The 272,964-nt window shown below is 38.1% G+C and overlaps 5 protein-coding genes, 1 long non-coding RNA gene and 1 pseudogene across 27 annotated transcripts; 4 read left to right on the plus strand and 3 right to left on the minus strand.

The window, feature by feature from the left end:
• Positions 1–23,726: 23,726 nt before the first annotated feature.
• LOC140519192 (uncharacterized) lies at positions 23,727–32,020 on the plus strand. The gene is made up of 3 exons (XR_011972117.1): positions 23,727–23,834; positions 25,974–26,121; positions 31,033–32,020. It is a non-coding gene; the product is annotated as an uncharacterized lncRNA (long non-coding RNA).
• Positions 31,915–142,600, minus strand: LOC140519181 (uncharacterized). Of its 17 annotated transcripts, none has more exons than XM_072631985.1 (7): positions 108,228–108,512; positions 107,389–107,699; positions 106,118–106,206; positions 79,847–79,973; positions 79,408–79,503; positions 74,145–75,888; positions 31,915–36,065 (listed from the first exon to the last, which is right to left on the minus strand). In XM_072631985.1, the coding sequence occupies exons 2-7, from the start codon at positions 107,402–107,404 to the stop codon at positions 34,589–34,591; spliced, it is 3,549 nt and encodes a 1,182-aa protein (XP_072488086.1). In that variant the 5' UTR covers positions 107,405–107,699; positions 108,228–108,512; the 3' UTR covers positions 31,915–34,588. The 17 variants fall into 17 exon arrangements, with proteins under 17 accessions (XP_072488086.1, XP_072488073.1, XP_072488072.1 ...); XM_072631972.1 differs by lacking the exons at positions 74,145–75,888; positions 79,408–79,503; positions 79,847–79,973; ... (1 more) ...; positions 107,389–107,699; positions 108,228–108,512 and adding exons at positions 42,587–42,682; positions 43,029–43,155; positions 48,011–48,098; ... (1 more) ...; positions 49,858–49,970; positions 50,487–50,591 and having other exon boundaries at positions 31,915–36,438; XM_072631971.1 differs by lacking the exons at positions 74,145–75,888; positions 79,408–79,503; positions 79,847–79,973; ... (1 more) ...; positions 107,389–107,699; positions 108,228–108,512 and adding exons at positions 42,587–42,682; positions 43,029–43,155; positions 48,011–48,098; ... (1 more) ...; positions 49,858–49,970; positions 50,487–50,591 and having other exon boundaries at positions 31,915–36,438.
• Positions 126,081–127,720, plus strand: LOC140519187 (condensin-2 complex subunit H2 pseudogene; annotated as a pseudogene).
• A 13,098-nt stretch (positions 142,601–155,698) lies between the features above and the next one.
• On the minus strand, positions 155,699–163,840 carry LOC140518326 (procathepsin L-like). Its single transcript, XM_072630384.1, has 6 exons — positions 163,715–163,840; positions 162,802–162,924; positions 159,448–159,606; positions 158,822–159,034; positions 158,143–158,308; positions 155,699–155,727 (listed from the first exon to the last, which is right to left on the minus strand). The coding sequence occupies exons 1-6, from the start codon at positions 163,838–163,840 to the stop codon at positions 155,699–155,701; spliced, it is 816 nt and encodes a 271-aa protein (XP_072486485.1).
• Positions 163,841–202,395: 38,555 nt separating this feature from the next.
• LOC140526673 (olfactory receptor 10A5-like) lies at positions 202,396–203,376 on the plus strand. The gene has a single exon (XM_072643078.1). The coding sequence runs from the start codon at positions 202,429–202,431 to the stop codon at positions 203,374–203,376; it is 948 nt and encodes a 315-aa protein (XP_072499179.1). The 5' UTR covers positions 202,396–202,428.
• Positions 203,377–234,157: 30,781 nt separating this feature from the next.
• Positions 234,158–235,138, plus strand: LOC140518329 (olfactory receptor 10A5-like). The gene has a single exon (XM_072630397.1). It carries the CDS (start codon positions 234,191–234,193, stop codon positions 235,136–235,138), a length of 948 nt encoding a protein of 315 aa, XP_072486498.1. The 5' UTR covers positions 234,158–234,190.
• A 4,650-nt stretch (positions 235,139–239,788) lies between these two features.
• LOC140519183 (uncharacterized) lies at positions 239,789–257,565 on the minus strand. Of its 6 annotated transcripts, none has more exons than XM_072631986.1 (5): positions 257,404–257,565; positions 256,544–256,657; positions 250,214–250,340; positions 249,794–249,889; positions 239,789–248,330 (listed from the first exon to the last, which is right to left on the minus strand). In XM_072631986.1, the coding sequence occupies exons 1-5, from the start codon at positions 257,548–257,550 to the stop codon at positions 247,075–247,077; spliced, it is 1,740 nt and encodes a 579-aa protein (XP_072488087.1). In that variant the 5' UTR covers positions 257,551–257,565; the 3' UTR covers positions 239,789–247,074. The 6 variants fall into 6 exon arrangements, with proteins under 6 accessions (XP_072488087.1, XP_072488092.1, XP_072488088.1 ...); XM_072631991.1 differs by lacking the exon at positions 256,544–256,657 and adding an exon at positions 253,774–253,847 and having other exon boundaries at positions 257,404–257,477; XM_072631987.1 differs by lacking the exon at positions 257,404–257,565 and adding an exon at positions 253,774–253,847 and having other exon boundaries at positions 256,175–257,263.
• Between the last annotated feature and the right edge of the window lie 15,399 nt (positions 257,566–272,964).

Below are 272,964 nucleotides of genomic sequence, written 5' to 3' on the forward strand. Positions count from 1 at the left end.
CTAAGTTGCACAATGTGGTTGTTACTATATACAATATTCTCCTGGTTCTGCTTACTTCCACTCAGAAACAGTTCATGTAAGTCTTTCCAGGTTTTTCTGAAGTCTATCTGCTCATCATTTCTTATGGAACAATAGTATTCCATTACATTCCTATACTACAACTTGCTCAACCATTCCCCAATTGATGGGCATCCTCTCAATTTCCAGTTCTTGGCCACCACAAAAAGAGCTACTATAAATATTTTTGTACATGTGCGTAATTTTCACATTTTTATGATCTCTTTGGGATACAGACTTTGAAGTGGTATTGATGTGTCAAAGGACATGCAGTTTTATAGCCATTTGAGAATAGTTCCAAATTGCTCTCCAGAATGGTTGGATTGGTTCACAACTCCACCAACAACACATTAGTGTTTTAATTTTCCCACACCTCCAAACATTTGTCATTTTCCTGCTTTGTTATTTTAGCCAATCAGATAGGTGTGATATGGTGCCTCAGAGTTCTTTGAATTTGCATTTCTCTGATCAATAATGATTTAGAGCATTTTATTATAGTCATTATAGCCATAGAGAATATGACTATAGATAGCTTTAATTTCTTCATCAGAAAACTGCTTGTTAATTGGATGTAGCATTTTACCTTTGTGGTTTTCTTCTGAGTTTGTGTTTTGAACTTCCCTGTCACCACAGTAATTTTTTATGGTCAGGTTTTTGTTGTTATTTGCTCATTTCTCCAGCCTATTTATTGATTTTTAACTTTATGTTCAAGTTGGGCCAGTTTGTTGCAGAATGGGCACTGTACTGAGCTTTAGATTTTCTGTTCAGCTGTTTTCAGAACTAGTTTGGGGGGGGGGGTGGCGGCTGTAAGCTTTTAGTTCTTCCAAGGTGATATGATCTAAGGAGAGGTGTATTTACTAATCCTCTGGTCTGTACTCTGGTCTGTTAGTAATTACAAGCACTCTCTTATGCCCTTGAACTCTGACTAAGGTCCCCTATTCCCCTGCAGCTATGAGCACTGATGTGCTACTGTTCCTCAGTGCTCTGAGACTGAGACTCACAACTGAGACCCAGATTCATGTCTGGGCAATACAACATTCTTGCACCCAGTGTCAGCAAAAGGATCCCTGAAATCTCCTTCTGACCAGTTGTCTATGTCTCTTATCATCTGTGTGCTGAGAGGTCTAGAAACCTCCCTGATTCAGTACCCCCCAAGGTCTACTTGATGATTTACTGAGGTGGCCTAAACCAGACTGTGCTCCACTCTCCTCCCAGTGTAACAGACCTTTCCTGCCAACCTTTTAAGTTGCCTTGGGTTGGAAAATTGTTTCACTCTGTCCTTTTGTGGGTTCTGCTATACCAGAATTTGTTTTGAAGCATTAAAATTGTTTGGAGGGGAATTTGGGAGAGTTTAGCCATCTTGGCTCTGCTCCCCAACTCATCCATTCTTTAGAATTGTTAAGTTTTCAATTAATTTTAAATCTTTGCTTCCAAAGTCCTTTATTGAATGTAATATTTTTGAATTTTGTTCAGTAAAAGATATTTCTGCATTTTTGCATTTCTGTGAGGTTTTTATGTCTAATGCTTGGTCAATTTTTGCAAAGGTATCATAAATGGCTGAGAAATAGGTACATTTCTTTCTGCTTCCATTCAGTGTTCTACAGAGGTCTATCATATTTAACTTTTCTAAAATTCTATTCAGGTCCTTCATTTCTTTTTTTGTTTTTTTGTTACATTTATCTAGGTTGTGAGTGGGAGTAAATTGAAGACCTTCAGTATTATAATTTTACTATTTCTCCCTCATTTAACTTTTTCTTTAGGAATTAGATACTATGTCTCCTTGTGCATATATTTAGTGTTGATGTTAATTCATTGTTTATGGTACCTTTCAGCAAAATACAGTTCCATTTATCTCTTTTAATTAGGTCTATATTGGCTATTGCTTTGTCTGACATCCTGATTGCTACCCTTACCTTTATTTACTTCAGCTAAAGCTGAATAGCTTTAATAATAGACTCTGTCCCATGATTTTATTCTTAGCTCTATGTATATCTTTCTGTTTCAAGTATGTTTCTTGTTAACAATATGTTATTGGAATCTGGTTTCTAATCCATTCTACTATCATCTGTCATTTTACGGGTGAGATCATTCTATTCATTTTCATAGTTCTGATTGCTAATTGTGTATTTCCCTTTACCCTATTCTCTTATACTTTTCTTTCTTTGTTTTCCCACTCCCTCTTTAAGAGTTTATTTTATCTCTGACTAATCTCTTCCTTAACCTATACTCCCTTGTATTTCCCTATTGGGTAAAATGTATTTCTGTACCCAGCTATGCGTATTCTTCCCTACTTTTACCAGTTCAGATAAGAGTTCAAGGGTTGCTCAATGCCCCCCGCACTCCTGCTTACTATATAGACTTCTAATTGTATACCCTAATTATGAGATATATTCCCATTCTTCCTCTCCCAGTGTATTACTCTCCCCAAAGGGAAACTGCAGACTTTCCTTCAGTCTCAGCCTCCTGTTCAAGCTACCCTTCTATAGCCTTTGATCCTGGGCTGCAGACTAGAACCACTTTCCATCTCTGCTTCTGGGATCAGAACCATAGAGTAACTATTTGTTTCTAAACTTGTTCCTTGTTCAGTACACATCTAGAAAGAATTTGTTCATAGGAGTAGTGAAGAAAAGTCATGAAATGCCAGCCATGACTTTTCTTCACTACTCCTATGAACAAATTCTTCCCCACCATCCCTTTCAGTCAGACCCACAACAAGATTGTAGGTGACAGAGCTGCTAGATGGCATCTATTTCCTACACCCTATAGTAGTTCAGGGATCTTCTGGGATTTCTTCCTGTCCCAGTGCTTTCCTACTCTGGAACTCAGTCTTTGCTTTCTTTTAGTCCCTGAGCACTCCACACTCAAGGACAGATTCCTGTCCCTAGATCTCTCTGTCTTCCTAAGCTGCCCTGGGATACAAAAATAGCTCACTGTGACTTTTCCTTGGATTTCCCATTCAGAATTCAGTCTGGTGCATTTTCTAGATCTTTATGGGGGAGGTTTGGCAGGGGAGCAAGACACAAACTATTGAGGAATTACCTATTTAATAAGAAATGTTGGGAAGAGTGGTTTGCAATTAGGAAGAAATTTGTTTTAGACCAGAACCTTACACCAAATGTAAAAAACTTCAAATGGATATATGACCTAAATAAATGGTTATATCATAAAAAAATTAGGAATATACATTTTGCAATTACATTTAGAGCAGAAATTCTTTTTTATTTTATTTATTTTTTTAATGTTCTGCAATCACTACCATAAAACTTAGTTTTTTACCCCCCAAAATGTACCCCACACCACCCTCCTCCCTCCCCAAGATGCCATACAATTCTATATAGGATCTACATATACTTTCCTATTGATTATGTTTTCACTATAGTCATGCTATGTTGACAAACTAAAATAAATGGAAGAAATCATATAACAAATCAAAACGTAATACACACACACACACACACACACACAAACATGATCTGCTACATTCTGCAAATGAATTTCATAGTTCTTTCTCTGAGTGTGGAAGGCATTTTGCCTTAGAAAACCATTGGGAGAGTTCGGAAAGGTGGGCTTGGGCAGGGGGGCAGAGCCAAGATGGCGGAGTAGAAAGACGCACATACACATAGCTCCGAACCCACAACCCACAGAATGGCTAGAGGGGACCAACCCACGGTGAATTCTGCACCCAGATGCCACAGAATATTGGAGCGAGGGAGATTTCTGTTCCTGAGAGACCTGCAAACCTCTCGCGGGGGGTCCTCCGCGCTGTGTACTGGGCGCCGGGTCTGGGAGCTGAGTGCAGCCCTGCAGCGGCCGCGACACCGTGAGGAAAAGATCTGAACGGGCTACGGAGACGGGATCTCCAGCGGCCACGCGGGTCCCTCCACCCACAGAGGGACCTGCAAACCTCTCGCAAAAGGTCCGTCGCGCTGCAGATGCGGAGCCCAGCCCAGACCTGCAGCGGCCATGGCTCCGAGAGGTACAGATCTGAGCAGGCTTTAGGGACAGGATCTCCAGTGGCAGCACAAGCCCCCCCCCGCCCCCCACAGGTGACGAGGGTCAGTGAGAGAGTCTCTTTGGCGGGTCGAGAGGGGAGTGGGGTGCCCCCATGGCTCGGGCCCCCCCCGGAGATAGAAGCTGAGAGGCGGCTGCAGACAGGGGCTCCCCAAGCGGGTGGGAGCCTGGATCCATTGTGGAAGGTCTGTGCATAAACCCCCTGAGGGAACTGGGCCTGAGAGGCGGCCCTGCCCCGACCTGACCATCTGAACTTAATTCTCACACTGAATAGCAGCCCTGCCCCCGCCAAAAGCCCTAAGGCTGGAAGCAGCATTTGAATCTCAGTCCCCAAATGCTGGCTGGGAGGACCAGGAGGTGAGGTGGGTGTGAGGAGAATATTCAGAGGTCAAGCCACTGGCTGGGGAGAATGCCCAGAAAAGGGAAAAGAAATAAAACTATTGAAGGGTACTTTCTTGGAGAACAGACATTTCCTCCCTTCCTTTCTGATGAGGAAGAACAATGCTTACCATCAGGCAAAGACACAGAAATCAAGGCTTCTGTGTCCCAGCCCACCCAATGGGCTCAGGCCATGGAAGAGCTCAAAAAGAATTTTGAAAATCAAGTTAGAGAGGTGGAGGAAAAACTGGGAAGAGAAATGAGAGGGATGAAAGAGAAGCATGAAAAGCAGATCAGCTCCCTGCTAAAGGAGAACCAAAAAAATGTTGAAGAAATTAACACCTTGAAAACTAGCCTAACTCAATTGGCAAAAGAGGTTCAAAAGGCCAATGAGGAGAAGAATGCTTTCAAAAGCAGAATTAGCCAAATGGAAAAGGAGATTCAAAAGCTCACTGAAGAAAATAGATCTTTCAAAACTGGAATGGTACAGATGGAGGCTAAAGACTTTATGAGAAAGACAGATATCACAGAACATAGCGTGAAGATTCAAAAAATGGAAGATAATGTGAAATATCTCATTGGAAAAGCAACTGGCCTGGAAAATAGAATCAGGAGAGACAATGTAAAAATTCTGGGACTACCTGAAAACCATGTTCAAGAGAAGAGCCTAGACATCATGTTCCATGAAATTATCAAGGAAAACTGCCCTGAGATTCTAGAACCAGAGGGCAAAATAAATATTCAAGGAATCCGCAGAACACCGCATGAAAGAGATCCAAAAAGAGAAACTCCTAGGAACATTGTGGCCAAATTCCAGAACTCCCAGGTGAAAGAGAAAATATTGCAAGCAGCTAGAAAGAAACAATTCAAGTATTGTGGAAATACAATCAGGATAACACAAGATCTAGCACCCTCTACATTAAGGGATCGAAGGGAATGGAATAGGATATTCCAGAAGTCAAAGGAACTAGGACTAAAACCAAGAATCACCTACCCAGCAAAACTGAGTATAATACTTCAGGAGAAAAAATGGTCTTTCAATGAAATAGAGGATTTTCAAATTTTCTTGATGAAAAGACCAGAGCTGAAAAGAAAATTTGACTTTCTAACACAAGAATGAAGAGAACCATGAAAAGGTGAACAGCAAAGAGAAGTCATAAGGGACTTACTAAAGTTGAACTGTTTACATTCCTACATGGAAAGACAATATTTGTAACTCTTGAAACATTTCAGTATCTGGGTACTGGGTGGGAGTACACACACACACACAGGCACACACGCACACATACATAGAGACAGAGTGCACAGAGTGAATTGAAGAGGATGGGATCATATCTTAAAAAAAAAATGAAATCAAGCAGTGAGAGAGAAATATTGGGAGGAGAAAGGGAGAAGTTGAATGGGGCAAATTATCTCTCATAAAAGAGGCAAGCAAAAGACTTATTAGTGGAGGGATAAAGAGGGGAGGCGAGAGAAAAACATGAGGTCTACTCTCATCACATTCCACTAAAGGAAAGAATAAAATGCACACTCATTTTGATAGGAAAACCTATCTCATAATACAGGAGAGTGGGGGACAGGGGCACAAACAGGGTGGGGGGGAGTATGGAGGGGAGGGCATGGGGAGGAGAATGAAATCCGAGGTCGACACTCATGGGGAGGGAAAGGATCATAAGAGAATAGAAGTAATGGGGGTCAGGATAGGATGGAGGGAAATATAATTAGTCCTATACAACACAACTAGTATGGAAATCTTTTGCAAAACTACACAGATTTGGCCTATATTGAATTGCTTGCCTTCCAAAGGGAAGGGGTGGGGAGGGAGGGAGCTAAAGAAGTTGGAACTCAAAGTGTTAGGATCAAATGTAATGTTCTTACCACTGGGAAATAAGAAATACAGGTTAAGGGGTCAAGAAAGCTATCTGGCCCTACAACACAAAAGAGAAGATGGAGACAAGGGCAGAGAGGGAGGATAGAAGAGAGAGCAGATTGGTCACAGGGGCAATTAGAATGCTTGGGTTTGGGGTGGGGGAGGGGATAAGAGGGGAGAAAATTTGTAACCCAAAATGTTGTGAAAATAAATGTTAAAAGTTAAATAAAAAAAAAAAAGATCCAAGTTCAAAATTAAAAAAAAAAAAAGAAAAAAAAACCATTGGGAAATTTTTTTTTTGAGTTCTTGCATTATTATGAAGTTCCAAGTCTACCAGAAAAAGCTCTCTCACACTGTGGTTGTTGCTGTGCACAAAGTTCTCCTGGTTCTGTAGAGCAGAAATTCTTAATCTAAAGATGGAGGTGATCATAAAATTTAGAAAAAATTTCAGTTACATAACTTTTAAAAGCTTTTTCATGGACAAAAATCAATACAGCTAGAATAAAAAGAGAAACTACAGATTGAGAAAAATATTTGCATCAGATATTTCTGATAAAAGTCTGTTATATATTTATTGCATAATAAATATACATGTACATGTAAAATTGACATTTTATGTATATATATATGTATATGTAAATATATGACATGTATATGACATTTCTCCAAGAATAACTGATTAAAGGATATCTATGAATAACAAGTTTTCAAAAGGAGAAATAAAAACTATCAATTACCATGTAATGAAGTATTTTAATATACAAATAAGTGGTAAGTGATATGCAAAGTATAACTCTGAGATTTTCTCCATGTTTTAAAGGAGTCTGTGTAGCATAGGAGTTGCTTATTCTTTAAAAATATGGTAAAATTCACCTGAGCCTGGAATATTTTTGCATGGATGCTGTTTACTAATCTGGTCTCTTCTAAAAATCAGCCTATTTAGATTATACACTTTTTGCTTTTTATTTCAATTTTAGTATTTTATATATTTGCAGATAGTAATTTCTTTTAAATTTCCAAATTTATTAGCATACAGTTATGTAGAATAATCTCTGATAATCCAATTTATCATGATTTCTTTTAACTCTTTTTGTGATATTTCCTCTTTATAATTTCAGAGATATAAATTTACTGTCTTCTTTTTAATGTGACATATAAAAGTGGTGTTTATTGATAAGGTTAAAAGCAAGGTAACAATATAAAATTCAACTTTAAGAATGAGCATATCTGTCTCTGAATTCCCTGACATTTTCAAATTTTCAGAATTTAAAAAAATCTCATTTATATAATATACACAATTATAAAATGACAAATTAAGGTGTAGTTCATTTGGTTCAAGTAGGTTCCAACTTAGGTCCCTGACTGCCAAAGGAATCCATTTGTGTTATGTTATTACAAGGCTAAATGTTCACAAAGGAACAGAAACTCAAGTAGGAAGAAAATGCTGTTAGTCTTCCTACTTTGATATCAGGTCATTTTAACCTGAGACATACACAAACAGGTTTAAGGATTCTGAGAACTTTTTCCTTCCTTTAGTGACAACAACCACCATTATCTCCCAGAGTACTAAGAGGTTACTAAAGTTATTTATGCCCAATACTGAAATTTCCCCCAGTTTATAATTTTATAAAAAGTCTCTTGTATTACGGAAAACAGACGCCAAACTATTCTCTCAAGAGTGGGACAATGGGGGAAATCATATACATGAAAAGAAAGCAAAAGATTAATACCTCACTACCATATTATACTATCATATTATAATATTATAAAATTCTAGTAAGCTGAATGAGAATCACTAGGTATGCGTGTTCCTGTCATTCATTGTTCTCCTTTCATTTTTACAATTATACTTATTAATAATTTATAAATTTTGTCAGTCTATTCAGAAACTCAGTTTTTGGATTTATCATTTCAATTATTTTCTTAACTTCAATTATATTTTTTCCCCTGATCTTAGTAGCATTTTCTTTCTGTTTGCTTTTTCCTTCTCAAATTTTTTAGACATTATTTTTTCTCTTTCTTCCTCACTCAGGTAACATTCAGGGTTATGAATGTGCCTTTGAGTACTGCTTAGGCTGCATCTCATAAATTGTGACATAAAGGAGTCATTGTGTCTTTGATGTGGTATTACTTTTTGTACACTTTCCTCTTTCACTTCTTATTATTATTATTTATATAATTTTTAATGTCTATAGAAGTCTACACTTTTTAAACATAGCATTACTATTTATTAATTTTTCTTCATTATGATCTATAAATGCAGTGTTCTATTAGAATCTGTCCTTTTCTATATTTATTATGTCTCCTTTATGGCCTAGCATGTAATCAATTTTTATATAACTTCCAAAGTCTAAAAAAGTAAATATATTCTTTTCTTATCCCATAGAGTTCACTTCATAAAGCTATTTTTTAATACTCTGTTTAGTTGTAATTCCTTTCTTAACTTTTGGGTAGATTTATCACATAATGATAATGAGGTATTTTAAAAACTTCTAATAATTTTTTTAAGTTTATTTCTTGCAAGACTATGAAATTTTCACTTATGTTATAGAAGTATATATATGTATGAACATGTGCATATGTACATATGTGTATACATACATGTATTTTCATTCTGTATAGAAGCTTTTGATATAACATCATGGTGGCATCCATGAAGCAGGGAAGTTTTCCTTGCCCTTAACTCCAGAATTTGGAAAGTGAGAGAATATAGGACTGATTTTTCTATCAAGGTCTTCCCAGAAAAAGGTCAGCAGATTTTTTGTTGAGGTTCATCAATGCCTTAACAAATGAGAGTCTACTCTATATTTTGTACCCATTAATACTGAGTTCTTCATTTGCCACAGATCAATCTACTCTGATTAATTAATCTGAACTTTCACCTTTGGTATTCCTTGCTCTCCTTGGTCATGATTAATTGCTGATTAGCTTCCTAGGAAACTTTGGCATCTGGCTTAGTTATTGACCTAATGTGGAAATTGGCAGAATAATAATTCTCTGATAAGCAACAGGATGATAATCCTTTCCATGCTTCCAAAATTTTTAAGGTTATAGCCTAGATTATTTGCTGTGAGGAATGGAGTTGGAAGTAACTTTAAGATTTTCAAAGGGTACAGAGGGCCACACAATACCTAAAATCTGTGAATTTCCTCCAATATCTTTGGTGGTATAAAGGCAAGTTTGTAGATGAGAAGAAATGATCTACAACCTCCCTATAGGGCAGTTTTCTCAACCTAAAAGTTTAAAATGAGCCAAAGCAATCTAATCCTTTCAGTTCTTGAAATTGCAGTGCTGCTTTTCTCTCCCTTTAGATCTCACATTTTTTTTTAGGGAGACTTCATTGTGGGAGGCTCAATTGGTTGCCAATACTTAGGAACACTAATAGCTTATTCTAAACTCAAAGCCCAGTAAGGCATGAACCAATGGCATGTTTTTTTTCTCCTTTATCTCGGATTATGACTGACTTCATGCCTTGGTAATCTAGCACTGCTGTCCAAAAATGGAGTGGGACATCCAACTTAAAGGAGTGTGTTGGAGCTTTGTGAAATCTTTGGAACCACCAAGGAAGGTTTACGTTCACTGCCAAGATATGATGAGTGAGGGCAACATAATATGGTCAAGCCACTGTTTACATGCACATCATAAAGGCTCATACATATATGATTAGTGTGGGCAGTTGATATATGGACAAGGAAATACGTTCAAGGATGTTTTGGAATATGTGGTATTTGAGAGATACATCAAATGAATGCATGACAAAATCATGACTGTCTGAGTCCATGACCCTACTCTCACACCCCCCTCCCCCAAAAAAACCATTCCCCAAATGTTGATGATTTTAGGCTTCTACTATAGGAAGAATGTGAAAGGATGACTATGGAAGTTTCAAAGCCTCAGTCAACTCAGTGGCACAAATAACTCTTGAGGCTGGAGTGGGAAGGTTAAGGGGCCCAAGCTAGCCTTTATTCTCTTCCCAGTCTTATTCCTGATTTCTAGAACCATGCCCTGTTCTTCTCCCCCCCATTCCCTTTTCAGCTTCCATTTGTGTCATCTTCCCCTATTATAAGAAAAGCTTCTAATGGGCAGGGACTGTTTTTCTTTCAGCTTGTCTTTGTATCCCCAGCATTTAGAACAGTGCCTGGCACATAATGAGTGCTCAGTAATCCTTCCTTATTTCCTTTCTGGATTTTGGGGAGTTTCAGGGACCACCTGAAACCATCTCTTCCTATTAGCAATATCCTCAATACAATGCCCTAAGGGTTCTGATTTTTTTTTTTTGTAAGTTCTTGTTTTAAGTACTTGTCTTTTTTTTCTGGGACATTTGTTTACATTTCAAAGACTTTCATGGAGTAAATAGGTCTCTGCAAACTTTTAAATCTCTTTGCTTATCAAATATCCATTTTCTTCCATACAACTTTATACTGAATCTTGTTTGTATATATTTCCTGGTATTTCTATTTTTAAACTAAGATAGTTGTTATGCTTCTAAAGAAAATTAAGAGGTTTTTTTTAAGTAGCTATTATCTAATAATTCATTTAACCATATTTCCCATTACACATGCAACAGCTTTACATCTAAGAAAAGCAAACCCGTTCATTTAAAGTCAATAAGGATAATGATCAACATTAGAACAGTATTCTGCTACTACTATTGTTACATCACCAAAAATTAGATAAGACTTTGTAGTATGGGATAAAAATCACAAGCATGGGTAATTAAAAAAATATGAGTGTTTAATAGATTGAGATAATTGAGATAGTGTCAGATAAATTAATCATTGGGCAAATTGAACAGAAGCTTAATTATCTTGAAATTAACAGACGTAAACTTTATCAAAACTGATTTGTGTTATAGGGAAGAATAAAACACAGTTGAGGCAGGATGTAAAAGGAAACACCCCCCCCCCCAAATTTCAACTGGTGACAAACTGTGATATCAAAATATAAAGTACTTGAATAAAGAATGATAAAAGGTTTCTTGAATTCATTAAGACTAGTATTACTTTCCTTTGTGAAGTCTCTGATGCCTGACCAGGGCTGAACTGTGCCTGAAGATACTCCCACATTGATTACATTTATAGGGCTTCTCTCCAGTGTGGATTCTCTGATATTGAGTAAGGTTTACATGTAGACTATAGGCTTTCTCACACTCATTACATTTATAAGGTTTCTCTCCTGTATGGACTCTCTGATGCTGTATAAGTAGTGCACCTTTATTGAAATCTTTTCTACAATCAGTACATTTAAAGGGCTTCTCTCCTGTATGAATTCTCTGATGTTGTGTACAGTCTGTACTCTGATGGAAAGCTTTACCACATTCATAACATTTGTAGGGTTTCTCTCTAGTATAAATTCTCTTATGTTGAGTGAGATGTCCACACAATCTGAAAGTTTTTCCACATTCATTACATTTGTAAGGTTTCTCTCTGCTATAGATTTTTTGATGTTGCTTAAGCAGTGCAACCTTACTAAAGGCTTTCCCACCTTCCTTACATTTATAAGGTTTCTCTCCAGTATGGATTCCCTGGGGTTGCATAAGGAGTGTACCTTTACTGAAGTCTTTCCCACATTCATTATACTTATAGGGTTTCTCTCCATCATGGTTTCTTTGATACTGCCTAAGAACTACATCTTTACTGAAAGCTTTCTCACAATTATTATATTTATAAGAATTCTCTCCAGCATGGATTCTTTGATGTTGTAAAAGGAATTCACCCTTATTGAAAGTTTTCCTGCTTTCAATAGTTTCTATCATTTGACTAAGGTGTCTATGCAATCTGAATACCTTCCCACATTCAATACACTCAAAGAGTTTCTTTCCAGTATGGTTTTTCTTATGTTGAGTAAAGTTTCCATGCAGTTGAAAAGCTTCCCCACTTTCCCTATGTTTGAAGGACTTCTTGCCAGCAGGGACCTTCTGATGGAGGTTTTGGAGTGCACTCATTAAAAATTTTTGCACATTCATTTTCATCATAGCGTTTCATTCCTACACAAAGTTTCTGATGTCCATTTAGTTGTGTTTAACATATTAAGATTTTTCCCACATATATCACATTTATGTCTATACTCTCTTGTAATACCACCCCATTTTGTAACAAGTTTTGAGCTCAGACTAAATTCATTACATTCAGGACCTGTTTTTCCACAGAACATTGTCTTCTGGGAAATGGTCATCTGCATCCCAAATTGGTCATCAAGTTTGCAGAGTTCTCTTAGCTTGTGATACAAGATGCCATACTTTGTAAATCCTTCCACTGCGGACCCTTTGGAGGATTCCTCTTCAGAAAAACCCTGCTTTGAAAATGGCTCCTTGACTTCATGCCTGTTATCCCATGCTAAAAGAAAAATAATAAAATTGTGCGCTGTGGCCTGTGCTGGGAGGAAGGAAATTACTAAAATGAGAATAATGATGAGATAATGATGAGAACAATGCATAATGATCCTGAATGAAAATGGAAAAGGAAGGCAAAAAGCAAGTGAAAGAATCTGAAAGAAGGTCATTCATCAAAGAGGATTAGAAGGGGCAAAGGAGTGGAATAAGATAAGTGGTGGGTATGTGGCAAAATGCAAACGTCAGTATTGTTGGAAAAAGACATAGTCAGAGCAGAGGGCTTAATCATTCCCATTACCATAGTAGGATCCTGTTCTTTTCAACTGACACTGTACACGTCTGTCAAATCACTTTGTTTAAAAATCCTCTTTTCTATAAGAAGATTCCTGCAGTCCCAGTTCTCCCAAACCTTCCCTAAGCATTATCAGGGCTTTTCTGTAACCATAAAGATATTATCTCTATCTAAATACAATCACTTCTTGCATATGTCTTGCCGGGCCAGGGTTGCTGACATTCCGTAAGAATTATAAAGGGCCAGAGAGAAAACCATTGGCTCCCCATTATCAGCATCACTACCCTATTTTGATCACTGGTGTCATGTTTTATTCTCCTGATGTTACTGAATTGTGAGCAGCCATCTGCCCTCATTATTGAAACTCTTTTTATCTGACATTTAATGCCAGACTAACTGTATTCTAATTTTATTTCCTGATTCTCATATCTTTGGCTATTTTAGACCTTTGGGGGGTCTGAAATCCTGGCTTCCTGCTCTTAGACTCCCCTACCCAGTTTTTTCCTGATCTTGAACTTCCTTCTTACTATTATATCCAGTTATTCCCAATGGCTCCAAGTGAAAATTATTCTTATTGAACACTCTATAGCATCTTCCTGTTGCCTACAACATAAGGATTAATATCCTTAACCTGACAGTCAAAGTGTTTCATGATCCATTCCCACACTACTTATTCTCCCTTATTGCAAAATGTATGCCCCACACTTGTCCAGGTTGACTCATAAGTATCCTACATACATACAGTATTCATTTCTCACTCCAGAGCTTTGTTCATATTGTTCTCTCCATTTGCAATGTCTACTCCCCCCATTCAAATTCTAAAAGCTCTCAAAGTTCAACTCATGTCCATATCTTCTATCTCTTTCTTTTAAAAAAGCCTTTTTTGTTGCCTTGATCTTTCCCTTCACTTGTGCCCTTTATATTTTTATTGTAATTACTTATTTATATTTCTTATTTGAGCAGCTCTATTTTCTTTTTTATTGGTTATCAGAATCTTATCCATTCTGAGCAGGGGTCCTGTTCCCTCTTTGATACTCATCTTTTTGCCAGTTACTATAAAGGGCATTCCTTTTTCGTTGTATTTAGCTTTTCCTTATGAGCCTTAGTTCATCCTGAACCTTAATTAACATTCTTGATATGTTTCTTAGAGGTCCATGAAATGACTTTGCATAAATTCTCCATTATTGACTTTTGATTCCATCCTTTGAATACGTTTTTATAAAATTTAAGTTGGTTGATGAGTTCTCTTATTTCGACTTCAGTTTCATAAGGCAACTACTCATTTTCTTCCTTGTTAAAATTGTTTCTTTTGTGTCTTCAGACGGAATTAGTCCATCAGGCCACACATCAAGGAAAGGCATTGAAGATGAATAATGAGGTGGACCTAGAATTAAATAGGAGTGTTGGGGGACAGCTCTGGACCGGGGTCCCCCGTGAGGACCGTGAGACGCCTGAGGGTCCGAACCTGCTTACGTGGCAGGCTAGCTGGTCTAGCAAGCCACGAGGTACTGGGATGGCCCTGGTAACAGGCTGGCTCCACCCACGGGGAGGCACTTGGGAGGAGCTCGCCCGCCCATGGGAGGTACGGGGGAGGAGACAGGGGATAATAAAAGGGGATGACCATGAGAGCTGGAAAAAGAAACGGAATAAAGCTTGCTGGCTGCAACTCCTTTCGGGTGCTCTGCCTGTTTATTCCCCTTCCCCAACAGGGAGAGGGAATTCCCTCCCCCGAACCAGGAGGAGGGCCGGAGACGTCCGAGGACCGGGGATAGGTAAGTAGAAGGCGAAGGCCCGGGAGTCGCCCCGGGCATAGGAGGAAGAAAGTGGGCAACTTTCAATTAATCTAGAATAAATGTTGAATGATGGGAGGGGATATTTTCATCTAATAACTTAGACAAAGCTGACATTCAAGGTACACATGGAATTTAAATAAATATTTATGAATAAAACCCCTATTCTCCAATAAATCAGTTAACAAAGGAGATGAAAAATGCTCCATTATTAATGTAGGAAATGTAAATTAAAAACAATTCTGAGGTTGCACCTCACATTTCTCAAATAGACAATAATAAAAGATGGAAATATTGTTTGTGGGGCTGTGGAAAAATAGTCACAGTAATATACTGTTGTTAAAGCTGTGAACTGGTTCAAATATTCAGCATATCAGTTTGGAATTCTGCAAGAAAATTGATTAAACTGTCTATGATATGTAGAAGTTAAGATGAGATATTTAAAGGAGGTCATGACAAGTGAGCTCAGTCTTCCTCACAGTCCTGAGGAAATCTCAAAACTGCAATATCAAGAATTCTAAGATTATAACTCCTTGTAACTTTTTGCTTGGTTCTCTCACTCACCTGGGCAGGAACATTTTGGGATTTCTTTCTCTACCTTCCATGGATCTTTTCCATGTTCCAACTTAGAGATCACATCTAGTTTGGATCCTTTATGTCCTGCTCATATGGAAAGACAAATTACTTGGGCATTTGTTCTGAGAATGAAGAAACATCATAGAAAATCTCTAATCCTTTGTTCTTCAGAATCTCTGGAATATGAGAAAGGTGAAGCATTTGAAAAAATTTTAGCACTATGAAGGTATCTATTTCATATTATAGAAAGTTCAGACTTTAAAGAAAGGGCAGGAATATTCTTTGTCTATGCTCAAAGAAATTAGCAAAATATGATCATTGAACAATAAGTCTCTACACAGATAATTATTTAGAAGCCCAAAAACATAAGTGAGGGGGAGGAAAGTTTCCAATGGGAAGCTGACCCTAAATCACATGGGAAAATCAACCTTACCCAATGAGACCAGATTCCTATAATTTTCCAGCATCACTTCCCTGTACAGGTGTTTCTGCCCATAGTCCAATTGCTCCCACTCTTCCCGGGTGATGACCACAGCTATATTCTTAAATGTCAATGATGCCTGAAATGACAAACACGTTCTTGCTTAGCCTGGGCATGGTCTTGGAAATTGGCAGGATCAAAAGGAATGGACAAGATTATATGTACTAATAATGTTCAGAGATCTGAGTATTTCAAGTCAAATAAATTATGTGATTCTCCATTATAAGCATAGCACTTTCCCAGTTACATAGCTGGTACAGAAGTATGAGATATGATGTCCCTGAGGAACATATATTTTTAGTGGTATTAAAACATATAAACAATTCAATTGGCAAACAGTACAAAATAGGATCTAGTAAAATGCTAAGTTGTGTGGTACAAACAGTAAGTGTACATAAGCTCAGAATAAGGAGACCATTCTGGATTTGGGTTGCAAAAGATTTCATAGAAAATTCACAATCTTAAAGTTAGCATTGAACTAGGTTTAAGCATTGACTAGGAGCAACTTCAAATCTAATGGACAATTACTTTCTACATTTCTCTCCGATTGACCAACTTTTGCTTGAATACTTTCAGTGAAGTCACTTTCTCTCTCCTTGAAGTCCAATCCATTTTGTACCTAAATATGAAAAAGTTCTTCCTTCTATTGAGCTGCAATCTCCCTCCCTTTAATTTCTACCCATTGTTCTTAGTTTGGACTTCTACAAAGATCAAGTTAAATCCATCTTTTACTTAACAGCTTTTCAAATACTTGAAGGCTGTTATTATATTTTTCTAAATCTTTTTTCCAGAGTAAAAATTCACTTTTCTGCAGCTGTTCATATGTTATCCTTCTCATATTAGCCTTTCCTTTCTCAGTTTATTTGTCCCCATTAAAATGTAGCTTATTCAACAGAACACAATATTCTATATTTAGTTTGACCAATACAGCCTGCAGTGGGTCTTTCATCTTCCTCACTCTGGATATTATAAATCATATTAATAAAACAAGATTGTGGGTAATATTTTTGATGGCCATGCCACAGTAATTCATAATATGCTTATAGTAATATATGATGAGCTTAAAGTAATGGGGCCATTAAGCTTATAAAAAAGTAATATGGGATGGCTGCTTAGGCCAAGTAATCATGGTAGGAGGCATGCTATAATGGTAATTTAAATGGAAGATCTTTCCCATTCATTAATAGACCCATGTGACCTGCTTACATCACATGGAAGCCTAAGTCACATGTGGTGGGAGAAGCTTGCTGAATGAATGGAAAAGGAAGGGTGGGGAAGAACTGGGAGGAAGTTGTTGAGAGCAGGTAGGGTGGAGGAAAGAGAACATAGGCATCCACAACTGGTCTTGTGAGTATTTGTTTGTGGGAAGGCCCCAGTGGGGGTGGGGAAGGGGGAAGGCTTGGGAATGACTTTGTCCCTTGCAGTACTAATGAGTACTGACTTCTTGATTACTATGTGTAACAATAAGCACCCTAACATACACGGGTGGGGGGGGGGAGGGGGTTACTATCACAGGTTCTTAGATCTGCATTCATAAAAGGAAAGGCAACTTTTGAGGGGTTAATCACTTTAATCAAGCACATGTATCATTCACCTAATTCAGGGGAGTCAGCACCCTGAAATTCAAAGAAAATACAGGGAAATTAAAAGTCAATGGACATGGCTTCTTCTGCCTGACCATAATTCAACAGATAGGTACAACTGTCTGACCATACTAGAGAAAGAAGCACAACATCTGAGTTCTCAAAGCCAGGGAGCTCCTTAGCAGCTTCCCAGAGTCCTCCTCTGGCACTCAAATCTTATTACAAAACTAAGCCCCAAAATAAAACCTCACCCTCAGAGTCTTTATATACTTTTTTATAGTCAGAGGGTATCACATCCCTTGAGAACCAGCGTCTCATTAACAAAAGGCATGGACCTTCTTACAAATCTTCCCAGGCCTGACAACGAGTGGGAAAGATCCTCCTCCATCATGTTCAAATAGAGGCATTATACTTCTTGATTATACTAAAACAAAAATGGCAAAAGATCTTACTTTACTTGCCATTACACTGTGATAGATTTGGATTTCTGGTGTTGGGATTTGGCTTTCCGGTTTCTGAATAAATGCTTTTTTTCCTGCCTTCTGTATGGAGAGTCTGTTATACTTTGTGATTCAGAACTACGCTGGCATATTCATAGTCACTATCAGTGCTGTGAATGTTGCCTTGGAGATACACATGCTCATATTTAATGGCTATAGCAAAATAAATAATTCCTGTAAGTTAATACTGGTAAAAGTGATTAGCACAGTGCCTGGCACATAGTAATTGCTATGTAAATGCTTATTCCCTTCTCTTCCTCCCTTCCTAGGTTGGGACATGGTACTATCCAACTCTTGACTCAGTCACCAAGCCTCTACAAGAATATACCTCAGTGGTAGTTGTCCTGCTTTAAGAATGTCAGGGCATAGTGACTGAAGAAAACAAATTTTTCCAAATGAGCTTCAATTAGGACAGCTTCAGTTATGGTCAGACTGACCTTTTGCCATTTATGCATTAAATTACTGAAATGATAGGTGCTGTAGGAATACAAATATAGAAGGGCTTATCTGAACTATATGGCATCCAATTTTCTTCATGCACCAGAAAGCAGATACAAGTTATATCCTTGTATTGATGACCAGTGAATTATGGAAATCACCATCTACAGCTAAATTCATTTCCTCTGATTTTAGATATTTGAAGATGGGTTGAGAAAACCAAGATACATAAAAAGTTGGGTTTGAGCTAAGGTATCAATGAATCAATTAACAAGCATTTATTGAACAATTTCTTTGTCCTGGGTACTATGCAAGGCACTGGGGACACAGAGACAAAAATGAAATAGTCCCTGTCCTCTAGAAGCTTAATTCTATTAAAGAAGTTAATATGTAAATAGTTATACACACAATAACTAGTGGTGTCTATATATAGTAGGCGCTTAATAAATCTTTCAGGTAGCTAGATGGTGGAGTGGATAGAATCAAGAAGATTCATCTACCTGAGTACAAATATGGCCTCAGACTCTTATTAGCTGTAAGTCATTTAACCCTGGTTGTCTCAGTTTCCTCATCTGTAAAATAAGCAAGTGAAGGAAATGGCAAACCATTGTGGTATCTTGCCAAGAAAAACCCAAATGCAATCATGAAGTCAGATATGACTCAACAACAACAACAACAATCTTGGTTGAATTGAATTTTTCCCCATTAAATTCTCTATTACATTATTACAATTTCTCTATTACATTACTATTTAGCCTTTTGAGGTTTCTTTAGATCCTGTCATGAGTTAGCTTTCCTTGCAAGTTTTATCACCAGAAAATGTAAGTGTGCCATCTACTATCCAACAATTTATCCAAATTGTTGATAAAAAATGCTGACACAGAACCAAGGACAGATTTCTGGGACACTCCCTTCAAATAGATATGAAGCCATTAATGTCTACTCATTGATTTCAATATTGAACTCCAATGGTTGGAATTCAACCAATTCCAAATCCACCTAAGTGTAACTTGGCCTACAATTAATATAAATAGGTGAGTTCTTGGTTTTTTGTGAACAGTAAAAATATAAATCTTAAATTGTATATTCATCCTCTTATAGGAAAAATAGCTCCAAAGACTTCATGTTTTTTGTCTAAAAAAGTACAAATATCTTCTGTCTGGGAAAATATGAATAAACTCCAACCTCAGGCTCCTGTAACTGGCTTCTTCAGATCGTGCCACACTCTTGGACAATTCAAAGTTCTGAGATTAAAGAGAGTATTTTTGGATGTCATTTTTACATGTGAAAATTTTTTCATATGGAATATTTTTCAGTGATAATTTACATACTATAGGGCCTAGTCTCAAATAGTGAGATGGTCACTTCTACCTGCTGTGTCCAGATCAATATTCTTTCAGGCATGATGTGTAGAAATACTGAAAACATTAGACTCTTTCTTCTTTCACTCCCCTCCACCCAAAGAGTCACTTCTTTAGTCAATCAATAAGCATGTTATAGTAACCACTATAGTGCCAGGCACTGTGCTAGGGGCTCAGGGTACAAAGACAAAAGTTAAATAGTTGCTGGCCTCAGAGAGCTTATATTTTAACTTGGTAGATCTTAGAGGTCATCTAGTCCAAAACTGTCATTTTACAGATGAGGCAACTGAGGCCTAAGGAGATGAAGTGATCTGTTCAAGGTCATTTAGGTAGTGATAGCATCAAGTCAAACAAAGTTCTCTGACTTTAAATCCATTACTAATTGGCTCCATGAACTGAGGGAAAATGAGGACTTATGGAAGACACCTAGGTTGGTGGTATACTCTACAGCAACACAAAAGCTTGGGAAAGGAATGGGTCCAAGGTGGGAGTGGAAGGTGGGAGTGAAATGAGTTCCGTTTTAGACATGCTGAGTTTGAGTTATCTATGGGTTATCCTGTTCCAAATTCCAATAAGCAGTTAGTAATACAAGACTAAAGCTCAGAAGAGACCCTAAGACTAGATAGCAACTGGGGAGTTATCCACATAGACATTATAATTAAACCTATGGCAGCTGATGAAGTCACTATGTGTGGAATGTGAAGAAGGCCAGGTCATGATAAAAAAAGGAGACAGAAGAGAGGTTAGACTAGTATGATAACCAAGGGAGAGCAGAATCATGCAAACCCTGAGAATAGAAAATATCCCCTAACTATCTACAGAACCTATTCAAAATTCCTTAATCTGACATTCAAGCCCCTGTACAATATGGCTTCACCCTACCAAGCTCTGCCCTATTTCCCCACTACTTCCCAAAATGCAACCTCAATTCAAGCCAGGTAAGTCCTCTTTCTGATTCCTATAAGGGACATGTTTACTCTAGCTCCAAGTCTTTACTCATGAGTTACCTCTGGCTTTCCCTCAGCCATCTTTTATAGCTATTTGAATCCTATCTATCCCCAGGGCCAGTTCAAATCCTACCTTTTTCAAAAGAGCTTCACAGTCCACATTGTGTCTTCCCTGGACTCATATTTATTGTCCATACCATTCGTTTTGATCTTCACTCATCTTGCATTATATAACTTTTACACAAGTTAAAAATAATTAAAATTGTAATTTTAATGTTCATATCTTGTCTCCCCAATGAAACCATAAGGTTCTTAAGGGACAAGGACCGTGTCTTCTATTTCTTATGTATTGCTAATATGGCTAAATATAGTACTGAGAAAATAACTGCATATTCTTATTTGGTGACTGGATTTTGGCAGAGAAAAGAAGGATGCTGTGGAATAGCAGTAGGTAAACTAGGAATATGAGAACAGTCCCAGTCCTCTAGAGTCAAATAATTGCTCAGGTGTGCTGGACAGGACCTTTTTTGTGTGACAAGACTTTTTAAGATAGGTCATTTATAAGTTCCAGAGTAAGGAAAGGGAATGGTTTTATGCTCGGGCAGCAAAAAGCATATTAGGGGAAAGAGATCAAAGAACCCCAACTTTTCTGTGACCTGGTCATAAGGAGTCCTGAATTCATTTCTTCCTACTTGGTGTTCTCTTCTTGGGGAAGGGTGGTTTCCTGACAAGGCAGACAGAGCTATGTAAGGGAAAGAAGATATGAGGGAAATCTCTTGTCTTGTGCTTCCCAGACTTTCCAAGCTAGAAATTCTCGCAGCACAACTGGGTGTTATTATATCCACCCACTGTGCCTTAGGAAGGAAGCTGAAGGTCAAAGGGATCCCAGGAGTACCCCACCTTCAATCCTGAATCAGAAGGAAGGTCTGTAAACATTGTGTTACTGTGGTCTTTGTACATTCTAAATAATAAGACCATAGCCTGTATAGTACCAACCAAAATCTACCTCCAAAGTCACTAAGCCATCAAACTACAATTCAGAAAGCTTTTAATGTGTTACCTACCCATTTGCAGAACATTTTCTGTCTCTTCATCTCTTGCTGGATTCCTCTCCATTCTAAGTCTTGACCCAGGACTCATTGAAACATATTATAATATCCTGCTTTTGATGTCTTCCCAGAATCATCCCTTGGTGAGTATAGAAGAGTGCAGTGCAGGGTATACTTCCACCAGGGAACATGTTACCCACCTTAGCTAACTTTCTAAGGAGAAAGGTGATTCTAGGTCAAAGAATGCTCTCTTCTGTATGAGTAAGGCTCCTTCACTCAGTTTAGGTAAGATCTCCTATATGGCCAAACCACAACTTGCAAGTCTTAATTTCTGTAATTGTCAATTTTCTACCTAAGCATGTTAGTCAGATTCTCTAAGGTCACCCACTACTTATTAGCATTTGAATGTTGTAATATCACTCTAAAACTATTTGGCCAGATAGGGTGGTTGGGAAGTGCTCCAGCACCAGCTTCTTACAAACCCTGCTCTTTCTGTGGTTTTGACCAAAGGTCTCAAACCAGATGTTTCTCCTCCTACAATGGATTCCTGCTTTCCAGGGCCTGGAAGCTTAGTGGCAAGATCACTTTTGGGAGGATCACCATTAGAGCTGGGATGTTTGCCTCATTTGTCGAATCCTCCCTTTAGTGCTCCATTCTGGACACATGTAGACTCTTAATGGGGGATGCTGTGAGAACAAAGATGGAATCAATAATAGTCAGGACTTAGCAGCCTCAGTCTGCATCTCAAAGGGCACTGTAGAGATAGGTAAAGAGTCATATATACAAAAGGGCAAAAATGAGTTTCATTCATCCAACAAACGTATACTTTGATTCAATTCCAGAAATACTTAATAAGCAGCTATTATGGCAGTTGGCTAGACCCTAGAGAGCTAAAAGCAAAAATGAAAAGTTCCTGCCCTCAAGGAGCTGACATTGCTGAGGTGGTGGGTGAGTGAGTGGGTAGGCAGAGTACAACATGTGTTCGTCCTTCGTTGCCAAAGAAGACCATGCCATCAGAGAAATGATATGACTTGCACTTGACTTTGTTTTGAGTGAGTGAGGGCTGTGCAGGTCAGCAGCTTCACTTCTCCTCCAGAGCCATCTGAATCCAGTGACCAGATATGCCTCAGGATGACTGGAGATGACCCAGGATGCACTGGGAGACCTTGTCCCCTTTAGGCCATGTAGACAGATAAACAAGATATTAACAAGGTAAACTGAAGATATGAGAATATTAATGGGCATTGCAAAGTAGCTAAATGGGCAGCCACTATGCTGAAAGGCCAGAATTGGTGACTGGGCAGTTACAAGAAAGGAACTGTCCAATTGCATGCCCAGCATTCTGGATCTACCTGATCGCACCGAGGTCGTGACAGGTTGGGCGGGTAGGGGTGGGGAATCTGGGCCAACTTATTAAATACCTGGGACTGGATCTAGAACTTACAAGGATTTCCAGCTGGTTCTGACCAAAGGTACTATGGGGTATCCCTAGCTCATAATCAGGCTAGGCTCAGGATCGCGCCAGCGTGCAGGAATCCTCAGTACTACAACTCCCAGAATGCCACGAGACACGCGGCTTCTGCCTTGCAGAGATATTCCTTATTGGATGTTCTCAGAGATGTGTTCCCCCACCCCTGCACACACACCCCCTTCCCGCTGCCTCCCCTATCCTTAACTCCCCGCACCTGGAAGACTAAATCTCCGGAGCGCTAGCACCCGAGGTCCAAAAGTGACACTAGGCAAGTCCAGAGAGCTGAAGATGAACGTGCAAGTTTGGACGTGGTCAGTGTGGGAATTTGTTTTGCTCTACTAGTGGTATTTATTATGAGGTACATTAACAATTAAAACAATTAAAAATTGTTCTGTTGAGGTAGGGAAGGCCATGGAAGGAAAAAATAATAAATTCTGATAGAAATACAAGAAAGAAAAAACCTCAACTAGTCTGTAACACTTGCTTGAGTAGGGGAGGCGCCAGGGAGAGGCCCTCTCCACCAGGAACCTCTATTGGCTCACCTAAGATAGGAAACAGGTTTCTTTGTGCAAATCACCATTTAGCATCAGCTTTGGCTGGCGCTGTGTGAGTTGCTAGGCATAAAAAGACCGAAGTGAAACCGTCTCTGACTTCCTGGAAAACTGTCTCTGACATTTTCTTAAGGAAGACATATACAAGGTAATGGGGCACAAGGGGTGGGGGGAGGGTAGGGGAAGAGGGAGGGCACACCAGAGTCCTGAAGGAGACAAGGGATAAGTGGAGGTGAAGTGAGAATGCATTACAGACACGGGAGACAACAAAAAATAGAGCACTCCGTATGACAAAAAGTAAGAAAGTCAGTGTGATGGGACTCTAGGGAATGTGAAGGGGATTAATGTGGAATAAGGCTGGAGGAAGTGGGTAGGGGCCTAGGTTGAAAGATTTTAAATGCAGAGGAATTTATATTTGGTCCTAGAGGTAATAGGTAAAGAAATAGTATTCTCCTAATCAGAATTACTACTAGCACACACATACACACATTAAATCAGCAGGCCCACACATGGATATAAACACTGAAAAAACAAAATAGGTTTTCCTTGTGGAGGCGGTCATCAGATACCATATAAGTTAAAAAAATATTCAGCCAACCTTTCTGAATCCGTACCATGCTCTGTAACTTTCCCTGGGTTTGAATGCCTTTTTCTCAGTAATTTCCACTCTGTTCATAGTCAAGAAGTCATGAGCAGTGATGATGATCTTTTTCCATTTTTTCCCTCCAAAACCACAGCCCAGTGCTGCTTTGCCCACTCCTTCCCAAGGTATTTCTGGCCTCAGCTTTCACCTGTTGCTTCGTACTTCTCCATTTTTTTTTCCCTCTAGAGAAGACCCTGGTGTCACCAGTAGAACCTAGCTGAGGGTTGAAAAAACCCTACTTAGGTCCATCCATCCATCTTTCCATGTTTATGTCTCTTTACCCTTACTTCTGGGTTTGGTTTCTGCATCTTACTCTTATTACTGATTCTGTGCCAGTCTGCCCATTTATAGGTTTGTACTGAGCACAGAGGCGCAAGACACCTAGGTTGGTGCTATACCAAGATTATGCAAGGCACTCAGAGGCTATAGTTTCATGAAGGGTTTATTGTCAGAACATGTAAGATCAGGAGACAAACAAAGCTGCTCCAGGGTCTCAATATTCCCAACTCATGGGCCCAGTGTGGTTATTTCAGACGATGGCACAGCTGAGTACATCTCCACTACTTAGCATAGTGCCTGGCACATAGGAAGCACTTAAACATCTGTGGTATGAATGACTGAAGGAACTTTCTAAAGATGGAGTGGGAACTTGAGTTATGTGGCATATACTTTTTACAAATAATGGCTATGGAGTTAGTACAGATGGTTGTCCTCCACAATACTGAGAAGTTGAAGCACATTCAGAGGGTAGAGAATCCAGGCTAAGAGAGGACTAAAAATGGTACTACAAAGACTGAAGAAGCTGGGTATGTTTAGCATGAAAAGAACATGTTTTGAGAGGAGAGAGACATCATAATTTTCAAGTATTTGAAGAGCTGTTATTCAGAATAAGGATTTAGATACTCTATTTGACCCCAGAGGGTAGAACTGTGAATGCTAGCTAGATGAGAATCCAATTTGGGGCTGATGTAAGGCAAAATTTCCTAACAATTATATTTATTCTGATTTGGAATGGGTTGCTTCAAGAAGCAATGGGCTTCTCTTTATTGGGGATCATTGTGTAAATCAATTCATTTATGATTTCAATTATGATTCAGCTAGCTATACTAAGTATAAATATTTTAAAGAGGAGAGGAAGTATGAAGTGGTCCTTTCACAGAGAAACTTGTCCTCCAAAAGAAAACCCAAAACTAAAGAAACTTTTTAAGATGCAAGGATGAATTAATGGCAGCCATCATGTAGTAGAAAGAATAATGGTTCAAATCCCATCTTAGCTAATTAGGGACTTCCTATATATACCTCTCTCCTAGAGACTTCCCCGTCCCTCCTTCCCAGTCTCTCCTAGAGACTTCCTAGTTAGGTCATTTATGGGATACTTCAGCCTAAATCATTGATCTAGGGCAAGACAATGAGAGCTCCTTCTCTTCCTTCTTTGGTTCCCAAATAGGAAAGAATCTCTATTTGAGTCCTCAAGTCATCACATTCTTTCTGATGTCAGGCCTTATGCCACCCTGAAACACGTTTTACTAGTTGAATTGTCCCAACAGGCTTGGCCCAAAAGGCTTTTCTGGGCCTGTGTTCCAGTGCCATTCACAACAAATATTCAGCTCTCAGACTACTTTTTGTTTATTCCTGACCCCACAGACCCTTGTGGCACTGCCATAACTCCACATTTGCTAGCAGAATTGACTGAAGCAAAGTAATTGACAGAGCCAACGGCAGCTGGAAACCTTTCCTTACAAAAACACACAAGAATTGCAGTGATATCAACACTCTCATCTCCAATAACCAGGTAAGATAAATATTTATCTTTATAACTAATTATGTAATTAAATAGTTATAGACTGAAATATCCAAATACTTTCGAATAGCGATTATTTCAATATGTACTCTTTTCTTATTTTAATAACTGATCAGCCTTGCCTACCATACCTCATATACAACCCTTAAAAATAGCTGAGGGAAAAAGTTCCAATCATAATCAGTTATTCTAGGATAACAAAATATTATAGCTAAGGGGGATCTTTTAAATTTGTAGGTTCTTAATTATGATGATTGCTAGCAGAAGAAAATTTCCAACATAAGGTTAACAGAACGGGAAGCTCTTAATTTCTTTAGAAGTGATTACATAATGCTAAGTATCTTCAAAACTTTCAAAGAGGAGTATAAAAATCTTCCCAAAAGATGATTCCCTTGTTATTGTAAATAAGATTTTATGTTTTCATGGTCTTTATTATTATGAAAATGCAGATGATTTTATAGGTTAGTCTTGTATTCTTCAACTTAGACAAATTCATTTGTCTCAAATTTTTGGTTGAATGTGTTGGATTTTTCTAGATCCACTAACATCATGTCATTGGTGGCTATTTTGACTTCTACATATTTTTATTCAAAACTCATATTATTTAACAAAACTAGTTGGGAAAATTGGTAGACAATTTGAAAGGGAAGGAACTTGGACATCATATTTTATACTATATAACCCAGTGAAATCTAGGTGGTTGAGACTGATGAATGCAATGAATCCTAGGGGGGAATATGCGGAAAAAAATGGAATAGAATATTTAACTCAATTATGGGAGATGAATTTTTTTTCAGTAAAAATGTAAGGAACTATTTGGGGCAAGATTTTCTATATTAAAATTTAAAAATTTCTGATAAAAAAAATGAAGAAAACCAAAATAGAAAAAGAATGGAAAAATATAGCAAGAATGAGATTAAAATGACATTTAAGATATGTAAGGAATTATAAGAAGAAAATCACACTGATAATTTCCAGTCTTCACTAAGTGATAATAGAATATTGATAGAATTTGCAAAAAAGGAACAAAATATTAATAATCACTTGAATAACTGCTCCACCCCACTAATAAGATATATTAAAAATGCTCTAAGTCACTATTGATTAGAGAAATGCAAATTAAAACAACTCTGATACCACCTCATACCTATCAGATTGGTTAATATGACAGAAGAGGAAAATGACAAATGCTGAAGGGGATGTGAAAAAATAGGTATATTGGTGGGGTTGTGAATTAGTCCAGCCATTTTGGAGATTTATTTGGAACTATATCCAAAGGGCTATGATCCACCAATACCACTACTAGGTCTGTATCCCAAAGAGATAAAAGAAAATGGAAAAGTACCTATTTGCATGAAAATGTTTACATCAGCTCTTTTTGTGGTGGCAAAGGATTGGAAATTGAGGGAATATTCATTTGAGAAATGGCTGAACAAGTTTTATATGATTATGATGGAATATTATTGTGCTGTAGGAAATTATTATCTGAATGGTTTCAGAATGGGCACCTAGGAGGCACAGTGGATGGAGTGCCTGGGTCTGGAGTCAGGGAGATTCATCCTCCTGAGTTCAAATTTGGCCTCAGGCACTTACTTGCAGTGTGACTCTGGTCTAGTCACTTAATCCTATTTGCCTTGTTTTCTCATTTGTAAAATGAGCTGGAGAAGGAAATGGCAAACTACTCCAAAAAACTCCACATGGGGTCACAAAGAGTTGGACATTACTGAAAGGACAACAATGATAACATGGTTTCAGAAAAGCCTGGGAAGTCTTATATGAACTGATACAAAGTGAAGTGAGCAGAACCAGGAGAACATTGTACATAGTAAGAGCAATATTGTAATGATGATCAACTCTGAAAGACTTAGCTACTCTGATCAAGGCAGTGATCCAAGACAATTCCAAAGGACCTATGATGAAAAATGCTATTTGCCTCCAAGAGAGAACTGGTGAACTCTGATTGCAGATTAAAGCATACATTTTTTCATTTTCAAAAAAAGGAGAGATATGAATAAAGATTCAACTTTGAGATGCCTATCTTACACACACCACCTTGGCAAAAAAAATAATTAAAAACTCACGAAACTCAGAGCTAATGGGCTTGTGGAGAAATGGGTACTCTGCTGGTAGAACTGAAAACTTGTAGGCTCTCTTTTGCAATTGGAATATATTCAGTAAAGTTATAAAACTGTCATTACCTTTAGCCTAGTGAGTGCATTGATGGAACTATACCCTAGAAATCTTACAAAAACAACAAAAAAAGTATCTGTTCAAGTGTTTTCATGGCAGTATTACATGTTAATTACAAAAAGTTGGAAGCAACATAAATGTCTAACAACAGGGCACTTGTTGAAAAAATAAGTGATATATTAATGCAACCGAATACTATAATGCAATTAAGACCAACCAGTATGGAGAATAACTTGAAAGTCCTTTCTGAAATAATGCAAGATGAAAAATAGCTATGAGAATGGGGGTGCACACTAACTAAAATTTTATGAGAAAAAAGTGAAAAGGAAAGAAGACTGGGGACTTAGTAGTAACTGAGTGTTGATAGTTCTGTTGAAACTAATTTAAATGTAAATATTTACTAAGCAAGTTTAGTTGTTTGTACTGATTCTCATTAAATCTATAATAAAATATTTAATAAAATTTAAAAAGGGAAAAAAACAGCATGAGGAATTCTAAAGATATGAGAATGTGGTAGCACATACAATTACAAGATATATCAAATACATGTTTTGGGTGAGTTGCTACCCTTATGAATGTGTGTGTGTATACACACACATAAAAGCTTGATGTTGAAGGGATATATTATTGACAGTTGATTAAAGTGTTTGTTGTCATTTGCATAAAAAGTTAAGTACTAGACCTCTGGGCTAGAATGTGAATCTTACCATCATTGTTCAACTGTAAGTAAGGCACTTCCCCTATCCTCATATAACCTGAGATGACTGTTGAGTTCCTTTATTCTCAAAGGTTGCCACATTTTTATCATAGCACATTTAAATTTAAAAATATATGCTTCAAAGATGTGTGATTTCTTCAGGTCACATCTTCTGGCAATGAATAAATTTCATAAATTGCTATGTCTGGAAACAATTTCTAGTTAAAAATTTTTTTACCTTTGATAGGGACAGAATAACTGTCTCAAACACGCTCTTAACCTCAAACTTCCAGCTTTCTACAAAGAATCAACAAATTAACAAAGAACACAAAAAGAAAATCCTTTCACTTTGTGTCCCTTTTCTATTTTGACAGGTTTGACATTCTGTAACATTTGACTGTTTTCATTAAAAAGAAAAACACTGTAGTTAACGTATACTCAGTTGTGGCTCTACTGATTCCACTCTGTATCATCTCACTTAGGTGTTTCCTTATTTCCTTGTCCAGTTAACATCTATCATTGTTATGGCAGGAGAGTCAAGTAGATTGACTGGATTGCCTTCAAGAATTTGCTTCTTTAACAGCCCTATATTTTTACTATGGAAACAATGCCCTTAAAAAATTCCAACCTTCTTTCTGTTCCAGTAAGACAGCAAGAGATGAAATAAAATAGTCTCCAAAGAAATGAAACTAAACATCACACAAAGGGCAATGGAGAAGTACATAGTAGCTGTGAACAGGCTGCAACATTTAAACTATTAAGAACTTTGAAACAGTAAAAGATGTCACCAAGGAAAAATGTATGACAGGAAGTGAAGATGGGCTGGTCATATTGCAGATGAAACTTGGGCAAGTTCAAACAAGTACTCTTCAGAATGTCAGGAGAAAGCAAGGAAGGTCTACAGAATGTTGGGTAAAACCCCTAGGGCAAACACAGGGACAACATGCCTAGTCACAGAAGATGTGAGCTCCATCACTGCAAGGAACTCTCAGGTCATGATTAAACCTATTTGAATATTAGAGCATGACCCTATTCCTTTACATGTTTATGCCATAATTTATGCAGCCATTTTTAACTGTTGGACATTTGGGTTGTTTCTAGTTCATTGCTATTACAAGTCCCTCTTTTGCTTTTTGTTCTCAATATTTTTCCTGTGACTCCCTAACCCCACCTCCCACACCCATCAGAAAGAGTCCTAGTGACGGAATTTCTAGGTTGAAAGGAATGTTTTGTGATTTATTGCATGTTTTCCAAAATGTTTGCACTACTCCTCAATCTACCAATTGTAATGTTTCCCTAGAGGCCAATATTGGACTTCACCAATTTTGATATTTTTTTCTTTTCTAGTGGAATAAATTGATATTGTACAGTTGCCTTAATTGGCATTTTTGATTGTTAGCAAGGCTGAGCATTTTTTCTTACAGTTATTAACAGACTGCATTTCCTCCATCATAAATTGCCTGTTTTCATGTCTTGCTTCAGTGGGAAATTTTTTTATTACCCTACAGGTAAGTCATCAGCACTTTATAGATTCCCTTTTAATCTGCTCTATTTTTAAAATGTTCCCCCAATCTATTTTTTACTTTTCGATATTATATTTTCTTCTGCAAAATCCTTTATTAAATCCAAACTATCTTCAAGTTTTTTTTATTTGATGAATAAAAATGTTCCTCTTCACAATTTGGAAAATATTTTTCTTTCACTTTTTCTACTATTAAAAAAATGTTGATCTATCTTATGGTGAATTATGACCTATAGTGTCATGTGAATCTAAGCTGCTGCTTCTTCTTTTTTGGCCATATAGACATCTATTTTTTCCACAAGGTTAGTTATTTCATTTCCATTTATTGTCTGTGTGGGTTTACCAAACACTAATTGTTTCTAGTCTTTGGAATCTTTCGAAGGTTTTTTTATCCTGTTTATCTAGCATTCTGTTGTTCATGTCCAACTCTTCATTACCTATTTGGGATTTTCCTGGCCGAGATACTAGAGTGATTTGCCATTTTCTTTTTCAGCTCATTTTACAGATGAAGAATCTGAAGCAAACCAGATACAGTGACTTGCCTAGGATTACACAGTTTGTAAGAGTCTGAAGTCAGATTTGATTTCAGGATGATGAGATTTCCTGACTCCAAGCTTGGTACTCTATACATCGCACAACCTTGCTGGACGTTCTAAAATTTTTTTCTATCACTATTGTTTTTTTTCTCTAGTACCAACTAGTTTTTAAAACTACTATTTATGTAGTAATGTTAGTATGTGGTAGTACTGGTCCACTTTCACTGTTTAAAAAAAATGTTTTTCACTTATGAATTAATCCCTCCACTAATACCCTATCAAGGTATCACTTTTAAGATTGAAAAAGATCAGCAAAACCAATCAACGCATTAACTGTGTATGATATGGTAGGCTATACTCCATATCCATGGTTTTCCACCTTTTGTTTGAAATCTAGAGCCAAGCAGGTATGGGTTTACTTTTTGAGAGTTGTTATTCCTTTGAAAAATGATTTTCCTATTTGAATTCTTTTTCTAGCTTTATGAAATAGAGTACTGGTGTACTGATAATGCCTAAAGCATCTGTCAGTTTGGCAAGTATTGTGGATTTTGTTATCTGATTGACCTAATCATGAGCATTTTAGTTATAAGTTAATGTTCAGAAACTTAATACTTTGATGCCGTTATAAAGGTTACTTCTCCATCACTTTCCTTTGATTCACAGGATTCTGTGAGAACATTTCATATCTTGCTATTTTAGTAAAGACTTTTTTTTTGTTTCCTAAGTTTTAAGGGTAATCACATTCAAATGGAAATACTGTCACCTCTTTATTTCCAGTGCTTATTTTTCAAGTCTTATTACTATTGCTTAGATTTATAAAACTGCTAATGGGAAAGCCAAAAGTAAAAAGTTTTGTTTAATACCTATATTGAACAGGAATGCTGCTAAAATTTCTCCTTTGTATGTACTAGCTTATGGTTTCAAATAAATACATACAAATCATAATGTAGAATCCTTTATCCCTACATTTTCTCCATTAAAAATGTCTTTAATCAAAAGTGCTTTCTCAACACTTAGTATTATAATCAAATAGTCAATTTTCTCCACTTGTTGAGGAAATGTTTTATACAGATTATTTTCTTGGTATCATTTCACCCTCACAGGCTATTTATAAATCTTTTCTTGCTTTCACTCCACTCCTGCATGGCATTTTAAAATCTTTCTTCATCCTAATAGCTTTTTGCATTTCAAATATCTCCTGTCTTCATAGAACATGTATTCTGTGGGTTGTGTTCAAACTCTGCTTCTTATTTTGTAAATGTCTTTTTTCCAATTTCTGTTATCTTCAATTGTTCTCCTTGAAATCTGGAATGATCCTAATGTTTATTGGTTAGTAATTTTTTCACTCCTTGTAGCACATACTAGCATTTCTATAATAGTAATGTTGCACTTTAAATATGAGGAGCTTGTAGCACTGTTGAATTTGGGATTTTTCCTTCTGAAATGATCAATCAACAAATATTTATTGACTGAAAACACACATGAAAAAGTCCCTATCCTCAAGTTTACATTCTTGTATCTTGTGGATTACTTCTAATTATGTTTCAGTGGTTACTTTCACCAGTTCTGGGGAAAAAAATTCTTCAATAGTTCTCTAAAAGTGTCCAAATTCGTTTGTTCTTCTTAATTCTCGTTTATAATTCTGACTACAGTGTTGGGATTTATCCTATAGATCCATCACTTAGGTCTCTTTTCCAAAAGTTTGGATAATTCAGTATGTCCTTTTTGGAAGGAGCTTGTATTTCCTATGACTCCACAACTGTGTGCAATTCTTTATTCCAAAGAGGTGTGTGCTGTTTCTTATATCTTTGGATGTTATATTTTCTTTTCTAATGTACCTGTTATTTTTTCTCACTTTTGCATCTTCTAATCCAATTTTCTTGTGCAATTTATTAATATTGTAACTTATTTAACCTTGTGTTTTTCTAAGTATTGCCAGTTTCACTTGGTTGTGTCTTTTATCTGTGGAAATTGAGTAGAACACACCAACTCCATCTTGTGACTCAATTGTTTATCTAGCTCAGTTCTCTTTCTATTCAATTATGGTCACAATTAGTCAAATTGTGAGAAAACTGTGTTGCACTGTCTGGACCTAGCTTTGTGTGGCTCAGAGGCTAGACCACCCCTACCTGTTGCTTAGAGAACACTAACTAAGGACCTAGGTTATGCTGACATGAAAGCCAATCAGATCCAAAGATTGATGTAAGGAGATTTCTCACAACTATACATCTGAAGCAACCTGTATGTCTTATTTGAAAACTGGCCCCATACTGGTCAACCAGTTACCGTTTCATTGTTCCTTTGATTGAATATAGATGAGGGAATGGGACATCTCTTTTTTTCCAAATTTCAAGGAACTGCAACTGGTTACTTTCTCCCAATTTGGGAAATTCCCAATCTGTCCTTTAATTAGCAATCAGGTTACCTAATCTTGTATTCTGGATTACATTCTGTTTCTTTTTTATAAAAATCTATCTCTCCCAGTATTTGGGGTCCAGGGTCAAGCTGAGGAGGTGTGGTCCCAATTTGATATGTCATTGGCATGCATTGATATGCTCAGAAACTTGAACTTTTGTTTCCTCAGTTATTTCATACTTCACCTGTTATATATCCAATGGCAGAACAAATCTTTTTAAAAAAATAACATCCTTTTCCATCTCTCATAGTTTCTGATATTTTATCTGATTCAGTTATTATTTCCAATTGTATCAGTCCTGTTACTTTGTTCATATTAAATTTTGGGTTTTTTTTTCCTTCTTCTCATATGTGCATGTGATTTATTTTTTAGCCTTTTCTGTTTCCTTTGGTGCTTCTACTGCTTATTTTAGGGAGTAGGGAAAAGTGACCAAGGAACCTGACTCCATTCAGTCCTCTCAACTTAGACATTTAGGTTTAAGTCCTTTCTGTCACTATCTGTGTGACCTTGGAATAATCAAACAGTATAGGCTTGTTTCCTCATTTGTAAAATGGGGTTAGACAATATGGCTTCTGTGGTTCTTCGACATTTCAAATCTATAATCCTTGACAATAATCTTATAAGCACACATCCTACCTCACACTTGTTTAACTTTACTTCTAAAAAAAGATGGTCAACTCACTTAAAATCAATTAAAACTAATGATCACTTTCCTAACTGTATTGGTTAGTCATGCCAACTGGTGTGGTAATACCAGAAATGATGCAAAAATTTCAGTAGGTGTTGAAAAGTGCAAAGCTGGGTAATTTTTAAGAATCCAAATAACATAAAAACTTACTCATATTATCAGGAAACTGATGTTAGGTGAACTAATCATTTGCCATATTAATTATATGGTGATATGCTTTGAGATGAATTGATGGGAAGTCCCCTGTAGGCACTGAGATGTAGAATAGAAAGAAATACAGAGAGGAAGCATATTTTTCTCTAAGACATGACAAAATCAATTAGTGACAAACTATGACTTAATGACCACAAATACTTGAATAAAGGATAAATACAACAGAAGCATTTCTCCATTCACTAAAATCCCAGGATTACTCTCCACTATGAAGTCTCTGATGTCTGACTAGTGTTGAACTGTGCCTAAAGGCATTTCCACACTGATTACATTTATAGGGTTTCTCTCCTGTATGTATTCTTTGATGCCTAGAGAGGTTTGCATGCAGTCTGAAGGCTTTCCCACATTCATTGCATTCATAAGCTTTCTCTCCAGTATGAATGCTTTTATGTTCAGTAAGTTGTGTATGCAGTCTGAAAGTCTTTCCACATTCACTGCATGTGTAGGGTCTCTCTCCAGTGTGAATTCTCTGATGTTGAGTACACTGTCTACTCTGACGGAAGGTTTTCCCACATTCATTACATTTGTAGGGTTTCTCTCCAGTATGAAGTGTTTGATGCCGTTTTAGTTGTTTACTCTGACTGAAAGTTTCCCCACATTCTTGACATTCATAGGGCTTTTCTCCAGTATGGACTCTTTTATGTTGAGTAAGGTTTGCACGACGACTAAAGGCTTTTCCACATTCATTGCATTTATAGGGTTTCTCTCCAGTATGGACTCTCTGATGCCGCATAAGAAGTGCACCATCCCCAAACGCTTTTCCACAATCACTACATTTATATGGTTTTTCTCCAGTATGAATTCTCTTATGTTGAGTAAGTTTTCCACAAAGTCTGAAGGCTTTTCCACATTCATTACATTCATATGGTTTCTCCCCAGGATGAATGCTCTGGTGTTTAGTGAGGTGTCCATGCAGTCTGAAGGCTTTCCCACATTCATTACATTCGTAGGGTTTTTCTCCAGTATGGATTCTCTTATGTTCAGTAAGACTTGAACTCCGACTAAAGGCTTTCCCACATTCATCACATTTGTAGGGCTTCTCTCCTGTATGGATTCTCTGATGTTGCTTAAGAATTGCACCTGTACTGAAAGCTTTCCCACATTCATTACATTCATAAGGTTTCTCTCCAGTATGAATGCTTTTATGCTGAGTAAGGCTTCCACGAAGTCTGAAGGCTTTCCCACATTCACTACATTCATAGGGTTTCTCCCCAGTATGGACTCCTTGATGCTGCTTAAGGAGTGCACTCATACTAAAAGTTTTCCCACAATCATCACATTTATAGGGTCTTTCAGCTGTATGGACTCTCTGATGTTGCTTAAGGAGTGCACCTTTACTGAAAGCTTTCCCACATTCATTACATTCATAGGGTTTCTCTCCAGGATGAATGTTCAGGTGCTTAGTAAGGTGTCCATGCAATCTGAAGGCTTTCCCACATTCATTGCATTCATAGGGTTTCTCTCCAGTATGAATTCTCATATGTTGAGTAAGGTGTGCATGTAGCCTGAAGGCTTTCCCACATTCATTACATTCATAAGGTTTCTCTCCAGTGTGAATGCTCTTATGTCCAGTAAGGCTTCCACGCAGTGTGAAAGCTTTCCCACATTCATTACATTTATAGGGTTTCTCTCCAGTATGGACTCTCTGATGCTGCCTTAGGAGTGCACCCTTACTAAAAGCTTTCCCACAGTCATGACATTCATAAGGTTTCTTCCATACACAGATTTTCTGATGTCTAATTAGGTGTGAACTAAATTGAAATGTTCTGCCATACAGATCGCATCCTTGGGATTTCTCACTTACAGAAACTTTCTGTTCTGTAACGAGTACTGAATTCAGACTAATTTCATTACACTTAAGGTCTGTCTTCCCTGGGATAATTTTCTCCTGAGGAACTATCATTTGCCTTCCAAATGGGCCAACATGTTTCCAGGTATCTCTTAGGTCAGAATACCAGATAACACCTTTTGGAAATCTTTCCACTGTCACCTGGGCTAATTCTTCTTCAGAACTGCACTGCTTGGTTTCATGCCTGGTCATCCCACCTGAAAGAAATATAATAGAGAATAGTGTAACAGATTAAACTGAGAAGATTTGAGTATGAGCAAATATCAGATTTGTGGGAGGCAATCTGGGATCAGAGTCCTATTAACCCATGTCCAAATCATTCTAACAGAAGCCTAACTAGTTTCTTGGGTTTTCAAATCTTATCCCATCTAAACTGATTGTGTACAATGTCACCAAAGGAATCTTACATAAGCAACAACTTCATGTTTATAAGAACACTATTTCAGTCCTAGCTCTCCTACAATTTCCCTAACAAAAATCAGGACTTATCTGATGGATACTGGATGGAGCCAAGAAAATTCTGGCTCCATCTAAGTAAAAGCACATATTACACACTCCTTCAAGGTCAGTAACAAGGACAATGTACAGTTAGTGTAAAAGGGCTAGAGGTCAAACCACTGGTGATACATTAAACTTTTATTTTATGTGAAAAGTACATTAAAAATTTAAAACTAAAGTGATATATACAAGGTCTGATGGAGATGGTTTAGAATGCAAATTCATTGTGACGGGGATTACTTCATTCATTACATTTGTATACCCTGTGCCTAGCACAAAACTTGGGATGAGGTATTTAATAAATATTTGTTGAGTGACTGATTGATGGCTGGCTGGTTGGCTGGCTGGATGCTACCAACCAGGGAAATCAGTGAATGTTTAAAGGATATGGTGGCAATCATCAATAAGGACACAACCATGGTTATGTAAGCTAAATTTGCAGAATTAGGTTCTGCTGTGTGATATTACAGAATAATAAAAACTTTGCTACACAAAGATCATAGAACATTTCAGAATGGTGAGAAAAATGGCAGCACTTCCGTGAGGTAAGGAGAATATTCCTAGCCACAAAAACTGCTCAATACGTTTTTATGTTTTGAGGATGCAAATTCCTCTAACGTCAGGTCTTAAGGAGGGGACAATGGGTTGGTTATACCTGCTTTTTTTTTTTTTAAAGTAAATTCTTAACTACTATAGAGAAGGCCAGATATTAGAGGCTGAAAGTGGAGAAGTACTATCCAGATAGTAAGGACAACATAAACACAAAGTTGTAAGAAATTGCATGTTATAAAAAGAGAATATCAATATTTCTGAATTGTACTAGAGAATGTTGTTAGGAAACAGAGGGACATAAGGATGGATAATTAAAGAGTACTTTGAATGCTAAGCAGAGGAGTTAAGACATGATGCAGCAGATCATAAGTAGTTACTATTTTTTTAATTAGTAGTGAAAGGATGAATATAGTATTTTAAGTATTGTTGTTCTGTCGTTTTTCAGTTGTGTCTGACTCATCATGATCTCATTTGGGACTTTTTTGATGGAGATACTGCAGTGCCATTTCCTTCTCTAGCTCATTTTATAGATGAGGAAACTGAGGCAAACAGGATTAAGTGACTTGCCCAGTGTCACACAGCTAGTGTCTGTGGCCAAATTTGAACTCAGGAAGATGACACTTCTTAACTCCTTACCAGGCATTCTATCCACTCATCACCTAGGTGCCCAGTATTTTAGGTAATCTGATAATAAAACAAAATGAATTAGGGCAGAGAGAAGCTGCCAATAAGGAAAGCAACTTTATGTTGTAATAAATAATTATTAATTACCCCAAAACTGTGGTATCAGTGAAAAATAAGAATTAAGTCTATAGATACTTAAAAAGAAGGAAAAACAGCATTAAAGACAGATTTTAAACATCTAAGATGTCAAAGAAAGGAAAATTCAACATAAAATTAGTCTAAAAAAATTCATGGAGGATGAGAGTTTGGGTTGACATTAAGATGGATCAGATGCCATAACTGCAGGAAAATACACAGAATACAATATCATTACTAGCAGACAATGGGTTACAGAGGTTTCGGGTAAAGTCTCAAGGATTGAATCTTAAGGTTCTAAAGTATTTTACAAACCTTAAAGTACTATGTAAAAATATAAAGGTTTTTTTCCCTAAAGGGATAATTGGAATGTTTTTGACCAATCTCTGCCTCCTAAAGGATACTTTCTTTCCCGAGTTTTCTCAACCCTTTGCAATCTAGCTTCAACCTCAGCAATGATATGAAATTGCTCTCTTCAAAGATCCAATGACTTTTGATTTACCATATCTGATGGTATTTTCAATCTTCATTCTTTCTGATTTCTCTGCTGTATCTGACACTGCTGACCACTTTCTTATGTACTCTTTCTTTTCTTAATTCCATACAACCTTCTCCTGACTCTCATTTCTATCTAATCACTTTATCTCAGACTCCTTTATATGATGTACCTTAATTGTGCCTATAACATAGCATGGCACTGCCATAGTCCTTCTTCTCTCCACATTTTCTTCCTTGGTGACCACATTAGCTTCTATAGGCTTAATTATCAGCTCTATGCAAATGCATCCCAGGTTTGTATAGACAGTTCTTGCTTTCAATAAATTTGCATTATGTAAATTCAACTTTATGTAAAGAATTCTGAAAGAAATCTGCATTCCAAAAAAAACACTTCTGTTAACTTTACTGTACAGTACGATGCTTTCTTTCTTTGCTCTTGCTGCTCTCCAAAGTAAAATTAAACAAACCTAAAAAAAGCCCAAATCCCCTCAAGTGAAAGCAGAGGAATGACTGTCACAATGAAGGACCTCTACTGAGGCCTATGGTGCTGAGAGAGAGAATTTTGCCCCACTCCACCTGCAGAGACCCTGACCTGTCTGTCTTCCATCTGTCCACATTCAGCCACTGTGTCCCTGGCCCCTGTGTGTCACCAATTCTCTCCTGTCTATATCTATGTCTGTCCTCCACATGTTCTTCCTTTTGATTCCAGCCAGGTCACACATAGGTGGCCCTGCCCCTGTGTGTTTGTCAGCCTGATCTTGCTTCTCTGTTCTCAACCTCCACATGTCCTTGCCAAACCCTTCTCTTCAGAGGTGCTTGGTCCCTTTCTGCCTCCCTCCCTCCCTTCCCCACATCTGTAAAAATAACTTTACATAGAAATCTGTGAAACAGTCCACTTATGTAATGTAAGAGCTGTCTATATACAGTCCCAGTCTCTCTCCTGAACTCTAGTCCCACATAACCAATTTTCAACTGGATGTCCCATAGACATTTCAAACTGAATTTGTTCAAAACAGAACTCATTGTCTTTACCTTTAAATCCAACCTTCCTCTTAACTGACCTATTTCTGTCTAGAATACATTTTCCCAGAAATTCAGCTTCATGATCTGAGTCATCTTCAACACTTTCACTAGCCCCATCACATCTAATCAGGTATCAGGTTTTACCAATCTTCATTCATATCTCACATACATATCCTTATCTCTACTCATATTACAATCATCTTAGTTCAGGGCCTTATTACTTCTTGTCTAGAGTACTCCAACAGTCTCCTAATTGGTTTTCCCATCTCTGAAGTTTCCCTTCTCCAACCTGTCATTCCCCCTAGCAGTCAAATTGATATTTTCAAAGCACAGGTCGGACTATGACCTTCCTTAAAATTCTAGTGGCTCCCTATTGCCTCTAGCATAAAAGATAAACTCCTTTTTTTCTGGGTGTTTAAAGTTCTCCACAGTTGGGTTCTATTCTATCTTTCTAAACTGATTTTATACAAATCCCACATCTTGATGTCAGTGGACAGAATGCTGGGCCTGAAGGCAGGAAGATCCAAGTTCAAATCGGGCTGCAGATACATACTAGCTGTGTGACCCTGGGGAAGTCACTTAACTTCTGTTTGTCTTAGTTTCTTCAACTGTAAAAGAGACAATAATAGCACCTTCCCTGCTATTATATTATTATGATATTATTGTGATATCAAATGAGATATTTATAAAGTGTTTAGCACACTGCCTAGCACACAACAGGTATGATATAAAGGTTTATTTCCTTCCCTTCCCCCTTGTTTCCCTTCTCCTTTCCCTTGCACACACTCTACATTCCAATCAATCTAGAACCATTAATAAATAGATTTATTAGTCCCCATGCTTGATCAGGAAATCATACTTGAATCTGTCTGGAAGGAGAAAAACATGTTTGTTCTTTTACATTCTGTTTTTTTTTTTTAATCAACAGCTGGTTTCCATATCCTTTTTTGAAAACCACATTCTGTTCTGCAAATAGCTTCTATATTCCATTATCTTTCTCTCACATATTTATACTGTATATAATCAGCTTCTATATTTTATTGTCATATATATATATATATATATATATATTCTACTATTCAGTACTAATAAATCCTCTTAATTTATGTGCTTAATTGGCTGTCCAGCATAAAGAAGCTAAGAAGTCCATCCCTCCTACTAGATTCCAGATTACAGTGTACACTAAATAGAAGCCTAACATGGATTTAAGAGCTACAGTTGGGAAGCCCTTAGAGACTAACCAATCACTACTGCAACATGAAATCTAGACTAGTTGATTCTGCCTTAATGGATGCTATATTTAGGTTATAAATAGGGTATCAAAAATGGAATACAAACAAATCCTGTCCTTTGTCTCAAAAGGTATAGGCCCCTGCACCCAGCCTGGATAAACATTGTTGAGTAACTCACGGAGCTATGAATTGGTCCAACCATTCTGGAAAACAATTTGGAATTATATGAGAAAAATCACTAGTTTGTTCTTATCCTGTGACTTAGCAATCTCATTACTGAGCATATACCTAAGAAAATCAAAGATAGAAAACAAGATATAATCTATACCATGTATTCACATGCATTTTTTGTGGCTGCAACAAAATCAGAACCAAATAGTTGCCCACAAATTTGGAAAATATCTGAGAAAACTATGGTACATTAATGTCATAGAACAGTACTGTCCTATAAGGAATTAAGAGAAATCTGGCAAGTCTATATGAAGTGATGCAATAAAGAAGGCAGAATCAAGAGAATAATATAGACAATGACTACAAATATGTAAATGATTTATAACACTAAAAAGCAAATGAACTCTTAAGTACAATAAACAATATTGATTTTTAGAAAAATGACAATGAAACGTATTCCTCCACTCTGTACAAAAGTAGGGAGTATGAATATGGAATACAGTAAACTCAGTCAGACATGGTCTCTAATGGTTGGCTTTACTGAAATGCTTTTCTTTGTTATAAGAAAGGGTTCAATGGATGTGTGGAAAGTAGGGGTAAAATGGTAGGGATTGGTGGGAGGGGAGGACGATGAAGGGGAAACAATTACGGTATAAAAATAAAAAGCAATAGTATTTATAAACCTTTGGAACCAATAACAGTAACAACTAAGTCTGTATTATGTTGAGATAAAATCAAGAATGATATTTAAGGGAACTTATGCTAAGTGACCACAGTCTTCTCTATAAGTAGGGTGCTTAAAAAACATCAAAAGAACTCTAAAATATCTCATGATTAAAGAAAGTCTATAGCCTCAAAGGTCTCCTTTATATTGCAAGAATGGATCACTGTTGAGTGATAAAATTAGGAAAAGGAATATATTTGATCCACAAGGTCAGCTAATCAAATCTTTTTTTAAGGGTGTATCCACATAATTAATATTCTCTTTTTGCTAAATAAATAAATATTATAAAAGCATAACTGAAAACTACTTTTATCTTTTTTGATGCCATGAAATTTTATCATTTGTTTCATAACTGCTATAAATATGAGCTGGATGTAGATTAAGAGACAGTTTTCAACTAGGATGTGGAGTATTCCAACAGTCTCCTAATTTATGTTCCTATCTCTGGTCTCTCCCCTCTCCAATCTATCACTGACTTAGTTCTCAAATTGATATTTCCAAAGCACAGGTCTGACCATGTTGTTCCTTTAATCAAAAAGTTCTGGTGGCCACCTAATACCTCTAAGATAAAACATAAACTTTTTACTTGGCACTTAAAGTTCTCCATGATCAGGTCACTGGGCACACACCCAAGAAAATCACAGACAGAAAGCAAGATATAACATATATCTATATATTCATTGAAACACTTTATGATTTCAAAAAAAGAGAACCAAAATGATTGTCCATCAAATTAGCAGGAAAAATTGTTGGTCAATCCCTCTACATGTAATAGGTTTTAAGATAATAAAGAGTTTTCTGATACACTAGCCAAATGCAGAGGGGTTTGTTTTCTTTCACAACTGTTATTTATAATAATACTCCTTTGCTTGGTTCTCTCTCACTCACCTGGAGAATTACCTCTTAGGATTTCTCTCCTTACCATCCAAGGCTCTTCTCCTTGCTCTAAATGAGAGATCACATCTGGCTTGGAAATGTGATACCCTGCTCAAATAAAAAGACAAATGACTTAGGGTTTTTTCTGGGGACAAAGACCTACTCCAAAAAGTTCCATGCCCCTGTTCTTCAGAATTTCTGAGAGATGAAAGAAGCAGTAATAAACATAGCACAAAGGAAGTATCTATGTCTTATGCTACAAGGTATAGACCTTTCACCTGAAAATCAGGAACATCCTATTTCTCTGCCATAAAGAGATTAAGAATCTGATAACTGAACCCAAAGTTTCTTCATGGACAAACTCTTCAGCAGTTCCACACCCTTTATTAACTGAGGAAAGAACAATATTTCAATGGACAAACTGATTCTAAGTCATATGAAAAACCTTACTTACCCAATGAGACCAGATTCCTATAATTCTCTAGCATTACATCTCTGTATAGATATTTCTGACCAGGGTCTAGTTGCCCCCACTCTTCCTGGGTAAAGTACACAGCCACATCCTTGAATGTCAATGATTCCTGAAATGTCAAAAATATTCTTATTCAACCACAATCCATTGACATGGCTTTAGGGGCAACTGGGAACTTTAGTGAATAGACAAGATTACCTGTCTGGATAATGTTCAAGGATTTGAATACAGAGACAGGTATTATACAGTGGTTTAAATGGGCTGAAGTACTGCTTCTGATACTTAGTGATCTTCGGCAAGTTACTAAATCTCTCTAGGCCTGTTTCCTCTTTTATAAAATGAGAGAAACCATGATGACCTCTAAGGTCCTTTTCATCTATAATCTATAATCCTTGTGAGTGTCCCAAATTAAGTAAATTATTATAATTCCTACTATTTACCTAATAGGAATCTTGACCATATAAGAGATACAACAGAAACATGAGACTGAGTATTTTCACCCTGGAAGCAAAATATACACATAGTACAATTGTGGAACCAATGTAAGACAATACTGGCTATGAATGTGTGCAACAATTCTGGAAAGCAACTTGAACTACATTCAAAAAGTCACTAAAATGTGTATACCCTTTGATTATGTGATATCTCTCCTAGCCAAAAAGATCAAAAACTGAGGGAAAGGACATATATGTAAAATATTTATGACAGCACTTTTTGTTGTTATAGTAAAGAACTTGAAACAGTAGGAACCTATCAATTGTGAAACAGCTCAATAAATTACTGCCTATGAACGTAATGGAATATAACTGTGCTATAAAAATGGTAAAAGGGACTGATTCCAAGAAAGCTGAGAAGACTTATTTGACTACAGCAGAGTAACATGAGCAGATTCAATGACAAAATTGTAAAGGAAAACAACTTTGAAAAACTTATGAATTCTTATTAATGCAGTAACTGATCATTATACAACACTGATAATGAAACATACTGTCTACCTCTTGGCAAAGAGGTGGTGGACTGTAATTGCAAAATAAGACAATTTTTCAGACATGACCAATCTGAGAATTTGTTTTGACTAATTATTTGTTACAAGGGAGGCTTTTTGTATAGGATTTGGGGGGTGAACTGAGTTTTAGAGACTAATGGAATGGTGGCAGTTGGTGACAGAGACTCAAAAAGGGCAGGAATTTGACCTGTGATTTCACTAGTATAGGGAGCTCCTAGTGACAAACTTATTATACCAAAGCAAGTGAAGTGATTTGCTAGAATGGAACAGCACTTAAGTGTTAGAAGGGAGCCTTGAACCCAGGTCTTTCTAGCTCTAAGGACAGCTGTCTATTCACTATGTCTCTCAGTGATGCAAAAAAAGGAAGACAAAAAGAAAGCAAAGAATGTTAATGAAACATTTTGAAAATACACAGAAAAAAGAAGTTAGGTGACAAAACCAAGCAGTGTAGTGTTGGTACTACTGTGTTCAATTTAATGTTGACTAAAAAAAGGACTGGTAGTTTCATATATGGGCTTTTCTATTACTCTTTATATGTGGAAGTGTTTATCTTTGTCAAGATTTTTTAAAAAGAAGTTAGCCAAAACAAAAAAAATGCCTTAGGTGTTAGCAGTGATCCACAAATGAAAATACGTTAGTCATACCACCAGTGCTTAACCTTAAAGAGACAGCAGGCTTTTTTCTTATTCAGTGTCTTCTAGAACCACAATTAGTCTGATGCATGTATTCCTGTTTTCTAAATCTGTTACTTTGTCAGACATACCTATTAGTTGCTATTTCAGTTATACTGACATGGGCTGGTTCTCCAATTTTATTTTTTTATCGTATATTGATTTTTTTAACTCAACTTAATTTATTCTGTAATTTCTTGCTTCCATGACTCAGTCTGGCTATCTATCTATTATACCATGTTGTCTCTTAATATATTTCCTTTTCAACTTAATTATCCTTTTGTGTTTCTACCATTTGTTAATGCTGCAGCTTAACATTCCCGAAAGAATTTCTATGCCTTGGATAATTTACATTATAGAATTTCTTTATTGTATTATACTTTTAAAAACAGAATTTCTTTTTCTGTTCAGGGATTAGAAAGGTAGAAAACACATGATTTAGCAAGCCTGATCAAGGTGCAAGCTATAGCTGTTGCAGCAGGGTAGTGCACCAAGTAGGGGTCTCTAGTTAGGCTCAGGGTTTAGAATAGAGCTGAGTTCTTCCTGTGATTGAATTGGAGGAGTTATTCCCTCTACTATGGGAAAAAATACAGAATTCCATAGCCTTCAGCCTATGCTAAGAGTACAAATGGGAGGGGGGTGGTAACAATGAGATGGAGGATAAAGAGTAAGAAGCTTTAAACCATTGCCTAGTGGACCTGATTATTGGGATACAAGAAATATGGAATAGGGAAAGGGCTAAGATGTTAGGAGTGCCCTGCTCTGGTAAGGATAGGGATGGAGAATCCATGGGACTTGGCAGAAAATCTTAGCTGTCCATATGGGCAAGGAACCCTAGGGATTCCCTGAACCATAAGGGGTAAAGGCCTTCCTGGGTTGGAATGGGACTAGATTCCTCAAGCTTCATGGGTTAAGGAACTCCTTGCCTCTCTGTGCCTTGCCATACGGGGTGGAATAGAGGTAGGGCTGCATAATTCAGGAATCTCTTAACTCAGACAGACGTGGACACTGGAAGTGGTAGATAGCCCCCATTTAGCTTGCAAGCTTGGGAGACAAGGATAGGTCATGCATATGGACTACTGGTGTCCAGTTTAAAGAAAGCTTTGGAATTCTAGGAATTTGATTAAGTTCTGGACTTGAAGACAGGAACACCTGAGGCTGAATCCTGTCTGTCATTTATTAGCTGTGTCATTGGGCAAGTTGCTTAACATCTCTCAGCTTTAGTTTTCTCATCTGTAAAGTGAGGTCAATGACAGTACCTGCCTTATAGGACTGCTGTGAGGATCAAATGAGACAATATACACATAAAGCTCTGAGGGAAAAAAAAAAACATCAAAGAGCTATGTAAATGCTAGCTATTACTATTAGGCTCCAAATGATGTTTTTGTTTTTTCTCCTTTTTCTCCTGGGATGGGGAGGCGTTGTGTGTGGTGCTTTCAAATCAGTGAGGAGATTTGTGTAGAGCTACATTCCCTTGCTTCCACTTGCTTGCCATGTTATAGAAAGCCCTCCATCTGGGTTGGGCAGCGCCAGCAAACCAAAATCTCTCAGCAAAAGATACTAGAGACTTATTTTCCCATGAACCATCTTATCACATATGATTGGCCTCCTAATGGAGATGCCACCTTCTCTGAGAATATTTATGGCAGACAATTACTTCTCTCTTCCATGCCATCTGATCCTGGACCTGACGTTAGCTTCACAAAAAACCTGTGTAATCTGAAGGAAATGATTTAAGAATATGGGTCCCAAGTAAGTCATATAACACTCGGGACCACAATTTATTAACACATTTCACTGGAGATTACAGGAGGGAGCAGGGGCATGGCTCCTGTTTAGAACATCCACAAGTTAATGGATATGTATAAAGAATTAATAAGACAGCAAACATTTCCTATAATGTTATGCTGACAATTGAAGTAGGACTATATGCACTACTTACCTTTGGGATAATTTGTCAAGAGCAATGGTTAAGCAATAATTAGACTTATAAAACTCACTATACAATTCATCTCTGGTAGATGTGCCAAAGAATTAACAATTAAGTCACCCGCAGACTAGAACTCCAGCAATGCAAGAGGTCTTTTTAAAGTAAAAGCAGTAGAGCACATGACCAAAAGATCACAAAAGAACAAAGGCTCCCTGGATCTAAGAAAAGGTCTTGTGAAATGAATATAGAAAAGAATATGGTAGTTTGTAACAGGTGATCTGAGCTATAAGAGAGATGAAAACAATTAAGGACTTCAAAACTGAGTAGTAGAAGCAAAGTTAGGAACTAAAAGCAGAGGCATACCAAGATTTCATTGAAGAGTGCTGAAATAATCAAGACCTGGAAACAAAGGTAGTGTTGGGGAATAGCTGAAAAAAAAAACCCAAACAAACCTATGCTATAAGAAGGTAGTGAAATATTATTGCTCAGTAAAGAGTAAATATGAGGAATTTGGAGAAATGTGAGAAGATTTATATGAAATAATTCTAAGCAAAATAAGCATAATGTAGAAAGCAAAGCACATGACTATAACTATGCAGATCACCAAAAGAAGGATGAACCTTGAGTAATGGAAAAAAATCAATGAAGGTCCTGGAGAGAAAGAAAAATACCTCCTTCTTCACAATGGAGGTGGGAAACTAGCAGAAAAGAATATTGTATATCTGGAAAAGTGGGAGAGGAAATGACTGTGATACAAAGATACCAACAAAACATTATTTTAAAAAACAATAAATTACACCCTTTACTCCAACTAAGCCAAACTTCTTACTGGTTCCTATAAAGAACAGGGCCATTCCAGCTCTAAGTCTCTGCACATGATCTTCTCCTGTCCAGAATGTCCTTTGCTATTCTCTACAATCATTTAAATCTCATCTAGTCTTTCCTTCCTCTGAATTTTTTATATTTATTTTCTGCCCCATTCTTCTCAACTTTGACAATAATAAAATAATTTTATAACAATAAAATAATTTTACATGTATGTCTTCTCTTCTAATGAGACTGCAAAGGTCCTTAAGGGCAAGGACTATCTTCCATTTCTTTTGTTTTGCTCACTGGCTAGGACATGTTCACAGAAAGTACTAAGCACGCAGCAGACCTGACTTCTTGCTGAATGAGTTCATTGATATTATAAGAAAGGAATTCTGTGAAATGGTGTTATTAAGTTAAGAACACTCCCTGTCTCCTGGAAACAAAATTGTTGGGCCTCAAGTTCCTAGACAGTATACTTTCAGGATGAGAGAAAACACTCCTGCCATAAGATGGTATTTCTGGAAACTAAGAAGAAACCCCAACTCACCTGGGATCTCATTGTCACTAGGCCAGAGTGCATTGCTTTCCGTTCAGTGAAATGGCTAGTGGCAGTGTTGATTTCTGAGGAGGCTGAACTGTGGAAGAGAAAAAAAAATGAAGGGAAATCTTGTCGTGATTCCTAAACTGATCAAACTGGATCACAGAAGAGTTTGGTGTGAGCCCTGTCACATACTTTATGACAGAAAATAATAATACACAGAGGCCCAGGCCTCTGCCCTGACACCCACAAAGACTCACACCTTTGCCCCAGTATGCAGACATGTGAACTCAGATCTCTGTTTGGGTACCCAAATAGACACATCATACATATACATCATATGCCATCATACACACACATACATATACTCTCAGATTCCATCCCATCAGCTTCAGAGGAAAAGGTGCCATTAAATGGTTCAAAGTAGGACATGTTCACTCCTTATTAGGAAAACCACATAATTTCCCCCTTCTGTAATTCTCACCTGTCTCCTGAAGCATTTGGGTCAGATTCTCTAAGGTTAAACAGTGCTCACTTGTTTCTGGATAGTCTGATGTCACCCCAGTCCTGTTTACCCACGCGAGAAAACAGAATAGATCCAACATGAGTCTTCTAGGATTTGCTCCTTCCCGAAACTCTGAACAAAGGTTTCAAGACAGATGTGTCTTCTCCTGGAATGAGCACCTGTTCCCCAGCACCTGGGGGACTAGAGGCAAGATCACTTTAATCTGGGACCTTCACTCTGGGTCTGAGATTTCTGTCTCCTCAATTCAGGGCCCTCCCTCTGGTCCTCCAAGCTTGATACCTATTAACTCAATACAGAATTGCTGTGAGCAGAGAGAATATGGGGTCAGAGAAGAGGACCTAGTACCTAAGTCCTATAAAGTACAGAAGAGAAAGTCAGCAATACAAATGAGCATATAATGAATTTTATTCATTAAACAAAAATAGAATTCAATTCCACAAATGTTTATTAAGCACCTACTACGTGAAAAGCGTAAGGCCCCAGGGGAATAAACAAAAAAAGAAAACAAAACATAAAAACAGTCCATGCCCTTTAGGAGTTAACATTCTTAAGTGGCCCCCATCGCTATGACACTACAAATTCAACTTACATTGAAAACTCTCCACAACATGGCACCAGCCTACCTTTCCAGGCTTACTGCATATTATTACCTTTCTTACACTGTTCCCCAGGTCCTGTCCCCATGCCTTTTTAGAGGCTACCTCCCATTCCTGGAATGTACTTCTTTCTCTCCGCAGCCTCTCAGAGTCCTAGCTTCTTTAAAGGCTCATCTCATGTGTCACCACATACGGAATACCCTTCCTGATCCCTTTTTTAATAGTGTTCTCCCCTTCTTCTGATCATCTTATTTTTATTTCCTTCAGTATGTGCTGCATTCCTTCAATAGAACTTAAGCTCCTTGGGGGAAGGAGCTGTTTTTTCCTAGCGCCTCCTACAGCGTAGGTCCTTAAGTGTTTTTTTGGTGGGAGGGGTTTGGATTGGAATATAAGTACATAGGAGGAGGGATGTACTAAAGGGTCCATCAGCATGGATGGGGACCTCCACCGTTCAAGGCCCAGGGCCAGCTGGCTCGTGCCTGCTTTTCGCACTCTCCTCTCCGTTACCCATTCTCTGATCCAGTAAAGTCTCTTCTCACCGCAGCGAACCTCTCCATCATGTCCCTGCCCCATTCTCTAGCAGGTCGCTCCCACAACCACCTTTCTTTAATCATCAGTGTATCTCCCTCCATCTTCCCGCTCTTTTAAAAAACAAAACCACCTACTTCTCCTCGCGGACCCGGCCTCCCTTTTCTCAGCCATACTCCTTAAACAAGTCCTCCAAGCCCCCTTACCTGGCTAGGTGGCACGGCGGGCAGCGTGCCAGCGGGAGTCAGGGGGACTCATCTCCACGAGCTCAAATCCGGCCTCAGACCCCCACCAGCTGCGGGCCCCTCAGTTTCCTCATCTATAAAAGGAGGCGGAGAAAGAAAAGGCAGACCACTGCAGTATCCGGGGGTCATGAAACGCTGAACAGCACGCCCCTGGGCACGCCGAACACGCCTCCCCGGCCCCGGTTCCGTTAGAAGGCAAGCTCCCGGAGGGCAGGTACCCGCCTTCGCTGGGGTTTCTCCGGCCTTACTTCGCTCGGTGTTTAGAAAGCGGTAACCGCTTGATAAATATTCACTCACTCACCCTCAGGCCCCGGCGCCGAGCGCACAGACCGACCCACGGCGGCAGCGCGGAGGTCTCTGCCTCTGGGAGCTCAGACCCCGCGCTTCGCCGCACGTGACGCTTCTGTCAAACCCTTCGCGCAAAGGCGGCCGCCGAGGCCCGGCCCGTCACTCGCTCATCCACGCCCTCGGACCTCGGGCAGCTCCGCCCGCCCGCACCCGTGGCCTTCCGCCCACCTCCGGCCCCTCCCCGAGCCGCGCTCCCCAGCAGAAGCTGAGGCGGCGAGCGGCGGGGCCGGGCCGCTAAATACCTGGAACTGGGTCCGGAGCCGGGACCGACCTAGGATGAAGAACTGGGTTCGAAGCTTAAGAACAAATCATGGCGCCGAGGCTGCGCGCGCATCATCAGGGAAGTGCGCCTGCGCCGGGGACGAATTCGGCCGTACTACAACTCCCCAAGCGACGGGGCCTTCCCGGCTTCTGTTCCAGTTCCAGGGACTCCTTTCCCGAAGAGGTTTTCGGGCTGCCCAGTGAAGCTCTAGTTTTTCCCAGCCCCGCACAGACCGGTCCTCGGTCCTTTCTCCGGACATCCAGAGCTACGCTTGGTTCTACCACCACGGCACAGAGGCAGCGCGGCCCGGCGGTCGCCGTAGTCCCGCCCCGCCTGTCACCCAGGGCCGGAAGCCTTGGCGCGGCAGGTGATCTTTAGGGAAGCCGGGCAGCCCGTCCCCCTCGGAGGGCCCGCTGTGGGAGAGGAATTTGAGGAGCTGCACCTGGGAGTAGGCCGGGGGGCAGGAGCAACTTCAGGCAGGTCTGGTCAGGTCAGGAACTGCTGTGGAAGGAAGGAATAGAGCTTCTGAAAGAAAGGATGCGTGACCGACCTGCCGTGGATCTCTGAGGGAAGACGGACGGCGACGTCCCCCCGGCACTTCGGTGTTCGGTGACTGCGTTCCTTGCGTTCTCCGCGGGCAGAGACTGCCGCCCACCCACGTTCTCCGCAGGGAGTCCTCCAGACGAGCCTCTTCTGGATCTTGGGCAGCGTGTAAGAAGAATCTGGAGGCTCATAGGAGTGACTCCAGAAACGCCCCCTCAGGTTCCTGGACTCTCCGCGACCTCATTGGGGGATTCTTGGCAAAGACCCCGAGTGGTTTGCCATTTCCTTCTCCAGCTTTGTGCAGATAAGACTCACCTGGGCTCTCACAGCCCATAAGTGTCTGAGGCCAGATTTGAACTCAGGAAGATGAGTCAATACCAACTCAGAAGCATAAAGTTAATCAATTGGCAGTGCTGTGTATGTTTTTATCACCTATGCTATACATTAATTCAAAACAAAATCAATCAATATTAAGTGCCTCCTAGGTGCCATGCACTGTGCGAAGTGCTAGGGAGACAGTTAATAAAAGGACAGTTTCTACCCTCTGAGGAGCTTATAATCTCATGGGGGAGACACGCAAACAAACGTGTACAAAGCAAGCTGTATACAGAATAAACAGTGAAGGCAGTAGAATTAAAAGGACTGGGGAGCAGATTCCTATAAAAGATGGGATTTTAGATGGGACTTCAAGGAGGCCGAGCAAGTCAGTAGCAAAGTTGGGGAGAGAGAAACGTGCCCTGAACCCAGAGATGAATGTTTTATTTGCAGAGCAGCAAGAAGGCTATGTTGATGGATGGAAGTTGCAGAGAGGAAGGTGTAAGAAAACCAAAAGTAGAAAGGGCCAGGTTATGAAGGGCTTTGAGTGTCAGAGCATTTTGTATTTTATCCTGGAGGTAGTAAAATCAGCAGGCCTTGGCAACAGATTGGATGTGTGGGGGGAGTGAGTGATGGTGAGGAGTCAAAAATGACTTCTTGGTTGCCAGCCTCAGGGACTAGGACGATGGTGTTGCACTCTATAGTAATAGGGAAAGTAGGAATAGGGCTGAATTTATGGGGAAAGATAATGAGGTCTGTTCTGGACATGTTTATTTTAAGATGTCTACTGGACATCTGGTTTGCGATGTCTGGCAAGCAGTGGGAGATGTGAGATTGAAGGTCAGCAGAGAGGTTGGGGCAGGAATAGGTTAATTTGAGAAAAGGGCCCACAATAAGGTCCTTGGAATACCTATGGCTGGAAGGCATGACCTGTATGAGGTTCCAGCAAAATATAAAATTTGATTAAAAAGTTTAGCCACTAATGTTTCCAGAAAAGATGCCCTACCCCCTGCATACATGGGATTCATTCTCCCACAGGTTACCACATCACCAGTGAGGAAGAGCACATGACTAAGAAATGCACACATAGAGTACAAATGATCAAGGAACATTGTGTTGGGGCACATATGAGGAACTGGTCTAATCAGGGCACATATGTGGATATAACAAGTCAAGAACCCATGTGGCCAAAGCACACATATGGAAGTTATACACAGAGACACACGTGGCCAGGGTGTACATATAGATGGGGGCAACTCATATCTTCAGCACGGCAGAACTGCCAATGTGCTCTGGAGGTGCTGCAGTATTTGGTGCTGGGCATCCCTTCTCTACTTTCTGTCTCATAACCTCTGCTGGGTGTCTCTAGTGGTCCTGTGGTCATCAAGCAGCTCTCTGCCACCACCTGTTGAGTTTCAGTACTTCAGAGCTCTCTATTGATCTTTGTTCCCTCCTACAGTGTAGTTCAGTAACCAGAAAGCCTTTCCTTGAGAAAGGCAAGTAGATGCTTTCATTATATAGCTGTAGTTGAGTTACCACAATCAACCAGAGATCTATCAAAAGCCAGCAGAATAAAACAGGCTAAGACTAAATATGTTCTGTTTACTGCCTCTGTCTGATATTGTATGAACTACATATGGTTCCAGACAACTATCATTTGGAGTTAAAAAAAAATTCGTTATGATTTCCATTGCATTCAGCTAACTTAGAGATTCTACTTAAAAATAAAGAAACATGCCAAAAACAACTTCAAAGTGTTGTGATAGAGGCTGGAGTAATGAGCCTCATTTTGCTCTCAATCAGTCCTCTTTGATTGGTGTTCAGATGATCTAAGGAAAGTTAAACGGAAAAGGCAAGGAAATCACTGCCCTCCAACTCTGTTTCCCATTATGCCTTATTATTCATGTTTGACTAGCAACAAAACCTCAGACTTTGATGTCTTAGTCTAGCCTGCACAGAGCCTCACTCTTCTCCCTATATGTGACTAACCACGTAGCACATATCTTGTCTCTTGACTAAATAGCACAGACTGCTGGATTTAGAGGCAAGAAGATCTGGATTCATTTCCCACCTACTAGCTCTGTGACCCTGGGCTAATCTTTCTGAGCCTCCATCTCCTGATCTGTAAAATGGGGATGATGGTAATAATGGCATCTCCCTCACAGGGCCATTAGGAGAATCATACAAGGTATGTAAAGCTTTCTGAAAAACTTATAGCTCTTTGTAGATGATATTATTATCATCATTCATCTCTGGTATTCTTTATACTGCTTCTCCTGTGAAATTTTTAGTTTGACAATGGGAACCAATAATTTCATACAATTACCAAAATAATCCACTTGACATTTAAAACTTTCCATAATCTGGTTCCTAACCACCTTTCTAGATTTATCTTATATGAGTCCTTTCCATGGACCCCATATTCCATTGAAACTAAGCTACTAAGTGTTTTCTACACTCCCTACTCTATCTCTGGCCCAGATGAATTCATAGAAATTGTCCCCCATGCCTGGGATACAATCCAATTCATTGAGCATTTATTATGTGCTTACTATGTGCTTAGCACTATGCTAGGTACTAGGTATACAAAGACAAAAATGTACCAGTCTGCTCTCAAATGAGCTTACATTCATTTGGGGGAGAATCAATGTTTATACACAGATAAGAGAATATAAAAGATAAGTAAATACTAAAAGCTAGGGATCAGTAGGAAGGAAAATGAGAAGGGAGAGCATTCTGGGCATGGGAGATGAGCTGTACAAAGAGAGATGGAATCCCCTTTATAAGAAACAGCAAGTAGGTCATTTTGGCTGGAATACAAAATGTGTGCCTGGGAGAACTGTGATATTGTTCTAGAAAGATAGTTTGGAACAGATTGTGAAAGGTTTTAAATGCCAAACAGAGGAGTTTGTCTTTTGTTCTAGAGATAACAGGGAGCCATTGAAGCTTCTTAGGTAGGGGGAGTAAGATGGTTTGATCTGTTCTTTAGAAATATCAGTTTGGCAGCTAAGTGGAGAATGAAGCTGAGATGGGAGAGACTGAGAACTAGGAGGCTAATTAGGCAGCTATTATAATAGGCCAGATAAAAGGTTGAGAGCTTGAACAGGGATACTTGTATGAGTAGAGAGAAGTAAACTGAGGTTAGAAATGTTACGGAGATAGAATTGATAAGACTTGGCAACTGATTGAATTTGGGGATGAGGAACAGGAAGAGCTGAATGTGACCCCTAAATTGCAAATGTAGGTGACTGGAAGGATGGCAGCATTCCAGAAATAGGAAAGTTAGGAAAAAGGGTGAGATTTTGGGGGATGAGGGATGGGGAAGGAAATGAGTTATGTTTTGGACATGTTGAGTTTGAGATACTTTTGGGACATACAAGTGGAAATGCCTGCCAGGCAGCTAATAATGTTAGACTGGAGCCTAGAAAGGAGATGAAGGTTGAATGTGTAGGTTTAGAATCATTGGCATAGAGTTGGTTAAACCCAGAGGCAGCTAGATGATGGGGTAGATAGAATGCTGGTCATGGAGTCAGGAAGACTTGTGTTACTGGACTCAAATCTGGCCTCAGATACTTCCTAGCTGTGTGAACTGAGACAAGTCATTTAACCCTGTTTGCCTCAGTTTCCTCAGCTTTAAAATGAGGCGGAGAAGGAAATGGCAAACTGCTCCAGTATCTTTGCCAAGAAAATCCCAAATGGGATCACAAAGAGTCAGGCACAACTGAAAATGACTGAACAACAAAAAATTTCACATGAAGTCATGTAAAACATTTCCATATTAGCCATGATCTGAAAGTAAAAAGTAAGAAAAATAAAGAAAAAAATTCCTTCATTCTGCATGCAGAATCTATCAGTTCCCTCTCTGGAGGTAGACAAGTATCATTTTTCATCATGAATCCTTTGGAATCCTAATTATTTTCCATAATGGCCTGACATTCACAGTTCCATCAGCAGTGGATTAGTGTACCAATTTTTTTCTTCTTTTCCACGGCCCCTCCAACATTTGCCTTTTTCTTCTTTTGACTTCTTCAGGCTGCACTCCAGACTTTTTCCTATCATGCTTCAGAAACCTCTTCATCCTGGAAACTTCTTCATTCTTCATGGAAGCACTGGAAGTACACACTTGTATGGAACCTCCATTTGAGGTACCCAGTCCAGTCTCATCTTGATGCCCACGTCGAACAGATGTTCTCTACCAGGCTGTGGGGTGTTAACCTCAAAGTTGCTTTGATTTGCATTTATCTATTATTAGTAATTTACAGCATTTTCCATATAAGATTCCCCTATCCATATATCTGAAAGATAATTTTTCCTTCCTCTTCTAATTTGTTTATGATGCAATTTTTTACATCTGAGCCATATATCTATTTGGAGATTTTCTTAATATATGATGTGAGATGTGTGTTTAAACCTAATTTCTCCAGACTTTCTTCCCGACTTTCATCCAGGTTTCCCAGTGTTTTTTGTCACATAGGGAATCTTTCCCTCAATAACTTGAAAATTTGAATGTGTTAGACACTGTATACTGTTTTTTCTTCTGTATTTTGGATACTTAATCTGTTTAACTAACTGACCTCTCTCCTCTTCTTAACTAGTACTAAACTGTTTTTAACAATTACTACTTGGTAGTCACTTTGATATCTGGTACTGATAGGACCTTCCCTCCACCCCCTTTCCTTCCCACTTTTTTTCTCATTTTTTTTCCATTGAGATTCTTGAACTTATGTTCCTTTATAAGAATTCTATTTTTTTCTAGCTCTATAAAATATTCTTTTATGAGTTTGGTGCAACACTGAATAAATATATTAATTTAATTACAACTGTCAATTCTATCTATTGGCTTGATCTACCAGCGAGCATTAATGTTTCTACAATTATTAAGCCTGCTTGCTAAGATTTCATTTTAAAATTTTGCATCACCATTCATGAGGGGTACCAGTCTAGTTATTTTTTTCCTCTGCTTTATCTCTCCCTGATTTAGATGTCAAGAACACTTTTGTATCTAAGAAAGAGATCAAAAAAGGTACCTTTTTTCATAGTATTGTATACAGTTTCTATATTGTTGGAACTGTTTTTTGAATGTTTGATAGAATTCTCTTGTGAATGCATATGATCTTAGAGTTTTTTTCCTTTGTGAGTTCATTAATGGCTTGTTCAATTTCTTTTTTCTGATATTTGGGTTCTTTAAACATTTTATTTCTTCTTTTGTTAATCTTGGTATTTTATGTTTTTGTAAGTATTTCTTTCCTTTAGGCTACCAGTTTTCCTGGCATATAATTGGGCTAAATAGTCTCTTATAATTTCCTTTATTTCCTCTTCATTTGTTGCAATTTTTCCTTTTCTATTTTTGATATGAACAATTTGGTTTTCTCTTCTCTCTCTCTTTAAAAATCATGTTACCTAACTGCTTATCTATTTCATTAGTTTTTTTTAAACCAGCTCCTACTTTTATCTATCAATTGAATGGGGTTTTTTTGCTATCACTTTATTAATCTCTTCTTTATTTTCTAGGATTTCTACTTTGTTATTCAGTTGAGAATTTTTATTTATTATTCAAGTTTTTTTAGTTGAATTTAGTTGAATTTTTAGTTGAATTTTTTTAGTTGAATTGATTTGTTCTTTTTCTCTTTTGTGCATTTAGAGATATAATCTTCCCTCTTCAGAACTGCTTTGGCTGAAACCTACTAGGTTTGGCATGTTATCTCATTATTATTTTCTTTGATTAAATTTTCTATTGATTTTACAGTTTTTTTCTTTGATCTCCCAGTTCTTTAGAACTGCTGAGCTCTCATTACTTTTAGATTCTTATTTTAAGGACCCTTTATAAACATTATTTTTATTGCATTATAATCAGTAAATAATGTTTAATGTTTTTGATTTTCTATATTTTTATGAGGACTCTATGTTCCAGCACATAGCCATTTTTTGAAGACGTGCCATATACAGTGAAGTGATACGCAAATTCCTTTCTATTTCCATCCAGTAATTGCCAACCATACTTGTATCCCTTCTGATTTTTCTAAAGTTCTATTCAGGTCCTTAACTTCTTTCTTCTTTTTCTTTAGGTTAATCTGTCTAGATTTGAAAGGGGTGCGTTAAGGTCACAATTATAGTTTTCCTATTTTCTCCTCTATTTCAAATAGATTTTTCTTTAAATACTCAGATGTTATTAGATGCCTAGCATATATACACATTGATAGTGACTTAATCTATGGTGCTTTTTAGGATAATGTAATTTCCCTTATCTTTTTATCATGTCTGTGTTTACTGTATTCATATCTGAGATCATGATTGCTACCAATGCTGAATTCAACTGAAGCACAGTAGATTTTATTATAGCCCCCAATTTTAGCTGTATGAATCTTTGTGTTTCAAGTGTGTTTCTTGTAAACAACATGTTGTTGGTTTCTTCAATCCATATCCTCTTTTATTTTATGGGTGAGTTCCTCCCATTCACAGTTATGACTGTTATTTTTGTATTTCCTTCTATCCTGTCTCCTAGTACTTTTGGCCTCTCTTTCCCTCCTCTCTACTTATAAAGAAAGTGGTAGAAGAGAGGAAACTTGCCTGATATGTGATTCATAAGTAAAACAGACTCCTCATATAGTTCTTCTCTTTCTTCCTTACTCCACCCCTGATCCCAGGTTATTACTCTGTCTTCCTTCCCTTTTAATCTTCTCTTCATGTTTCTCCTTCCAACATTTGATATTACTTTAGTTGACTGTCACCTCATCTATTCTACCTCTCCCCCTCATTTAGACCCCTCTATATTCCTTCTTGTTCCTGTTTCTTACTTTCCTTTTGAGTTTAATAGTTTAATGTATCTCTCTCTGTTATTACATTCAGTTTTTATCTAATTCAGATAAAAGTGAGGTTCATGGGATGCCTGTTCACCCCAGCCTTTCCTCTATGGTTATATATTCTTCATCTGTGCACTTCTATTATGCAATAATAATTTCATTCCTCTTCTTCCTCCTTTTCCCCCATTATAATCCCCTGTCTCTTCTGTTTTTGTCTTTTAAGACAAAACCAAGACTACCTACAGAGCCTCTGTCATTTTGACTTTTCTCTACGATCCTTAAAGATATTAGGGCTCTGATAAGACATTTATTTCTTTTTTCCATATTAACAAGTAACAATTCATCCTCAAATATTCCCTTTCAGCAAATAGATATGTGTGCCGTTTTATGTTTTTCCAATTGTTTTGGAAATTTCCATTCCCAAATATTTACTCAGTTTTGGCCTTTTCATTGGAAATGCTTAGAAATCCTCTATATTCCATTAAAGGTCCATTCCTCCCTTCTTTTCTCCTTTGGTAGGATTATAATTAGTTATGCTAGACAGATGCTTGGTTGTAAATCTTTTTCCCTTGCCTTTTAGAATATCATATTCCAAGATCTCCTCTCTTTTCTAATCTAGGTAGCTGTTAAGTCTTTGTTGTTAAGTCATTTTGGTAGTGTCTGACTTTTCATGACCCTATTTTGGGGTTTTCTTGAAAGAAATACTGGAATGGTTTGCCATTTCCTTCTCCAATTCATTTTGTTCATAAGGACTTGCCATGAGTCACACAGCTAGTATGTGTCTGAGACTGGATTTGAACTCAAGAAGATGTTTTCCTGATTGGCTGCTTGGACTTTTTTTTTTTAATCTGGAACCTGTGGAATTTGTCTTTGATGTTCCTGGGAGTTTTTGTTTTGGCATTTCTTGCTGGAGGTGACCAGGGAATTCTTTGTATTTTGACTGTGTTTCTAAGAATTCTGGGCAATCTTCATTTAGAATTTCCTCAAATATTGTATCCAGAACTTTTTTCTGCTCATGATTTTCAGAGAGTCCAGTGATTCTTAGATTGTCTCTCCTTAACTTTTTTTGGGGGGTCAGTTGTTTTTGATACTTTATTTCATAGATTTTCTGGTTTTTCCCCCAATATTTTTGGGGAGTTATTCCCATGTTGGGCTCCTACCCCAAACTTCAAGAACTTCTTAGGCTGGATTCTGCCTAGGCCTGGACCAACCTAAGGCTGCTTCCTTCCTGGCTGAGGTTAGATAGCAAGTCAATGGTTTAGTTAAGGATTGAACCCCTACATGACTTGGGCAGGAAGTATGTAATCGAAAGGGATTACGTAGACTGTGCAGTACTTTCTCTTTAGGTTCGGATCTTAAGATACCACATGCACTAAAACAAGCTTAATAGGCAATTAAGTTTTATTACTACAAATAGTGCAAGTTAGCAAGTGTATAGATATAAACAGTAGATAATAGTTAAGACAGAATAGAAAAATAACAAGTATACGTTACCAGTCAAGTCTGAGCTCCAACACTTTGGCACAGCTTGGGAGGCTGAAAGCTGGGAGCAGTCAGCAAAGTCCTGCCTGGCTGGGAAAGCAGAAGCAGGTGTCCCTGCTTTTGCAGCAAAAGACCCTGGAAATCTTACATGGTCTTTATATTCTTGAATTTAGTGTACATCCTATTTAGCAATCAGCAATATGTGTGTATATGTGTGTGTATACATACATACATACATACATATATACACACACACACACATATAAAATATTCCATTACATCTATTCATCTTGCCTTGTGGAATATTGTATTCCAAATTCTCTTCCGCTTTATGGTGGTGGCTGCTAAATCATTTGTGATCATGACCGTGGCTCCTCAGTACTTGAATTCTTTCTTTTTGTCTTTCTTGCATTATTTTTTTCTTTGACTTGAAAGTTCTGGATTTTGGTTGTAATGTTCCTAGGAATTTTTATTTGGAGTTTCTTTTAAGATATGAATGGCAACTCTTTCTGCTTCCATTTTGCCCTCGGTTCTATGAGATCTGAGCAGTTTTCTTTGAATATTTCTTGAAATGGAATGTCAAGACTCTTTTTTTGGTCATGAAGTTCAGATAGTTCAATGATTCTTATATATTTTTTCTCATTTCCTGGTTAGTTGTTTTTTCTATGAGATGACTTTACATTTTCTTCCACTTTTTTCAGCCTTTGACTATTGTAATATTTTTTATTGCCTCATGAAGTCATTGGCTTCTATTTGATCCATCCTAATTTTAAAGGAGTTTGTTGCTTGGGCAACATTTTGTACCTTTTATGCCAAACTGTTAATTTTCTTTCCAATTGTTTCTTCCATAGCTCTCATTTCTTTTCCACACTCTCATTCCATTTATAAAAAGCATTTTAAACCTATTAAAACTTTTTGTTGTTTAGTTGTTTTAGTTATGTCCAACTCTTCATGACTCTATTTGGGGTTTTCTTGGCAAAGATACTGAAGTGGTTTGCCATTTCCTTCTCCAGATCATTTTTACAGATAAGGAACTGAGACAAACAGGGTTATGTGATTCGTCCAGGTTCACTCAGCTAGTGTCTAGGGTCAGATTTGATGTCATGATGAGTCTACCCAGTCTATCCATGGCTCCACCTCACTGCCCTTCTTCAGTTTAATTATCTCATGTTTGTCCTGGCAGCCTGGTTAAGAGAGAGCATGGAAAACCTGCTGGTCTTTTGGTCTGTCTTGTCAGTGGGTGCTTGTGCTGTCTGCATATCACTCCTACCCAGCATTACAGGGTACCCTCTAATGATCCTGACCATCACCTTATTTCCTTCTGAGCTGAGATAATATCTTCAATTTGAAGCAGCAGGAAAGCTTTCTCTACAATTGCCTTGTATATCTACGATTTCACATGACAAGTGATTCCCAGATAACCAGATCCTTCATGTCCACTAAGGTACTTGTTTCAGTATCCATACCCCAGGTTCACAGTTCTTTTGAGTGTACTTGGCCTAAAGGGAAGTGAACAGACATGATATTGGCCCCACCGTTCTGGATAAGGTTGTGAAGGAAGAACTATAGGGGTTGGGCCACAGCCTAGTATGGCTACCCTTTGGTTCTCTCACCAGCTGGCAATCTAAGGTTCATAGGCCCTAGCAAAACATTTACCCATCTTCTGAACTTAGCAGATGACTGTGATACTGGCCTACATGAGTACTACGGAGCTAAATCTTAGATGCCTTTTTCTATAATGACCACATTAGGCTTCAGGTGTATAATTTACTCACAAAGCTGCTGTGTATATTAAAATCTTCCTCTAAAGTTATCTTAATGTCTGAATGGTTTTCTCCTTTCTTGTATTCTAGGAAGGAATCCAGCAACATAACACATGAGTTCTTAATGTAACGCTACATTTATGGTCAAATCATGTCCTTGTTGAATGTAACTCCAAATAAGATAAAAGACTTCTCAATGATGCCCAAGAATTTTCTTCCTTAGCATTAATCTTAATGTCAATCTCTTTTTGCCACTTTCCTGAAACTGTACCATCTTTAGGGCATCTGGTGCAAGCCAGAAAGCACTAAGTCTGAATACCTTTGTACATGTGATACTATTGATGATGTTCATCATTGTGCCATTGCTATTAATATCAATAAGGATACTAATTTTTTCAGGTGTGTTGATCATATCATCCAGTAATTATTAGCAGTTGGGTATTAATCACTATTATTGGGTTGATTAGTTACTCTAGGAGATGTTCAGCCAGCATCTCTGATAGCACCTCTGATGGCACTTCTCTAGCAGGAATGATGGCTAATGTAGTCTCATTCCTGATTTTTTCATCCTAAATCTGACTCATTTCAATCATGGACTTGGGTGCTAGAAGCTGAGCTTGAATCTCTTGGAGAGGGATATTGCCATCATCAGTCATCACAATGCCATCTGTTGGGTCCAAAAGCCTACTTATTATTGACTTTTAAAATTTAAAATTTAAATTGGATCCCATCTGCAATAGTCTTGGGAATATTGATGTTCCATGATGATACTTTCTTTCTAGATTCTTATTTTCTACTCTGAGCACAAGTGAGGTGGTGGAGGACAGGAGAGAATGGTCCACCCTGTAAGCATGAAGCTGGGAACCTGGAGCTAGGAAAAATAGCAAAATCTTCTGGAGATGAGTTCCAGTAAATAATTTCCAGATGGATTTTATATTGTACTTATATGATAAGTTTAATAGCCACCCAAAAAACCCCAATGAAATAAATATAAAAAACAAATTAATTAATTATAAATAAGCAAAAAAAAAGTGTTAATTTGTCCTCAGTTCTCTGATAAGCTTATCCCAAATTCTAGTTCTTTTGGATGTTTTCCTTCTCCTCTTTCCTTGTAAAAGTTGTAGTTAGGGTGCATATGGCTCTAGTATATTAATTTTACTCTGCATCATCTAAGAAAGGTCTATTTCTTTGTGTGATTTATATTTATGGCACCATAACATTCCATTCATTAATGTACCATAATTTGTTTATCCAATCTCCATTGTTTTTGCTGTTACAAATAGAAAAGCTATGAATATGTTTTTGCAAATAGGCCATTTTATACTGTTTTTGTGATAGTCTTAGTGATGGAATCACTAGGCTGAAAGAAACAACCAGTTTTGTGCCTCATTGTATAGTTTAATATTGTTCCAAAATATTTGCACTACTCTTCAATCTCAACAATGAACTTTATCGATAGTATATATGTGTGTATATATATATATGTGTGTGTAAATATACATTTGCCATTTGAATTGGGATAAACTAAAGTAACATCTTAAATTTGTTTCGATTTGCTTTATAATTAGGGAGCTTGAACATCTTTTCATGTGGTTACAAGTAGTTGTATATCCTCCTTTGTAAATTATCGTCATGTCCTTTGATCACTGATTTACTGAGGAATGTGTATTAATCTTATAGATATCAGACTTTTATCTGATATATTTCACATATTTCTCCATTCTATTTCCATTGATATTTAATTTTAGATATTGTTTGTTTGTAAAATTCCAAATTCTTTATATAACTAAATCTATTGATTTTTATTTCCAGTGATTTCTTTGATTTTTAAAAAATGAAAAACTTCCTATTCATAGTGATGGCAAACATATTATTCCTTTTTTCTTCTATGTTTTTTTGGGGGACAGGTAATAGGGGGACAGTGTCGGACCTCTGATTTAAAAGATCTAAGACACTTCTGTTAAGAAAAGCCCTCTATTCAATTCAGATCACCAAGAGTTCTGCAATTTACAATCTGAGAAATTTGCATAGACCTCTGAGAGGTTAAATGATTTGCCCAGGATCAGACAGCCAAGAGGTCAAGCGGTAAGATTTAAACCCCAGATTTTTCTGATTCTAAGGTCAGATCTCTATCCATTGGGATAGTCTGTCTCTCAATTTCAATAATTTTCTTCTAGTTCTTTTATTTGATCTTCATATTGCTTTTCCTTGCTTTGATTATTCCATGTCTCCCTGAGAATATTTCCTGAGATATTTGCTTTAGTTTCAGTTCCCAGTTCCACTGTTTCTCATACTTTAAGTGACTGAGTTGTAGTATAACTTTTAAAAGTGTGTGCACACTCTTTTTACTTTACAGATTTTTCTTTTTTAGGTGTTTCCCTTTTCTTTGGCACTTCAAGTTTATGTTTCTTTGTGAGAGAAGTCCAGTTCCCTGCAGTCCTTTCCTTCCAACATTGTGTGTTAGTCTCCTATGATTTTTTAAAACAATAAAGTGATTTCTATCTCTTTAGATAAAACTTGGAGTCTAGTGGTTGTTATCTGATCATTTATATAACCACAAATCCTGATCACAATTGTACAACTCTACTTTAAGAAAAATAAGTAAATTTATTTTAAGCCACTAATGCTAATGATTGTTACCTAATCCTATGAGTTTAATTTTCAAAAATGATACAAATACATTCTAAAACTACAAATTCTAGTATTTATAAAAACAATATAAAATAATTAGTAGTCTTGGTAAAATTTGCTTAGTAAAAGCAAATTTATAAGGTTTTTCCTTGGAAATAAATGTATACCTACAGGTATTGGGGTATATAACTGAAAAAAAAATTTTGTGTATGTTTGTATACATAAATATAAAAAGATCTAAAAATATGTACTTCTACCTAAAACACCCCAAACAAAACTTCAAGTACTATAATTAGTGACAAATAGTCACTAATCATAGTGATAGTGTGTTTTTAAAAGGGATAAGAATAAGAACTTTCCTGCATTCACTGAATTCCTAGGATTGCTCTCTAATATGAAGTTTCTCAGAGCTCAGCGGCATTCCCAAACTAATTTAAAGGATTTCTCCCATTATGGATTCTCTGATGTCAAGTAAGGTGCATAAAAAGCCTGAAGGCTTTCCTTCATTCATTACATTTACAGGGTTTCTATTTTATATAAATTACTTGATTTTGACTCCTCATATTCATTATATTTGTAAGCATTATCTCTAGTATGAATTCTCTTATGTTGATCAAGGATCCCCAAGCAGTCTGAAGGCCTTCCTTCATTCATTACATTATAGAATTTCTCTCTAGTATGGACTTTCCGTTCTGCTTGAGTACACATTTATTGGAAGCCTTCCTACATTCACTGTATTCATAGTGTTTCTTTCCTACACAGACTTTTGGATGTCCAATTAAGTGTGAATTATACTCTTAAAGTCAATATAATTAACATATAATATAATCATATTCCTAGTATCTCGTGTGAACCCGTGTTCTGTAATTGGGTTTACACTAAATTCATTTTTCTCAGGATATGTCTTTCAAGGGAACATTATCTTCTAAAAAACTCTCATCACTCTCAGACATGTTTTTCTTGATATTTTTCTGCCACTTAAAGTAGCCATCAAATTTTCAGACTAGTCTTAGCTTAGTGTATCAGATGCCTTCTTTTGTGAATATTTCATTGTTACTTTCTGTGATAATTTTAACACCTGGTCTTCCAGTGTGAAAGAAAGACAAAAGGCAACTGTCCTGTTTGCCTGTGCTAGGAATAAAAAAACTCATTGAATCTAGAAAAAAAGAATGAAAATGATGATGAGTATAACAAAAAGGTGATTTTGGAAACTTTTAAATATGGCCTTGAGATCTGGGAGAAAGAAATGGAAGGAGAGATAAGGAGTAGTGACAAGGGAACACAAATGGTTTTAATAGAAGCTGACATAGTATGCAAAGTGAGAGCAGAAACTGAGACATATCCATCTAGGAGGATCTGAAGGTGAGAATCATTGACTATCAGATGGACAAAAAAGAAAGGATGTAGCTTAAAAAAATATCAGAATTGTGAGAGAGCCTGAGACCAGGGTCAGGGTTTCAACATCTCATGCTTCAATTACTGTAACAGGGTCCTAACTAATCTCTTGGGTTTTGTCTTACTGCTTCCAAGTGATCTATATATTGATATCAAGTGAATCCTTCATAAAAAATAATTTTGTTTACATAAGAACACACCTACCATTCTGGCTCTTCCTCAGTTCCCCTAAACCATAATCAGGGTCCTTCTGTAACTATACTTATCTCCATTATATCATTCATTCCCTGCATTCCTATCCATATAATATCGGAACTGCAGGAATTATAAAGTGCCTAGGAGAAAAACGTTGGTTCCCCATGACTAATATGATCATTATTATGCTCTGAGCACTGGCATTTATTTTGTTCTCCTGAAATTACTGGACTGTGGGCACGTATCTACCCTGACTACAATCCTCTTTGACTATTCATTGATAGGATAATTATTCTGTTCTTCTTTGACTTTAAGATTCTCAGACCTTAGCATAGTCTCAGACTTTTTCTAAGTATAGAGGCCCCAAGCTCTGGCATCCTGATATTGCTCCCTCAGTCAGGTCCTAAGCCCCATCTAATCACCATAGTTTCTTGTCACTAATGTCCCCATGTGACAATATTACTTTCTTACTGAAAATCACAAAATACCTTCCTATTGCCTACAAAGTAAAGATCAGTTCTTAAGCTAGCAAGCAAAATCCTCTCAAATTTATTCCTGTGAAACTCTTTTTCAATACTACTCCACCAATCAGCATGCTCCATGTTAGTGGTTAGTCTTCTGGACTAAAAGGGAGGGTGGGGAAGGGATGAGAATTAGTGGACAGGTCATAAATGATGATCCAGCAAAGGAGACTGAGGAGCTGTCAGATAAGTAGGAGGAGAACCAAGATGGGGTAGTATCATGAAATCTGAGAAAAGAGAGAATATCTATCAAAAGACGGTCAACAGTGTCAAATGCTACATAAAAGTCAAGAAGAATCAGTATTAAAAAAAAAAAAGTTACCGATTTTCTTTTACTCACTTGGGCAGGTACTTCTTGGGATTTGTCTTTTTACTATTCAAAACTTTCTTCTTTGTTCCAACAGGGAGATCACATCTGTCCTGGAAATTTAATACCCTGTTCACATAGAAAGAAAAAAAGACTTGGGTGTTTGTGCTGAGGACAAAGACCCATCCCTGAAAGTCTCAAATCCTTATTCATCACAATCTTAGAAGAATGAGCTATGTGTTGCATCAAAGACAGGAAAAGTCCCAGTTTCATCTTTTATGGAATGCAGAACTTTCATCTATAAATAGGAGCAAGAGAATCTTGTTTGTGTCCCAAAGGGATTAGAAATATATGAAAATTAAACTTCAAGTTCCTATACAAAAAGACACTAGAGGTCCCATAATATTTAATGTGTGTGTTCGTTCTCCGTTGCTGAAGAAGACCATGCCATCAGAGAAATGATGACATGACTTGCACTTGACTTTGTTTTGAGTGAGGGAGAGCTGTATTTAATGACTGAGGTAATAAAGGCATTCCAAAGGTTAGATGGGTGTTGAGCACTCTAGGGTGAGACCAGGTTCCTAGAATTCACCAGAATTATGTCCCTGTACAAGATCCAGTTGGCTCACTCTCTCATGGGTGAAGTTCACAGCTACATTCTTGAATTTCAATGATTTCTGAAATGCCAAACATATTCATGCTCAACTTCAGACCATCTATTGACTTGCCCTTTGAGTTGGCAGCACCAGAAGGTGTATGGTCTTGTAGTTCAGGAATCTGAGTGTCCCAAGTAAATTTTAACTAATTTTCTTTTATGTACCTAACATTATTTCTGATTATATAGGAGCCAAAAATAAGTATGAATCATAGTAAATGTCTTTGAGGGACACACAATTTTGCCTAGGAGGAAAACATGCCCCTTACGTAATTAGAGAATAATACAAGACATTATCTAGTAAAGTGCACATTGTGCAGTAAAACATTAAGTACACATAAATTTGGAAAATCTAGAAATGCATATGGATTTTGGTAGCATATAAGAACTTGACAGAATTATAGCTGGAATTAAAATTGGAAGGGACTTTAAAGGTCATCTAGAGCAATCTTTTAGTCAAAGAAGGAATATTTTCTACATCTGTCCCTAAGTGATAGTGTATACATTTAACCTCTCCTTGAACATTTCCAGTCAAGTCACTCTTTCATAAAGCAGTCCAATCCATTTTGGGGACTCTCAAAATGTGAGAAAATTATTTCTCTTCTTGAGCTACAATAGTCCTCCTGGTAACTTCTACCCATTATTCCCAGTTTTTCATTCTGGAATTGCAAAGAATAAGTCAAACCCATCTTTTACATAACAGGTCCTCAGATATTTGAAAGAAGTATTTATGTCTTGGCTAAATCTTCTTTTTCTAGACTAAACATTTCAATTCCTTCAACCATTCTTCATGTGATATATTTTTCATGATGATCATCCTCTTATTAGATATATTTTCATGTATCAATGTCCCTTTTGAAATGCGGCAAGCAGAACTGAACATGCCATTCCAGATATAGCTTGATAAATGAACAATACACAATACTGCCTTACTCTGGATACCATGGCTTATGTTAATAAAGCCTAAAATTGCATCATCTAAGTTTTTGGCAATCATACTAGATGGATTACCTCAAAGGAAGCTTGTAGTTGAATATCATGGAAGGTAGGATGGCCACTTAGGACAGGTAATTCTGTAAGTAGTCACCTTGTCCACAGAAGGTGTGATGTTCAGGTCACTATAGTACAAATCCCTCTAAGAACTCACACTAGTAGTATTTACCTTACTCTAGGAATCCTTGGGGTACTGGCTAAAACAAATACCAGTAATTCTAAGATCTTCATTGAGGAGAGGACCTAACTGATCCCCCTGAAGCCCAAGTACAACTCTCCTGCTGACTTGCTATCTATGCATTAAATGAACAGGAGTGGCAAGGATTGTGGGAATGCAAAGACCATTCATTGAAACTATACCTTGTGGCCTAGATAACCAGGATCACATTTTTCTTCAGGCTCAAGAAGGCAAGATTAGTTATACTTTGTACTGAAGGCTAATCATAGAAATTATTGTTTGTATCTGCTACCACCTTCCACTGATTTTAGATCTTTGGGAGACAAAGTCCAGGAACCAAAGTCTCTACAGAGTTGGGCTTGAGAATGAGATGTATAACGTACTCTATTAGGTCCACAAACAAGCAGAAGACATCATTGGGAATTCTGAGTGTCAAGAAATGCAGTTTGGGTTAGCCATACATGAGTTATGTTTTAATATTTTAAGAATGAAATATAGGCAAATGTCCTTGACTCACAGAAACTTACTCTGATAGTATCATCTTTTCTCATTGAAAGTAAGTGATGCAGGTAGTGACTGATTTACATAGAACTTAACAGCTGGAAAGCACTTTGCTTAGCACAATCCTGTAGTAAGGTTGGTAGTAAGGGTACTATTATCTGAATTCTGCAAATCAAGAAATAGACTCAAAACTCACACTATTAAGTGGCAAAGGTCACTGGATTGTTACTGTTTTTCCTCCCATAGATTATAGATTTCGAGGGCCCTTAAAAGTTATTTAGTCTCCTGCATTTTTCCCACTGCCCAGTTTTACAGATTAGGAACCTGAGACCCAGAGAGATGAGTTGAATGATCTCAGGTCACACAAGCAATAAATGAGAGAACTGGAGTTCAACCCTAGGTTCTCTGATACAAAATTCAATGCTTTTTCCATTGCACTATGCTGCTTATCACAGTTCTATCCTGGGATGTATAAGTCACCAAATTAATTTACATCAAGGTAAATAAGGACTGAGTCTCACTACAGTTAAAGAATATTAGTAATTCATAGGCATTGATAATTTCTATTTAAGGATATTTCCAGTTTACTAGAAGGGCATACCTAACAGTGGGGCTTTAAATAGAAGAAGCCTTCCAGGTTGTGGGAAATGCAGCTCCACAGGCTTGAAGTAGAGAAAACCTGGACTCTGATATATACTGGCTGTATGATTCTGAGCAAATCACTTATCCTTTCAGTGCTCTAGGAAACTCCCTAAGATCATAAGTTTCAGAAAATGTGAAGACCTAAACTGGTAGAAGTTTCCTCAATAATAGTGCCCTATAGCAATGGGATCACAAGTCTTATCCCTAATACACATATTATCACTCAGTTGGAGGTGTTCTGATAGTTTTTTTGTGATTCATAGGTTCTCACAAAGGAAAGTAATGATAAATGCCACTAGATGTAAGTAATTATCATCTGCCTAATATTATTCTCAGAGGTAATTTCACTCCCTAAGAATATAGCTCAAAACCTCTGACATTTATAATATTACAAAGGATTACAAATGTTACAAACCACACACACACACACACACACACACACACACACACACACACACTGAAACCATATCACACAATATATGCTACTTCACATACCTCAACTAACTAGGTAACATCTCTGTTTTATATCAGTCTTTTCCTCTCTAAAGCTAACTCCTCTGCACTTTGGCTTTTGTGGAGCTAGGTCACATTTCTCTCTAAAGAAGAAAATAAAACAAAACTACTTTTGATTTACAGCCCCTAAAATGCTATGCAATTGTTCTCCCATCTTTTACTCCTAATTCCTTTAAATAAAGTGGTTTAATAGCAATTCCTTCTAACCATTTCTTCTTGATCTGCTTCAGTCTGACTGAACCCAGTATTCTATGCAAACTATTGTCGAGAAGGACACTATCTTCTACCCAGAAGGTAGAAGGTCTTTTCTCAGTATTCACTCTCAATTACTGTTACATTTGACACTCCTAACCAATCTTATGAACCATGGTATTGTTTTCCTGACCTAGATGACTTTGTACTAGTCTTTCTTCTCCTATTCCTCAAACCCCAAATTTCTCAAATCTGTTTTTTGCCTCTATGAAACAATTATTCTTTCTTCATTATTCATCAATCATTCCTCTTTTGAAGTTTGTGCCATCTTTCATTTTTTTCTTCACCTGTGTTGTTCTAAATAACATATCTAAAAGCTTTGAAATTGTTTCTAGGGGACAGTTAAATAAGATGTGTAGGCCATAAACATAAACAGACTTAGTGATACCCATGCCTAGTCAAGAAGTGATAAGTGATAATCGTTGAAATGATGGATGTTACATCTGTTCAGATGATGCATCTTATTTTGTGGCAAAGCTATCTTCCATATATGCTAATATGCATATATAGCTCATGTGTATGTATATATACATATATTCATATGCACACATATTTGTGTATATCCTGTTCTACAATTAACTTTTAAGTTTCATTATACTCATAAATAATATCTTGTAGTTATATACCCTTTAGGTAATCACCTTCCATATCACGTGTGTGTATATGTATATATATGAATATATATTTTTTATTTCCATTATTCACTATTAGTACAACCTACTACCTTATGTATATGCCCATTTTACTAAAATAGAAGGAAATAAGTTTCCTCTTAATGACCCAGACTATTAGCAGGGGCTTGCAGCTCAGACTGGAGGTTCCTTGGAGCCTAACCAATCACCACTGCAACAAGGGATCTATACAAGCTATCTGTTATAAATAGGTTAGTCAATAAATTAGGAGGAGGGTTGAGGTGGGATGGCCAATCAATATTGGTCTTCAGCCTAAAAAATGTAGCATTCTTTCTCCTTTACCACAACCCCTCCCTCAACTGGGCAAGCATGATGTATGTCCCTTGCTGGAGTTTCTTGGCACTTGGGTGGCTATATGGCTGATGGGAACTCAAATCTCTGTGTATCCTTTCTCTTCTATTTCCATGAAATGATTCATTCCTTTAGTGAGTGTGACAAATAGATTTTTTTCACAGATCTTGAAAGAATCTGGTCTCTTAGATCAATACATTATCCCTCTCAGTCATTTATTGACCTTCAGAGACGGCTCCTACTTTCTACAATGACACGTGTCTGCTTCAATCTTCAACTTCATCCCATCCTACCATCGCTATCATAAGAGATATCAATATTCCTGCTGATGACTTTTCTAAAACCTTGGACTTTCAGGCCCTGGACCCTCTCTATTGCCTGCCATCCCTTCACTTCAGTCACCCTCCAGCTTGTGCACATCCTCACTCAGAAATATCCCATCTCTAATATTCTTTGACTTCTGAAATTTCCTTTAGTGCTCCTAAAAATTCTCTTACAAAACCTGTTCTCTTTATCATGGTCTATAGTCCTTGTACCTGTTCCTCAAGTTCACTGCCCTATAATATATGCCCACAAGAAATTAGAGATAAGCATAACTAATGAAACTATATTAGATATAGAACTAACTTTAATTAATGCTGACTTCTCTGATTTTGGTGCATGTTATGTGTGAGCAATGACTGAACAAAAAAGACACTTCATGAATATCTGTAAGCACTGAAATGATGCATGGGAAGAATAGCCAGGACAAATCACTGAAGAAATTCCAACTATACCACAGTTAGTTCAATTGGCCCAAGCAGTGTAATATCCTGTACTCATTCCACTGCTTCCTACTACCAAATATGGACTGGGGTGATCCAAAATAAAGCAGTCCTCTTTTCTTTATCTGTCACCCTTAAATACAGGGTATCCTAAAAGTCTTCATGTGGTTTTAAGCTATTAAAGCTTAATATTAATAGCTTAAGATTACACAAAGACTTTTGGGACATCCTGTGTAATAGTAGTGGTTATACAATCAACTGATATTTAATTAATTTGTTTCTCACAAGGTAAGTACAGAAGAGGGTAACTCAAGGAAACTGTATCATGAAGTGTTAACCTGTCCTTTCTTACTCTTCTGCAGCCTACAGTGCCTTATTATTCCTACTGTACTGACAGCAACTTTGAAGACCACTTTAAGATGTATCTTTCTTCCTCCTGAGAAGGAGGGTGGAACAATGCTTCTGGAATGACAAAGAGTGAAGGTATGGAATAGGAAGGTGGAAAGAATGATTAACACCTGTATATATGTTATTGCTTAACACACTAGGCAACAATGCTTTTCTATCTAACCTACTCTGTATCTTTTTTCATGTTCTTTCGGTGCTGAGTTATGCTCTAATTATACTCTAATCATCCTAAATTCTGTTAAGAGTTTTGACAACAAGGGTAATCTTCTCTCTCTTGGGTTTCTTCACCCCAGTTGAAAGCTTAAATTCAATGTTTCTTCCCCGTTGAATTTTTTCCTTCCTCTACAGGCAAGGTCTCTTGGTCATACCTGTCATGAGTTAAGAGACTTTAGTCAACTCCACACCATTGTAAGACTTTCTTTAGGTCATGGCACCTTGTTATTCCTAATGTTATGTAACCTTGAACTGGGATCCTACTACTATTGAAGTATAATGGAAAGCAGCTCAGACGTACTACATTGAATCCAGTCTGGTAGAGGTGCATTGCTTTGGTTTCCCATTGAAGTGTGTATGTGTATGTCTTGTAGGTAGTGCTACCATTGAAAATATTGCTGTGAAATGTCCAATACATTTCTATCTTGGGGAGCTGAGGTCTCCTGATTAACCTCCATTAATTTAGTCTTCATTATCTTCTGCCTTTTTAAATATCCCCTTTTCCTATCTACATCTCAGCTTTAGCTACATTGTTAGGTCAAACCTGGGCTCCTTGTCTAAAGATCATGGATACCTGGCATCACCAATCCTGGTAATCCAATTAAATTCAACATGTATTTATTAAGCACCTACTATATGTAAGGTACTATGCTGAGTTCTGAGGATACAAAGATGAAAAATATCAGTATCTGCCCTCAGGGAGCTTATAATACATAGGGAATAAAACATATACACAAAGAAATATGATACAAGTTAAAATGTGAGAAGGATATAGAAGTGATTCCTGAAAAAAAGTCAAAGAAATTCTGAAGACTGAGAGGTGACCTTGAATTGTAGAGAATGTTGAAGGAAGGCTTTGAGGAAAAAGTGGCATTAGAGTTTTAAAAGAAAAACAGGGTTTCAAATAGTCAAAGATGAGGTGGGAATGTATTTTAGGCATGGAAGGTAGAGTGCACGAATGTAAAGAGGTGGGAGAGTACACCCAATAGCTTGGAAATGATGTAGTCAGACCACATTATTTGGTGTCCATGGTCAGGCCAATAGACTGGAAATATTATTTTCATAGCTATATTGTATAGAAGGGAGAGATAGATAGGAAGACCACAGAATCTTGACGTGAAAGGAGTACTTGCAGGCCAGCTAGGTCAATCCATATCTGAAGAATTATGGCCTCCTATCACCAAATGGCCATCAAAGCTTTCACTAGATGTATTCTAGTGAACAGAAACCTAAGCTCTACCAAGCCAGTTGATTATGCTTTGAGATAGCTTTGTTAGGAAATATTTCCTTACTACTAGCAAAATCCTGCTTCTGTCACTTTCAACCACTTCTCCTAGGGCTGCTCTCTGGAGTTAAGTAGAACAAGACAATTCTTCTTCCACATGAAATACAATGGGTGAAAAATTAAAGGAAGAATATGTCTCATGAAAATACACCACACAAAATCATAGCTGGTGACAGTAACATGATGGCTACAGGGGATATGGATAAGGAATTTCTAACTAAAGCTTTCCCTTCACTCACTAAATTCTGTATTATTCTACACTGTGAAGTCTCTGATGTCTTATCAAGGTTGAACTGTGCCTGAAGACATTCCCACATTGATCACATTTATAGGGTTTCTCTCCAGTATGAATTCTCTGATGTCGAATAAGGTTTGCATGAAGGCTGAAGGCTTTCCCACAGGTACTACATTCATAAGGTTTCTCTCCAGTATGAGTAATACAATGTTGAATAAAGGATGAACTTTGAATGAAGGCTTTTCCACATTCGTTACATTCATAGGGTTTTTCTCCAGTATGAATTTTCTGATGTTTAGTAAAGGATGATCTGTCCCAAAATGCTTTCCCACATTCATTACATGCATAGGGTTTCTCTCCAGTATGAATTCTCTGATGTTGAGTACAGTCTGTACTCAATCGGAAAGTTTTTCCACATTCATTACATTTATAGGGTTTCTCTCCAGTATGAATGGTCTTATGCTGAGTTAGGTGTGTACTCAGACGAAAGTTTTTCCCACATTCATTGCATTTGTAGGGTTTTTCTCCAGTATGAATGCTCCTATGTCTAGTAAGGTGTACACGGAGTCTAAAGGCTTTTCCACATTCATTACAATTATAGGGTTTCTCTCCAGTATGGACTCTCTGATGTTGCCTAAGGAATTCACTATTACTAAATGATTTCCCACAATTATCACATTTATATGGTTTCTCTCCTGTATGAATTCTTTGATGTCGATTTAAGTGTCTGCTCTGACTGAAGGCTTTCCCACACTGATTACATTCATAAGGTTTTTCTCCTGTATGAACTGTCTTATGCTGAGTAAGGCATACATTCTGGCTGAAGGCTTTTCCACATTCATTACATTCATAGGGTTTCTCTCCAGTATGGATTCTTTTATGTTGAGTAAGGCTTGCACGTGAACTGAAGGCTTTCCCACATTCATTACATTTATGAGGTTCTTCCCCAGTATGGACTCTCTGATGACTCACCAAGAGTGAACCCTTACTGAAAGTCTTATCACAATCACTACATTTATAGGGTTTCTTTCCAGGATGAATGCTCTTATGTTTAGTAAGATGTCCCTGAAGTCTGAAAGTTTTCCCACATTCATTACATTCATAAGGCTTCTCTCCAGTATGAATTCTTTTATGTTGAGTAAGGTGTGCATATAATCTGAAGGCTTTCCCACATTCATTGCATTCATAGGGTTTCTCCCCAGTATGAATTCTTTTATGTTGATTAAGATTTCCACGAAGCCTGAAAGCTTTCCCACATTCATTACATTCATAGGGCTTCTCTCCAGTGTGAACTCTATTATGCCGAGTAAGGTTCCCACGAAGTCTGAAGGCTTTTCCACATTCATTACATTTATAGGGTTTTTCACCAGTGTGGATCCTCTGGTGGTTCTTAAGGATTGTACTCTTACTAAAAGCTTTCCCACATTCACTACACTCAAAGAGCTTTTTCACTACATAAATTTTTTGACGTTCAATTAGTTGTGAATTACAGTAGAAACTTTTCTTATATATATCAAATTTATGAGCAATTTCTTTTGAAGGAATAATTTGTTCTGCCACCAGACTACGTTCATTACACTTGTGGTTTGTCTTCCTAGGGACTATTATTTCTTGGGAAACTGTAATTTGTTTTAGCTCTGCTTCTTTGATATTCTGCTCTATTCCAAATTGGGCATCAGTTTCTCCTAATTCAGGGTACCAGACACCATCCCTTATAAATTTTTCCAGTGTCATTTTCTGGGATGATTCTGCTTCAGGAACATCTTGATTTAGAGTTGACTCCTTGGTTTTATTCCTGGTCTCCCAGTCTGAAAAAAAGAAAGAAAAAATGCAACCATGCCCTGTTGCCTGTTCTGAGATCAAAGAAACTACTAAAGTGAGAAAAGTAAAAGTGATAATAATAATGAGAATAACATACAGGTGGAGTTGGAAACATTTAAATATTGAATTTAATATTTGTAATTTAGAGATAGGATAGTGAATGTGTCAAGGAGTACTAAAATGTGCATATAAGTAGCTGAAGAAAAATTGATCCACTTCCATGATTCTGTTCTATTGATGAATAGCAGAAGGTAAGAAAGGTGATTGCTGGAAAAGACTAAAGAGAAGGGCTATGGCTAAGAGCAAATATCAAGATTATGGGAAGCAGTTGGAACTTGTGTCTAGGACTTCATTAACCCATGTTCTAGTTACTGTAATAGAATCCTAACTACTCTCCTAGGTCCTAATCTCTCCAATCAGTTTTATGCTACCACTCAGCTTTATGATACCAAGGAAATCCTTCACAAAAGATAATTTCCTGTCTATAAGAATACACCTATAGCTCCTTTAACCATACGTAGGACCTTTTTGAAGACACAGTGATCCTATTTCTGTTCAACTGCACTCTCTTCATGCAATTACCTTTGGGATCAAGGATACTTGCATCCAGCAGGAACTATAAAGAATGGAAAGGAAAAATCAATGATTCCTTTTGATCAGTATCACTAGTATACTCTGAACATTAGTGTTTATTTTTGTTCTCTTAGAATTGGTCCTAACTGCCAAAATTCACTTTATCTACTAAGCATAGCCTTCTCTATTCTTCTTTGACTTTCTGAATCTCGTACCTCTGGTCAGTCTTAGACTTTTGGCGAGCACAAAGATAAAAAGTTTGGCATTGCAGCCCTATTCAATTTCCTTCTTGCTTTGACCAGTCTCAACATTATGAACTATTGCCACCATTACCTTCAGATGCTGATGTTGCTCTCTTAATGAAAATTCTAAAATATCTCTCTATTGCCTATAATATGAAGATCAGTCTTCAGTTTGGAAGTCTAAGTCCTTCACTTAGGAATTGGCCTAATATTACCTATTTACTCTTATTTCTCAAGAGGCATGCCCTAGTCAGAGGTGTCAGCAGTAGGAGTAGAAAGAAAAAGGTAGTATAATAACGTACTAGTCACTTAACCTCATTGAGTCTCAATTTTCTCATCTGTAAAATGGAAATAATAATATTATAGGACCTACCTGACAGGGTTGTTGTGAGGGTTAATTAGCATACTATGTGAATCAAACCCTGCAATCCTTGAAGCATTATATGAAAATCAATTATTATAATTTATGGTAGTAACACTGTTAGTCAAGCACTCTCTTAATTATTTCCCATATGCCATAGCCTACCAGGGGTGGGGAACCTGTGGCCTTCTAGGTCCTCAAGTGTGGCCCTTTGACTGAATCCAAATTTTACACAACAAACCCCCTTAATTAAAGGATTTGTTCTATAAAACCTGGACTCAATCAAAAGGCTACACCAAAGGACCTTGTGGCATCTCAAGGCTACAGTTTCCCCACCTCTGTAGTCTAGAGTATTATAATGGCCTTCGATTGGTCTCCCTACATCAAATCTTTTCCCATTACATAAATATATCTTCAATATAACTGCCAAAGAGTTTTTCCTGAAGCATGGATCTGATCATGTTACTTCCCTGCTCAGTAAAATCTACTAGGCCCCTATTGCCTTTAGGATAAAATATCAACTGCTCTGTTTTGCTTTTACCACTTGACCCCATTCTATCTTTCTAGCTTCATTATATAGTATTCCTTTTCTCAGACTCTACAGTATAGTCAAACTAACCTCCTCTCTGATTCTCATACATTTGAGTTCTCTTCTGTCTTTCTGCCTTTGTACTGGCCATCCTCCATGCCCGGAATATACTCCCTTTTTTACCTCTGCTTCATAGAATCCTTCATTTCTTTCAAGATACAATTCAAGTGCAAAGCTTTTCCTGACCCCCAACCCCTCCCCAATTACAATATCCTCCCTTCCTAATTACCTCATATTTATTCCATACACAGTATGTTTATTCTGTATCTTCCTATACATGTACATGCTAGGTAAATAGGTGGCACAGTAGCTAGTGCTGGGCTTGGAGTCAGAAAGATCTGAGTTCAAAACTCAGCATCAGATATTTCCTGTGTGATGTTGGGCAAGTCACTTAACCTATTTGCCTCAGTTCCTGCAATTGTAAAATGGGGAACATAATAAACCTACAATCTGGGGCTCATTGTGAAGATCAAATGAGATAATATTTATGCAGTGCTTAGCTTGGTTCCTGGCATATAACAGGCACAGTAAAATGCTAATGATGATACTAATCCACTAATCAAAGATAAGCTCCTTGGGAAAAGGGATTTCTTCATGGTTTTTTGTCAATGTTAAGTCAACAAATATTAAAAGAAAAAAGAACAGTCCCTTATCTTAAGGAACTCTCAGTCTAATGGGGAGGCAACATGCAAATAAGATATATACTGTAGATGAGCTCAGAGGGAAGTCACTAAGATTAGGGAGGCCTGGTAAAGGCTTCTTTGTAGAAGGTATTTCAGTACTTAAGCACAGTGTCTGGGCATAGTACTGATTTAATAAATACCTGTTGATTGGTACTAAACTAATTCTTCACTTCAAGCTTTTATTCATTCTGTTCTCTTTACCTAGAATATATCTGCTCCCCTTTCCAAAAAACAAACAAAAACACTCTTTCGGGAACAAATGTCCAGCTGTTTAAAAAAAAATAAAGGTTTCTCTGAGTCCTTGCTTTGATTTTTCCTTTGTATGCACTTTCTATCTTTCATTATAGTTATATTAGAAGTAACATATTGGAGAGGATAGAGGGCTGGCCTTGGAGCTAGGAAGTTAAGTTATGGGTTTAAGCCCTGACTCTGACACATAACAGTAGTATGAACATAGGCAAATAATTTAAGCAAAACTATAAATTACAGCTGAATTTTCTATATTGGGAGTCATCACTATGAGCTAGGGGGTTGAACAGGTAGAAGACATTTTTCTTTGCTCCAGAGGGCTGAATTAGGATCAGTAAATAAGAAGCAGCTGCTGCAAGGCAAATTTCAGATCAATTTTAAGAACCTAATAATTACAACTGCCTAAAAATGAATAAGTTACCTCACAAAGTAATGCCCTCCTTATCCCCTGAATGATTAAGCAAAGCCTGGACAATTATCTTTTAAAGAAGTTACATAATCACCTCTCTCCATATTCCTGAGTCTGAAATAAAATTATAACTCAGACAAAAAACTAGGAGACTTAGATGTAAGTCTCTTAGACTCTTTACTGACCCCAACATATCTCCTGTCTTTCTCTTTGCAGACTTTCTCTTTGTCTTGGTTTTCTTTAGCCTTAGGGGTTTTTGTATCTGGTGGTTCTTGCATTAAACAAAACAACCTCTAAGATATCATTCAACTGTAAAATTATAAAAATCTAAAATTTACCAGATTTTGACTACTATAACTGTTACGTATAAACACTCCATCTACTTCATTTTCTTACCTACCTTGGCAAGAATATGTGGAGACTTCCCTTTCTACTGTCCAAGGCTCTTCTCCTTGTTCCAACTGGGAGATCACATCTGGTTTGGAAACCTGATGCCCTGTCCATATGGAAAGACAAAGGATTTGAGTGTTTTAAAGTAACTATTTCAGAAAAATCCCCAAAACTTTTTCCTCAAGACCTATGAAATATAAAAAGTGTGCAACATAATAGCTAGCACATCAAAGGTACTTTTTTCTTACTGTACAAAGTATGGATTTTTTCCCTGGAAAGGGAAAGAAAGTATACTCTGTTTCTTTGCTCCAAAGGTATTAGGAATATATGATTATTGAATTTCGGGTTCTGACACAGATCTCAGAGGCACCACAACTTTTGGCAAGTGAGGAAAAAATGGTACTCAATGGAAATGTTGATGCTCAGTTACAAAGAAAAGCTTCCCTCACCTAAAGAGACCAGGTTCCTATAGTTCTCAAGCATTACATCTCTATACAGGTATCTCTGATCAGGGTTCAGTTGCTGCCATTCCTCCTGGGAGAAATCCACAGCCACATCCTTGAATGTCAGTGATTCCTGAAATGACAAACACATCCGTGTTTAACTTAGGGAAATCCACTGAAAGAGTTACAAAATATGGTACTCAAAGGACTTTCTATTTTAAATGGGAGAAAAACATACACATGATACAACTGTAGAATAAAACAAGACATTATTTATTAAAGTGCTAAATTGCATGGTATAGAAAGGAGAGTAAAGAAGTCCATATGGGTTTAGGTAACCAAGGAAGACTTCAAATTACAGAGTTCTGAAGTTGGAAAGGATTTTGGAAACCATCTAGTATAACCTTCTAGTCAGTACAGGAATTCTCACTACAACAGGGGTTTTTAACTTTTTTTGTGTCATGAACACCTTTGGCATTCCAGTGAAGCTTATAAATCCTTTTCAGAATAATATTTTTAAATGCATAAAATAAATCACATAGGAATACAAAGAAATATATTATACTGAAATATAATTTTCAAAATATTTTTAAAAATCAAGTTCATGGACCATAAGTTAAGAAATCCTGGCTATAACCTCTACCTCCAAGAAATTTCCTTCTTCTGCTGGGCTGCAATATGCCTCTTTAGAATATTTATCCATTATTCCTAGTTGTGTCCTTTGAAAGCACAAAGAATAAATCAAATTTATATTTTATGAATAATTGAAGACAACTATTATGGCTTGGTTACATTTCTTCAAGGCTTAACAATTTCTCACATAATTTTTTCATGCTGGTCACCCACTTCTAGATGTGTTCTAGTGTATCAATGTCTCCTTTAAAATGTGGCATGAAGATCAGAACATGATATCCTAGATGAAGTCTGACTAAGAAACAACAGAGTGGAGAGTCTATGTTTTCCCTTCCTTATTCTCAGAATGATAAGGAAGAGAAAAGGAAAGGAATAAGCATTTATATAGCACCTTTTATGTGTCAAGCACTGTACTAAGCACTTTTTGCTAATATTCTCTTATTTCATCCTCACAACAACCCTGTGAGGAAGGTGCTATTATTATCCCTACTTTACAGTTGAGAAAACTGAGGTAAACAAAGGTTAAGTGACTCTCAATGGTTCATGTAGTATTTAGGTGTCAGAGGCAGGATTTCAACTCGGCTCATCTTGCCTCCAAATCCGGGACCCTATACATTGCACCACCTATCTGCCCCACAGTAGATATATTAATAAAGTATATGACATCTGTTTTTTAGCAGCCATACTATATTACCTCATAATAAGGCTATATAACATGACAGGTGGGGAGATCACTCAGGACAGACTGTCTTGCGGGGAAAGTCAAGATGTATATAGTATGAATTGTGTTCAGGCTACAATGCCTGCAGCATCAGACTCCTATGTTAAGATTGGATCATGCAACAATGTACCTTCCCTGAAAAGGCTCTCAAGTCCCTCTAAGAATCAACCTTAGTAGTAGTTGCCTTGCTTCAGGAAACTATGGGATAATATATGAAAAATACTAATTGTCTTCTGGGACACAAGCATGATCATCCTTCTGATCTGCTGGCATTTATTCAATAAATGAATAGGAGTGGCAAGTACTGGGGAAATATAATCAAGACCATTTATGAAAGGGCTTTGTCTGGGCCTTGTGGTCACCAAATAGCATTCTATTCTTTTTCTTGTCCAAGAAAGTAAGGGTAGTTGTACCTCTTTATTGATGACAAGGACTTTCTGAAATCATTGCTTGTGACTGTTATCTACCTTTGGTTATTGGGAAAAGTCTATAGGGCCAATATGGGTTTGGGGGCTAGAAGCCATGATTTTATATTAGGGCACATATAAATGGAATAGCTTTATATACATTATAGACATTTAAAGTACTAACTCCGGACATTTGGCATTTAGGTTGGATGTGAGGTTGCAATGTTTGAGCACATTGAGAAGGACATTCCTTAACATTTTAACAGTAGCTTATATTAATAATGATCCTTCTTTTTTAAATTAAGAGCATATTATATACTCTCAATAATAGGTAACATTTTAGATACTACTTAACAGTTACAAAGCACATTCTCCCTTATAACACTGGTAGGTAGTCAAAGTACTATTATTTCATTGTGCGTAATAGGAAAGTAAGGCTCAGAAATCACAATTAGTAAGTGCTAGAAATATTAACTTCTCTACAATAGGTTAAATTGCAAACTTCAGAAGTATGCTTTTCATTATGTCTCTTTTCTGTTTGGGGTATTCATACTGGTATTATAAAGGAGAAGGACCAGGAGAGAGTGGTGTTCTGAAAAGCCCGAGAGAAGAAAATATCAAGAAGGAAAGAGTGACCAACACTGTAGAAGGCTGCAGAGAAGTTGAGGATGAAGATTGAAAAAAGATAACTGGATTTGGCAACTAAAAGATTACTGGTAACTTTAGAGAGAGTGGTTTCACTGGAACAATATGGTTAGAAGCTGAATATTAAGGGATTAAGAAGAAAGTTAGAGAACAGAAATGGAAGCATCTATTATAAAAGGCCCTTTCAAGAAGTTTGGCTACAAAGAGAAGAAGGGATATAGGATTATAGTTGTAGTTGTCCTTCATGCTCAAAGAGGGCCAAAATCACTATGTTGGAGTCAAGGTACAGTCAGAAAGCTCTACCACAGGTCAGGCATAAATAGTCCATATGAACATTTGATGTAGAGGTGTCTCTAAATTTGGGTATCTCAAGATCTTCTGAGCTACTACAATTCTGCTTTGCTCAAAGAGCACAACGTGTTCTTTGATGCAGGCATTGCATGCTGGATGGTCTTGTGCCATTGTCTCCCATGTCTCTCAACTGATTCCAGAGTTCTTCAGAGAGACTTTGAGAGTGTCCTTGTATCACTTCTTCTGACCTCCTTGTGTGTATTTGCATTGTGTGAGTTCTCTATAAAATAGTCTTTTAGGGAAACGTATGCCTGACATTCCATCAATATGGCCAGCCTATCAGAGCTGCATTCTCTGCTTTGAAATTCAGCTCAAGAAGGGATCTCAGTATCTGGTACCATATCTTGCCAGGTAATCTTCAGAATCTTTCTACTGATGACTAGGAACAATCAAGAGCATTGGCCATTATCAAGAACCAGGGTAAGCATGCCATCATGGAATTGATGTGCAATATTGATAAACTTCTCTGGGCAACCAAATTTTGCCATGATCTTCCACAAGTCCAAGAGAATGACAGTATCAAAGGCCTTGGTCAGACTGATGAATGTTGCATCCTGATATCTGTTCTGCTCCTGGTATTCTTCCTGGAGTTGTTGGTCAAGAATCACCATGTCAGCTCCTCCTTGGCCCTTTCTGAAACCACATTGGCTCTCAGGTAGATGACCATCTTTCAGGTGAAGGATCAGTCTATTAAGCAAGGTTCTGGAGAAAATCTTTCCAGTAATGACCTTCCTCTGATTGTAGCTGAGATGCAGCACAGGTCTTTGATCCATAAATATCCTTTAGGGCATTATAAAAAGTGCTTTGTATTGTTACTATCAGGATAAAACTGAATTGCTTTTTACTGAGCCAAGAATCGTGCATGTCTCTAAGTTTTTCTTGCATTTTACTTTTGGTGAAGTTAAATACTGCATTCTTTGAGATGGATGAATTATCCTGCTGGTAAACCACTGGAATTCTTGTTTTTTGTTTAGCAGCTTCTGAATTTCTCCATTACTTCCATCTAACCAATCTTGATATTTGTGAGTGTTCTGGTTTGGATGAGTAAATGAGCTGCTGTACAACAAACCTTTGAAAGCTTCCCACTTCTTTTCTGCTCCATTGTTGCCAATTGTGTGCTGGCTCAGCTTTCCCTCCAAGTTATCAAGGAACTATTCCTGCTTAGATAAGTGCTCTAATCTGTTGACATTAACTCTTCTGGTAGTTATCTTGCTTTGGGGTCACCACTTCTGCTGGATGTGAAAGTTTAGCTTGGAGAGGATAAGTCTATGATTGGTCCAGCACTCTGTGCCACACATCACCTTCATTACTTTCACATCCTATCTCTTCTCCTTAGAAAGACATAGTCTATTAAAAGTCAATGTTTGCTGCAAGGAGACATTCATGAAGTTTTATTGCTTTTAAGTAAATGGAAGATGGTGTTGGTGAAGAGAAGGCCATGAGATGCACAAGTCTTGTGGCCACTGTTGTTGCTCTTTCTGACTCCATTCCTCCTAAGGACTCTCTGCCATGTCTAATAGTCTGCGCCTACTCTGGCATTAAAGTCATGCAGAATTACAAGTTTGCCATCTTTAAGTACACTGATGATGAGGGTCTTCAGGTCTTCATAAAATTTTTCTTTGACCTCATCAGGATTCATCATGGTGAGAGCATACATGCTGATGATTGGTAGTATGGTGCTTTCCGGTAAGTAGCAATTGCATTGTCATGAGCCTATTTCCTTTTAGGAGGCATACAGGCTTGATGATTAGATTGGTTTTGATTGTTAAACCTCTATCAGTTTCATGACACTCCCTATCACTGCAGCCACTCTGGAAAAAAACATGTATTTGGCTTTGACTTTGGTAAGATGGCCTTCATTGCCAGCCTTATTGTACTCAGAGCTGCTATTTGGATGTGATATCTGAGTGCTCTCATAGCAAGAGCTATTCATCTACTGGATTTCTTGTCATCCATAAGTGTGAGCACATTCCATGTACCAATGGTGAGTGGAATCATCTTCACAAGTTTTTGCACGTTTTTTTTGTGTGTGTGTGTGTGTGTGTGTGTGTGTGTGTTTTGACCATGATCTCCATTTGCTATGTTAAACAGGCAAAGGTTAGGTTAGGTGAAGCAGACAATTTTTAAGGCACCTTTTCTAGCCCCTTCCTCACACTAGGTCAACAGTACAGTCTTTAAAAAAAACTACTCAGACATCCAGAGGGCTGCTGAATCCCGCTGCAGCTTCAGTCTAGTGAGATGATCCTATGGCCTGGGCTGCCTGTGTATAGGGTTGTGACCACAGCTTCCCGTACCCAATGCTTCCTCATTTACCTGTTACCACAGGACTTTGAGGGTAAAAAGGCATGGGTGATATCTTTTAACTCATGCACAAATTGATTTTAAGTGAGGCAGAGTTGCACTGAGTTGTTGGCCTTGCTCTCCTTTAAAGAGTCATCAGTCGAGGGGCAAGAAAAAGTCAAGAAAACTGATGATGGCTTGGGATATAGTGGATGACCTTGGTATCTTCAATGCCTAACTAAGCTCTTAGCACTCCACAGTGCCCATTTTCATGGTTTTTGGAACAAATTGTTCTCATCTGCCCATTCTGCTGGGGGATATCTCCACATCCTTGGGGTAGATACCCCCTCCAACTCACTGAAGGGTTTGAGGTCCCTCAGTTTCACTCAATTTGGTTTAGCCTATCTGCTTTAATGGTTTTCTGGGGTGTGGCCACTGTGCATGTTATAACTTCTTGGACTGAAAGTTAGGTGGCAGGTGGACATGAAAGGTGGAAAGCAGCCCTCACATCAGAGAACTAGTTTTCTTTAACACCTGCACACCCCAGTTAGTAGAGAATGAAAGCTCAAGTGAGGATTTTTTCAGGATGGGGGAAATATGGATCTGTTTGTAGGCATTAGGGAATGAGCTATTAGGGAGAGATTGAAGATAACTCAAAGATTGGGGATAACAAAGGTAGTAATCTGTTGGAGAAGATGGAATGGAATGGGATAATTTTAAGTAGGTGGAAAGGTTAACAGCAAGAAGTAAGACTACTTCATGTGACAGGAGATGAAGTAGGAGATAGTGGCAGAAGGCATATGAATGATGTAAGATAGAGAAGAGGGAGTTCAAATTTTTTTGTAAAATATGAGGCAAGGTTCTCAGTTGAGAGGGTCAGAGGAGGGGAAGCCTTAAGAAGCTACAATGTTAGACTATTATGAAGATCCTGACCAGACCCTGCTTTACTATAAGACAACATATGCACTTCTCTGGGAACAATCTACAAATGACTACAAGAACCCACAGACCAAGATTGATACTGAGACCCTTTTTCTATTCTTATATATCAGACACATTTCAATAGCTATTATCTGTTATAAGGCCAGTTCCTGAATAACCATCCATGTACATCATTACTATAGCAACAATCATGGTACCAAAAAATGTGGAGCCATCTTAGGCCCTTCTAGTAATTTTACTTCTTCTAGTCTATTCAGTCACCCATTTTGCCAAAACCATGGCTTTCATTTTGTCTCCTTAAACTAGAATGAATCTAATTACTCTCCCATAAGGAAATCTTTCAAATATTTGAAGACAATCACCATGTTTCTATGGCTTTTTTTCCTGACTAAAGAGTTTCAATTTATGTGCTTAGATTGGCATACTGATCTCCTTCCTTTAGAATATCCCTTTCAAAGTATGGGACCCAGAAAGGAATATGTTGTTTAAATATGATCTGGTCAGAGTATGCCATAATGGCACAATTACCTCACCTACTGTGGAACTCTGTACTAATATTAATGCCATATAAAATTATACAGGTGGGCAGACTAGGTGGGCAGGAACAACTGTGGAGCTTAGAAGACTTGGATTCAGGACCTGCCTCTGATGCACACTAGTTGGATGACCATAGGAAAGTCCTTTAACCTCTCAGTGATTCAGACATTTTTGTAAGAATAAGTTAATTAATTTGGTGATCAGCATCACAGAGAGAATCTTCACACTACACTTCCTTGTACTGATGAAATAACAAGACCAGACCAAAACAATTGTTTTTCAAAAGATCATATCAATCTTTTTCATAGTCACATAGAAATGGGGATTCACAATGAACTTTTAATCAACTGAAACCCTAAGCCTTTTTTCACATGAAATGATTATTCAGAGGTAGCTGGTGGTGCAGTGGACAGTGGCAGGCTCGGTCTCAGGAAGACCTGAGTTCAAATTTGGCCTCACACTCTTCCTAGTTGGGTGATCATAGATAAATCACTTTACCTTTGTTTGCCTCAGTTTCCTCATCTATAAAATGAGGATAACAGCACCTTCCTCTCAGGGTTGTTATAAGGATCAAAAGAGATAATAATTGTAAAGTGCTTAGCACATGCCTGGGTAATATAAGTGCTATATAAATGTTAGATTATGATTATTAATATTAAGTACCTACTGTGTATAAAGATGGCTATGGAAGATAACTAAGATAATAATAAAACAGTCCCTAATCCCAAGGAATTTTCAACCTGGAAGGGATTATAATACCTATACAAATATACAATACTATGTAAGAAATCTCAAATAAATATGTGAAGAGTAGAATGCAACAAGAAAGTATCAGCATAATGACAGGTACAATTTCATGTTATTTGACACTGAATATACCGTCAGATTTAGCTGATGCGTTGGTTAGTTTTGTTTGATTTTCTTCTTTTTTATTCTTTATTACAAGGGTTGGTTTATTGGGTATAGAAAGGTGGAGGGATATATTTGGAAATGAAAGTGACATAAACACAAAAGAGCAATTTAAAAAGAGCTATCTCCCCAAAACAAAAATAAATTAAAGGATGGGGAGAGTAAATAGTAGAGAAACTAAGATTTTTAGATCACATTTGTGAGCTTAAAACAACAACGGTTAAAAGGAGAAAGCTATCATGACTGAGATTTAAGTCAATATATGATGGTCCATATTTTTAAATATGGCTAGCATTAAAACTAATATTTATTGTAGCAACAGATGAAGATGAGGCTAAGCATATGATTCAGTGCAGTTCTTCATGAATGAGTTATGTGTTAGGTTTATAGTATACTGAGGACTCATATCATCCACTTGTCTATTCTGTTGAACTTTCATGAGGGAGAGAATGTAGTGGATTAGAACTATGGATTGTAGTACCAGGTTTAAAAAGTCTCAATCTAAACTCTGAGTCCATCAACTTTCTATGTGGAAGTAGATAGCATATTTCATCATAAGTCCTCTGGAATTGTGGTCATTATGTCATTTATGGCCATTAGGTCATTATCAAAGATCCTGAGTCTTTCAAAGTTGTTTGTCTTTACAATATCATTGTTACTGTATAACTTGTTCTATTCTTTGTGTTGACTTCACTTTGTATCTACTCATACAAGTCATCCCAGTGTTCTCTGAAATCATCCTTTTCATCATTTCTTATAGCACAATAGAATTCCATCGCATTCATATGCCCTAACTCGTTCAGCTATTCCTCAATTGATGAGCACCATCCTGCTCCCCCCACCAGTTTCCAATTCCTCGTCACCATTGAAAAGAGCTGTTATGTTTTCCTCTTTCGAAAAAAATATTTCTTTGGGTATAAATTAGGTAACAGAGTCCTTTGATCAAAGCTTATGCACAATTCAGTAACTTTTGGGGCACAGTTCCAAATTCATTTTCCTGTAATGGCTAGACAACTTCACAGTTCCATCAATAGTGTATAAATGAACCTTTTTTCTCATAGAAAATTTATAATTTTCTTTTTCTGTCAACTTTACCAGTATTAGGAATGATGTTTACCTCAGACTTTTTTTAATTTGCATGTATCAAATTATTAGTTATTTAGACCAATTTTTTCACATGGCTAATAACAGCTTGGCCAGGTAGGTGGTGCAGTGGATAAAGTGTTGGGCCTATAGTTAGTATGACCTGAGCTCAAATCCAGCTTCAAATATTTACTGGCTGTGTGACCCTGAAAAAATCACTTAACCCTGTTTGCCTCAGTTTCCTTATCTGTAAAATGAGGTGGAGAAAGAGATGGCAAACCACTCCAATATCTTTGCCAAGAATATCTCAAGGGTCCCCAGTTGATAAATGGTCAAAGGATATGAATAGGCAATTTTCAGAGGAAGAAATTAAAGATATCTATAGTCATATGAAAAAGTACTCTAAATCACTTTTGATTAAAGAGATGCAAATTAAAATAACTCTGAGGTACCACATCACACCTATCAGATTGGCAAACATGAGAGAACAGAAAGATGATAAATGTTGGTGAGGATGTGGGAGAGTTGGAACACTAATACACTGTTGGTGGAGCTGTGCGCTGATCCAACCATTCTGGAGAGCAATTTGGAACTATGCCCAAAGGGCTACAAAAATGTGCATACCCTTTGACCCAGTAATAGTGCTTGTAGGACTGTATCCCCAAGAGATCGTAAAAATGGGAAAGGGTCAAACATGTACAAAAATATTTATAGCAGCACTCTTTGTGGTGACCAAAAACTGGAAATCAAGGGGATACCCATCAATTGGGGAATGGCTGAATAAATTATGGTATATGAATGTAATGGAATACTATTGTGCTATAAAAAATGATGAACAGGAAGACTTCAGAGAGGCCTGGAAAGACTTATATGATCTGATGCTGAGTAAAAGGAGCAGAACCAGGAGAACTTTGTGCACAGCAATGAGCACAGTGTGTGAGAGTTTTTTCTGGTAGACTTGGAACTTCATTGCAACGCAAGGACTTAAAAAAAATTCCCAATGATCTTCTAAGGCAAAATGCCTTCCACATCCAGAGAAAGAACTATGGGATTCAATCACAGAATGTAGCAGATCATTTTGTGTGTGTGTATGTGTGTGTGTATGTGTGTGTGTGTGTATGTGTGTGTTGTGTTTTGGTTTGTTAGATGATTTCTCCCACTCATTTAAATTCCTCAACACAGCATGACTATAGTGAAAATGTATTTAATAGGAATGTATGTGTAGAACCTATACAAAATTGTATGCTGTCTTAGGGAAGGAGGGGAGAGGTAGGGGGAGGGAAAAATAATGATCTAAGTTATATGGTAGTGATTGTAGAACACTGAAAATAAATAAAATTAATTAATTTAAAAAAAAGAATATCTCAAGGGAGTAGAAAGACAGACCTGTAGAAGTTCCACCCCCACCCCCACCACAGCCCATAAAACATCTGTAAAAAATGACTCTAAACAAATTCTAGAGCAGCAGAAGCCACAAAACGACAGAGTGAAAGAGATTTCCAGCTCAAGGCAGCCTGAAAGGCTGATAGGAAAGGTCTGTCGCACCAGGCTCAGAACAGAGTGGAACCCAGCATGGGCTGCATGGCGCTGTAGGGGCAGAACTGGAGCAGGCTTCAGGGCACCACCTGCAGCAGTAGTTCCCAGATTGCTCAACCCACAAACACCAGAAACAGCTTCAAAGGTCAGTGAGAAAGCTCTTTCACCTGGGTGAGAAGGGAATGCAGCTGAACCCACCAGCAGCAGCCACTGTAGCAGCAGCATCCATTTTTGGAGCCCTCCATTTAAAGACCCTGGGGGAATTGAGTGGCAGATCTGAGTTTCAGCCCTGAGTTGCAGCCCTGGGGTGAGAAGCACTGGCCTGATGGAGCTGGTGAATGCTCTAGAGAGGGAATCCTACTTGCAGATCCTGAATAGAAGAGTGCTTGTGGTTGTTTCTAGACCAGAGTACAGGCCAGGAGAGGAGTAAACTCCTCTCCCTTGATTGTGCTACCTTGGAGGAATTGAGAACTTACAGGTCCCCAGAGTATACCCTCCTCTTGACAAAGGACTCAAAAGTCAAGTAACTGACTGGGGAAATGGCCAAAAAAAGGGAAAAAAAAGTAAGACCATAGTAGGCTACTTTCTTGGTGAACAGGTATTTTCTTCCATCCTTTCAGATGAGGAAGAACAATGTATACCATCAGAGGAAGACATAAAAGTCAAGGCTTTCTGTATCCAAAACCTCCAAAATAAATATGCAATGGTCTCAGGCTATGGAAGAGCTCAAAAAGGATTTTGAAAATCAAGTAAGAGAGGTGGAGGAAAAAATTAGGAAGAGAAATGAGAGTGATGCAAGAGAATCATGAAAAGCGAGTCAACAGCTTGCTAAAGGAGACCTCAAAAAATTCTGAAGAAAATAACACCTTGAAAAATAGGCTAACTTAATTGGCAAAAGAGGTCCAAAAAGCCAATGAGGAGAAAGAATGCTTTAAAAAACAGAATTAGCCAAATGGAAAAGGAGGTTCACAAGCTCACTGAAGAAAACAGTTCTTTCAAAATTAGAATGGAGGGGGGCGGAGCCAAGATGGCGGAGTAGAAAGACGCACATACACATAGCTCCGAACCTACAACCCATAGAACATCTGTATAAAGTAACTCATGGCGAATTCTGGAGCAATAGAGGCCACAGAACAGTGGAGCGAAGGAGATTTCTGTTCCAGAGGGACCTGCAAACCTCTCGCAAAAGGTCCGTCATGCTGCGGACGCAGAGCACAGCCCAGCCCTGCCGCGGCCGCAGCACCGAGAGGAACAGATCTGAGCAGGCTTCAGGGACGGGATCTCCAGCGGCCGCGCAGGTCCCTCCACCCACAGGTGACAGGGGTCGGTGAGAGGGTCTCTTTGGCGGGTCGAGAAGGGAGTGGGGTGCCCCCATAACTCAGGCCCCCTCGGGAGGCAGAAGCTGAGGCAGCGGCAGACCAGGGCTCCCCAAGCAGGCAGGAGCCTGGATCCATTGTTGAAGGTCTGTGCATAAACCCCCTGAGGGAACTGAGCCTGAGAGGCGGCCCTGCCCCGACCTGAGCACCTGAACTTAATCTCACACTGAATAGCAGCCCTGCCCCTGCCGAAGCCCCGAGGCTGGGGAGCAGCATTTGAATCTCAGACCCCAAGCGCTGGATGGGAGGATCAGGAGGTGAGGTGGGTGTGAGGAGAATATTCAGAGGTCAAGTCACTGGCTGGGAAAATGCCCAGAAAAGGGAAAAGAAATAAGACTATAGAAGGTTACTTTCTTGGTGAACAGGCATTTCCTCCCTTCCTTTCTGATGAGGAAGAACAATGCTTACCATCAGGCAAAGACACAGAAGTCAAGGCTTCTGTATCCCAGCCCACCCAATGGGCTCAGGCCATGGAAGAGCTCAAAAAGAATTTTGAAAATCAAGTTAGAGAGGTGGAGGAAAAGCTGGGAAGAGAAATGAGAGACATGAAGTCAAAGCATGAACAGCAGGTCAGCACCCTGCTAAAGGAGACCCCAAAAAATGCTGAAGAAAATAACACCTTGAAAAATAGGCTAACTCAATTGGCAAAAGAGGTTCAAAAAGCCAATGAGGAGAAGAATGCTTTCAAAAGCAGAATTAGCCAAATGGAAAAGGGGATTCAAAAGCTCACTGAAGAAAATAGTTCTTTCAAAATTAGAATGGAACAGATGGAGGCTAATGACTTTATGAGAAACCAAGAAATCACAAAACAAAACCAAAAGAATGAAAAAATGGAAGATAATGTGAAATATCTCATTGGAAAAACAACTGACCTGGAAAATAGATCCAGGAGAGACAATTTAAAAATTATGGGACTACCTGAAAGCCATGATCAAAAAAAGAGCCTAGACATCATCTTTCATGAAATTATCAAGGAAAACTGCCCTGAGATTCTAGAACCAGAGGGCAAAATAAATATTCAAGGAATCCACAGAACACCGCATGAAAGAGATCCAAAAAGAGAAACTCCTAGGAACATTGTGGCCAAATTCCAGAGTTCCCAGGTCAAGGAGAAAATATTGCAAGCAGCTAGAAAGAAACAATTCAAGTATTGTGGAAATACAATCAGGATAACACAAGATCTAGCAGCTTCTACATTAAGGGATCGAAGGGCATGGAATAGGATATTCCAGAAGTCAAAGGAACTAGGACTAAAACCAAGAATCACCCACACAGCAAAACTGAGTATAATACTTCAGGGGAAAAATTGGTTTTTCAATGAAATAGAGGATTTTCAAGCATTCTTGATGAAAAGACCAGAGCTGAAAAGAAAATTTGACTTTCAAACACAAGAATGAAGAGAATCATGAAAAGGTGAGCAGCAAAGAGAAATCATAAGGGACTTACTAAAGTTGAACTGTTTACATTCCTACATGGAAAGACAATATTTGTAACTCTTGAAACTTTTCAGTATCTGGGTACTGGGTGGGATTACACACATACACATGCACACACGCACACACACATAGAGACAGAGTGCATAGAGTGATTGAAGAGGATGGGATCATATCTTAAAAAAATGAAATCAAGCAGTGAGAGAGAAATATATTGGGAGGAGAAAGGGAGAAATGGAAAGGGGCAAATTATCTCTCATAAAAGAGGCAAGCAAAAGACTTATTAGTGGAGGGATAAAGAGGGGAGGTGAGAGAAAAACATGAAGTTTACTCTCATCACATTCCACTAAAGGAAAGAATAAAATGCACACTCATTTTGGTATGAAAACCTATCTTACAATACAGGAAAGTGGGGGATAAGGGGATAAGCAGGGTGGGGGGGATGATGGAAGGGAGGGCATGGGGAGGAGGGAGCAATTTGAGGTCGACACTCATGGGGAGGGATAGGATCAAAAGAGAATAGAAGTAATGGGGGACAGGATAGGATGGAGGGAAATATAGTTAGTCTTATACAACACAACTATTATGGAAGTCATTTGCAAAACTACACAGATTTGGCCTATATTGAATTGCTTGCCTTCCAAAGGGAAGGGGTGGGGAGGGAGGGAGGTAAAGAAGTTGGAACTCAAAGTGTTAAGATCAACTGTCGAGTAATGTTCTTGCCACTAGGAAATAAGAAATACAGGTAAAGGGGTATAGAAAGTTATCTGGCCCTACAGGACAAAAGAGAAGACAGAGACAAGGGCAGAGAGGGATGATAGAAGAGAGAGCAGATTGGTCATAGGGGCAATTAGAATGTTTGGTGTTTGGGGAGGGGAGGGGATAAAAGGGGAGAAAATTTGTAACCCAAAATTTTGTTAAAATGAATGTCAAATAAATAAATAAATTAATTAATTTAAAAAAATAAAAATTAGAATGGAGCAGATGGAAGTTAATAACTTTATGAGAAACCAAACAAAACCAAAAGAATGAAAAAATAGAAGATAATGTGAAACATCTCAATGGAGAAACAACTGACCTGGAAAATAGATCCAGGAGAGACAATTTAAAAATTATGGGACTACCTGAAAGTCATGATCAAAAAAGAGCCTAGACATCATCTTCCGTGAAATTATCAAGGAAAACTGCCGTGATACTCTAGAACTAGAGGGCAAAATAAATATTCAAGGAATCCATTGATCATCTCCTGAAGGAGATCCCAAAAGAGAAACTCCTAGGAATATTTTAGCCAAATCCCAGAATTCCCAGGTCAAGGAAAAAATATTGCAAGCAGCTAGAAAGAAGCAATTCGAGTATTGTGGAAATACAATCAGGATAACACAAGATCTAGCAGCTTCTACATTAAGGGATTGAAGGACTTGGAATATGATATTCTAGAAGTCAAAGGAACTAGGATTAAAAGCAAGAATCATCTACCTAGCAAAACTGAGTATAATACTTCAGGGGAAAAAATAGTCATTCAGTGAAATTGAGGACTTTCAAGCATTCTTGATGAAAAGACCAGAGCTGAAAAGAAAATTTGACTTTCAAATACAAGAATCAAGAGAAGTATGAAAAGGTAAATAGGAAAGAAAAATCATAAGGGACTTACTAAAGTTGAACTGTTTACATTCCTACATGGAAGATAATATTTGTAACTCTTGAAACTTTTGTCACTGCACACACTGACACAGACACAGACACACACACATATATAGACAGAGAGCACAGGGTGAGTTGAATAGGAAGGGATGATATCTAAAAAAATAAAATTAAGGGGTGAGAGAGGAATATATTGGGAGGACAAAGGGAGAAATGGAATGGGGCAAATTATCCCTCATAAAAGAGGCAAGAAAAAGCTTTTTCAATGAAGGGGAAAAGGTGGGAGGAGAGAGGGAAAAAGTGAAGCTTATCGCACACTCAATTTGGTATGAAAATCTATCTTACGCTACAGGAAAGTAGGGGAGAAAGAGATAAGTGGGGTGGGGGTGATAGAAGGGAGGGAAAATGGGAGAAGGGAGTAATTAGAAGTAAACACTTTTGGGGAGGGACAAGGTCAAAATAGAGAATAGAATAAATGGGGGGCAGGATAGGATGGAGGGAAATATAGTTAGTCTTACACACATGACGGTTATTGAAGTTTTTTTGCAAAATGACACATATACAGCCTATATTGAATTGCTTGCCTTCTTAGTGGGGATGGATAGGGAGAGAGGAAGGGAGAGAAGTTGGAACTCAAAGTTTTAGGAACGAATGTTGAGCATTGTTTTTGCATACAATTGGGAAATAAGAAATACAGGTAAAGGGGTATAGAAATCTATCTTGCCCTACAAGAAAAGAGAGAAGATAGGGATAAGGGAAGGAAAGGGTGTGACAGAAGGGAGGGCAGACAGGGGAAGAAGTAATCAGAATGCACGTCGTTTTGGGGTGGAGGGAGGGGAGAGATGGGGAAAAAATTTGGAACTTAAAATTTTGTGGAAATGAATGTTGAAAACTAAAAATAAATAAACATTAAAAAAGAATATCTCAAAAGAGGGGCCATAAAGAGTTGGACATGACTGAAAAATGACTAAACAATGATAGCTTGGATTTCCTCTGAAAACTGCTTATTTATCCTTTGACAATTTGCCAGTTGAGGAATGGTTCTTATTCTAATAAATATGACTCAGTTCTCTATGTATCTTAGGAACTGTTGCAAAGATCTATCTCCCCTCCCCATTTTCCTACTTCTCTTTTAGCTACAAAACCTTTTTAATTTTATGTACTAAAATGACTTATTTTCCCTCCTGTGACCTTTTTTGTCTCCTCATCATGAACTCTTCCCCTCCCCATAGGAAAGTAATTCCTATGCTACTCTTTTATTGTTTAGGACATCACTATTTCTGTCCAAATCGTACACCCATTTGGAACTTGTCTCACAATATGAGATGCTTAGTTTCTGCTATAACACTTTCTAGTTTTCCCAACAGTTTTTGTCAAATAGCAAGCTCTTGCCACAGTATTTGGGATCTTTGGGTTTTTTGACCATGAGGTTACAGTGCTCATTTCCTTCTACAACCTATTCTATTCCATTGATCAACCATTCTTTTTCTTGCCCAGTATCAAATTATTTTTATACTTACAACTTTGTAGGATAGTTTAAGAACTGGTATTTCTAAATCCCTTTCCTTCCCACTTTTTTCTTTAATTAACTTGGTATTCTTGAACTTTGGTTCCTCTAGATTAATTATATTATTTTTCTAGTTCTGTATAGTAATCTTTGGACAGTTTGATTGGTATGGCACTGAAAAATTAATTGAGGTACTAGTCATTTTATTATACTGGCTCAGTCTACTCATAAACAATGAATATTTCTCCACTTATTTTGATGACTTTGTTTAACGAATATTTTTAAATTATTCACATAGTTCTAGTACATATCTTCGCAGGTAGACTCCCATGTATTTTATGCTATTTATAATTATTTTAAGTGGAATTTCTGCCCTTTCCAACTGGACTTAGTAATTTGTGTGGGTTTATTTTAAATCCTGCAACTTTGCTGAAAGTTGCTGTTAATTGTTTCAATTAGTTTTTTAGTTGACTCTTTTAGGTTTTCTAACCCACCTTATCATCTTCCCAGTGATAATTTGTTTCCTCTTTGCCTGTGCTTATTCTCTATATTTCTTTTTCTCCAGCATTTCCAGCATTATGCTGAATAGTAATAGTAATGAGCAATGAGCTTCTTTTCTTTACTCCTGATTTTACTAGAAAGGTTCTTAATTTAATTTATTACTGTTATGGATAATGCTGGCTCTTGCTTTTAGAGAGATACTATTTATTATTATGAAGAAAGTTCCACTTATTTTTATGCTTCCAGTGTTTTTAACAGGAATGGAGACTGTATCTAATCAAGAGCTTTTTTTCCCTCTAATGATGTAATCATATGATTTTTGTTGTTTTTATTAGTATGGTTGATAATGATTTTCCTAATGGTAATGCCATCCTAGTGTGAAACAATAGTTCAAAATTTTGTTATCTGATGCTATAATCTTCTTGCTAATATTTTATTTAAAACTTTGGTATCGCTATTTATTAGGGGTATTGGTCTATAATTTTCTATGTTTTGACTCCCTGGTTTCAATATCAAAGCCATATTTGTGTCATAAAATGAATTTGGTAGGACTCCTTCTTTTCCTATTTTTAATACAGTTCATCAAGTTTGCAGTGAATTTTTCTTTAAATGTTTGGCAGAATTTGCTTTTAAATCCATCTGGTCCTGGAGATTTTTTTCTTTGAGAGAGTTCATTTGTAGCTTGATTAATTTCTTTTCTAAGATAGGGTTCTCTTTTATTTTATGTTGTTAATTTGGGCAATTTACATTTTTGTAAATTTAATTCATTTAATTTAGACTTGGTTTTATTGTTACACAGTTGAATGTAAACTTCTAACCACTTTATTCATTAGATTTAAATTAACTTTTTCATTTTTGGTCCTGATAATATGGTTTTATTCTTTCTTTTTTATTATTAACAAATGGTTTATTTTTTTTCCCCAAAAAATTAGCTCCTGGTTTTAATTATAAGTTCAATGTTAATTTATTTTTGCTTTAATTTTGTCAATCTCTTCTTTGATTTTTCAGGATTTCTATTTTGGTGTTTAACTAGAGGAGTTCAATTTATTGGCTTTCTAGGTACTCTTTAGTGGTGTGCTCAATTCACTGATCTGTTCTTTTATCTTTTTTTTTATTGACAAAAGCATTGAGATATAAGTACCACTGTGGTTGCATCTCAATAACTGTGGTATATTATCTCATTGTTGTCATAATCTTTAATGAAATCATTGTTTTTGTGATTTATTCTTCAACCTACCCTTTCTTCAGGATTGTTATTTTCAAATTAGTTTTAATACTTCCTTCCAAGGTCCTTTACAGAATATAATTTTAATTGCATTTTGGTTGGTAAAATATGTAGTTAAAATGCCTACTTATCTACATTTGTTTGTGAGAGTTTTGTGCCCTAATACATGGTCAATTTTTGTGAAGGTGCCATATGCAGTTGAAAAATGGGTATACCACTTTCTATTCCTACACAATATTCTCCAGAGATTTATCATATCTAACATTTCTAAAATTCTATTCATGTCCTTCATTTTTTTTATTTTAGATATATCCAGATCGGAGAGATTTTTTTTTTTCATGTCAAGATGCTAATTGTGTTATTTTCCTTTATCTTATTCTCTTACAGCTTTCCTTATTATCTCCTCTCCTTTTTAAGCAGGTTTCTGACTAATTCCTTCCTAAATCTACCTTTTACCTTAACCACTTTCCCTGCTGCATCCCTGTTGTGTGAGATGTATTTCTGTACCCAACTGTGTGTAGATATATTCTTATTTCCTTTGACCTGTTCAGATGAGAATGAGGTTCAAGTGTCACCTGGTACCCCTTACTCCCTCCTTATATTGACTTCCCCTTGTACTCACCATTTATGTATGATAATTTCCCCTATTCTTCCTCTCCCTTCCCTCCTCTGTGTATTCTTCTTCCCCATTCTTTTTTAAAAAGAAAATAAAAACATAACAGAATTACTCCTAGGCCCTCTATCCAATAGACTCCTTTCATTACCCCAAAGATCACCGAGGGGCTGCATGTATCATTTTCCTATATAATAGAAATAATTTAACCTTTAGTCCCTTATGATTGTTCGTTCATATTTACCTTTTTATATTTCTCATGATTTCTGTGTTTGTATGTCAAATTTTGAACTCAGTTTTGATCTTTTCATCAGAAAGTTTTAGAAGTCCTCTATTTCATTAGAAATCCATTTTCCCCCACATAGGATTATACTCAGTTTTTCTGGGTAAATTATTCTTGGTTGTAAGCCTAGATATTTTGCCTTTTGGAATATCATGTTCCAAGTTTTCTGCTTTTTTATTCTGGCAGCTGCTAAATCTTATGTGATCCTGATTGTGGCTCCTCAATAATTCTCTAAGCTTCCTTTTTGGCTGCTTGCAATATTTTTTTCTTTGACTTGACAGCTCTAGATTTTGGCTACAATAATTCTGGTAGTTTTTATTTTGGGTCTTCTTTCAGGAGATGACCTGTGGATTCTTTTTATTTCCACTTTGCCTTCTGGTTCTAAGAGATATGGGCAGTTTAAAAAAAACCAATTTCTTCACATATGATGTCTTGACTATTTTTTTGTTCATGACTTTTGAGGTAGTCCAATGATTCTTAATTTTTTTCCCTCATCTGTTTTTTAGGTCTATTTATTTATTTTTGTTTTGAGATATCACACTTTCTTCTACTTTTTTAGCCTTTTGACAGAATTTCTTGATGTCATATCATTTCTACATATTTCATAGTTATTAGTTTCTACTTGGTCATGCTAATTTTCAGGAGTTATTTTCTTGGGAAAGATTTTTAATCTCTTGTTTTAAGTTATTAATTCTTATTTTATATCTTCCATAATTTTCATTTTATTTAGCGCTTTTCCTCTACCACCCTCATTTGTTATTTTAAGTCACTCTTTTAGCTCTTTTTAAAATTCTTGCTTTAATTTAACTCTTCTAGGACTTCTATTTGGACTTGTATCTAAGCTACTTTTCTTTGAGGCTTTGCTTGCTGATGTTTCCAAGTCATTGCCTTCTGGATTTGTGTCTTAAGTTTCCCTGTCACCATGATACCTCTTCAGGATGGGATTCTTTTTATGTTTGCTCATTTTTCCACGCTACTTCTCGACCCTGCTGAACTCTGGGCACTTCTGGACACAGAGAAGGGACGTCTGCTCTCAACTTCTTTCCTCTTATGTCACTCTACTGATTTCAGAGCTCAGGCTGGGAGCCAGTAAGCTTTCAATACCCCTGAAGTGACTCTGATGAAGCATGCTCCCTGCCCTCATGGTCTGAGTTCTGCAAGTTCCCGATTCAGATTTGAGTCTGTAGATTTATCCAGATTTGGAAGTTTCAGTAGATTGCTGCTGGACTTAGCCACCAGTAGCCCCCTAGGAGTATCTGCAGGTTCAGAAAGACTGAAATGCAGACTCTGCTTTGTTCTAGGACTCTGGCTCTAATTATTATGCTGTAGGTTTCTGTCCTGGGCTGGAGACCATAATCAAGTCTCCTCTCTAAACCTGGGACCAGAGATACAACTATTTGCTCCAGAACTTGTTCCTTGTTGAGCACACGACCCCAGGTCAGTTACCAGTTGCTCCTCTACCCCTGTGTGCAGATTTTGTCTTCAGTATAACAAGTAATCATGTAGTGAGGGACAGAGCTGCTATTTCTATATCTGTACTGGTTCTGAGACCCTCTGGAATATCTTCCTGCCTTGGTACTTGGTGTCAGCTTTTTTTTTTTTTTTTTTTTTTTCAGTCTCTGGGCACTTCAATGCTCTGCATCCAGTGTGCTTCTAGTCATACCCCATTCAGTGTCTGCAGAGCTCTTAGCCTCCCTGGGCTGAAGAGATGACTCACTATGACTTTTTCTTGGATTTACTGACCAGAATTCAGTCTGATATGTTTTCTAGATCTTTGTTGAGGAGGTTGGGGGTTGGGGGTTGGTAGGCTGTATTTCTTCCTTCTACCTTGCCATTGGACTGCAACAAGACTTGGATTCTACTCATGGCTCTGCCATGACCCAGCTATGTCATTTTTAGCTCACTTTACCTCTTTAGGCCTCCACTTCCTCATAATAACTAACAAATATAGAGCACTTTAAGGTTTGCAAAGTGTCTTACAAATATTATCTCATCTGATCCTCACAACAACCTCCATTTCATAGATGAGGAAATTGGTGCACAGACATTTAAATAACTTTCCCAGTATCCCACAATTAAGTGTCTGAGGCAAGATTTAAACTCAGGTGTTAACTGTCTCCAAGTCCAATTCTCTATCCTAGTTGTCACTTCTTTGAAGGGAGGAAATAGGGTTAGATGATCTTTAAGTTTATTCTTAGCTCTAATATGCTCTATTCAGTGCATTTGGCATTTAATATATATCTGATGAATTTAAATGAATCTACACCCTAATAATAACATGATTCCTATGAGTAAAAGAGAAACTGTTTTATAATAATCATTTATTGGAGAGTCCAAGAACTGTAGTGAAATGTGTGGATTGACTGCAAATGTTTGTATACACATGAGCTCACACTTATTTTTACAATAGAGAGGAGGTATAATGACATATGATAAGTGACTTCCGTATGTACCTTATGGAAACCTTTCTAATTTCAGTTACAACCAAATATAGATTCAGAAATTCATAACTAAAATAAGCTCTAGTAGATTTTAAAGTTATCCTTATTATTTCTCCAGCTACTGAAGCACCTTCCTTCAAGACTAAAAATCAACTAGTATTTCCTCTATGAAGCCTTCCATGACCCTACCCCTGTCTTACCCCCTTAAACCTAAAAAGAAAGTGATCTCTCCCCTCCTTGTTCTTCCTAAATCTTTCCTTTGCAACCAATCTCATTCCTTCTTGAATCAAAACTTTTGGTGTATTTCTCCTGTTACTCATTAGATTGTGAGCTCCTTGACAATAGGGCCTGTGTCCTATAAATCTTTGTTTCCCCCCAAGCCTCATCTAGAGTCTTGCACATGATTAAGTTTGCTGAATATGGTTAAGTTTGCTGAATTGCCCTTCTGAACTTTATCCTGCCAACTCAGTTCTACATTCTTCTGAATCATGTATTTTCATTATCTACCTTCCCCCACCATTTTCCATCCTTCCTTCCCCACAATGCCTGTTTCTACCTCTTCCTCTGAGAAGAGTAATCAGTCAACATTATATTGCCTCTAGAAAGGATATATCAATATCCATTTTTTCCATCTACATTTCTGACTTCCAGATCAAACCAAAACTCCATTTCCAGGCCACTACTCCCTTAAATGTGTTGTCTCAACTATCAGAATGTAAATTCCTTGAGGGCAGGGACTGTCTCACATTTGTACTTGTATCCCCAGTGCTTAGGACATAGTAAATGCTTAATAAACTTTTTTCATCTATTCATTCCTAGTGTTCTAACCAATAGTTTTCTTTGTACTTAACTTGAACCTAGTTATTAAAATGTGAATAGACTAGTCCCTAGTTGAAGGCATGTTGAAGGTATGAGGCTTAGTTTCTATGAGAATGACAATAGTACCTAGGCAATACATTCACATTTAACACTAATTTGGATAGGACAGTTGAGCTATTATAGATAAAATAGTATATATGTATATGTAAATACGTGTGTATATATGTGTGTATATATATGTAGATATGATAAAAATATAAATTTTCCCATTTTGAATATATTCTTGAATATAACTTTGCTACTCTTATATTTTAAATTATCCAGTTCCTATAGTTGGTATTTTCTAAAACTAATATGGCCATGCAACACTTTTGGATTTGCCATATATTGGTGGAATCCATACTTATTAAGGCAAAAGGAGTGGACAGACTGAAAAAAGTTTTGGACTGAAATAAAGGAAATTATGCTTGCTTTTCAATTTTCAAAAAATGGTAATGTGTTGGTAATTTGTGATATGAAATTATGTTCAATTTTTCTGAATGCTAAACATTTCTTACCAAACTTTCATTTATATTCTGGCAGGAAAATATAAGATTCTTGAAGGCAGAGACTGTTTTGTTTTTCTCTTTGTATTCACTGTGCCTTATATTGAGTTGACCCTTAACAAATGTTTATTGTTTGTTCATATCAATGAACAGTATAATTCAGGAAAGGTTTTTCTGTAAGTTTATGGTTGCAATCTTGATACAAGATCCTATACTCTAGGAGTGACCAATACAAATATTATGTATTTGCTTAGGAGTCAAAGAAAATAATTAAATTATTCATTATGTGGGTTTTAAGTTCCTAAAACCTGATTGCTTCTTGTTCCCAAATCAATCTAGAACACTTCTAAGCTTCCTTTTAACTCTAAATCTTATAACCTTAATAATTGAAAAATAAAATCTCTACTGTTTTTTTAGTTTTAAGTATACAGTAATTGATCATGAATAGATTTTCATCAATGTAACTATAATAATCTTTTCACTTGATAGTGATCCATACCAGATGAACCAATGAGCAGAATATGTGTCAGTAAGTCATTAAGGGTAAATAAGACTCTCAGGAAATGCAAGGAACTATGTAGCTTATTTTCTTCCAGAGCACTGAGAATTTGGATTCCCTCAGGTATGTAATATTTTAAGAGTGACTTAAGTAGGTATCATCATAGTTAATAAAAAGCCCATAAAAACTCAGAGTGTATATTAATTAAATGGGAGAAGCAGACCTAAGAATTTCATTTTCTTCTCTCAAGGAAAGTGAAAATATCAATTTTTCAGAACATACCAATCAACTCCCATCTTGGGTTTCTGAGACAGTCCTCACCACACCCTGAAACATTCCTGGACAGGTCACTATAAAGGCCACTTCATTAAGGACAGCAAAGGGACTATTTTTTGTATGAAAATTTTTTCATATAGGATAGATCAAATGGTAGCCTGAATGGGAAGTGGACCTCCCAGCTGCAACACTGCAACTCTACTAAACACAGACATTTTAACTAAACCAAATAACAATTAAAAAAAGAAAAGTCATAGTAAATAACCTCTTCTATACCAAGCTCATAAAAAAAATGAGACAGAAGTCTTGGGTCATCTGGAAAGGGGGCTACTAGCAAAATCAGTGCCAGTATCTAAACTAGCCTGCAAAACTATGTGCAGGGGGCAAAACTGTGGAAAGCTCCCATAAGAAAGCCCCAGGGTGTTCAGAAAGCTCCCAGGGTAGGGTTATTGGAAACACTAAGAAGTATCAATGATCATTGCGGTGTGCCTTTCAGACAACTGAGAAATGACTAGAAATCGTGGTATAAGAATGTAAGTGTGGATTCCACCAATATATGGCAAATCCAAAAGTGTTGCGTGACCATATTGGCTTTGGGAAATGCCAACTATAGGGAACTGGATAACTTAAAATATAAAAATAGCAAAGTTATATGCAAGCATCACTGCACTGTAAAAAATGATGAAAGAGGAGATTTCAGAGAATCCTGGGAAATATGAGTCAATTTTATGTGAAGTAAATAATAGAATGAAATGAGGAGAAAAACTCATATGAGGATGGCAACACTGTAAAAAAAAATTAAAAACTTAAGAACTCTGATCAAGGAAATGACTAACCATATCTCCAGAAGACTTATGATGAAGCATGCTACCTATATATTGACAGAGTAGGGATGAACTCAAGGTACAGAAAGAGGTATACATTTTTTGTACAAGGTCAGTGTGGATTCATTTTGCTTGAAAATATTTGTTACACACATACACACACAAACAAAAAGAGGTTGAAGGAGGGGTTTAGTGATGTACCCAAAAGCAACATGAAATGTTATTTCATAGTGTATTTAGTCATCATGTATTACAGTACTAAAAATAAATATTTTATTGGATTGTGAGCTTCTTGAAGATAGGGACCATCTTTTGCCTCTTTTTGTATTCTCAATGCTAAGCATAGTGCCTGGCACATAGTAGGTACTTAATAAATATTTATTAACTGACAACAAAAGAAAAGAAAATATTTGTTACAAGGGCATTTCCCCCCTTTCTCTAGGTTCTTAATTGGAGGGGGGGTATTTAAGGGAGAGAAGAGAGGTTAGAATGGTGAAACAAAATAAAAGGGCCAATGAAACATTTTTTAAAATGTACGGAAGGAACAAAAAGATGTTCAGAAAGAAGCACAAACAAGACAGCTTTGTAAGTGATGTGAAATTGTTATAAACTTTTTAAAAAAGTGACATGAAATGAAAGTTCATGGTTTCATATACAGTCCCCTTTTGGTGTGCTGTTATGTGTGTGTAAATGCTTTTTGTTAAGTTCAAAATAAAAAAAAATCCATATAGGAAACATATCAATGGTTATTTATCTACTATGGGGCCAGATCTTAAATAGCCAGATAGTCATATTAACTTTTACACTCTAGGTCATCATTTTGCCACTTGTTGAAGGTGGACACTCAAACACAGCTGTCATCTTACCTATGCTATAATCAATTCAAACAATTAAATATTCCCAACTCCCTCTGAGAAAATTAAAAAATACTCAAGATGGTGTTTAAGACCTCAAACAATATAGCTCTACCCTACAGAGCTAACCTGTTGCCTTGTTGTTGAGTTGTTTTCAGTTTTGTCTGATTCATCATGACACCATTTGGGGTTTTCTTGGCAAAGATACTGGAATGGTTTGCCATTTCCTTCTTCAGCTTATTTTATAGATGAGGAAACTGAGACAAATAGCTTTAAGGGACTTGTCCAAGTCACACAACTAGTAAGTGTCTAAGGTCAGATGTGAACTTAATAAGATGAGTTTTTCTGAATTCAGGTGCAGCACTCCCTCCACTGTGCCACCTAGATGCCCAAACTATTGCCTTGTATTTTCTAAAATGTGTTCTTTTCTAGACACCAGGCCAAACTCCACTGGTTCTCCTTTGCCACAATTTCCCTGAGTATTCCCCTCTTTCTTCCCTTTTCATTTCCCTTTGATGTGTTAGCTCCTTGAGGACAGGGATTGTCTTCCTTTTTGTTTGTATTTGTATCCCTGGAACTTAGCCTAATACCTGTATATATCAGGTGCTTAATAAACTGCTTGTGCTTATCTACCTGGCTCCTACAAAGGACTCACTAGAGTTCCAAGTCCTTTAACTAGGCGAGAGTTTCTCTCTCCCTGAAATGCCATTCTTTATTTAATCCTAGCTTTTTAAGAAAGTGCTTCTTGCCCATACTCTCCCCTCTCATCTTGGAATCTTTATGATACTTCTTATCTACACTATTTATTTTGGCCCTTACTCATATACCTTGTTGTATTAACTTTTATCTATGTTAAATATCTATGACTTATTTCTTGTACACATCTATTTTCCCCAATGAAAGTGCAAGGCCAGGGAAACTGGGTAGCACAGTAAATACAGCACTGACCCTGGAGTCAGGACATGAGTTCAAATGTGGCCTCAGACACTTGATACTTACTAGCTACGTGACCCTGGATAAGTTGCTTAACCCCAATTGCCTTGACAAAAAAACGTGCAAGGCTCTTGCACTTGAGGGCAAGGATTATGTCTTTTGCTTCTTTTTTTTCTTGCTCACAGGCTTGCAATATTGGGCACATGGTAGAATTGAATAACTTTATATATAGATGGATTCCTGGTGAGGAGGAGAGAGCCACTGTGGAATGGAACTATATAAGATGGACACATTTCCAGTCTCCAAGAACAGAACAACTGGTGCTCCCTTCTGGATAGGGCATATTCCTAGATTCAGGAAGAAAATGTTCTATCCTCAGACAGGAGATACCATTTGAGGGCACAGAAGGGTAGAGACAGAGTTAGAAGGGGGAAAAGACAGAAACCAACAATTTTCAACTCACCTGGAACCTGGCTGTAAGAAATTCAGAGGTCTTTCTTTGTTCCTTAATGTTTCCCTCTTGGATAAATGCATATTTCTGAGAAGATAGAACTGTGGAAGAGGAAAGAATCATGAGAGATTTTCTTGCCTTGTGATTCCCATACTCAATAGACTAGAAATCTTCATTGTGTAATTGGCTGTGACTTCTACACACCTTGTGGAGGAAAAGAGAAGTCAAATGGACCTCAGTAGTGTGTTTGTCCTTTCTTGCCAAAGAAGACCATGCCATCAGAGAAATAATGACATGACTTGCACTTGACTTTGTTTTGAGTGAGGGAGGGCTGTGCAGGTCACCAGTCTCACTTCTCCTCCAGAGCCATCTGAATCTAATGACCAGATATTCATCAGGATGACTGGAGGTGACCCAGGATGAGGCAATTGGGGTTAAGTGACTTGCCCAAGGTCACACAGCTAGTGAGTGTCAAGAGTCTGAGGTGAGATTTGAACTCAGGTCCTCCTGATTCCTGTACTGGTGCTCTATCCACTGCACCACCTAGCTGCCCTCCATATAGTATAGAGGATCAGAATGGATTCATGATATTGTCAGTCAATAATCCTTTATTAAATGTCCCCTATTTGTCATATACTGTGCTTAGTCCTAAGGATACAAAAAGAGGTAAAAGTCCTTGCCCTCAAGAAACACACCATCTAATACAGGAAACATCAGCAAATAAATATGTACAGACAAGATATGCACAAACTAATATGTGTGTGGCTAATGTCAGCTTGGGCTACATTCCATGCCTGTGGTCCTAGCAGGTTCTAGATATAATCATAGTCTCAGGCAGACAGCACTTCCAAGGTCAAGCAGATCAGATGGAACTCAGTTTGGAAAGCTTTTATAAATATGATATCCACTATCTTGCAGAGCATCCACTAAAGGCAAAATGTTTCACTATATACTTTTGTTTCGAGATTGATAGTCTCAGAAATTCCTATTCTTACTATCCCAGGCTTTGGTTCTTGACAATATTTTAAAACACGCTGCTTTTGGACCCTTTCCAGAATCATCATTTGGTGAATGCTGAGTAAGAGTGCAACGTGAGGTAAATTTTATTCCCATACAATGCCCCAATCCAGGAAGTATGGTACCTCCTCTAATGAACAAACTTTCTAAAAAGGTAATTCCAGATAAAAGAAAATTAATTTTTCAACAGGACAAAGTCCTAGCAACTGGTCTATAACCTTTTCTCTGGCCCAACCACATCTCTTCTCTGCTTCTTTAAGTCTCACCTTTCTCCCCAAACATTTGGGTCAGATCCTTGAAGGTCACACACTTCCTATTCTAGATATTCTTAAGTCACTCCAGCCAGGCAAGATGGTTATAAATGGATCAACTATTCAAGGACCAGCTCCCTCTTGAAGTTTGTGCCAAATGTCTAAGGCCAAATGGGTCTGCTTCTTTGTTCCCGAAGGCCTAAGGGTCTCAGAGGCAAAGTCACGTCATCTGAGATTTTCACTCAGGGCTGAAGTCTCTGTCTCTGCAGCAGGAACCCTTCCTCTGAAGCTCCAGGCTGGACAACTACAGACTCTATGCAGGACTGCTGTGGACACAGAGAGAAGATAAAATTAGCAGACCAGAAGCATCGGCCTCAAATTCCGACATAACATTGAAGAGACAGCCAGAGAGCCAGGCTAAGCAATGGGGTCATGATTTCATGAAATGTCTAACTTAATTCAGCAAACACTTAACACTTAATATACATGCAAGGCACTAGGGATGCCGGTACAAGAACGAGCCGGCCCCCGATCTCATGGAGGTTAGGTCATCTAAAGATGGAGGCCCTGATCTAACGGGCAGCGGCTGCGTTCAGGGCTCCGCGCTGTATACACAAGGTGGCCGACCTCCAGGTCTGGTCCCTCCACGGGCGGGAGGAAGCCCATCGGCAGGCACAAGATGCTGGCTGGAGTCCCACAACCCCAACAGCGTTAGTCTGTCACACACATCACTCTTCTAGCCTCCCCCCCTCCCTCGGTCCCGGGTCCCTCCCGGATCCGCCCAGCTCTGGCTCGGGGCGGGGTCAAGGATCGGGCCGGGTCATTAAATACCTGGCACTGGGACCCGGACTGACCTCAGATAAGGAACTGGTTCGGGGTGAAGAACCAATCATGGCGACGGGAGCGCGCGCGCATTCTCAGACGAGTCTCCGAAGTGCGCCTGCGCCTAGAGAACCCAAGGACTACAACTTCCAGAATGCCTGGGGCTCTTCGGCTTCGTTGCTATGAAGACTCTTTTCGAGAAGGCCCTAAGGATTGGTGGGGTCACGTCCTGGCTTTTCCTAGCTTGTGGAAAGACCACTCTGGTCTTCCTACCGAAGGCACAGCCAAGAGTTAAGCTTGGCATTATCCCTTAAATCAAGAGGAAGTGCGGGGAAGCGAATGGACTCTGCACCAATCAGAATGCAGCCTCTGTCCTCGCTCCACCTTTCGAGGACCTTGGTTCGTCTCCTTGGCAACCGAATCGGCTTCTTCCTTTTCCAGAACGGAAACGGAAATGGAATTATGACCCCGGGGCGGCGGGAAATTGCGTCTAGATGGGAACAAGTTGAGGAAACCAAATCCGTGGGGAGACTAGGCAAACGATGGAAGTACGCTTTTTGGGGGTGGGGTGAGGCCAAGAGGGTCCTTTAAGGAGCTTAAGGACCCAAGGAAACAAAATCTGATTCGGGGAAAGGAAACGAGGTCTGATCTGCTAGAGAGACTTGAGGGATAAGAGGGAACCCAAGACATCCAACTTCCAACCACTCTTCCTGATTTCCCAATAGGGCACCTCCACTGAGGGCAGTCGCCTCGTTTCCTAACAGCAGTCATTCTTTATTCTCTCTTGCCCGTGTCCACCTATAAAACTAGGTGCCAAGCCATTCTTGCCTCTATGACTTCTCTCACTTAAAGCCACTTTTCTTCACTCACAGCCCTCCTCACTTCTCACCTAGATACACCTTCCTAATCTGCCTCCCTCCTTTTGGTCTTTTCTGTAGCTACTGAAAAGATATTCCTAGAGCATAGCTCTGCAACTGAAAAACCCTTCATCAAGCACTTTTTGTTATTTAATCTGCCCAACGTTTCAGTCTGTTCCTTTCTTTATGACCCCATTTGGGGTTTTCTTGGCAAAGATACTAGAGTAGTCTGCCATTTCCTTCTCCAGCTGATTTTACATTTGAAGAAACTGAGGCAAACTGAGTTAGATGACTTGCCCAGGGTCACACAACTAGTAAGTATTTGAGACTATATTTGAACTCAAGAAGATAAGTCTTCCTGATTCCAAGGCCAATGTTGTATCTACTCTGCCACTTAGCTGCCCCCATTATTGCCTTAACACTTCTAAATAAAAAGTGCTCCTCAAACTGGCACCACCTTCTACAAAAAAAAAAAAGCCTTTTCAGACCTCCTTTAATGCTAGTGCCTTCCCTCTGTTAGCTCCAATTTATCCTGTAAATGTCAGCAGTAGATAGTTATTGTATGTTTTCTCACTCATTAGACTCTGAACTTCTTGAAAGCTAGGGACTGTTTGGTTTGGTTGTTTTTTAGCCTTTGTATCTCTGGTGCTTAGTACAATGCCTTGCACATAATAGGTCCTTAATAGAAGGGAATAAGCATTTATATAGCACCTGCTACAAATCAGACAAATACTTAAAAATAATCTCGCTTCTCACAACTTTGCAATGTAGGTGCTCTTATGTCCATTTTACAGTTGAGGAAACTGAGGCAAACATGTTAAATGACTTCCCTGAAATCGCACAGCTAGTAATTGTCTAAGGCAGTATTTGAACTCAAGTCTTCCTGACTAGGCCCAGTGCCCTAAGCCTAGAGATGAATATATACCTGATATCCTTCATTGTTCTTTTTCCTGTTCCTCAAGGAGAAATTAAAATTTTTTTTGATTCTTTTTCTTTTGTCAACAAATATTTATGGGGTAGGTTAGTGTAATAACTCAGTTTTGTAACAATTTATAGTTACAAAGAGTCTTTATCTTTGGGTTTACTATCTCATTTGATCCTGACAATAGCACTATAATAGTGAAAATATTAATATATATGAGTATTACCCCTTTATAGAGTAAGAAACCAAAACTGAGGAGTCCACACACTTTGCTGGGATAGAAAGACTTGAACCCAGGTCTTTTGAGTCTGAATGCAACTAAATCACATCTACGCTAACTTATGGAGAATACAGTTATGAATTGGATAAGGCCTTTACAGCTAGCATTTACTGTATTTCACCATATTAAGTGTTGCAGATTTCATGCCAAATTTTTGCAAAACAGTGGGTGTGACAATTATGTGAAGCTTTGGTTGGTGGTATTACTTAAAAATCATTTATTGCTAAACTGTCTTTTCATGGTTTGTTTAGATTGTTTCAGTACTAACAGTATTATTACTTAACCCAACGAAGAGCCATAGATGCAAGGGATTTTCTTGATAAAAATACTGGAATGGTTTGCCATTTTCCTCTGCAGCTCATTTTATAGATGAGGAACTGAGGCAAACAGGGTTAAGTTGAAAATATTATTGAAATTATATTAAAAATATTAAACACAATATACATTCATACAAAGATGAAGGTCCCTAGCAACCATAACTAAAGATTACAGAATCTTCATTTTTATTCACATGTTGCTGAAGGAGCTGGAGGACATTACATCATGACCTCCCCTACCTCCATCTGTAATAATGCAAGTTAGGAAAAGGATACTTAGAGCTAACATGGACTTCATGTACCAACTGGGTCTACTACAAATATATTAATTCCTCTCAACTGAGCCCTCACTACAGTGAGACAGTCATTCCACTTCCTAATCAAGTCACTATCCCACTCTCCACAGCAGCTGTCCCAAGTTTTCTAGTCCCTTCTCAAACTTCCCATAGTACCCCTCCCCTGACCTCTTAGCTTTGGATATGATGCTTACATGAGATTGACACAGAGGTAACCAATTCTTGCCTGTGAGGGTTCAGATAAAACACTATCACACAAATCAACTTGGGAGCTATAAAGTCCCTTCAGTCCTACCCAAGTCTAACATTCCTTAAAGCTTCTGGCTCTGTTTGTATGTAAGGGGCTCCTGAACACTAGTAGTCAGGCTATTACCATACCCCACACCATGGGCCTAGTAGGGCCCCCCAATGCATGGGAGAATTTTCAGGCAGGACTCCAAAGGAAAGGCCATGATGGGAGCTGGTACCTATATGGGCCCTTTCAGCAACCTCTATGGTAGTTATTGTGGATAGGGTCAAATGGAAAGCTTTTGAACTGCCCAAACCATCCCAAGTAGTTAAGTGTCAAGTGATACCCAGTCTCAGGTGGAGGTGAAACCATTTGCTCTCAAGTGATGAAAATGTAGGCCAGAGTATTTTACTAAACCAACTTCCTTTGCAACAAACTGGTGTGGCCAGGAAGGTGGAGTCTAAGTTGTCATGCTCATTGTTGTCCCTGTCCTATCCATGCTTCCAGTGGGTTGTTGGTCGCATTAATGCCTTTTTTCTCTATTCCTATGTCTGAGAATATGGAGTAACACTTTGCTTTTATCTTCACTCTCCTTAAGTGCTACCTGGATTTGCCTCACTACCAGATTTTGATGTGCAGAGTCCTGAAAGCCTCTACTTGCCAAGGGTATTCATGTACCCACTGTACTGATGGTGTGATGTTGACTGGGTCAGACAAATCCACAGAAGCAAGAGGCCCTAGATAGGTGACTCATATGTAGGATTCTTCTCCTCCAGGGCTGCCTATAGTAGTGAAGGATCAAATCTAAGAAAAGCCACATTCCAGGCTGCCCAGTAAAGTGTTTGGGAATACAGTAGATAAGAACCTAGATGATTCTGGACACAATCTAGAACACCACCCAGGGGGACAATATTTTTGAAAATTCATTTGGTCCTTCACCTGTCCTAAACTGAAACTCCCTAAACTCCCATTTTAGGGCAAGATACTTGCTACTATTAATAAACAGCTCAGTCATCATGCTTCTGACTATCAGGAGTCAAGTGTCCCACTTCCCAGAAGCCATGGTCATGATGAATCAATGACAATGATTTTTACCCTTCCGTCTCTTCTATATCAGATCATTCCTGCAGGGAGTTCTTGATATTTTTTCCTTTATCTTTCTGGTTTAGTCCCCTCCCCTCCCTGGTGCTGCCTATACCAGGCTTTCCCCATTCCAGAGATTAAGATTGTCCAATAACAGTCCTATATCCTTTTAAGAGACAACAGGTCCTATAGAAGACCTTTAGTTTCTTGTCATAAGAGATGTGATAGGAGCAATATCTGTAAGAGTGACTGCAACATAGAATAAACTGACCCTGAGAGGTGTTTGACCCAGAGGGCAAAGGCTGATGTGGCTTCCTGGTCGCCTGCAGACTTGGTAGATGTTCTAACTAAGTCAATGCACCATGCTTTACCGACCAGGTACAATTCTGTGTGGAGATAAGGTGGATTACATCTACTTGAGACAAATGCTGTGTTCTTGTTGGATATCTTTTCCATGCTATGGCTATTAACTTACTCATATTTACTACTTTAAGTTCTCCAAGTGTCTCAGTTCATTCTCACCTTGAACCCAAAGCACCAGACTCATCTATCAATTTTGATGTGCTACATGGTTATGAGAGATATGCTTTCATAGTCTCTACCCACTTCTCCAGGTTGTCCCTATGTGGTTGGTCCCAACTAACAGGATATATAGCACTAGAAATGAGAATTCTTTAAGGGCCTGCCCAATCCCACCTTTCTCAGTTGGTAAGTGGGGAGCAAAAGGGCTAAGGTCAGTATCTTCTGGTGTTACTACAGTAAGATTAGTCATAGAGAATTTCAACCTATGGTTGACCATCAGTGGTCCATAGCCATGGGAAAGGTTTGCTTCTTTGATTTCTGATGATTTGCTTACCAAATTCCCAAATTATTTTCTCCCATTAGGTTTTACATTTTGTGACTCAAACACCTCTTGGCTGAAGCCCAAAATACTTAGATCCCCTGAGAGTTTACTTTGTCCTCTCATCCCATAGTCTCTATTCGTGTGCAATTTAAATGAAACAATCTATTTAAATGAATCTTCCTAGGTGCAGTAATCTTTAGGGTCTAGAACATCATACATCTCTGGGCCTGGATTCTAATGTTGCTCAAAGCATAACATCAGCTCTTGGACTCTGTAGAGTGCACCAACCAGGCTTGTGGCTCTTCAAACCTTTCATTATTATACTGCATTACAGAAATAGCAAAAAAATCAGGAAAAATAAAATTTTACACAATTACAGATTTAAATATAAATACAAACACAAATACGTGGAACATATAGCAATTATACCAACATATACTTCTCTCCCCAAGTAAATGAGTAGTGCCTTACAATCTATCATACCTCATATGGAATTCTCAAAAGTTCCTGGAAACAAGGAAAAAAAGAGGTTCTTTTGCAATCCACTTTTCTAAGACAACATGCACAATTATGGATTAGATTATAGAAAGTGAGGGAGATATATTCATGTGGGGAGGTAAAAGGATCATAGATTAGAGCTGAAAAGAACCTCAGAGATCAATTGTCTTACTCCTTTAAGGAAGAGGAAGACAAAGCTTAGAAACATAATGTAACTTGTTCAAGATCACCCAGTTAGTAAGCAGTGGATCAAGGATTTGAACTCCAAATCTACTGCTTTGTCCAATGCCCTACACTGCTTTTTTTTCCTTCATTTTGTGGATTCAGAATCATGATGGTGGCCTTTATATTTCATTACAATGTCAAAGCTTTGAGGGTTTTTTTTTATTGTGAATCTACAATATGTTAAGATACAAAAGAATGAAAAATTCAGTTCCAGCAAAGACTGGTTCATTGATTTGAAGGGCAGGTGTGCCCCAGTTGACATTAAAGTATAAGGTAAAGCTGTTAGTGATGATAAAATGAGAGATCCAAAACGGTAGGGACACTGTATTATCAAGCAGCAGAAAGCTCAACACAGTGATCTTTTCATTCCTGTGGGATAATTTAATTCCTCTATGGGGTAATTCATAGTAAGAAGATAAAAGTAACATATATCTCGCTCAGTCTCTCACAAAGCCATTTAGTGGCTTGACATCTCCCAAAACTTTATTTTTGTTTACCATAAGTGCCTATAAAATTTTTGTCAAAGGAAATCTGAATTTTGTGAAAGGGGGTTTTCTCTCATCATCTTATTTGCTACAATTCAAAGTAAGTCAGGAGGTTAGATGTGAATTTGATAGAATATATTCTCATCTATCATTAATTTTAGCTATGTTATTGAATTGCCCTGTTGAATTAAATTATATACTTTATAAAACTTGATATCAGTTATACCAATAAAATTTAATGACATATAATTTTTGTTCTCATTACTACAAAAAACTGATCAGGATGTTGATAGGAATGTGACACCTATTGTTCCTACATGAAAAGCTGATGTGAGTCATGTTAAACTTAAAACATTTCTTTCCAGTAACATAATCTATCATAATCATGAGTGCTGCCTTTATGTATTCATTTCTTTTGCTCTCAAAGACTGTGTTTTTTTTGGGGGGGGAAGAGGTGGGGGAGGAACATAGCAATTAGGATTAAGTGACTTGCCCAGTGTCATACTATTAGTAAGTCAAATTTGAACTCAGGTCCTTCTGACTCCAGGATTGGTGCTCTATCCACTGCGCCAGCTAGCTGCTCCCAAAGGCTATTTTCTTAAAAGCACTAATACTAATCAGGAAGCCTAGGTTCAAATACCTCATCTAATGCTCCTTAGCTGTGTGACCTTGGGAAGTTACTTACCCTTCTTGGGCCTATTACCTCATCTATAAAACAAAAGGGTTGGAAGAGGTGTTCTTTGAAGTCCCTTCCAGTTCTGTGATTTTACCACTGTGGGTAGTACTCCTTTTACTAACATACATAACCAACTTTCCATGCTTCAAGAGATTGCTTCATGAAGTGTACTTGTCTAAAGATGATTTTATTTTAAAAATAAATTTATTTCTGTATATTTAAAGATGACTTGGATATAAGTCCACTCCTTACTCACACCAATATAATTCTAGAGCTAAGGAAAGCAAGCCAATTCACTTAAAATCAGTACATCTAATGATCAACTTCTTTAACCCTATTAAGACTTGAACTTTACTTTTAGTTTTTATCACCAAAAACAATGCAAAAATGTTTAGAAGTCCCAAAACAAAAAATCAGGTAAAAAAAATAAAACTATACCTAGCAATATAAAATACTTATAAAAACAGTCAAATTACTCTTAAATGAATTATTAATCAAACTGGTTTTAAGAGGAACTGCTATTGGATGAAAATCACTCATAAAAATTGGGGAATATACTATGGGAGAAAGATATACAGTGGGGAAAGAGATGGGGAAGAAGCAGCATATTTCTCATTTAAGTACACCAAACAAAATCATAGCTGGTGCAATATTAGGACCATAGGGTATTTGAACATGAGTTAAGTCCAAAAGAAACTTTTATATTTACTAAATTCCTAGGATTATTCTCCACTATGAAGTCTCAGATGTCTGACCAGGGCTGAACTGTGCCTGAAAGCATTCCCACATTGAATGCATTTGTAAGGTTTCTCTCCTGTATGGATTCTCTGATGTCGAGTAAGATGTACATGCAGGCTGAAGACTTTTCCACATTCATTACATTCATAAGGTTTCTCACCAGTATGAGTTCTGTAATGTTGGGTTAGGTCTGAACTTCGAATGAAGGCTTTTCCACATTCACTACATTCATAGGGTTTCTCTCCAGTATGAATCCTCTGGTGTTTATTAAGGGATGACCTATCACAAAATGCTTTTCTGCATTCACTACATTCATATGGTTTCTCTCCAGTATGAATTCTCTGGTGCTGAGTTAGATGTGTACTACATCTAAAGGCTTTCCCACATTCAATACATTTATAGGGCTTCTCTCCGGTATGAATTCTTTCATGCTGAGTACGGTCTGTACTCTGACTAAAAGTTTTCTCACATTCACTACATTTATAGGGTTTCTCTCCAGTATGAATTCTCTGATGTTGAGTAAGGTGTCCACGCAGTCTAAAGGCTCTCCCACATTCATTGCATTCATATGGTTTTTCCCCAGTGTGAATCCTTTTATGTCGAGTAAGACATATACTTTGGCTGAAAGCTTTTCCACATTCATTGCATTTATAAGGTTTCTCCCCAGTATGGATTCTCTGATGTTGTATAAGGAGAGTAGCCTTACTGAAAGCTTTTTCACAGTCACTACATTTATAGGGTTTCTCCCCAGTATGGACTCTCCAATGCTGTGTAAGGAGTGCACCTTTACTGAAAATTTTCCTACATTCCGTACATTCATAAGACTTCGGTACACAGACTTTCTGATGGCTAATTAGGTCTGAATCACATTCAAAAGTTTTTCCATATATATCATATTCATGGTACCTCTCTCTAGTGGGAACACTCTGTTCCATAATAAAGACTGAGTCTAGATTAAACTGATTACATTCAGGGGCTTTCTTCTCAGGTAGGATTTTATTCTGGGCAACTCTTGTTTGTTTTAGATACCTCTCATGTATTTCTTGTGGGACCCCAAGCTGGTCTTCATATGTCCTAGTTTCACTTGGCTTAGAATGCCATATACTATCCCTTGGTAATCTTTCCACTGTTACCTTCTGGGATGATTTCTCTTCAGAAATGTCTTGCTTTGCAGCTGACTTCTTGGTTTCTGATCTGATCTCCCAGTCTGAAAAAAAAAGTAAGAAAAATCTAACTTTATACTGTGGCTTAGGCTATGAGAAAGGAATCACTAAAGTGAGAAAAGGAGAACAAATACAGTAATTCTGAGTACAGTGCTCTGACAAGGTTCAAATATGGCCCTGCAGGCTGGGGAAAGGATGGAAAAAGGAAGAAAGGGACAGTGATAAGAGGATAACCTTTTCTCCTCTGAGGTTCATTCAACTTATATTTATTACCCAATGAAGATTCTGGTAACTATTATCTACCAACCTCGAAAACACTCTCCTTCCTCCTTCAGTGAGTTCAGTACCTGGTTCACAGTTTCTCTTCCACAGCTCCCACCTTGATACTCAGGGACTTCAACATATACACTGATAGTCCCTCAGGCACTGTAACCCAGTTCTTAGACTTACTAAATTGTCATGATCTCCTCCTTCACTTCAATTCAACTACATAGAGATGGTCAGACCCTCAATCTTGCCATTATCTACAAGTACTCTCCTTCCATGTATCCCGAAACTCCTTTATCAGATCATAATCTTTTATTATTATATCTTTCCCTCTGTCTCATGACCCTTAATCCTGTCTTTCATCCTCACTCTAATTTCTGTCTAACCCTCATGTTCTTTCCCAGGTCATCACCTCTCCACAAGTTCCAGTTCAAATGTACACTAGCCTCCCCTTCTAGAGTCCCTTGCCCCTTTATCAATCTTTTCCTTCCAAACCCCATTTGGATTACTTAGACTATTCTCATTATTCCTGCCTTGTTCCTATTCATGGGCTCCTGAATAAAACCAGAGAAAATCATAAGATTGTGCTTGACTGGGTCTAATAAAAATTTGTTTTATAATTTGACCTGGCCCTTACCCCTCACTGAAGCAAAGCAAGTCTTTTACATGTCCTTAAATCAATTCACTTCCACTCAGTAGAGCAGCTTTCCCAAACCTTTTCATCCTTCCTCAAACCTTACATAACTCCCCATGAACTCACCCTATCAGCTGAGAAACTTGCCATTTCACTGAAAAAACAGGCCACTTGTCAAAAATCTCTCTTATCCTCTCTGCCTCAATATCATGTCACCAAGTACCTTCCACCACTTTTTCCTCTTTCACCCCCATTATACATGAAGATGTAGCCCTTCCTTTGCTAAGGCAAATCTCTCTCTATCCACTAGTGATCCTATTCCTTCCCACCTTCACTAGCAGATTGCTCTGTCTTCCCCTCTCTCTTACTAATCTTCAATCTCTCTTTGATAATCAGCTATTTTCTTGGTGCCTACAAATATATGTCTCTCCATCCTTAAAAAGCTGTTGATTTGTCCATCCCCAATAGCTATATTTCTTCACCCTTTCATGGCCACATATCCTTGAAAGGATGTCTATAATGGGTGCCTTTACTTCCTTTCCTCTTACTCTCTTCTTAACTCTGCAGTCTGGCTTCTGACCACATCATATAGCTGAAATTGCTCTTTCCAGTGATCACTTCATTGTCAAACTCATGGACTTTTCTGAGTCCTCAGCCTTACTGATCTATCTGCTTGGTTTTTAAAGCCCTTTATAACTGCAATGTTAATAGAATGGGAAGATCTTTCTCACCCATTAATAGGCCTGTGTTACCTGCTTTCAGCTTGGGCCCACCTGACTGTTGTGATGGAACCTGAGTCACACAATCATATGAAGCCTATAGTGGGAGGAGCTTGCCAAACGGGTGGAGCAGGAAGTGAGAGAGAGGCAGAGATGGGAGAGAGCAAGGAAGAGCTGAGGCAGAGCAGGTAGGGTGAGTGAAAGAGGGAGGAATTTTGCCTAGGGGAGCTTGTTTGTTGAGGAAGCCTAATGGAGGGAAGGCTTGGGGTTGGTGGTGCTCCCTGGATTGGTGATATATATAAATTTGTTACCATGGTGGATTTGGATTTCTGGTATCTGAATAAATATCTTGGTTTCATCTCTGAGGAAGAGAGTTATGGAAATAAGCATGCATATTCACAGTGGCTGCTATGGGTATCGCATTGGCGTTACAATAACCTAGACCTCTCCTGCCTTTCTAGCTTTTTTATATCTTACTCATATGATCTAGTGACAGCACTGTGACTACTGGTCCTTGTACAAGACACCTTATATCCCAACTGTGTGCATTTTCATTGACTGTCCCCCATACCTGGTACTATTGCTTCTGTCTCTGCCTCCTAGTTTTCCTTGGCTTCCTTCAAGTCTCAGGTAAAATCTCTTTCTGCAAGAAACTTTTCCCAGTCCCTCTTAAGCAAGTGCCTTCTGAGATTATCTCCAATTTATCCTGTATATATCTTATTCCTACACAATTGTTTGCATATTTTTTCCCCATTTGGATTGAGCTCCTTGAGGATAGAGACTGTTTTTGCCCTTCTTTGTGTCCCCAGCACTTAGCACAGTACCTGGCACATTGGAGGTATTTAAAAATATTTGTTATGAATATAGGGATAATCAAAACACATTTTTTGAGGGAAGTGTTGCACCTATGCCATTGACTTTGTCTCATGGAAACCTATGAAACTGTTTTATCCAAGATATTTTTTGCCTGATATGTAACAATCCCTATCTTATAATTGATAACCTATAAACTGTTACTCCAAGGTGTTCTTTAGTATTGTATGTGCTAATGTCTTCATGGGATCTTGGGAAAGCTGGGAGTATTGGACAACTTTTCTGTAGCATTTTGCCCCTCCTCTTTCTGGAGCCCAAAATGCTAGAGCAGAGACACCAGTAGTCTTGTTCAATCAAGGAACTTCTGTGCACCTTAAAAAGAGACTTCATGGAGGCACTTAACTGCAAAATGTCAAAAGCTCTAAATTCTACTCTGAATGCTGGGGAGGAATATCCCTGCAATCATTTATCAGTCTAGCTCTGACTTTTAAAGTCTTTGTTCTCCTGGATCTCTTTTCCAGCTTTTGACATTACTGACCTCCACTTTCTAATGGATTCTTTCTTTTTCCTCAGGTTTAGGGGCACCACATAATCCTGGTTTTTGTCTTACATTTGTAATCATCTCTTTCTCATCTTCTCTCTCGTTGGTGTGAGCATTCCACTCTTTGGCTCTCTTCTTTCCCTACAATCTTTCACTTGGCAATCTAATTGGCTATCTAAATTCCCACTGCCTTAACTCCTCTTCTTGCTCTCACATCTCTATCTCTAGTTCTTATCTCCCTTCAGAGCTCAAGATCCAAGTACCCAAAGGACACTCCCATCAGAACTTCAAACTGAACATAACCAAAAACTGAACTCTATCTTCCTGTCATGCCCCTAAACTGTTCTTCTTAACCTGATTACTTGCTAATGCTCTTCTCCATAACTAATTTGTATTAACTTTGTGTTTATTCTGTATAAATATATTGGGAAATACTGTCTTTCTCAATGGAATATAAGCGCCTTGAGGGTAGAGACTGTATAATTTTGTTTTCTTTGTATTCCCAGAATTTGAACTGTATGTCTTCTATGATTCTTTCAACTCTAAGATTACTTCAACACATTAGAGAATCAAATTAGTTCAACATATTTGAGATAGTTTATGCCAAATGACCTCATTCTTATCCACATGCCTAGATGGCTTCAAAAAATTACAAAAGCTAGACTACAATTCTTTTTGTTACTTAAAATGATTCTTCTGGTTGGGTCTTTGTCACTTACCTAGGAAGGCACCTCTTGGGATTTCTTTATCTATAATCCAAGGCTCTTCTCCTTGTTCCAACTGAGATATCAGATTTGGCTTATAAATTTGATGTCCTGCTCAAAGGGAAAAACAAAGAACTTAGGTGTTTGTACTGGGGTAAAAATTATTCCTGCATTAGATTCTATTTCCTTGTTCCTTGGTACTTCTGGAGGATGAAATAATGCAGCATTATGGACAGCACAACAAAACTATCTATTTTATACTCTAAGAAGTAAACTTCCACATGGAAAGAGGGAACAGGAACACTCTGTATTTGTGCCCAAAATGAATTGAGAATTTCTAATTGTTTAGTCCTAAGTCTCTAAACAGATAAATGTTTTAGAGTGAGAAGTTTTATACCATTTAATGGCTGGGGAAAACAAAATAACCCTAAGTCACTTAGGAGAACCACACTTACCAACTGAGACCAGGTTTCTATAGTTCTCCAGCATTACATCCTTGTACAGATATCTCTGATCAGGGTCCAATTGTCCCCATTCTTCCTGGGTGAAGTCCACAGCCACATCCTTGAAGGACAATGATTCCTGAAATGCCAAAAACACTCCTGTTCAATCTGGCACCATTTATTGACATGACCTTTGAGAGAGTTGCTAGTGTCAGAAAAAGTGAACAGGACTGTATGTTCTGATAATTTTCAGAGATGTCTATATACCAAGTAAATTATTTACTCATTCATACTATGTGGACAACACCATTCCTGACTAAATAGGAGGTTCAAAAGAGGAAAGACAGTCAATGTCCTTGATAAGGATATGGTTTTGCCAGAGAGGAAAGAAGATGTGGCACAACTGGAGTATGTTAAAGTGTTAAGTCATGAAGATACAGAAAGTAAGTGCACATGATCCAGAATAAAAGGGGACACATCTAGGTAAGGGAAGCAAGCAAAGAACTGAGAATTATAGAACCTTGAAGTCTGAAAGGGTCATGAAAGCTATCTGATCCTTTCCAGTGGATGAATACTTATTCTCGACAACCTCTCTAATCTACTGACCATGTGAAATCAGTTAATCTCAGTTTGAAGACATTAAAGGAGTAACTCCATAAAGCTGCCCAATCCATTTTCAAGTGTTCAGGTCTTCTTACTTCTGAGCTGCAATCTGTCTCCTTTAAATTCCTATCTACTGTTCCTAATTCTTCCATCTGAAACAAAAAGAATCAATCACATTCATAACTTATGTTATAGTCCTTCCAACTGTTTGAAGGTAGCTGTTATGTCTTTTCTAAATCTTTTTTCCAGGCTAAACACTCCCAGTTCAGACAATCATTTCTCATATGACATTTCTTTGCTTTCCTTTAAATGTCATATATATGTGTCAATGGCATCATTAAAATGTGGCACAAAAATATAATACCTCACTGTAAATATGGTTGAGTCAATCCATAACAAAGCAAGTCTTTCATCTCACTTGTTCTGTATACTACAGTTCTATTAATGAAACCTGATGCTGCAACTGCTATTTGGAGGAGGAGGGTAGCAATATCATATTACCTCAAAAAAAGCTTAATACAGTAAGTTAGGATGGCCACTTAAGCAATATGATATTGGAGATAATCAATGTACCCACAAAGTGGGGCAGGTATGTGTTTTCAGACTGCAATGGCTGTAGTAGCACAAAGTCCTGGTTTGGGCCATAACACTATGTATGTATCTTCTGAGATCAAGTCTTCAAGGCCTTCCAAGAATTTACATTAATCTATGTTAGCAGTGGATGTCTTGCTCAAAGAATCTCTAGGGTAGAGTACAATAAATGCTAGCAAGCAAAATTGACCCACTAAGCTTTTTTCATCTAAATATCAAATAAACAAAAGGGGTAGGGGTTATGTAATTCTTATTCATGGAAGTACTTTATCTGAGACTTATATACGTACCATCTGAGATTCTATTTTTGTTCATGCTCAAGAAAAGAAATTGTATCCTTTTATTTATTGAGAATTGCTGTCTATAGCTGGTATTCATAACACATCTTAGAAAGGGTCCAGGGTCAAAGTCCATACAAAGTTGGACTTTTGTGGGGAAGGTAGGGCATTTATAACCTTAACTGGATTAGGGCTTCATACAAGTAGAAGAGAGTTATACATATATATATATGTGTGTGTGTGTCTGTATACACATATGAATGTGTATGTATATATATGTGTGTGCATGTGTGTATACACATACACATACACACATGAATTACAGGCATTTTGCTTGCCAACTAGCGCCATCTGGGTTGACCAAGGCAACAATGATATTCAAATATTTAAAGAATAACATGACGACAAACCTCCTGGCCTTACTCATAGCAACTATGTTAGATAGGTAAGACTTCAGGTCTACAATATAGATATTTAACATAAATATTCTATTGCTTTGGTGTTTATAACATTCAGATATTCAATTTGTCCAATGGGGGAGTTTAACCCAGGATTTCTCTCTTGTCTTTGGGATTAAAGAATCATATATTTAGAGATTGAAGGAACCACAAAGGCTATGCATTTTATAAATGAAGAAACTGAGGCCCAGAAAAGTTAAGTAACATGCCTAAGGTCACCAAAGTAATAAGCATCAGAGAGGGGATTTGAACCCTGGTCCTTTAACTCTGATGTCAATGCTTTTTCTACTGTACCACCTAGATTGCCTAGGGCTAATCATTGGAGTTCACTCAGTTGATACTGGTATTCTCCTACTAAGAATATTTTATGATAGCAGGTTAAACCGTTTCAATAAATGGGTAAACCACAACGTTTCAAAAGATCATTCACTGAGCACTGCCATGATTCCAGGAGCTTATCCTTGTCAATATCTGGTGAATCAAAGCTGAATGCATTTCTAGAGACAAGGGAGATGGCATGTATTCTGGATGCTCAGGAATTACTCAGTGAATGGCTGTCTGAGGGAGAGACCATCAGCCTTGTACAAGAGCATCAACACTGCAATGGTATATGGGTGGCAGATTGCTTGTTCTACTGGAGCCCATCCCTGTAGCAGATAGTTTCTTAATACATTGTAAGGATATACTTCTTGTTTTATCATAGGGGGACATATTTTGAGATCCCTCATAAATGTTATTATCTGTGTCTATAGTAGGTGGAGAAAAGCACAAGGAATTCCATTTTTGTTTGTTTCTTTTATCATGACACTGCAATGTTGCCATTGGGAGCTCAGGGCACAGCATGATGCCTTATTAACAGGTCACCTGAGCTAACATGGTCTAAAAATCTTGATTTATCAGCATTCCTAGAATAGGATCAGGCTGTTATAGGGGTGCATATCAGTGGCATTAGACTAAAAGGATCTTGTGAAGGACCTGGATACTCTTGGCAGACTCAGGATTTTTCCTCATGACTCTAGTATCACAAAGAGCTAGACTTCAAAGGGATTTACTACTATTTCAGTCAAATCTGTGGTGATCACACCGAGTTTGTGGCAGTTAATTATTTCTTTCCATTGTGCCATAAGAAACTGTCTGAATCTCCCATTCACTCTACAGAAACCTTGTAGTTTTTGAAGGATGTGGTACAGGATACCGGTGCAAATAATATGAAGCCAAGAACCATGATTCACAGATGAATTTAGGAAACGCTTACAGAAGAAGGCAAGGGTACAGTTCTTACTTATGATAACACACTGTCCATAATCTAATGGATAGATGGAAAGAGAATATCAGAACATTCAGAAATTCCTGCAATGTTATATTCTACCCAATTGTAACATGTCTATCAACATTCTTTACTTCAGCTGGTATGACAAGAAAATGTACTGTACTCAGACTCTATATCCTTACCTCTCTTTGGTCAATGTGTCAAAGAACCATCCAAGGAATGCCCAGGCTGGTTAGGAAATCATCAACAGCCTGTTGCTCAAGCAATACATCGATACAGTTAAAGGAATGAAGCAGGTGACTAGTGCAGAACCAAGTTGTAGTCTGGCTATAACATATTTATTCTGATTCATCCTCTCTTAAATGCTTAAATATGTCCTCTGTACCTAGCATATTGGGCAGATGCTTTTCTACTATTCTCAGCTAAACCAATTTTACCTACCTAGGTTTTAATTTGGCTTTCTTCGGAGGGTAAAGCATCATTTGTAATCCTCTCCAATTCTTCCCACCCTACTCCCAAACGATAGAACAAGAAGTTAGCACATTTTTTTTGCTTCTAGTGTTGCTTTCAGACCATGACTCTGACTCTTCTCTTTTTGAAGTTCATGACATCTGTTTGCCACTTTCTCTCCCAACCATTTCAGATTCATGTATTGACCTCTAGGCTAGTCTTCAACTTTCTTTGATGACTTCAGCACCTAAATCTTCCCTCTACTCTATTCCCTGACATCATAATCATCAATGACCTCAACAGCTTTACTAATGACCTTCCCATGACTTAGAACACTCAATTCCTCGGCCTTCTCCATCTTGAATTTTATCTCGTGACTTAATTTTAACCACCTATCAAACTTGGTTATACCTTAAACCTTATTCCTGAGAAGTACTCACCAAGTTGTGAACTGGTCTTACCATTTTGGAAAACAATTCTAAAATGTGTAAGACAATTTATAAAATTTCATTCTTTTTGACTTAATGAACCCACCACTGGGTTTATAACCTCAAGGAAGTTACTGACTGCAAGAAAAGGCCTATCTATTAAAAACAAATGCTTATAAAAGCAATATTTGAAACAACAAAAGGTTGAAAACAAATTATGTGCCTAATGGCAGGGGGATGCTTAAACGAATTGGGGTATAAGAATGTAATTGAATATTATACTAAGCAACTATAAACTCAAAGAGACATAAGAACATGTGTGTGTGTGTGTGTGTGTATCTGAGACAAAAGATTCTGCAATGACTATAACTAGGTAAATAAAGACAACAATAAACAATAAAAACTTTTGGTCAAATAAAAGTGACAAAGTTTGTTTTAACCATAAAAGTATAAAGTTATATGTAGTATTGGTAATTTTGCCTGACTGTTTTCAAGAATGTACTTTGTGGCTGGATGGTATGTTTTTCCGGGTTTGCTTTCTGGGTCAAAAAAAAAGTGCCCCACTTCCAGGATCGTGAAATCTACAATTTCCTTCCACACCTGCAAACTTTCTCTCTCTGTCTTCAAAATGATATATAATACCTTTCCACTAAGCATAGGAAATTAGGAGTAGGCTCAGCTAATAAAATTCAAATAGCTGTGCAAAACTAGGGTATATATATCTATATATATCTATATATATATATATAATACACACACACACACACACACACACACACACACACATATATATATCAACTTCCATCATTATTTACTTCCTCATGCTGTATGTGGGCTCTAGAGAAGTACAAGCTATGACCAAGGGCTGGCAAACTATGGCTCATAGGCCAAATCTGGCCTGTTGACTGATTTTACATGGCTCATGAGCTAAAAATGAACTTTCATTTTATCTAAAAATATTTTTACATTTTAAAAATAAAACTTTTCAAAAATGGCGCCAGACTGAGCGGCCTCTGCAGTGGCCTGCGCAGAAAGCGGAGCCCGGACCGGGAGCCCTGGCAGCCTGCTCGTCCATGGAGGACATGGAGAGCTGTTTCACCCACCTTCTGCCGCCCATCCGCGACCTCACCAGGAACTGGGAGGTGCATGTGGTGGCACAGCTGGGCAAGTACCTGGAGGACCTGAACCAGATCTGCATTTCTTCTGATGAAGGCAAAACCACCATGAACTTCATTGAGGCTGCACTGCTGATCCAAGGGTGTGCCTGTGTCTATAGTAAGAAGGTGGAGTACCTCTACTCGCTGGTCTACCAGGCTCTGGATTTCATCTCAGGCAAAAAGTGGAACAAGCAGGCCATGTCTGTACAGCCAGATGGGCAGTGCTGATGACAGCTGCAGAACTCGCCCAGAACCTGAGGAGGAGTTCCTGTCCCTCGATGATCTCCCAGACTCCCAGGCAAACATAGACCTGAGGAATGACCAGTCTGCCAACGCTGTGCCCATCATTCCTTTGGTACCCATGGCCCTGGTGCCCCCTGATGAAGAGAAGAAAAGCAACCCACTCTATAGCCGCTATGGGGAGGTCCTAGCCAGCCGCAAGGACTTCAGGATGAACACCTCCACCCCCTTCTCCAACAGGGCCTTCCTGCTAGAGCCAGGAGGCCTGTCCTCAGTGGAGCAGAGACATCTGAGGACCCAGCAAGATGCTGAGATGCCTGAGGAGATGCCCGTGGACATCTCTGTTTGCATGTCCCCCGGCCACTGCCACCACCCTCTGCCCATCATGGCACCAGAAGGAGCCCCCAGATCCCTGGCAGAGCCTAGACCCCTTTGACTCCCTGGAGGGCAAGCCCTTCAAAAAAGGCAGCTCTTACTCTCTGCCACTGAATTTGAAGGAAACCATGTCTGGCAAACACAAGAGGAAGAGACCTCTACCATACTCCAGGGGTTTCATAAGTGGTACTTGGCTGCTTATAGTGCCTGTGGTAGCTCCCAGGAACCTCGGCACACAGGCCCCACATTTGCAGACCTGGAAGCCCTCTCCTGGAAGTGAGTCAAGGAGCAGGTGGATGTCCTTAGGAAGCTGTGGAAGGGTGAGATAGCAGAGCAGCAGCTGCTCAAGGCCCAGGAAGGACTGTGGGCCCTCCATGAAGAGAGGCAAGTGAAGGAGTCCCTGGAGGATCTGGGAGGAGGAGACAGCTTCTTGGAGCTGGAGGATGTGGAGCTTGAAGGGCTGCTGGAGGGCGTTCCAGAGCCGGAGGCCATCACCCCACTGAGCTAGGAGGAGCTGGTCCAGAGGAACGTGGAACTATTTATTGCCAACTCTCAGAAGTATGTGCACGAGATGAAGCTGTCTCAGTGCATCTGGGACTGGGAGGACACCATTGGGGCCCCTGCTCCAGATACAGGAGGAACATGTTCTTTTCGACATCCACAATTACGGGGACCAAGTGGTAGCAAGCTTTCAGAAGCTCAACAAGTGGTGTCCCTTTGCCAATCTGGTGGCTGGCAAGCCTGCCTTTGAGGTGTGCCACTCCATGCTGTCCTCCCTGTAGCTAGCCAATGACTACACGGTGGAGATTGCCTAGAAGCCAGGGCTCACTGAGGCCGTGGACACCACGTCCCTGAGGCTCCTCACCTGCCAGTGAGCCCACGAGCGCTTCCAGACATATACAACCCCCTCCATGGCCTTGCCCTGATTGTGTGTGTGTGTGTGTGTGTGTGTGTGTGTGTGTGTGTGTGTGTGTGTGTGTGTGTGTGTGTGACTGGGCTCCCCCTTACAGCTGGTTCTTTCCATGTTTTCTCCAAAATATGGCACCTGCCCCCCCTTGGCAACCCTGAAGCAGGGGTGGCAGGTGCTTAGATGATACTTGGGGGCCTGCCCTTCCTCACCCCTGGTGACCAGAGCCTGTGGCCACAGTAGGCAGTGTGGTCGCTCCCCCCACTCTCATCCCTGGGCATCTCATCTCAGACCTGTATGGGCCTTTTAAGTTTATTGTGTTTGTACAACAAATCTGTTTATTTCCCACTCCCATGTTGGACTGACATGTGAAGAGTATCCTTATCACAGAATAAATGTATCTGGCCAACCAGAAAAAAAATAAAAATGAAACTTTTATTTAAAAAAATCTACATTCTGAGCTCACAGGCCATACCAAAACAAGTGGTCTAGATTTGATTAGTAGGCTAAAATTTGCTGACCCTTGAGGACCAAAACAAGTACTCTATGAACCATTTCCCAATGACTAAAATGGCATGGGGAGAGGGGGGAGGAAACGGGAAAGTGGGAAGGATCTGAGACAAAACACTGAAGCTATACCACCCTTCTACCTTAATTGACCACAACCAGTCACTCTCTCCAACAGCTCTTACCATGTGATCTTTCAGCATCATATATTGACTGGGCTGATCCATGGTACACCACCTCCTTTCCTCTTATTTGGTTTCTTTAAAAACCTTAAAAGTAGTGATGACTCAATTAGTGGCTACATCATTCAGCTGTTTGTCAAAGGCTAAGCACTTTTGGGAGTGCCACCTGCTTTGTGTCGCTGTATTCTTCAATACTCTTTTCCTGCTATATTGACAATATTTATACTCTAAGATCTATCTTCCTTCCTTCTGGGAGGAATAAAGCAACCACATTTTTGGCATGCTGGGGGTAGAAGTGGAAAATGATTAGTAGCTACAGAAATCCCCCTTGGTTAGCACACTAAGCAGGTTTTGGTTTTTTATTTCTTGAGAAACCTAAGTAGTGAGTCTGCACAGGAAAAGCCATTCGTGGCTTGTTTCAGTGTTTTCCTGTCTAACACTCTTCCAACATTCTTCTTGTTCTTTTGGAGGGTTGGGATGTGCTAAAATCTACCCCAATGACTCTATCTTCTTTGTATTAATCAATCAACAAACAATTAAGCGCCTACTATATGCCAGGCATTGGGATACAAAGACAAAAACAAAACAATCCCTGCTATCAAGGAGCTTACATTCTACTGAAGGAAACATATGTACGCATATAAGATGCAAAATATATAATTTTGGCAGGGAGGGAAGGACATCATACTCAGAATTTTGCCACAAAGGGTATCTTTTGGCTCCTGCATCCTCTTCTCGCTGATCTCTCTGCTTCTGGCCAGCACAATGTGAGTCAGCTCTATCCCATCTTGGAATTTACTATAGGTCTTGGCACTTTACATCTCCTCTTCCCAAGTAGGTGAATTGGGTTTATTTTGGCCTTCTCCCCCTATCAGACCTCAGACTCCCACCCCTGAGGTTCTGACTGATGAGCTTTCATCTTAGCTAACCCAGTTCCTGGCCCACTACATACTTCCCAATCATCCCCAAGCCATGCCACTAGTATTTATCCTCCTGCTCTCTCATCTCCCTTTTCACATCTACCTCCCCTTTATATGATATCTTTCCTTACTAGAACAGAAGTTCCTTGAGGGCAGGGACTCTCTAGTTTCTTTGCTTTTGTATACCTAATATTTAACACAGTACCTGACACATGGTAAATACCTTTTCATTAATTTATTTATTCATGCTACTACGGGAGAATCATGGTAGTGGTCACAGACTCACCTTATTCAGTCCAGTCAATGTTTTTAATCTCTACATAAAATGAAGGTAAAACTACCACACAGAAAACATGGATCCAAGTGTATCCAGTACAGTTGTACATGGCGAGCTGAGGTCTTGGGTTTACCTGTACTTAACTCAGTCACCATTCTTTCTGGCTTTTTAAAGCCCTCCCTTTTCTTATCCACAAGCCAGAATTGGCCATATAGCTAGACCAGATGATCAGGACTCAACATTGGAATCACAGCTAATTCAATTCAAACAACCCCTGTTAATCATCTATTGTGTACAAGAACTGTACTAGATGCTGGGGTTACAAAGATGAAAAATGGGCCTTACAATAGTGGGCTTACAAGGTGATAAGGGTAGTACTATGACACATATACAAAATAAGTAGAAGGTGAACAAGTCATTCAGTCTCCCTGGACTTCAGTTTCCTCATCTGTGAAGTGAAGGAGTTAGATTTTATGGCTTCTAAGGTCTCTTCCAGCTCTAGATCTACCATCCTATAAGGCAGAATATGATGGAACATCAAAAAAATAATCAGATAAAGGTCTCTGAGAACATTTTAGGAGAGAAAGATCACTTTGGGCTGTGAAGATCAGGGAGGGCTTTACAGAAGAGATGGCATCTTAAATGCATCTTGAAGAGAAGGCTTTCAACAGACAGAGATTTGGTGGGAGGTCTATTCAAGGTGTGCAGAATGATCTACATGGATGCAAATGGTGGGAAAGTATAGAATGAGATCAGAAGAAAAATTACACAGTCAGATCTAGGATTAGTAAGATTATTTCTAAAACTACATGAAGGACAGACTATCTATAGAATAGAGGTCATGTTGCCCAATATGCATCTGAACAAGAATCTCTTCTACTATGTTGCTGACAAGCGTTTATCTAGGTTTTACTTGAGAAAATCAAGTAGAAGGAACACAATGCCTTCCAAGGAAGTGAATTCCACTTCTGGAGAATTCTAATTATCATCAGCAAACATAGGGCTGGGACTTGGCTGAGCCTGCACACTGGAAGGGAGCATCAGGGACTTGACTGAAACCTAACAGGGATCCAAATTTACTTGTCATTGTTAGTTTAAAGTCCAATACATATGACGGTTTTGCTGAGAGGTGTATAAGAGTAAGGAAGAATGCAGTAGGTAAACTTTTAAAATCTCTGAGTGACTTAGCTATGGTAGTCCATGGTTTTCCCTTTTCCTTTGTCAAATTCTGTGTATGACCCTGACTGCTCAGAGAAGTCAGAAGTTCATCTTGATTTTATCTAGGGTCTTGGGAAAATAGGAGGGGTTTCTAGAACTGAAGCAACTGGTAGCATAAAGGAGGACCTAGTTACTTGGGCAACAAATGTATGAGACAAAAAAATCATTCTTGTTTTAAATGTGGGGAACTAAATCACCTGCTTCTGTACTGTAGGCAATGCTTAAGCCTTAATTTTTGTATAACAAACATTTGTAAAGCACCACTATGTACCAGGGGCTTCTAGCACATAGGACACACTGAGGACAAAAAGACAAAAACAAAACAGATTCAAACCTCAAGAAGTTTATATTCTATTGAGGGGTAGGGGGGAATACACACATACACACACATACACACACACACACAGAGTACGTACAAACTATATACAGAATTTAGTTGAGACAAAGGAATGGTATTTGACTGTTTTGGTACCACAAGAATAGAACTCCTGCTGTCACTATAATAAAAGAAAGACTATGATCAGAAGGAAACTGTGGTTCGGAGTTTGTGCTGCCACTGTGATAAGAAAATGACACTGCTGGACACTGCCCTCACCACATCAACTGCACAATCAAGCTTGGGACATAGAATTTAACCTCTTTCCTATTGTGGTTGGCAGCAGTATCTAATCAATGAACCCCTTGGATAATTTTTATCTCAGCAACTATAGATAAGACTGTTTGCAACACCACAAGCCTGGGTCCAACCATGATAGCAGATTTGAGTGATTGGAAACCAGCATATAGTAGGTGTTCCTGTACTAGAAAACCAAATTAGGTCTGGTTAGACTACATTTACTTATGAGTCCAAAAGCTTTGCTGTGTCCTTGATGAGAATTAGTCATGGCCCTTTACCACTGTGGATGGCTGAATCAAGTAATGTATGAGAAAGGGTAACTGTAGTCTTGGAAAAGTCACTCCGTGTTCCACATCTCTTACCTTAAACCTGCACATCCTTTAGAATTGCCACAATAGCAGGAGCGACCAGCCTCCATTCATGTTGGGTCACAGGAAGAATCTGAGTTAAGGGAGATCCTAGACTAAAAATGACAGAGAATATACTGGTATTATCTGACAGTGTGGAAAGGTTACAGTCTCAAGGACCAGACATGGTAGTAGCTCAAGGACTTACACTTTCACTAAGAGTACCCAGAAAGGTCATAACCTTTCTCTATGAGTGGGGAAAAGGTTGTTAGACTAGGGAATAAGTTAACAAAAAGCCTGAAGTAGAGGAGTTCAGATCAGGCTGTGCACCAGAGATGGGCATCATTTGGAAAGTACTGAGCACATGGCAGCCGAACTTAATTAACATCATGGACATCACCCATATCCAATAGGTTTTTCAGCCAGTTTTACACTGTTGTCAGAGTTGGCATACACTGGTCAGAATGACACCCTTCTGAGGGCTTCAGTGTAGAGCCTGAGAGATCTGCTTGGAAACCAGGAGAGAATATAAGTCAGAAGGGATGTGAGTGGTGAAGATATATCTTGTGTACTTGCCTTCATAGCCAGTCTTCGTAACTGAGACCAAACTTCCAACACTTGGGGAAGGCGGCAGAGCAGCAGGTATTTTCATGACAGACCAAGGACAAAACCTGTCTTTCATTAGGACCAAGATTGAGTCCTCTCATTTTTTTTTTCCTTGACCTGACCACCACAATCCTGATATATGACTAGAGATGATACTCTAGAGATGATACTTATACTCATGGGAGTAAGTAAGATCTCCAAGACAGTGCCTACAGAGAGAAAAAGGGCAGGGTCTTAAAAAGCATTACACTGAGAGGCAGGAAATAAGTAATGGTCCAGCAAAGAAGACTAAGAACAAGCAATCAGGTAAGCAGGAGAACCAGGAGAGAGTGCTGTCCTAGAAAGTTCAAATAAAATGTGGACTGAGAAAAAAGTCATTGGGTTTAGATGTTTTGGAGGACAGACCACTAAGGAAAGAGGTACCATGAGTTATTGGAAGTCAGCAACTGTATAAGTGCTTATAGTAAATTATATAGCAGATATATAGCAGGGGTCAGATAGAAAGCACCTGCCAGAGCCATCCTGTGTAGTTAATCCCAAACGATCCCAGATTCTAGGACAGGTAAAAGTTATTTCCTCAAGTTATGGGGATGAAAGAAGCCAGAGTACTTCACTGAGCCAGTTGCTCTTACAAGAAACCCATATGGCCAGTGAAGAGTCTGGGTGGCACCTGATGATTTATCGTGGACTGCAGGGAGCTGAACAAAATTGTCACAACAATCAGTGAGGTTTTTCCTGACTTTTTAGATGTGGTAGCCACCCCAGCCCTATAGGAATAGAATGGGGTAGTCAAATTTACTGTCTTTTTTTCTAATTTTGTGGTTGAGTAGTCAGGAACAGTTTATATTTACCTAGGAGTAACTCCAGTGTACCTTCACAATTGTTTCCCACAGTTCCTACCTGAACTTATCTTCTTAGTGTCATTCTGGTGGACAGAGACCTGAAGGAGGTCCCACTTTCTGAGGACAATGACATCCACCACTACATATTCATGATGTAATGTTAGCCAGACCAGAGGCCATGGTGACAGAGGCCCTAGATTGGATGGTGATCCAAATGAGGGATGAGCTGTGAGAGATCAACGCAAAGGAAATCCAAGGTCCAACCTGCTCAGTCAAGTTTTTGGGAATACAGTGTATGGGAAGAGGCCAGATGAGCCTGGATGCATTCCAGAACAAGCTACTTATATTTGCTAACACAACAGACATTGGGAGTGGGTACCACTGGTAGCAGAGGTTTTAGCAAAGTGAGCAGCATGACAGACACAGAAGGCAGCAAAGGTCCCAGCAGCAGGAGCAGTTTCCAAGCTTCCAGCATTAACAGCAGCAGGGTAGGGAGGCATGGAGTGTCACAAGTAGCAGGAGTTGATAGTGTTATTGTCAATGTTCATGAATAGGTAGCAAATTCTACTAGAGGCTGAGGCCTCTCTAGGCCTAGCCCTAACATCCTATTCTGCTAGGCCACCCTGCCTATGAGGGCCTGACTCCTGCAGATCTCTGTTTTTCCTGGTTTACTAACAGTTCCATGTACTGCAAGCAAAGCATTGGTCCTCAGTAGTCATTAATCAATCCAGTAATAGATGACATCCTGAAGGACAGTGGTCTTGTCAAGTCTTAACAGTGAGCTGAGACAGGGCAACACGTGACCAGCACATACGAGAGCCTTTAGGAATAGTACAGTTAAGGCATTCAGCTGTACTGATTCCTGGACAATGACCATGGGTCTAAAGCCTGGAAGTAACAGGACTGGTTAATTAAAGGTATTGGAGCAATTTTGCCAATGTCTTCCACATATGAGTTGATTGTAGGGCATGTTCAGTACCCATCAGAGTCTTCAAATGTCCTCTGTTTAACTGAACAATTAGGTCAAGAAAATCAAAAAGAATGGCATAGGTCGAAAAGGTAAGTCCATTATCAATCTGGACAAGGGGGTAATGATGCCAAATTGTGGTGAGTATGGGATTGTACAATCCTTCTAAGGATAAGGTAGCAATGTGTGCCCAAAGGGATTTACCACCAGGACCATACTGGAATTAGATGTCCCACCTCCCAGAAGTCAGATCCAAGACAAACTGGTATTATCTTAGGAAGGTAAATGGTTTCTTTCTGAGAATTCTTGGATCTGGCTTCTAAGAAGACTTACCTGATAATGATGGGCTGCTTTTGGACATAATTCTGGTTCAAAACTGAACCTTCCTTATTCCATCCCTGGAACAAAGTAGCAAGGATCTCAAGGTCCTTTCTCCCCCACTGCTTAAGGGGCTTCACACACCCTCAAGAAATGGCTGCAATTAGCAGCTTTCTTTTCCCCTGTGATGTTTTGACAACTCCCCAGAAAGGCTTGTTCCTCCAAGATGGTTGGTATCACAGTGGATAAAGCACTGGGTTTGGAGTCAGGAAGACCTGAGATCAAATCTGGCTTTAACACTTACTAGCAGTCTGACTCTGGGCAAGTCACTTAATGTCTATGTGCCTTAATTTCCTCAACTATAAAATGGGGACAAAAATAGTACCTTTCACACAGGACTGTTGTGCGGATCAAATGAGATAATATCTGTAAAGTGCTTAGCACAGTGTCTGGCACATGCAGGCACTTAAATGCTTATTCTCCTTCCTTCTTTTTCCCTTAAAAAGTTAGAACTGTTGAGAGGTATCTTGTTCTTTAAGGGCATGGGGAAGGTAAAGCTGTCTCTACATAATTATAATGAATATGGAATAATTATAATGAACCTGGAAGAAAAGGGATCCTTTAGCTGATAAGCTAATGATTCTTAATCCTTTGATAAAGGTGATGGACAGTCCTTGACCAGCTCCCAGAGTAGAAAGGGAAGTCTCTCAGCAAAGGTCTCTAACATGGTAAAGATCTGGTGTCACCTCTCTTCCTAGGGACAGGGAAGCCCTATCTGCCTTGAGAACAATGAATGGGTGGAGGTACAGGGCAATTCTTGGCGCTGCCCCTGGCACCAGGACAGGCTGCATGCAGGAGGGCGATGACTTCTTAGCTACTTCCATACATAGAGCCTGACCCATGATGAGGATCAGTGACTGTGCCAGGAATGTCATCATCTTTGCTGTGACTCTGATGTTCTTACCCATTATTGCTCATATCATTCCTGCTCATACTTACTACTTTACCCACAGTGAACTGCAAAGATCTGGCATCACTCATCCTGCAGATCAGATTATCCTTCCAAATGGGATAAATATCGCCTCAGACTTCTTATCTTTGTTTTCTTCCATATTTAGTCACTTATTATAATAAAATTTTTATTTTAACTACACTAACCTCCAATGTGGCTTACACATAGCTTCTTATGACTCACAAGTCAGTGCTATACAGTAATGGCCCTGAAGTCAATTAAGTGGTAGACAGTCTAGGAGACCTTTAGCATCTTGCCACAAAGGAGTAAGTAGAGTCAGAATCATATCAATGGTCATCCCTGCCACGCAGGCTGGGCTAGTTTTCACCTAAAAGATAGGGAAACCATCTTTCAGGATTTACTAGTAGAGAGGGCCAGGGCTACAGATGTTGACTCAGCTTCTTGTCACTTAAACCTGGTCCAGGAGAAGTTGGTGCCTCTCAGACTCTACCCAGATGCATTTTCACATGGAGACAAAAATACGTGAACGCATGCTGAATCCTTGCTGAAGATTCTTTCTATTCTATTGTTAAGTAAACTTCCTTTCTGTTTAATGGACTACAAGCTCAATATGAATCAACAGTGTGACAGAGTGCCAAAAAAGGTAATGTGATCTTCAGCTGCATTGAAATGTGTCTTCCCCAGGACTAGGCAGATGACAGTCCTCCTGTCCTCTGCTCTGGCCAGAACACATCTGGAATGCTTTATTCAATTCTGGACAACACATATGAGGAAAGACCACTGTGAAATTGGAGGTTGTTCAGAGAAGCGCAAACAATAGGTATAGGGCCTCAAGATTTTGCTATACAGATAGTTCTCACTTTACGTAGGTGGACCATTCTGCAGACCTCTATATAAATTGATTTTTTTGTAATGCGAATTTACCTGCAGATATGGGGAAGGAAGGGAGGAATCAAGGCAGGAAGCGGGCTGTGAATTCATGGAGGAGCAAGTAGCACATGGTTCAAGGACATGTGGGAGTTAGAACAGAGAAAGAAAAGCAGGAAGAGGAACATGGCCTAGGCCAGACACATGGGGGGCCTGAATGAAATGAAGAAGAAGAACATGTGGGGAACAGATATGTGCGGCCTGGACATGGACAAAGACAGGAAAGAGCACGTGATATACAGGGTGTGAGGACAGACATGCGGTACCTAAGCACAGATGGATGGCAGATAGACACCCAATCTGGACAGCTGAAAGAATGGGTGTAGTGGAGCAAAGGTCTCCTTTCTCAGGGTGCAGGTCTTAAGTCAAGCCCCCAAGTCTGTTCTGCTTTCACTTGGAGGGTTTCTTTTATTTTAGGGTGGAGGTGGGTAGGAGGCTGTGGAGCCCAAGGCGAGGGGGCATAATCAGAGAGAAAGTGCAATACTGTACAGTAAAGTTAACATAGGTGTCTTTTTAGAATGTGGATTTCTTCCAGAATTGTTTGTGTAAAGCTAAACTTGTGTAATGCAAATTTATATAAAGCAAGAACTGTCTGCATAAGGATCAGCGGAAAGAACTGGGTTTTTTCACTTGAAAATGAGAGGATTCAATGCAAGCATGAGAGTTATCATCATATATTTATAGAGTAGCCATGTATAAAGAGATTTATTTTTCTTACGTCTAGAGGTCGTAACCAGGAACAACAGGTGGAAGTTGCAAAAATGTAAGTAAAACTTTACCAAGAATTACAAAGCCCCAAAGTGGAATGTTAGGGGAAAATAGGATCCCTTTTACTAAAGGTCTTTCTGGAAAGGCTGGATGACTACTTTTGGGGGATTTGTAAAGGAGATTCTTGTTAGATTAGATGACTATATGAAGCCGATTCAAAAGTCTACATATCTAGTCACTATTTTCTTATGAACTTAGGCTTACATCACCAACTAGTTGCCTAGACATTTCTACCTGGATGTCCATTAAGTATTTCAAACTCGATATGTACAAAAACGAACTCATTCCCTTTCCTTTAAACCTATCCTTCCTTCCTCCTAATGTCCCAATTTCTGCAAAAGGCACCACTATTCTTGTAATCACCTAGATTTAGAACGTTCAACTCTTCATTCTCCCTAACCATCCCATATCCAAAAAGTTATTTAACTTCACAACTCCTTTTTCTTCCTTTCCTTCCTTTTCTATCCCCACCCTCCAACCACACTCCTTGCAAATGTCAAATATATATGTGAAAACAAATTTAGATCTTTAAAGTTCTGGAGATGTCGTCCTTCATTCAAAAATCTTCAGTGGGATAAACTAGAAAATTCTCTCTGACCTTTAAAGCCCTTCAAAATCTGACTCCAGCATACCCTTTCAGATTTATTTCACGTTATTTTCCTTCATATAGTCTATGTTCCACCCAGACTGATCTACCCCACCTCTATGCCTTTGTTATCTTCTGCATTCCTTGAATGCTCTTTCCCTCATACCTCTTAGCATATCAAACTCCTTTAAAGGCTAAGCTCATATGCCACTCTCTATGTGAGGCCTTTCCTGAACCATCCTCCCTCCCCCAATTGTTAATACTCTTCCTCATCACAAAATAACTTGTATTTATTTGGCACACAATTTGTGCTTTCTTAGCTATGTATATATATATGATCCTCTCCCTCTCTTCCCCTCAGATCATAAACTCTTGAGGTTAGAAACAGTTCCTAACTTTGCATCTCCAGGATCCAGCATAGGGCCTTTATATTGTAGGTACTTAATCAATTTGTACTGAATGAAACTGAACTATTAGGACCCCTGCCCTGGCTTCTCCTTCCCCCAACCCAGACCCTACCAAATGGACAACTGATAGTGCCTTCCCCTCCAAAGTTAATTTGTCTGTCTTTTCTATACACATATCTCCCATGATGGAAAATAAGCCTTTGAAGGTAGAGTCTATTTAATTTTTGTCTTTGTATCCCCATGTCTAGCATTTAATAAATACTTGTTGATTGACTGCAAGTTTGTTAGAAATAATTTTTAACAATTGCCTCTTTTGAACATAGGATAATAGAGTTAGAGCTGGAAGGCAAACTTTTACACTTTACAAATGAGAAAGCTGATGCCCAGATAGGTTAAATGACTTAGCCAAAGTCACAAAGGTAGTAAGTAGGGTAGGATTTGAACCCAAATCTTTTGATGCAAATTCATTGCTTGTTCTACTGTATTATTCTTAAATGTAACAAAACCTTGCATACAGGTCAATGTTTCCCAAAGTTAATTTAGCTATGAAACATGCTTATGTTTGAAATATATTATGGAACTGTAAGTACTGGTCTAGAGTTTTGTGACTGTGGAGTACTCCCAGGACAAAAGGGGATAGGAGACATTTTGGAGCAGAAAGAGGAAATTAAGATTGTTTTTATGCAAAACAATTACAAGAATGTAATACTTTCATATAACTGCATTATCTTATGTCCAAGATAAATGACTATAGGAATCTCTATTAATTCTTTGGTTTTAAATTCATTGGAAATGATTATGAAAAGATTTTCACTATCTTATTTCCGAACACTATTTTCATAAGATGTAATTCAATAAATATAAACCAATGAGCAAAATATGTTACAATGAGCTTCACTGGCCTGTGTTGGAAAATACAATGAACTTGAATTGCTTTCTCCTAAAGACCTAAGAAACTAGCTCCTCTGAGTGATATGTGATTACCAAACAATGACACATAAATGTGAAAGCTGTCCTTTGATAGATAATCCTATTGGGTAAGTACCATGGTATTTGATTTACTGTGAACAAAAAAGCATCTATTGTATATTTAAACTCCCAAGAAAGAAATAATCCAGGTATCGTTTTGTTTTTTTTGTCAAGAAAAGCATAAACTGGCACTTTCAAAGAAAATGACAATCAACTAATGCTAAAGGAACTGGTGCCTCCAGGACTTACTCTCCTACTGGACAATGAACTGTTACCAGGTTCCAAGAAACACAGCACAGCAATTTGGTGGAGTGAATTATTTTGGTGAAAATCTCACACTTGTCATGTTTAGATTACTATTTATGTGCTGTGAAGCCAACTTTAAACAGTCACGTTCATCTTCACTACCAAGATCATCATTCTGCCAGTTGTCCAACAGGCCTGGAGCCAACTTTAACTCTCTCCCATCTTTTATCTTTTCTAATGAACCAGTTATCCTTTGTATCCTTTATTCTTCAAACATGTCAAAATAGCTCCCCGTATCCAGTGCTATTCTCCATCAAGAACAGTTCCAAACTCTTTAAGCTGTCATTCAAGGTCATCCACAATATGCCCCCCCTGCCACCTCCCAGTACAGAGGCAATGTATTTTTCATTATTTCCATAATGTTCTAAAGCCTCTTCAGTGATTCTTAGACATGATACTTCAACTCTAATCCTTTGCCTGTAATGCCCTCTGCCATTCTCTATAACTATCCAAATCTCATCCATCAAGGTCATCAGAAAGTCTTTTCATCTTACTTTTCCCTTGGCTTTGAATCATGGACCTATCTATATTACTTAATGTTTTCACCTATGTTAAAAATAAAAATGTTATTTGATATTTGTGTTTTTCCAATGAGCCTTTAAAGACAAAGACTGCACTTTCTATTTCTTTTGTTTTGTTCACAGGTTCAAACTCAGTTCTAAGAACTATTTAGCAGATTATTCAGTTCTAAGAATATAGTACAACTGAATAATCTGCTGAATAGTTTGATGGTAGGCAAAGAAGGAGAAAGTTGCCAGACAAATTGGGAAAACTTTCAGTCTATTGGGGTCAAACAATTGGGGTTCAAGTCCCTTAACAGGACTTGGGTTAGGCAAAAAAGCTTGAGGACAAAGAAAGAAAAGTTTCCACTCTTGAGACTAGAGATATAGCATTTCAGAAGAGAAAAAGCCCAACTCACCTGGGATCTGACTATTGGAAGTGCAGAGTTCATTCTCTCCTGTTCAATGCTCTCTTGTTGGGGAAGGGCAAAGTCTTGAGAAGACAGTGCTGGGGAAGAAAAAGAAGACATGACAGACCTTCTTCTATCTTGTGGTTTTCTTACAGGCTAGAAATCCTCACAAAAAAGTTGGTGTAATGCTACACCCTCACTCCCCAAAAATTTTGTGAAGGAACAGGAAAGTCAAATGAAGTCCAGGAACAATGCCATCTCCATCCTGCATCAAAAAGAAGGGCCACTGACGTTGCTGTCTGGGTTCTACACTCTATCTTTTTGGTGCTATTAAATTCTATGTATTGCACCTATAAATAGTCCCAATGAAAGATCACCCCCAAAGACAACCTGATCACTCAAGGTGCAGCTCTGAAAGCCTTTATTAATATGAGACCTACTCTATGAATGGCATCAAGGACAGCCAAAGCATTCTGTTACAAACTTTCCCATCTGTATTCACATCTTAGAACCCTCATTCTTTCCTGATCTGGTTTAGGAGAGGGATTGTTACAATTCAGTAGAATATCCCACTTTCAACTCTTTCCCAGAAATATCCCTTAGAGAAAACAGAATGAGAGTACAATGCTGGGCCAACAATGCATATAGAAAATCTGCCTAGTAAAGATGTACTAGGCAAACTTTCTAAGAGGAAAAGTAATTTCAGGTAAGAAAAAAATGAATATTTCCTACTCTGGTAATCGGGTTTCTTCCTTGGACCATTTATATCCCCTTTTTCTCTGTAATGCTCACCTTTCTCCCCAAGCCTCTAAATCAATCCTTCAGTCACCCACTCCTCAATGTGTTCTCAATGTTCCAATGTCACTTCAGTCCTCTTTTATCCAGGTGGGAAGATCAGGAATTGGTCTGGCAACAGTCACAGAAATTTCAGGTCAGTGGTCTCTCCACTTGGGATGGATTCCAGGTCCCCAGGGTCTGAGTGCTCAGAGGCAAGGTCACTTCACTTTGGTGCTGAGATCTTGGTAGGGAACCCTCCTTCTGGTGCCCAGTGCTGTACACCTGTAGAATCTCTGGAGGACTGATATGAATAAACAGAAGATGCAGTCAGCAAAAGGGACCTAGCAGACTAGGTAATGGGTGGAAACCTAAAGTGCAAAAAGTAGAAAGTTACACAAATATGTACATGATGCATCATACTTTTGTTCATTTAGCAAACTGGTAAGGGATACCTTACTATGATCAAATCTTTGCGCAACAGGGAAAACAAAAGTGAATAAAACAAGTTCTCTGACCTTCAGGAACTAAAGATTTAGTATACTGATGTTGTCTAGCACATGATACTGAAGGGTCAACGTCAAGAGCTCTTGGAATTGACTCACAGTCACTTAGATAAATACAGGTGATCAGATTCTTCTTTGATACGTATATACTGGCTCCCCACTGCACGAAAATAAATAAATGAACACCGTAACTCTGGACTAGAGTCCCTTCACAAACGAGCGTCCCTAAAACTTTCCAGCTGTAATTCATATGACATCCTACTGGAATGGGAATAACACACGCCACATCCCAATCCTTTCCCGATCATTCGCTAACACTACAACCAGAATCTAGATCTGGGCTGGTCTGCTTACAGGCCCCAGACTCACCCCCACAACCCCTGGAAGCACCCTCTCCTTCCTCCAATTTAACAGGCATGTAGCCAGGGCCTCCTCGTCGCACCTACGAAACAACCCTTCCTGTAGAAGCTTCGTGGCCACATGTCTATTTTCTCCGTGAATTATAAGACGGAGGGAGAGACACCTGTATCTGACTGGGGATCTTCGTGCCCGCAACTGCCTGTCACGGTGACAGCCACAGGGTGCGTGATGAAGAGTTACTGCTGCCGGGAACCGGGGCAGTCTTAACTCCTTTACCCAAAGGGAAGGCCCACACGAGGGAGCGCTTCTCTTTCTATGTGTCACACACACACACACACACACACACACACATACACACACACGCGCGCACGCACCAACCCTTCCCCTCTGCCCCCCCCACACCCTCTCCCTTCTCCCCAGTCATTAAGCCCGCCCCTTGTCCCGCCCTCCTCAGGGGAGGGAATGGCCCCGATCGCATGCTTGGCGCCAGGCCCCTGGTCTCCTCCCGGACCCGCCCAGTTCGGGTTCAAGGTGCTGCAAAGAACTGGGCCCGGGTCACTAAATACCTGGAATTGGGTCCGGGGCCTGGCCTGACCTCAGATAAAGAACTGGTTCGAGGCCAAAGAACCAATCATGGCGTCGAGGCTGCGCGCGCATTCTTCATGCCGCCTTAGAAGGGAGGGCGGAGGAGAGCCTGCGCCCTGGGAGGCGCAGGACTACCACACCCAGAATGCACCGCTTCCGTTTTCTGGCGGCTTCCTGTGCAAAAAAGGTCTTGCGGATTATCATCACCAAGTTCTTTTCGTCCCCGGCACTCGGGCTACTGGTTCCAGGTTCTGCTGAGAACAGGTGGACGCCCCAAAAATTATCACTGCCGTTAGGGAGCAATGCTTTGACAATCGTAGGTCGTGGTCTTTGAAATTCACTCTCTCTTTTTCATCCTGTCATTATCACTGCATGTTTCCCTTAGCGGTGGCGACAGCCCGCCCTTTCCGGTTCTTACTATTTCTGGGTCGGTGAACCGAGAGGATGGTTTGATTAAGGGTTGAAAAAGGGGGTCGGGGGTGGTGATCAGAGAGGGACTACCAGAGGCGGAGGGATCACAGGACTTTGAAATAGGAGTGGAAGAGCATTTCACTTAGGGTTGAAGGGTGGGACCCAGAAGGATTTCGTCCCACTTTATAGCAGGCAGAGACTTCTCTGCAAGGCCTTCCTTGGTGACTGTCATAAGAACTAGAGATTTAAGGCTGGATGAGGCAGCTAGGAGGCGCGGTTAATAGGGCGCCGGCCTCTAGTCAGGAAAACCTAGGTTCAAATACGGGCTCTGACCCTGGGTACTTAACCCCGTTTGCCTCAGTTTCCTCAAATGGAAAAATGAGCTGGAGAAGCTAATGGCATTCCACTCCAGTGTTTTTGCCCAGAATCCAAATGGGGATCACAAAGAGGACACAACGGAAAAACGACCGAACACCACTACTAGTGGGAGCCCGGATCCTGTAGAATTTGAATTGGGAAAGGGGCGGGGCCTTGGAGAGGGGGGGCCTCGAGGGAGGGCCCATAGAAGGGTGGGGCTAGCCTTCTAAGGGAGTGTTGGGCGGGTCTTGAATTAGGACGTCGTTAAAAACAGAAACTTACACGTGTCAGTCTTTGTAAGGAGAAATTGATTAATCTTCTGAAAGTCTTTTAGGTCCTTCCTTTGGGAAGGACCTTTGAAACGACCTTATTTAGACTTTTAAAATAGTTTTGACCAGGACTCTAGCAATTTTTTTTAAGGATCGTGAGTCACCAATTTAGGGAGAAGACATTTTTTAAAAATCATTTAGAGAATTGGGATAAATACAGAAAGCAAAAAATTGGAATCAGTAGAGTCTTTTTTGAAGGGAAAAGTGGAATTTAAAGGGAACACCCAGGGCCTAGGGCAGAGAGTTGAAATTTAACATTTTTATAAATGATCTGAATGGGAAGTGCATAGAGAAAATTTCAAGAACTACATGAGATGCCAAGTCCATCGAGTATAAATTTCAAAAGACTCTAACCTCATTCTTTTTCATTCCTTTCATTTCCTTGGTTATTATTGTTGTTTATATAGCAGTTTTCCAGTTGTGTTTATTCTACTTTGAATCAGTTCATATAAGTCTTCCCATACTTCTCTGTATCCCTTTTATGTATTATTTCTTATAGCACAATAACATTTGTAGGAAAGAAACTGGGAAGTCTTTTTGGGAAAAGAAACCAAACTCTATTCAGAGAAAAAAACATGAGTCTACTATCTGCCCAGGATGGTTTGAGACCTGAGTAAAAAAATTCACAGTGATTTATGGATCTCTTGATTCATGTATTCTAGGGGGAAAAAGGCATGTTCAGTTCTCTTTCACTTAATCAGGCTCTTGTGAAAAACAGGGTCCTTTTACATCAGAAGCTCAGGACAAGTTACCACATTTTAATATAAAGATTAATGTAGTCACTCTTACAATGATTATAGTGATTCCTCAGGTCAACCAACACAGGAATTTCCCCGGGATTATGTCATAATTTCAGTTACACAGGTTTCCCTAGCTCAATATCTTTCTCTATAAATCACACAGTTATTTCTTATCCTACTAAAATAATTCCAGCTGATAAAAGATTAGCAAGGCAACACAGAGCAGAAACAGAAAGAAGAATCAAACAAAATCAAAAGAATGAAAAAATAAAGGAAAATTTGAAATATTTTATTGGAAAAACAACTGACATGGAAAATAGATCCTAAAGAGATAATTTAAGACTTGCTGGACTACCAGAAAGCCATGATCAAAAAAAGAAATTGAATATCATGCTTCAAGAAATTATCAAGGCTATCTGTCCTATTATCCTAGAACCAGAGAATAAAATAGACATTGAAAGAATCCACTAATCTCTTCCTGAATGAAACCCAAAATGAAAATTCCTAAGAATATCACAAATTTCAGACCTTCCAGGTCAAGGAGAAAACACTACAAGCAGCTAGAAAAAAAAGAATACAAAGGTTGTGGAGTCACAGTCAAGATTACACAGGATTTAGCAGCTTCTATATTAAAGTAAAGGACTTACAATGTGATATTCTGGAGGACAAAGGAACTAGGATTAAAACAAAGAATCACCTACCCAGCAAAACTAAGCATAATCTTTCAGGGGAGAAAATGGTCATTCAGTGAAATAGAGGACTTTCAAGATTCCTGATGTAAAGACCAGAGCTGAGCAAAGAATTTGATTTTAAAATGCAAGACTCAAGAGAAGCATAAAAAGGTAAACAGGAAAGAGAAAACATAACAGTTTCAATAAAGCTAAATTGTTTACATTCCAAAACAGAAAGATGATACTTGTAACTCATAAAAACTGTATTAGTTCGAGTATAAACAGAAGGTATGGGTATAAGATGATTTTGATGGGATGAGATAAAAAAATTAAGAAGTGATAGACCAGATTACTCTGGGAGGAGAGGGATGGAAACGGGTAGAATGGGGTAAATTATCTCACCTGAAGATGTGTGACAGCCCTATTACAGTGGGCAGAAAGATGGGGAGAATGGTGGGCATCACTTGAACCTTCTTCTCGTCAGAATTGACTCAGAGGGAATAACATACACAGTCAGTTGGGTACAGAAATCTATCTTACCCTTAAGGGAAGTAGGAGGGTAAGAGGTTAAGAAAGGGGGGAGACTGACAGGAGAAAGGACAGATTGGGGGAGATGGTGGTGAGAAGAAAAACACTGGTGAGGAGGGAAAAAGTGAAAGGAGAGAGACAGAGACAGAGAGATGGAGAGAGAGAGAGAGAAAAGGATAAACAGGAGGGAAATAGGATGGAGGGAAACACACAGTAAGCATAACTGAATAGAAATGGGATGAACTCACCCATAAAATGGAAGCAGATAGCAGAGTGGATTAAAAACCAGAATCCTACAATAAATTGTTTTCAAGAAACACATTGAAAGCAGAGACACAGAGTAAAGGTAAGGGGCAGGAGCAGAATCTATTTTGCTTCAGCGGGAGTGAAAAGGACAGGGGTAGCAATCATGATCTTAGATAAAGCAAAAGCAAAAGTAGATTTCATTAAAAGAGATAAGGAAGGAAACTACAACTTGCTAAAAGGTACCATAGACAATGAAGTAATATCAATACTAAACATATGCACCAAATGATATGGCATCCAAACTTCTAAAGGAGAAGTTAAATGAGTTACAGGAGAAAACAGACAGTAACACTAGTGGGGTACTTCACCCTTCTCCTCTCAGAACTAGATAAACCTAACTACAAATAAGAAAGAAGTTAAGGAGGTGAAGAGAATTTTAGAAAAGTTGTATATGATAGACCTCTGGAGAAAATGGAAAGAGAATAGAAAAGAAGGTACCTTTTTCTTAGTGGTACACAGCATAAAAATTGACCATGTTTTAGGGCTTAAAAAACCTTACAATAAAATGTAGAAAGGCAGAAATATTAACTGCATTCTTTTCAGATCATAATGCAATAAAATTGTATTCAATAAAGGGAAAGATAGATAAAAAATTAATTGGAAATAAAATAGTGTAATCCTAAAGAATAAGTGGGTCGAAGAACAGTTCATAGAAATAATTTCATTAAAGAGAATGACAACGAGACAACATACCAGTAAAAGCAAAGCAGTACTTAGGAGAAAATTTATCTCTTTATACTCAATAAAACAGAGAAAAAGCAGATCAATGAATTGAGCATGTAACTTAAAAAACTAGAAAAAGAACAAGTTAAAAATCTTCAATTAAGCATCATGTTGGAAATCCTAAAAACACAAAGAGAGAGAGAAATAGCAGTATAGAGAAGAAAGATGAGAAAAGCAGCCATATTATATCAAGGTTACTTGAAATATTTGCTGAAGGTGAAAAACATGAGGGCATTGATGTTGGAGGGTGATCAACCAAAGATGTGGGAAAAGGTTTGGGCATTTTTAATGTCAAAATATATGGCTAAGAAAATATCAATAGAGATCTCTGCTTGTATTACAGTCTTTTCATTTTAATTAGCATAATCTAAATAAGCCTTGAAAGCACTTTTGACGGGGAAATTAGGAAGAGGAAAGCTATTTTATGTATTATTTCATGATGTTTGACACTTTTTCAAGCACACAATTGACTGAAAGATGCGGAGATCCTGATACCAATTATATGTCAACTTAAATGCATATTAAATGTTAATAAATGAAGTGTTTATAAAATCAGAAATATCAAAAGTATGATATTTTAAAAAATTATTGATGGAATTTTACATTTCTCCTGATTTAATTTCATTGTGTTAGAGAAGGCCTACTTTTCAGTTGCATAGTTGATATGGGAGAGACAGATGATACTGAGTAGAAGTAGGGGTACTAAAAACTATTTTGTATGAGTAGGACTGAGGTACAGGCAATCTGTGAAGCAGAGACAATGGAACAAAGTGAGCATAAACTAGACATGAAGGAATTGGGTGATCTGAGTGGATAGCATAGATAGTGGTTGAGAAGAGGATAGTTAGGGGGCATTGGTTTGTGAGTTTTAGCCTAATCAGCAGTAGGAATCTTGGATTGCTAGGGGCCACACTGTGTTATGGTGTTGAGATTTAGACAGGCCTTCATTTAGAGTTCCTGATGGTATTTTGGTCTTTTGGCTTGCAGCAGTGACAGAATTAAAAATCTTCTGTGTTCTCTGGAGGCTTTAAGGAAGAAACATCCTTAGGGGATTATTGTATTTCCTTACCAGTAATATGAGCCACTTTCATTCACAGGGACCATTAAGGTACCTCTGCCCTCATATCTGCCAGAATCACACGTAACATTTAATGCAAAAAAAAAATCCAGTTCTCAAAATGGCATTCACTTTCTTATTTACAACTTGAACATATTCAGCTACAGTCTGAAACAAACATTTGTGGGAATGAGTCAATTCCATTTAGCTACAAAGGTACATAGTTTTGAGTGGGCAGCTTATCCTCAGGTATTAGGGTCTCTGATCACATCTGGGTGCTGGAAGCATGATTCATTTTATTTCTTGAAATTTAGCATAACCAGCTAACATTTGCATCCAACATGATGCGGCAAATAAATATCCCCAAACTAGGAAGATTCACTGTTACGGTGGGGAGACTTGATCCCAGTTATCAAGGTCTTCTATTGAGGCTGAATTCTTGATGAAGAGGGTTTTTTCTGGGGACCGCAGACTCCAATTGCTGGTACAGAAGTCTTCACTGGGTTACACCAAAAGTTTGTTGGCACTGGTAGCAACACTACAATATCTGTCCTGGTCCTTTCCCAGGAGGATATATGTGGTCTTGGTCGTGCCAAGCTAAAAAGCAACATAGAACTCAGTTAGCAATGGGATCCTGTTTAGCATATAAGTGAGAATGAGAATTAAGAGGAAAAGTTTACTTTTCACATCTCAGTCCAGGGAGTATGACAGTGAACCCCAGGAGTCCCGAAAAGAAGGTTTAAGATTTGTTGAAACAAGAATTGAATTCCCAGAAATTATAAAACAATCCTTCAGCAGTCTTGGTGAGGTGAAAAGACATTGTTTCCATGTCCAAATTTCCTAACTGTGGACAAACTTTCCACCTGTGGGGACTCATATGGTCACTTTTTTTTTTTTTTTACCAGGAAAGCTAATGGATAGAAGAGTCAACTGTATCAAGGATATGCATCCTTCCAAAATGGAATGAAGTGAGATGAAAAACCTAAGTGATTTCTCCAGTTCCCATAGTCCTCCTAGCAAAACTATATAATCCACGTAAGCTCCATTAAGTAGAGGGAAGGTACCCCTGCCCCCTAACCTAGATCCCTATCTGAGAGACTTCTACTCTGTACCAAAGCTGTTCTTTCAGTTCAGACAATGCACACACACACACACACACACACACACACACACACACACACACACACACACACTAACATGGCAATGTTATTTACCTATTTTTAATGAACTGATACTTCTGTCCTCCTAAATTTTCTCCTTCGTGTCCACAGTCCATAACCAGGATGGCACAGTCCAAATACTGGTTGCTGCAGCATTGTTCATAATAAACTAGGAAATGCAAGGTTGTGGTAAAAAGAAAAAAAAAAGAAAAAAGAAAGAAAGATACCCCAGGGCAGAATTCTGGACAGGTCTACTCCATACCTGACTGATAGAAGCAGAAGGATGGCCTCCTGCTATTAAGTGATCAATTGATACAGATATTGGCTTTAGCCACACCTTGTATGAGAGACAATTCATTTCCATAAGGAATGTCTACAATTCCAGTGACCTTAATGCTCAAGGTCTGTTGGAGTACTAGGGCTGTTTCTGGAATAGACAAAATTGATTATGGAAATTTCAGTGGATCTTCATGAAATGACATCAGTCACCTGAGGAGACCTCACCTTTTAAAAGGGAAATAACAGTTCACCTCTTAATCTCACAGTATTGTTGTCTTGCTTTCATTATTTGGTTGTGATAAAAACCCAGTTGGAAGTTCATCCCAGTGTTCACTGAACTGATGTCTATTAAGTGAAGGTACAGTGTAAGACTAAACCTGCTATCTACACAGGGCTTCCTAAGCATATTGATCCCTTCAGTCCAATCAATTATTAGAACAATTTTTTTTTAAATGCCTCATCCAATACTCTATGATCTTTTGAAGGATGGTGTATGCACAATCTCAGTTAAATTCTCACTTCTTTATTTCTCTAAGGGGAAGGCACTGTGTTGTTATAGTCAATCCTCCCTAACTGATCCCTTTTTAGAGAGAATAATCAAATGACCAAAGTTCTGGATGAATTTCCTTATCATTTTCATAACTCACTTCCCTCAATGCCCATCTAATATCCAGGTGGAGTTCTTGAACAATGGAGACTGTTTGTGAATCTTTGTGCCATTAGTCAGCCTAATGTCAAGGACAGCAACAGAATTTCTTCATTTATCTTGTTCAGGTAAAGGTAGCACTCCTCAAAGGAAATGTCTTCATTCATCATGTTATAATTGCAAGCAAAATTGATGAATCCCCCAGCACATTCAGAATTCCCTTGATTCTGTTTACAATCTATCAGGTTCTATTCACTCAAGTCCACAAGTTTGTCTATTTTCCAGACCTTTCAGAGATCCAATTGTGTTGAGTGCCTAGTAGGAGCCATATTTACCCTAAAAAATAAGTGACTAATTAATCCTTGCTTCTTTCACAGTGGCCAGAGCAAATAGCACAGATCAAGGATTCTATTGCATAAGCAAAAGAATTCATGGGAAACAAACAGAGTTCTAGGGAGGTCCCCAAAAAGATGCTGTTATTATTTGCCCTGGATTATGATGCCTTCAATTCCTGTTACTATTCTTAAATCCTGTCTGATTATTTACTGTGAAGATGACACAGTGCAGTCAATATCCTGCTCTTGATGCCCAGCTTCTTTCAAGAAAGAATAGATGCAATTTGTTCACCTGTGGTGACACTTAAAAGAAATATCCTCAGTTAATTCAAGACTCCAAAGAGATATGGGAAGTCAAGGACAATACCTGGATTTTAACAGGAATTGGTTCCTCCAGTCTTTGGAATGAGGGACCTAAAAACATTAAATGGGAGAAATATGTCTCCCAGGTGCTGGTCTTCACTGTTTGCATATATTCCTCATCAGTCTGAAAGGACAGCAAATGATCTTATATTGATCATAGAACCACTGTTCCTTTTTCAGTGAAAAATAATCCCATACATTTTCCAAGTCCATGAAGTCATCTGCCCCCAGCTTCTTCATATTATATAAGAAATCATGTATTTAGTTATTGTCTGATTTTCTCCAGTATTCTCATATTTCTTATTGGTCTAAAAGAGTTTTTAGGTATTATATGTTGAGCACAGAATCAACCAGTGTTCCTTCTTCAGTTAAAGGTAGTTTTGTTAATCATACTCTTACCAAGTCCTGAAAAACATTCATTCCCACTTTGTAGTTGTGTGTTCCTTCATTATATATAAGATTGTGATCATTAACGATTTTAGGTTCTCCCACAACAACCTCCTCCAAGGCTCTTCCTACTATGGGAAAATTGAAAGATGGCTGGCCATGAGCTCTCTTTGATCTAACATTTTAAGTGCCAAAGCACATTTTTTAGACACTGAAAGCATGGTCATGTCTCATGGAGGACATAAATTACCTCTTAAGCACCAAGCCAAAGTTGAGCCAGCTTCAAGTGATTCCTATATCCCTGAAACATATGGTCCTAAAATGTGGAATTGGCAACTTTAACCCAGGAGAGATCTTAGGGATCATCTAATCTAATCCATACTTAAGTGGTAGCTTCCTCTAAAAATATTCCTGAGGATCCATCTCTCTTCTTGAAGACCTTGATCAATTCAGAAATGTATTGGCAGCTTAAGTCACTCTGGTAAGCTCAAATTGGTAAGCAGTTTCTCTTTTTTATGGAATCAAGATCTACATATTCCAAGCTTTGCTGTGAAGGGAGACCAGTGGAAATGTAGACTAAATTGATTGATTTCCCACATAAATATGTACCATAAGGCACCTATGATACAAACATTTTATTCTTATGACTTCAACCTTCCAAATGGCTTTAACCAAACAAGATGTGTCAGAGTTTGGAGGTTGTTCACTGTGGTGGTAGCCATCCTCTGGTCAAAATTAAATTTGCTAATCAATATCTTTTCTTCAATGTTACCAAAAATTGAACTGAGTACTGTAGTAGAGTCTCACCAGGGCATAGCCTCCCTCAGTTCTGGGTTGTGAACATTTCCATCAACTAGAGGATTCTTCCAGAAGAGAAGACATCCCATATCTCAGAATCATTCTTTCCATGTGTGGACTTCCACACATTCTATAAGTTACTTTACTATAGCGATGTAGTGAGCACAGAGTAAGCCTTTCTTCCAAAAGGAACTAATCAGGAACCTGAAACGAGTCAAAATGTAGTTCTCCCTCAAATGAAATAATTTCACCTGCTCACCAAAAGGAAATAAACCCAAAACCAAAAGAAAGCCTCATTGAAGATACTTTCAGTACTGGTTAAGCAGCTGACAGTCCAGATCAAAATCATTATATATATTTGACATGGATGGGGTAGAAGTTACATACCATATACTGCTACTGATCTTCCTTTGTATTTTCACAGTGCTCTAAAATAGAGAAGCCTCCTTCTCAAAGACAAGTGGCAGCAAGCTCTATCTACTTCTTACTTCTATCCACGTACCTCTATTACCCGGTGAATTATGCCAACAACAATCCAGTCTTTGACTCACTTAAGTGCAAAGTGTCTGAGACTGCGGAGCTAGAAGAATGTGGGAAAGATATGGAGAATGTCAAAAAGGGGAGGCCAGTGATCCTTGAGATTCCTGGCTTCTTTGCCCCCAATACTCTAGTCTTAATATCATTCCAATCTTCTCTTATTTCAGAATCTAAATGCTTATGTCAACTAATTTGACCCTACCCTCAAAGTCTCAGGCAGCTCTAGGGACCAGATTGAATTTCCCATATGTCTGAAGGTCCCAGATGTCTTAAAATCCTATTCAAGGACTGATTTTGAATGACAGTAAGGCTGGGTAATTACAGGCACATCTCACAGATAGTTTGGGGTCAGTTCTAGACCACCACAACAAAGCAAATATCACAATAAACTGAGTCAAACAATTTTTGGTCTCCCAATCCATATAAAAGTTATGTTTATACTATATTGTAGTTTATTAAGTATGTGTAGTATTATGTCTAAAAATATAAATGCCTTAATTGAGAAATATTTACTAAAAAATATTAAACATTATCTGAACCTTCAGTGAGTTGGAATTTTTTTGTAGGTGGAGAGCCTTACCTCAATGTGAGGTGACTGATCAGGATTGTGAAAGTATTCCTGAGACTGTGTCTGTTTTCTATAAGTTACTTTAGTACAGAGATGTAGTGAGCACAGAGTACGTCTTTTTCCAAAACGAACCAATTAGGAGCCTGAAGTGAGCCAAAATTCTTGCTCACTTCCAGCTGCCTTTACTGGTATTTGCTGGCTCACTTTGCTGAACTGTGCACCTCAAACTCCCTTAAAGCAGTCTTGTGGCCAACCTTTGTTGCAAAACATCCTGCTTCTGTGTCCCATCTGTTCCTGGAAAGGACTGTTCATTCTCCACTATAACCCCTTTCCTTTGTGGTTTTTAAGCATTAATTGCCCTTGCCTCTCCTAAGCTGTGGGCTCCATGGTACCTTTGGATTTGGGGGCCTGACATGCATGCCTGTCTTTCCCTTTTAATAAGTAATTTTGCTCCATTTGACCAGAACACCTCTATATTGGAGGGATGGGCTTTTTCGCATTGACACGTGGTAGTTGCTGAAGGTTGGAGTGACTGTGGAAATTTCTTAAAATAAGACAACAATGAAGTTTGCTGCATACGTTGACTCTTCCTTTGACTTGAACTCTTAGAGGCCGTCGTAGGTCTATTAATTGATCTAATTTCAACATTGTTGTATATCAAAGAATAATGAAACCGAGGAAAGGGAGAGAAACAGTGGAATGGCCCATTGGTAATCCAGTCAGAACACACATAACATTTATTGATTAAATTCTTCATCTTATATGGGCATAGTTCACAGCTCCCCAAAACAATCACAATGATAGCAACCAAGATCTCTGATGCCAGATCACCACAACAAATATGATGAAAAAGTTTGAAATGTTGCAAGAATTACCCAAATGTGACACAGAGACAGGATGTGAGCATGTGTTTTTGGAAAAATGGCACCAACATACATGTTTGATGAAAGATTGTCCCAAACCTTTGATTTGTTAAAAACACACTCTCTATGAAGGGTAATAAAGCCAAATGCAATAAAATAAGGTATTGTGCATCATAAACTTCACATCCACTCTTCTGCTTTCTCAGGTTCCACCACCTACCTCATTACCCACTTGCCAAGATACCTACCTAAGGTTTTTTGCTCCCCAACTCTGCCTATTCTAAGTTTTAGCCTCCTGGACATGAAAAGGAAGCTCAAAAAAAGACCTATAACCCACCTGGAAAAGGAAGCAGCTGGGAGAGGACTGAGGAAGGGCCCTCAATATAATTGTGCATTCTGGCTTTTGATTCCCCAAATTCTATTTAGAACCCTGCTTTGGTCTCAGCTCTACATTGGTTCCATGGACTAGGCATCTCTGATTTGAGTAAAGACATAGGTGTAATCATAGGGAGTAATTCAGAACAGACCAAAGTAGTCTGAATGGATCTCTGAAAGACAGGGTAAGTAGGCACATAAATAGTGTATACACCATTATGAGGGCCCATCAATTAGCTGCATAGTTGGGAGAAGTGAGATATTTGGTGGAAAATTATGCATTAATTCAGGAGAATGTGAAAAAATTAAAAGTCCATTTCTGTAAAATACCTTCAAGTCTGCCTACAGTCATAATCAAATCATCTCTGGATGAGCTTATCCAGCTTTCCAGTTATGTTAGTGAAAGGTAAGACCACACTAAACCATATCTGATTTCAAGATTCTGTTGATATAGGAAAAGGTGTCCTGGAATATCCCTAATTCATTTATTTACTCAACCTACCTTTATTGGTTTGTTTCTGATGTTAAGGGAAATTGAATCAGGTATGAACTAGTCCTTGCTCTCAAAGAGTTAAAAGTCCTATAAGACTAATCAGAAAAGTACATAAATAACTCCAAATCAGGGCATTATATAATGAATCTTAACAGGGGCAAATACAAAGGGCTCAAGGCTATCTGAAAGAGTGATCACTTTCAGATAAGTTGATCAAGGGGGATTTGAGGGATGTTCCAGGTTTCAGTTTAACTTTCTTAATAGTTTTTATTCTTTAGAAATTTTTGTTTTGAAAAAGCATTAAATAAAATGAACATTTCCATTTATATAATAGAACAGAAAAGGCCAATTATAACAGAAAATGTGAATCTCTATTGAATCTCATTCTACTGAAACTGCTCTCTCTAAAGTTTGTAATGATTTTAGTTGCCAACTCCAATGACCTTTTCTCAGTCTTCATTCTTCTTAACCTCTCTGCAGCCTTTGATGTTGATGATCACCCCACTCCTTCATCTTCTCTTCTCTGGAAAGTTTCTGGGACACCATTCTCCCTGGTTATACACTACCTATCTGACCATGCCTTCTCAGTTTCCTTTGTTAACTTCTCATCCAGATCATGTCCTATATCTGTAAATGGCCCACAGGCTTCTGTCCTGGACTCTCTTCTCATTTTGAGATACTTCACTGATGATCTCAGCAGCTCCCATGGGTTTAAGTAGCTTTTCAATGCTCATGATTCTCAAATCTACCTATCTTGCCTCAACTTCTCTACTGACCCCCAATCTCTCACTTCCAGCTACTTTTCCAACATCTTAAACTGGATGTCCAATAGACATCTTAAAATGTGTCCAAATTAGAACTAATTGTCTTTTCCCCTAATCCTGTCCTCTCATCTCCAACTTTCTCTATTATGATAGAGGGTAATACCATCTTCAGACTGACAACCTAGGAGTGCTCACTATTTTTCAGTCCCCATATCCAGTCTTTTTCCAGGACTTACTAATTTGGCTTTTGCAACATCTCTTGATTATTTCCCTTTCTCTTCTCTGACACTGTTACCACTCTGATGCTGTAGGCCGTCATCTCATGCCTAAACTCTTGCAAAACTTGCTCATGGGTCTGCCTACCTCAAGTCTCTCCTTACTGCATCCATCCCCCATTCAACTAAAAGTGATTTTGCTAAAGTATAAGTTTGACCATGTCACCCTGTAACTCCTACTCAAACTCTAGTGGCTCTCTGTTGCCTACAGGAACAAAAACAAAATCCTATTTGACATTCAAAGCTGTTCATAACCCCTTCTTGCTTTCCAGTATTCTTACAACCCCATGAACTTTTTGATCCAGTGACACTGGCCTCCTTGCTTTTCCAAGAACAAGAGAGACTATCCTATTCCTCAGCTCCAGGCATTTTCTCTAGCTTTCCCCCAGCCCTGGGATGCTCTCTCTCCTCAACTTCACCTACCAACCTCCTTGGATTCCTTTAAACTCTAAAACCTCATCTTTTATTTCAGGTCTTTTTGACCCCCTTAATTTAAGGCTTTCCCTGTAATTCCCCTAATTTTCTAATTGTCTCCCCATTTGATTGTAAGCTCCTTAAGGGCAGGCACTATCTTTTGCTTCTCTTTGTATCCCCAGGGTTTAGCATCTGCCTGACACATAAGATTCTTATAATCAGAGGAGATGCAAAGAACTATTATCTAAAGCATACACAGGAAATCTGATGCAAGTGAGAAAATTTGAGGGCATTGAGTGATTGATTCATGAGTTATCTGTTGGATAGGAAGATACCAAAACAAGGAAAAGATTTGGGGTCCTTTTAATACGTAAAAGGAAAACATCAATTTCAGGTGTATAGACTTCTATTTCTAAAAACTCCTTGAAAATTTGAGTGAGAAAAACCTCCACAAACAATGAGAGCACTCACGATGAGGGTGCTAGTAGAGAAGTCCTTTTATGCTATTTTCCAAAGTAGACAACAACTCTACCATCACACATTTACCTGAAAGATGCAAAGGACATAAGAAAGCAATGCTTGCCAATCACCAAGCATATAGTAGGTGCTAAATAAATATTAAAGGAAGTATGTCATCATGATTATAGATAAGAGTTTTTTACTATGGACAGAATTTAGCATCACATAGAGGAAACTGGGGAATTTTAAGTTGATAGAAGTGAAGTGGTTGAAATATAGAGGGTTGGTGGTAATGGGATGTGGATTATTTCCACCTATGAAGCAGGACTCCTGCCTTGGTGATACAGGCTTATATTGAAGTACTGATAATTAGTCTGATCTCAATGATACTATTCTTCTGGCTTCCATTTAGAAAGAGAATATTGTGGTCCCCTCTTGGCTTCCAGCAGTGACCAGTCAATGCAGAGAAAAAAAGAAACCTCAGTCCTCCTTCAAAATATTCACTTAACCAGCTAACATCTGGGCCCCACATTTGTGGCAAACCAATAACTTCCAGTTATGAAAGTGCATTGTTATGATGAAAAAATTTGCACCCAGGTAACAGGGTCTGGTATCATTCCTGAATGCTTATAGAAGATTTCTTCCTCTGTGGGCTCCAACCTCCAATTACAGAGAATCCTCTCTTTGTTAGGTCACAGAATAGGATAGACAGCGTGGGTAGCAATACCACAGTGGTTGTTCTTGTCCTTTGCAATACGCATGTAGCCTTTTTCACCCCATCTCCTACCCCAGCTGAAAGGGAACAGAGTTGGATTAGTAGGACACAGAGAACTGCCCAGGGAGTGAGTGGATCATTTTCATTCTCTATCTTCATTCCTGGGAGTATATGACAATGAGTCTAAGGGGCTCATGTAGAATACTAGGATTTGGGAAAATCAAGGCACATGGAAGATTAGAGACTGGCTTATGTCCAACCTGTCAGTAATATAGGGGAAGCAAATTTAATATGAAGACTCAGAGGGACTCAATTCCTTGTTGACCAATAAAAGAAATGGAAAAAAAGCCAGCTCTGTCAAGGAGATATGAAGCTTTCCCTCACATGGACTGGGTTGAGATGAAAAATCCAAAGAAGAACCCATGTCTCCTAAATGTAGAGAAACCCTGCTGAGTAAAAGAGCCCTCTACACCCCCAAACAAGGAATTTCTACACTTCTGTCATCTTCCATACCTATTTTTAAGAATCCAGTATTTCTTCTCTTCATATTCATTTTCTTCTGATCCACTGTCTTTATCTTTTTTTACTACTTCATATCCATATCCAACCAATAATAAAGCATGGTTTGTGTAACGTGGTTTGCATTTTGGTGCAAAGACAATTCCTAGAAAATGTAAGGTTGTGATAAAGACAAAAGCTCTCTGTGTCAGCTAGGTGACTCAGTGAAAAGAGCACCAGGCCTGGTGTTAGGAAGACTCAAGTTGAAATACTTTCTAGCTGTGTGATCCTGGACAAACCATTTAATCTCTAATCTGTTTACTTTAGTCTCTTTATTTGTAATATGGGAGTAATAATACTACTTGCCTCCAAGGCTTTTTGTGAGGATCAAATGGAGATAATATTTATAAATAACATTTAGCATAGCTCCTGGCACATAGTTGGCTCTGTATAATTATGCTTATTATTAGCCCATTTGGGCATTCATCTTTTTACACCATATCTGACTGACACCATACTTGGTTGGCCCCTTACCTCCTCTATAGTAGTTCAGGGACTTTGGTGCATGCATTGCCACAGACACTGGCCCCACGGTTGCCAAAGCCTTCATCAGAATTTTTTCATTTCCAAAGGGGAGGACCATATGCTTTTTGATTTTGGCAACTTCACATTCACTTCTATATAAGCACTCTTTATTTTTCTGAAAGAGAGTTAATTGGAGGAAGTCAGAAGAGATTTGGCATCAAAAGACTAACTAGGAATATGAGGAAACCTCAATGTCTAGTCAAACTTTTCTAGGTAGTTGATCATAGTCATTTTGTTGTATCAAGTCTCAGGAAGCTCTGTCTATGGGTTCCTAGCTGTCATCTCCTTGGTGAAGCACAAGTAAAGACTTAATCAGTTTATTAGAGGGATTTCCTAAATCTTTCATCCATTCACCTCAGATTGTAAAGATTTTTTTTTTAAATGCCATATTCCACAATCTGTCAAATCCTCTCTAGGTTTTGTTTTTGTTATTGTTGCAGTAATGTACTTTATGAATGTACTTAAATATAGAAAATATACCCTCCAGAAACCTTTTATTAGTTTCATGAGCAACTTAGTTCACTAGGTCTTATCCACAAGGCAGAGGACCTGAGTTTACCTTTCCCCAGTCTTAGCAAAACTGGCCGGCCCACTCTCAATGATGACAATACAAAGGGTCTTCATTTACCTTGGTCACATAAGGGTAGCACTCCTCAGAGACTATGCCCTTTTTTTTAATATAATTGAAAGCACCAATGACAGACCCCCCACGACAGCCTTGGAATCTGGCACAGTCAACTAGGTTCTGTGGACTCAGTTTCACAAGTTTGCCTGTTTTCCGGAAGAGCTGGCCTTCCAGAACTCCAGTAGCACTGAATGCCCAGCAGGAGCCACACCTCCCCTGAAAGAGAACACAATAACTAAGTAATCTTAGTACTCAAACTCCTACAGTGCCTAGTTAGTGCAAGACTCTGAACATAACAGGATAGATCAGTATCTGTTGGAAGAAATGAATTCATGGGAAGCAAGAAGAATTCTGGTAAGGTCCCAGCAAAGGGATTCTTGGTATTTCTATCCTTTGTGTCAGATGCTCTTGGTTTACGTTTCATGCCTGAACATTTATTGTGAAAGTGGCATGGTCTATACCCTGTGCCCAGTGGTCAGTCAGTTGAGTTGAAGTCTCATTGTTCCTTGCCCTTATTCTTGCAAAAATGATCGTCACAAATATGCATAGGTAGCATAGAGGGTAACAGCTGCGGGAAATAACCTCAGTAAATGCAAAGTTCAAAGAACAGCATGGATAAGGGATAATACCTGAGATCTAACAGGAGTCACATAGCCATACTCTCTCCAGTCCAGTGATTTGGGAGGATCAGGAAAATTGGAAAACATCTTGCCAATCCTGGCTGTGGTATCTCTCCTTCTTCTCGGTAACAATTGGGGGTTCAGCATTTCATTGAATTCCTCATCAGTCTGAAATAATAGCATGCTGTTTTATGTGGGGCACACTTGTTCAGTGAAAGACAATTGTGTTTGATGATACAGCTCCCCTGGCCACCCTTCCCAGTACTGACTGTACCTTCACTCATTCCCCTTAGCTCATTGGTTGAGATGGGGGGGTTAGAATACTCCTAGAATACTCCACTTCTCCATTCCCCTTCTTTTTTTCAGTAGGCAACTTCTTTTTCTTTGAAGTTTCTGCTATTCATATCTACATCCAATGAAAATCCTGGTAACCATTGTCTTCAGGACCCCCACCTCCCAGGTCACTCCCCTTCGTTTCTCAATGAGTTTGATCACTTATAGCTTCTCTCCTCTGCAACTCCTATCCTTACATTAGGAGACTTCAACATGCATATTGATGCTCCCTCAAATAACCTATCCACCCACTTCCTCAAACTACTCACCTCCCATGAGCTACTCCTCCTCCCCACCTCAGCCACACATAAAGATGGTCATACTCAATTTTGCCATTACCAACAAATGTACCACCTGTGTTCACGAATTCTGAAATCCTCTATCTTAATCCAACCATCGATTGACTTTTCAGCTCTTCCTCTGCCTTGGCTTACACAACCCTGTTCTTCGTCCTCACCATGACCTCAAACCCTTGACTCCTCATTTCTCTCCTAGGCTATTTTTTTTTTTTTTGTGCTGAACATTCTCTGCTCCCCTCCCCATCTTGACTATGCTGAATCAAATCAAATCTACACTTTCCTCCAGTCTGGAATCCCTAGTGTCCTTATCGTATCACTGTCCCTAGTGCCCTTATCATATCACTGATTACATGCAGTCAAGCCTCATTCTTGGATCACTCCTACCTTTCATTATCACCTTTCATACTTCTTACATGCTGCAGAATGAAGGTAGAGAGAATCACACAACTATTCTGACTGGGTCTAGTTAAAATTATGTTTATATAACTTCACCTCTGGGCACTCACTGTTGTTACCCAATCCTTTTATACCTCTGATCAACTTACAATCAATCCCATTCTCCACAGAGGCTATCCCAAACCTTTTTCAAACCTTATGGTTGTCTGCCCTGTCTCAGTGTAGAACCTAATCTTATATCTTAAGGACAAAACCCCAACAAAACTTACTCTCCTATCAATGAAATATCTTCTGCCACTTTTTTCTCCTTTCTCCTTGTTTCACATGATGAAGTGGGCTTACTCCTTATCAAGGCCAAGCCCTTTACTTCAAGTGATTCCATTCCATCCCCTCTCCTCCAAAACATTGACCCCTCTGTCATCCCCACTCCTTGTTTTTTAATGTCTCCCTGCCTAATGGCTCATTTCCTAGTGCCTAAAACCATGCCCACCTCACACCTAATCTTAAAAACCTTCTTTTGATCTCTCCATCCATGATAACTGTCATTCTATTTCTCTTCTGCCATCAAGGTTCCCCAGTAAGGCTATCTGTAATTGTTATTGTTGTTTCACTTGTGTTCAACTCTTGTTACCCCAGGTATTGGAGTAGTTTGCCATTTCCTCCTCCATCTCATTATATTGATAAGGAAGACAAACAGGGATAAATGACTTGCCCAGGGTCACATAACTTATCAGTGTCTGAGGCTGGACTTTAACTCAGTTCTACTCAATTTGCCCTTACTTTCTCTCTTCTCTATTTAACCCCTTACAGTTTGGTTTCCACTTTCATAATTCTGTCAAAACCGCTCTCTCTAAACTTACTAATGACCTTAGTTGCCAAATTCTATGATTTCTTCTTGATCCTCATTTTCCTTTGCCTCTCTGCAGCCTTTGACACTGTTGATACTTCTCTTTTCCTTGATACTCTCTTCTCTCCAGGTTTTCAGGACACTACTCTCCTGATTTTCCTCCTACCTATCTGACCACTCCTTCTCTCTTCTTTGCTGGATCCTTTTCCTGATCATACCCTCTAGGTATCCCTCAGATTTCTGTCCCATGCCTTCTCTTCTCTTTCTATCCTACTTTATTCAGTAGGTGATCTGTGTCCTAGGATTTAATTACCATACCTATGCGGATGATTTTCAAATCTAATTTTCCTCACCCAATAGCTCTGCTGACCTCCAATCTCTCATCTGCAACTGCCCTTCAGACATCTCAAATCAGAGATCTTTAACTCAAACTGTTCAAAACAGAACTCATTATCTTTCCCTCTAAACCTGCCTGTCTCCCTAAATTCCCTATTACTGTAGAGGACAAATCATCCTCCTAGTCCTTCAGGTTTCTATCTAGAAGTCATCCTGGATTCCTCATTATCTCTCACTTCCTCTATCCAAACATTTGTCAAGGTTGATATTTCACCTTTGCAATATCTAATATGCCCCATTCTCTCCTTTGACACTACTACCTCTCTGATGTGAGCCCTCATGTCCGGACTATTGTAATAGCCTGCTGGTAATTCTGTCTGCCTCAAGTCTCTGCTCACTCCGATTCATTCTCTATTCAGACACTAAAGTGATTTTCCTGAAGTGCTGGTCTGATCTTATTCAATAAACTATTGAACATTTAATATGCCCTATTCAACAAACTCCAGTGTGTTTCTATTTACTCTAAGAGCACATACAAAAGACTCTCTTTGGCATTGAGACCGTCATAACGTAGACCCTTCCTTTCCAGTTTTCTGATACCTTACTCCCCACCGGAGGAGGTGTTTTTTTTGTTCTATGTACAAGACACTCCATCTCAGCTTTTTCTCAAGTTGTCTCTTGCTTCGAGTATTGACCTCTTTGTCCTCTTTTAAATCTCAATTAAAATCCTACCTTCTACAGGAAAACTTTCCTAACTTCTTTTAATTCCATTGCTTCCTACTTATCCTGATTCAAATTTGCTTTGAATCTGTTTGTTTGCATGTTGTTTCCCCCATTAGACTATAAGTTCTCTCCTACCTCTTCCTCATCCATTCAGACTGCTGAGGCACAATGGATGGAGCACTGGACCTGAAGGCAGGAAGACCTGAGTTTAAGTGTAGCCTCTGACACTTAAAGCTGTGTGACTGGGCAAATCACTCAACCCTGTTTCCCTCAGTTTCTTATCTGTCAAATAACTCGGAGAAGGAGTTGTCAAACCATTCCAGTATCTTTGCCAAGAACACATCCAATGGGTCAGGAACAGAAATGACGCAACAACCACAATTTTTTGCCTTTTTGTATTCACAGCATTGACACTTACCACTCACTTACCATGTCTCCGAATTCATTCATTCCCAGGTAATAGCTCAGCTTCCCCTCTTTATACAGGCGATTGTGATCATTAATGAACTTCAGGTTCTTCTCCCACACCTGTCTCCTAAAACATTCCTCTTTCTATGGGAAAATTTAGAACCATATACAGTAATGTTAAGAGATGGCTGGCCATGAGCTCTCTTTGCCCTAAAGTTCTGAATGTCTAGATATTCATGGACATGTTCTGTGAGGAACATAGATTGTCTCTTAACACTAAGTCAAAGCTGAGTCACCTTCAAATGGTCTCTATGTCTCTATGTCCTTGGGACATGTAATTCCAAGATGTGGAATTGGAAGCTTTAGCCTAGGAGGGACCACAGGGGTCATCTAATCCAATCTATTCTTAAAACAGTTTTCTCTAAAACGTTTTTGAAGATGTCTTTCCCTGTGAGGTCCGTGGGCAACTTAATATACATGGCCATCTAAGCCACTTAGGGAAGTTCAACTTGGTAGGCAGTTTCTGCTTATTATGGAACTAAGATCTACACCTTCCAAACTTTTCTCTGAAGGCTGTCTTATGCAGAAAAATAAACTAAATTTGATGGCTTTCCCACATGGACATGTACTACAAGACACCTATGATAGTCATAGGTGCTATTATTCTGACTTGAACCTTCCAAGAAACTTCAACCAAGCAGGATGTGTGAAGCTTTTGAGGTCTCTTAGCTTGGTTGCAGTCATCTTATAGCCAAATCTCATCCTATCAATGTGATTTTTCTAACTGGTTATCAGAAATTTAACTCAATACTACAGTGGGGTTGGGTATCTCACTAGGGAGGAGTTAGGGAAACTATGCCCTCACTCAGTTCTTTGAAGTATGAACATTCCCATCCATTATCTAGAGGGCTCTCACAAAAGAGACATCACCTACCTCAGTATAGTTCCTTCCATAAGTGGACTTAAACTGCTCCCATTTAGCGTCCAGCTCTGGGTTTTTTGTGAGAAAACAATATGAAAGTCCCCAGCAAAGGAAAATCAAATAAGTAAATTGTCTCATGGTGGCTACCTTTTGCTGCTTTTACAGTTGTCAGACTCTTTGTACTGCTGGTACCTATTTCAAAAAATTTACAGATTTTTTACACAAATGTCAAGATCTCATTCCAAATTTTTATTCACTAGAGGTCCGCTTAGGTGATAGAGTGAAGCTAGAGTGATGAGTGATGAGTGGAGGATATGAGGGTGGTCAGCGCTTCCTAAATGTTTTGTTTGGTCACCCTTTCCCTAATTCCTCACTCTATTGTAGGCCTAGAGTGACTTCAGTATTTCCATGTTTTACTTCTTTCAGAATCCAAATATTCGTATATCACTTCTTTAAACCCTAACCTCTTATATATAAAGACTGTTGTTGAATGATACAAAAGTATGCATAGCAATAGCTTGGATTCCACATCTACCTCACTCCATTGAAACCCTTTTGAAAACATCTGCCAGTGTTTTTTTTTCTGCTCCCTGTTCTTGTCTATTCCCCCAGATGTCAGCCCTTTTGCAAAGAGAAGGTCCAAAGCTGTCCCATGACTCACCTGGCAGAGGAAGCTGCAGTCAAAAGAGAGTACAGAAGTCTCTTCAACAATGCTGAGAAGTCTGGCTTTCTCACATCCCTCAAACTCTATTTATGCATCTGCTTTGGGTTTATCTCCTTGCCTTTTCTTGGTCTTATATTTATACTTTGCTTTTAGTCTAATAGCCTCAAGGCTAAGTATAGTGGGCAAGGTCACAATTTACTCTGCCTTCAGTGCCTGGGGTATTAGGGAGGGGCTGAAAAACCAAATCAGTTGTTTTTTTTTTTTTTTTTTTTTTATCTCTGGCAAGTCTTATGTTTGTCCTTTGTTCTCAAAGAGGACCCTGACTTCAGGGATGATGATGTTACTTGCAGTCAACTTTGATTGAGTGAGGGAGGGCTGTGCAAAGTCACCAGCTTCACTTTCTCCTCCAGAGCCATGTGGGTCCAATGGCCTGATATTCATCAGGATGACTCATTGGATGACATTACCAATTGAAGAATTATTGACTAAAATTATGCAAATTTCGTAGGAGAGTAGAATAAGGGTGCAATGTGAGTATGATGCATAATGTCTTGTATGAATCAAACTGCTTGATGAAAATTTAGGTGCTTCTGTTCTGGAAATTTGCATGCTTAGCTATGAGCTTCCTAAGCAGGGATCCCTCTTGGTTTGCTACCATCCATTTAGTCATTCCTGGGTATGGTTGGAGATTATAGCCCTGTCCTTTGTGACAGATAAGGTGTAGGTAGCCTTTGTCATAAGGAAATCATCAAGCCTGCAATGGAATGAAAACATCCTTTGATGTCTAGGGCTCCTATCTAGGGCAGCTATCAGTCAATTAAGAGAAGGTTCGTAGCTACTTTGGTATGTCTCTTCTATAGGAAAAGATGTAATGCTGGCAAGCCAAGAAATATGGCAAGATGAATGTTCACCGCCAACTTATATTGGAGTTTTCTGACTTGTAATACTTCCCGTATTGTGAGAATGAGAAACTGATGGAAATACTGACTGTAGAAATAATTGAATAGACTTTGAGGCATGGATCAGGTCAGCTTGTGCTTGAAGGAAACAGAATTAGATTAGTTATCGGTAGTGGTCTACCTCAGGAACCACAAAAATGGGGGAGTAAGGAGAGCATTATCATTGCTAGCCTTGATACTGGGAGTGTGGAAGTGAGTCCAAGCTGAAACTTAGGATTTGGGGCAAATAAGGAACAAAAGCCTTGAAAATGCCAAAGTATTAGGTCATGCAGTGTTCAATGAGATAGACAGAAATTGGCTCCATGTCTAAACTTCTAAGTTCAGGGAAACAGATCTCTTAAGGGATTCCAGAAATTTGGAAGAATCGTCTCTGTCAAGATTATGTCTAGCTCCACTCAATTTGAATAGGGAAAATTAAAAATTAAGTGAGAAATTCACAAATATTAGAGGAGATGTGGGAAAACTAAGACATTAATGCATTATTGGTGGAGTTGTGAATTCGCCCATTCTGGAGAACAATCCCACACTATGCCTAAAGGGCTATAAAACTCTGCTCACTTGGATGTAGCAATTCACTCTGGATTTCAAGGATGGGATTTCAAGGCCATCCCTTGACTCAAAGAGGCCTATTCACTGAATGGGTATTGCCTCACTCAAGGTGAGAACCTGAAAAGACCTTACCCTAGCAGGGCCAGGGTCTCCCATTGCATCCTGGACCATTTCCAGTCATCCTGATGTATATCTTGCCACTGGACCCAGATGACTCTTTGCACAGCCCTCTGTAACACCAATGTGATACCCATAGCAGCAGTTACGAATATGCGTGTGTATCTCCAAGGTTGGTTCGCAAAATATAGCAAATTCTCCTCCTCTAGACAAAACCAAAATATTTATTTGGAACATTGCTATTAGGATACCAGAAGGCAAGGTTTAGTAAGGTACTCATCACCCAACCAGGGAGCACCCTACATTGCAAACAAGCTCCCCAAGGCAAGTTCTTTCCTCCTCCTGTTTCTCTCTCTGCCTGCTTCTCTCTTCACCCACACTTCTCCCTCCAAGCAACACAATATATACTGTTTCCAATCAAAGACTGGGCACTTGGCTGGCTTAGTGCGGAGAAGCTTTGAAATCTACACTTAATTGGGAAGATATATTCATAGCAGCTCTTTTTGTAGTGGCAAAGAATTGGAATTTTGGGGGTGCCCATCAATTGGGGAATGGATGATTAAAGTGTGGTATATGATTGTGATAGAATGCTATTGCACTATAAAAATAACAAGTAGGATGCTCTCACCAAAATGTGCTAAGACTAACTTGAACTGATTTATGAAGTGAGAACCAGCAGAACACTGAACACAGTAATAGCAATAATGTACAATGATCAACTGTGAATTACTTAGCTATTCTCAGCAACACAAAGTGTTAAGGCAATTCTGAATGACATGATAAAAAAACATTATCCATTTCCAGGGAAGGAGTCTGAAGGCAGATCAAAGCACACTTTTTAAAAGCTTTCTTTCTTTTTCTTGTTTTTTTCTTCTGTGTTTTCTTTCATAGTATGACTATTATAGAAATGTGTTTTGCAGAACTGCACATGTATAATCTTTGTCCAACTGATTGCCTTCTCAGTGATTGGGGAGGGCAAGGAAGGACGGAGAGAATTTGGAACTTAAAATTTAAAAAATGAATGTTGAAATTTTTTTTACATATAATTGGGGAAAAATAAAATATTATATAAAAGAAGTAAATAAGATCATTAATTCTCTTACTCCTCCTGGTACATTTCCACAGTACAGGTAAACTCTTCTATGTAGAATTAAAGAGCCTGCTTTTCTCCCACCATCTCTGTATAAGATGACTCCCACTATACACAAGTGTCATTCTTTTGGCTCAAACAACATATATACTTACTTCACAGTCTTCCATACCTGTTTTTAATGATCCAATATTTCTGTTCATCTGTGTTTTCTCATTCATAATCATAGCCCACTACCATACCAGCATGACCCAATGCCAGCTGGGCAGTTAGGTTCATGATAAATTACTGAAAAAATGCAAGGTGTTGAAAAAGTAGAAAAGAATAGAAAAAATAGAAAGAATAGAAAAAAATAGAAAAGAAACTCAGCCTGACACCCCATGGCAGAATTCAGGGTAGGTCCCTTCTGTATAGCTGATGGATAGAAGCAGAAGAATGAATTTCTGGAATCAATAGCCACAGACATGGGTCCCATAGCCCCTACAGTCTGCATGAAAGCCTGTTCATCTTGAGAAGGGATTTCTACAAATCTGCTAACTTAAGCAGATGCACACTTGGGTCTGTAGGAGAATTGTGCTTCTTCCTAAAGCAGAAAGATTTCTTTTTTGTTGGGAGGGGGGATGTCATTGGATCCTGAGTCTGACTTACATGATTCCTCCATAATTATGGTAGAGAACCATGGACCAGTCAATCTGCTACTATCAATTCAATCATGTACTAAATGCCTGGCACTGGGGATATGAAGACAAAATAGTACCTGCCCTCAAAGAGCCTAGATTATCTTGTGGGGGCATCTATGCATAGAAGTAAAATAACAAATATCTGAAGAATTATCAAATACTAACAACAAGTAGGGTTAGGGAAGGCTTCACAGAGGTGCTAAAAAAAGGTAAGAGATGGAGAAAAGGAAGGAAGAAACTCATTTTAGGCATGGGTAGTGATGGTGATGGTGGTGTTGGTGGCTTCTAGTGAGCTTCTATGTAATGTTGAGCTTTAGGAATACAATGCAGCAGTTTAGTTAAAACACAGATACTTAAATATGAAATAATGTTGGTATTTTGGATTGTGGAAGGCCATACAGGCTAGGCAGAGGTACTCATATCAAACCTTAGAGGGAAAGGGAGTCAGAAAAGGATTTTAAGCAGGAGAACGACATGGTCAGAACTGTGCTTTAAGAAGGTTAATTGGCAGCTGTATAGGCGATTGTTCAGAAAGGGGAAGGAAGGAAGTTAATTAGGAGACCAGGTCTGAATTTAAATGTTTTCCATGTGAGTGGAGAGAAGAATACAAGGGATATTATGGAGAATCAACAAGACTTGGGAACTGATTGGATATGGTGGATGCAGGAATGAAAAGTCAGGGAAGGCTAAAAGTTAACAGTATGGACACTTGGAAACAGTTCCCTCAATAGAAACAGAGGTTTGGAGGAGTGGTGGACTCAAGGGGTAAGATAACGAGTTTCATTTTGGACACATTGAATTTGGGATGCTTTATAGAACTATCCAGGAAAAGACAAGGAGTTGTTGGTGGAAGTGGATTCAGGAAAGAGTTCAAGAAAGACAGTAAGTTTGTATATATAGATTTGGGCATGATCTCTGTGGAAATGATACCTATACCCATCGAAGCAAGTAAAATCTCCAAGACAGAGCTTATAGAGGATAAAAAGCTTCCAGAACCATTCCGTGTAGTTAATCTCAAGCAATCCCAGATTCTAGGACCAGTAAAAGCTATTTCCTCAGATTATGGGGGACGAAAGAAGACAGAGTACTTCACTAAGTCAGCTGCCCTTACAAGAAGCCCATGTGGCCAGTGAGGAGGCTGGGTGGCACCCGATGGTCTGCAGGGAGCTGAACAAAATTGTCACAGAAATTACTGAGGTCATTCCTGACTTTTTTAATGAAATAACCACCCAAGCCCCACAGGAATGGAGTGGAGATATTCCTTTCTTTTTTCTACCTTTGTGGCTGAGTAGTCAGGAACAGTTTATATTTACTTAGGAAGAACTTCAGTGTGCCTTTACAATTGTTCGCCACAGATCCTACTTGAACTCTTCCCTTAGTGTTAGTCTGTTAGACAGAGATCTGAAGGAGGCCCCACTTCCTAAGGTCAATGATTTCCACCATGATATCCATGACATAATGTTAGCCAGACTAGACAAGCCCATGGTGACAGAAGACCTAGGTTGGATGGTTGCCCAAATGAGGAATGAGTTGTGGGAGATCAACAGTAAGAAAATCCAAGGTTCAACCTGCTCAGGCAAGTTTTGGGATACACAGTGCATGGGGAGAAGCTAGATGAGGCTGGATGCAGTTCAGAACAAGCTACTGATATTTGCTTACACAATAGACGCTAGCAGTGGGTACAAGTGGAGGCAGATGTTTTGGTTTTTTATTTTTAATTTCTGTAACATGCTATAATATAAAAGATGATTGTACATGGAACTACAAATTGACTATGCATGACTTGCTATTCCTTTCAAATATACAAAATTATTCCCTAATTGATAAATGGTCAAAGGATATGAACAGGCACTTTTAAGAGGAAGAAATTAAACTATCTATAGTCATATGAAAAAAATGCTCTAAATCACTATTGATTAGAGAAATGCAAATCAAAATAACTCTGAGGTACCACATCACACCTATCAGATAGGCTAACATGACAAAACAGGAAGATGATAAATGTTGGAGAAGATGTGGAAGAGTTGGAACACTAATCCACTATTGATAGGGTTGTGAGCTGACCCAACCATTCTGGAGAACAATTTGGAACTATGCCTAAAGGGCTACAAAAATGTACATACCCCTTGACCCAGCAATATTGCTTCTAGGACTGTATCCCCAAGAGATCATAAAAATGGGAATGGGTCCCGCATGTACAAAAATATTTATAGCAGCTCTGTTTGTGGTGACCAAGAACCGAAAATCAAGGGGATGCCCATCAATTGGGGAATGGTTTAGCAAGTTGTGGTATATGAATGTAATGGAATACTAAGAAATGATGAACAGGAGGACTTCAGAGAGCCCTGGAAGGACTTATATGAACTGATACTTAGTGAAATGAGTAGAACCAGGAGAACATTGTACACAGTAATAGCCACAGTGTGTGAGGACTGTTTTTGATGTTTCACAGCAATGCAAGGACCTAAGATATTCTCAAAGGACTCGAGGCAAAATGCCATCCACACCCAGAGAAAGAACTATGGAATCAGAATGCAGAATGAAGCAGGCTATTTTCTCTTGTGTTACGTTTTATTTTTTTTTGTTTTGTCTCATGGTTTCTTCCATTCATTTTAATTCTTCTATGCAACATGACCGATGTGAAAATGTGGTTAATAAGAATATATATTTAGAACCCATATAAGATTGCGTGCTATCTCTGGAAGGGAACGAAAGGGAGAAGGAGAAAATTTAAGACTTATGGAAGTGATTGCAGAAAACTGAAAACAAATAAATTAAATAAATTTTAAAAAACCAAATATATAAAGTTAAAAAGATTTCTTTTTTCTCCTTTTTTTCTACCCTACTCATGCCCACTCTAGAGATAGCTACCATTAGACACAAATATGTATATATATATATATACACACACATATTCATATATGCACATGTAAATATATATGTAAAATTACTCTCTATATACTTCTATTTATTCTTTCTCTGGATGTCAATAGCATCTTTCTTCATATATCCTTTATAATTACTTTGCATATTTATAATAGCCAAAATAATTTATTCACTCAAAGTCTTTCTTCAAAAGTATTGCTGTTACTGTATACAATGTTCTCTTGGTTCTGCTTATTTCATTTTTCATTATTTTATGCGTCTGTAACCGTAAGTACCCCAACATACACGGAAGCAGGGGGAGGCTGCTACCACAGGTTCTTAGATCTGCATTCATAAAAGGAAAGCAACTTTCAAGGGGTTAAGGATCACTTTAATCAAGCACATGTATCAATCCTTTAGTCAAGCACATATATCACCTAATTCAGGGGACACAACACCCTGAACCCCAAAGTAATCAACAGACATATAAGTTCTTTTCCTTTTTCCCTAATCATTTTTAGAAATAGACCTAATAATGGTACTGCTAGGTCAAAGGTTATAGGCAACTTAATAACTCTTTGGACATTAATTCCAGATTGCTCTCCAAAATGGTTGGATCAGTTCACAATTCCACCAACAATGAATTAACGTCCCAATTTTTCCACATGTCCTCCAAGAGTTGTTACTTTTTGTTTCTATCATTTTAGCCAGTCTGGTAGTTATAAAATGATTATCTCAAGCTTGTTTTAAAATGCATTTCTCTAATCAATAATGAATTTGAGCATTTTTTTCATATGACTATGAATTGTTTTGATTTCTTCATTGGAAAACTGCCTGTTAATATCCTTTGACCATTTATTAATTGGAGAATGATGTACATTCTTATAGATTTGGCAAAGTTCTTCATATATTTTATATATGACACATTTATCTGATAAACTGTCTATAAAATTTCTATAAAATATTCTACTTGCCTTCTGATCTTCACTACACATTTTATTTGTACAAATACGTTTCAATATAAAGTAATCAAAATTATCCATTTTACACTGAACTTCACTCTATCTTGTTTATTCATAAATTGTTCACCTATCCATAAGTCTGATAAGTAATATATTCTAATAATTCTAATTTTCTTGTAAAATCTTTCTTTATATCTAGGTCATGTATCCATTTTGGCCTTAGTAAATGGTGTAAGATATTGGTCTATGCCCAGATTCTATAATGCTACTTTTCAGTTTTCCCAACAATTTTTACCAAATAATGAATTCTTATCCTAAAATCTTATTTTTACACTTATCAAATGCAAGGTTATTATATTTGCTGCTGTAAATTGTATGTCTACCTTTCTATTTCTTAGCCAGAATGAGATCATTTTGATAATTACTTCCTTATAACATAGTTAAAATCTGGCACAGCTAAACCTCCCTTCTTTTATGTTTTGTTTCCATTGTTTTCTTTGATATTCTTGACTTTTTTAAAAAATGATTTTTAAATTATTTTTTCTAATGAAATAAAATAATTTTTTGGTAATTTAATTGGGATAGCGTTAAAATATAACAGCTTGGGTAAAATCATAATTTTTATTATATTGGCCCTGCCTATCCAGATATTAATTGGATATATTAATTATATATATTGGAAATATTATATATTACATATATAATATATTGGATATATTAATTATATATTTCTCCAGTTATTTAAATCTGATTTTATGTGTATGAAAGGTTTTTTAAAAAAATAATTTTATTTATATAGTGCCTAGGTTTGTTTTGGCAGATATACTACCAGGTATTTTGTACTGTCTGGACTTATTTTAAATGGAGCATTTTTTACTATCTCTTGTGCAGAATTTTGTTTGTGATATATAGGAATGCAAATGAATTATGTGAATTTGCTTCACATCCTGCTACTTTGTTAAAATTATTAATTGTTTCAATTAACTTTTTGGTTGAGTCTTTGGGATTTTCCAAACAAATCATCATATAAAAGTGATAGTTTTATCACCTCATTCCCTATTCTGATTCTTTCTATTTCTTTTTCTTCTCTTATTGTTATTACTAAGATTTCTAAGACAATATTGAATAGTATTCATGACAGTGGGCATCCTTGTTTCATAGCTGATCTTACTGGGAAGGCTTCTTGAGTATCCCTATTATAAATAATGCTTGCTGATAGCTTTAGATAAATGCTTTTTCTCAATTTAAGGAAAAATCCATATATACCAATGCTTTCAAGTGTTTTTTTTTTAATATAAACCAGAGTTGAATTTTATGAAAAGCTTTTTCTGCAACTATTGATATGATCATATGATTTTTAAAATCTTTTATCGTTGGTGAAATAAATTATGGTAAGTTTTCCTTATGTTAAACAATCCCTGTATTCCTGGTATAAATCCCATTTGATCATAATGTATAATCTTGGCAATATATTGTTGTAATGATGGCAGAGATTTTAGCAGAGCAAATAGCATCACAAGTACTGAAGGCAGCAAAGACCCCAGAAGCAGGAGCAATTCCCAAGGTTCCAGCATTAATAGCAGCAGGACAGGGCAGCAAAGTGGGGAGTGTAACAAGTACCAGGAGTTGATAGTGTTATTGTCAATGTTCATGAATAGGCAGTCTCTTACTAGAGGCTGAAGCCTCTCTAATTCTAGCTCCTCTTCTCCAAAGCCACGTTGCGTATGAGGGCCTGACTCCTGCAGATCTGCTTTTCCTGGTTTACCAACAGTTCCACCCACTGCATGCACAAGTGTCTCCCAGTAGTCATCAATAATCCAATAACAGATGATAGCCTGAGAGATAGAGGCCTTGTCAAGTCCTCCCAGTGGGCTGAGATAGGGCAACACAAAAGAAAGTTGCAGGTGAGAGAGCCTTCAGGGATAGTGTAGATAAGGTTTACAAGCTGTACTGACTTCTGAACCATGGCCATGGGTCTGAAGCCTAGAGGGAACTGGTTTAAAGGTATTGCAGGAATTTGATCAATGTCTCTTCCCTATATGAGTTGTTTATAGTACATATTTCTCATTTATCTCTGCTGAACTGAACAGTCAGCTTAAAACCCTTACAAGAATAATAGAGGTTGAAAATGTGAATATATTACCAATCTGGATATGGGGGCAATATGCCAAGATGTGGTAAGTGTAGGATTATATGATCCTTTTAAGGATATGGCAGCAATATCTACACAAATGACTCAAATCACCATCACCTAAAATACTGGGATCAGATATTCCACCTCCCAGAAGTCACATCCATGACAAATTGGCACCATAGGAAGGCAAAAGACTACCTCCAGAAATTTCTTGGATCTGGCTTCCAAAAAATTTCATCTGATAATGATGGACAGTTTTTGGACATAGTTCTGATTGATAAGCTGCACTTCCTCGTTCCATTTGGAACAGAGTAACAAGCATCTCAAGGTCCCTTCTCTCTCACTGACTAAGGGGCTTGATACACCCTGGATAAATGGCTCAGGTCATCCACAATTAGCTACTTTCTATTCTGTATGGTGTTTGAGAATTCCTCATAAAGTCTTCTTCCTCTAAGATGACTTGGTGGCACAGTGGATGAGGCACCAGGACCGGAGTCAGAAGAGTCTGAATTCAAATGTGGCCTCAGACACTTGCTATTTTACCCCACCCAAATTACTTAACGTTTGCTTCAGTTTCCTCAGCTGTGAAATTGGGATAAATGTAGCACCTTCTTCACAAGGTTGTTGTGAGAATCAGCTAATATTTATGAAATACTTCACACAGTGCCTGGCACATAGTAGATGCTTAATAAATACTTTTCCTCCTTCCCTATCCCTCCCTTAAAAAGTAAGAATTGGACTTCCAGGAGCCAAGACAGTAGAGTAAGTAGTATGTTGCTATCACTCTCCCTTTTTGGTCTTTTAAAAAAACAGAAAATAGGCCCTAGAAAAAATCCTGGAACAGTTCAGACAGTAGAAAGACAAGGAGAAGCAGGCTTTTAGCCTGGAAAACTTGGAGGATCTCGAAGAAAGCACAGCCCTGAGCAAGGAGGCGTCCTCCAGCAGCTGAACCTGAGGTCCTAGAACCAGAAAGTATAATAGTTATTGAAAGAATCCACCAATCATTTCCTGACAAATATCTCAAAAGGAAAACACCAAGGAATATTATAGCTAAATTCCAGAATTATCAGAAGCAGCCAGAAAGAAACAATTTAAATATCATGGAACCATAGCCAGGATTACTCAAGACCTAGCAACTTCTACATAAAAAGAATAGAGGACTTGGGATATGATATTCTGGAAGGCAAAGGAACTTGGATTACAACCAAGGATCAACCATCCAGCAAAATTGAGCCTAATCTTTTAGGGGAGGAAATGGATATTCAATGAAATATGGAACTTCCAAACCTTCCTGATGAAAAGATCAGAGCTCAACAGAAAATTCAATCTTCAAATACCAGATTCAAGTGAGCATATAAAAGTGAACAGGAAAGAACAAACCATATTATTCAATAAGGGCTTACTGTTTACATTCCTTCATGAGAAGATAATGCTTGTAACTCTTGAGAACAGCATCATTATTGTGACATTTAGAAGGCATATACATAGACAGAGGTTGTGGGTGTGAGTTGACTTTAATGTGATGATAAAAATTAATTAAGGGATAAAAAGTATTGTACTGGGAGAGGAGGAAGAGAGGAGACAGAAAAGAGTAAATTATATAAGATGAAATGGGACAAAGACCTATCACAGAAGAGGGAAAGAGGGGAGGGAGATGAACATTGTTTGAACCTTACTCTCATTAGATTTAGCTCAAAGAGGCAATACACACTCACTTGGGTATAGAAATCTATCTTACCCTTTGGGAAGTAGGAGGGGTAAGAGAGAAAAGGGAAGGAGGTGGATAGAAGGGAGGGCATATTAAGGGAGGTAGTGACCAGAAGAAAAACATTAGTGAAGAGTGAAAGGTAGAAAGGAGAGAGAAAAGTATAAATGGGGGGAAATAGGATGGAGAGAAAGACACAGAAATCATAACTGTGAATGTGAGTGGGATGAACTCTTCCATAAAATGGAAGCAGATAGCAGAGCAGATCAAAAAACATAATTGTATAATATGTTGTTTACAAGGAACACATTTCTTGTGTTGGAGAAAAATATATCATGCTTCAACTGAAGTGAAAAAAGCAGAGGTAACAATCCTCACCTCAGACAAAGTAAAAGCAAAAATACATCTAATTAAAAGAGATAACAAGGAAACTATGTCCTGCTAAAAGGTACTACAGACAATGAAGTAATATCAATACTAAACATATATGTACCAAGTAGTATAGCATCCACATTGTTAGAGAAGTTAAGTGAGTTAGAGGAAGAAACAGACACTATATTAGTGGGGGACCTCAACCTCTCTAGATACTAGATAAATCTAACCACAGAATAAACTAGGATATAAAAACCTCACAATCTGATGCAGAAAGGTAGAAATATTAGATGCACCGTTTTCAGATCATGATGAAATGAAAAATACATGTACTAAAGGGTCATGGAAAGATGGGCTAAAAATTAATTGGAAATTAAATAATCCAATCCTAAAGAATGAGTGGGTCAAACAATAAATCATACAGACAACCAATAATTTCATCAAAGAGGATAAAGAGACAACATACTAAAATTCATGGAATGCAGCCAAAGCAGGTCTTAGGGGAAATTTTACATCTCTAAATGCTTACATGAATAAAATGGAGAAAGAGGAGAACAATGAATTGGGAATGCAACTGAAAAATACTAGAAAAAGTTAAAAAAATTTAAAATCCCCAATTTAGTACCAAATTAGAAATTCTGAAAAGCAAAAGCAAGATGAATAAAACTGAAATTAAGAAAATTATTAAACTAATAAATAAATTGAAGAGCTGGTTTTATGAACAAACAATCCCAAAAAAGTAGATGAACTTTTGGTTAATTTGATTTAAAAAAGAAAGAAAACCAAATTACCAGTATCAAAATTCAAAAAGGTGAATTTACCACCAATGAAGGGGAAATTAAACCAATAATTAGAAGCTATTTTGCCCAACTGTATGCAAATAAATCTGACAATCTTAGTAAAATAGATGAGTTTTTCTTTTGAAAATTACCCAGATTAACAAAAGAGGAAATAAAATATTTAAATAACCCCATTTTAGGAAAAGCAATTGAATTGAAACCATTAATGAACTCCCTAAGAAAAAATCTCCAGGGCCAGATGGATTTACAAGTGAATTCTACCAAATATTTGAAGAACAATTAATTCCAATTCTTTATAAACTATTTGGAAAAACAAGTGAAGAAGAAGTACTACCAAATTCTTTTTATGATACAAATATGGTGGGAGACAGGAGAATAAGCTATTTTTAGGTGAAACACTATACACTGAGTCAATCTTGCCTTTTCCTACCTGCATGACCTTGTTGCAATCTCTGGACCTCCAATTCTTTACTGATAAAATGAAAGAATTGTTCCCAGTGATTTCTAAAGTTCTTTCTAATTCTAAATGTTTGGTGTATGGTTTATAACTATTCTAAGGAATGCAGGTTTTGCATTGAACAGATCTGAAAGAGAAAGGTGATCATATTCTATGCAAATTCTGGATTCTGCTTTACCAATGAATCAATCCTTAGCTTGTTTTTGGAGTCTTGTTTCTTCATTGCTTGTTTTAGTTCCTTCAATTTCCTTTCCTTCTCTTATTGCTAAAGCTCACATTTCTAGTACAATATTCAACAAATAAAAAGTAAGCATAGAAAACTATAATTGGAGTTTATTTTGCAAAAATAGTGTAATGAAAGGCAGACCAATTCCTTTAAGCAATTATAATCTGTACTACTTGGTGTTAATCCATGTGGATATCTGTAGACTCATGGCCCTGCTGTTTCCTCTGCCTCAATTTTGGGTTTATGTTCATTTTTTTAAGATGATCTAAGAAGAATGAGTTGGAAAAGAATGAGTTTATGAACTTCCAAAGTTTGGAAGGGAGCTGGGCAAGGAGCCAGCATAGACGCAAGAAGTAACCCAAGGGACACAGTCCAGTAACGGGTGTAGCTATGACACCATGTCCTGAACTCAAAGGAGCTACTTGTTCATTGGTTATGTCATATCTACAAATGAACTCCACCCTGGGAAATTAAACCCCTGCCCTTTGTGACAGAAAACGTGTAGATGGCCTTTGTCATAGGGAAATTAGCAGGCCTGAAATGGAATGGAAGGATCCTTTGATGGCAGGAAGGCACCCCACCCCTCCCCAGGGAAGCTATCAGTCAGTTAAGAGGAGGCTCTTGTCCTCTTTGGATGCATGTTATTATATAAAACTATTGTTAACACTTATAGAATGTAGGAGTCCTTAGCCCAATTTCCACTTAAATTGGCAAGTTGGATCTCTAGAACATGATTGTGTTTATTTTATCCTGGTGGTCTCTGGGGTATCCCTAAGAGATAGTGAAGGTTCTTTTAGTACCATCATCTCAAGATTCTATTGTAGTGTTCCTTCCAATATCAATTGACAGTTATTACTGCTCCTGCATCATTTGTCAATGCCAGCTGATATAGCATTGCTACCAGGGATTAGTAGTCTACTAAGAATTTAACCAGTTGATTTCTTTTCAATATTTATTAAATAATATCAGTTGCTTTTACATTTGTCAAAATGTCTCTTTGTAAACAGGAAGTACAAAAAAAAATATCCCTGAATTGGGAGACACCTTGGTCTTCCCTCTATGCCTCAGTTCCTTGGCAGACTAGTATCAAACTTTTAACTGTTACTACAAATATATTTTTAGCAAACTATCAGCAAAATTGACTATATCAGTAACAAAATTAACAGAAATCATATGATTATCTCAAAAGGTATAGCAAAAGCTTTTGACAAAATAAAACACTCATTCATTAAAAACACTAGAGAGGAATCAATAGAGTTTTCCTTAAAATGATAAGTAGCTTCTTTCTAAAACCATTAGCAAGCATTATATGTAATGGGGATAAATTAGAAGCATTTTTAATAAGATCAGGGGTGAAACAAGAATGTCTATTATCATCACTGTTATTCAATATTTATTCAACAATATTTTTTCTTTTCTACAATTGAGATAGATATACATTCCATTACCACCTTTTTAAAGATAAAAAATGTACATGAGTAATATATTTTAAATTTATTGTGTTATGTGGTATGAGATATTGATCTAATCCTTTTTCTGCTCTATTTCCATTCAATTTTTTGGATGGTTTTTATTGAATATCTCCACAACAGTCTTTAGTGCTATTTCCTAAAGCAAGAAATAACTCATTGCTGATGTGGGAACCATTTTTGAAGCAGTAATGTAAAAGCACCAATGTGTTAGAGAAAAGATGGAAATAAGTACCAAGCTAGGAGAAATAAGAATATTAGGGGAAAAAATGGTATGCAATTAAATTCTTCCTGACCTATTTTAAGGAATTTCTTATGACAAAAAGCAAATATAAATAGAAGAAAGTATATAGATAGAACTAAAATGACTTTTTATAAAAAATGGAGGGATAAATCAATTCCATAAATATTTAGAAAGGTGGAAGAGAAAGCTGCAAACATTTATTAGCACCTGTTATGTTCCAGGCATTATACTGATCCCTTCACAAGTATTCCTTCATTTGATCCTCTCAATAACCCAGGGAGGTAAGTGCTGCCCAGGTCTTCCTAGTTCCAGACTGAGTGTTCTATCCCCTAAAACACTTAGCTCCCTGGTCAACAAAAACTTGCTTCATTTAATGAATGGAAAGATATTGCAGCTAAAGACTACACTGGTTTCAAAAAGAAGCTCTTTTTTTAATATCTAAAGGGGAAAAATAATGGAAGATTATGTTAAGTATCTTCTCAAAAAATATAAAGCAGTTCTAGTTAAATGCACTTTACGTACAGCTTGATGAGAGACCAAAGTAAGCAAGTCCTTTCAGGGTCTTTTAAGGGTAAATATGAGTAGATGAAATCACACAGAGTAAAAATGGAAAAGATCTATCCAATTTTTAAAAATTGCATAATTGCAGAGTCAAGATAGTGTAGTAGTATGAAGCAATATAATGAGCTCCCACCAAATCTTCTCCAAATATCTAGAAAACATACTGGACCAGAATCCTGATGGGAAAATCCAGAAAAAGTCACAGTGCATCATTTGTCCAGGTTGGCATAGAGAGACAGATGGGAAGATCTGGGGATCCCATTTATGGGACTCCAATAGGAGCACAATGTGCACAGAACACTACATGGCTAAGGAGGGGATGTGCTCCAGGGCTAGAGAGTGTGTCAGACCCATATCTCAGAACCATATTTAAAGTGCAAGGTAGTTCTGGACAGACTTAGAAGGGGAAGACAGGTTTGGAGATTTGGAAGAGAGGTCTTAGATGGAGTATCAAGAAAGGAAAAACTTCTTAGTGGCTCAAATTCCAGGTTTTTAGTACCTGGGTACAAATCCCATATAAAAGAAAAGGATACAATTCTGTCACTTTGAACTAACAGAACTTTCCACTTGACTGAAAGAAGCTAAGTCCAGTAACATTTTACTGTTGTTCAGACCCAAACCCAGGACAGAACTTGTTGACTTAGACGAAGGTAGCAGCAATCAGATTTTGCCCATGTATCAGACCCCTTTGGGAGCACTGAAAGCTTGTAAGTCTCCAGCTTTTTTCTGTCCCTAGTCTGACCTTGAGATTTTGGAATAACACAACACTCAATATCCACCCCACCCTGTCTCCCCCCCCCACCCCAAGCAAAAACAGAACCAGTTCATATCTTCCCTCCAGAAGTGTACAGAGTCCAGTCATAGTATCAAATTTAGAAGAATATAGGCAAACAAAAAAATATCATCATAAAAAGCTAATATGATGAAAGGAATGTTCAAGACACAAAGAGATCAATTCTAAAATACCTGTAAGCAAAGCTTCAGAGAATTGTGATGAGAAAAGAATAGGATAGGTTAGAGTGGGATAAAAAACCATTTATGTGAGAGGGACTGAGTGCCAAAAGCAACAAAAGACAAAGAAAACTGAAGATTTGGAGCAAGTTAGAAAGAGAGTGGGGGAAACAAGGAAAGTTGGAGGGGCAACAGAGAAGGGGGTGAATTATTACCCTCATGGAACAGGAATATTGCCTATGGAGCAATAGAGGTCCTTTATGAGGCCTGAAAGGTAAGATGAATTGTAATCATTCTAATCTGACTTATATTTAGAAATACTGAGAGATTCATAGTTCCTCTTTTGCCTTGCAATAATGACAGATGAAAAATCCTCAAGGTCAAGACAGGAGTTTAAAGAAGAAATATATCAATAAGTGAATTTCCCCTTTACCCTACTGAAGGGATGAGATATTCCAATTCATAATGGCTCCCTGGGCAGAGAATTAAGCCTCTTGCCCCAACATGACCTTTCATAACTTATCTGCTAGACATCCTTACATCTAGAATCAAAATAGAGAAATCTAGTCATATTCAAAATGATATAATTTTTCTTATTTACAATTTCAACATATCCATATACAGTCTGAAACAAGGAATCAGCGTATCTGGTCACATCTGGAAGCTTGAACCAGGGACTATCTTCTCCCTTGGACCTTAGGTTCCAGCTGTGGGGAATAATCTATCCTCTGTTGAGTTATACCAAAGGATAGCTGGAAAGGTTAGTAATGCCACAATGGTTGGTCTGGTGTTTTGCCATAAAGATGTCACCTTAGTCACCCCATCCCTTATCTCAGCTGAAAGGAGACAAATTAAATTAGTTATTAGGAGTGATCTAACTTTTTAGGTTCTTCTTCCATACCCCTTCTCCCAAGCTCTTCTACCTGGGGAAATTTAAAGTCACAAAAAGGATAATAGATGAATGATCATGACATCTTTACTTTAAATTTCTGGGTATCCAAGAACATTTTCTAAACTGTTATGCATGTTCATAACCCAGTGGAGTATAAACTGCCTATTAAATGGAAAGGCCTGGATGAACTACCATCAAATGGTCTATATGCTCTGGAACCATATGATTCTAAGAAACTGAGTTGGAAGCATCATCTCAGGAAGAACCTAAGGGATCATCTAGTCTAACCCTATCTAAGCAGTAATCTCATCTAAAATATTTTTAAGGGGTTGTCTCTCCCTTTGAAAACCTTGGTCAACTTGATGGCAGCCTAATCCACTTGGAGAACCAAGATATGCAACTTCTTTTTTTAAATTAAATTATTTTGTTTTTTTTTCAGTGTTTTCCAATCACTTGCATGTATCTTAGATTTTTTTCCTCTCCCTCCCCACTCCCTCCCTGAGATGGTGTACAATCTTATATAGGTTCTACACATACATTCTTACTAAGTCCATGTTGCACAGAAGAATTAAAATGAATGGGAGAAAGCATAAAACAAAACAAAGCAAAAAAAACATAATACAAAAGAAAATGGTCTGTTTCTATCTGCAGTCCAATCCCACAGTTCTTTCTCTGGATGTGGAAGATGTTTTGCCTCAAGAGTCTATTAAAAATTTTTTAAGTCCGTGTATTGCAATGAAGTACTGTCTACCAGAAAAATTCCTCACACTCTGTAGTTGTTGCTGTGTACAAAGTTCTCCTGGTTCTGCTCCTTTCACTCAGTATCAATTCATGTCTTTCCAGGCTTCTCTGAAGGCTTTTTGTTCATCATTTCTCATAGCACGATAGTATTCCATTACATTCATACACCACAACTTGTTGAGCCATTCCCCATTGATGGGCATCCCCTTGATTTCCAGTTTTTGGCCATCACAAAGAGAGCTGCTATAAATATTTTTGTACACATGGGACCCTTTCCCATTTCTATGATCTCTTTGGGATAGAGTCCTAGAAGCAATATTGTTGGATCAAAGGGTATGCACATTTTTGTAGCCTTTTGGGCATAGTTCCAAATTGTTCTCCAGAATGGTTGGATCAGCTCACAGCTCCACCAACAAAGATTTAGTGTTCCAACTCTCTCACTTCTTTTCCAACATTTATCATCTTCCTGTTTTGTCATGTTAGCCAGTCTAATGTTATATGGTACCTCAGAGTTGTTTTGATTTGCATCTCTCTAATGAATAATCATCTAGAGCATTTTTTGATATGATCATAGATAACTTTAATTTCTTCCTCTGAAAACTCCCTGTTCATATCCTTTAACCATTTATCAACTGGGGAATGACTTGTATTCTTGTACATTTGACTCAGTTCTCTATATGTTTTAGAAAGGAGGCCTTTATCACAGACACTTGTTGCAAAAATTCTTTACCAGTTTTCTGCTTCCCTCCTAATCTTCATTGCATTGGGTTTGTTTGTGCAAAGACTTTTCAATTTAATGTAATCAAAATTATCCATTTTGCACTTCATAACATTCTCTATCTTTTGTTGGGTCTTAAATTTTTCCACTCTCCATAAATGTGACAAATGCTCTATTCCTTGCTCCCCTAATTTGTTTATAGTATCAATCTTTATACCTAGATCATGTATCCATTTGGACTTTATTCTTGTGTGTGATGTCAGGCATTGATCTATGCCCAGTTTCAACCACATTCTTACACAGTTTACCCAGAAATTTTGTAAAGCAGTGAGTTCTTATCCCAGAAGCTGGGATCCTTGGGTTTATCAAACAGTTGATTGCTATATTCATTGACTACTATGTCGTGAGTACCTAACCTATTTCACTGGTATACACTTCTATTTCTTAGCCAGTACCAAGTGATTTTGGTGATTGCTGCTTTATAATACAATCTGAGATCTGGTAGGGCTAGGCCTTCTTCCCTAGCACTTCTTTTCATTAGTTCCCTTGATATTCTGGACCTTTTGTTCTTCCAGATGAATTTTGATATTATTTTTTCTAACTCTAGAAAATAATTATCTGGTAGTTTTATTGGTATGACACTGAATAAGTAAGTTAATTTAAGTAGAATTATCATTTTTATTATATTGGCTCAGCCTACCCACAAGTAACTGATGTTTTTCCACTTTCTTAGATCTGACTTTATTTGTGCAAAAAGTGTTTTGTAATTGTGTTCATATAGTTCCTGGGTTTGTTTTGGCAGATAGACTCCCAGATATTTTATAGTGTCTACTGTAGCTTTAACTGGGATTTCTCTTTCTCTTGCTATTGGACTTTGTTAGTAATATATAGAAATGCAGATGATTTATTGGGGTTTATTTTGTGACCTGCAAATTTACCAAAGTTGTTTATTATTTCAAGTAGTATTTTACTTGATTCTCTAGAATTCTCTAAGTGTATCATCATATTATCTGCAAAGAGTGATAACTCAGTTTCTTCTCTGCCTGTTCTAATTCCTTCAATTTCTTTTTCTTCTCTTATTGCTACAGGTAGCATTTCTAATACCATATTGAATAACAGTGGTGATAAAAAACATCCTTGTTTCACCTCTGATCTTATTGGAAATGCATTTAGCTTGTTCCCATTACATATAATACTTGCTGAAGGTTTTAGGTAGATACTCATTATTTTAAGGAAAGTTCCATTTATTCCTATGCTTCCCAGTGTTTTCAATGGGATTGTGTGTTGTATTTTGCCAAAAGCATTTTCTGCATCTGTTGAGATAATCATGTGGTTTCTGTTAGTTTTGTTGTTGATATGATCACTAATGCTAAATTTTCCTAATATTGAACCAGCCCTGCATCCTGGTATAAATCATACCTGATCATAATGTATTATTCTCATGATAAGTTGCTGTATTCCTTTTACTAATATCTTATTTAAAATTTTTGCATCTATATTCATTGGAGAAATAAGTCTACAATTTTCTTTCTCTATTTTGGCTCTTCCTTGATTTAGGTATCAGAACCATATTTGTATCATAAAAAGAGTTTGGTAGGACTCCTTCTTCAGCAATTTCCCCAAATAGTCTACATAGTATTGGAATTAAATGTTTTTTAAATGTTTGATAGAACTCACTTGTAAATCCATCTGACCCTGGACATTTTTCCCTAGGGATTTCATTAATGACTTGTTCAATTTCTTTTTCTGAGATGGGATTTTTTAAGTATTCAGCATCTTCTCTTATTCTGGGCAATTTATATTTTTAAAAATAATCATCTATCTCATTTAGATTATTGAATTTATGGACATATAGTTGGGCAAAGTAATTTCTACTTAATGTTTTAATTTTCTCCTCATTGGAGGTTAGTTTACCCTTGTCATTTTTGATATTGGTAATTTGGTTTTCTTTTTTTAAATCAAATTGACCAAAGGTTTATCAATTTTATTGTTTTTTTCATAAAACCAACTCAGCTTTATTTATTAGTTCAATAGGTTTCTTAATTTCAATTTTATTAATTTTTCCTTTGGTTTTCAGTATTTCCAATTTGGTATTTACTTGGGGATTTTCAATTTGTTCTTTTTCTAGCTTTTTTAGCTGCATGCCCAATTTATTGATCTCTTCTTTCTCTATTTTATTCATTTAGTCATTCAAAGATACAAAACTTCCCTTAAGAATTGCTTTGCAGTATCCCATAAGATTTGGTAGGTTGTCCCATTATTGTCATTCTCTTGAATGAAGTTGTGGATTGTTTCTATAATTTGTTGTTTAACCCACTCATTGTCTAGCATTAGATTGTTTAGTTTCCAATTAATTTTTGGTCTATATTTCCATGGCCTTTGATTACATATAATTTTTATTGCATTATTATCTGAAAAGAATGCATTGACTAGCTCTACCTTTCTGCACTGGATTGTGAGTTTTTTATGGCCTAGTACATGGCCAATTTTTATATATGTGCATGTACAGCTGAGAAAAAGGTATATTCCTTTCTATCCCCATTCAATTTTCTCCAGAGATCCATCATATCTACCTTATCCAGAGTTTTATTCATCTCCTTAACTTCTTTCTTGTTTATTCTGAGGTTAGATTTATCAAGTTCAGAGAGGGGGAGGTTGAGATCCTCCACTAGTATAGTTTTGCTGTCTATTTCTTCCTGTAACTTCCTTAACTTCTCTAAGAATTTGGATGCTATACCACTTGGAGCATATATGTTTACTAATGATATTGTTTCATTGTCTATGGTGTCTTTTAGCAGGATATAGTTTCCTTCTTACCTCTTTTGATTAGATCTATTTCTGCTTTTGCTTTGTCTGAGATTAGGATTGCTACCCCTGCTTTTTTTACATCAGCTGAAGCACAATATATTCTGCTTCAACCTTTTGCCCTTACCCTGTGTGTATGCCTCTATTTCAAATGTGTTTCTTGTAAACAACATACTGTTGGATTATGGTTTTTAATCGATTTTGCTACCTATCTCCATTTTATGGGAAAGTGGGAGAGTTCATCCTATTCACATTCACAGTTATGATTAGTCTGTGTTTCCATTCATCCCCTTCCCCTTACCTCCCCCCCAATTTATGCTTTTAGTTCTCCCTACTTCCTTCCCCTCTACAATAGACAAGGACCTCAGTGTTTGATACCTTATCCTGCCAGGTGATCCTCAGAATCTTTCTAAGACAGTTCAAATGGAAGCGATTCTGTTTCCTAGCATGGCTCTGGTAGACTGTCCATGTTTCACAGGCATATAACAATGAGGTCAGCACAATAGCTCTGCAGACCTTCATTTTGATAGTCAGTCTAACACCTCTTCTCTCCTCAATTTTTCTTCGGAGTTTCCCAAACACTGAGCTAGCTCTGGCAATGCACGCATCAACCTCATTGTCAATGTGCACATCCCTAGAATGCACGCTACCAAGGTAAGTCACCTTATTCGCAGCATTCAGAACTTCTTCATTTGTTATAATTGATAGTTCCAAGATGGATGGTGGTGGCTGATGGAGCACCTGTGTTTTCTTGATGTTAATTATTAGCACAAGCAGCAGAGAATTGATTCATACTTTGTTGCATCTTAGCTTCACAGGCTGCATTGAGTGCACAGTCATCTGCAAAAAGAAAACCATGCACCAACACTCCCTCCACTTTGATCTTGACTTATAGCCTTTTCAAATTGAAGAATTTACCAGCAGTGTGGTAGCTGACTTTGATGCCATGTCCATCCTCATTGAAAGCATTTAACAATATGGCTGAAAACATCATCCCATGTTAAAAAGCATGGGAGCAAGCACACAGTCCTGTTTCACTCCACTGGTGACTGGGAAAGCATGAGAGCATTGTCCATTATCCAAAACCTGGGCAAACATGCCATCGTGGGTTGTTGCGTGTATTCAGGGAAGACTAGTACCTCTGGTATTGATGGCTGCTGAGCCCTTCTCGGGGCTGTTTTCCACCTTTGGTAACCACCTGTTCCACCAAACTCTCACCTGTGACTCCAAGAAGCTGCAGTATGCACAGTGGCCACACCCTGGTAAATTGTTTCTGCAGACAGGCCAAACCAGGATGAGGGTAACCAAGGGGTCTCAAACCCATTGGTGAGTTAGAGGGGTGTCTATCCCAAGCATGTGAAGACTTTCCCTGGTGGAATGGGAGGATGCTTCAGTTTCCTCATCTGTAATATAAGCTGGAGAAGGAAATGGCAAACCACTCTAAGTTTGCAAATCATCTGTTCAATCATTCATGGCAGAATTTTGTGTGGGATGCACATAAAATTGAAAACCAGCTTGCTTACCAGAATTTTTCTCTTCCCTTTTTCAAAAGAGGGTAAAAGTTTGAACATCCTTTTGTACAACTGCAACCTTATCTTGATTAAACAAAGAAAATGGGTTCTCCCACACTTTGTGAGGAGGGAAATCGGTGAGTTAGGAGAAACCATGTGCAGTAGTGGTCTTCACCTATGGGGCACCAGGTTATGGAAGGCTCTGTTAAACTCCACATTGCTCTCACCCCTAGGCTAGCTCTGCTGCTGTGAAAACACCATTAAAACAAGAGGAACTCCTCATTCACGGAAAATAGCCTGGAAGAACTCTCACCAACATTAAACACGGAATCTTGGAACTGTCAAACTCTACAAGTTTTTTCAGTAGCTATCTTTATTTGTATATTACTCCTCCTTCTCTAATAATTGACGACTATCTAATTCTCTTAATGTCTTACTTGCCTCATACCTGTCATCCAGCCCTACTGCTTTTTGCATAGATCCTGGGTACTATTACTTCCCCTTATATCTTCATCTTTATTCACCCCAACCTTCTCCTCCCTGGACAGTTACTTCCATTGTCTTTCTTTTTAAAATCCCCATTGTCTTATTAATAAATTTCCCACCAGTAGAATGTAAATTCCTTAAAAGTAGCGTTTGATTCATCTCTTGTCCATTTCTCCCCTCATTAGAAGCTGTGGCATCACCTATTTCTTTTCACATTCCATATGGAACTGGGATTCTTATCCCACAAAAGGGATTGAGATTTTCCCTGAGGTTTTAGGGAAGCAGGAGAGTTTATGCTTTACCCTTATGCCAATTGAGGAATCCTTTTTTTTTTTTTTTTTTTTTTGCATCCTAGCACAGAGCCTTGCACATAGGTGACACTTAGTAATTGGTTTTTTTTTTTTTGGAACTAAATAGAATCAGACCTTTTTCTCTTTATTTTCTGAACTACCTCACATTAACTGAAGCCTAATTTTTCCCCAGTAGGCTATATATTTAGCGGTCTCTCCATTGCTGGGTGTAGCTTTTCCTACTCCTTTCATTACACTCAATCCCTACTGCCATTTAGTATTGGCATGTTCCTTGATCCCTACTGCCTCTTCATACTGAAATATTTACTTAATAACTCCTTCTTTGGAGATCGTGGCATCTGATCTTTGCCACCCTCTTTCACTAGCATCTATGAAATTCCTGAACATTTGTCTTTCTCTATGTCTTTGGAACCTGGTTTATTCTTTCTCATTCTTTCCCTTGCCATTATTCTACGTGATTTTAGTACGATGTTCATTCTAGCACTCTCATCTTTGTTACTGAAACCATTCAAGTCCTATGACCTCTCCCTCTACTCTGCTTCACTATCACTTGAACTTACTGTACCTCCAAACACCAGAACTCTGAAATTCCCCTCCTTAACCACAAATGTCTGTCTTTTCCCCTCTCCACTCCCTTCATTCCTCCTTTGACTATGGTTTTCTACCAAATCCTCCCTGCTCATCAACCTTATACTTTTAACTCTATTCAATATGAAATTAACACAACTCCTTCAATAATGTCCCTCCCCCAGATTCTTCTTGATTATATTCCCTTCCTATATTGTTAACCCTAAATCTTAGGTAATTTCTACCGTGCAACTTCTTCATCTTTTATCCATGAACCACAAAATGTTGGTGTCTGCTGCAAATTCCAATGACATTACCAAATTTAATTTGCAGTTTTTTCTTTCCACACCTCAAAGTACATTATAAAGTAGCAGTCATCAATACCAATAAAAACAAAGAAGATAGCCAATGGGGCAAGATAGACTAGGAAGAATAATTAGTAATAGTACTAAATAACCCAGTGTTTAAGAAACCTGAAAATGTAAAATACTTAGCAAAAAAAATATAGCAGGTAAAAAGTTCTGGGAAAACTGGAAAACAATATGACAGAAATTAGTTTTAAACCAACATATTGCACCATATTACCTAATACATTCAGGATACATGACCTTAATATTGAAGTTCATACCACAGCAATTAGAGGAAAAGTAAATCATAGAATTTTCATAGCCATGGGCAAGAGATGTATCTTTAATTCAATAAAGGATAGAGGCAATTACAAAGGATAAAAGAGATCACTTTATTTACATGGACCTGAAAAGCTTACACACATACAAAATGCATCTAGGATAAGAAAAGAAAGTGTTGAATGGGGGAAAATCTTGCATCAAATTTCTCAGACAATGGATTGATATCCATAATATGCAGACAGTAAATAGATGACTGAGTTTCTCTCTCTCTCTCTCTCTCTCTCTCTCTCTCTCTCTCTCTCTCTCCCTCTCCCTCGCCCTCTCCTCACCCCCATCTCCCTTTCCTTGACCTTGCCCCATTACCTTCACTTTTCTACTCCCTACATTTACTTCTACCTCTGTCTCTCTCTTTTTCTCTGTCTCTGTGTCTCTCTGTCTCTCTCTCCCCTCCCCTCAAATAAAAGTAGTTCTTTGATAGGTAAGGGGTCAAAGGATATGAACAACTAGTTTTCAAAAGAATGCCAAACTATTAACAAACAAACTACACAAGAACCTTCAAAATCACTAATAATGAGAAATAAACATCAAAATAATCCTTGGGTTTCATTTTATTCCCAGAAAATTGGCCAAGATGACAAAAGATGGGACAGTCAAGATTGTAGGGATTGTAGAAAGAGAGACACATTTCTGCATTGTTGGTGGATTTGTGAATCCATACAATGATTTTGAAAAGTGATTTGAAATGAGGCAAATAAAGTTGACTAAAATGTCGACACCCTTTGACTCAAAGTTTCAACTACCAAGCTTATAGCCTAAGGAAATCACAAATAAAAGGAAAGTCTCATGTGTACTGAAGTATTTATACCGGTGCTTTTGTGGTAAGAAAGAATTACAAACAATTGGGGGAATAATTAAACAAATTGTGGTACATGAATATAAGGAAATGTTACTATGCTATAAAAAATGATGAGCATAATGAAGACAGAGAAGTATGGGTAAAACTAAAGAATTTGATACAGAGAGAAGTAAGCAGAGACAGCAAAACAATAGACACAATGACAACAGCGTCAATAAAAGGAACCACTACAAAACAATTAGAACTTCCAAGCAGTTCTTCCCCCCACAAAAGACATTCAAATATCAAGGAATCAGTGTATGTATCATATAACACTTAGCTGTTGCCCCTATAAGAAAAAGAAGGGCTTAGAATATGATATCCAAAGGGCAAGAGATAAAGGTTTACAACAAATGATAATCAAAATGGAATGGTCCTACAAGGAAAACTAAATTGACCTTCCAGGAAATAAAAGTTTCAAGCACTGGTGAGGAAAAGATTAGAACTGAGTACGTTTGGAATGAAAATTACAGAAACATAAAATGGTACACATATTCTTCTAATTAAAAGGAGATATGTATGGATGAATTATTCCATATTAATAGAGGGATGAGAAACAAAGGTGAATGGTGAATTTTTTTTTCTTCTTGGACTTTGTATAGTTCAGATAATAAAATGAACAACACAACTTAATTCAATAATATATTTTCTTTTCTTCTACTGTTGCCTACTTCTTTCATATCTTGACTCTGCAGTGAAGCTGTAAGTACCTTAAGGAAAGGGATGCATGAAGTCTTATTTGAACATAACTCCTCCTTCCCCCTCAAGGTGAAAGTAATCTTTTCCTCTAGTTTTTATGGCACTTTTCTGGAACTTTTCTTCAAAATTATCCCCATCATCAGGGGGATGCCCATCAATTGCGGAATGGCTAAATAAATTGAGATATATGAATGTTATGGAGTACTATTGTGCTATTAGAAATGACAAACAGGAAGAATTCAGAGAGACCTGGAAAGATTTATATGATTTGATGCTGAGTGAAAGGTCCAGAACCAGGAGAACTTTGTACACAGCAACAACCACAGTGTGTGAGGATTTTTTCTGGTAAACTTAGAACTTGATTACAATGCAAGGGTTTAAAAAAATTCCCACTGGTCCTTTGAGGCAAAATGCCTTCCACATCCAGAGAAAGATCAATGGAATTCAATCACAGAATGTAGCAGATCATTTTTTTTTTGTATCATGTTTTGGTTTGCTATATGATTTCTCTCATTCATTTTAATTCTATGCAACATGACTATGGTGAAAATGTATTTAATAGGGATGTATGTGTAGAACCTATATAAAATTGTATACCATCTCAGGGAGGGAGGGGGAAAGGAGGATTGGGGGGAAAATAAAAGTTATATGGTAATGATTGTAGAACACTGAAAATAAATAAAATTAAAAACAATAAAAATAAAAACCTAAAATTATCCTCATCTCTCTTATATAATAACTATATTATTAACACATCTATAGATGCTCCTCTTAGTACATTGTAAACCCTTTGTTTGCACTTTTCATCTTTCAGAGCCTGTATTGGAACTAAAAGGGGTTCAGAGAAGAATTAAATTAACCAGTTAGTGATGGAAGAAATAGCTCCTTTGATTTTATGTGTTTAAAGAAAGTGTTTATGTGTCAAAGGGAGGGTCACGTATTTCAATGGATGACAACCAAAGAAACAAGCTGTAGGACAACAAGGGAAGATTACAAGGGGAACTCAGTGAACAATCGACTCTCTGGGACTGACACCTCCAAACTGGGGCAGGCTCTCTAACCCCCTATCATGGGGTTGGGAGAAATACCTCCGAAACAAGACTGGGATCCAAGAATGTCACCAGGGAGCCTTGCAAATAATGGTCCATGGCAGGGAGAACAAATCTAGTAAGGTATAGGACACCTTGGTCCATAATTCATGGCATCCTCTGGATCATCTCAGTTGTTATGACCAAATAAGACTCAGAGCTCCATAGATGTTTTTGAGATTTTGCTCAGAATTTTGTTTGGTTTTTAAACTCCTTATGTCACAGGAAAGGAGTTGTCAATATCTTTGAAATCATAATTTGTCTAGAGTGTTTCAAAGATACAGGCGTTTCCAGAGAAGGGAGAAGACATCAATGTACGGGTGCCAGGAGAGAAGAGAAGACTTGACTCAAGGCTTGGATAGCGTTTAGATCAGAGAAAAGCCAGAAAAACCCCAAGAATTTCCAGTACACAATATCATCTTTGTATCTCTGGTCCCTAGCCGAATGCCCTGTGCATAGAATGTGGTTAATATGTTTGTTAAATTGAATCAAATTCCAATTTTTCTTCCCTTATAATATATTATCTTATCCTGAGTCCATTGTCGATACTCACTTTGATTCCTATATTTGTGCAGTTTCTATTTCCTTGTAAACTATCATCATGTTCACTTGTGAGACTTCTCCATGGCCCTGAAGGGAAGCTGAAGGAAGGTCAATTCTCACTGAGAGAGGAAGGGGCCTGGGAGAGTCTTTATCCTCTAGGGAGGGAGCTGTCTCTCACGTGGCCCTGAGGACACAGGGAAAGGATTCACTGCAAGGGATAAACACTTTGGTGTTTCTGGAAAAGGATGAGTTCAGGGTTGATCCCCATGTTAGCCCGCTCCCAGAACTGCTATTTCATTTTGTTTATCTGAGGTTGGGAGTAGGTAGGCTTGGATTTCTACTTCCCAGTCATCTCAAGTCATTTGCATAACTGAGAATGAGCCTTCTTTCACAATACTTCTGTGTCTACTGAGCACATTGAGAAAATGCAATAAACTCACTCTACAGTCAAACAAGGCAAGTCTTCTTCCAGCAGAGAGGTAAGGGTTTGAGCAAAGCCAGGGCTGTACTTCTCCCCAAACCCAATAATGTCTAAATGGGTGCTCAGTAAAATGGAGGACACATAGATCCCTTTTTCTAATCCCCATTTTCATCCAGCTGGGAAGACCTCAATAGTCTTTCCCTTGGCCTCAGTTTATCCTGCCTGTGTCAGGAGGACAATTGATATCTGACAGATGGAGGTCACTAAGATGGCTCAGATTTCCTTCACAATATATTCCTTCAGGAAGTCCTCAAGTCAGGAAGGCCCTCCTGTATCCTCAAGGCAAGAATTAGTCTTCAATGTTTCATTTTTCCTTCATGTGAAGAAACAGTCTATCTTATATCATTGTGGTGAGGCTCTAATTAGATTTTATTACATATATATGTATATTTATATATACAGACATATAGTGCTTTGTAAGTGGTAAAGGATTATAAAAATGTCAGTCATCATTTTCATTATTTTGATTGGATCTGTGATTTCACTGGCATAAAGGATTTCTGGGGTGTAAACTCCTTTTACCAATGCAAATTAGCAACTGCTCTACAACATAATTTTATAGCCTGGGGTACTGAGAAGTCAAGTGCCTTGCATAGAGTCATAGTATATATCAGAAATGGAACTTGAATATAGATCTCCTTTATTTGGATGATAGCTCTTTATCCACTATCTTATGCTTCCTCTCATTATTATTTGGATCTCTAGTGATATCAGGGAAAGGGAATCAATGTGTCAGGTATGTGTGGCTAACAGTGAGAACTTCCATAGCTTATAATTTGGGTGGAAGGATGAAATGGGGTGAGTAATTGACTAAAAGAAGATTTGATTACTTGAGAGAGACAGAACATCTATAGGCAACGGAAATCTCAGCAAATTAAAGAAGGCTTAGTTGTGTATACTTCCTCTCATCTCTCTCTGTCTCTGTCTCTGTCTCTGTCTCTCTCTCTCCACACACACACACACACACACACACACACACACACACACACACACTCACACATACACACTTTGGTTTTATACCTTGCAGGCTTCCATCGAGAAGGTCTGGAGGGAGTGATTGAATAGCATGTATTTATGTTTTTCTACTGCTGTATGTCCTGTCTTTTTCATTAAATATATGAGATTGTGAAATACACCTACAAATCATTGAATATTCTAGATAAAACGGACCTTAGAAATCAACTAGTTGAACTCCTTAATTTTGCAAATGAGGAAACTGAGATACAGGAAGCTACTTGGTCACAGGCACATAGTGAATTAACAGAAGTGCCAAGACTAAAATCCTGATCACTTATCTCTCAGTTTATGTTGCTTTCCATTATGCTCCCTGAAACTTATGCTCAAATTCTTATAGTACAGATACTATTAACATTTAGCATCATCTTTTATTAAGTATTTATTAAATACAGGGCAATGCTCGTAGCATTGATAAGGAGATATAAAAATAAATAAAACATAGTCCTTGTTTTCAAAGAATTTACAATCTGGTTAGGGAGAAGAAATACATATGCACATGCATATACAGATATAATAAACACAATACAGGGTGGTTTCTACTTCCTTCTTTGAATGATTTATAGAATGGTGTAACAGAACTGAGACTTGATAGGAAGATATTTGTTTCATGTGACTGACAATGATGCTGGGAGAATCAATGGGGTGATCTTTAGACAGGAGCTATAGAAGGCAACATAGCACACTAATTTGTACATGACAGGCATGAAGTATTTATCTGTTGCATTGGTAAGTTATTGAGACAGTGCTATATGTTGTAGGTAGAAAATAATGTGCTATGAATTGGTAGATATGATTTCTGATCCTGGATCTCTCACTAATGGTATGATCTTGAGAAAATTATCCTCCTGAATTAACTGTATTTCCCCTTTTTCCTTTGTCTCTCATCTCTGTGGGGTCACATAGCTAGTATTGTGTGGGTGTTGTATCTTGAGTCTCCCTGATTCTAAGACCATTCCTCTATCTTCTATGTCATGGGGTTTCAGAGGTTACTTTCTCATTTTTAAAGTGGGAATAATACCAGTTTTGCCAATCTCATTGGGTAGTTGTAAACATAAAATGAGATAATATATGTGAAAGCGCTCTAAAAATATAGTTATACAAAAATAATCTATTGCAATCCAGCAAACATTTCTTAATCATCTACTATAAACATGGAACTCTTCTAAGCACAGGAGACATAAAGTTGAGGACAAAGTCACTGCCTTCAAGGATTTTGCAGTATATTAACTGTAAAGAATATGTCATGCTCAAAGAAGTATGATACAAGGTAGAATGTAAGAGAGGAAAGGAGAGTAATGCAAGTATGATAAAAAATTTAAAATATTAAAATAAAAAATTTATGAAAAATTTATTGTGCCTGGAGGGTTGGTAGATATCACTTTCACCTGAGAAGATCATTGAAATCCTTGAAGAATAAAACCAGGAAAGAGGATGAATTTGTGGGATTAGTATGTCTTGCAGCTTCTAATCCATAAGATTTGAGGAGAAAGCTAAGAGTGAGACATAGACACAGAGACACAGATGGGGAGACAGAGACAGAGAGTAACTGATAGATTGTTTGATTATTAGGAAGAGGTAGACAATGGAAATCTCAACAAAGCAAGAATGTTTCTGTATTCCCTCATTTCCCAAGGGGATATCAGGGCAACAGTAGAATGAGTGGTCAGGGAGTTGAGGAATTCCCCATAGGATATACCTTTTCGATGAAGTAGAAAAGGAAAGAACAAGAGCCTGGCAGCTTAGCTCTGTTCCAAGGCTGATTTAAAAGCAGGGGCATGGTTTGGTAGGGCTGGTTCTCCTTTCAAAGAGAAAATCCATCTTGAACATGACTTGGCAAAATACAATTAACTGAACAGTCTGGAGGATGTGAGAAAGGGGCTGATCTGCTAAGAGGGGAAGAGGTATTTCTGTCATGTCTATAGTAAAGAGACTGAGATCCTAGAGGAAAGAAAAAGTCACTAATCCCTGAGCTCTGAGTGGATAAGAACTGGCCAGCACACCAACAATGATCATAACACAGTTATAACATTTATTCTTACCCAAACATTCTATCAAAATTTTGTAAAACTGAGTGAGTTATGTTATGAATAAGTATTTATTAAGCACTTACCATGTGCCCAGCATTGTGCTAAATTTTGTGAAAGATGGTGAACAAAATAACAGACATGATCCCTGCCCTAAGGGAGCCTGCAATCTATTAATGCAGACAAGACATACCAGAAACAGAAGGCTAAGTAGTAAAGACAGAAGGTGGTGATGGATTCCTACAGGAATTCCAAGTGGGAAGAAAAAGAATAACAAAAGCCTAAAACTGTAAACAATTATGTTTGTTGCAGAGACTGTCAAAATGCCTGTCCTGATCTGAACAGAGAGTCGTGTTGGGGAATGATGGAAAATAAAGTTGAAGAGCTAGGATGACTCAATTATGAAGACTTAAAAAGCAGGGAAAGGACTACGGATTTTGTTTTCATAGATTCTTGAGCAGGAAACTAACAGGATGCAAATTATGATTTAGTAAGATAAGAGTGACTGAAGAGTGAAGGATGGATTTGGTGGGATGGTGGAGAGGCAGGACACTATTTATGCACCAATGAATTGGTGCTGAAACAAAAGTAGAAGAGAAAGCTCACAAGCGACTTCATACTAATTTAAACAATGCTTTAAAATTCACTATTGCCTCATTTGAACCTCAACGACTCTGTGAGGCAGGCACTAAAGGCACTATTACCCCATTCACCAATGAGAAAACTGAAATGACTTCAGAGAGGTGAGATGATTTGCCGTGGTCACCCATCCCTCACAGGCGGGATTTGGTCCAGCATTCTAATCAGTATGCCACACTTTGTAAGCTTCCAGTAAGTGCGCATGAAGGTACATGACTACAAGCAGCTGTTAATAAAATTCACGCAATAGCTGGGAAATTTTAAAGAAGTAAATGAGCCAAAGGAAGGTTGGAGACTGAAAGAATTGTACTGAAAGTCCTGGATAAAGGTGTTCAAGAAATAGAGATTTGGGAGAAAGTGTTATGTGGTCAACTGCCCAAGTCTATTGTGTGGAAACTTAGAGCAATTGCCCGAGTGATGGAATGAGAAAAGCCCATAGAGAGTTTGGTAGGAACTAGAGATGAGGTTAGTCAGAACCGAATTTGAGGGGTACTTTGCAAAGGAATACAAAACAAGCAAGGAAGGAATCAGGAAATTTAAAAACCCGTGCACAGGAATGAGATGGTAATAAGAAAAGCATTAAAAAAATTTTCATCTCAGTCATTCTCATAAATTGCATAAATCTCAAGTCAAAATTATCTCTCCTGAAGAATTAGCAGCTAAGGAAAATAGTGTTTATTGCATTTAAGAGGATAAAGAAAATAGATACAAGAGTATTTCATATTGCCAAAATGTAAAAGTTATGTATAGAGTCCTTTAAGTTTTACAAAGCACTTTAGTGAAAACAACCTCATCAGGTAGGCAGTGCGAATATCATTGTTCCCATTTTACTGAGGAGTGAACTGAGGAAAAAAGTCAAGTTACTTAACCATAGTCACACAGCTACAGTCAAAATTCAAACCTAGGTGTCCTGATTCTAAGCCAGGATCCTTTTACCATTGGGGCAGCCAGATGGTATAGTGGATAGAGTACCAGGGCTGTAGTCAGGAAAGCCTGATTTCAAATCTGACCTCAGAGACTTACTAACTATGAGACCCTAGGGAAGGCATTTAACCTTCTTTTCCTTAATTTCTTCATCTGTAAAATGAACTGGAGGAGGAAGGGGTAAACCACTCCATTATCTTTACCAAGAAAATCCCAAATGGGGTTGAACATGATTGAAACCATTAAACAACAACAAAATCCATACCATCACACTAGAAGTATATGCTAATCCATTAGTTTTAATTATATTAGGATACTGTCCTTCCAGTGAGCAAACTTTTCAGGACATCTTCCTTGCGTTCAAGATAATGTTTCATAACATTGAATTTATAATCAGAAGGTTCCTTGCTACATTTGGTGTCAAAGCAAAGGGAATAGCCTGGATTTTTAAAAAAAATAACCTTGCATCTCAGACATACAGGCTGATGAAATAGCCAATAATGCTTCCCTAAAAAGAACACTTTTCTAATTACTGAAACATTCATGTCCACCAGATATGGTCTTACATCCAAGGGAAAGTGCTGGCTAAACCCTGAAAGCATCTTTACTGTCTAATCTTCTTTAAATATTCTTTATGAGTCACCCAAAGCTTCTACCACTAAAACATTTCCTTATGACTAGGTGGTGCAGGGGATAGAACACCAGTGCTGGAGTCAGGAGGACCTGAGTTCAAATCTTACCTCAGACACTTGACACTTACTAGTTGTGTGACCTTGGGCAAGTCACTCAACCTCAACTGTGCCTCATTCTGGGTCATCTTCAGTCATCCTGACGAATATCTGGTCACTGGATTCAGATGGCTCTGGAGCAGAAGTGAGGCTGGTGACCTGCACAGCTTTACCTCACTTAAAACAAAGTCAAGTGCAAGTCATGTCATTATTTCTCTGATGGCATGGTATTCTTCAACAACGAAGGATGAACACACACTCCTTATGACAGAAAGGGTCTATAGTCTGTTAGATTGCAATTTGTTTATATAAGCTGCATTTTTAGATAAGATTAGGTGACACCTAGGCTCATCTACAGTACTTCTAAATCACATCATGGGAGGAGTTAGTTTCTGGGGAGTTTTCCACAAATGGCTGATGTCATTTGTTTTATGTATTTGTTTTTAAGTCCTTGTTGACTTCCCTTTCTGGGGGTACTCCATGACCTTTTCCCTAACTTCTTAGGGAATTCCTTATTTGAGTCTAGGTCAAAGATTTAGTGCTTGAAAGGACCTTAGAGGTCATCTAGTCCAACCCCCTCATTTTAAAGACGATAAAACTTCAGTCTAAAGGTAGTAGTAGTAGGTGGCAAAGCTGGGATTTAAACACCAGGACCTCTGACTCCAAATCCTTTCCATTTTGTTTTAAATTTAATTAAAGACCTAATCAAGTTGATATAGATTTAATGCAGTCTAATAATTAATGTAAGGGGCTACCTTCAGAAGGTCAAAAACCCATGATGAAATCTCTGGAGGCTCTTACCCGGTAGATTAATTAGATATACCTAAACTAGTGACCCACATGCAACTCAGTTCAATTCAGGAAATATTTATGAAGTACCTGCTACATTCAGGACACTGTTCTAGGCAATGGAGATACTCAAAGGCACATACACAGGTAATTGAATACAAAACATGCAGAAAGTGCATGTGTCAAGTGCTGTATGTCAGGTATGAAGTGATTTTTATTCTGGCTCTCTATTCCAGGAGGACAGAGATTGTTTTACCTAAACGCAACATCATTTCCCAGTCCCAAGCACTTTGCAATGACCTGCAGAGTAGATCCTAAATGTTTGTTGAATTGAAGTATAATTTTATTGAGGCAAAAGTGACACGATTTCTGTAAGGAGATAGATATTATGCTCCACCAACCTCTGAGACATTTTTAGTTGAGTGTGAACCTGTGGGAAAGGGATATTGTAATTATTATTTATATAGACTTTCAAAAATCATGTTTTAAAAATTCTTTTGTTTTGTATCACCTGTTTTTCTCATTGTGTTCCTCCTTCTTGAATCCTTCCAGAAAATAATCCCTTATTAAAATAATAATTATAATAATAATTAAAAAGAGGGAGAAAACTGTTCATCAAAACTAACCAACACTGACAACACTAAAAACATCTGACATCATAGGAAGGAAGAAGAAAAGAAAGAAGGAAGGAGGGAAAGAGGAAAGGAAAGAAGGGAGAGAATTAGCTTTTATTAAGCACCTACTATGAGTTGGCACTATGTTAAGAACTTTACAAATACTATCTCACTTAATCCTAAGAAATTGGGAGGTAGGTGCTATTACTATTCCCCTTTTTGCCAATTTTACCAAAGGCTAAATGACTTTCCAAAGGCCTGTCTTGATTCTCCCAGTTGTTAGTGCTGCCTCTCACAACTGGGAATATCCTGTATTTACATATTGTGAATATTTTGTATCTGTCTCCTTTCCTCTCCACTCTAGCAGATTTTCTGAGCCTTAAGGAAAAAATGGAATGTTGCAGTTTTGTATTGTTTCTCAGTGTCAGTCTCAGTTCTGGCATAGAATACACATTTAATGAATGTTTGCTGATTGGTTTTCCCAGGTTCTCACCTTTTCTTACTCCCATCTCCCATTTCCAGTCCTGAATCAGGCTTTGTCAGTTGCATTGCTGGGATATGAGAAATAAATTTTCTGAAACCCCATGGAAATGTAGTTTTAAATGCGATCTTTGGCATTGAAAGTGTCATTTATAATTTATTATGAGTAGCTTCTGTCTAACTTTTTGGAGTAGACCAGTGACAAGGTTAGGCATGGTAGCGTGGCTGGGTTACTATAGAGCATTCCTTGGCCACCTACCCATACTCAGTCTCTCTTGTTCAGCTGTACTGGACGGAAAGTATCTAATCCCTAAAGCAAGGAAATTTTTTCTCTTCTCTTCAGTTCCCTCCAAGCATTAAGTACAACGCAACAAACGTATTAGTTTTTCTGTTGGTCGATATTTTTAATCAGATTTTTTTAAAATTTGGGAATAAAAGTGAACATTTAAAAGAAAGACTGAAGCAACCTGAAGCTCTGTGAAGGTTTGTCAAGATGGGCTGGCAGGGATGGAAATGGAACAAGGAGTTAGAGTGAATAGATGGCCCATGGGAACTCTTCGTTCCCTGGGGAGAAAAAGAGAGGGAGGTAAAGAGGTGTCTCTCTTTCTCTTCTCAACTCCCTTATTCTTGATCAGCAGCACAGATTTTGCCCAGTTCATACTCAGATTGCTCCCATCCCTCTGTCTCAGGAATCATTGCCTGCTTACATGACAGAGACATTCTAACAGTTTGTTGTTCTTTTTCCACGGCATTTCCTGCTTCTGATAGTTATGCCCTGGATACCTTTTGATCTCAAAATCAGGATTAGGAGTAGAATTTAGAGATCTGGGTGACCATTCTAACAATAGGTCTGTCCCTTTCGAGTTCTTTTTGGTCTTCATACTCCCTCACTCCCCATTTTGGGCATGGCCAAAGGCAAGATATATATGATTTAACAACTTTAAAACTATCCCCATGACTATTAAGAAGACACTGATTTTTAAAATTAAAATATTAATTTTACATATTTGTACTCATTTTCTTCTTAAAGTGAAAGAATTTTAAAAAGCAAATGTAAAAAACTCCCAGATTCTTTACTAGGTTTTTCTTTAACATTAATATCATCCATATTATTACTGATTAGTCATGAGTTGGGTTTCTTATTTCTTCTAAATAAAGAGTATTTCTGATTTTTTCCTCACAGGTAAGTATACACTTGTAGTTTATTTAATATATTTATTAAATTATTTATAATATTGTTTAACAAATGCTATTAAAACTGCACACACAGAAAAAAGAAGCACATTCAAGGTTAGATGCGTGTGTGTGTATGTGAGGGGAGGGGACTGATGAGGCTTGTGAGACAATAGACTTCATGCTGATATTCAACAACCAATCAATCAACAGACATCTATGTGTCAGGTACTGTAAATAAAAAGACAAAACCAAACAGATGCTACCCTTAAGGAGTTTATATTCCAACATGGGAGATAATATGTAAATATAAGTATATAGAAAACACATACAAAATACTCTGGTGTAGAAGCCATTAGCACCTGGGTGAATGAACCAATACTTCTGTCCTCAGCTTAGAGGAAATTCAAGAGGTCAAGGGGGTTGAAGTCTAGCCATGGGCCACATTTCCACAGAACAAATTCACAGATTTAGCCCTCAGGTCAATAAGAAAACCCTGTTCCCAGCCAAATAAGAAACAAACTACAGGGAAATTTCTAAATGAAGTAGTTTGTTATTGGGGAGGCAATCTGGTATAGAATAGAAAAGCTGGTATCTAGATTTGGATCTGCTAACTAGCTGTGAAAACTTTGGTAAGTCATAACCTCTCTGTACCTCAGTTATTTTATGATTTTAGTTAATTCACAAATTTTAGATGCTGAAGCAAATTTACAGGTAAAAGTTGTTAGGGAAATGAAGTATTAGTTTAGGGTGAGGGATTAGGTTGGGGAATGTGATGGTCTCACTCTAATCTTTTGTCAACAACAACCCTGACCTCTTTTATAACACATTCTTAAGTTATACAATCAGAGACCAATTTCCAGACTGGAGAGACCATAGGCCTGACCTAGAATGTTAATTCTTTCCTATTTATATTTGTAGGAAGAGCTTTATTCCATTTTTAAAACTGACCCACATCCCTCTTCCCCAAATATAAGCTCTGAGTTTCTCTGCATTGTAGTCTTAGGATTATGCTATATTAGGAACCTTCCTTATCCCACCACTATTTTTCTGTGTCCATGTTTATACTTTTGGATAAAAAGAAATGTAAACTGAGAAATTAGAATCTGTCCCTCCCAGTTAAAAGCATGTCTCTGTCTCTGCAGCTGGAGACCAATTTCTGTGCCCATGGCTGGGGGAAACTGGACAACAGTGAGTGAGTTTGTCCTCCTTAGCTTCTCTGCCCTGCAACCCAAGCTTCAGACATTGCTGTTTCTTGTGTTTCTGACCATTGAACTTATCACCTTGATGGGCAATGCCCTTATCATACTGGTCACAACAGGTGACTCTGGCTTGCACAGTCCAATGTACTTCTTCCTCAGGAACCTATCTCTCCTAGAGATTGGCTTCAATCTGGTCATTGTTCCCAAAATGCTAGGAACCTTGCTTGCCCATGATACAAGCATCTCTTTCCTCAACTGTGCTGTTCAGATGTATTTCTTCTTCTTCTTTGGGGCTTCTGAGTGTTTTCTTCTGGCAACCATGGCATATGACCGTTATTTGGCCATCTGTGACCCCCTACGCTATCCAATCATCATGAGTCACAAGATTTGTGCATGGCTGGCTGCTGCCTCCTGGTTATCAGGACTTCCTGTGGCCACAGTACAGACGACATGGCTCTTCAGTTTCCCATTCTGTGGCTCTAACCAAGTGAACCACTTTTTCTGTGATAGTCCACCTGTGCTGAAGTTGGTTTGTGCAGACACAGCACTTTTTGAGATCTATGCCATTGTAGGAACTATTCTGGTTATCATCGTCCCCTGCTTATTGATCTTGGGCTCTTATGTTCGCATTGGTTCTACCATCTTCAAGATGCCTTCAGCTGAGGGAAAACATAAGGCCTTTTCCACCTGCTCCTCCCATCTCCTTGTTGTCTCTCTTTTCTATGGATCAGGGAGCCTTACCTATTTCCGACCCAAGTCTAATAATTCTCCAGAGAGCAAAAAGTTGTTGTCACTGTCCTACACAGTGGTAACACCAATGTTGAACCCTATTATCTATAGCCTGAGGAATAAAGAGGTGAAAAGCACACTCTATCACATTCTCCACAGAGCTCTGGGATCCCAGAAAGTTTGATCTGAAGCTCCAAGAGTTACTCTACCTTTGACAATGCAATTAAAGGATCACAGATTTAGGACTGGGAAGGACCTTACAGGCCTAGTTGAGAGGGTAGGTAAGTTTGATGCAAAGAGAATAATTCTGGCTTGGGGGATTCCTTTCCTCTCTGCTCCACTCATTGAGAGGATCAAGAAAAACAAAACACTTCTGAGATCTCTCTACAACATATACAGTGGAGAGAAGAAAGCAAAGGGATGAATGAATCATCAGCAGGTAATTCTATCAAGCAGCCTAGGAGCTGATGGTGAAACTCCCTTTCCCCTGACAACCTGGGTCCATAGTTGGACCCAGGAATGGAAATATGGCACACTATGCATACACATTTCTACATTGTGCCAGAATGACATGCATTACGGCCAACTAATAATTTCTTTGTAATATGAATTTATGGAAGTGGAAGGACAGCTAGACTCTTTGAATTTCAACTTATTAGTCCTGCTGTTGATGACTGTTCCTCTGTAGCAGACACAGCCAATTCCTTTCTAATTCAAAAATAATTGAACACTTGCTAAGCGAAGGAAATAGAAAGAAAAAAACAAAATAATCCCTCCCCTCAAGGTGTTTATATTTCACTTATGGGACAGAATGGAATGAAAAATAATTTCATAGGTTTTTATTATGTGCCAAGCACTATGTTAAGTGATAGAGAAGCAAGAAAAGTGAATCCTTCCTCCCAAGAAGAACATGCTCTAATTTGTGAAAGACAGCACTTAAAAGAGTGTTTAGTTCAAAGCAAATGGAAAGGTTAGGTTCTGGAGGAGAAAGCCTCAGGGAAGATGACAGGACCCCAAGGGCTTTGGTAAGTAATGACAAGACAGACAGTCCTTGACCAAGAGGACAGTGAATATGAGGGTCAGAGTGGATGCCCAATTAGGGAAGGGCTTTCAACATTTTAGTTGAGATTGAGGATCCAGCATTTTGTGGGAACTGGGCAATGGGACAGTAGGGACTGGGTTGAGGAAAGGAGAGGTGTATAGTTTCCTATGAAGGCATGATGGTCCTAGTCATTCCCTTACATCCCTAGCACTTAGTATATTTCTTGGCATATAGTAAGCTCTTAAAAAATTATTTTTCCATTCCATTTTGTCTACTCAATGGAATGTAAAAATTCTTGAGGGCAGGGACTATTTTATTTTTGTCTTTGTGTTTTCATTGCCTTGCAAGGGCTTAAATATTTGTTGAATTAAATTAGAAAGGAATTGTCTGTCTCTACCACAGAAGAGTACCGCCTGCCTGCAACCTGGCAGGCTGCTAATTGTTATGTTTACATTATATTGAGAAGAGAACTGTGGGTGAGATCCCTTGTGTGCACCAGGAAAGGTAAGGACAATTTTGAAGGAATCTAAAGATTCTAAATGATAGAAGTGAGGAGAGAGTAAACTTCAGGCACAAAAAACAGCTTCTACAAAAGCATAGATAAGAAAGGGAGAATACCAAGTTTGGGGAACAGCTGATAATCCAGTTGAACAGAAGGGGTGTAACTTTTCTTATTCCTTGGCCTTCAATTTAATGTCCCAGAATCACTGCTGACTTTTTTTCTGATTGTCTTTTTCCAGTATGGTTAGAAAAAATAAGTCTCTAACATCAATATACCAAATCCAAATCCAATGTCCTTCACTGAATAATTTCCTGGGATTTATGCTCCTTATGATGAAAGATCCCTGTTCTCTTTAGATACTATTTTCCAGTTCTCACATTTATGGAATTTTTCCTCCTAAATCATGTAAAACAAATAAATCGTAATGGCACTTCTAATTAAGAATATGAAGTAGGAAAGACTTGCTATATTTGATCAAATAAAAACTTAAAAGCATGCCAAAGCCAACACATTTAAAATAATTAATTCATTTATTTGTAGTTTTCAACATTTACTTCCATAAGATTTTGAGTTTTAAATTTTCTCCTCTTCTCCCCCCTCCCCAAGATGATGTGCCATCTAATATAGGTTCTACAAAGGCAACACATTACATGAACTTGAAGACTGATTTCCAAGTTACGTCAAAGAGCAAAAATTCTATAGATTAGATTGGAAAGTATTTTAAGAGGAAAAAATAAGATGTTAGTTACCACTAACACATGTACTTTATTTCTCATATCTATAATTTTTTATGAAAATGATCTATGTACACAAGAGTATGGTTGTGATAAGTTTCCATAGAAGACCATCTTAAATATTTGATATTTATTTTTAACACTTTTCTTTTTAAATTTTGGTTTCCAGATTCTTTCCTTCCCTTCCACTCCTTTCCTACCCACTGAGAGGCAAAACACTGTGATATCAACTATACATGTGAAATCATGCAAAGTGTATTTCTATACTGAAAGATAAATATCAAATGAAAAAATTATACTTCAGTTTGCACTGTACGTCAGTTTTCTCTCTGGAGGAGGCTAGCATTTTTTTGTCATGAGTCCTTTGGAATTATCTGTATTAATCAGAGTAATCAAGTCTTTTAGAGTTGATCATCATTATAACATTGCTGTTACTATGGACAAAAATCTCCTGGTTCTTCTCACTTTATTTTGTATTATATTTGTATACTGTATTTGTATAGATCTTGCCATGTTTATTACTTTATTCTGACCCCCCTCTCCCCCATTATTTCTTATAGCACAACAGTATACAATCACACTCATATGCCACAGCTTGTTCAGTCATTCTTCAAATGGTGAGCAAACCCTCAATGTCCAATTCTTTGCCACCATCAAATGTACAAAAATATTTTTGTACATAGAGCTTTTTTCTTTGATCTCTTTGGGTACAAACCTAGTAGTGGTATTGCTGGGTCAAAGGTTTTGTGCAATTTATTAACCCTTTGAGCATAGTTCCAGATTGTTCCTTAGAATGGTTGCACCAGTTTACTATTCCACCAATAGTTCATAATGTACCTATTTTCCCTCATTCCTCTACAGCATTTGTCCGTTTTGAAGGCATCTCCTTCAGAGTTTAGTTTGCCTTTCTCCGATCAATAGTGATTTAGAGCATCTTTTTGATATCATGTAGATAGCTTTGATTTCCTCTTCTGAAAATGGCCCATTCATATCCTTTGACTATTTATCAATTGGGGAATGGCTCTTATTTTTATGAATTGGATTCAGTTCTTTATATATCTGAGAAATGAAGCCTCTGTCAGAGAAATTTGCTACAAAATTTGATATTCCTTCATTGTCTATGGTACATTTCAGCAAAATGTAGTTTCCCTGATTATCTCTTTCAATTATGTCTAATTTTGCTTTTGCTTTATCTGAGATCATGATTGCCACCATTGCTCTCTTTACTTTAGTAGAAGCATAATAGACTATACTCTAGTTCTTCATTTCAACTTTGTTTGTTTTTCTGTCCTGAGTATCTCTGGTACACAACGTATTGTTGGATTCTGGTTTCCAATCCCTTGTGCTACTGCTTTCCTTCTGTGGATTAGCATATCACATTCACAGCTATGATTGCTAACTATGCATTTCTCTCCATCTCATTTTCCTCTGTTTATCCTTCTCTCTTTTTATGCTATTCCTCCTCAAAGATTTGCTTTGCTTTTAGCCACTTCCCCATATTTCATATCTCCTTCACCTCCTGTCTCCCCATTATGTAGGATTGATTTCTAAACCCAACTAAGTACATACATACATATGTGTGTGTGTTCTTCCATGTTTCCACCAATTCTGATGAGAATGAGGTTCAAGTATTGCCTGCCACGCTCTGCCCTCCCCCCATTTTCCTGTTTACTAATAAAAGTTCTTCTTACATGCCTTTTGTATGTGAAAAAATTTACCCACATCTACCTTTCCTTTCCTCCACTTTCTTGCATGCATCATTCTCACCCCTACATTCTTTTTTTGAAGATTATCCCAACATAATCACCTCATATCTACACCCTCTGTTTATGAAGACTCTTTCTAACTGCCCCAATAATGATAAAGTTCTTAGGAGTTACATGTATCATCTTGCAATATAGGAATGTAAACAGTTTAATTCCATTGTGTTCCTTATGATAACTCTTTCTTGTTTACTTTTGTATGCTTCTCTTGAGGCTTCTGTTTGGAAGTCAAATTTTCTATTCAGTTCTGATCTTTTAATCAGGAATCCTTGGAAATCTTCTGTTTCATTAAATATCCATTTCCCGCCCCCCCATGAAGGAAAAATGAGCAAACTGTAAAAAAGGCATTGTTTTCTTCATCAAGCCTTTGTATCTCTTTTCCAAGTATTAGTGCTCCTGTGTATACTGTTACTGTGACCCAGAACTGTTTATAAGCAGTGGAGTTGCCAGTAAGCAGCAGTTGTACCCAATGCCAGCAAAGGGTTCCCTATAATCTATTTCTGATCAGTTTTCAGACTCCTTTACCATCTCTGGGCTGAGAGCTTCCAAAGATGGTGCTGCTACTGTCTGTCTCCCCTCAAGGCCCTCTGCTAGTGCTACTGCTGCACTTTGGGCCTGTCCCCAGCTTGGTGCTATAGGTCTCTTAAGGACCTCTTAAATTGTGTTAGGCTGGGAAAATGTCTCTCTCTGACCTTTTGTTGGCTCTGAGACATTTTTTAAAGTTTTTTTTTTTTAATTAATTTGTTTTCAGTTTTCTACAATCACTTCCATAAGTCTTAGATTTTCTCCTCCTCCCTCTCCCCTCCATCGCCAAGATGGCATGCAATCTTGTATGGTTTTTATACATACATTCTTAGTAAGTACATTTTCACATTAGTCATGTTGTTAAAGTTGTTCGGAGGGGAATATTGGGAGAGTTCAGCTAGATCCTGGCTTGTATACTCTGTCATCTTAACAAACCACTTCTTTAAGGTAATGCAATGGACTGGGAGATGTAGAACTGTAACATTTCTCTGAGTATATTGCTTACTGATTTTGAAAAAGTATTTGATATGGTAGAGAAAAACATGGCTTTGTAGGCACTTCTCAGACAAAATGTCTCTCACTCGTTTGTCAAAGTTATATAAGATTTTGGGTCAGGCTGAATTATGTTTAGGGGACTGACATCAAGTGAAGTGTTAAACAGGAAGATTAAGTTCACCAAAACTGTTCATTCACATTGTGGTTGAGAACCTCAAAAGAGGAATATTGCTTTAACGGTGAAGTTTTCTGAACGTCCCTTTTTGAAGGTGACCTTATACTAAAATATTGAACCTTAGAACTACAAAGATTCCTCAGTGAATTTCGTAGTAATGTTAAATAGCCATATTTTCTGGAATAGTTGATCAAAACTATTTAATGCATATATTACATCAAGTAAGTAAGATGGGCAACCCATCAATTCAGTTCATTTGCAATTGTTATGCTTTATTTATATTGATTCCTTACCACTCCCCATAGTGAACATTCTAAATCTTATCTTTTTTTCTCAGTTCCTGAATCACACCCCTATAACCTACCATACTTTCAGTCAATAATTTAGCCTCCAGCATCCCTGTGGAAATTGATGTCAAATGATGTAATCTCTTCATTTTCTTTCTTTCCTACCTTAACATTCATCACCTTCATCATTCTCTCTTTTTCCCTCCTAACTCAGTAGAATGAGTAACCCTTTTCATTGTTAAGGCTTATCAATTTACCTGCTTTTTCTTGACCCTATTCCCTCCTGCCTCTTCAGGATCTTCCTCTAGCAATTGTCTTCTGTCTCTCAAATATCCTTAACCTCTCCCTTTCTACTGGCTCCTTCCTATTGCCTACAGATAATCTCAAGTATACTCAGTACTATAAAAGCCTTCCTTTGACCCTTCCTACTGCATGCAGCCTCTGTTCCATATCTATTCTCCCCTTCAGGAATCCAACATTTTGAAACGTTATCTACCTCCTGTATTTTTACTGCTTTGTCTCCAGATATCTCAGATTGTTTTCAGACTTCATAATCTTCCATTACTCTACAGCTCTTAACACAATTAATCATCTTCTTTTCTGAATATCCTCTCTTCCTTTGACTTCCCTTCTCTACATTCCACTAATCCTCCTACTGCTCTCTAATTTTTGTTTCTCTATTTCCTTATTGCCTTTCTGATCAGTTAAAGTGGGTGTTTCCTAAGCAAAGTTTTATCCTTGGCTTCTTTGATTACTACATTCTAATTGGATACTAAGGAGTGGTGGAAAGAGTATTGGACTTGGAGTCAAAAGGAAGTTGGTTAGAATCATTCCTCTGATACTTACTAGATATATAACCACCAATAAATCATTCTCTGTGCTTCAGTTTCCTCAGCTGGACAATTTGGATAGCAATACCTTTTGTAGCTACCTCATAAGATCAGTGTTTTTTTTTTCATGAAGTATAAAGACAAATAAATGGGGAAATATTAACTGTTCATGGTTGGGTGATACAATATAATATAAATAACAGTACTATCTAACATAATTTATTACCCAGTACCATATTATTGAAACTACTGAATGATTACTTTATAGAGCTAGAAAAAAGTGACAAAATTCACGTGGAGAAACCAAAGGTCAAGATTCTCAAAGGAAATAAAGAAAAAAAAAGTAAAGTAACCTAGAAATATCAGATCTCAAACTATACTACAAAATAGCAATTTCAAAACTATTTAGTATTGATTAAAAAAACCCAGAAAAGTTAATAAGTAGATTAGATTAGGTATACAGCATTTAGAAGTAAATGAACATGATAGCATAGAGTTCAATAAATCCAAAGATCTCAACTACTGGGATAATTCAACAAAAATTGCTGGGAAAAATGAATGGTAGTCCAGGAGAAATTAGGTCTAGACCAAGATCTCATACCGTAATCACTAAATGGATACTTGCCCTCATTACATAAGGTCAAATAATAAACAAATTAGAGGAACAAGAAAATACCTTTCACAACTATGAATAGGGAAAGTGTTCATGAACAGACAAGAGATAGAGAGGATGAAAGAAAATGAAATGGAAAATTTTTATTGTATGAAGTTAAAGCATATTTGCATAAACAATAGCAATAGTTAAAGTTACAAGAGAAACAGTAAACTGGGAAAAATCTTTGCAGTACATTTCTCTGATAAAGGATTAATACCTAAAATATATATGGATTTGACTCACATATATTTCAAAAATGGCAGTCTTTCCTCAAAAGGTAAAAGATCAAATAATATGAGCAGGGAGTTCTCAAGGGGAGAAATCTAAGCTATCTATATCCATATTTTTAAAAAATGCAAATTAAAACAACTGTGAAGTTCTCCTTTACACTCACTGGGGAAAAAATGACAGAAATGAAAATGACAGTTGTTGGAGGGGATGAAGAAAGAGAGGCAAACCAATATACTGTTGAAACAGCTGCGAAATGGAGTCATTCTAGAAAGCAATTTGGAACAACACCCACAAATCATCTGAACTGAAATGGAGTCATGATGTTGAAGTAGAAGCAGAGATTTACTAGAGCTTTCCCCCTCAGCCCAGTCAAATACCTGTAAAAAATGACTCTAAAATTCTGGAGCTGCAGAATCCACAGAATGATGGAATGAAGAAAATCTCCAGGCCAAGACAGCCTGGAGGGTTGACGAGAAGCATATATTGTGCCTCACACTGGAAGCAGAGTGCAGCCCAGTGTGGGCCACCCAGGAAAGACAGGACCTGAGCAGACCTAGGGGGTGCTGGATCTCTGGCATCTGTGGCAGTTTCTAGACTTCACAACCCCAAAATGCCAAGGAGAAGTTGGAAGGTCAGTGGAAAAAAACTGTCAGACATGTGTGAGAGAGTAGAGTGTTCTGGCCCTAACCCCAGCGTGGCAGAGGGGGAAGGGGGCAGAGGAACCTGCAGCAGCCACAGCAGCAGCAGGGGGAATGGCAGAGGCTGTTTCTGGAGCTCTAGAGCCACAGATTATGGAGGGATCAAACAGCTAACAGTACACCCCCCATCCCCATTGTAAGTAGAGAACTACCTTGACAAAGAGCTCAAAAGTCAAGTAAATAACGGAGGAAATGAACAAAACCGAGAAAAAGAATCAGGATATAGAATCTTACTTTGGTGAAAAGGAAGAGCAAAATATACAAACAGAAGACAACAAAGTCAAAGCTTCTCCATCCAAAGCTGCCAAGAAAAATATGAATTGGTCTCAGGCTATGGTAGAGCTCAAAAAGGATTTTGAAAATCAAGTAAGAGAAGTAGAGTAAAAATTGGGAAGAGAAATGAGAGTGTTTTAAGAAAATCATGAAAAACAAGTCAACAGCTTGGTAAAGGAGACCAAAATAATATTGACGAATGTAACACCTTAAAAAATATACTTTCCCAAATGGCAAAAGAGATGTAAAAAGTCAATGAGGAGGAGAATGCCTTAAAAAGCAAAATTGGCCTGATGGAAAAGGAGTACCAAAAGCTCAATGAAGAAAATAATTCCTTAAAGATTAGAATGGAGCAGATGGAAGAGAATGACTTTATGAAAAATCAAGAAATGATAAAACAAAACCAAAGGAATGAAAAAATAGTAGACAATGTGAAATATCTTGTTGGAAAAACAACTCACCAGGAAAATAGATCCCAGGAGAGTCAATTTAACTATTAATGGACTACCTGGACTAAAGTCATGATCAAGAAAAGATCCTAGACATCATCTTTCAAGAATTTATCAAGGAAAATTGCCCTGATATTCTAGAACTAGTGGATAAAAAAGTATTGAAAGGATCCACCACTCACCTCCTGAAAGAAATACCAAAAGGAAAACTCCTAGGAATATTGCCAAATTCCAGAGCTCCCAGGTCAAGAAGAAAGTATTACAAGCAGCCAGAAAGAGACAATTCAAGTCTTGTGGAAATATAATCAGGATAACACAAGATCTGGCAGCTTCTACATTAAGGGGTTGGAGGGCCTGGAATATGATATTCCAGAGGTCTAAGGAACTAAGAGTAAAACCAAGAATAACCTACCCAGCAAAACTGATTATAATACATCAGGGAAAAAAATGGTCATTCAGTGAAACAGAGGACTTTCAAACATTCTTGATTAAAAGATCAGAGCTGAATAGAAAATTTGACTTTCAAACACAAAAATCAAGAGAAGCATGAAAAAGTAACCAGGAAAGAGAAATCACAAGGGACTTACTAAAGTTGAACTGTTTAACATTCCTACATAGAAAGATAATATTTGAAATTCTTAAGACTTTTATCAGTATTAGGGTACTTAGAGGGATTATATACATATAGACAGAGGGCACAGGGTGAGCTGAATAGGAAAGGATGATATCTAAAAAAATAACGTTAAGGGGTGAGTGAGGAGAAGGAGAAAGGGAGAAACAGAAGGGGGTAAATTATCTCTCTCATAAAAGAGGCAAGAAAAAGCTTTTTCAATGGAAGGGAGGAGAGGGGAGCTGAGAGGGAAAGAGTAAAACTTACTCTCATTGAATTTGGCTTAAGGAGGGAATAACATGCACACTCAATTTGGTATGAAAATCTGTCACATTATAGAAAAGTAGAGGAGAGGAGGATAAGTGGAGGGTAAGGGAATGACGGAAGGGAGAACAAATGGAAGGAGGGGGTAATTAGGGATATACCCTTTTAAGGAGGGACAGGGTCAGGAGAAAGAGTAGAATAAATGGGGGTGGGATAGGATGGAGGGAAATATAGTCTTTCACATCGTGACTGTTAGGGAGGTGTTTTGCATGACTACAGATGTATAACCTATATTGAATTACTTGCTTTCTCAGTGGGGATGGGTGGGGAGGGAGGAAGGGAGAGAAATTGGAACTCAAGGTTTTAAAGACAAATGTTAAAAATTATTTTTACATGTAATTGGAAAATAAGACAGTCAAGAAATGGGGTATAGAAATCTATCTTGCCCTATGGGAAAATGGAGGGGAGGGGGATAGGAGAATAAAGAGATGTGATGGAAGGGAGGGCAGATTGGGGGAAAGGGTAATCAGAATGCAAGATGTCTTAGGGTAGGGTAGGGGAGAGATGGGGAGAAAATTTGGAACTCAAAATCTTGTGGAAGTGAGTGTTGAAAACTAAAAATAAATAAGTAATATTTTTAGAAAAGAGCTGCTACAAATATTTTTGTAGAAATAGGTCCTGTCTCCCTTTAAAAAGAAAATCTCTTTAGGATATGGACCTAGCAGTGGTATGGTTGGATCAAAGGGTATGCACAGTTTGATTACAATGCATTAGTGTCACAATTTTCACACATCCCCTCCAACTTTTATCACTTTTTTTTCTGTCATATTTGTCAATCTGGTAGTTGTGAGGTGGTGTGGGGTTTTAATTCTCATTTCTTTAATGATAGTGATTTACACCATTTTTCCATACAACTATAGATAGTTTTGATTCCTTTTTCTGAAAATTGCTGTTTATAATCTTTGCCCATTTATCAAAGCAGGGAATGACTTACATTCTTATAAATTTGACTCCGTTTTCTATATATTTGAGAAATGAGACCTTTATTAGAGAAACATGCTATAAAAATTGTTTCCCAGATTTCCATAAACAGGAACCAAAATAAATCAAGAAATAAGATCCATGGGCTATGCACAAAAGTGTCTCTGAATTTATAAGTAGTGTACAATAGAAAGTCAGGAGCTGTAGGGAGAAGTAAAGTCAAGATGAACTAGGTATAGGTATAGAAAAAATAGGTATAGGAAAAAAACATGAGTACAGTGCTCAGCTTCCAGAATGATGATCAAAGGGTCAACTCAAGGCAGTATTATTTCATGGCAATAAGAAGATTTGATATACTCATTCAATCAAGATATAGCCTTCAAATAAAGCATGCACAAAGGTGAACTCAAATAAAAATGGATGAAAATTAAAAAAATATGATATGGGCATATTGGTAAGATGAGACTACAAAGGTAAATTTGAATACTTGGGGCATAGAAGTTATACTTTCAATCATCACCTTGAATAACCTCCATTAGCAAATGACTGCTGAATGAGAATAGAGAGTTAAATACAGAGTCTTTAGAAACACCTACATTTAGGAGATAAAGTCAAGTCAAAAAGCTTTTATTAAGTACCTTCTATGTGCAAAATGCTGGGAAAAAAGGGTAGAAAAAAGAACCAAAGAACTAGAGAAACAGTTTGAGAGGTAGAAAGCACCCTGGATAATACAGTTTTACACAAATAAAGGAAGCAGACTTATGAGAGTGGATGATCAACAGTGTCAAATATAAAGAGACTGAGGAAGGTGAAGAATGAAACAATGGAAGAATATATTGAATGCATGGAAGAAAGAAGTCTTCCTTTTTTTTGACAATAGTGTCCAGCATCAGGAGAATGATAGCCCTCATTAGAGCACATCTGGAGTTTTGTGTTTAGTGTTAGGTGCCACATTTAGAAAGAACTGACTGGTAAACTGGAGCATGTTGCAAGAGAGGGTGACTAGGATAGTGAGGAGACTAGAAACAAGCCACTTGAGAATAAGTTTTAGGAACTAAAGATGTTTTAGACTTGGAGGACTAATGAAAACATTTAAAGGGCTAAAACATGGAGGAGGAATAAGAATTGTTTTGGTTTTTTTTTTTGGGGGGGGGGGTTCCAAAGAACAGAACTAGAACAAATGGGTAGAAGTTGCAGTCAGGTTTCAGAGAGATAATAAAGAAAAACTTCCTAATAGTTAATTGAATGGACTTCCTAAAGAGGTTTATTCCCCATCACTGGAAGATTTCAAGAGGCATCTAGAAAACCATTTATCTGAGATACTATCGAGGAGAGTCTTATTTAAGTACAGGTTGGACTCCATGACTTAATTTCCTTTATAACTTTGAAATTCTGTGATTCATGGATGTGAGAGATAGTGTAGGGATAGAATCAGTAGGAGTTTGAAATTGATTGGCAGTGGAGGTGGGGGAGAGAAGAAAAATCCAAGTGAATTTGGGTTAACAACCTCAGTGAATGGGTAAATACATGGTCGTACTAACAACAGAAACAGGGGAGTGGGAAAAACCTGTAAGTTTCATGAATGAAAGAACAAGGAAAAACATCTACAAATAGGAAAAGATTGAATAATTCAGACAAGAATAATAAAAATTAAGAGATAAAGGTCCTAGAGTAGGCAAAAAGAGAAGAGATCTGGATTATGAAGGGAAGGTTGACAGACTGCCTTTCCTTTGAGGATGAAGATAAATGTGAGAAGGTAGAGAACTGGAGAAAACATGGATGGGGATAGTTGAGAAAGCTGTCAGTCAAATATCTGAAGGACTATTATAGAGAGCAGACTTGTTTTGCTTCCTTTCAAAGGGTAGAAATAGGGCAAATGGGCAAAGGCTACAAGCAGACATTTTATTGAAGTTATTTGAAGAACCTTAAAGAATTTCCAAAAATGAAAGGCTATATTGCAAAATTGTTAAGTCCTTTGTTTCTGGAAAGGTTCAAGCAGAGTTTTGGATGATCATTTGTCAGGAATGTTGTAGAAAGAATTTCTGCATTGTTTCAGAGGTTAGAACAGATGATCTCTAAGATATTTTCCAACTAGAAGAGCCAATGTCATGCTTTGAGAGCTTATGTCCCATGGAATAAGTCTTTTCCAAAGCCCTGGGCACTTTTGAGGACAGCTACTTAACCACTGTTTCTAGGCTTCAATCTGATAATAACTGTTACAATGATTCCTATCTCCCTTATGTTCAGTTACTTGGATTTGGGTCTCTTAGAATTTTTCTGTCAACCATGGTTCTTTTCCTTGCTCCAACTGAGAGCTCACACCTAGTTTGGAAACTTGACACCTTGTTCATGGGGAAAACCAGCAGACTTGGGTGTTTTTGCTCAGCATAAATAATCATCCCAAGATTCAATCCCAGATTTTTTTTCCTTCAGGATTTCTGAGGGGAAAAAAAAACCTAAATGTGCATAGTATTATGCACAGCAAATGAAATTACCTGTTTCCAACTTTCTATGGCATGCAAACTTTTCATCTGGGAAGAATGAGTGTTTGTGTATCTCCAAAGCATTAAACATTTATGAAAGAAAATAGTACAATGGAAAGCCCTGGACTTGGAGGCCCAGCCCTATTATCTACTAGCAGTATATTTAACTTTTAGCATCTTACCATTTTTCTGAGATTTAATACCTTCATTTGAAACATGGAGACAATAAAATAATATTTACATAGTGTTTTGAAGTTAGTACTGCAAGTAATGTTATGCACATTTTACAGATGAAGAGACTAAAGCTCAGAGAAGTATCAAAGCTGGGATGACCAATCAATTAGGATCCTAATTTGACAGATGAGGACACTGAGGGTCAGAACAGTATCCAAGCTGGGAACAATATTGTACCATCTACCTCAGGATTATTGCAAGGAAAGCAGTTTGTAACCCTTTAAGTGCCATGATTGTGATTTTTATTCTTAATAAAATGTAAATTGTTATGAAAACTTATGTGTATATAAATATGTAAATAATTATTATCCCTGAACCTTAAGTCCCAATTCATTTTAACCTTTTAGAGACATCCCCCTCCTCATCCCCACAGATGTATGCCTTTGAACAACCAAGGAGCCAAAAGATGACCCATCACTAGGTCACAAGGGTAGCTTCCCTTACTCAAGGAGATCAGGTTCCTAGAGTTCTCCTGCATCATAGCTTTGAACAGAGCCCAGAAATCACCACTCCTCTTGGGTGAAGTTCACAGACACATCCTTGAACATCAATGATTCCTGCAATGCCAAACATAGTGTGGTTCGACCTGGGAAGAAAACAGAGTTGGCAGCATCAGTGAAGATGAACAAGTTTCACAAGACGTAGTTCTGGTGATCCTCGGAATCCTGAGTGTTTCAAGTACTGGCTGATTACTTTGTACCTAACAATTTCTTAGATTTTGTGGGAGGAACAAAGGAAGCATAAGACATTTTTCAAGCCTTAGTTTTGCTAGAAGATGAAATTTATACACGTGAAACTATCAGAGAGCAATAGAAGGCAAGAAATATTGACCAAAGGTTATATTTTGCAATATATAAAGTAAGGACACAAGAATTAAAAAACATTGGGAATATTAGGTGAGACTTTTCAGAAGAATCAGAGAAACTTAGAATTGGAAGAGATTTTTGAAGTCATTTAGTCCAATTTATTATTCAGTAAATGAATATCCTCTAAAACACCTTCTACAGCCTCTGAATGAACACTATCAATGAACTTACTCCCTCAGAAACTTTTTCAACAGCTGTAAGGAATTCCAGTGTGGACCTTCATTCAAGGTGACACTGCATAGCATTGTTTAACCAGATACAAATCTATGGAATCTTTGGGTTGGAAAGAATGTAGAGCCCATCTAGACTAACTCATATCTGCGAAAGAATCTTTGCCACGCTGCGTTGAAGTTGTTCACTTGTTTCAGGTGTGTCCTGATTCTTCCCGACAAAGATACTACAATAGTTTGACATTTCCTTCTCCAGCTGATTTTTAAGGATGAGGAAACTGAGGCAAACTGGGTTAAGTGACTGTCCAGGTTTACATAGTCAAAATGTTAAAAAGAGTACCTAGTCAAGTGAGGATTGCACCATTATCACCTTTTATCTGAGTTACTGAAATAGCTACTAACTCCTTTTCTTGCATCAGGTCTTTAATTTCCAATCCATCCTCCACAACACTGCCAAACAAATCCTAAAGCAAATCCTATGTTGTTACGCTGCTCAAAAATCTCCAGGAGCTTTCCATTGCCTTCAAGATGAAGCATAGATTCCTCAATTTGGCATTTAAATCTCTTTGCAACCTGGATCCAGTCTGTCATTCCAGACTTATTTCAAATCACTCCCCTTTATGCAAACTGCACTTTAACTCAAACTTGTCTGTTCATTGTTCCCCAAACTCAACTTTCCATTCCCCACTTCTGTACCTTTGTACAGACTATACCCCATTCTTTTTAGCTTCACATTCCAGCATTGTTAGGTTCCTTCAGGGTTCAGCTCAGTTTCATAACCTTTTGTATGTTCCTGTTTGAAGTGCTCTCTCTCTTTAAATTGAATTGTAGTAACTCATCATATATTCATTTAACTAATACTTATTAAGTACCACTAATGGCCAAGAAGTATGCTTCAATGCATCTCTATAAATGTTGTCTTCCCCAGTGGAATAATGCTTTTTGAAGATGGTGATTATTTAAATTTTATCATTGCTCCTTAACACCCCGCACAGCGTGTTGCTGTTGTTATTAAGTTACCAGCCCATCAGAGTTGTACTCTCTGAAGCATAGTTTGAATACTTGGCAGTTTAGTTTGAGCAAGGACCTCAGTGTTTGATACCTTATGTTGCCAAGTGATCCTCAGAATCTTTCTAAGACAGTTCAAATGGAAGCGATTCAGTTTCCTGTCAAGGTGCTGGTAGACTGTCCATGTTTCACAGGCATACAACAATGTGGTCAGCACAATGGCTCTGTAGACCTTCATTTTGGTAGTCAGTCTAACACCTCTTCTCTCCCCAATTTTTCTTCTCAGCTTCCCAAAGACTGAGCTAGCTCTGGCAATACATGCATCAACCTCGTTGTCAATGTGTACATCCCTGGAAAGTACACTAGCAAGGTAAGTGAACTTATCCACAGCATTCAAAACTTCTCCATTTGTTGTAACTGATGGTTCCACGTATGGTTGGTGTGGTGGTGGCTAATGGAGCACCTGTGTTTCCTTGGTGTTAATTATTAGGCCAAAATTAGCACAAACTGCAGAGAATGGATTCATACTTTGTTGCATCTTAGTTTCAGAGGCTGCATTGAGTGCACAATCATCTGCAAAAAGAAAACCATGCACCAACACTCCCTCCACTTTGATCTTGACTTGTAGCCTTTTCAAATTGAAGACTTTACCAGCAGTGTGGTAGCTGACCTTGATGCCATGTCCATCCTCACTGAAAGCATTTAACAATATGGCTGAAAACATTATGCTAAAAAGCATGGGAGCAAGCACAGAATCATGTTTCACTCCATTGTTGACGGGGAAAGCACGAGAGCATTGTCCATTATCCAAAACTGGAGCAAACATGCCATTATGGGTTTTAGGATGTGTTCAGGGAAGAGTAGCACCTCTGGGGTTGATGGTTGCTGAGCCCTTCTCAGGGCTGTTTTCTACCTTTTGTGACCACCTGTTCCGCCCAACTCTCATCTGTGACTCCAAGAAGCTGCAGTTTGCACAGCGGCCATACCCTGGTAAATCGTTTCTGCAGACAGGCCAAAACAGGATGAGGGTAATCAAGGGATCTCAAACCCACTGATGAGTTAGAGGGATGTCTTCCTCAAGCATGTGAAGATTTCCCCTGGTGGAATGGGAGGATGAGAACCCTGTTTGCTTCAATTTCCTCATCTGTAAAATAAGATGGAGAAGGAAATGGCAAACCGCTCCAGGATTTTTATCAAGAACACCTGAAATGGGGTCAGGAAAAGTTGGAGATGACTGAAGTGATTGAACAACCTCTGGACTCCAGGTCAGAGCTTTATCGACTGCTGCCATCTAGCTGCCTCACTGGGAAGTGTCTGAAGCTACACTTGAACTCAGACCATCCTGATCCTACTCCCAGAGCTCAATCCACTGCGCCTCCTACTGTTTTTATATATTAGTGTATACCTAGTAATGGGATCTCTGAGTCAAAGAATCTTGTGTCTTAAGTGACATATTTTGAAACAGCTCATAATTTTAAAGAATCGTGTCAATTTCCTATAGATTTGGATATCAGGCTCTTCTCACCTCATTTTTTCCTTTTTTTCTCAATTACATGTAAAACAATTTTTATCTTTCTTTTTTTGAAATGTTGAGTTCCAAGTTCTCTCCCTCCCTTCTCTCTCCCCTGCTTGAGAAGGCAAGCAATTTGATCTAGATTATACTTGTTTAGTCATACAAAACATACTTCCATATTAACTATGTTACAAAAAAAAACAGCGCAAAAACACTCAAGAAAAATAACGTAAAAGAAATGCTTTGATCAGCATTCAAACTCCATTAGTTCTTTTGATATCAGACTTTTAATAAAGTTTGATAAAAAGATTTTCACTCAGTCTCCATGTTTTCTTATTGTTCCACTTAACTAATACCATCCACAAATTTATCAAGAAGGAAATTCAGAAAAAATAAGTCAGACCTTTGGATAATATATTGATTTTGTAATTCTACCAAAAAAGAAACAAAAGTAGTATGGTTGCAGTCATTCTAAGTTACCTTAGGTTGGCTCCAGATAGATTACTTATTCCTTTTCTAAGAGTCTGTAAATCATCTGTTCAATCATCCATGGCAGAATTTTGTCTGGGACGTACATCAAGTTGAATTCCAGAATTTTTCTCTTCCCTTTTTCAAAAGAGGGTAGAAGTTTGAACCTCTTCTGTCTTCTGATACCTCTCTGTTCTCAATGATTACTCAACCTTATGGACAGTGGATGTTCCTGCTTGCAAGGTTTCTTCAGGACCCAGGCTCTAAAATTTGACTGGGCCTAGAGATTTTAATGTTTTCCAAATATCTAGCAGCAATCTTACTTATCTCCTCCCCTAATTTGGGCATCTGTTTCTTCTAAACTATCCTTGTTCTAAATATCCCAAAATGAAGTCCTTGTCATCTACTAAACTCTCTACTTAATCTTATCTCATAGCATTCTATACTTATCTTATGAACTCCATAGTCTAAATTATTATAAGTATATAATTTGTTTTCTAGTTGTATGTACTTATTATCTCTATTATATTGTGTGTGACTGTGCGTGTGTGTGTGTATGTGTGTGTGCTGGTCCTTTGTTGCCGAAGAAGACCATGACATCAGAAAAGTAATGACATGACTTGCACTTGACTTTGTTTTGAGTGAGGGAGGGCTATGCAGGTCACCAGCCTCACTTCTCCTCCAGACCCATCTGAATGCAGTGACCAGATATTCATCAGGATGACTGGAGATGACCCAGGATGAGGCAATTGGGGTTAAGTGACTTGCCCAAGATCACACAGCTACTGAGTGTCAAGTCTCTGAGGTGAGATCTGAACTCAGATCCTCCTGACTCCTGCAACTGGTGCTCTATTCACTGCACCACCTAACTGCCCCCCTTATCATATGAGAAACTCTGCAAAGGCAGGGTCTGAATCTTAATTTATTTTATATCTTTTTTTTTTAGCACTGAACACATCAGATTAATGTTTATGGAATAAATGATTCTTTAGAGAAAAGATGGAAACAAAATAGCAGTTTACTGGATTTGCTTCATTTCTGTCATCTGTTAACATTTCTCATTGCCTTTCTGTTCTCTGCAGACCAAGGTGCTTGGACTGAATTTTGTGATGAGTATGTATCTTCAATACAAAGTGCCAAAATTCTCTTTCTCTTTCCTTTGAGTAGGCTTTTCAGGTCCCATACCGACTAACAGCTTCCAGACTGTCAGGAAATTAAGATATGGCTGATATGTGAAGAGCAGGGTCTTGTAGGTACTAATATTTTAAGAGTGGAAAAGCTTTATCTACAGTTGTTAAACTGCTGACAACTAGAAAGTTAAGTAATTGTTTACAATTTTTTTTAAAAAATTTAAATCATATTTTTTAAGCTAATTACATATTGTGAAAAAATTTTAGCATTCATTTTTACATTTTGTATTCCAAATTTTTCGCCCTTCTCCCCTTCCCTTCTTCTGAAAATGGTAGACAGTTTGATGTAGTTTATACATGTGCTATTATGTAAAACATATTTCTAGCTTTGTCACAGTTGTAGAAGAAAAAGATCAAAAGGTAAAAAAATGGAAAAGAATAAAGTAAGTGAAAAAAATTCTTTGTGCTATATTCAGAGACCATCAGTTCTTTACCTGTTTATGAATAGCATTATCCTTCCTGAGTCTTGTACTTCTCTAGGATCATTGAGTTACTGAGAAGAGCTGAGTCATTTATAGATGATCATCATTCAGGGTTACTGATACTGTGTACAGTGTTTTCCTGAGTCTGCTCATTTCACTTTGCATCAATTCATATGTCTTTCCAAGTTTTTCTAAAATCTGCCTGTTCATCATTTCTTATTGCACAATAGTATTCCCTTACATTCATATACCACAGCTTGTTCAATCATTCCCCAATTGATGGTCATCCCCTCAGTTTCCAATGTTTTGCCACCACAAATAGGGCTCTGATAAATATTGTTGCACATGTAGGCCCTTTTCGCTTTTTTAAGATCTCTTTGGGATATAGACCTAGCAGAAGTATTGCTGGATCAAAGGGTATGCACAGTTTGGTTGCCCTTTGGGCAAAGTTGAACCCAAGTCTTCTGATGTTGGTGTTTAGTCCAGTGTCCTACTAGATCATGGTGTGGCCACTACCCTAGTTCATGCTATGCTGTGTTATGACCCCCAGACTTCTTGAGAAGAAAGAAATCAGAAGTAGCCTATATTTTTATTCAGTCATTTTCAATTATGTTTGACTCTCTGTGATCCCATTTGGGGATTTTTGGGGGTTTTTTTGGCAGCAATACTGAAGTGGTTTGCCATTTGCTTCTTCAACTCATTTTATATGTGAGGAAACTGAGGCAAATGGGGTTAAGTGGCTTGGCCAGGGTCACACAGCTGGGAAGTATCTGAGGACAGATTTGACCTCAGAAAGATGAGTCTTTCTGACTCCAGACCTGGTACTCTCCTCTGTGCCACCTCGTTGCTCTAAAAGTAGCATCTGAGCAGTCCCACTTCTCTCTTTCAGGATTAAAGAAAAGATCATTGCATCAGTTTCCCTGGCTCTATCAATATGGTTTAAGTAGATTCCAGAGGAAAACCACATTTTGGTAGTCAGGATACATGGCTTTACTTCATAGCTCTGTTCCCATGAAGTATGTAATATCTGGTTATAAGAACCTCTGAACTGAATATTAAAAATAATAAACAACAACGTTTTTCCTCCTAAGCTCAATGAATGTGTAGGAAATTAATCTGTACAGTTATCTGGAGGGGAGAAAAGACCCCATAGAAGTCTTTACTATGAGAGAAGCAGTGTGGTTTAGAGGGAAAAGCATAGCTAAAGTAAAAAAAACTTGAGCGAAGCCCCAGTTCTCCCAATATCTGTTAGATTTTTAGTAATTCATTTGACTATTCTGAATCTAAGTCTTGACCTTTTTAAATGGGAAGGATAAAAATGTCAGACCTATCTGCTTTGGGGTTCTCTTATGAAGGTAAAATGAGTATAGATGGAAAAGACTTTGAAATTAAAAAAGTCAACTGCACAGGCCCAATGATGTATGCTACAGGTGTTCAGCCGTTTTTCATCTGCGTCCAAGTCTTTGTGACCTCATTTGGAGTTTTATTGGCAAAAATACTAGAGTGGTTTGCGGCCATTTCCTCCTCCAGGTCATTTTACAGATGAGGAAACTATGGCAAACAAGGTTAAATGACTTGCCCAGGGTCACATAGCTAGTAAGTGTCTGAGGCCAGATCTGAACTCAGGAAGATGAGTCTTCCTGACTCCAGGCCAACATTCTTATCTACTGTGACACCTAGTTGCCCGTAACTACAGTAGCAGCAATTTTTGTGAAGAAGGATTTATAAGGGGTTGCAGTGATTGAATTGCATTCTATTAAATAGCTAACCAATTGTAAATGGTTTCCATCACATTCTGAAAACAGGGAGAACTTTCTCTTACCTCAGAAGGGGTTATTCTTCCACTGGATGTCTCATAGACATTTCAAATTTGTATGTCCAGGACAAAACTCATCCTTTCCCTGAAAACTCACTTCTTTTTTTACTTTCTCTATGTCTTGTCGGGGATACCATCATCTTTTCAGTCTCCCAAATTTGCCACCTCTGAGTCATCCTTAGCTATGTACTTTCCCTCATTCAACATACCAATTAGTTGTCAGGACTTGCTAATTCTACCTGCACCACATGTCTTGCATCTATTACTTTCTCTCCACTCATACCTAGTTCAGGCCCTCATAAGTTCTGACTTGGACAACTGCGAACATTTCTTTTGTACAACTGCAACCTTATCTTGATTAAACTAAGAAAATGGGTTCCCCCACACTTTGTGAGGAGGGAGATCAGTGTGTTAGGAGAAACCATGTGCAGTAGCAGTCTTCACCTATGGGGCACCAGGTGGTGGAAGCCTCTGTTAAACTCCACATTGCTCTCACCCCTACCCTAGCTCTGCTGCTGTGAAAACACCATCAAAACAAAAGGAACTCCTCATTCATGGAAAATAGCCTGGAAGAACTCTCACCAGCATTAAACGTGGAATCTTGGGACTGTCAAACTCTACAAGTTTTTTCATTAGCTATCTTTATTTCTTTATTACTCCTTCTTCTCTAATCATTGACGACTATCCAATTCTCTTAATGTCCTACCTGTCATCCAGGCCTACTGATTTTTGCATAGATCCTGGGTACTATTACTTCCCCTTATATCTTCATCTTTATTCATCCCAACCTTCTCCTCCCTGGACAGTTACTTCCATTGTCTTTCTTTTAAAATCTCCATTGTCTTATTAATAGATTTCACCAGTAGAATGTAAATTCCTTAAGAGTGGTGTTTGGTTCATCTCTTGTCCATTTCTCCCCTCATTAGAAGCCATGACATCACCTATTTCTTTTCACATTCCATATGGAACTGGAATTTTTATCCCACAAAAGGGATTGGATTGTCCCTCAGGTTTTAGGGAAGCAGGAGAGTTTATGCTTTCCTCTTATGTCAATTGAGAAATCCTTTTTTTTCTTTTGCACCCTAGCACAGAGCCTTGAACATAGGTGACACTAGGTAACTGTTTTTTTGGTTTGTTTTTCTTTTTTTTGGAATTGGGAAATGGCTGAATAAATTGTGATATATGAATGTGATGGAGTACTATTTTGCTATAAGAAATGACAAACAGGAAGATTTCAGAGAGACCTGGAAAGATTTATATGATTTGATGCTGAGTGAAAGGAGCAGAACCAGGAGAACTTTGTACAAAGCAACAACCACAGTGTGCGAGGATTTTTCCTGGTAAACTTAGAACTTGATTACAATGCAAGGATTTAAAAAATTCCCAGTGATCCTTTAAGGCAAAATGCCTTCCACATCCAGAGAAAGATCGATGGAATTCAATCACAGAATGTAGCAGATCATTTTCTTTTGTATTATGCTTTGTTTGGGTATATGATTTCTCCCATTCATTTTGATTCTATGCAACATGACTATGGGGAAAATGTATTTAATAGGAATGCATGTGTAGAACCTATATAAAATTGTATGCCTTCTCAAGGAGGGAGGGGGGATGTAGGGGGGAAACAGGGTGAGGGAGGGAAAAAAATGTAAGTTATATGGTAGTGACTGTAGAACACTGAAAATAAATAAAATTTAAAAAATAAAAATAAAAACCCAAAATTATCCTCATCTCTCTTATATAATAACTATATTATTAACAAATCTATAGAAATAGATCTTCTCCTTTTGGTACATTGTAAACCCTTTGTTTGCACTTCTCATCTTTCAGAGCCTTTATTGGAACTAAAAGAGGGTCAGAGAAGAATTATATTAACCAGTCAATGATGGAAGAAATAGCCCCTTTGATTTTATGTGCTTAAAGAAAGTGTTTATGTGTCAAAGGGAGGGTCATGAGTTTCAGTGGATGACAACCAAAGAAACAAGATATAGGACAACAAGGGAAGATTACAAAAGGAACCCACTGAACAATCGACTCTCTGGGAGTGACACCTCCAAACTGGGGCAGGCTCTCTAACCCGTTATCACAATGGGGTTAGGAGAAATACCTCCAAAACAAGACTGGGATCCAAGAATGTCACCAGGGAGCCTTGCAAATAATGGTCCATGGCAGGGAGAACAAATCTAGTAAGGTATAGGACACCTTGGTCCATAATTCATGGCATCCTCTGGATCATCTCAGTTGTTATGACCAAATAAGACTCAGAGCTCCATAGATGTTTTTGAGATTTTGCTCAGAATTTTGTTTGGTTTTTAAACTCCTTATGTCACAGGAAAGGAGTTGCCAATATCTTTGAAATCATAATCTGCCTAGAATGCTTCAAAGATACAGGCGTTTCCAGAGAAGGGACAAGACATCAATGTAGGCGTGCCAGGAGAGAAAAGACTTGACTCAAGGCTAGGATAGCCTTTTGACCAGAGAAATACTAAGCCAAAAAAAGCCCAAGTATTTCCAGTCCACAATATCATCTTTGTATCCCTGGTCCCTAGCAGAATGCCCTGTACATAGAATGCAGTTAATATGTTTGGTTAATTGAATCAAATTCTAATTTTTCTTCCCTTATAATATATTATCTTATCCTGAGTCTGCTGTAGATGCTCACTTTGATTCCTATATTTGTGCAGCTTCTATTTCCTTGAAAACTATCATTGTGTTTACTCCTGAGACTTTTTCATGACCCTGAAGGGGAGCTGAAGGAAGGTCAGTTCTCACTGAGAGAGGAAGGGGCCTGGGAGAGTCTTTATCCTCTAGGGAGGGAGCTGTCTCTCATGTGGCCCTGAGGACACAGGGAAAGGATTCACTGAAAGGGATAAACACTTTGGTGTTTCCAGAAAAGGATGAGTTCAGGGTTGGTCCTCATATTGGCCAGCTCCCAGAACTGCTACTTCATTTTGTTTGTCTGAGGCTGGGATTAGGTAGGCTTGGATTTCTAGTTCCCAGTCATCTCAAGTCAATTCTATAACTGGGAGTGAGCCTTCTTCCACAATACTTCTGTGTCTACTGAGCACATTGAGAAAATGCAATAAAATCCCTCTACAGTCAAATAAGGCAAGTCTTCCTCCAGCAGAGAGGTAAGGGTTTGAACAAAGCCTGGGCTGTACTTCTCCCCAAATCCAGTAATGTCTAAATGGGTGCTCAACAAAATGGAGGACACATAGATTCCTTTTTCTAATCCCCATTTTCATCCAGCTGGGAAGACCTCAATAGTCTTTTCCTTGGCCTCAGTTTATCCTGCCTGTGTCAGGAGGACAACTGATATCTGACAAATGGAGGTCACTAAGATGGCTCAGATTTCCTTCATAATATACTTCTTCAGGAAGTTCTCAAGTCAGGAAGGCCCTCCTGAATCCTCAAGGCAAGACTTAGTCTCCAGTGTTTCATTTTCCCTTCATGTAAATAAACAGTCTACCTTATATCACTGTGGTGAGGCTCTAATTAGATTTTATTACATATAGATTTATATGTATATATGTATATATAGAGACATATAGTGCTTTGTAAGTGGTAAAGGATTATAAAAATGTCAGTCATCATTTTCATTATTTTGACTGGATTTGTGATTTCACTGGCATAAAATATTTCTAGAGTGTAAACTCCTTTTACCAATTGTAAATTGGTTGCAAATTAGCAACTGCTCTACAGCATAATTTTATGGCCTGGGGTACTGAGAAGTCAAGTGCCTTGCTTAGGGTCATAGTATATGTCAGAAATGGAACTTGAATATAGATCTCCTTTATTTGGATGCTAGCTCTTTATCCACCATCTTATGCTTCCTCTCATTATCATTTGAATCTCTAGCGATATCAGGGAAAGGGAATCAACTGGGGTGTGTGTGGGTAACAGTGAGAACTTCCATAGCTTATTGGGTGGAAAGATGAGATGGGGTGAGTAATTGACTAAAAGAGGATTTGATTACTGCAGAGAGAGAACACCTACAGGCAACGGAAACCTCAACAGATTAAAGAAGGCTTAGTTATCTATACTTCCTCTTATCTCTCAGTCTTTCTCTGTCTCTGTCTCTGTCTTTCTGTCTCTGTCTCTCTACACACACACACACACACACACACACACACACACACACACACACACACACACACACACACACACACACCCTTTGGTTTTATACCTAGCAGGCTTCCTTCGGGAAGGTCTGGAGGGAGTGATTGAATAGCATGCATTTATGTTTTTCTCCTGCTGTTTGTCCTGTCTTTTTCATTAAACATATGAGACTGTGAAGTACACCTATAAATCATTGAATAGTCTAGATAAAATGGAACTTAGAAATCAGCTGGTTGAACTTCTTAATTTTGTAAATGAAGAAACTGAGATACAGGAAGCTACTTGGTCACAGGCACATAGTGAATTAACAGAAGTGCCAAGACTAAAATCCTGATCACTTATCTCTCAGTTTATGTTGCTTTCCATTATGCTCCCTGAAACTTATGCCCAAATACTTATAGTACAGATACTATTAACATTTAGCATCATCTTTTATTAAGTATTTATTATATACAGGGCAATGCTCGTAGCATTGATAAGGAGATATAAAAATAAATAAAACATAGTTCTTGTTTTCAAGGAATTTACAATCTAGTTAGGGAGAAGAAATACATATGCACATGTATATACAGATATAATAAACGCAATACAGGGTGGTTTCTACTTTCTTCTTTGAATGATTTATAGAATGGTGGAACAGAACTGAGACTTGATAGGAAGACATTTGTTTCATCTGACTGACAATGATGCTCGGAGAATCAGTGGGGTGATCTTTAGACATAGGAGCTATACAAGGCAACATAGCACACTAATTTGAACATGACGGGCATGAAGCACTTATCTGTTGCACTGGTAAGTTATTGAGACAGTGCTATATGTTGTAGGTAGAAAAAATGTGCCATGAATTGGTAGATATGATTTCTGATCCTGGATCTCTCACTAATGGTATGATCTTGAGAAAATTATCCTCCTGAATTAATTGTATTTCCTGTTTTTCCTTTGTCTCTCCTCTCTCTGGGGTCACATAGCTAGTATGTGTGGGTGTTGTATCTTGAGTCTCCCTCATTCTAAGACCATTCCTCTATCCTCTATATCATGGGGTTTCAGAGGTTACTTTCTCATTTTTAAAGTGGGAATAATAGCAGTTTTGCCAATCTCATTGGGTGGTTGTAAACATAAAATGAGATAATATATGTGAAAGCGCTCTAAAAATATAGTTATACAAAAATAATCTATTGCAATCCAGCAAACATTTCTTAATCATCTACTATAAACATGGAACTCTTCTAAGCACAGGAGATATAAAGTTGAGGACAAAGTCACTGCCTTCAAGGATTTTGCAGTATATTAACTGTAAAGAATATGTCATACTCAAAGAAGTATGATACAAGGTAGAATGTAAGAGAGGAAAGGAGAGTAATGCAAGTATGATAAAAAATTTAAAATATTAAAATGAAAAATTTATGAAAAATTTATTGTGCCTGGAGGGTTGGTAGATATCACTTTCACCTGAGAAGATCATTGAAATCTTTGAAGAATAAAACCAGGAAAGAGGATGAATTTGTGGGATTGGTATGTCTTGCAGCTTCTAATCCATAAGATTTGAGGAGAAAGATAAGAGTGAGACAAAGACACAGAGACATAGATGGAGAGACAGAGACAGACAGTAACTGAGAGGTTGTTTGATTTTTAGGAAGAGGTAGACAATGGAAATCTCGACGAAGCAGGAATGTTGCTGTATTCCCTCATTTCCCAAGGGGATATCAGGGCACCAGTAGAATGAGTGGTCAGGGAGTTGAGGAATTCCCTATAGGACATACCTTTTCAATGAAGTAGAAAAGCTAAGAACAAGAGCCTGGCAGCTTAGCTCTGTTCCAAGGCTGATTTAAAAGCAGGGGCATGGTTTGGTAGGGCTGGTTCTCCTTTCAGAGAGGAAATCCATCTTGAACATGACTTGGCAAAGTACAATTAACTGAACAGTCTGGAGGATGTGAGAAAGAGGCTGATCTCCTAAGAGGGGAAGGAGTATTCCTGTCATGTCTAGAGTAAAGAGACTGAAATCCTAGAGGAAAGAAAAAGTCACTAATCCCTGAGCTCTGAGTGGATAAGAACTGGCCAGCACACCAACAATGATCATAACACAGTTATAACATTTATTCTTACCCAAACATTCTATCAAAATTTCGTAAAACTGAGTGAGTTATGTTATGAACAAGTATTTATTAAGTACTTACCATGTGCCCAGTATTGTTCTAAATTTTGTGAAAGATGCTGGAAAAAATAAGACATGATCGCTGCCCTAAGGGAGCCTGCAATCTATTAATGCAGACAAGACATACCAGAAACAGGAGGCTAAGTAATAAAGACAGAAGGTGCAGATGGATTCCTACAGGAATTCCAAGTGGGGAGAAAAAGAATAACAAGAGCCTAAAACTGTAAACAATTATGTTTGTTGCAGAGACTGTCAAAATGTCTGTCCTGATCTGAGCAGAGAGTCGTGTTGGGGAATGATGGAAAATAAAGTTGAAGAGCTAGGATGACTCAATTATGAAGACTTAAAAAGCAGGGAAAGGACTATGGATTTTGTTTCCACAGATTCTTGAGCAGGAAACTAACAGGATGCCAATTATGCTTTAGGAAGATAAGAGTGACTGAAGAATGAAGGATGGATTTGGAGGGATGGTGGAGAGGCAGGACACTATTTATACACCAAAGAATTGGTGCTGAAACAAAAATAGAAGAGAAAGCTCTGAAGGGACTTCATAATAATTGAAACAATGCTTTAAAATTCACTATTACCTCATTTGAACCTCAAGGACTCTGTGAGGTAGGCACTAAAGGTATTATTACCCCATTCGCCAATGAGAAAACTGAAATGACTTCAGGGAGGTGAGATGATTTGCCATGGTCACCCATCCATCCCTCACAGGCGGGATTTGGTCCAGTACTCTAATCACTATGCGACACTTTGTAAAGCTTCCAGTAAGTGCGCATGAAGGTACATGATAGCAAGCAGCTGCTGATAAAATTCAGGCAATAGCTGGGAAATTTTAACGAAGTAAATGAGGCAAAGGAAGTTTGGAGAACGAAAGAATTGTACTGAAAGACCCGGAAAAATATGTTCAAGAAATAGAGATTTGGGAGAAAATGTTATGTGGTCAACTGCCCAAGTCTATTGTGTGGAAACCTAGAGCAATTGCCCAAGTGATGCAATCAGAAAAGCCCATAGAGAGTTTAGTACGAACTAGAGATGAGGCTAGTCAGAACCGAATTTGAGGGGTACTTCGCAAAGGAATACAAAACAAGCAAGGAAGGAATCAGGAAACCTGTGCACAGGAATGAGAAGGCAATAATAACAAAAGCATTAAAAAATTTTCATCTCAGTCATTCTCATAAATTTCATAAATCTCAAGTCAAAATTATCTCTCCTGAAGAATTAGCTGCTAAGGAAAATAGAGTTTATTGTATTTAAGAGGATAAAGGAAATAGACACAAGAGTATTTCATATTGCCAAAATGTAACAGTTATGTATAGAGTCCTTTAAGTTTTACAAAGCGCTTTACTGAAAACAACCTCATAAGGTAGGCAGTTCATATATCATTGTTCCCATTTTACTGAGGAGTGAACTGAGGAAGAAAGTGAAGTCACTTAACCATAGTCACACAGCTAGAGTCAAAATTCAAACCTAGGTGTCCTAATTCTAAGCCAGGATCCTTTACCATTGGGGCAGCCAGATGATATAGTGGATAGAGTACCAGGCCTGCAGTCTGGAAGGCCTGATTTCAAATCTGACCTCAGACACTTACAAGCTATGAGACCCTGGGGAAGCTATTTAGCCTTGTTTGCCTTAATTTCCTCATCTGTAAAATGAACTGGAGAAGGAAATGGTAAACCACTCCATTATCTTTACCAAGAAAATCCCAAATGGGGTTTGATTAAAACCATTAAACAACAACAAAATCCATACCATCACACTAGAAGTATATCCTAATCCATTAGTTTTAATTATATTAGGATACTATCCTTCTAGTGAGCAAACTTTTCAGGACGTCCTCTTCCTTGACTTCAGTTTCATAACACTGAATTTATAATCAGAAGGTTCCTTGCTACATCTGGTGTCAAAGCAAAGGGAATAGCCTGGATTTTTTTAAACGAGCCTTGCATCTCAGACATACAGGCTGATGAAAGAGCCAATAATGCTTCCCTAAAAAGCACATGTTTCTAATTATTGAAACATTCATGTCCACCAGATATGGTCTTACATCCAAGGGAAAGTGCTGGCTAAACCCTGATAGCATCTTTACTGTCTAATCTTCTTTAAATATTCTTTATGAGTCACCCAAAACTTCTACCACCAAAACATTTCCTTATGACTAGGTGGTGCAGGGGATAGAACCCCAGTGCTGGAGTCAGGAGGACCTGAGTTCAAATCTCACCTCAGACACTTGACACTCACGAGTTGTGTGACCTTGGGCAAGTCACTCAACCTCAACTGTGCCTCATTCTGGGTCATCTTCAGTCATCCTGACGAATATCTGGTCACTGGATTCAGATGGCTCTGGAGCAGAAGTGAGGCTGGTGACCTGCACAGCCTTACCTCACTCAAAGCAAAGTCAAGTGCAAGTCATGTCATTATTTCTCTGATGGCATGGTATTCTTTGACAGCTCATCTACAGTATTTACAAATCACATCATGGGAGGAGTTATTTTCTGGGAAAATTTCCACAGGTCACAGATGTCATTTGTTTTATGTAGATCCTTGTTAGCTTCCATTTCTGGGGGTACTCCATGACCTTTTCCCTAACTTCTTAGGGAGTTCCTTATTTGAATCTAGGTCAAAGATTTAGTGCTGGAAAGGACCTTAGACGTCATCTAGTCCAACCCCCTCATTTTAAAGATGATAAAACTTCAGTCTAAAGGTAGTAGTAGTAAGTGGCAAAGCTGGGATTTAAACACCAGGACCTCTGACTCCAAATCCTTTCCATTTTTTTTTTAAATTTAATTAAAGACCTAACCAAGTTGATATAGATTTAATGCAATCTAATCTAATAATTAATGTAAGGGGCTACCTTCAGAAGGTCAAAAACCCATGATTAAGTCTCTGGAGGCTTTTACCCAATAGATTAATTAGATATATCTGAACCAGTGACCCACATGCAACTCAGTTCAATTCAGGAAATATTTATGAAGTAAGTACCTGCTATATTCAGGACGCTGTTCTAGGCAATGGACATACTCAAAGGCACATACACAGGTAATTGAATTGTGAGAAGAGAGACTTCATGCTGATATTCAACAAGGAGTCAATCAATCAATCAATGAACAAACATCTGTGTGTCAGGTACTGTAAACAAAAAGACAAAACCAAACAGATGCTGCCCTTAAGGAGTTTATATTCCAACATGGGAGATAATATGTAAATATAAGTATATAGAAAACACATACAATTATTAGCTATTAGCACCTGGGTAAATGAACCAATACTTCTGTCCTCAACTTAGAGGAAATTCAAGAGGTCAAGGGGGTTGAATTCTAGTCATGGGTCATATTTCCACAGAACAAATTCACAGGTTTAGCCCTCAAGTCAATAAGAAAACCCTGTTCCCCAGCCAATTAAGAAACAAACTACAGGGAAATTTCTAAATGAAGTAGTTTGTTATTGGGGAGGCAATCTGCTTTAGTATAGAAAAGCTGGTATCTAGATTTAGATCTGCTAACTAGTTGTGAAAACTTTGGTAAGTCATTACCTCTCTGTACCTCAGTTATTTTATGATTTTAGTTAATTCACAAATTTTAGATGTTTAAGCAAATTTAAAGGTATAAGTTGTTAGGGAAATGAAGTATTAGCTTAGGGTGAGGGATTAGGTTAGGGAATGTGATGGTCTCACTCTAATCTTTTGTCAACAACAACCCTGACCTCTTTTATAACACATTCTTAAGTTATACAATCAGAAACCAATTTCCAGACTGGACAGACCATAGGCCTGACCAAGAATGTTAACTCTTACCTAGAAGAGATTTATTCCATTTATAAAACTGACCCACATCCCTCTTCCCCAAATATAAGCTGTGAGTTTCTGCATTGTAGCCTTAGGATTATGCCATATTAGGAACCTTCCTTCTCCCACTAATATTTTTCTGTGTCCATGTCTCTACTTTTGGATAAAAAGAAATGTAAACTGAGAAATTAGAATCTGTCACTCCTAGTTAAAAGCATGTCTCTGTCTCTGCAGCTGGAGACCAATTTCTGTGCCCATGGCTGGGGGAAACTGGACAACAGTGAGTGGGTTTGTCCTCCTTAGCTTCTCTGCCCTGCAACCCAAGCTTCAGACATTGCTGTTTCTTGTGTTTCTGACCATTGAACTTATCACCTTGATTGGCAATGCCCTTATCATACTGGTCACTACAGGTGACTCTGGCTTGCACAGTCCAATGTACTTCTTCCTCAGGAACCTATCTCTCCTAGAGATTGGCTTCAACCTGGTCATTGTTCCCAAAATGCTAGGAACCTTGCTTGCCCATGATACAAGCATCTCTTTCCTCAACTGTGCTGTTCAGATGTATTTCTTCTTCTTCTTTGGGGCTTCTGAGTGTTTTCTTCTGGCAACCATGGCATATGACCGTTATTTGGCCATCTGTGACCCCCTACGCTATCCAATCATCATGAGTCACAAGATTTGTGCATGGCTGGCTGCTGCCTCCTGGTTATCAGGACTTCCTGTGGCCACAGTACAGACAACATGGCTCTTCAGTTTCCCATTCTGTGGCTCTAACCAAGTGAACCACTTTTTCTGTGATAGTCCACCTGTGCTGAAGTTGGTTTGTGCAGATACAGCACTTTTTGAGGTCTATGCCATTGTAGGAACTATTCTGGTTGTCATGGCCCCCTGCTTATTGATTTTGGGCTCTTATGTTTGCATTGGTTCTACCATCATCAGGATGCCTTCAGCTGAGGGAAAGCGTAAGGCCTTTTCCACCTGTTCCTCCCATCTCCTTGTTGTCTCCCTTTTCTATGGATCTGCGAGCCTTACCTATTTCCGACCCAAGTCTAATAATTCTCCAGAGAGCAAAAAGTTGTTGTCACTATCCTACACTGTAGTAACCCCAATGTTGAACCCTATTATCTATAGCCTGAGGAATAAAGAGGTGAAAAGCACACTCTATCATATTCTACACAGAGCCCTGGGATCCTGGAAATTTTGATCTGAAGCTCCAAGCGTTACTCCACCTTTGACATTGCAATTAAAGGATCACAGATTTAGGACTGTGAAGGACCTTATGGGTCAAGGTGAGAGGGAAGGTAAGCTTGATGAAAGGATAATAATTCTGGCTTGGGGGATTCCTTTCCTCTCTGCTCCACTCAGTGAGAGGATCAAGAAAAAGAAAACCCTTCTGAGATCTCTCTACAACATATACAGCGGAGAGAAGAAAGCAGGAGGTAATTCTATGAAGCAGCCCAGGAGCTGATGGGGAAACTCCCTTTCCTCTGACATCTTGATCCACAGTTCTCACCAAGGCCAGTGGAATTATGGCACAATTCTGTCCAAAGACTCTATGCATACACATTTCTACATTTGCCAGAATGACATGCATTATGGCCAATTTATAATTTCTTTGTAGTATGAACTTATGGAAGTGGAAGGACAACCAGACTCTTTGAAGTTCAACTTATTAGTCCTGCTGCTTCCAACGATGACTGTTCCTCTATAGCAGACACAGCCAATTCCTTTCTCATTCAATAAATATTTGAACCCTTGCTAAGCAAAGGAAATACAAAGAAAAAAACAAAATAGTCTCTCCCCTTAAGAAGTTTATATTTCACTTATGGGATAGAATGGAATGAAGAATAATTTAATAGGTTTTTATTATGTGCCAAGCACTATGTTAAGTGATAGAGAAGCAAGAAAAGTGAATCCTTCCTCCCAAGAAGAACATGCTCTAATTGGGGAAAGACAGAACTTAAAAGAGGGTTCAGTTCAAAGCAAATGGAAAGGCAAAGTAAATGGTAGAGAAAGCCTCAGGGAAGATGACAGGACCCCAAGGGCTTTGGTAAGTAATGACAAGACAGACATTCCTTGACCAAGAGGACAGTGAATATGAGGGACAGAGTGGATGCGGAATTAGGGAGGGGCTTTCAACATTTTAGTTGAGATTGAGGATCCAGCATTTTGTGGGAACTGGGTAATGGGACAGTAGGGACTGGGTTGGGAAAAGGAAAGGTCTATAGTTTCCTATGATGGGATGATGGTCCTAGTCATCCCCTTACATCCCTAGCACTTAGTATATTGCTTGGCATATAATGAGCTCTTAAAAAATTATTTTTCCATTCCATTTTGTCTACTCAGTGGAATGTAAAAATTCTTGAGGGCAGGGACTATTTTATTTTTGTCTTTGTGTTTCCATTGCCTTGCAAGGGCTCAAATATTTGTTGAATTGAATTAGAAAGGAATTGTCTGTCTCTACAACAGAGGAGTACTGCCTGCCTGCAACCTGGCAGGCTGCTAATTGTTATGTTTACATTATATTGAGAAGAGAACTGTGGGTGAGATCCCTTGTGTGCACCAGGAAAGGTAAGGTCAATTTTGAAGGAATCTAAAGATTCTAAATGATAGAAGGGAGGAGAGAGTAAACTCCAAACATAAAAAGCAGCTTCTACAAAAGCATAGATAAGAAAGGGAGAATACCAAGTTTGGGGAACAGCTGATAATCCACTTGAACAGAAGGGGTGTAACTTTTCTTATTCCTTGGCCTTCAATTTAATGTCCCAGAATCAATGCTGACTTTTTTTTGCTGATTGTCTTTTTTCAGTGTGGTTAGAAAAAAATGTCTCTAACATCAGTATACCAAATCCAAATCCAGTGTCCTTCACTGAATAATTTCCTAGGATTTATACTCCTTATGATGAAAGATCCCTGTTCTCTTTAGATACTGTTTTCCAGTTCTCACATTTATGGAATTTTTCCTTCTAAATCATGTAAAACAAATAAATAGTAATGGCACTTCAAAGAATATGAAGTAGGAAAGATTTGCTATATTTGAGCAAAGAAAAACTAAAAAACATGCCAAAGGCAACACATTTAAAATAATTAATTCATTTATTTTTAACTTTCAATATTCACTTCCACAAGATTTTGTTTTAAATTTTCTCCTCTTCTCCCCCCTCCCCAAGATGATGTGCAATCTAATATAGGTTCTACAAAGGGAACACATTACATGAACTTGAAGACTATTTTCAAGATATGTCAAAGAGCAAAAATTCCATAGATTAGATTGAAAACTATTTTTAAGAGGAAAAAATAAGATCTCAGCTACCACTTACACATGTACCTTATTTCTCATATCCACAATTTTTTATGAAAATGATCTATGTACACAAGAGTAGGGTTGTGATGAGTTTCCATAGAAGACCATCTTAAATTTAAATATTTAATATTTATTTTTAACATTTTTCTTTTTAAATTTTGGTTTCCAGATTCTTTCCCTCCCTCCCACCCCTCTCCTACCTACTGAGAAGGAAAACAGTGTGATATCAATTAAACATGTGAAATCATGCAAAGTATATTTCCATAATGAAAGAAAAAAATGAATTATACTTCAATTTGCACTGTACCTCAGTTTTCTCTCTGGAGAAGAATAGCATTTTTTTTGTCATGAGTCCTTTGGAATTATTTGTATTAATCAGAGTAAACAAGTCTTTTATAGAAGATCATCATTATAACATTGCTGTTACTATGGACTATAATCTCCTAGTTCTCACTTTCACAACTATGAATAAGGAAAGTGTTCATGAATAGACAAAGGATAGAGAGGATCATAGAAAAGGAAATGGAAAATTTTTATTATATGAAGTTAAAGCATATTTACATAAACAATATCAAGTTACAAGTGAAATAGTTAACTGTGAAAAATCTTTGCAGTACGTTTCTTTGATAAAGGATTAATACCCAAAATATGGAATTGACTCAAATATATTTCAAAAATGTCAGTCTTTCCTCAAAAGGTAAAAGATCAAATAATATGAACAGGGAGATCTCAAAGGAAGAAATCTAAGCTATCTATATCCATATTTTTTAAAATGCTCCAAATTTTTACGAGAAATGCAAATTAAAACAACTGTGAAGTTCTACTTTATACCTCATTGGCAAAAAAAATGACAGAAATGAAAATGACAATTGTTGGAGGGGATAAGGAAAGAGAGGCAATCCAATATACTGTTGATACAGCTATGAAATGGGGCCATTCTAGAAAGCAATTTGGAACAATACCCATAAATCATCTGAACTGTGCATACCCCCTCACTGGGCTATACAATTACTAGGCCTATACTCCAAAGAGATCAAGGAAAGAGTAAAAGAGCAAAAGGACCCATATATATAAAAAATATTTATAACAACATATTTTGTTCTAGCAAAATACTAGAAAATGGGGTGCCTATCAATTGAGAAATGATTGAACAACTTACAACATACGCATGTAATGAAATATTATTTTTTGATGTACAAAATGATTATATGGTTTCAGAAAACCTGGGAAGAGTTGTATGAATGGATATAGAACAATAAAACAGAACTAGAGAACTATAGGTGTGTTTGTGTGTGTGTGTGTGTGTGTGTGTGTGTGTATGAATAACGTAACGAGGAGAAATGATGTTGAAAGACAAGAACTCTAATCGATGACCAACCACAACTCCAGAGGATAAAAATGAATTATGCTTTCCAAGAGGTGATGGTCTCAATATGCAAAATGAGACATATGTTTTTGGATATGGTCAATGTATATGCTCAACATATTTGTTTTGCTTGACACACACAAAATAAATTGGAGTTAATCAATAGAGAGAAGGCATTAAGGATCAGGAAAAACTTTTCATAGAAAGTAAGAGTTTAGCTAGGATTTAAAGGAGCCAGGGAAGGCAGAAGGGGGAGATGAAGGGAGAGGATTCCAGGTAAGGAGACCATTCAGTGAAAATGCCTGGAGTCAAGAGATGGAATATTTTGTGCGAAGAATAGCAAAGAGGCCAGTGTCCCTGGATCATAGAATATGAGGCAGGGAATAAGGTCTATGAAGACTGGAAAAGTAGGAGGGAACCAAGTTGTAAAGGGCTTTGAATGCCAAAAAAAGAATTCTTATTTGATCTAGGAGGTAATAGGTGTAATGCTAATGAGATTAAATATACTCTCCACCCATTAATGGGCCTGCCCATTAAGGAAAGCTTGATTAGGAGAGGCCTACACCTTTTGTTAATTTTCCAAAGTGCCACTGGTTCTCAAGAGTTGTGATGCCATCTGGCTCTGAAAAGCGTATAGAGTCTTAGGTGAGGTTTCATTTTGGGGTTTACTCATTGGAAACGTTTGTTTGGCCAGATGAGACTCTGAGGCAGCTGCTAAGGATCCCCCTGGCTTTGAAAATCCAGATGTTGTGCTTCTCTCTCTGGTAAGTATGTATGTATGGTCAGACAGTTATCTGTCTCCTGATCTGTCGTGTATATTGCTTACAGTCAGGCACTTGGAAGCCTTGTCTGTTGATTATTATTTCTTTGTATTTTTTCTGAAACTCAGGGTGCTGATTTTTCCCCTGAACTAAGTGAATGAAATATGTGCTTGATTAAAGTGACTGTGGACCCCTCAAAAGTTTCTTTCCTTTTAAAAATCAATCTAAGAACCTGGAATAGCAGGCCCTTCTGTGTATGTTGGGGTGCTTGCTTTTACATGGAGCTTACTGAATAGGAGGGTGTTATTACCAGATCTATGCTTTAGGTTTTTTTGGGTAGTAGAGCTGGGGACCATTAAAGCATTTTAAAAAAATGCACAGAAAAGAACAGAATAAAGTTCAGAAGGAAACACACAAGGAAGACATATTTGAAAGTAAATGCTGAATTTATTATACACTTTAAAAATCAAGATACATGTTAAGAGAAGTGTGGTTTCACATATAATTCTCATTTTCTGTTCTACTTTATATATATAAAAATTTTTTTTTGGTGTTAAATTCAGAATAAAAAGATTTTCTTTAAATGTATTGATACATTTTTATTTTGAACCCAAACAAACACTCCTAGAGAGTACATCCCTTCAAAAAGCAATTACTTTCTTGATGACTAAGAGAAAAAAATGATGACTTTTAACTTTACAATAAAGAATTAACATTGATCATTGTATTTGGGCAGTTTTGTTCCCTTTCAGTACTGATTTTGTTTACCTTATAGACATCGTGTATATTATTCTTTTGGTTCTGTTTTCACTTTCAGGATCACTTTGAGGATTAAATGTGATAATATATGTGAAGTTCTTTCTAAATTTTATACAAACAAAGCGATCCTCCACATGTAGCATGGGGATATCATTGTGTGGCTCTAAAGGAGGCATAACAGACATGTCCAGCTTCTTATCCTCCCACCTTTCTCCAGTGGCCCCAAGCAGCACCAAGAGCAACTGGGCACTCTGCTCTCCTCAGAGAAGTGGGACAAGGGTAGAATTTGATTTCTGCTCCCCTACAAATTATTAGGCGATGTAGTTTTCAGGTTCAAGCCAAACTCTGGGTCACTGTTTATAATGGAAAAAGGGGAACCTCAAGCTCTGTATCCAAGTCTTGAATCACTTCCAATCAAACACTAGTTTCATAGTGAATACATACATAGCAAATAGCAAAGAAAACCATTCATACAAGTTGATAGAAAATGAGAAATCTGACAGTATATTGTAAAGAAGATCTTCCCTTGGGAGTGTGTTAAGTTAGCTCAACCAAGAGTCCCAAGGAGAAATTCCCCAAAATTTCTAGTGTAGTGTATAATAAAATTATCCAAGAGGTTCATTAATTGGTAGTAGGTACCAACCACCAAATCAGTGATACAGAGATAGTTATCTGCACTTTTTATTTATGCTTAGAGTACAAGCTCACCTGTAGGAAAAAAATGTCTGAGAGCCCACCAGGGGTGAGGAACCTGACCTAGAGGCCTCATATAGCCCCTCAAGTGTGGCCCTCTGACCGAATTCAAACTCCGTACAACAAATCCCCTTAAGAAAAGGATTTGTTCTGTTGAACTTGAACTCAGTCAAAACACTGCACCCAAGGACCTGGATGGCCTCAATGCTGCAGGTTCCCCATCCTTGGCCTAGACCATCTAGTTCTAGCTCTACTAGAGTGTCAGCTTTAGCAGTTTTATATAGAATGTCAATACATAAGCAGAATAGGTACAATGGAGTTTATTGGAAGTAGGAGGGGGAAGATAAGTATATACACATCAGAAGGGGGAATATGAGGATTTTTTCTGCCTCAGAAAGGTCAGAATAGGAGCTGAAGTTTGTTTCTCAACTTTGATTGCCAAGTTGGTGTAACAGAGTCAGTGTCTTCTTTCTGTGTGTTTGTCCTTCGTTGCCAAAGAAGACCATGCCATCAGAGAAATAATGACATGACTTGCACTTGACTTTGTTTTGGGTGAGGGAAGGGCTGTGCAAGGTCACCAGCCTCACTTCTCCTCCAGAGCCATCTGAATCCAGTGACCACATATTTATCAGGATGACTGGAGATGACTCAGGATGAGGCAATTGGGGTTAAGTGACTTGCCCAAGGTCACCCAGCTAGTGAATGTCAAGTGTCTGAGATGAGATTTGAACTCAGATCCTCCTGACTCCTGCACTGGTGCTCTATCCACTGCACCACCTAGCTGCCCCCAGTGTCTTCTTATTATAGTGAAGTCAAGAACTCTGAGGCAGAGTTTCTTTTCCATCACAGTTCTCTTATCACAGTGTCAGCAAGAGTCCTGAGCCAGAAAATCTCTTTCCACCATCACCCCTGCGGTCAAAACCACATTTGTGCCTCTATAATTACATTCTCATGTATCATATCATTTTCTTCTCAGAACATTTTTATGTTTTCTGGCAGGTATTCCCATAGATAGATACAAGTATTGAGAAGTATTGAACACTATAATAAAGCAAAATTACAATAGCAATTACTAGTATATTCAATAAGCAATCTTTTGACTTTTTATTTTTTGTTTCTTAATGTTTCATGAAGTCTTTAGCTTCTGCTTGATCAATTCTAATTTTTAAGGAGTTATTTTCTTCACTGAAGTTGTACTATTTGGCCAACTCTGAATTTTAAGGTGTTCTTTTCTCTAGTATCTTGTACCCTTTTATCAACTGGCCAACTGACTTCCAAGGAGCTTTTTAGTACCTTTTGGTACCCATATTTCTTGAGTATTTTTGTGCCTTTTTTCTTTGCCAAGGTGTTAATTCTCTTCATAATTTTTGTGCCTTGTTTTCATTTATTTTTCTAATTTTTCCACTATCACTTTTATTTGATTTTAAAACTGTTTTTGCCTCAAAAAAACAAACAAAAAACAAACAAAACTTTTTCTCTTCTAGGAATTCCTGTTGGATTTGTGTCCAAACTGCAATTTTATTTTTTTTTTTGTGAGGCTTTACTTATGGATGATTTAAAGTCATTGTCTTCTGAATTTGTTTCTTGAGCTTCCCTTTCACTATAAGTGATTTTTTATGCTTAGGTTCTTTTTTCTTTTTGTTGTGTATTGGAGGAAAGTTGCTCATTTTCCAGCCTATTTATGACTTTTGACCTTATGTTTGAGTTGGGCTCTGCTTTCTTCTGGGGAAAAGGGGGTTACTAACTTGAGCTTCAGGCTTTTATGTCCTATTTCAGCTAAGTCTGGAGGCTTTTAGGTTTTCACACTTCCAAAGTGGTATGATTTGGGCTTTGGTCTAGTCATTCTTCTGGTCTGCACTCTGGCCTTTAAAGGGCTCCTGGTCCTTTGTGACCACAGCCTTTCTTCTCTTCCAGGGAGACCTGTGACCCATATCCAAGGAGGGTCTCTGCTCCCTTGTTACTATAACTGCTCCTCTCCACCCTGGAACTATAACCTGGGAACTGGGTACTTACTGGACAATGGAACCGTCAAATATTATTGCCTAATAATATCTCAATCCTAAATCCAGTGCTAGCACAGAGGTCCTTCTTGATTTTCTTTCTTACCAAGATTTCAGTCTCCTTACTAACTGAGCATTGGGTGCTCTAGGTGCTGCCACTGCCATCACACCTCTATTGGCCCATAGCCAGTGGTATTTCTGCCCTGTCATGCTGCAAGCAAGCCCTATTTCAATGTCTGCAGACCTGAATTTCTCTCTTCCTGTTACTCAGCGCTGAAAATATGACTCACTATGTTTTTGTTGGTTATCCTACTCAGAATTATTTGATGTGCTTTAAAAAAGTTTAGAAGCATGGGTTGTGAGAGTTTGAAAAAAATTATTTCTCCTCTATTTTCTATTCTTGTCATGCCTGCCAATCTAATCCATGTGAGGTAGAACATCAGAGATGTTTTAATTTCCATGACTTTTCATTAGTGCTTTGAAATACTTTTTTCACATAAATGTTGATAGCATGACTTTTCTTTGAAAATTGACTGGCCTTATCTATTGACCATTAAAAAAACCTGGCTCTCACTCCACCTTCATCTGAAAAACTTACTACAATGATTACTTCCTTTCTTCGGAGTTGGGGGTACTCTCCCTTCATGACTGTTTATTTTCTGTGATTCTACTCATTGTATAGTCAGAACTCTTTCCTTATCCGTAGTTGAGAAGACCATTTTCTTCCTTGCTCCTCAATTTATGATACAAACTTTTATGTCTAGGTTGTGTCCATTTGGAACTTTTCTTGTATATGGTGAGATACTAGACTAAATATAATTTCTCCCAGAATGAACTGTTTTCCCAGCAGTTTTTGTCAAATAACGATTCCTTTACCCTAGTAATTGGAAGTTTTTGGATTTACTGAAAACTGTGGCACTATGCTCACTTGCACTTATGTAACTGTGTACCTATTATGTTCCACTGATCAACTCTTCTACTTTTTAATGAATAATAAATAATTCTGATGACATTATGGTAGTTTCATATCTGGTACAAGCCTCCCTTCCTTCCTACTTATTACGGCCCTTGAGATTCCTGACCATTTGTTTCTCCAGATGTCATTTCTTTTTCTTCCCCCTAGGTCTATAACATAATCCTTAGTTTGGGATAGCATTACATAAATGTTACTAGCATTAAATATTACCTAACAGGTAAATGGTTTTAAAATTGATACATTCCAAGCATGAAAAGTATCTCCAATTTTTTTCCCTGTAGTGTTTTGTAGTTAGATTCATATAGTGCCCATGTGTTTTGATCAGTGGACTCCCAAATACCTTATATAATCTATTAATTTTGAACAGAAGAAAAAACATCTTCTGGATACATTTTGTTGAGTTTACAAAAAATATGGAGTCACAAGGGTTTAATATCCTATTTTGCTAAAGTTGTTTTGATTATTTTTGACTGAATATCTAGGATTCTTTAGGTAGACTTGCTATCTACAACTTTGCCCCCTTCCAATTTTGCTTTCTGTAAGTACATTTATATCAACCTGTTTCAGCTTTCTTCTATTTGTTTTCTTCAAGCTGTATCTTTAAATGCCCATTGGATACCTTTGTTTACTTGGGCCTCTTGCCAAGCATCTTTAAACTTTATACTTCAATTGCTTCTGTTTGAGTTGATGCTGCTCAATCTTCCATCAGCTTTCTCTCCAGAATTTTAAAAATGAATTGGCATTCTAAATAAGTGCTACCCTGGCTATTATAACTCTCTGCTTGGCAAGGCATGTGTTATGTTGATTAAATGGTTTGCAGGCCCTTTTGGTCCAATTATGACATCTGATTTGCATTAATTAAATATCTACATTAAATTACATAATTGGTGTCAATGTCTTTTCTTCTATACTATTTCTTTTTGGACATAAATTAATGTATTTAAACTGGGCAGGCTTAATAGTATTTTTTCTATTTTTATTCTTTTCTCCAGTCTTGTATTAATTTTGATCTTTGCTCTAATAATCCAATAGTCTGAGTATACAGATAATTTAAAAATGACTCCCACATCAGTGAGTCATTTCCTGCCAAAACAATTCTATTAAAATTGTTAGTGTTCATCAAATCTATTACTTTTAGATTGTTTTTCATAAATGTGAGGCTTCAGTGCAATGTCTTTGACCTCTTTATTGCTAGACCATATGTACCAACTTTTTTTTTTGCCATCCTCACCTCTATCCATTCATATTGATGTATCAAATTATATTTTTATTTAATTTAGAGCCAGTGATTCTTACCCAGGTCCATGAACCTATATATAGGTTATATATAGATATGTGTGTACATATATACATATATATACATATAGCATATATGTATAATCCTAGCCATTTTATTTTATGCACTTAAAAACCATACTCTGTGGCCTTGAGTTCAGCTGATAATCAAAGGGGTTCATCTCACACACACACACAAATTACGAACTCTTGACTCAGAGGATCTAGTATGTATATATACCTATATGTCATCTCTACCTCTCCCACCTTCTGTAATAGATGTTGGTGCCTAATGGTCTCCTGGCACTTTCCATAAACATTACTGTATGAAATAACCAAATATTCCAGAAAACATCTTGTTGCCTTTGGGAACACAGTAAAACCAACTCTGCATCAATTTCTTTGCCTCTCCAAGCAAAACTTGAAAACCATCCTTTTATTTAATTGAGACCTTATATAGAATGTCAACAATAGAATTCAGTTCCTTCTGTAGTATGTCCATTCGTTAATCATTACAGAAGTACCTCACTTCTGAAATGACAATGGCCAAGTTAAATTTTATTGATGGTTTAAAATTCGTGATTTTTAGTACCTACTTTGCCCCTTTTCCACACTTTCATGACAAGAATGCCAAATAGGTCGAGGGGCCATTTTGAATTTTTGTTTCATGGGTTGCCACGGCCAGACAATGCACCACCAAGTAGCCCATCTATCAGTGACTGCTACGTTTAGTTAGGTTAGCCCTTAGAAAGCACTGTTGCTGTGACTGCTCCTTATTAAAACTTATACTGAATTTATCCTGATATTTAAAATTTTCTTTTTGCTGTTAATATCATCCAAAGGGAATGAAATCTATTTTGTTCTGCAATATCTACTTCCACTACTAAAATTAAGCAAGCTAAATTCCTGAGTATATTGAAAAGACGGCATATGTCTCAGTCCTTTCACAACACCATCTTTTCCATGTTTTGTGCTTGCTGAAACATGAATATACACGTTCGGAAAGAATATAGAAGAATAAAGCTATTTATGACAGAGAACTACTTAGTCATACTAGATTAGCTAGGTATGAAATATTATCTAGACTTTAAATAAAAGCTCCTATGCCTAGCTTAGCCCATGATCTTGTTAGGTCTGGATATTTCCTAAGAAACTGCTTCCTTCATTGTTTACAGAAGAGAATGAAATCATTGAAGAAAGCTACCACTTAATTTGAGTTTCACCATTATGAATAAAATGACTCAAGCTTCACTCATTGGCTTACAATTTGCAATTCATTCTCAGACAATAAAGCATGCCTTCTAACTGGTAGAAGACTTTAGTGATCCACCCCACTCTTATGTAAAAACTTTGATTAAAAAAAATACTGCCCCTACCTCAAATAAGAGATTATAAATGAATTACCACATAAAATTCAAGTTTTTCCTTTCACCACAAAAGAGGGAAAATTTGATCCAATATTCAATTCACTCCCTAAATTCTTAATTTTCTTTATAATTTGCTAGTGTGTTATACTATGATTTACATACAGTTTAGCTTGGGTTTGTAAAGCTCAACCACATGTAGTTCATTAAATAAAATCAGATACTTTCATGAAACATTTAGCATCAGTTCTATCAGGAATGTGGCTTCCAAGTACAATTATGCATACGTGAACAAAACATTTGGTTATATTTTTGTTTATATCAGTTTTTCAATAACATAACTTAAGTGTGACATATTTGCTAATTTCCACTGTTCTAAAAAGTTCCTATTAAGTTTCCTTAAGGAATGAGGTTTAATCGTTTTAATAAAAGTTTTTCTTACAATGTCTCAAGTAAATGTTGATCATTTTCCTCTGCAGAATAATAGCACACTTCCCAATCAGATGTACTCAACTTGGCAGCTTCCAGGTAGTAGCCAAAATGCATAAGGTAGAGAGAAATGAAACAGTAAAAGGGACTTTTGTCTTTCAACTTCAGATGAAATTGCAGGAACTGAAAGCAGTTTTTCCTTTGTTCACATGGCTATTCTCCACTGTGAAGTTTCTGATGTCTAATGTAGGCTGCACTGTAACTGAAAGTTTTCCCACAATTAGTACATTCATAGGATTTCTTTCTAGTACTTCTCTGATGTTGGGTAAGATATAAAATCTGATTGGAAGTTTTTCCAGATTCATAGGATTTCTCTTTATTATGTATTCTTTCATGTCGAGTAAGGCATGTTCTATAGGCAAAGGCTTTCCCACACTCAATACATTTGTAAGGTTTCACTTTAGAATGAATTCTCTGATGTTGCACAAGATTTTCTTCCAGCCTGTAAGTCTTTTCACATTTATCACATTTATAAGGTCTCTCTCCAGTATGAAGCTTCTGATGTCTTTTAAGGAATGGTGTCCCACTGAAGGCTTTTCCACATTCATTGCATTTATAGGGTCGCTCTCCAGTATGCCTTCTGTAATGCTGCTTAAATTGTGTCCGACCAGTGAAGGCTCTTCCACAGACATTACATTTATAGGGTCTCTCTCCAGTATGGATCCTCCGATGTTGGTTAAGGGATGATCTCTGTTTGAAGGCCTTCCCACACTCTTTACAGACATAGGGATTCTCTCCAGTATGAATTCTCTGATGTCCAGTGAGGAATGATATTCGACTGAAGGCTTTTCCACATTCGTTACATTTATGGGGTTTTTCTCCAGTATGAATTTTCTGATGCTGATTGAGGATTGAACGCAATCTGAAAGTTCTCCCACATTCATTACATTTATAGGGTTTTTCTCCAGTATGGATTCTCTGGTGTAGAGTAAGATACACATATAGCCTGAAAGTTAATCCACATTCATAACATTTATAAGGTCTCTCTCCAGTATGAATTCTCTGATGTTGAACAAGGGATGAAGGGTGACGGAAAGTCTTTTTACATTCACTACATGTATAGGGATCACCTCTAATATGAACTTTCCGATGCTGAGTAAGGTGTGCGTTCTGGTTGAAGGTCTTCCCACATTCATTACACTGATAGGGTTTCTCTCCAGTATGAATTCTCTGATGCAACTTAAGGTGTGCAGTTCTATTAAAGGCTTTCCCACATTCATTACATTTATGAGGTTTCTCTCCAGTACTAATGTTCTGATTTTGAGCATGCTGGTTCTGCTGTAAAAATGATTTTTCATTGTCATTAAGGTCAGAGTATTTCTTCTCTGTACAAATTCTCTGATGTTTAACTAGACGTGAAATATGTTTGAAATTCTTCTCACATGTATCACATTTATGATATCTCTCTCCTGTAAGAATAAGGAATGAATTTAGATTAAAGCATTTACAAATTCCAATACATTCAGGGCCCTTCTTCCCATTGTATATTTTCTTGTGGGTTGATACTACTGACCTCAAATTTCTTTCTTATATTCTCTGCTTACTTCCTACCCTGTTTCATCACATTTTCAAGTTTCTCCTAATTTAGAATACATATTATATATATATATAATATATATATAATATATATATATATTATATATATATATCATATATAATATATATTCTAAATACTCTAAGGTATTTTCCTTACAATGCTGAGAAATAGATTGGAGGGTGTAACAATGAATTCCAAAACCTCCATTTAAGGATACAGTTCAACTCAAAACATTTCCTCATTCCTTATCTGGCTATATTTCTTTAAGACTTCTCTGACTCTTCCACCATGCCTTCATGTTAGGTACCTTTCCCATCCTTGCCCTCCCTGCTTTCAGCTCCCTTCTGTGTGTTGTCTTCCCCCATTAGAGTGAAATTCCTTTAGGGCAGAAGCTATCTTTCTTTTTTTAAAATTTGTATCCCATTAACTTAGCAGTATCTGGTATATAGTAGGTGCTTAATAAACATTGACTGATTGAGACAGATAGTGAAATTATTCTTTCTTGTCATATTTTTCTTTTTACAGATGAGGAAAGTAAGGTTCAAACAGGTTAAAGTGAGCTGACCATGACACATAGCTAGAAGAGGTTGAACTGCAAAATCAGATTGTAAAGATTACACAAAAATGAAATAAGGCAATTCATGTAGCCTTTTGGGAGAGGAATTTGGCAGCAAAAGGAATAAAAGAAAACAGTAGGAACCAATGAATAAGGAGAAACTAAAGATTAGAAGAAATAATCAAGTCAAGGTCCTTGGAAAATGAATAAAAGATAAAAACCTCGAACATAGGAAAGGAGTCAGATTTAGAAGGAAGGGACACCTCTGAAACTGGAGAGATGCACTGAAAGACAAGGGAAAAAAAACATTTAAGAAGAATATGATACTGGTCCTCAAATAAATGAAAGGCAGTTTTATGGAAGGGGGATTTAGTCTCACTTTGCTTTATTCCAATGGGAAAATTAGGATCCACTGAATATAAGAAAAAAACTATCTAACAAAACTGTCCAAAAATGAAGACATGCTACTTCACAAATAAATTAAGTACTACATCAATATTCAATAAAATCATGATTCAAGCAATGGTTGGATAAGTATCTGCTAAGTATCTAGAAAATACTTAGAATACTTGCCTGTATGTGGCAAACTGAACTAGATAACATCTAAGATCCCTTCCATTTCTAAGAGATTAGACAATTAAAGTATGCAATAAAAACATAGCAAATGGCTTAGATCTTTAATAGAACTGAAAAGCTCTAAGAGCTACCCAAGTAACACAAGATGCTACCCCCTTATGAAGGTAAGTGATTCCTTTCCTACCTAATTCTCACTTACTCACCTGGACAAATGACTGTTGGAATTTCTCTCTTCACCATCCAGGGCTCTTTCCCTTGTTCCAACAAGAAGATCACCTCTGGTTTAGAAACCTGAGTCCCTACTCACAGGGAAAAGACAGAGACTTGGATATTTTGTCATAGGATATAGAACTATCACAGGATGAAATCCCACTGATTAATCTTCAGGATTTCTGAAGGATGAAAAAAACTGCAGCTTCATGAAATCAACGCAGCTCCCCATTTTAACTGTAACATATAGCATTTTTCACAATTTCCATTGTTTTGGGGACTACAAGGTGTTAGGGAATTTCAGATCTCTAAGATTCAGGCTCAACTGAAACTTTTCATAAGGCCACATTGCTTTTTAAAAATTGAGAAAAAGAGATATTACAAGTGACATAAAAATGTGGTCCTTTCCTTACCGAGTGAGATTATATTCCTATAGTTTTCCAGCATCACATCCCTGTAGAGGTCTCTTTGAGCAATATCTAGTTCCTCCCATTCCTCCCAGGTGAAGTCCACAGCCACATCCTTGAATGTCACTGATTCCTGAAATAGTAAAATCCAGTTATTCAGTCTGAGATCATTCCCCCCCACCTCCACTCCTGAACACTGGGGGAAGTTAGAAGCATCACAGGATGTAGATAAGATTCATAGGAAATAGTTCTGATTATGTTTAGAATTCTGAATCTTCCAAATCAGGTATTCATTTATTATTACTGTACAAGACTATGGCACCCCCCCCCCCCAAAAAGAAAAGTATATTTCCTGCCCTTAAGGAACAGCATGTTACAAAAAAAGAAAATTTAGAAACATGGCATAATTTTAAAGAGTATAGGCAAGTGCTTAAAAATTCTAGACAACTGAATTTGTCATTATGTCTACTGTCTTGTGATGTTACTTGAATAGCTAATTTTTTGAACCTCTATGCAGAATTGTATATTTTCCCCCAGTTAGCTGGTCTATCATTCTATCCTATCAAATTTTGTGAACCTTGATTCCACAGTATAGCAAAAAGTACACTAATTTTGAGAAGACAAGTCTGAATTTCTGTATTTACTATTAATTCACTTCACCTCTCTGGTCTTTAGTTTCCTTATGTTTAAAATGAAAAGCCTGGATTAAATAATCTCCAAGATCCCGTTCCAGTTCTAAATCCTATGAAATAATGTTATCTGCTCTGTTCTCACTGTATAATCTGATATTTAATAAGCAGACATACAATGTTTTTAACCAAAATTTTAGGAAAAAAATCCTCCAATATATGACTAAAGAGTTATCACAAAGTTCATTGTGAAGGAAATGTATGAAAATGAAAATATACTGAAAACACTTGACAAAAAGGATACAACATTTGGACATAAAAATCCTAATGCCAGCGAAACAAACCAAGTTAAAATGAATATGATCAAGATTTTAAAATATATTTGGGTTTTGGTTTGGGTAAATTTAATTGGTTAGGTATAAAGAATCATCCAAAAAAAATGATAATACAGAGAACTGGGATGTACAATATAACACTATCATTCTATTTTTATATACATATTTCCCAGATGTTTGTGATATGATAAGAGGATTCAAGAAAGGAGGCCACTGTAGGGTAAATTGGTTCACTTAGGGGTCAAGATAGGGAAAAAAAGAGAGTGGTTAGGGCAGGAATGGTGGCCTGGGAGAGAACAGAGGAGTCAAGGGACTGAAGGACAGTGTTTGGATGAAAAACAGGTTTTGTTTAATAAGGGAAGGAAGAGGGAAAAGTGGAAAGAAAACAGATTATTGTCCATTATGGGATTTCAGAATTCTTGAATACGGAGGTGGTGCATTTGTAAGTGATAGCAAGATCAAGGGTATGACCATTCTTATGTATAGCTGAGACAGGGTATAGAAGTAGGTGATGGTACATGAGTAAGTAGAGGAATTGAGTGGTTAGGGTGTTTAAGGGAAAGTAATTATGCTGAAGTTCATAAGTATGAGGGCAGGAGTTGGGGAGGAAAGAAAAATTGTCAGCCAGGTATTGAACTCAGTGAAGAAGGTAGGAAGTGACCTGCATGCTACCAGATCTGCATGCTACCAGGAATTTTAATTGGGTGGTAGATATGAACCTCAAAGAAGACAAGTTACTGAATGATGGAGGTAGGAGGAAAACCTGGAAGTGGCAATGAGGAACAGAGTATTCTGACTCCCCTGCCTTGATCAGTGAGCTGAGGGGAATGACAGAATGTGTAGCCAGTACTGGAAAGGGTTTTCAATTCTGGAATATTATCCAACTGTATTTCAAGATATCTTTTCTTGTTCAAGATTCTTATGTTACCCAAAGTCTTAAGAGTGGTCACTGCTCTCCTTAAAGCATGAAGGAGCTATGTCACTTTAGACATCTCAGTCTCCAAGCTAGAACTGGCTCAGAAATAGATTAAAGTTATACCAAACTGTTTCTGGAGGACTGGTACCTAAATGTAGAGTACAGTACTAGTAATAATATTTTTTCTTCAACACGATGTCAGGAGAGGTCAGTTGAAGAAACTAGAAATACTTAGTCTAGAAAAAAGAAGTCTTAAGTGGGGAGGAGAATATTATAGTTGTTTTCAAGTATCTGAATGACTGCCATATGGTACAAAAATTAGATTTGCTTTGGGGGCAATAGAAGGCAGAATTAGAAAAAATGAGGGGGAGCTGAGGATTTGGTATCAATGAAAGAAAAAAGTGTCTAGAAGTGGAATAGGCTATTTATCAGGAGGTACTGGGTTACTGGGTTCACCTTCAAAGTTTCTTCCAGCTGAGGTTTTATGATCATGGATTGGGGGATATTGTAAAGATGATTTCCATTCAGATATTAATTAGACCTGTCCTTTGAGAATCCTCCTTCCAATTGTGAGAAAATGTAATGAAATATGAATCCTATTTTATATCAAAGCCCTGAAAACTTGGGTCCTTTTAGGTAGTGACACTTCAGTGTGAAAGCCAAGCAATAAAACTAAATAAGTACCATCATGCCTGTTTTATTGTGTAAGACTATAAAACAAACTATGCATTTAACTATGATTGGGAGGAGATAACCTAGAATCTGGTTTCCTTGTCAGGGATATATAAATATCCAGTTTTCAGAAAAATAGCAACAAATTCTCACCTTAGGCTTCCAGGACAATTTTTTTTAAGGCCATGTCAGTCATGGACAATGGGACACATCATTCTGACAGGAATCATAGTCACCCCATGGCACTCCAAAAAGAGGACAGCATTTAGACATTTTAAAGTATGAAAGCCTTTTTACAGTGGACAAAGGCTTATTTAGAGACAGTATGGTATGGTGAAAGGAATACTGGTTTTAGGATTGGAAGATATGGTCTTAAGTCCCAGCTGCAACACAACTAGGTATGTGGCCCTGGCTAACTCACTTAAATCTCCTGTCTAAAAAATGCTAATATAATCTATGCCTCATTAAGCTGTTGTGGGGAAATAAATCATAAACTTTAAATTTTTTACTGCTGTAGTTTCTATTACTTTTATATACTTTGGGACTCACTCTAGATAAGTCACATCAATGTTTGCCACTAAGATCACTATTATGCCATTTGGAATCCTTCAGCCATTTTCTTCACTCTCTTTTTGTCTCTTCTTCCCAAGCAGTTTTTTCCTTAAACAAAGCTTAATTATATCCTTTGACTGCCTTCCTTCTCAAAAACACAAAATAACTTTTAAATTTTTTGTAGGATGAGTTCTAAACTAGCTGCTAATGAAGACTCTTAAAAATCTGGTCTTACTCAACATAGTCAACTTGTCACTACTTTCTAACATGACTTCTTTCACTGATATATGTCCATTTCTTCCACAAGCCTATTAATGAAGTTTAGTCACTTGAAGGAAAACACTTGCTATTCAGGTTCTGAGACAGGTCCTTGTTAAAAAAAAAAAAAAATTCAAGTACAAAAGAAGGAAATTTTTCACTCCCCGAGACCTGAAGTGGCAGAAAAATGAAATCCTAACTCACCTGGGGACCAGCTGTCAGGAACACAGAGGACATTCCTTCCTCTTTAACGCTCCCCTTTTAGGAGAGAGAAAATCCTGAAAAGGGAGAATTGGAGATAAGAAAGGAACATATGGGAAACTATCCTGACTTATACCAGTTCACCAGTCTTGAAACTTGCACATAACTAGTTGGAGGCAATTTCAATGTTACACGCTAACAAGTAAGTCAAAGCAATTTCTAGAACCAACCCAGTCTACTGAAACTGCACTCTCCAAGATTATTAGAGTCCTTTTCTCAGTATTTTCTACCTGACATCTCTCAACCATCTCCTTATCTTAGATGCTCTTTTCTTGACTTGTCACTGTTCTCTTGTTTTGGTTTTCTATCTGATTGCTCCTTCTTATTCTCCTTTGCTCAATCATCCATTTTTTACCAAAGATTCTGTACTGGCCTCAATTCTCTCTAATATACTCTATCCTCTGGTGATCTGATACTTTCCCCTATCACTTCAATTACCACAGTCTCATAAAAACTGTCTTTGCCTTTAACATTTCAAATTTTTGTTTGATCATCCTCCTGATCATCCAAGGGCCAGATTCTGAAGTCACCTTTGACTCTCCTTTCACCAACCTGCTGTCACCTTTTCTCTCAAATCTATCCTGCCCTTCCATTCATTGTGCAACTTTTTTTTTTTTTTTAAAGATTCACATCACCTCTTGCTTAGACTACTATAATAGACTCTTAACTGGTCTTCCTGATTCTAGCACCTCCCCCTCTCCTACCCATTCTTTACAAAGCTGACAAAATAACCTAATGAAGACAAATAATCTGCTACCCTGCTCCATATTTTCAGAGGCTCCATATTAGGTTAAGGATAAAATAGAAACTCTTTTGTGTGGCATCTACATCGAGACATAATAGAGAAGTGGAAAAAGTGGTGTACATTTTGTTAGAAGTGACCTGGATTCAAATCCCAATCCTGGCAGACTTTGGTTATTGCTTCTGGGCAAGTAATCTTTCTCTGATTGTTTCTACAAAATGCTTACAATAATAGCAACTTCACAGAATTCTTGTGAAAATGCTCTGTAAGCTATATCGTGCTAGAGAAGTGTGATTATCTTGGCTTCAACTTACTTTCCCAGCCTTATTTCATTTTATTCTTCATTTATTCTAAATTCCAGCCAAATTAGATATCCACTGTTTCTTGTTCTCATGCATCTCTCTTTAACTACTAAAAAATTGTTTTTTTCCTCTCCAAGGTCCCACTCATGTGTTGCCTTTATAGGAACTGGCAAACAGCAGACATTTAATAAAATCTTGCTCACTGATTCTTTGTGAAGCTTTACCCAGTGTCCCTCAGAATACTCTCTCCTTCCTCAAAATTTCCTAGGTCACTGTTTAAATTCCATACAGAATTGAATGTAGAGTGGAAGGAATCTCAACGACTGACCAAGATTCATGTCTAAAACATCAATAACTATCAATCAGTCCTCATATCGCATGCTCTCTAGTCATACTCATGTATGTTATTTTATGTTTATTCCTATTAATCTCCCTATAATATTTGTCACAGGATGATTTCCTATTGATCCCTAATTTGCCCCCATCATATACTACCTCATATTGCAATTATTTGAGTATATATCATATCCCCCTTTAGGACCATTTATTTAGTCAAAACCTGTCATTTTCAAGATGAGGAAAAAGCTCAGTGAGGTTAAACAATTTAAGATCAAAGGTAATAATAAGTGACAAAGTTGAGATTTAAACCCATCACCTGGTTGTAAATTTGCCTAATGCCTACACTATTTTTCATTTTTTTCTATGCCAAGCCAAACACTGTCCTCTGTGTGTAATACTTCTTACAGCTTCTGATCTGTCCTCAATATACTGTGAAGTTTGAAGTGTACTTCTTATTTTTTGCATCTCATTAACTTCTTTATTGAACGGTAATACTCCAATTTCCCAAGGCCTACTCATAAAATTCACATGCAGATTACTTAGTTCTTTGGAGGAAACAGCTTTATAAAGAATAAAATTGTTTATATCAGATCATAGGTATGGCCTACTGCAAGGAAAAGATAACTTAATTTCATATTCCTAGATTCTAGTCTTGGTTTCTCTATTAATAATGAAAATTTTCTTAGCAATTTATCTCTCTGCAACTATTTTTTCACCCCTTTAAGATGGGATGGATAACGTTTGCCCAAAGGTCTCTCATCAGGAAACAAATTAAATTACAAATGTCAAAGAAAGGAGGCAGGGAAACCAATTAGGAAATAATAGTGTGTATGTGGAAAGTAAAGGACACTAGTTGGTGAAAGAAAGGAAACAGACTAGATTAGCTAATCACCAGGTCAATTTTCCATACACCTCACCTTAGGTATCCTTTTTCCTCTTTCCTACAGTAAGGAAATCTCACCTCTCAGCCCTTAGATCAGAAGCTCCCAGTCCTCCCTCTTCCTTGGTAATTTTAATTTCTTTCCTTAAGAATTTGTGCCAGATCTTTCAGTTACGCCCTCCCATATATTTTCAGAATATTGTAACATTCACATTTAGTTGTGACAACTCCTCATCTTCCCAGGCAGCATACTTAGAAATTGTTGAACAGAAGTAGGACCTTCCTCTCAGTCTCTAGGCTCAGCCCAAAGATCAGAGACCCCCTCATAGAATGGATTCTTCCTCCATCTTCATATGGAGCTAAAGGCCCTGGGGCAAGGTCACTAGAGTCCAGACCAGCATTCTGATACTCAGGCTCGGTCTCCCCAGCAGACAACCCTCCCTCTGGTACCTCAGGCTGAGTCCTGATTTTCCCCAGGCTGTGTTGTGGGTGGAGACAAGAAGAAGCAGCAAGAGGGGCCCCAGGAGCTTCAATTCCAGAGTCTTGCAGAGATGGCAAGTGGTCCTGCACATACAAACGGCACAAGATGCACTTCATTCATTGAGCATCGTGGACAGTTTGACACACAGATCCACAGGAAGAATTCCGCAGCCTTCTCAGCTCCTCAAGCTGAGCACTCAAGTACTCCAAACTGGAGTTAAGTGCACATATTTGATAGACTTAAAGTTTTAAAAAAATGCTTCCCCAAATAAGTCATTTTTAAATTATGCATTATACCGGAGGCAGGGGTGGGGTGGGGGGTGTCTGAGGTTCTATTCGATCAACCCAGAGAACCATTAGCTGCTTTGAAGGATGGAGGAGCTACAACGACGCAAATGGGTCGGCTGCACGTTCAGGGCGGATCTACACTAGTCCTTCCTACTGAATACATCGAAAAACTGACGATGTCTTCGGTCGGGAGAGGACCGATTCAAGTGCTCCTTTCCTCCTCAGGGTCTCAGTGCGGAGATTCGAACGACTGGCCCCGCCCACCGCCACTCCGGGCCGGGTGAGCATCCAGCGCCAGCGGCCTGCAGCCCGTCAGTCCGAGGGCCACACGCACTCCGTTTGGGAGAGAAAGGAAGCCGGGACAGCCCCAAGCCTACGGTCAGGTTCCGGACATGCGCAGAGGGGAACACCGCCCTCCCCCCGCCCCTGCGCCCGCCCCGCGCTCCTGCCACTCACATCTCCATTCCCCACCACCTCCGCCCCGGGCTCCGGCTGCTCCAGCCACAGAGACATAAAGGCAAAACGCCAGGGTCGCTGAGTACCTGGGCTGGGTCCACACTGGCCTCACACAAAAAACTTGTCTTGAAGCCGACAATCCCTTTCCAGGATGGCGGGGGCACTGCGCGCGCACTTGCGCACGCGCCTTGAGAAGGCTCGGTTACCATTCCTAGAGCCTTGCGAGGGCTCATTTCCTATAGGTCTATCGGGGAGCCGCTCCTCCGGCAGCGGTGGGCGGGGCGGCAAAGGGCGAGGGGGCCCTCGGCTGCGCTCCCTGTTGGAGAGAGTGAGGGAAGCTGAGGAGGCGCTGCTGTCCAGGCTCAGCTGGGGATCTAGAGGGGCAGTCATTGTTGAAAGCTACTTTTTAAAGACCGTTGGGTGACAAGGCAAAAAATGCATGCAAATAATAAAGGACGCACGAGTAGCCAGCAGTGGCTTTAGCAAAGCAGTCACGGTATACCGTTTGCAAGGTCCAAGGACCACTTCCTTCCTCCCTCGCAATTAGTGCCTCGGAAAAAATTCTCGGTCCCGACCCGGGACGTCTTAGCAGCGAGAGTAGGGTTGTGGCTTGGAGGCCTCGTGCCTTCATCTCGACTTGAGTCCTTGACTCCTTCCTGCGTTCCTGGGTCTGACCAGCAGCACCTCTAAAACTCAGAGGCAGTCCTAAACAATGCTCTCGCCCTGCAGCTGGCTGAGAAACTCCTATTTTTGCTCAGATGTTGGCTTTCATTTCTCATTGCTGCCACACTCTGGAAATCAATATCAAATCCACAAACATTTGTTAATGGCCTGTTAAGTGGCCCACACGGTGCTAAGGGCTAGAAACGCCTCTTTCTCAGCAAACCTCATCTTTTGCAGTCTAGGGTTTGAGACCTCCCATTGAGTACATCTGGAAAAGGTGCACAGGCCCTATTCCACTCAGTGCAACAAGTCATCTTCACACACTATTTTGGTTATTGTCTGTGAATACAGATAGTCAGTAGAAGTGGGGTAAATTTGCACCTCCACTTTGCCAAAGATACCTCAGAACTTGCTAATACCAGACCTACTTGCCTCTGACTGGAAGTGAGAATTGGTGGAAGCAGATCCTGTGACTGCCAGTTCTAACAGCAACATGGAGAAGAAAAGGCAATTTAACTCTAAGCCCCATGCATTTTCTGGATTATGTCTAATTGCCATTTGAAACTTAGGTTGGGATGAAATAGTGAGGGTCAACTGATATATGTGTAAGGAACTTGTGATACTCCCATACTTGGGTTTGGATTCATTTCCTGTAGATCCCGAATGACTGCCCCATCAAAAGAAGGAAGCCCTGGTTTCTATCACTACTGATGCTTCTTCATGTAATAAGGAGATTTGTTCCTCTTTATTGATAATATTTCCAGAGGACTTCTAGTCTCTTAAGAATTTAACCTAAGGTACCTGGCAGTCTGAGAACTCAAGTCTGAGAATGAGGCCAAATGATGCAAGCGATACTTTAGCTATTGGGCTTCTGGGCCCAAGGGTATTTCTGGTTACTTACGGTAAGAGCCTTTTTGTATAACTCAGTCATTTTCTCTCAGTCTATTGGCTGCTCCTTGAGATGGACAAATACCTGCACAGTGACTAATAAAACCACCAGATAGGACAACCAACTTGGATATGTACCATCACTATTCTGGATGAGCCTTCTGGGGTTGTTCTTCCACATTTCCAAACTCAGTTCCCCAGGTAATGATTTTAGTAACCTGATGGAATATTGCCAGTGGGTCAGGTAGGTGGTACAATGAATAGAGTGCTGGCCCTGGAGTCAGAGGGAATGATCTCACACTTATTAACTGGGCAGGGCACTTAACCCTAGTTTGCCTCAGTTTCTCATCTGAAAAATGAGTTGGAGAAGGAAATGTCAAATATCAAACTACTCCAGTATTTTTGTCAAGAAATCCCCCAAATGCGGTCATGAAGAATCAGATAGACTGAACAACAACAGCCAGTGCTTCTGATGGGGTGCTTGGGTACATGTGCTTGGGCCCCAATTCTAAAATCACATGTTTCTTTAAAAGTCACATTTTTCCCTAGCCTCAAAATACTATCCCAGGAAGTTTCTCCCTAACCCAAGGACACAGCCTGCCCAGCAACAACCATTATCTCCTTTCCTGATACAGCAGCCAGCTGCACCTATAGAACTTATTAGTCTGAACCAGCTGTGTACTGGCTGAACTGGCTGTGCACTGAATCATAACTACATTCACTACTCACTGACCAATCATATGTATCCTAGACTTAGACATATGTATACTCCCTTACATTTGTCTTGTCTAACAAGACATTGATGAGAGCAACCTGGTATTTCTGAGCCAGCCCTGACCATTAGTTGACTCAGTGACATTTTAGGCCTAAAACCACACCTCCATGTAGCCACTCCTCCCCCTCCAGGCTATTTCCTGATGAACTCTGGGTAAAATACCTGCCCAGTAGATACCAAAAGTGAATGTTCCTTTAAGAACTAACCATTCCTGGAGGCGGAGCCAAGATGGTGGAGTGAGAGCAACGACTCACCCAAGCTCTTGGACAAACTCCTTCGGATACCTCTGAAAGGAGAATCTGACTAAATTTTGGAGGTGCGGAATCCAGTGGGAGACAGACTGTGATGGATTTGGAGCCCAGGTTGCACTGGAAGGTCCATGGGAAGGATCTGCTCCACGGGGGTGAGTCCCCACAGCACAGCACAGCATGGTCAGCGCAGCAGAGTGGAAGGGACCCAAGAAACCTGAGAGCAGCGGGCAGAACTGGCGGAGTGGGAGACAAGCCGAACCTGAACCAGTGAGAGCCGCTGATTGCCAGATATCAGCGCAGCAGCTCCTGAGACCTTCAGCCCGTAGATTAAACTTCGGGTAAGTCACCTACTTGAACTTCCGGGAGCCAGGATGGTGGAGTGATCAGTAAATGCTCTCTCCTCCCCCCCGCCCCCTTGATGACCATGAAAGAACCATAAAATATTTCCCCAGAAAAATGCTGGATCAGCGGGAACAGCAGAAGGGGGCAAATAGTCTCATAACACCTGAGGCTAGGAAAATAGCTAAGGGGGATTCCTCCTACTGTGGCGAAGGCAAACGGGAAGGACAGAGGATCCAGGGCAGCGAAAACTCACACTAGGACCCAGGCAAGACTCAGCACCAGAAGAGGAGCCCCAGGAGGGGTGGGAACATGCATTAGCATCTAGGCGTGCCTCAGCACTCCAGGGGAAACAGGAAGACAATAGGGAAGTGGGATCACCATCCCCTAAGCTTGCCTTTGCCTCAGTTCAGCTGAGGATGTCTCCTGTAAGAAGACCACCCCTCCCACATACTTAACAAGCTAACCCCAGGGTTGATCAGGGAAACAAAAAACAAAAACCTGCTTTTAGCTTTTTCACACATCAGCTCAACACAAAGTTGTGTAGCTTCTGACTGAAAGAACCAGAAGCTACAATACTCAGTCAACATCATGAACAAGAAAAGGCAGATGAAGGGAGAAAAAAACCATAGAATCTTTCTTGGATAAGGACCAAAACACAAACACCAAAGAGGTCAGGGCTGAGACTGTACTCCCATCTGAAACTTCAGAAGGGACTATGAACTTCTCGCAAGCACAAACAGCTCTCCTGGAACAGCTGAAGAAGGAAATAGAAGAAAAACTGGCAAATGATTTTAAAATTATAAAAAAAGAATTCACTGATGAGAACGTCACTTTGAAAAGGAAAAGGAAACAAATGGAAAAGGAAGTTCAAAAATTAACTGGAGAAAATAATTCCCTAAAAGGAACAGTTGATCAAACAGAAAAGGAAACCCAAAATCTAATTGGGAAAATTGGTCAAATGGAAAAGGAAGCACAAAACCTAACTGGGAAAATTGGTCGAATGGAAAAGGAAGTACAAAAATTAACTGGAGAAAATAGCTCCTTAAAGGGAAAAATTGGTCAGATGGAAAAGGAGATGCAAAAGTTAACTGAAGAAAACAATATGATAAAGATTAGAATTGGGCAAGTAGAAACTAATGACTTAATGAGACAGCAAGAATCAGTCAAACAAAATCTAAAGAATGAAAAGATAGAAGAAAATGTAAAATATTTAATTGGAAAAACAACTGACCTGGAACATAGATCCAGGAGAGAAAATTTAAGAATTATTGGCCTGCCAGAAACCCATGATGAAGAAAAGAGTCTGGACAATATCTTCCAGGAAATCATCAAGGAAAACTGCCCAGAAGTGCTACATTCAGAGGGCAAAATAGTCATCGAAAGAATCCACCGTTCCCCTCCCAAAAGTGATCCCCAAACTCAAAACCCCAAGAAATATCGTTGCCAAATTCCAGAGCTATCAAGTGAAGGAGAAAATACTACAAGCAGCCAGAAAGAAACAATTCAAATGTCAAGGAGACACAGTCAGGATGACACAGGACCTTGCAGCTTCTACATTAAAAGATCAAAAGAATTGGAACCCAATATTCTGTAAGGCAAAAGAGTTGGGACTACAACCAAGGATCAACTACCCAGCAAAGTTCAGCATAACATTTCAGGCAAGGAGAAAGTCATTCAACAAAATAAGGGATTTCCAGAGCTTCCTAACCAAAACGCCAGAACTCAATAGACAATTCGATCTTCAAATGCAGGTCTCAAGAGAATCATAAAAAGGTAAACGGGGGGGGGGGGGGGGGGGGGAACAAAAACAAAAACTTGTTACTCAATTAGGGCAAACTGTTTACATCCCTATAAGGGAAGATGATACCTGTTAATCTTGAGAACTGTGCAGCTATTATGATAAAAGGGATATACATAGAGGGAACGGGTATAAAGTAAATGATGTCATGTCAAAAATATGATTTAAGTATGAGAAGAGATTTTAATAGGAGGTGTGAAAAGGAGAAAGCAGAAAATGGCAAATTACATCACAGGAAGAAGTACAAAATTATAGTAGAGGGAAAGAAGGGAGGGAGATAAGCATTGTTTGAGAGGTACTCTCATACGATTTGTTTAAAGGAGGGAACAATAAACTTAAGTAGATAATCCTAACTTGCTCTGTAGGCAGTAGGAGGGGAAGGGGGAAGAAAGGGGAGGGAGGCTAAAAGGGAGGGAAGAAGCAATAAGAGTACAGGGGAGTAAAAGGGAGGGGGGCTGAAAGAAGGAGGGGAAGGCTGCAGGAGGAGGTGGTGAAAAGTGAATACTATTGAAGAGGGGAAGGGAGACGGGAGAGCTAAAAGCACAAATGGTGGGAAAGAGGATGGAGGGAAATGCACTGATTGTAATCATAACTGTGAATGTGAATGGAATGAATTCTCCCATAAAATGGAGATGGATAGCAGAATGGATTAAAAGCCATAATCCAAAAATATGCTGCTTACAAGCAACACATCTGAAATGGGGGGATACACATAGGATAAAGGTCAAAGGATGGAGCAGAATATATTGTGCTTCAGCTGATGTAAGAAAGGCAGGAGTAGCAATCCTAATCTCAGACAAAGCAAAAGCAGAAAGAGATCTAATCAAAAGGGATAAGGAGGGAAACTATATCCTACTAAAAGGCACCACAGACAATGAAGCAATATCATTACTAAACATGTATGCTCCAAGTGGTATAGCATCCAGATTCTTAGGGGAGAGGTTGGGGGAGTTGAAGGAAGAAATTGACAGCAAAACTATAGTAGTGGGGGACCTCAACCTCCCCCTCTCTGAACTCGAAAATCTAACCTCAAAATAAACAAGAAAGAGGTTAAAGAGGTAAATAAAACTCTGGATAAGGTAGATATGATAGATCTTTGGAGAAAATTGAATGGGAATAGAAAGGAATATACCTTTTTCTCAGTGGTACATGGAACATTTACAAAAACTGACCATGTACTAGGACATAAAAATCTCATAATCCAGTGCAGAAAGGTAGAGATAATCAATGCATTCTTCTCAGATCATAATGCAATAAAAATTACATGTAATAAAAGGCCATGGAAAGATAAACCAAAAATCAATTGGAAACTAAATAATCAAATCCTAAAGAAGGAATGGGTTAAAGAAGAAATCATAGAAACAATCAACAACTTCATTCAAGAGAATGACAATAGTGAGACAACATACCAAAACTTTTTTTGTCTCCCCTCAAGTGACTTTTCACTGTTATTCTTCCCACAAAATTGATTACTCATAGGGAAGTGTGGAATTTAATCAATGAAATGTCAGTTTAGCTACTCTTTCTTCCCTTCTCTTGCCTCTTTAATATTTCCATAAGTTTTTAGTTCTATCTGTTTTGAGTGATCTACAGTGGTATAAAAATTACTTTGGACATGCAGTATTTTAGATATTGTGTCAAAAATTATCTGAGGGTTCATTGATTGGGTTCTGATGTCAATCACTGACTCAGCAACACAGAGACAAAAAAAAACCTGCAGATTTTTTTTTTTATGCTTAGAGCACAGGCTTATTGGTATAAAAAAAAGTCAGAGTTCAGAGCATCAGCTTCAGTAACCTTTATAAAGACTACAAATTTATAAGTAACACAGAAAAAATGGAATTTTACAGAAATCAAGAGGGGAAGATAAGAGTCAACATTTCAGAAAGGAAAAGGACCTTCTGTCTAGTACAGGACCTGTGATTTGTTTCCCAACCATTGCACATGCAATTGCTGTGATTGAGGCAGTGTCCTCTTTTTATTATAGTGACAGCAAGAAGTCTGAGCCAGGGTTTCTTTTACATCATAGTCTTTCTTTTATTCCAGTGGCAGCAGAAAGTCTGAGCCAGAAATTCTCCTGCCATAGTATTGTCTCATTTGTCACAGCAATGATACCATGTGTATGTTTCTATTGATATTGGATCAGAAAGAGAAAGACATTGAATAGGTATCCCTTTATTTAGTTCCAACATGAATGTTGGATTTCCTGCTGTACGAAATTTTTTCATTGCACTTTTGCTGTATTTTATTTTATGGCTTTTAAAGAATTATTATTATTCTAAGGAAAGGTACAAAAGTAGCTCTCAAAGAGCAAACTTCAATGAATATCAGAGATACTGCATCAGCTATTAGTCTGAGAAAGCCAAATATTCCAAGAATCATCCAAGCACACAAGACAGGATTAATTGCAACAGAATGCAAAAGAAAGTATGAATAAAAACAAACAAAAAAAGCACCAAGAACTGATAAACTAGTGCTGTGAAGCAGCAGAATTAGTCTTTATATAATGGGTATACAGGGTCACCACACATACCATATAGTACCTGATACCTTTTACCCAGGGCATGTAGACAGATAATCATTATTTGGGCTAGTATTTATTTACAATGGCAGGTCTATATTCCCAGAGAAAGACTATCACTATGTAGACTTAGGGTTCTACATCCCTGTTGGGAGACTTGATACATTTCCCGTACTAACCACTATGCCTCTCATGCCCCTAAAGATATGATTCTACTTACACAAAACTAGCAACTCACAATGATGATACTTTTTAAAAAAAATATTATTTGTTTTAAAAAATTCTTTTTTTAAAAAAAAATGAGTTCTGAATTCTCTTCCTACTATCTCTCTACCTATTGAGAAGGCAAAATCAAGAAATATGATGTCAATTACACAAGTGAAATCATCCAAAACATGTTTCCATATTAGCCATTATACAAAAAAAGCAGAAAAGTAAAGTTTAAAAAGTATGCTTCAATCTGCATTCAGACTCCATTTATTCTTTCTCTGGAGGGAGACAGAATTTTTTATCATAAGTCCTTTGGAATTGTCTTGGATAACTGTATTGCTTAGAACAGCTAAGTCATTCACAGTTGATGTACAATGTTGCTGTTAATGTGTAAATGTTCTATTGCTTCTGTGCACTTCAGTTTTCATCAGTTCATATAAGTCTTCCCAGATTTTTCTGGGAAATCATCCTTCTTGTCATTTCTTATAGCACAATAGTATTCCATTGCAGCAATGTATAGGTGTTCAAGGAGCACCAGCACTTCTGGTGTAAGAGTTTGTCAAGTTCTTTTTGGGACTGCTCATCTACCTCTGGTATCCATCTGGCACTCAACTCTCACCTGTGCTCTAAGAAGCTGTAGCATACCCATCAGTCACACCTCAGTAAACTTTCTCAGCAAATGGCCTAAACCAGGTTGAGGGTAACCAATAGACTACAAACCACAGACTAACTCACCAGTGAGTTAGTAGGGATCTATCCTGGATATGTGAAGATTTCCTCTGATTGAATGGCAGATGAGAACAGTTTGTTTTGTTGGCCATGAAGGCAGCTGAAGCAGGCACTGTGGAGTGATTAGAGCTTGGTCAGACATCGAAGATGCCAAGGTAATCTACTCCATTTGCTGGTCATTGTGACTTTTGTCTTGCCACTAGAATTCGATGACTGTGGGAGAGTGAGACTGATGACTTTGTGTAACTCTGCCTCTCTTAAATCCAAGTCATACTCCGAGTCAAGATATCACCCTGTGATATCATCAGTCCTCTTTGAAAACAAAGGACAAACAATAAAAATTCCATCACAATCATACACCACACCTTGTTCAGTCATTCTCCAACTGATGAACATCCCCTTAATTTCCAATTCTTTGCCATCTTGGAGCTGCTATAAATTTGTGGGAAATCATTCATTTGAGTCCCTACTCTATTTCAATCAGTATTAATCAGCTTGATTAATCATATAAGGAAAATTAGATAAGATAGGTTTTTATAGAAGACCTCAAACTTTAATGTAATATTCACTACTTGTTTGCCAACTATGACAATAGAAAATTACAATGCTGACAGGGAAGATCAAAACACACTCAGAAGAAGACAACAAAGTCAAAACTCCTAAATCCAAAGCCTCCAAGAAAAATATGAATTGGTTTCAGGCCATAAAAGAGTTCAAAAAGGATTTTGAAAATCAAGTAAGAGAGGTAAATAAAAATTGAGAAGGGAAATGAGAATGAAGCATGAAAATCATGAAAGATGAGTCAGCAGCTTGGTCAAGGAGACACAAAAAATACTGAATAAAATAACACCTTAAAAAACTGACTAGGCAAAATGGTAAAATAGATCCAAAAAGCCAATGAGGAGAAGAATGCCTTAAAAAGCAAAATTGGCCAAATGGAAAAGAAGGTCCAAAAGCTCACTGAAGAAAATAATTCCTTAAAAATTAGAATGGAGCAAATGGAAACTAATGCCTGTATGAGAAATCAATAAATTATAAAACAGACCTAAAAGAATGAAAAACAAAAAAGAAGACAATGTAAAATATCTCATTGGAAACACAACTGACCTGGAAAATAGATCCAGGAGAGATAATTTTTAAAATATCCTGAAAGCCATGATCAAAAAAAGAACCTAGCCATCATCTTTCAAGAAATTATCAAGGAAAACTGCCCTATTATTCTGGACACAGAGGGTAAAATAGAAATTGAAAGAATTCACAGATCATCTCCTGAAAGAGATACCAAAATGAAAACTCCCAGGAATATTGTAGCCAAATTCCAGAGTTCCCAGGTCAAGGAAAAAATACTGCAAACAGCCAGATAGAAACAATTCAACTATGATGGAGCCACAGTCAGGATAAGACAAGATTTAATAGCTTCTACATTAAAGGGTCAGAGGGTTTAGAATATGATATTCCAGAGGACAAAGGAGCTAGGATTACAAACAAGAATCACCTACCCAGCAAAACTGAGTATAAATCTTCAGGGGAAAAAACGGACTTTCAAGCATTGTTGATGAAAAGGCCAGAGTTGAATAGAAAATTCAGCTTTCAAATACAAAACTCAAGAGAAGCTTAAAAAGGTAAACAGGAAAGGGAAATCATAAGGGATAAGTTGAACTGTTTACATTCCAACATAGGAAGATATTTGTAACTCATAAGACCTTTGTCATTATTAGGGTAGTTCGAGTATATGTAGACAGAGAACACAGGCTTGAGTTGAATAGGAAGGGATATTTAAAAAAATAAAATTAATGGGTAAAAGAGGAATGTACTGGGAGAAAGAGAAAGGGGAGAGGTAGAATGGGGTAAATTATCTCACATAAAAGAGGCAAGAAAAAGTTTTGACAGTGAAGGGAAAAGGGGGGAGGTAGGAGGGTGTGATTGAACCTTACTCTCATCAGAACTGGCTCCAAGAGGGAAAAACACATTCAACTGAGTATAGAAATCTAGCTTACCCTACGGGAAAGTAGGAGGAGAAGGGGATAAGAGAAGGGGGGTTATGTGTGATACAAGTGAGGGCAGATTAGGGGAAGGGGTAGTAAGAAGCAAAACACTTTCGAGGAAGGACAGGGTGAAAAGGGAGAGAAAATAGAATAAATGGGGGGATGGGATAGAGGGAAATACAGTCAGCAATAGTTACTGCAAAAAAATTTTTGAAGCAAGTTTCTTGGATAAAGGGCCCATTTCTCAGATATATAGAGAACTGAGTCAAATTTATAAAAAACAAGAACCACATCCCAAATGATAAATGATCAAAAAGTATGATCAGTTTTCAGATGAAGTAATCAGAGCTATCTATAAGCATATGAAAAAATACTCTAACTCATTATTGATTGCAGAAATGCAAATTAAAACAATTTTGGGGTACTATCTTATACCTGTTAGACTGGCTAATAGGACAGAAAGAGTAAATGACAAATGCCGGAAGGGATGTAGGAAAAATGAGACTTTAATGCACTGTTGGTGAAGCTGTAAACTGATTCAACCATTCTGAAGAACAATTTGGAACTATGCCCAAAGGGCTATAAAACCATGCATACCCTTTGACCTAGCAACACTATTATTAGGTCTGTACCCCCAAAGAGATAAAAAACAAAAAGTAAAAGGATCTAATATACAAAAATATTTATAGCAACATTTTTCTGGGGATAAAGAATTAGAAGTTGAGGGGAAGTCCATCAACTGGGGAATGGCTAAACAAGTTCTGGTATGTGATTATGATGGAATACTATTGTACTATAAGAAATGATAAGCAGGAAGCTCTCAGAAAAAATCTGGAAAGACTTGCATGGGGTGATGAAAAGTGAAATGTACTGTGTACAAAGTAACGGCAATATTCTAAGATGATCAGCTGTGAATGACTTAGTTATTCTCAGCAATATAGTGATGCAAGACAACTCTGAAGGACTTGTAATGAAAAATGCTATCCATCCCCAGAGAAAGAACTGATGGTGTCTGAATACATACTGAAGCATGTTTTCTTTACTTTATTTTCCTTGAGTTTTTAAATAATGAACTCTAATTGAATAGAAAGCAACAGTATGGACTGAAATGTCCTGGATTAGTTTTAGTTCACATAATGTTGACTAAAAAGGAGACATTTCCTGAAGATTAAAGGAAAACTGGTTAGTCCCACAGCTCTATGTATAGAATACATGTATGTATAGAAGATTATATGTATAGAAGAGGATATTTCTTACTGGGTTCTGTGTCCCTGCTATGGACATGTACTGCAACGTTGGGTCGTTTCCAAAGTCATGTTATTTGTTTTCAACCATTGACCCTTTAGAGTGTAATTCTCTTTCCTCCAAGAAAGCTGATGAGAAGAGTACACCACCAGTGGATGAATTGTCTCTTTGCTTATGCCTTTTGCCTTACATGAGAAATCTTGCATGAAAGGAATTGCTGTACCTTTCATAGTCCTCAGTTTCTCAACAGAATGATCAGAAGGGGATACTGGGGTAGTAAAAATTGGACTTTCAAAATGTACTTTTCTTTTTTTTTTTGTTATGTCTTTATTTTATTTTTTTAATGTGAAAATTTTTGTATTTTATTTTCTTCCAATTATATGTAAACATTTGTTTTAAACTTAAAAATACATTTGAGTTCCATATTTTCTCTCTCCATTTTTCACCTATTCTCTCCTTGAGTAGTCAAGCAACTGGAAATAAATTATCCATGTGCAGTCAGGCAAAACATATTTCCATGTTGTGAAGAAAATATAGACCAAAAAATAAAGTTTAAAGAATTATGATTTGATCTGCATTCAGACCTCCATTCACATTGATGATACTTTTAAAAAATAAAATAAAAAAATTATATAAGAACTGGCATTCTTTCTCTGGAGGTAGATAGCACTTTTAATCATAAGTCCTTTGGAATTGTCTTAGAGCATTCTAACCATAGTTAAGTCAGTCACAGTACTGATGTTACTGTGTACAATGTTTTCTTGGTCCTGGCCACTTCACTTTGCATTAGTTCATGTAAGTTAGAAGCCTGTGGGCAGTAGGAAATGGGGCTGTCAGCAAAGTTAACACCAGCACAAGTGCACAATAGCCTTGCAGTCTGGCTAGAAAAGGGGCAGAGAGAGTCTACAGGGTCCTATGTCCAGAGTCCCTTGGGGGGCCTAGTCTGGATCACTGTTTTCAGGACAAAGTAGGTGCTACCCCTGCTATTTAGTTGTAGAACTTGATCAAGGCCAGATCTCTCAACCTTAGATACTAAGAAGGATAATATTAACAAATCAAGAAAGACTCCAAATAACATGAAGATATAGCTTGGTTTGAGAGACTCTCCTTTATTTAGTGGGAGGTTAAATCCAAGGAGAACAGTAGCCTGCCTATAGATGCAAGTAAAGGTTCAGAGGAAAATAAATCTTGTCCACAGGGATTTCATGAATACTCAGGAGAAATGAAGACACATTGTGAATAGAAGATCTAGGGAATAAAGAATAGCAAAAAAAGTTGATACTTTAAGTTAGTGGAAAACTTCACCAAAGAAATTAATGCCCCCCAAATAAGAATGGGCCAAATAGAAGAAAATGTAAGAAGATCCCTATCTAGTTATCTATATGTACATACACATTAATGTATAGGGAATTCTTGATCCTGCATTTTATATTTTATTTCACTCTGTAATTTTATGTTATTCTGTAATCTTTCTCTGTATTCTGTGTAACAAACCTAAAGCCTCTTCTCTGTCTCTGAATGAAGCTCACATGTGCAAAGGTTCAATCTACTTTCTCCTTGAAAATAGATACCAAAGGCTTAAACTTTCCTGCAGTCACTGGGAAAGAAAAACTCTGTTCTTCATACTTTTGTAAAAAATCTCAGCATTTCCTGCAAAGTTTGTGGGTTACACTTGAGAGGTTGGACTAACTTGACTAATCACCCTGTCCTACCTTTAGCAATTAAGTTAATCTTATCTGATCCCCAGGTTCCAGTGAGTCTGTATACCAGGGTCCCTATCAGTAACTTTAAGATGCAGTTGGAGCCCATAAAATTTATGAAAGCATTCCTTAGGAAAAGAGAGGTGATCTCCATACCATATATGGGCTGTGTTCACTTTCTTTGATGTAACTAATAAAGATCCCTCATCCTTCTGATGATAGCCAATAATATTATTTCTCTTCTGTTCTTTGTCCCAAGCTTATAAAAATGAGTTGTATCTTGAATTTCAGGTCTTTTGGCAAGAGGCAATGTCATATGGTCCAACCTTCATTAACACATTCTTTATTATCAGGTTGTATGACCCCGTTAATAAATATCTTGCTTGGAGAATTGCCTCAGTTTATACTTCTGTTAAATTTCAAACACAACAATAGATATATGTACACACACACACACACACACACACACACACACACACACACACACACACCTTACCTGGAAAATAGGGCAAGGAGAGAGAATTATTATACTATCTGAGAACCATGATCAGGAGAAAAGAAAGAAACCCGAAAATATAAAAGTATAATATAACATAATAAAACATCAAAATAATAAAAATAAAATAAACATACCATGTTTAAAGAAATTATAAATTAAAGAAGCCTAGATCTCTTAGCATCAGAGGATAGAAAGAGAAAGAATCCACTGGTTGCCTCCCAAAATGAAACTTCTAGAAACATCACAGCCAAAATCAAGAACTTCCAAGTTAAAAAAAATATAAAAGCAGACCAAAGAAGGAATTCAAGGACCTAGGAGGCACAATAAGGCTCACTCAAAGCTCAGGAGCTGCCATATTAAAGGATAATCAATATAATATTCCAAAAAACAAGCAATAATGGTTTGTAACCAAGGATAAACTATTAGGCAAAACTAAATTTAATACTACTTGGGGTGGGGGAGGGAAAGGAGGGAGAAAGGAGGGATTGGATCTTTAATAGACTAAGAATTTTGATGTAAAGGTCAAAATTGGGAAGACATTTTGAAACTGAAATATAGACACAAAGAGAGATATAGAAAGACACAGGTTGTGTTTGTCCTTCGTTTTCAAAGAGGAACATGGCATCAGGGAAATGATGACATGACTGGCAGTTGACTTTGATTTGACTGAGGGAGGGCTGTGCCAGATCACCAGCCTCACTTTCTTCTCCTGAGTCATCTGGATCTACTGACCAGATATTCATCAGGATGATTGGAGACAGACCAGGATGCAATGGGAGACACTTGTCATTTTAGGCGAAGGCCTAAGATATATATATTTGATTAAAAGAGAGTTTAGTTAAAAGTGAGGATCATTTACATGTTAATGGGTAATAAGAAATAAACATCTTCTCAAAATCCTAGTATCTCTAAGGGTCAAAGAGAAAGGATAAAATGATAGAGGCTTTGTGGATGGTTTTGTTCAAGATATTAGTCTCAGAAGACAAAAATGGGAGGGACAGGGATTATATTCAGAAAGAAGAGAGGAAAAAAAGGAGGAAAATCACTGTTGCATAATTGATGAATTATGCATAAGATGAAGAATACTGGGCATTCTGTGAATCTCATTTTCATCTGAACTGGGTAAGATCACAAGTATTAGGTGAACTTCGTCTTTTACCATCATATTTTTAAAAAAGTGAGGTGGGAGCAGAATAAAAAGTATTAGAGAACAGGGTGGAGGAAAATAAAATTAGTAGTCATAACTATAAACGTGGATGGGATGAACTCATGCATAAAATGGAAGATAACAGAAGGATCTGAAAGTAGAAACTGAGAATAAGTTGCTTATAAGGAACACTTGGAACACAGATTCACGTAGAGGTAAAATGAAGGGCTGGAGCAAATCCTTTTAAGCTTTAGCTGAACTGAGAAATCAATGGTAGCAATCATGATTTCAGATGAGGCTATTAGTAAATATAGACATGATAAAGAAATAAGCATCCAGTCAGTCAATAAAAACTTATTAAGCACTGTGCTGGGTACCATGCTAAGCACTGGTGATATAGAAAGATGCAAAAGATAGTGCCTCCTCTAAAGGAGCTCACAATCTAATCGGGGAGACAAAAGCAAACAACTATGTACAAATAAGCTACGTACAGGATAAATTAGAAATAATTAAAAGAGAGAAAGCACTAGGATTAGGAAGGATTAGGAAAGGCTTCCTGTAGAAGATTTCAGTTGAAACTTGAAAGAAACCAGGAAAGCCAGGAGGTGGAGATAAAGGAGAAAAAGCATTTCAAACATGGAATTGAAGACATATACATTTCCAGAGAAAATGCCTAGAGTTGCTTAAAGGTACTATAAATAATGAATCAATATCCATACTTTATACACCCAAGAGGATACCACATTTAAGTACTTAAAGGAAAAATGAGGAGAAATGGAGAAATAGATAAAACTATAATGGTTGGGAGACCTTAACGTACCCTTCTCAGTTCTAGACAAACCTAATGAAAATACAAGAATAAGAGCAACTCTTTTTATGACAGCCAACAATGGA

The sequence above is a fragment of the Notamacropus eugenii genome, chromosome 1, assembly GCF_028372415.1.
Source record: "Notamacropus eugenii isolate mMacEug1 chromosome 1, mMacEug1.pri_v2, whole genome shotgun sequence".
Lineage (NCBI taxonomy): Eukaryota > Metazoa > Chordata > Mammalia > Diprotodontia > Macropodidae > Notamacropus > Notamacropus eugenii.

What these genes read in the sequence shown, in the direction of transcription:
- LOC140519181 (XM_072631985.1), bottom strand. An exon ending in CTCCACATATTCTTGCCAAG is followed by an intron (nt 75,889 to 79,407) that starts GTAGGTAAGAAA and finishes TCTTTTTTTCAG; the next exon opens with ACTGGGAGACCAGGAATAAA. An exon ending in CAATGTGGGAATGTCTTCAG is followed by an intron (nt 36,066 to 74,144) that starts GCACAGTTCAAC and finishes GAAAGCTTTTAG; the next exon opens with TAAGGGTGCACTCCTAAGGC.
- LOC140518326 (XM_072630384.1), bottom strand. Translation starts at nt 163,840, where the DNA reads ATGAGACAATTTACTTATTTGATTTTCCTTTGCTGGGGACTTTCATAT. An exon ending in TGAATGAATTCGGAGACATG is followed by an intron (nt 159,607 to 162,801) that starts GTAAGTGAGTGG and finishes CTATTATTTCAG; the next exon opens with ACTGATGAGGAATTCAATGA. An exon ending in TGACTCCTGTTAGATCTCAG is followed by an intron (nt 159,035 to 159,447) that starts GTATTATCCCTT and finishes GTTCTCTTTCAG; the next exon opens with GGGAGGTGTGGCTCCTGCTG.
- LOC140526673 (XM_072643078.1), top strand. Translation starts at nt 202,429, where the DNA reads ATGGCTGGGGGAAACTGGACAACAGTGAGTGAGTTTGTCCTCCTTAGC.
- LOC140518329 (XM_072630397.1), top strand. Translation starts at nt 234,191, where the DNA reads ATGGCTGGGGGAAACTGGACAACAGTGAGTGGGTTTGTCCTCCTTAGC.
- LOC140519183 (XM_072631986.1), bottom strand. Translation starts at nt 257,550, where the DNA reads ATGAGCCCTCGCAAGGCTCTAGGAATGGTAACCGAGCCTTCTCAAGGC. An exon ending in CCAGTGTGGACCCAGCCCAG is followed by an intron (nt 256,658 to 257,403) that starts GTACTCAGCGAC and finishes TTGTATGTGCAG; the next exon opens with GACCACTTGCCATCTCTGCA. An exon ending in AAATCAGGACTCAGCCTGAG is followed by an intron (nt 250,341 to 256,543) that starts GTACCAGAGGGA and finishes TTACTATTTCAG; the next exon opens with GAATCAGTGACATTCAAGGA.